The 288,358-nt window shown below is 46.0% G+C and overlaps 1 protein-coding gene across 2 annotated transcripts; it reads left to right on the forward strand.

Moving 5' to 3' along the window:
• The first annotated feature begins 8,464 nt into the window (after positions 1-8,464).
• Ror2 (receptor tyrosine kinase like orphan receptor 2) lies at positions 8,465-218,517 on the forward strand. Of its 2 annotated transcripts, none has more exons than XR_006853761.2 (9): positions 8,465-8,800; positions 166,339-166,416; positions 183,678-183,965; positions 184,853-184,883; positions 207,856-207,983; positions 209,469-209,783; positions 211,568-211,779; positions 214,630-214,832; positions 216,000-216,137. XR_006853761.2 is itself a non-coding variant. In XM_046453916.1 (9 exons), exons 1-9 carry the CDS (start codon positions 8,704-8,706, stop codon positions 217,443-217,445), a joined length of 2,832 nt encoding a protein of 943 aa, XP_046309872.1. In that variant the 5' UTR covers positions 8,689-8,703; the 3' UTR covers positions 217,446-218,517. The 2 variants fall into 2 exon arrangements, 1 of the variants encoding a protein (XP_046309872.1); XM_046453916.1 differs by having other exon boundaries at positions 8,689-8,800; positions 211,568-211,813; positions 216,000-218,517.
• Positions 218,518-288,358: the final 69,841 nt, after the last annotated feature.

Raw genomic sequence — 288,358 nt, forward strand, 5'->3', positions numbered from 1 at the left:
ACAACTAAAAAAATATTTAATAAAGAAAAAAAATCAGCATAGAACAGAGATGCAGCCACAGTAATATTTATAGCAGCTCAATTCACAATTGCTAAGCTATGCAACCAACCTAGGTGCCCGTCAACAAATGAGTGGATAAAGAAAATGTGGTCTATGTACACTATGGCTCAGTATTGCTGAGCCATAAAGAAGAATGGCTTAATGGTGTTTGCAAGTAAATGGATGGATCCAAAAACTCTCGTGCTAAGTGAAATAAGCCAGTCCACAAAAGCCAAAGGTCCATGTTTTTACTGATATGAGGAAGCTAGACTACAATAATGGGAGAGAGGGGAAGATTATATATTCAGAAGATTAGACAAAGGGGAATGAAGTCACTATAAGTGTTTACCACACATCATGCTAAAACAAAGTAGAGCCTACGTAGATCAAATTATCACAGATTTATACGTACTTAACAACACTGCTGAGAAATACAGAAAACAGCCAGGTGCAGTGGTGCATGCCTCTAATCCCAGTGGCTTGGGAGGCTGAGGCAGGAGGATCGTGAGTTCAAAGCCAGCCTCAGAAACTTAGTGAGGGCCTGAGCAACTTGGCAAGACCTTATCAAAAATAAAATGTTCTGGGGATGTGGCTCAGTGGTTAGGCAAAACCTGACATAATTGTGGGAACAAATTTACAAAATCACAATCACGGAGTTCTTCAACAAGTTTTCTTTAGGCACTGATTAATCAAACAGGCAAAAAATAAGACAAAGAAGATTTAAATTGGTGCTTCTCAAAGTTTGGTCTGCATTTAAGTGTGCTGCAAGATGAAGAACTTGTGCTAGAGTGTGTCACCTTACACGCTATGCTCACTGTTCAGCTAATGATTTTACTAAGCAAGACTTTCTGGGTGAAGGAAACCACGCCTTGACTTGCATTCCATCTTGTCATGGACCTGATGAAGTGTTCACAGACAGCCTTACTTTGAGTAATACTGATTTAGAGCTTCTTGATCCTTCTGTAAAGATTTCTGGTGACCAGCTATTTGACATAATAGTGGTTTAAATCATACCTTTTTCTTTCCCACTGAACACCATCCCCAGTCCTTTTTATTTTTATTTTGAGACAGGGTCTTGCTAAGTTGCCCAGCCCGGTCTCAAATTTTGATCCTCTTGGCTCAGCCTTCTGAGTCTCTGGGATTACAGGCACCTGCCCCTGCATTAGGCTAAATCATATCCAAAAGATCATTTTTTTTTCCTAAGAGTATTACATTTCAAGTACTCAACTAATCTTGACAAACAAACAAAAAAAAATCAAGGTTATGTGAATAGAAGTCACATTCGAACTCAGGAAAGTTTAAAGGACATCACTGATAAGCACTCTGCCACTGTGTCCCTGCACAGTAGGTCAGCTCTGAGGTGGGTACACTAAGGCACCACGGGGGTGTATTCCACTATACATTCCCACTCACAGTGATTGGGAATACCGGTTTCCCTTAAAATGTTTGCCATTACAAAAATAGGACTTTATTTCGTTTCGCATTTCTCTGATTACGGATCAAATTAAGTATTTGCTTTTCATATACGTCCTGATCAGTCGTGTTGATTTTCCTGTTAACTGTCTGTTGTGGAAGAGACAAGCAGATTGGTTTGCTGAATTTTCCCTGCTTCTTCCTCTGTTCAATGTCTCAACCTCCCAGAAGAGTAAAACATTGGCTTTAGTAGACAATTTCCTCCAACTGACGAGACGGTTCTCATGTCCACAACAACATTTTCATTGCGCACACAGGTGGGTTTCACCTATAAATCCCTTAAAAAAGAAATCTCAAAAATAAAATGGAGGGGCTTTGGCTGTGGCTCAGTGGCAGAGTGCTTGCCTAGTGTGGGTGAGGCACTGGGTTCCATCCTTAGCACCACACACAAAAATAAGCAAATAATATAAAGGATGCTTTCCATCTACAACTACCATTTTTTTTTTTTAATGGAGAGAGCAGGGCACAGTGGAGCATGCTTGTAATCCCAGTGGCTCAGGAGGCTGAGGCGGGAGGATCGCAAATTCCAGACCAGCCTCAGCCACTTAACAAGGCCCTAAGCAAATTAACAAGACCCTATCTCCAAATTTAAAAATTAAAAGGCCTGGAGATATGGCTCATCAGTTAAGCACCCCTGGGTTCAATCCTCGGTACCGAAAAAATAAAAAAGAAATTAAAAAGAAAATGGAGAGAAGCTGCATGCACCCTCATGGGGTGATGAGAAAGGCGACATCATGCAGTCATCCCGTTACACACTGACCTTCTAAACTGTGACAGGAATCGTAACCTACATCTGTGTCTGAACGTATCCCATCTCCTCACATTCAAGGACTGCCTAAGTCTCACAGAGGACCACCACATCTTATTAATGGCACAGTAGTAGAAAGCCCTTGTTGGCATGAAGGACCCAAAACCTTATGGGAGAAACCTTATGGGACATGTCTTGACCCAGTACAGTAGGATTTGTTAAGCATGAAGGCTTCCATCCCTCTGCAGAGCTACACAAGACTGCTCTCCTTTTCCTGGGTGTTCTGGGTTTTCCTTTAATGAGGTCCCCTGTGGTGGATCCAGTTCAAGAATGGCCTAGATCAACCCCAGGGAGTAAGCACATTCATATCTACAAGAGGATCACTGGATCATCAGTCACACCCTCCTGGGAATGAGAGAACTGTGGTCTTCTTCTTCTAACACAGAGAATAGTGTGTGCATGTGTGTGTGAATGTGTGTTTAGTCTAGTTGAGATAATTTATGTTCAACAATTTCGTGTTGTTTGTTTTATGATAATTAGAATTTGAGAGGGCTGTCTCTGATCTATGCTCACTACTATTTAATATTAGTTTTCTCGGACCACCACAACCAAGAACACAAAACTGAGTGGCTTAAACAGTAGAAATTATTGTCTCACAGTTCTGGAGGCCAGAAGTCTGAGATCAAGGTGTGGGCGAGACTGGCTTCCTCTGAAGGCCCCAGGGAGGGATTTGTTCCTAGTATTAGAACTTCAACATCTTTTTGGAAAACACAGTTCAATCCCTAACATACATCAAAACCAGCAGGCTGAATGTAAGACTGCTCACTATAGGTCTCGGCTTCCAGTAGCTTTACTAGTGGAACCATAGCTTTTAATGTATTTCAGAGATTGTGTTATTCAAGAGAGCAGTTGTGTGTTTAAGCACTGTCCAGTAAAACAGGTGATTTTTTGTTGTGTTAGTCAGTTTTCCATTACTACAACAAATACCTGAGGCAATCAACTTGTGAAGAGGAAAGGTTTTCTCTTGGCTCTCAGTTTTGGAGTCCATCATCCGTTGGCCCCATTATTTTGGGCCTATGGCAAGGAGTGTGTGCAAGAAGTGTGTGTTGGAGTGAAAACACTTGTGAGCCAGGGACCAGTGAAAGAGAAAAGGTCAAGTTCCCACAATTCCTTTTGGGGGAACATACCCAGTGACCTAAGGACCTCCCACAAGACCCCACCTCTCACCACTTCCCAACAGCACCACCATGTCTAAGCTTTTAATTCAAGGGCCTCTGAGGGAAATTCCATGTTTAAACTATAGCATTGATCCATAGGGGATAAAGAGTCTACCTTAGTTTTGCTTTGTATCGTTTCTGTTTTGTGGTACTGTCCTTTGAACCCAGTACTTGGCACATGCTAGATAAGTGATTATTACCGAGCTACATCCCCAGTTCCCACCCACCCCCCTTAAAAAAATTCAGACTCTCATTAAGTTGCTGAGGTTGGCCTTGAACTTGTTATCCTCCTGCCTCAGCCTGCTGAAGAACCACCATCCCAGACTACCTCACTTTGAAGACTAAGAAATAAATTATCTTAAAAAGGGATTTTGAAAGATATCATAGACATGAAACATCACTGAACAAAATCCTAGTGACATTAGTGTTTTAACATAATAATCATGAAGTAGTAACCATGGTGATAAACATACATCTTGGTTTATTGATTTTTTTTAAAGAATGAATTATTACTATTTTTAATTCCTGCATCAGGAAAAACATTCTGACTATGTGTGTGGAGTAATGGGAAACATATATTTGGTCTTTGTCACCAGTTCTTGGCCCAGAGCTCCTAAAACTCTAGGAATTTCCTGTGATGAGCATCAGGCATCATTCATAACGAGCGGCCAGACCTTTTCTGAATTCGTGCTCATGGGATGGCTGGTGGCTGTGGCCCTGGATAGCTTCAGGTTAGGGGCTGCTCGCCAGAAAGATGAAGCCTCGACTAGAGAGTTGGGGCTTTCCGCCCCACCCCTGACAATGATGTGTAGTCAGTCATGCCCACCCAATGAAGACTCCACGCGATCCCCTAGATGACAGGGTTCAGAGAGCTTCCACGCTGGTGAACAGGTCCCGGTTCTGGGGGGATGGATGTGACTGGAGAGGGCAGGGACGCTCCGTTCCCCTCAACCCCACACCTCACCCCATGCATCTCTTCCACTGGGTGATCCCTGAGTCGTATCCTTTATCCTTATGGTAAACCAGTAACAGTAAGGGACAGTGTGTTCCGGAGTTCTGCAGGGTGTTTTAGAGGAGGGATTTGTGGGAACCTTTGCATTTGTAGCAAGTCAGACAGAAATCCCAGGTAAGCACCCAGGAATCAGTAGGTGCAGCTGGCATCAGTGCAGTCTTGAGGTCTGAGCCCTTCAACCTGTGAAGTCTGAGGCTGACTCTGGGCGGTTAGTGTCACAATGGAATTCAGATGTTGGAGGCCGACCTGATTTTCCGTCAGATATCTGGTGTTAGCTGAGACATCACATATTTGGTGACAAGGGAGGAAAATAAACCGTGAGACATTTATTTGCCCAGCTGACTAAAGAGATTCAGACTAGAGCTTTGACTGGTCAGAGTCTCCCCAAGATCACCACCTGCCAGGTGGGAGCCTTCTTCATACAAACGATGAACTACAAAGGGAAAAAACGATTTCCTGTAGCTTCCTCCTGCAGCCCCCACTTCCTGACAAAAAGATCAGGAGTTGAAGATGGTTTCTTTGTCACGATGACTACGACACTCAAGCTTGGTGAACTTCTGACTTTTGTAGTTCTCGTGAGAATCGGAATCCTTGGCTTATTGTTTCTGAATCTGAGTTTTTGGAGACAGGAAAGCTTAAATAGCTGTGCAGAGAAATAAATGGTTTGAGAGAAAATATGCTTTACAAAAACACCGTGGTTTGGGATGGATGTGTAATTTCAGGATGAGCTTATGAGCAGGTTATGTAGTCTATAAGCTGGAAATATGGAAACTGCCAGTGTTACTTTACCAAGACTTGTACAGCCACCTTGCCTCCTCCCTCCCTCTGTGAGCCCATCTCAAAGACGTTGGAGGGCATCCACAGTACTTGACATCATCAAAGCTGAGGAGGGAGGGGTCCAGGAGAGAGTGCTGCAGAAAGGCTAAAGGGGAGAATGAAAATGGTCTTTGGGTTTAGTGACCTTGGATCTCTCCTGACTATGCCAAGCTGTTTGTGTAAGTTCAGGGGGTCAGACAGGTAAGGAGCACAGAGTGGGGAAATGGAGACTTCTATCCTAGTGAGTTTGGCTGTTTATCTTCTTGAATGAAAAGACAAGTCAGCAACTGGACAAGTACATTTCTATGTCTTAGTCTGAAATAAGATTGGCATCTGGAACTCATAAAAGAACTCTTAAAAATGAGAACTCCTCAAAAAAAATTTCTCAAAGATGAGAAGATATCATCCAATTAAAAAATTAACCAAATATTTGAAGACATATTTCCACAAAAGAAGGCATACAATAGTCAATGGGTATAAAAAATGCAATGTTACTATAGTAAAATGTAAAATACTCAACATTACTATTCATGAGGAAAACACAGTTTAAGCCACACGGTCTCCAACCTGGACTCCAAGATGTTCCTCAGATATTTCTCAGGTATCTCTGGCTGGAAGCCTTGACTCTGACCCTTCACTCCACCTGGAATGTTCTTCCCTGGTGCCTAAGGCCTTGTTGTAGCCTGCAAGGAGTGCCTGGCATGGCCTTTTACTTTTTCTAGTACAGAAAAGTGTGCACCTTTTCTCTCCCTCTTGCTTGCGGCCTATCCCGAGGCCTATCCATGTGGCTGCCTCCCATAGAGGTGATGTGGGATTCCAATGATTTCTACCTCCTGGTGTACATGTTCCTGTCTAGATCTCTTCTGTGATGAAGAGGGCCCAGAAACATGACAACAGGGCATTGCAGAAATGATGCTATGCGTTTCTAAGGCTGGGTTATAGAAGACACTGCACCTACTGTGTGGCTCTCCTTTGGGGTCAGTGAGTTGCCATGCAGTGACCATAGTCAAGGTCTCCATAGAGAGGTTCAGTACTCAGCACTCATCTGCCCAGCATAAGGCACCGAGATGGCCTTGTGAGAATCCTCCAGTCCCTTAAGGCTTCCAGTGACTGCAACTCTGGTTGACATCTGCCTGCAACCTCCTGGGGGACTCTGAAACTACCACTTAGCTAAGCCTCTCCTGAATTTTTGGCCTGCTGAATTATGTGAAACGATAAACTAAGTTTACTGTTTGAAGCTGTTATATTCTGCGGCATTTTGTTATGAAGCAACTCATAACTAACAGGTGGGAAGGAGTGTGTACCTGCAGTTTGGCCTTGGATCTAAGTCATTTTGCTAGTCACTGAGAAGGCTTGTGCTTCCTGATTTTACTTATTGTGTTTATCTTTCAGTTCTGAACCAAGAGGGAGAGGGGGAAGAAGGAGTGAGAGACAGGGAACGCAGGCTGGAGTTATTGACAAGAAAACCATGGGAAATGGCCAAAGGATCTCCTTCTCCAAGGCACACAGTCCCATAGAAGTGTCAGAGTCTTCCCGAGTGACTGAGTTTTTCGGAGCAGGGCTCAGAGGACCCTTCTTTGCAGCCTCTGTCTGTTTTTCACTTCTTCCAGAATGGAGGGGTTTGGAACTAAGTGCTTCAAGACCAACTCTTAAAACTTGCTTATTCTAAAAGCATCTGTAAGGGCCCCCAAGGAAAGGTAAAATGAGGAAAAACCCAAAGATAAACACCTGGTAGACCTCAAACAACACCCTGGAGAGCAGCCCCCAGTTCAGAGGCACCAGTGTGGGCAGAAGGATGGCCTGAGGAAGGAGCTTGGGGTCCAGGAAGTTTGATAATGATTTTACCACCCAGCCAAGAGTGGGCATTTTTTTCCCATTCTTCCTCTGGATTTCCAGTGGGGCCCTGGCCAGCTGCAATCAGACCCCCTAATGTGTATTAGTAATGAGAACTGTGTGAGATGTTCCTCCAGACAAATTGGGCAGAGAGAGCTTGAGGCCTAAATAATTTGAACAGGGTGGGGCCTGGGCTGGTCCAGCCATTTTGTCAGCTGACCATAGCTAGAGAACTTTTATTTTCTGCCATGTCTGAATCTGTGGGGGGCAATTCCAGGCAGGCAAGCTCACCAGCCTCCTGTGGGTCTGGCACAGAGGCCAGGTCTCTCCCTAATTCACACCAATTAACAGAGAATAATGCTCCAGCAAAAACACTAAACAAACTGCTTGGTAATCAGTTAAAAGATAAATGTCAGAAAACAAACAACAGAATGGCAGGATAATCCAAATCTTTCCTCCAAGAGAGGGGGGGGGAGAAAATTCCTCAGTTACAAACAAGAGGATCAGGCCTTCCAAATCCAGACCTTTGCATGTGCTAAGCAAAACCAAGAATAAGCAAGAAAGTATGCTATTTGAATTGCGTTCAAAACGTCTTTTACAAGTGAAGCAAATTAATTCTGCATGTTCTGGGGTTCTGCAAAGAACAAATAGCGTTCGACCTTTAATGGGTAAAATGACACAATTTGCTTTTAACAGTAAACCAAAAGCTGCGGTGGCTTCAGATAGCATCGCTCTCCCGCGGGCTCTCTCCACGCAGCTCCACTCCCAGAAGTGCCTGAGCATTTTGGAGGGACATCTTTGTCCCTACGGGCCTTGGCCAGGAGCCCGCGGTGACGGTTTCTTTGCCTGAACATCCCCTTTGCCAAGCCCTTGCTTCTCTTCCTCCCGGGTCTTGAGTTTCTGGGACCCCTGGCTCCATGATTTGCCCCAGTACAGAGGTTGGGTGAAGTGTCGCTTGGAGTCTCTGATTTGTGACCTACGTTTCCGGGTTTTCCGACCCCCGAAGGTTGGTGGCAACTGCTCTGGACGCCTGTGCACCGTGGGCGGCTCCCGCGAGGTCCGACTGGACGCCCGAAGGCGCCACCTTTGTGTACCAGCGGTCCGAGGCGCAAACCCACAGGCGGGCGCAGAAGGCCACCGCCGGGACGCGGAGGCTGCCCCCGGCTTCCCGCGCGCCCCGCCCGCTGCCCGCGAGTCCCTCCGGCAGGGGGCGCCGGCGCCGGCCTCGCTCTACCCTTCGGGGCGGGCAAGCCAGGGACCCTGCCTCCTGCGCGCCCGCCCGCGGTCCGCCCCCCGCGCTCGTCCCGGCGGCCGGCGGGACGCCCAGCCCGCGCCCCGGAGCCTCCCCAGCCAGCGGCGCCGCAGCGGCAGCCGAGCGCCTCAGCCAGGCCAGAAGAGGAGGCGGACGACGAGGTCCTCGAAGAGGACCAGCTTGCGGAGCGCGAGGAGACCGAGGTGCAGACGCGCTGCATAAAGGGTGGTGGCGCCGGGCCCCGCGCCCCGGCCCGAAGCCTGAAGGCCGAGCGCGGCTGGCGGAGGGCCACCCGGCCCCTACGGCCAGCGGCATGGCCCGGGGCTTGGCGCTGCCGCGGCGGGCGACGCTGTGCGTCCGGGCCGTCTGGGCAGCTGCCGCGCTCCTGCTTTCCGCACCCGGGACCTCAGGTAAGACCCCGCGCGTCCGCTCGTGGCGCAGGCCGTGGGCTCGCGGCTCGCCCCTTCCTCCGTGGCTTTGGCCCCCGCCCCGCGCTGGCGCCCGTCCTCCGGAGCGAGGGGCGCCGGGCAGGGCTCTCCGCCCCGCGCCCGGCGCCAGGCTGGGCCCCGCGCCCCGGCCCGCGCCCCCGGCCGCCTGAGCTGGTTCCAATAAGCCGCGCTCTGGGGACGCTAAGTGTTTCCAGAGGCCGGGGGTGGGCGGCGTTGGGGAGCCCATCGCCGGGGCTCTCTGAAGGTGTGACCGAGCGAATGTGCGACTGAGCACGAGTGCGAGTCCGGGCCCTGGACTAGCGTGCGCAGAAGTGCCCCCTGGGACTCAGGACCCGACTCGGCCCTTCTTCCCGAAGTCACCCTTGCAGGGCACAGGAACCCCAGAACCCACGTCTGTTCCCGAGGCTCCTAACCCCAGGGCGGGCTCGTGGCCGGCGAGAGCTCGGGCTGGACCGAGCGCGGGGAAGCCGCTTTGGCGGCTCGCAACTCGGGGTCCGGACCCGGCTCGCTCCAGCCGCTTGATTGCAGCACGCGGCTTCCCTTTCGTGGGCTCTTGAGTCTTCCTCTCCCTCACCGTCTGGGGGTGGCCGAAGTGGCGTTTCTTGTGATCAGGGTTGGGGGCCCCCGCCGCATACCCGGACCCCAGGACCCCGGGAGGAGGCGAGAGGCGAGAGGCTCGAGGGGCGGGGCGGTGGCATTTCCTTTTGGGCCAACTCTGACCCTTGGGTGCTTAGTACGGGCTCGACTGCGTGGACCCAGAAGTCGGTGCTGGGGGACCTGCCCGGGGTGCCCCTAGGAGGTGGCGCTGGTCCTCGCGGTGCCGACGCCGGGGGCGCCCGTGGCCGGATTCCGGGCTCCCCGCTGATTTGGGGGATGGTGGGCGGGGCCTCTAGGCCCCGGAGGACTGGAGGCTGCGAAGGTCTGCTCCGCACACTCCCAGGGGGTTCACTATCCGCTCTCCTCCCGCACTCCTGCCGGCAGTGAGAATTAGGGGGCAGCTGCAGGCCGCGGGGCGCTCGGCTCTCCCCGCGTCCTGCCGCGAACCGCGCGCCCGAGGTATCCGGCCCTGCCGCTCTGGCTGGCCCAATGGACGCGCGGCCGCAGGCTGAGCCCCCCTTTCCTGGGGGGCGCTGGGGTTTAAGCAGATGCGGATGACGTCAACATTCTCGAGGACTTGATCTGGAAGGAGGTTTACATTTATATCGCTGTCCATTGAAGCATAAACCGTTCACAGTGCACGATGAACTAAGTAAGCCACTTTCCATGTTAGTGTCCTTCTCTAAGGATCTCTGTCGAGATTTCTGCATCCAACTTCCAGGACCTCCCCTGCAAGAATCCTCCTCCTCTCTACCACCAAGTGATCCTTTTGCTGGGGGTGGGAAGGGGTGGGGCTTTGAACAAGCTGCCTCTCGAGTGCGGTGGCGGTGGTGGTGGCGCACCCTTTGCTGACGGCCACGCGGTGGTTGATTGCCCTGCAAAACTCCGCCTTGCTAACCGTGTGGCTGGGGGGAGGTTTTGCTGTAGAGAGGGATTCGAGTGGGTGATGAGGAAGGACGATGCGTCCATTGCTTAAATCAAGATTGTAACAAGGAAAGTCGCTTGCATTTCGGGAGTAGTTTAAACACCCCCATATTCCAGTTGAAAGTGAGGACTAATGAACAAAGCCATCCAAGGGACATTTTCTTTAATTTCTGAACCCTTTTTCTAGTGATAGAATACTACTCAAGAGGGGGAAAAAGTAGGATATAATTCTTTTCTTTCTGAACTGCTAGGTTAACTGAAAGTCCCAAGAATATGATGATTTCATATTTAAAATATGAATACAAAGTTATTTGATTACAGGAAATTTTAGGTGTTCAGTATCTAATCTGAGCATGTTTTGTCCACGAAGTGATTTACTATTCAGAAACATCAAAAGATTCTAAAATGATATCTGAGTTCTTACTCTACATTTTTATAGGAAGAAAATGTCTTCCTAAGAAGACAAATACTTGATGTGGTACCATATTTTCTTCCTTTAGAGTCCTCTTTCCTTTCATGGGACAGTGTAATGTTTACTTCTGGCTCAGATCCCTGGAGTGATGGTCATAATAAATGATGATAGTGACCCATCTAGAATGAAATAAATGAAAACATATTGTATAAGAAGACTTTGAGGAAAGAGAAGTTTTTGTGTATATAGTAAGCAACATGTTTTTCTTATTATGGCGGTGTACCCAGCAAAGGTCTACACATTTGAAATTTTTCAGTTTCTAATAATGTGATCAATTTGAGTCCTGGTGTCTGTTTGAGAAGAATGTCATCCTGACACCTGAACACTATGAACTATGGTGGACACTGTAATTAAGGGGCTGCACTTTGTCGTTTGAAGGCTGACAAGAATTATTTTTAATATTTCATGTGCAAGAAAGCAACCTGGGTTTTAAGATGCTCATTTTCCATGGGTACTGTTGGGTGACAGCGTCTGCAGATTTATGAGGCAATGTGCATTGACATTTCTATTTTTATTGTCAAGCATTGTTCCTGTTGTTTATTCACAGTGCAGCTGTAATTGGTGTTTGCGTGTTCCTCTCTATTATGGTGTGACTTGCAGTGAGTCACTTGTTGCCCCCAAACGTACAGCCCGGTCTTAACCTCAGGAACTTTTGAAGCCCAGGAGAGCCTGAATTTTACTGGGCTCTTTCCTTTGGAATCTTTCTTTCTGAAGGCAGTGGAATTAGATATGCAAGAGTAAGGAGCAACTTCTCTGACAGGTAGGGAAGATTAATCCTTCTTTAGTAAGATTTCCACCAGAGAACTGTTTGCATTCCACGGAGAGGGAGAGGCCAGGATGGGAAGAGTTATCATTATCATTGAAATGAGAACTGGGTGTGAAGTGCTTGGGTGATGGCAGGACCTGGCTAGTCTGACCAAGTGCTGTAAAATTTGTGGACTCCTTGTTAGTCTTTTTTCCTTGGAGGGTTCTAATTATGTAATTCCAGGTTGTATATCAGGGACAAGAAAATGCACTGCTGTTGCCCCTGCCCCAGGTTTATAACCATCCTCTTAAGATGAGGCAGGCTTCTGGTGTGTGTTTGGCCCGTCCCCTGGAAACTTGGAGAGGGAACTCTAGTGTGTACTGTCTCTGCCTCCCTCCCTCCCTCGTGGTAGAAAGGCTAGGTTGCTCACCTTTGTATTCACCTTGCTATTTCCCACCAGGGCTGGCTCTTCCTTGTACTCGTCCATTGGTGGTAACTCTGTTCCTTGTAGAGAAAGTTGTCGTTAGGATGTGTCCTTCTTCCGGAACCCTGTGGTGACCTCCAAGCGGATGCCTGAAATACCACTCACAAGCAAGGTTTCAAAGCAGAGGAACCCTGGGGCTTGTTTTGCAGAGAAGGCATTGTCGGTGAGGTCTGCACTTTGATTGATTGTCCCTCAGTTGCATGGCCAGTAGCAGTTTTGTGAAAGGACTTTTGGGCCAAAAGGACTAGTTAGGAAAACATTGCTTTGGGCTCTTTGGTTTTCCATTGTTCCACTCCACCAGCGAAACCGGAGAGTTAGATCAGGGGTAGAAGGGGCTTCTCCGGTTTTGGAGTAGAAATCCAAGGAGCGAGAGGAGCTGCAGCCCATTAATTATGGCTGCAACCAGCGGAGGTTCTGTACCCGCCTCCTTTTTCTGGCATGTATTTATCTGGTTTTATGGAGGAGCTTGCCAAGTTGGAAACAAGGGCGGGACAGCTCTGCTTGCATGTGCAGTTATCGTAAAAACTGTCTGGGATGTAATCTGTTTAAAATCATATTAACAAGAGTGGCCAAAGAGTGATTGAACAATGTTGGGAATTTTCATTAAAGCTTTTCCAAAACAGGGAATTGTGTTGGTGTGGTTTGCACCATTTATGGGATTTCTTGGGGGGCGGGGGTTCTTTTAAGTTCTAACTCTGAAAGAACAACAACAACAAAAATCAAAAGGCAAAAGGAAGGAAATAATTACGGAAAAATTTAACTTAATTCGACTAAGTAGCTTGTCCTTTAGAAGGTCTTAGGTTCCAGTGGGAAGTGGGTGTGTGTGTCTTTAATTGGGTTGGAATGAGCTTCAGTAAGCATGCTGTCACTTCTGATATGCTATCAGGGGAGAATGTGGCTGCTGCTGGAGTCCTCCATGAGTGGGGGAGGGTCGTTCCCCCCCCCCCCCAAATCCCCAGTGCTCCCAGCCTAATGGTTTCCACACCCTCCTGGAGGGATGGTTAACACAATGTGCAGTTAAATTACAGAAACATTTTGGCCTGAAATCACTGCAGACTTTCATTGTGGAATATGGTAGCTGCTAGGCACATGTAGCTATTTGAAATTAAAAGAAATAATGCATTCAATTCCTTTACCTTACCGGCCTCATTTTCATTTTAAGTAGCCACAAAAAAAAAAAAAAAATCTCTGGGATTTCCACGGGCATTGCATTGAATTTGTGGGTCACTTTGAGGAATATTAACATCTTTATCGTGCTATGTGTTCCAGTTTGAAAGCACAGAATGTCTTTCCACTTATTTATATCTTCTTTAAGTCCTTTGCTTCCATGATTAAATCCATTCCTGAGTGTTATATTCTTTTCTGCTGCAATTGTAATTGAGGTATTTTCTTAATTTCTTTTCTTTTTTTTTTTTTTTGGATTGTTCATTTAGAGAAATGCAAAAACTGATTTCTATGTGTTGATTTTTCTGTCCTGTAAGTTGGCTCAGTTTGTTTATTAGCTCAAAATGCATTTTTGTGGATCTTATTCTATATGTAAGATCATGTTATCTGTCAACAGACAACTTGACTTCTTTTTCCCCGATCTGGATGCTTGGTATTGTTCTTTTCTCTTGCCTAGTTGCTTAGTCTAGAACTTTTAGTATTGTGTGGAATAGAAGTGTTGAAAATGGGCACCCTTTTTTTTTGTTCCTGATCTTTGATAAGTTTTCAGTCATTCACCATTGAGTGCGATGTTAGTGTTGGCCTTTTTCTATGTGGTCTTTATTATGTCCAGTTAGTTTCCTTTTATTCTTACTTATTCCCCTATCTTCTTTGTGTTTTTTATTTTTGAAACATGTTGATGTCTTATGGGTTCAAAAAGAAATTAAGTCACTACAGATGGCAGGGAAACTAAAACTGGGTGCTAGCAAATACATAAACATTACAGTTTTAGAAAGGAATAGAGGACCACGTTTGATGGGGTGAGGTGAAGGAAGGAAGAAACTGAGATCAAGTAAGCCTTAGATTTGTGGCCGGGTAGCCTCAGTTTATAGACCAGCTGCCATCTGAAAGCAAATCTTGCAATTATCTGAGTAGTTCGGATTTTTATAGTAGTGTCAAGATAGCAGTTCTGAAAGTATCATGTATGAATTACAGGATTTGGTGATGAGAATTGTGATGATAGTGTTGGGACCAGGGTTCTCATTGGAGAAGACACAAATATGGAACGAGGGATGGCAAGAAAGGATATGGAGGGATTGGCTTGGAATTGGAGGGATCAGTATAACTCATGATTTCATATATTCGCATATGTGTGCATATATGTATAGAGATATAAATGCTATAATTACAAACCCATAATATGTAAAACATTGAATTCTATACACAACAGCTGTTTCCTGCACCTCCATAACATTGAGCCTTCTAGTTGGTAGATCTGTGTTTCTGAGCATTGCTGCATGTTAAAGGAGCTAGTGTGTCGTGGAGAAATGACTGCTTATGTGACTGCCACAGGAAAAATGCAAGTTGAGCTTCGAAGAAAGCGAGTGGGTGACCACAAGTGATGGGGCATGTCAGGTGTACATGAGGCTGGCTTGAAGGAACTCCAGTGGCCCTATGTGGGACCACGAGATCATTGCAGGAAAAATAAGCATGGATTGTTTATGGAACAAAAAAGGAATCCATGATTCAAAGTTGATATTAAGTAAGTAAATATGCATATGAGTTTCTTAAGACTTTCTTAATAAAGTACCCCAAACTGGATGACTTAATAGACATTTATTCTCCTATAAGTTCTGGAGGCTGGAAGTCCAAAATCGTTGTGTTAGGAGGGTCTGGTCTCTAAGAAGACTCCAGGGGGCAGAATTCTGTTTTGCTATTTCTAGTTCCTGATGGCTCCGGTGTCTTTGGCTTGTGACCACATCTGTCTGATCTCTGCTTCTGCCTTCACATGGCCTTCTTCCCTGGGTGTAAATGACACCGGTCATTAACTTAGGGTTCACCTTGATTCCAAGGTGATTTCATCTTGAGTTCTTTAACTTATTAGTTCTACAAAGACTATTTCCAAACAAAGTCACATCTGAGGTTCTGAGTGGCTGTGCGTTCTCCAGGGACCCTTTTTAACTCACTACAAAATAGAAATAAATGGGGGAGTTGGGGAGGCTAGGGCACTTCCATAGAGCAAAATGTCCCACTAATAAAGGTAGACAAGTTGGAAAAATTGAATTTTGCAATGATAATTATATGGAGGATCATGACTAAATACGTTCTGAAGAGAGCAGACAGCCCTTTAGTTGGGTGATCCAAGTTAACATCAGGAGTTCAGGCAGATAGACACTGATCCAGCTGGGGACCAGAGCCTAGATGTGATCATGAGCAAAAGTGGCAAGGCTAAGAGGCAGGGCATTTTTGTCAATAACTGGCCTGTACTACAAATTGTCAATTTGTGTTGTGAGAGGCAAAACAGCTCAAGATGGGTCCAGCTGAAGGGCGAGGCAGCCAAATGCAGCTGTGCTGGGGAGAGGACGTGCTGCTGTGGGTGTTATTGGAACTGCTGATGAAACCGGAAGGTGGGTGAAAAATATCAAAAAGTGTCGCTCACGTTAGCTTTCCTGGATTTCTCAGTAAGTAAGGGAATGTCCTGGCTTTTAAGAATTACACACCAAAATGTAGAGGGATCCAGGGATTTGAGGTCTGCATCCTGTTCTCAATTCAGAAGCTGAAATGTGTGCCTGATATTCTGAAGCCTGATATTCTGAAGCCCTTGGGGCAAGATGCAAAAATGTATCCAACCTGAGCGAGGAGTTTCAGTGGGGATTCTTGCAACTTGTCCATCAACTTGAAATTATTTGAAAATGAATTAAAAATGGTAAATGATACAAATGTATGGCTGTTGAAAGGTGTAAAGCTTAGCACATTCTTTTAGAAGAAAGACTCAGATAGTTAAGATTTTATCAGGGACTGGGGGAGGGGCAGGATCCAGGTGCCTTTAAGGCCAGATAGCGTTTCATTGAAGGGACTGAAACATCTCAGTCTTATTGTCTGGATGGCCAGAACTTTAACTTTGCTTTTCCCCCTCACCATTTTTATCACAGAAAACTCCCATATATTTAAAATCAGAGTATTACAGTGAATTTGCCGTGATCTGAATGTTTGTGTCCCTCCAGTAATCATATGGGGAAACTGCCACCCAGTGTGATGGAGGTCCTAAGGGTTCCACCCTTTCCATGTGCTCTTAGAAACGAGGTTGAAGGGAGCCGCCTAGGCCTTTTGCCCTTCTGCCTTCCTTCAAGTGAGGACACAGAGTTTTCCCCCTCTGGGGTCCTATTTGGAAGCAGAGAAGCAGCTCTTAGCAGACACCAAATCTACCAGCACCTTGACCATGGACTTCCCATCCTCCAGAACTGTGAGAAATACATTTCTATTCTTCAGAAGTTACCTAGTCTGTGATATCTGTCACAGCAGCAGGAATAGACTAAAACAGAACACCCATATATTTTTTGCCTGGCTTCAATCAATAGTGACCACATAGTGTTGTTTGTTTTCATTTCCCCTGGCCAGCTGCGTGGGTCCCAGGCAGCATCCCCCCCACCCCCTAAATGTGTTAGAATTAAGTTTGGAAATAACTTTCTTTTCCAAATAATCCTGCACTGCGGTCACAGAGCAACGTCAGCCGCAGTCTTTCCTGTGTGATATTCAAGTCCTCCTCGGTTTTCCGGCATCTGGAAAGGGCCCTTCGCTCCGGATTCACTCACAGGGCATCCCCTTTACCTTGGTCTTCCCAGTCTTTGTTCTTCTCCCTGCCCCTACTCAAATCCTTCTTTAGCCACACCCTGGGATTCCCCTGGGCTTTGAATTCCAGAAAGCGCTTTTTTTTCTTTCTTTCTGCGTTTGTGTGGCCCCTGGGTCCTGGGCACACAGCTTGGGGCTCCTGTCATGGGTGCTTAGAGTGTCTGTGGCTCCGCCCCGCCAGGTCTTATTCTTGCACACAGGTGTAGAAAAGCTCAGCTCAGCCTTGGCTGCTCCGGGCCTCCCGTTTCCCTTCTCCCTAGAGCTGTCTTTTGGTGGGCACTCCACCTACTACCTCCTGGAGAAGCGCCCCGAAGCCGACCGTGGCCCGGGCCATTCTGCATCAGAATAAACCCAACATTAAGGTGGAGAAAGGGGAGAAGAAGGCATTTTAGCGTTCAGGGGTGTTCCTCCTCCACTTTTCCAACAACAACAAAATACTCAGTTTTCTGCCTGTGGATGTGAAGGCTTTGACATCTCCCTTGAAAATTCAGGCTGTGGGCTGAGAGAGTGTGTACAGCTAGGAGAACAGATGAAGCGGTGGACTTCCAGAACCCGCAAAGAGCTCCTGAGAAGGGCCGGGGTGTAGGTCAGTGGCGGTGCTTGCCTAGCAGGTGCCAGGCCCTGGGTTCTGTCTCTAGCACCACAAGAGGAAAAAGGAAAGGAGGGGTTAGAATAAAGGTACGGTCAGGTAGACTGCAGAAGAATTCATACAGAAGGCCACCTACTTATAGGGAAAATTTGGCCATGTCATCAAGAAATTGTCCATTTGAAAACAACAATCCAATGCTCTTTTTTTTTTTAAAAAATATTAGTTGTCAACAGACCTTTATTTTATTTTATTTACTTTTTGTGGTGCTGATAATCAAACCCAGTGCCTTGCACACGCTAGGCAAGTGCTCTACCCATGAGTTACAACCCCAGCCCCCAATGCTCTTTTGACTCCTCCAACTGGCTGATGTAGGAAGTAAGTAGGGGGTGTGTAAACCTCAGTGCGGGAGTGTGGCATTGTGGTGTGTAAATTTCCCCTTTTAGGGCCACTTGGCAAAGTTTATTAACATTTAAAATCACATATTCTGTGGTCTGCTGAACAGTACATGAGCTGCTCATGGTGCATGCCATTGGAATGGTGCAATTTTGGAAAAATCTACCTGTCTGAATGGGAGCTAAATAAACCACACACCTTCTCAGCTGTGGGTTAATGTGTAGCAGTTAACGTGAATACAGAAACCAGCGAGTGCTAATGAGGGAGATTTCAAAGAGGTTCTCTTCTGGATGGGAGAAAATCAAATTATACAGAGATAGGTGTGCACTGCATATCATTGACTTAGTAACTCCTGCTTCTCTCCTATTTCTACATTGGTTCTCACTTCAAGAATAAGACCTTAAAATAGCTGTCATCCCAGCTACCCCGGAGGCTGAGGCTGAAGATTCAAGTTCTAGGTCAGTGAGACCCTGTCATAAAAATAAAAAAAATAATAATAAAAAAGGGATGAATGAGGATGTAGCTCAGTGCGTCTGGCCCTGGGCTCAATTCCCAGTACTGGGGGAGGGGCACTTCAGTGGGGGAGGGGCTGCCTGGGGAGGGGAAGAGGTCGGTTCCTCTCTTAACTGCAGTTGTCTATTTATGTATTTATTCTAACAAGGAGGCTGCATTCATATGAGAATAAAAAAGATTCAGGGTCTTTTGTACCATTTGTACCTCCGAGGCCTAGTGATCCCCAAGTTGTACCCTTCCTTTAAACTCCCAGGGAAAACATTTATCTCTACAAGCTGGAATGCAGTGGGCCCTTCCCATCTGCAGATTCAACCAACCGCAGATGGGGGAGAGGAAAAAAAAAGACTTCCAGGAAGTTCTAAAAAACAAAAATTGAACTTGCCACACACTGAGTCCTGTGTGGAATCCATATGAATAAAACGATACGTAAACAATCCGGAGGTGATTGAACTCTGCAGGGAGATGTGTGTAGTTTATGTGCAGTTCCGCTGTGTTTTGGAAGGGACTTGAACATCTGTGGATTTGGGTATCTCAGGGGCCCTGGAACCAGTCCCTTGTGGATGCTGGGGGATGACCAATGAGTAGGGGGCCGCTGACATAGTAGGTGCCTCTCCCCCATTGTCTTCCACCTTGCTTCATAAAAAGCCCTTGTCCTGACCTGAGGGGACGGTGAGGAAGAGGTGGGATCAGTTTGCTGAGTAGACCCTGGCAGTTCCTAAACTCACTAGGGGCGCATTTGGATCTTTGGGGCAGCTGAACAGTTGGGGAAATGGAGGGTTGCAGTTGCAGGAAACTTGGCTTGGCTAGTTCCGTGGGTTTTCAGACTCCCCACTGGGGAGTCTGGGCTTTGCAAAGTGATTGGTGCACACTCCGTTTTAGACGTACTTAAAGTTTTCTGGAAACCCTCCATACAAGTTAGCTTCCAGCCAGACCAATACTGTGTCCACAGGCATCTGTGGATTTAGCTTGTTTTACTGCGGACCGAAGTAGCCATCTTTGTTTAGTTCCAGAATCCCAGAGTTTATTCCATAAACTTGAAATACTTTTACCTTGTGTAACTGGCCACAAGAATCTGAATCTTCTTGATATTCTGACATTAAAGCAAATTAAGGGAAATTTAAAAGAATGTGGATGTGGAAATAGAGGATTAGAGGTGTCTTTCGAAACACAGTTTGCAGTTTTTATGGCGATTAAGACAGAGCTACATTTTGACTTTTTCATCAAGAGAATACTATAGTGTTACTATATGTGTTATTATAATGTTACTAGAGTGTTATGTGTTGAATTGAAGCCCTCCTGAGAGGAGAAAAAAAAAAAAGATATGTTGAAGTGCCAATTCCCAGTACTTTAGATCATGATCTTAATTGCAGAAAGGGTTTTTACAGAGGTGCTAAATTAAGATGAGGTCTTTAGGGTGGACACAGATGCACTCGCATGTGGAGGGAGGTGATGTGAAAGAAGGTACTGAGGGTGACTCCAGGGAACAGGGCTGTGTAAGCCAGGAATGTGGCCTGACACTGTCTCCCTAAGCAACCTCTGAAGGAGGCAGCCCTGTCAACTCCTTGATCTGAGGCTTGCGATCTCCAGAACTGTGAGACGGCAGATTCCTGTTAAAGCCTCCTGGGTCGTGGTACTGGCTATGGTATCTGTCATAATCCCTTTTTTGATGTTATTATATCAGAAGACTGCAGCTCAGTGGGAGAGCTGGTGCCTGGCAGACAGAAGGCCCTGGGCTCCATCCCCTGTATCTGCTCCCCACCTACAAAAGAGAATGAAGGATAAAGGATTATTTGGCTCATGTTTCTGGGGGTTGGAAAGAACATGGTGCCGGCATCTGGTGAGGGCCTTCTTGCTGCATCATAACTCAGCACATGCATCATCTCTGGAACAGAACAAGTGTGCCAGCTCAGGTCTCCTTTCTTCTTAGAAGACTACCAAGGCCATCATGGGGACCACACCCTCAAGACCTCTTCTAATCCTCCCAGAAGCTCCACTTCCAAATGCCATTGGTATATAACTTTGGGGATTAAAATTTCAGTGCTTGAACTTTGGGGGATACGCTCAAAACACAGTGAACTTATGCGTGCATGCACACACACACACACACAAACACACACACATAAGCGCCTGCTCAGCCGGTACTGCTTGCTATGGGTTTTACTTTTAGAGTTTCTGTATAAGAATGTACTTGATCAGACGGTTCCCCTGAAGTGTGGCTGGGTGCTTGGGCTCTGGGGAGGAGAGCTGACTGACTCTGGCCCCCAGCACTGGTCCCCCCCACCAGGGCCAATCTGGCTGGCAGAGACGTATGTCTTGTAGAGCAGCTGGGGCTGTGGGCAGGGACTTCAGTATGCCCCAGCCCGACATGGCATCACTTGGCATTAGAGGGCACCTCCGTTTTCCTGGAGAGCATGTCATCCTGTGCTCACCGTGGCAGACAGTGGGCGCCTCTGCTTTCAAGGCCTGTTCTCCAGAGGTCATTGGTCAACTGTCCATCTGTCCCTGAACCTTCCTCTGGCTTTTTGCTGGGGAGAGAAGGGCCTTGATTAGGTTTGGGGACTTTGATTGGGGGGTGTGGTTCCACAGTGGGGATCTCCCAGATGTCATAGCCGAACAGGTGGCTCCCAAGGCCTAGCTCCCTGATGCCAGTATCTCTCCTCTCTACTTGTCTTTTGGCTTTTGCTTCCTTTACAGCGTTCTGGGCAAAAGCAAAGACAAAAGCCAACAAAAGCGGGCATCCTTACCAGGGTGGGATGGAGGGGCTGTCAGCCTGTGTGATTTGGGGGCTGTCAGCCTGAGTGATTCACGCGGGACCTGGAAGCCTCTGAAGTAGGGACAGACTGGACATCTGGGAGTGGGAGCAGAGAGGAGGCCTGGGCTCCCCCGGAGACCCTGGCAGCTCCACAGGAGGCAGGAAGCTTTGTCAGGGAGGGAGTTCTTGGAAGTGCATTTCTTTGTTCTTTGCATTCAGAGGAGGCTTCACCCAGCTCTGTCCTGTCTTTGAAAGCAAAGAGGCAGCCAGTAGAGAAAAGTGTGGGGTTGGGTGGGCATTTGGGCCTCCAGCTTCTGTGGAAACCCCCAGGGGAGGGGAGCAGGGGTGCTTGGCCAGTGCTCCTGGGAGAGGCACTGATGCAGTGCAGCCTTGGGGTGCTGGGGTGCACCACGGGGCTGTGATCAGAGGAGGAATTGGTGATATGCATATTGAGGTTGTTGGCAGGAACCAGGTGGCCTCTGGGGACTTAGGACTGGAGGTGTTTTTTTTTTTTTTTTTTAAACATATTTCAGTTTTTCCTTCGCTGTTGGCAAGATTCAGAATGTTATCTTTTTACCTGGAAAATTTTATTTTAGAAAGAAAATGACATCTTCAATTTCTTATAGAAGAAGGAAAATCCATGGTTTCGTAAGGCACAGCCCAATCCCAATTACCCCTCATTAGTGAAGGGTTGTATATGTTTTCAGAGTTCAAATAAGGTTCATTTTCTCTCTCTTTTTGCTATTATTCTAAATGTTGGCCTCATTTATTTTACTTTTTAAAGAAATTATAATTACAATTAAAACCAAAATAGTCTGTTTTTTTTTTTTTTCTGCTTAAATAACCCTACATTTCCGAGTTCTAAAAGCTGGGGTGATTTAAAAACAAGCTAAAACAAAACAAAAAAAAAAAAAAAGAAAAAGAATGTAAGCTAGTGGTAGATATAAATTGAGCTGCACAGGATTAAGTTTTTAAAAATGTTCTTCATAATTCCTTTTTTCCCTAGCTAGAGGCCTGCTTTGAACTTGGTGTGTGTCAGGGGCAAGAGGGTCCCTGTGAGGCTGAGAGAGCTTTGGCTTGAGCCAATTATTTATTTATAAGTTTTTATCTTTTTTAAAAAACATTACCGTGTGGAAACCCCTCACCATACATTACTTGCATATTTTCTGTCCTTTATGGAAGCAAAGGCCTCCAAGAAGTCCCTGCTGGCTTTGGGTTATGATCAAAAGAGATTTCATTTAACTTTCTTCTGAACTGTTTTAATTTTATATCAGGGTAATACAGTTAGATTTATTTATTAGTTGATTAAGTAAAAAACCAAGAAAAACCAAAGCAAACCAAAAAACTTCAGTAACACACACACACACACACACATAAACACTAAGAAAGCTGTAAAATGAAGAGCCCTTCTGGCCTCTCACCTCCTTCCCATACCTTCTCCCCAGGTCCACATGCTTCATTCTGAACCTTTCCTGGGCACCCCTCCTTGTCTGTGTGTCTCCTTTGTATGATTATTTTTTAAAAATATTTGTGTTAAGATTCACATACTAAAAAATGAACTGTTTTAAAATGGCTTTTAGTCCATTCACGGTATTATGCAGCCATGACTGCTGTCTAGTTCCAGAACCATTTCATCACCCCCAAAGGAAGTCCCCTATCCATCAGCAGTCACTTTCCAATTCCCCTCCTCCCCTTTCCTCAGTCTCTGGCAAACACTAATCTACTTTCTGTCTCTGTGGATTTGCATGTTCTGGAAATTTCATCTAAATGGAATCATGCACTATGTGACCTTTTGTACCTGGCTTCTTTCACTTAGCATGTGAGGTTTTCAGTGTTCATCCACATTATAGTGTCTTTTATTTGTTTTATACAGTGAGAGCATCTCAATACATACCGAATTGAAGTTTGCTGTTTTCTCATTACAATAGTTATAAATCTTTCTGTATTAGTTCATTTCAGGCTACCTCATTAAAAAAAGAAGCATTGCTAATATCTGTCATTTGTAAATGTATATAATTTATTTCACTGATCTATAGATGGGTTTTAGGTATTATGTAAAACAGTTCTGCATCAAACATCTCTAGACATTTTTTTTTCCTTGCACTTGTATGAGTATCTGTGGAATTAATTCCCAGAAATGAAATTTCTTTGTCCAAGTTACTACAAGGTATTCTTATCTGAGATGCTTGGGATCAGAACTGTTTCACATTTTGGAATATTTGCATGTACATAATGAGATAAATGAGATATCTTGGGGATGGGATCCAAGTCTCAACATGAAATGTATTTGTGCTTCATATATAACTTATAGGCATAAACTGGAGGTAGTTTTTCTTTCTTGCTTTCTAGCCCTCCCCCCCCCCCTTTTTATTTCTTTGGAGCTGTATATTGAACCTAGAACCTTGTGCATGCTCTCCAAATGTTCTACTGCTGAGCTATGTCCCCGGCCCATGAGAGTAATTTTATATAGTGTTTTTGATGTGCCAGTGTTTTGAAAATGACCTGTCACATGAGGTTGGGTGTGAAATTTTCCACTTGGGCATTAGGTCAGTGCTTAAAAAGTTTTGGATCTTGGAGCATCAGATTATGGATCTTCAGATGAGGGATGCTAAGCCTATGTAGCTGGGTTTTTGATAGAGTCTGCAGAAGGTGGTAGCAATTTATGCTCCCAGCAGCAGTTCCTGAACTTTTCAGGTTTTTCCAGATCCTGGCCAACCCTGGAAATTACAGGCAGCCTTGGGGAGTTCGAAAAATAGAAATCATATCTTCATTTTGTACAAGGGTCTCATTTTAAGTCAATTGTTCCTTTCTCTACTAATTCCCTATTAGTTCTCAATTGTCTCACCAATTTCTACAGGTATTTCTAGGAATGTTGAGTCATTTTCTAAATCATATGAAATTTTTTTTTTTTTTGTCTCAGCTTGTCCTTTGACTTTAGGAATGAGATTTGTTCCCATAAAGTTTAAACTTTTATAGCATCAAATTAAGTCAGCTTTTATTTTATGTATTTTGAGTTTTTAATCAAACATTAAAATCCCATTGCCACGCTATTTTAAAAAAAAGTTATCCTTTTGGGGGGAGTTTCTATGATTTTATTTTTTATAGTTAAGACTCTGGCTCATATAGAATTTGATTATTTATTTATGCTGCTGCAGATTGAAAGCAGAACCTTGAACATGCAAACAATGTGATCCACCACTGAGTTGCCCCAGTTCCTATGTGGAATTAAGATACAACTTAATTCATTCTCCTTAAAAAAACGTGAGTCCCTGAAATCCTGTATTGTATAACCTATTCTTATCCATAATGTGAAAAATTTATTTTCCCCTTTCTGGTATAAAAACTCCCAGGTCAGTTTGGTGTTATTTCTGGAATATTCGGTTTCTATCTCTTTTTAATTTACCATTACTTTGTAAACTTTAACATTTTTGTTGTTAATCATATATTCATTTTCCCCAGATTTTTACTGACTAATGCCACTTGTCTTTCTAGACGAATCTTAGAACAGTTTGATAATAAGTATGGCAAGTTCTCAGGGGTATAAATTTTTCCTACGAAGGTAGCTTTGACTCTGGCTTTTAGAATGTGTTACATAAGGCATAAGGTTTTCAGTATTATTATTCTCCAAATGGTCTGTGATCTCAGTTTTTCTTTCTTCCGTCATTCAAACCTTTTAAATAAGAATTTTAAATATTTCTAAGGTGTCACTTTGTAGTTCCATTGCATTTTGAGAGTGTGATCTGCTGTATTTTGGTTTGGGGAGTTAGAGTTTTTCTTTTTTGGAGGCTTGAAATATAGTTATGATTTATTATATCCCATGGGAACTTATATGTAATCTCAGGGAAGAGCAATCTTGTATGTTAGGTAGTTTAGTTTTACTGTATCTTTACTCATAGGTTTTGTCTTGATCTGCTCAAGATAAGAAGGTGAGTTAAAGGTATCCTGTGCTTCTCTGATTTTACTTTAAATTTTATATTCTGTTTTTGGATACTGACGTTAACTACGTAAGCTAACAACATTCCTGTCGGGACTTTTATCCATCGTCATTTTAAAGTCTCCCTTTTTACTTCCAGTTAAACCATGTATTACATTCCTATTATGATTCTTCCCACTTTGGTACAGTACCTGGAATTTAAAATTTTTTCTATCTTCTAGTTGTTTGAAGTCAGACATATTAAATAGAACACATAGTTTTATTTAGGTTTCGATCCTATCAGTTTGTATTATATTTATATTAGTTTTTTTTCTTAGTTACATTTATTGAAGTGACATATTTAGCCTTAATTCTGTTGTATTTTGGGATATATTTTCTGTTTTTAGTTTTTTTCTCTCTTTCCCTTTTTGCTTAATTTATTTTCTTTAACTTTTAATTTTTTTTTTTTTGGGTGGCACTGGGGATTGAGCCTACGGGCTACCTATCTTTATTGTTCTCCTCCTCCTCCTCCTCCTCCTCCTCCTCCTCCTCCTCCTTCCTCCTCCTCCTCCTCCTCCTCCTCCTCCTCTTCTTCTTCTTTTTTTTTTTTTAATATTGAGACAGGGTCTTGCTGAAGCTATCTTCAAACTTGTGATCCTTCTATCTCAGCTTCCCCAGTGGTTGGGATTACAGGCATGTGCCACCACACCTGGCTGTTTTCTTTAACTTTACATAAAACTTTGATGTAAAATACCTGTCAGATTAAATGACTAGAAAATTAAAAAAAAACAATTATTAAGGATTATTATGAATTCTCAGAATTCAGCATCTTCATCCCTTGTCCTGTTAACAGGCATTCCACATCCGTTTCTCTTGAGAAGTGTGTTGAGTTTGCAGATGAAATCTTCCTTTATTTTAGTTTCATTTTTATTTATCATACCTTTGAATGCACACTCATTCCTCAGTATCTTTGGGAGATGGGTTCCAGGACCCCCTAGGTACCAAAGGCCACAGATGCTCCCCTATGTGAAGTGTAGTATTTGTATATAACCTGTGCGCATTGTTCCAAATACTTTAAATCAGCTGTAGACTATCTGTAATACCTAGTACAATGTAAATGCTGTGCAAATACTTGTTACATTGTATTGTTTAGGGAATCCTGCTAAGAAAACATCTATATATGTTCAGTTCAGACCCAGCTTAAAACACTGTTTTTCAGCCTGCTGTTGTTGGGTGGAGTCATTGGATGCTGAACTTGTAGATGCTGAAGGCTGACCATATTTCTGTTCTGTTCTTCAGGATTATGGCTTTTAGTTTCCTGTGCCTCAGCTTTGGTACTCAACGGTTCTGCCCTTTATCCTTTTTTTGGTGGGGGTACTGGGGATTGCACTCAGGGGCACTCACCCACTGAGCCACATCCCCAGCTGTATTTTGCATTTTATTTAGAGACAGCGTCTCACTGAGTTGCTTAGCACCTTGCTTTTCTTGAGGCTGGCTTTGCATTCATGATCCTCCTGCCTCAGACTCCTGAGCCTCTGGGATGACAGGCATGCAACACTGCCATTTATTCTTTTTTTTTTTTTTTAAGTTTTATTTATTTTTTTATTTATATATGACAGCAAAATGCATTACAATTCTTATTACACATATAGTGCACAATTTTTCATATCTCTGGTTGTATACAAAGTATATTCCCACCAATTTGTGTTTTCATACATGTACTTTGGATAACAATGATCATCACATTCCACCATCATTTCTTTTTTTTTTTTTTTTTTTAACTTTTTTATTGGTTGTTCAAAACATTACAAAGCTCTTGACATATCATATTTCATACATTAGATTCAAGTTGGTTATGAACTCCCAATTTTACCCCAAATACAGATTGCAGAATCACATCGGTTACACATCCACATTTTTACATAATGCCCTATTAGTGACTGTTGTATTCTGCTACCTTTCCTATCCTCTACCATCCCCCCTCCCTCCCCTCCCATCTTCTCTCTCTACCCCATCCACTGTAATTCATATCTCTCCTTGTTTATTTTCCCATTCCCCTCACAACCTCTTATTGCCGTTTATTCTTGATGTCCTCTGACTTGGTGGTTTTCAACCTTGTCAGCACGAGGAATTCACTTTTGAAGCTTTTCATTATTCTGGGGTGGGGTGCAGGCTAGGTGTAGAGTTTTCCAGGGGATTTTAATGGTGTGCAGGATTTGGGAATCTCTGCTTTTCTGGGGAGAACTTTAAAAAAGAATGGTGGCTGGGTTCCCCTTCTCCCTGCTTATGATCCTAATTAAATCTTCCCGGGTGTGGTGGGGGCATCCAGATATTTTAAAGGGTACCGTTCAGTGTGGTGTGCCCAGGGGGCTGAGCATGCACTGCCTTTGGATGCACATCTGGGAATGTAACAAGGTGAATGTATTGACTTTCTTCATCCTTGTTGGGACAATTTCCATGGGGACTGTGTCGATCAGCTTTGTGTCACTATAGTGAAATCCTTGGCACAGGCTACTTGGGAGGTAAGGAAAGGTTAATTTTGGCTCATGGCTCTGGAGGTTCGAGTCCAAGATTGGGTGGCCCCATTCTTTGGCCTCTAGTGAAGACACAATATGGCGGGAGTGTATGTTGGAGCGAGTGTTCACATCTGGAACCAGATGTTCTGCTTGGAGGGACTGCTTCCAGTGACATAAGACCTCCCTCCAGGGCCGCCTCTTATAGGCTCCACACCTGTGGGTGGCACCACCAGGGACCAGGCCTTTAACACAAAGGCCTTTGGGGACACTCATCCAATCCATGGCAGGGACCAAAGAATTTTAGTGCCACAAAATTCTTTGGAGTCTTTAAATATCCCTTATCGCAGGCTGTTGCTTCAGTGTCTTGATCTTGTGGGAACTTGGCGTCGCAGGAAGATGTTGCCTCTCTCCTCCTCAGGATGAAGTTGTTTTAGGATTCTCTGTAATTGTAAAGCATTTGTCATCTGGGGGAATCCAGGCTGGCTGCTGGACAGGCCTCAAAGCTCCCATGGTCTCTTCAGTGTGGTACTTTTAAATTTTCTTCAGTGGCTGCGAGAGTGTTTCTCAAAGTGGGTTTTCCTGAGCACCTCTCCTTTGGGTTCTTCACTGAAGAAAGGCTCCAGGGTGGGAATGTTTGGGAACCAGTGCATGCAGTTTTAAAAAGATTTGACTCAGTGTAGTGGTACATGCCTGTAATCCCAGTGGTTTGGGAGGCTGAGGCAGGAGAATTGAGTTTGAGGCCAGCCTCAGCAATTTAGTGAGGCCCTAAGCAACTCAACGAGACCCTGTCTCAAAAAAAAAAAAAATAGAAAGGGCTGGGGATGTGGCTCAGTGGTAAAGCGCCCCTGGGTTCACTCCCTGGTACCAAAACAAACAAACAAAAAAGCGAATATGTATATCCCTACACGTTTTTATATTTTATTTAGAGGCGGGGCCTCACTAAGTTGCTGAGGCTGGCCTCGAACTCGTAATTCTCCTGCCTTAGCCTCTGTAGCTGCTGAGATTACAGGTGTGTGGCACTGTGCCCGGCTTTGCTTTTAGTTTTTAAGACTGTTTGCCACATATAATTCTATGGAGCGCGTTTATTCTTGTGTTAGGGGAAATTTGGATGTGGGGTTTTACTCTTTCTGAATCTATGGAACTACAAAAAGCATGTCACTCTCCCATGCAGGGACTCAGAGCCCAAATGTACTTGCTGGATTGCAGGAACCTAGCCGTCTGCAGAGGAGAGCATGATGTTATCCAGGGCTGGTTTCTTTCTTTGTGTGTGTGTGTGTGTGTGTGTGTGTGTGAGTCTTTCTGTTTAAAACTTACAGCCTGACATACTGATGGCTTTTGATATTCTGTCTTCAATATTTATTGAACTAGCTGTGAAGACTTAGCAAGGTTCATGATGTTCAGACCCTCCTGCTGGGGAGCTTGTGCGATCCAGAACTCAGCTGAACAGAGGCCCTCCACCTACTGTCCTCTCTGCCAACTGCCTCTTAGAGTCAGAATCAGTTCCCAGCACTTCATTGGTGTCAGGGTCTGCTCTGTACTCCTCAGACTAAATCGCCCTAGTATTCTTCTGAATAGCCTTTGAGGGGAGGGGCTATTGTTAGTTCCTTTTACAGATGAGGAAACTGAGACAGAGAAAGAGGTACAGTAGTCCTCCCTTATCTGAAGTTTTCTTTTCTGCAGTTTCAGTTGCCAAAAGTCAATCTCGTTCCAAAAGTATTAAGCGAAAAATTCTAGATATAAATCATTCCTGAGTTGTAAATTGTGTGCCATTTTGAGTAGTGTGATGAAATTTCATGTCATCCTGCTCCATAATACCAGGACATGTAGCATCCCTTTGTGTGGTATATATAGCATGACCAGTGTATCCGCTCAGTATACACGACCCACCCATTACTAACTCAGTAGCCATCTCAGTTATTAAATCTACTGATGAGGTATTGCGGTGCTTGTATTCAAATAACCTTTATTTTATTTAATCATGGCCCCAAAGCTCAAGAGCAGTGATCCTGGCAATTGTATTACAGTATTATAATTGTTCTATTGTATTATTGGTTATTGTTAATTCTTTACAGTGCCCAGTTTGTGAATTAAACTTTATCATAGGTATAATGTATAGGAAAAACTGTACGTGTAGCGCTTGTACTACCTGTGTTCAGTTTCAGGCATGAATGTATTCCTGGGTCTTAGAATGCATTCCTTGTACATAAGGGTGGGGGGCTACTATTGCATGGCTTGGCCAGAGTCTGACCCAGCCTGGGTTTGGCAGGAGCAGTTTGTCTTTCTCAGACCAGACTTTTCTTTGTTCCAGTGGCCCACGGACCTCTCCCTCCCCTTCCGTGTCCCCTGGGTGTGAGCAGGGGCCAACATTGGAGCCTGATGTACCCTCTTACCTTTATGTAGCCTCCAGGGCTCAAGCCACACTGTGGGGATGAGGGTGTCTGTCCCTTGTTGCCGGGTTCCTGGTAGCCGGCCCTGGGGTGACAAGGGCAGGGGACTGTTGGCTGGTAGGGATGCCTGGAGACAGGACTGTGGCGTGGTTGGTTGGTTTGCACGCGAAGGGAGGCCAGCCCTTTGCTGCCTCTGCGGTTTGCTAGATCAGGAAGGAGCAGTCTCTTCCCAATTAGTGGACCACAGATGCCACTGCATCAAGAATACGCAACAGTTGGCCCCGGGGTGAGCCAAAGCCAAGTGGACAATGACAGTATCTCAGCAGAGAGCAGGCGGAAGTGGGGACAGAGGTGGCCCCAGCGCTTTGCCTCTGGCCCCTTGGTCTGAGTTCCTCAGGCTTTTGGAACTCAACTGGATAGGACTCCTTGCTGCTCCAGGGTTGGCGAGGAGGTTTTCTGGGGACGGGAATTACAGGCCACTGAATCACACTGTAGTGGATTTGGAGCAGTGTTCAAAGCCACTGAGGGTTGCGACCACCAATGAATGTAGGGTCCTGGTTTCTGCGGGAGATGTTTGTCTCCAAAGGGCTCCTCCCGGGGACACTGTGACTTCTGACCTAGCTGTGGCCAGAACACAGTTCTGGTGTTCGCAAAAGGTTTATGGTCTGAAAAAGATTCCTTGGCTCTGCTGGATGGAGTCTGCACTGGGAAATGGGGTGGGAAAAAAAAGTGGCATTTCACTAAACTCAGTGATAGAATACTTAACAAAAAGTGTGCATTATTATTATTATTATTATTTTACTTTTTAAGATTGTGATAACATAAGTATTATAAGATGGACCGTCTTAACCATTTGGGGGTGGGGTGCAGTTCAGTGACATTAAGTCCATTCACAGTGATGGGAAATTGTCACCACCTGCATCTCCAGAGCTCTTTGCATTTTGCAAAACTGAAACTCTGTCCCCATGAGTTCCCCACTGCCTCTCCTTCAGCCCCTGGCAGCCTCCATTCTGCCTTCTGGTCTTGAGATTCCACTGCTCACATGCATGGAATCGTACAGTGTTGGTCCTTCGGTGCCTGGCCTGTTTTACCGAGTGCAGTGGCTTCGGGATCCCCCCAGGGCTAAGGTGCACAATCTTTTACAAAAGATGGATGGATCTCTGCATCAGGCAATGGTGATTGAACTTTGAAAACTTGCCCCATATTTATATGTTTTAAGTCTTGTTGAAAGGATAGCCTTTGGGGTGTCCTCTTAACTGTGCATGGATGTCATGTGTGGAAGAAGTCGGGCAGAGCACATGGAAGCCAGGTTCCTTTTTCCTCCCCAAGAGGAAAGGCGGTTGGCATTTCTCTCCCACAGGTCTGCCACTGTTGAATTCCAGGGCGCCGTCACACCTCTGGGTTGGCCCTCAAATTCTGTCCTGTGAACAGGGCACCATGCACACCCTTGGTAGGCATTTCTAGCCCTAGGCTTACTGTTATCCTGAATTAGAGCTCCTGTCGATGGCTGGTCTGTAGATTTTGTGCCATCCGAGAAACTCAGATATGTGTATGCATTTTGCGTTGGGGAAGGATTAGGAACAGGAAATTGGGAATTGAGGCTTGTTCAGAGACAAGTGATAAGTTTGAGAAGTGGATATTTGTGCAAGGCACCAAAAGCAAATGTGGGCATGTGCATGCACACACACCTTCACACACACACACACACACACACACACACAGAGTCTCTCTCTCACATGATTGGTGGCCAAGAGCATCACTGGGGACTTGCACCCACAAGCTCACCTGAACGGGCCTGTGGTCTCCTGGGCTCGGACTGCCTTTGTGGAGCAGGCTGAACACTGTGTCTCAGGGAAGTGCATTTTTGAGGGCCGTATAGGTCAGGGTGTGTGAGATGAGTGGGTGCTGGGTGCTCTGGGTTGTCTTCCTGCAGCAGACCAGCAGCATCCCTATCTCCTGGGAGCTGGTTAGAAATGCAAGTCCGTGAGCCAGCTCAGAAATTTTCTGCCTAAATCAGAAAATTTGAGTTGGGACTCACAGTCTATGTCTGATGCATGTAGAGTTCAAGGTCCACTCATTGTGGTTCCAGGAGTGGGCCTGGGACAGGAGGTGGCTGGCAGTGACCATTAGCCTTAAGGGTGTCTGTCATTCTGCAGCGAGGGGTTAAAACTGTCACCAGCCTCCTCTGGCTTCTCCCTGTGCACACAGGGCCCAAGGTAGAAGGCTGGCCACTCCCCAGCCTAACCACAGGGTGCCTGGTGTCAGGGTGGGGACAAAGAAGAAGGGAAAGGGCTGGTCAGCATGGAGGACCTCCTACCTAGGGGACCCAAGAATCCATCCCCCAGAGAATCCATCCACAAGCCTTTCCTCTACAGTATGCGGAGTAGACGAAAGACTTGGTGGTGCAGTCGGAGTGTGGGCTGCAATGTGTGAAAGCTGAGCATCCTTGAAAGCCACCCAGGTAGAGTGGCCCCTCCGTCACTGTGGCTTCCGCAGCTGCTGGTTCAGCCAGCCGTGGATCATGGAGACAAATATTGCATCTCTACTGAATGTGTGCAGACTTTTTTTTTCTTGTCATTATTCCCTAAACAATATATTTAAACAACTATTTGCGTAGCATCTATGTTGTATCCGGTGCTGTAAATACTTTAGAGGCGATTTCAAGTGTGTGGGGAATGTGTGCAGGTTGTGTGTCATCTCTGTGCCATTTAACATAAGGGCCTGGAGCACCCGGGATGTTCGCATCCCTGGGGGTCCTGGGGCCAACCCCCCTGTACCCTGATTCTCTCTTTGGCTCTCAGGACAGGACCCACAGGAAGGCAGCTCACCTAACCCTTTTACTACCTGGAGGACAACATCCAGTGCTCCTCCATCTCTGGAAACCACTGAGCGACTTGGGGAACTCAAAATCCCTCCGATCCAAAGATACTGAACCGTGGAACAGCCGTGGAGTTTCCACACATGCTGCTTTGCGTGACGTTATTTGCAGTGAGCCACACGTTCATAAGCACTTTAATAAAATCATGCCTGTGGGTTAAAGTGCTGCAGTCAGTGCTGCCAACCTGAAATAAATTATGAGATATCAGTTGCCAAGGAAGAATCTAATATTTTTGGTCCGTTAGTGCTTTTTAGTGTGAATTTTAGGAAGAAAGCATTTGTTCAGACTTTGGTACCTTGATCTGCATAGCTTTGCTTACCAAGTCTTCTGTTAACCAACGGCAAATTCTTTTGTCTTGGATGTTTCTGGAAAGCACTCTCAGGATGACCAGGGTGTGTCTTGTCTTATAACTGCGTTGTCCAGTAGTTTGCCATGTGGTTATTTCCATGCACAGGATGATCCCTGAATTCTTGGGTGCTAACTATTTAGTAGAGTCACTGCACCTCCTTTCTTTCTCGGATTGTGGTCAGTCGTGACTTTGTTATTGTTTCTTCTTTAGGAAAGCTGTTGGCTTGAGGGGGAAGTTTCGTGTAGAGATGGAGCTGTGTTGGGCGGGGTCTGCTCAGTGGCATTGGGGTGGACAGGGCCAGCAGAGCAGGGGCGGGGTGAGCCCGTGGGGAACGGTGCTTGGAGAGGTGCCGGGGCCCTGTGTGCACCCAGAGGAGGGCAGTTGGCTGAGCCGCTGGATCAGATCGGAGGGCAGAACCACACGGCCCGTGGAGCTTGACGTGAGAGGGCACGTTAACCCTGAGGCATTGACAGGTTTTGGAAAAGATTTCCATCTCATGGTTTGTAAAGACATTCTTTAAGGAGAACAGCATTTGCTCTGGACATCCAACGGATGGTGTGTGGCCTGGTTCTCGTTTGACTGCGAGGAAGTTGGGAACGGGCCACAGAATGTTTCACACACAGTGTCCTCAGTTCTCTTTGGGTTTACCTAAGCGGTGAGAGTGCTGATCATATGGTCATTCACCGTTAATTATTTTTGGAAAACCAGCCAAACTTTTTTTTTTTTTCTTGTTTGTCTGTGCTGGGGATTGAACCCAGGGACACTTAACCATTGAGTCAATCCCCAACCCTTTTATATTTCATTTAGAGACAAGGCCTCACTAAGTTGCTGAGGCTGCCTTTGAACTTGCGATCCTCCTGCCTCAGCCTCCCGAGCTGCTGGGATTGCAGGCCCGGGCCACCTCACCTGGCAGCCAAACTGTTTTTCACACCAACTGTACCATTTTGTAGTCTCACCCCAGTGTTTGAGGGTTCCACTTTATCTACAGCCTCAACAATGCTTTCTAAATACTGACCCTTTTTTGGGGTGTGAAGTGGCATCTTGTGGTTTTGACTTGCACTCCCTGACGGTTGGTGATGTTGGACGTCTTTCATATTTGTTGTTCATCCATATGTCTTTGTTTGAGAAAAGTCTGTTTTCTTTCTTTCCTTCTTTTATCATCATCATTTCACTCCATTTACTTGTAAGGACGGAGTGTCACAGTTCCTCTGAGGTTGTCAGAGAGACCTGCGGAGACCTGGGACTTGAGCCGAGGGTCCTGAGGAATGTCCTCGTCCTGCTGTCTGTGTGTTTTGACTTCCCGGCCTCCCAAGTCTCTGCAGGCCGTCCCCAGCTGGATTCTGCGTTCCTCCTGCCATATTCCATACAGATGAGTAAGCACAGTTGCTTTTTAGTTGGAATCCACTTTTAACTTCCCTTTTAGTAAAGAAAGACAGTTTTACGTGTTTTCAGGCCACAGTACCCACTCTTTGGATGGCAGGTGGAATTCTTGGTTCGCTTTGTCCTGAAGATCACACCGAGCGCTCTTACCCTTGGTGGGAAAGTGACAGTGCTTTCCCTACCCTTATTCCTGGGGCTGACCCCATGTCACGGTGTCCACAGTGCGAGTGTCAACTCTCAGGAGGTCTGAGGCTTGGCCAGTGTCGGCACCGCCCGGCTGACCTCAAGGTTAGCTGACTCCTCGTTGGTGTGTAAAGTCCCACACTTGGCGGTGTTTTGATCAGATCATGAGGCGCCCCAGGGCCCGTCCCTGAGTGTCAGGGGCCACGTTCGTGGGATCCTGTTACTTTAGAGCTCTCCTGGGTGGGTCCCTTAGTGGTTCCCCTGCTTTTGTCTGTGATTCTGTCCCCTTTGGACACACCGTCCACTTGAACTTTTTCGGTGGGTGCGGTTTCGCCTGCTCTCCAGCCCAGGGCGGACCTCCTTGGTGGCTATATGGCCCAGGTGTCTGGAGGCCCCTGAAACACAGCCAGTATTCAGGCGATGTCTGCTGGAAGAATGAAATGCCACTTGAACTTTGTCCCCTTTCTCCTCTGTGTGTCTAATGTGGTAAAGCGTCATGTTCGTCCTCAAGTACAAACCAGGGCCTTCTGTCAGGGAAAAAATAATCATCCCAGTTCCAGAAATGTTGAACGAGGCGGTACGTTATATGTACACGAATATTCAGGTCTTAGTATACTGTGGGGATCTCCCGTGTCATTGAATGAGGGTCTGATTCTTTTTAACGTCTTATCACTTATCCGAAAGGGGAGGGAAAATATCTCCCCCAAATTCCATTCCACCCAGTGTCCTCCTGATTTGGGGGGGGGGGTTGAATTGGATTCAGGTGCTGTCCTCTGGGGGCAGGGTCGAGATGGGGTAGACGTGAGCAGGGTCCGGCTGCTCAGAGTGGCTGTGGGCTCTTTTCTTGCCACCCGCGGGGTGCACATGGGTGACACCTTTCCTAGGGTGGACTGGATCCTAAAAACTGTGGATTTAGTGCATAATAAAGTATCAGATTGTTTTGCGAGTGTAACACATGCATGAAGGTATTAACAGGAGAAACTGAGGCAGGGGGTAGGTGTGCCGGTGTATGTGAACATTTTAGTTGGAGGTTCAGTTTTCCTGAACCTAAATCTAAAACTTCTCTAAAAATTAAAAAACCTATTCAATAAAAAAAAAAAATCTGGTTGAATAAAACCAATTCAACTTTCTTAGATCCTCTTTAAAAATAACAGCAACAGCTTTATGATTCACATCTGATGAAGTTCACTACTTTGAAGCGCCTGACTCCGTGGTTCTCTGTATATTTATAGAATTGTGCAACATCACTCTAGCCCGTAATAGGACACTGTCACTGCCCCCCAAAGAAACTCTGTATCCATTGAACAGTCGCCTGCCTTTCCCCACGTCCAGCAGCCACCAGTCGGCCTCTGGCTCTGTGGATTGACTTATTCTGGATATTTGCTATAAATAGGAGCATCATCACAACATGGGGCCGTCAGTGATCACTTCTGTCACTCGGCATGGTGTTCTCAAGGTTCACTCAGGTGGTATTGGTAGCAGCACTCCATGCCTTTATAAAATTATAAAAATCGTTTATTTTGGGACAGTCGTAGACTTGCAGAAGAAGCTCAAGGTGGTACAGGGAGCCTTGACCCCCCATTCCACGCCCCTGTGCGTTAGCATCAGGTCACACACTTCTCAAACTGCTGTTGTTTTTCTGTTCCAGGGTCCCACTCAGGCACAGCATTGGGTTTAGTTGTCACGTCTCTTCAGGCTCCTCTTGACTGTGACAGTGTTAGACTTGTTGCATGATCTTGACCTTGATGGTTTTTAAAAGTACTTTTATTTTTGTATTTTTTTATGGTGCAGGGGTTGGATCCAGGGCTCACACATGCTAGGCAAGCACTCCACCACTGAGCTCCACCCCAGGCCTGGCTTTGACGGTTCCAAAGAGTGCTGACGAGGTTTTATAGAACATCCCTCAATTGGGGTTTGCCTGATGTTTTTCTCCTGATTTACCTGTGCTGTGGGTTTTGGGAGTAGGACCACAGAGATGAAGTGGCCTTGGAAGGACCTCATTGTCAGGGATGTACACTACTTATTTATTTTTTATTTTATTTTTTTTTAGTTTTCGGGGGACACAACATCTTTATTTTACTTTTATGTGATGCTGAGGATCGAACCCAGTGCCCCAAACATGCCAGGGGAGCCACATCCTCAGCCCAGATGTACACTGTTAATGCCCTGTCACTACGTTATTGACATTAATCCCCTTTCTTTCTTTTTCAGTGCTCAGTGATATTCCACCGTGGATAGACCACATTTTATTTAACTGTTCATCAGTTGATGGTCACTTGGTTTTCTCCGCTTGACTATTGTGAATAATGTTGTTATGAACTTTCATGTACATGTTTGTATGAGAAGGTCTGTGTTCTTTTGGGCATATGCCTAGGAGTGGACTTGTGGGATCTTATGGGAACTTTATGCTTAATATTTTGGGAGAATTGCCACACTCTTCCCCCCAGGGGCTGACCATTATCAGCAGTGTGTGTGGGGGGGTTCCAGTTTCTCCACAGCCTTACCAACGTTTTGTTATTGTCTCTGTTTTTTGTAGTTACTTTGAAGTTACAGGCATTTTTTGGGGTGCTACTTGAGAGCCGTTGGTGCTTTCAGGTTGCTGCGGGGGTCTGGCCGGCCCCACCTGCCTGTCTTTACCTGGGAGCAGCAGGGAGCCAGGTCCCTGCCCACTGGGAAGGTACATGGAGAGGGTGGGCAGGTGCTGGGAGCCAGGTCCCCAGGGCAGCCTGGTCAGTGTTGCTGGCTTATTGGTCTCTTTCAGCTCAGGGCACTTAGAAGCTTCAGGGGTATGGCGGACAGTGTCTTCCCCAGTGAGGACATGGTCCTCCTCGCCCTCTACATAATGCATCAGCATCCCCAGCCTTAGGCTGTGACAGTAATTGTCCTTCACTGCAGACTCCAGCCTCTTTCTTGGCGTTGAGTCTCTGCCAATACCTTCTCCCCTCCCAAGGTGTCTGTGCTTTGGATTATTTTTCTCGGTTGATTTGCAGATGACCTTGGCCGAGGAGTTTAGAACTAAGAACTCTTCGAGGAGCGCAAGGGGGGGAAATGACAGCAGGAGAGACAGAACAGAGATCCCATTCCAAGAGCGATTTTGAAATCCATGCCAGACCCCAAATGCCTGAGCCACAGTGTTGCTCTTAAATGGTTTAAGGGAGTAGGAAGAATGCAGGGGGGTCAGGAAGAAATCAGTGACCTTTGAGGGAAGGTGGGCGAGGGAAAGCAGATAAGCAACACGTGGATAAACACTGGGAATTAATTCTGGAGCCATGCGGAGGAGGGAGGCCGAAGAATTGGAAGGAAAAGCCAAGGCCCCTGATTGGCTGGTTGCACGGAGACTTGGAAGCGGACCGTTTTCCACCCACAGATGGGAGAACCTTGAGCACTTAGGAAGCCCATTCTTTTAAAGATCTTGGAAGGATCTTGCTTCCCCCGTCGATGGCCAACTTTAGTTTTCTTCCTCCTGGGTCTGTTTCTCAGGAGAGGGCCGTAGTTCAGTCATCACTTATCAAGCAAGGCTGCGTGTGCTAAAAGTGTTGCCAATTTTCTTTTCTTAATTACTGAATGACAGTACATCTATGAAATCCCCGGTGTCAGGCAGGACATGGAAAAATGCTTCCAACACCATCATGGTCATGCTGTTGGATGCTTTTGGTTGAAGTCTGAATTACCGTAAAGGAAAAAAAAATGTCCATGACGGAAACAGATGGCCTGAATCCCTTCCACTGGAGAATTTTCTGCCATCCAGTGAAGACCTGTGGGTTTGAAGTGCAGGGGACGTTGGCAGGTAGTGCAACGGAGGGATCCTGGGGGAGGTGGCCCTGCTCAGGGTTGCTCTGCAGGGCAGTGGAGGTCCCGTGGAGGGATGTGGAGGGTCGTGGTGCAGGGATTGGATTCTTTCCCCTGGCTGGGAGGGAACCCAGGGCCCCGTGCATGCGCGGCAGGCCTAAGTACTTTACCACCCAGCAGCATCCCCAGCCCCAGTTGAAGGGTTTTGACTCCTGACAAGAACCGGGTAGAGTTCCAGGTGCGAGGAAACAAATTTCCACGGTTAGATCAAGTCAGCATTGGCTGCCAGGAACAGGATCATCCTCCTGCCGTCCGTCTGCCCGTCCGTTCTTGTTGCTCTCTTGGGAAGAATTGATGGCAGCCAAGATGTGACTTCATGGACATCCCAGAAGCCTCTGGGCGTCCGGGAATTTTTTGAGTTCGCAGAGCTGCTGCTGCAGATGCTGTAACTCCCTGAAGAAAGAGTTGCTGAGAACTGCCCAGGGTCCCATTCCGGATCCTGCCAGAACCTAAGCAAGCGGCCAGCGCTTTGCACCCCAGTTCTCCTAAAGAGAAGGAGAAGGGGACAGCTTCCATCCCAAAGGGGGCTGCTCCTGGGGGCCGTGCCTGCAGGTGTCTGTGGGGCGCTACCTGTGGTTAGTGCAAAGGAGGTGCCCTTGGTGATCCTGCACCAGGTGGAGGCCACTGGACCCAGGTTTCCTTCTCCGTCACCCCGGGACGACAGCACCCTCTGGCTGCTGAGCTTGTAGAGTGACTCCAGCAACTGGAACCACAGGAAGCAGGGCCAGGCTCAGGATGATGGTCCCTTTGTTCCTGATCCGAGAGAGACAGTCGTGATACCAGATGCTACCTTAGGAGCTGTTCTGACGGGATGATGGATGTGAATACCAAAGGCGGCAAATGTACCCTCTAGTGATGAGGTTGAGCAGACCCGTGCTGTTCTCATCCAGAATCTGGTCAAGAAATGCTTGAGCCCCGCCTTTCCTTTCCCAGGGCATCCAGGTGGGGTTGACGGAGCTCCCTCGTGGCAGTCACACTGCCTTTGGCCAGTGATTGGACGCCCATGAGTACACATCTAGGTTCCGGCCTATGAGAAGTGAGGGAGGGAGGGACTCCCTTTGTAGGCCTGAGAGTCTTTGGAGAAAGCAGGCTTTACCTCCTCGGCTGCCTGCGTGGGCAGGTAGCTGAGTGACCCTGGAGCTACCCTGTGAGACCCCTGCGAGGGGGAAACCCCCTGCTAAGCACGATGGGATGAGAAGATAGGACCCTGGGCCTTGGTGACATCATGGATTGCCATCCCGTAAACTGGTTCGGTGAAGACCCCTGTGTGGCTTGAATGTGTCCCCCAAAAGTTCATGATTGGAACTTAATCCCCAGGGCAGCATTGTTGAGGGGTGGGACCCTTAAGAGGTGATGAAACAGATTGGCAGGTACATGTCATTTTCTGGAGAGTGGGGCACTTATAAAGGAAGAGTTGGGCACTGTCCCCAGTGAACACCTTCCACCATGTGGCCATGCAGCAAGGACACCCTTGTCCTGGAATTGCTCCGTCCTGGACCGTGAGCCAAATAAACTTCTGTTTGTTAGAAATTTCCCAGTCTGTGGCCTTCTGTGACAGTAAGGTGTGGACAAAGTTGTCACCTTAGGGTTCAGAGTTTCCGTCAGACGTTGAGCCCACATCATTCTCCACTGCTGGAGGTGAATTCCTGTGTGTCTCTTAGGAGTCACTGACCCAAATGGAAGTTTATGGGAGGCCTGAACTTTCTACACATGGATTTGAGATATTGCCATGTTAATGCTTGGCTGGAAAAGAAAACTACCGTGTTACAAGGTGACCTCATGAGCAGAATTTGTACCTGCGTTCTTAGTTTGCAGATTTGAAGATGGCACAATTCTGTCCAACAGTGTTCTGTTTCTCACGGCCTGGTGACAATCAAGGTGTGCCCTGGGGATTGGTCATGGCTGAGCAAGCACGCAGGAGCCCTTGGCAGGGGGAGTAAAATAGTTTTTTCGAGTTTTTGGTATGGAAATGTTTCTGACTAGGAATTTTCCAGAGAGGGGGGGAGATTGATTTTGTAATCTTATTGTGAGAACTTAAAAAAATTTTTCTTTAATGTGGTTAACATACAGTTGACCATCTGAACAGCCTTTTTTTTTGGGGGGGGGGCAGGGGCACTTAACCACTAAGCCCTTTGTATATTTTATTTTGAGACAGGGTTTCGTTTTGTTGCTCAGGGCCTTGCTAAGTTGCTGAGGCTGGCTTTGAACTTGTGATCCTCCTGCCTCAGCCTCCTGAGCTGCTGGGATCACAGGTGTGCACCACATGCCTGGCTCCTGAACAGCTTTTAAGTGCACAGTTCATTCCAAAGAATAAAGACCTACTTGACCTATATCAAGTGTATCCTTTGACCTGTCCAGTTGTAAGGTTTATATGAGATATTGTTGTCTGATGGATTTTCCTAGTCATTTTAAATTTTAATAAACATCAGTTTTTTTTTCTTTGAAACGAGTATAACATTTAATGTATTCTGCTGGGCTGTTCCATCCATTCTCAAGGTAACATTGATCAAAATTTTCTAACACAATACGGGAAATGGGATAGCAAAGAAACATTTGAAAAATCACTTGAAGAACAGTGTTATGACTGATACTCCAAGTTTTCACTTATTGTAGGTTTGTTAGTTTCTTTTTTTTGAGAAATTAACCTTCATATTCTTTTAGATCAAGCTTTTTGCACTGAAGAAGTTAGTGTGTCTTAGAAGGATGCGCGCGCACACACACACACACACTTTAAGTAATTTTAGATGCACAAAGTTTGCAAAAATAGCACACTTCCGTGTACCGTTAGTGTTGACTTCTTGGGTCAAGTCGGTGCCTTCAGGACTGGGCACTTACAATGGTGTGGTCTAACCCAGGATCTCACCTTGATTTGGTTGTCGGCCTCCTGGGCCTCCTCGGCCTCCACCTCCAACAGGTCCTTGTTTAAAATAAACAGCCTGAGTTAAAGATGGGCAAAGGTTGTTGCTTGCAGGAGCAGTGGCTGTGGCTTCTGTCACGGGCTTCGTACTGTATTGTCCCTTCTACACTTAGGAATTGGATTCTTCTGTCCCTTCGCCTCCATTTATTTATTTGCTGAATTATTTATTGAAGTTCATTTTTAAAATGCTTTGTTCCGAGGACACATGGGTTTTTCAAGAGGAGCCTGCGTGGGGACCTGAGCAGGTGGGGGGATAGTGCAGATGTGGAGGGGGCCCAGCAGGCTGGGTCCCTTCCTTTGTCTCACGTGATTTGTTTGGAAGCATCATTTTTAGTGAATGAGTAATAGTGTTCTTCAGCTTTTCTCTATCCTACTTTAAACCGCCTCCATCATTCCTTATTATTGAAATTGTTTTATCTATTTAATAGAAAGCCGACTTTCTTTGAAAATGGGGCCTCTTGTGTTATTTCTTGAAGGCAATTTAAACAAAAATTTTAATCGTGAAACCACCTGTCTTAAGATGTTTCGTCACTATTTTAAGCGTGGAGTTTCAGTGGCGTTAACCACGTCCACAGTGTTGTGCAGTCGTCACTAACATCCATCTCTAGAACTTGTTCATCTTGCAAAACCCAAATCCTGCACCCATTAAAAAAACTCCCCATTCCTCCTCCCAGTCCCTGGCAAACACTCTCCTACTTTTTATGAGTTTGACGACTTTAGATACCACTGGGTAGATTCATGTAATATTTGTCCTTTTATAATTGACTTATGTCACTTAGCATGAAGTCTTCAGAGTTCACTTGTATTGTAGCAGATGATGGGATTTTTCTTCTTTTTTAAGGCTGTACAGTATTCCATCACACACACACACACACCACATTTTGTTTATCCATTTGTCTGTTGGTGGACACTTGTTTCCACCTTTTGTTTATTGTGAATAAGGAACAATGTGCACATAGGCTGTGAGATTCTACAGCTAACGTCTCTTCAAGATCCTGCTTTTGGTTATTTTGGATTTATGGCCAGATGTAGGATTACTGGATCCTATGGAGATTCTATTTGAGGAACCTCCATACTGCTTCCTACATAAGTTGCAACAGTACATTCCCACCACTAGTAGGAAAGGGGTTCCAGTTTCTCTTCAGGCTCAATGAAACTTGTTACTTTGTGTGTGTGTGTGTGTGTGTGTATGAGTGTGTGTCTGTGTCTGTCTGTCTGAGTTGTAGTGGCTTTCCTGATTGATGTGAGTGGGTATCTCATTGTGGTTTGTTTGCATTTCCCTGATAATTAGTGATGTTGCTGTTGAGTGTTGTTGCTGAGGCTAGCCTCAAATTTGAGATCCTCTTGTCTCAGCCTCCCAGGTCACTGAGATAAGAAGTGTTCACCACACTTGTGTATCTTTTTTTGGAGAAATGTCTATTTTCAAGTCCTTCGCTCATCTTTAAATCAGGCTATTTATTTTAGTTGTTGAGTTGTAGGAGTTCTTGATATAGCCTTTTATTAGATGTAGTTTGCAAATATTATCTCCCATTCCATGGGTCATGTTTTGGCTCTGCTGATTGATGATTATTTCCATTTCTGGGCAGAAGATTTTTGTCTGATGGGGTCCTATTTGTCTGTTTTTGTTTCTGTTACCTGGGCTTTTGGTGTCAGATCTGAACATTCCCAAACTACTCGGTGGGTGCAGATATCAGTAATAATCGGTCCACGAGTTTTGAAATCGCTTGACAAATCTGACCAGATTCCCTCCGGCCTACATCCATCAGTTTATTCTAGATTCTGAAATTTCTGACTTTACCTTTTCTCACAGACCTTTGCCAGCCCTGGGTATTGCCATTTTAAGTATCTCACTTAAGTATCTCAACAGGGCAAAAATAATGAGCACAACAGCACCTAACACAAGAGCAGGTCATGTGGAGAAAAAGTGCAGTATTTCTTTTCTTCTGAAAGAAATACGTTTCCCCAAGGGACTAAGATCCAGAGGGCTGGGGCTGGAGCTCAGCTGGCAGAGTGCTTGCCTGGCCTGCACAGGCCCTGGGTTCCATCCCCAGCACCACGCACACACACGCACACACGCACACGAGCACACGCACACGCACACGCGCACACACGCACACGCACACGCGCGCACACGCACACACACACACATGCACACGCGCACACGCGCACACACACACGCACACGCACACACGCACACATGCACACACGCACACGCGCACACGCACACGCACACGCACACAGATCCATAGTTGGACAGGCCTTTTGTGCAGGTAAGTAGGGGCACCTGGGAGAGAAGGCAGGCCGGCTCCTCAGTCCTGGTTTTCCCGTCAGTGGGGAGGATAGAGCTTTTCTTTCTAGTAATAAGAAGAATTATTTTTGTTTTTAAAAAATGGAAACTGGACAGTCAACAGCTGTGTGTGCAGCCTGCATCGCTGATTTTGCACTTGGTCCCCAGCTCCCAGGAAGTGCGCCCCGAGGGAGGAAGGAGCTGTGCAGAGTGGGTGCACCCCAGTCCCAGGATGCACACATTGGACTCCTGTTGCGCAGACGGGCGGAAGTGCACCCAGGGCTGTGAGATTCCAAGACAGATCACTGGGGGAGGAAAAGCAATGAGCAAGCAATTTTGATTTTCTCATCAGAAAGAAATTCTATAGGTTGTTTTTGGCAAAGAGAGGTGTTTTGTCAGGCCCTGTGCACTTTGGAGCTGTGGAAGTTCAGGGGGTTTTGGGTCCCTGTGGTTTTCTTCTTCAGTTCCTTTTGTTGGCCTAGTGCTGACAAGAGCCGGATTATCCAGGATGTACTCATTGGAGGTGACAGGAAGGGGAACTTTCCTCTCTGGTCTGTAGACTTTTGAACCGTCCAACCTGTAGGTTTTATGGGTTTTCATAATGAAATTATAAGGTGTTTACACTTCAAGGAATTTGAGTCGCTCTTCTTAGTTGGCACCCTCTGCCTGAAATTTCAGTGCTGTTTCTTTTGGCTCTCTGGAAGCCTTTAAAAGCTCAATGGAGGCCCTTTTGGGTAACCTCTTAAGTATGACATTAATTTTTACTTGTCATTAATATCAGTGTTGAAGTCACAGTGCTTAGACGCCGAATTTATTCTAATCATCTTTTGAGGGACTGGTTTTGTTGGTTTCTCCATGGTCATGTTGTGCGCCTTGTAAACACCTTGTGTCAACATCCACTCCCACGGGACAGTGCTGGCACCTGCTTACCACCTGGGGTGGTCTTTCTGGGCATTCAGTGAGTCAGTCATCACAAAGCTCTCAAGACCAGAGCTGGGGTTGCAGAAAGTGCTAGATTGATCGGTTTGTTAAGGTAACTTCCAGGAAGCTGCGTCTGCTCCCTAGTCAAAGGCATCAAGGAGTCAGATTCTTCCTAGTATACCTGAAAGGGCCGTCTGAGTTTGCAGGGGTAGGTGCTGTATGTTTTGCTTGCTGTGCTGGGGATGCCACCCCAGGCCCTGCACGTGCTGAGCGAGAGCTCTACCCGTTTTTGAGCCACATCCGCAGCTCTAAGCGATGTTTTGGCTGATGTTGTGTGTCCCTCAGTTCCTGCCCAAGACCTCACAGGGCCTCAGGGGCTGCTTCTTCCAAAGTTCAAATGTCCCCATTTCTTCCCCTCAGGCCTGAAGAGCGTCCCCTCTGATATGGTTTGAATCTCCCCACCAAGCTCATGTGAAATTTCATCTCCATTGTGAGGGGAAACTTGATCTGACCATGGTGTTTGGAGGTGGGACCTTAGGGAAGTGATTAAGGTTAAATGATTTCAATCCAGTGGGACTGTGACTTCATAAGAAGAGGAGCAGAGACCCAGCTAAGGTCCCTGTGATGTCCAGTGCCTCCTTATGACTTTGAAGAGTCCCCATTAATCAGAAGGACCTCACCAGATATGGCTTTCCAATCTTGAATTTCCTAGCCTTTTAAACCATGAGCTGGTATTTTTTTTTTTTTTTTTTTACTTTACAAATGACCTGGTCTCTGGTATTCAGTTATAGCAACAGAAAATAGACACTCACTAATCACCTTGTGACTCAAGACTAGGGAGTTGCCCTCCACTGATAGTGCAGCTCTGTCACTCATACCTCAATACTAGTTTTGGGTTCCACTCAGTCTAGCTGGACACCCTAAAGATCCAGAGCTGACAGGAGGCACACAGCCCATTTTATTCGAGTCTTGGGATCATTTAGAAGAGAAAGGCAATCTTGAAGTGTTTTGAGATGACTTCTGTTTAAGGAATGGATTCTGGAGGATCAATTTCAGGAATTTGGGAAGCAGCCCCTTTTTTGCGAGTGAGTGAGACACATCTGATTTCCTGGCAGAAGTGACCCTGGCCTGAACCTTTCCCAGAAAGATGACCACACTGACTCCATTTGACCCCTGCTGTTTTTGCTTCATCCTTTCTAGCTGTTTTTTTTTTCTTCCTGGTTTTTCATTGTGCAGATTCCCATTTCTCCAACCATGAAAGCAACGTAGAGGTAGCAGCCATGATGTCCTGTGGGAAATTGCCCAAATCCTTTTTGCCCAAGGGATGCAGGGGAATCTGTTCTTAATTTCCTTTTGCTGATGGATTTGGGATCAGTCCTCCATGCCCCTGTGGATTTGGGAAGGATGTCGCCAAGTGTTTTGCTTCCTGGGCACCCGCACTGCCTACCTGTTAATACAAGGACCAGTAGGGTGTGTGTGTGGGGGTGGGGGTGCTATGTGCCCTTTGACCCGGAGGAAGAAAAATGGTGTCTTGGCCCCTAAACATGCAGAGTGGAAGAGGCATTTTACTTGGAATGAAGGATTTCCTGTTTAGCATTTAGACCGTTACAGAGATTTCTCACGTTTATGCCCTGATTTAACTCCCTGCCAAGTCTTATCCCTTGATGCGAAAGGAAAAAAAAGAAAAGAAAAAGAAAAAGAAAAAGAAAAGGAATCCAATGGGGAATTGCTTCATGGCTACAGAGTTTCAGTTTTGCAAGATGAAAAGGACCTCCCCCCCCCCCCATGGTATGGAGGGTGCAGTTGGAGTCTATTTAATGCCACAGAATTAGACACTTAAAAATGAAAACGGCAACTTTTATGGTATATACTTGCCACAATTAGAAAAAAATGCCGGGAAAATCTAAAACCCCTGGGTTGGTATCTCCTCCTCCTCCTCTCCCTCCTCCTCCTCCTCCTCCCCCTCCTCCTCCCCCTCCTCCTCCTCCCCCCTCCCCCTTCTCCCCCTCCTCCGCCTCCTCCTCCCCCTCCTCTCCCTCCTCCCCCTCCTCTTCCTCCCCCCTCCTCTTCCTCCCCCTCCTCCTTCTCCCCCTCCTCCTCCTCTTCCTCCTCCTCCCCCTCCTCCCCCTCCTTCTCCTCCCCACTCCCCCTCCTCTTCCTCCCCCTCCTCCTCCTCTTCCTCCTCCTCCCCCTCCTCCCCCTCCTTCTCCTCCCCACTCCCCCTCCTCTTCCTCCCCTCCTCTTCCTCCCCCTCCTCCTTCTCCCCCTCCTCCTCCTCTTCCTCCCCCTCCTCCCCCTCCTCCTTCTCCCCCTCCTCCTCCTCTTCCTCCCCCTCCTCCTCCTCTTCCTCCCCCTCCTCCCCCTCCTTCTCCTCCCCCTCCTCCCCCTCCCCCCCCTCCTCTCTCCTCCCCCTCCTCCTCCTCCTCCTCCTCCTCTTCCTCCCCCTCCTCCTTCTCCCCCTCCCCTCCCCCCTCCTCCCCCTTCTCCTCCTCCCCCTCCTCCTTCTCCTTCTTCTTGGATTGAACCCAGGACCTCATGCTCTGCTGCTGAGCTACATCTCCCAGCTATGGATTACAGGCTCTTTAAAGCTGGACCTTGGATATTTGACAAACCTTGGTGCTTTTCAAACTGTCAGTGGTTAAAAAAAAACAAAAGTTAAAAAAAAAAAGTAGGTTTCTTCCCATCATTGCAAACCAGCACCTTTCTAAAATACAATTAAAAGGGATTCATAGAAAAATAAAGACAAAAAAGAGAGTTGAAATTTATTTCATAATGAAAGACCATTGACTGTAACTTAAAGCAACAACAAAGTGCACAAAACCAAAGAAGTTTTCATAAACTCTGAATGAAGGGGGAGGTGGGATCATGGTGGCAGAGGTCAGTGGCTCTTGAGGTGCCAGAGACCTGAGGGCATCCTCGGGCCCCAGTAGGTGATCTTTGGTGGCCATGTCCATGATACAGTGCCAGAGAGAAGGCATTTCTGGGTTAGTGCAGCTGGGGCGGCAGGGTTCTGCGTGACAGGCAGCTCCTTCTCCCGAGACGCCCAGAGTCCTCCCCACGGTTGTCGTGCAGAGTTCTGGGAGTCAGGGGAGAAGCTCCTTGTGACCTGGCAGTTTGCCATCGGGGACGTCTCACTTGGCACCGAGAAGGAGCAACAGAAGTGTCCAGCTTTGTGGGGACACACAAGCTGCCTCGGTAGCCCAGAGTGACATCCCTGCCTTGGGTTTGTCCTGGTGTCCTGCCACCTCTCCCTGCAGCCGGAGAGCTGAGGTCACTGCCTGAGCCCCAAGGGCTTCAGGGGCGATGCCTGTCTGGGTTTTGGTGTGGTTTACAGCCCTCTCTCTTGAGTTGACTTTAATATGCCTGCTCAGCAATTATTACTCTGTGTGTGTGTGTGTGTGTGTGTGTGTTTCCAGAGAATTCTCTTCAAAAAGGCAGTGTTTTGGCTTCTTCATTAGTAATAGTCTCTTAAAGCCAGCAATTCAGTCGTACGTATATCTAGTCTGTAATTTTCTACATTTTCTTAATATGCAATCTTCTGCTGGGGTCTAGAATTTCCCAGGAAAAGTTTTACTCTTTGCTCTTAAAAAATGAAGAAAAGAAAAAGAAACCAGGCTGGTTTTCTCCCTCTTTTACTCTCTGCCCAATTTCTTTTAAGTTTCCATTTTCCCTCCTCAAACCTGTGACATTTTACCCTCCTTTCCCACCACTCTTCTACCACGTGGAGGGGGGCTTCGTGGTCTTTTTAAAAGGATGATTTGGGGGTCTGTGTGGTGTATTTGAGTGCATGTGCTGTCATACTTGTGTGGCATGGTGTATTTGGTGAATGGTCTGTATGTGTGTAGTGTGTTGGTTTTTTGTGTATAGGTGATGTAGGTGTGTGGTGTGTGTGTGTGTGGTGTGTGTGTGTGCAGTATGTGGTGTGTGTGGACGTGCCAGCTGTAACAGGGAGCTTTGTAGCCAGCCCAGGCAGAGGCTGTTTTGAAGGCAGTGAGTGTGGGGTAGTTGGTTTTCCCCTTTGGAGGCTCCATCTCGTTTATTTGGACACAGAGGTCCCAAAGTCCCCGGGTACCATCAGAATCGAAGTTCCTCCCAGGGCTCAGCGGGGCGGCCTGGGGTTCGGGCTGTCTGGATTCCCGTGTGCCTGGCCTTCCTTGACCCTTGGGCCTTCCTTCCCTTGGGTGCCCTTCTGCTGATTGCAAAGGCTCCTCTGCCCTGGGATTGCAAGGTGAGGCCCAGGTGGGTGGCACAGATCCTGACCTTCATGAGCCCTTGCCCCGTAGGCCGGACCCCTCTCTGCCCCAGTCTCCAAGGGTTGGCAGGGAGCTGGCTTTTGTCCTGGGTGAGGGCACGCTGGGCTCTCAGCTCAGGGCCTGCTGCTGACCTCCAGAGGGGACCTGGAGGAGAACACTCCCTTCCTTTACTGGCTGAGCCCCTTGACCAGCACATTGTGGGCCCTGCCTCTGAGAGTGGTTCAGTGCCCTCCTGGGGGGCCTGGGGACATCCTTGGCCCAAGTCGATGACAGAATGAGGTTAGTAGAGCTCTGAGGTCCTGATCTGAGGACTCCTCTCCCCCAGCATCTCCTTATTATCCTTGGCGCCAGGTCTGGCTCTGGGTCTGAGCAGGCTTCCCCACGGCATGTCAGGGCAGCGATCCCCACCCCTCTCGGGGTGGTTCACATTTTTGGTGGTGTGCCTTTAATATCTGAAATCCCTCGCCTTGAAAAATAACTTCGTCCGTCCTCCGATGGCGTGTTTGGAAGTCAGATGGATTTGCTTTTGATAGTGCAGCAGTATCCCCTCAAGTATAGAATAAGTCTGGCATTTATGGCTGTGTGCTTCTTGCCAGCCTTGGCCTAAGGTATTTTTATGAGCTTCTAGTAAATCTGCCCTGGAAGCCGGCTGCATTGGTTTTCATCCGTCTTTGTGTGCAGAGCTGCCTGAACGCTCACCTGGAAGCCGTGGGCGGCTGTTGGCCTGGGACGCTTGAGCATGTGGGGAAAGCTATTCCTGGGCAATGAGCCCTGAGCTGGCTTTTGGGGTTGATTCAGGGGAAAATCTTTATCGTTACCTTAACAGAAAACATGTAGGTTGGGGCTGACTTTAAAATATTCCAGGGAAAAGCCAGGTGCGGTGGCACACGCCTGTAAACCCAGCGGCTTGGGAGGCTGAGGCAGGAGGATTGTGAGTTCAAAGCCAGCCTCAGCAAAAGCGAGGTGCTAAGCAATTTGGTGAGACCCTGTCTTTAAATAAGATGCAAAATAGGGCTGGGGATGTGGCTCAGTGGTTGAGGGCCCCTGAGTTCAATCCCTGGTACTAAACAAACCAACCCCCCCACAACCACACCAAGCCAAGCCAAACCAAAACAAAGAGCCAGGGAAGAATTTGGAGACCTAGGAACTAGGCTTCTTCTTCTTCTTCTTCTTCTTCTTCTTCTTCTTCCTTCTTCCTTCTTCTTCCTTCTTCTTCCTCCTTCTTCCTCCTTCTTCCTCCTTCTTCCTCCTCCTTCCTCCTCCTTCCTCCTCCTTCCTCTTCCTTCTTCTTCCTTCTTCTTCCTTCTTCCTTCTCCTCCTCCTTCTCCTCCTCCTTCTCCTCCTCCTTCTTCTTCGCTTTGTATATTTTATTTGGAGACAGGGTCTTGCTGAGTTGCCTACTGTCTCACTAAGTTGCTGAGGCTGGCTTTGAATTTGTGGTCCTCCTGCCTCAGCCTCCCAAGCTGCTGGGATGACAGGCGTGCACCACTGCACCTGGCTTAGGCTTCAGTGTTGACCTGAGAAGAGGAGCCTTGTGTTGACCTTTCAGGGCCACAGGGCACCCTGGCATCTCATGTCTGTTAATTTTGGGGGGCGTGTGCTATAGAAGCTGGTGGTTAGTGCCTGCTGAGGTGAACTGGGAACAGGCTGTGCCTCCCTGGCTCGCTCTGCCCCGGGATGCCCAGCAGCTGGCCAGACGGGGGTGCCGAACGCTCCCAGCACATCTGCCTGGCTCCCCCTCAGCAGGCTGCTCCTTTTAGGCGGGGTGCAGACGGACCATATTGTTCTCTTGAAGCGGCCTTTTAATTTTCTGTGCATTCAATGTCGAGGGAGCGTTTTTGTCATTATTGCTGAGTATCTGGGGACTTCCCCTTTATTTTGTAAGTTCAGTAAAACGCACACGATGTAAAATTTCATCTTTTTGACCATTTTTCAGTGTCCAGTTCAGGGGCATGAAGCCCACTCTCATCGCCGAGCCTCGTACCCTCCCTCCCCTCCAGAACCTTCCCTGGGCCCAGAGAGAAGCTCATCCTGCCCACCTCCAGCTCCCCGCCTCCTGGCCCTGGCGGCCCCCACTCTGCCTTTGGCTCTGTGCCCTGACTGCTCCAGGGACCTCATCGAAGTGGAGTCATGCAGTCGCTGTCCCCTGCGCCTGGCTTACGTCACTCAGCGTAATGTCCCTCAGGTGCATCCGTGTTCCAGACTCCCATTCTTGGGCAGATGGTTTTACTTTAGTTGGTCTTTTTGTTCAGACTTAGGGCCTCATGCCACCAGGCGAGCGCTCTACGCTGAGCTCCACCCGCTGCCCTGAATCTATGGTTTTAAGCGGCCATTTGTTTTGTCAGTGTGGATAGAGTGTTCATATATTGCTGGGCTCCATGGCGCCTGCCTGTGATCCCACGACTCTGGAGGCTGAGGCGGGGGATTTCAAGTTCAGAGCCAGCCTCAGCAACTTAGTGAGGCTCCAGTCAACTTAGTGAGACCCTGTCTCAAAATAAAATTATATATATATATATATAAAGGGCTGGGGATGTGGCTTGGTGGTTCAGCGTCCCTGGGTTCAATCCCCAGCACCTCTCCCCCTCCCCCGCCCCCCGGCTCCATGCCGATGAGCCAGGCTTACATTAAAATGAGTTCTGCAGTGTTCTTCTGTTGCTCCTTCCCTTGGGACCTAAGGGACATCAGTGGCTCCCAAACTGATGGTTGGCGTCCTCAAGAGGGCCCTCAGGAGTGTGATGGGAGGGGTCACCTGGGAGGCGATGGCCTGAGCCACAGCAGCTCAGGGTCCCGGTGCCCACAGTAGTAGCAGCTGTGCCCCAGCTCCCCGACCCCCCTCAAGGACTGCAATTTGGGGTCTGATTTCAGTAGAGGCTCGAGGGGTGGGGAGGCCTTGACCGTGATGGACTGGTGGAGAGTTATCCTGGGGTCTGGGGTCTGGGGTTCTTGGAGAGAAAGAAAGGGAAGGACCCTACGTGGAGAGGCGGGGCGCTTTCTTCATTTCACGGAACCTAAGGATGGAAACCTGAGCCTCCTGCTTTGGCTAAGAAATGCCATATTCTCCACGGAGGAAAGAATCAGACAAAGGAAAGACAAGGAGTGCTTGTGAGGGAGTGTTCCTCACTCCTGTCTCCACTGTGGGTGGGTACCCAGAGAGCTGAGTCAGCCCCCCTGAGGGTGCCTCCCCAGGACCTGAGGGAGGCTGCTCTGCATGTTGGAGACCATCCCAGTCTGACTTGGGGTCGGTGTGTCTGCGGCGAAGGAGGAAGCGCTGGAGGTCTGCTGGCCCCTGGCTGGGGTGGAGGCCTGGCCCGTGACTTCGCTCCCCAGCCTCAGTGCCTGCATCTGAACAGTGGGAATGTTTCCCACAGCGTGGATTCTAGGGCTGGTTCTTGCTGAGTGCAGCAGGGGACTTAGTTACCCTGAATGACTTTTTTTTTAAAGTGCCTCTGCTGTCTTGGACTATTGCACTAGAATTCGGGGATCAGGCCCCTCACCTACAAGGACCTTGTGGGCACAGGAGCTGTGGAAAGATAAATAAAGCTGCTGTCCCCTAGAAGGCAGATAATGTACTGAGCTAATATTTGAAAACCCACAAGTCTTTTTTTTTTTTTTTTTTTCCTGCTGGAGAACAAAGAGGTTGGTTCTAAATTGGGGCAGTGCTTGAAGGGTGCATAGGTTTAGTTATACTGAAGTGGATAAGCTCACGATTCCTAGTTATCAGTGTTTTATGACTTTGAGCAGGAATCTGAAACATACAAATTTTTTTTTTTTTTGAGGTGGGGGGTTACTGGGGATTGAACCCAGGGACACAGAACCACTGAGCTACCTCCTGAGCCTTTAAAAAATATTTTATTTCGAGACTGGGTCTTGCTGAGTTGCTTAGGGCCTCCCTAAAGTTGCTGAGGCTGGCTTAGAACTTGCCATCCTTCTGCCTCAGCCTCCTGAGCCGCCGGGATTACAGGTGTGCCCCACTGCGCCCAGCAACGCCAAACTTTTGACATGCAGTTTGGCGTTGATGGTGGGAATAGCTCGATTCACCATGATCTATACTAGATGGACATTCACGTATTCAACCAAGAGTGGATAGAAAATAGTCAGAAAAAAGAAATGGCTTCTGTACTGAGCAGGTATGGACTTTTTCCTTGTCGTTATTTCCTGAATGATGCAGTCTCCCTGCACTCGGGGCAGTGTGTGGGTTGATTGCAAGAGGGAAGGACAGGGGCGGTCCTGCTCTGTGGTTGCCCCAGGGCATGGCAGAGCCCTGCTCCCTCCTGCTGGGGAGAAGGACATGCAGAAAGTGCTAGAAGACTCTCCTTGCTAGTGATTCCACAAGCCCTGTGCCCAAGTCTGCAATGAATGTCCATCACGGGGCTGTAGTGTAGCGACTGTGTACGCAGACTGACAGTGTGTTAGGATTGGGGGTCATCTAGAGACCCGGTGTAGAGGATTGTGTGTAGGCTACACTACATTTTATCAGAGGGACTTGAGCATCCTCAGATTTGGGTGTCTGTGGGGAGGCCCTGGGGCCAGTCCCCTGTGGTCCCAAGGGATGACTATACTGCATAATTTGTACGTGATACATACCAGATAATTTATACTGTGCCTATTTATAGTGTCATTTGCATTCCAGAGAGTTCTGGTTGGGCAGCCCAGGAAAACAGCGTTACAAGGCAGTTCCTTCTTACCTTGGAAGACAGAGAAGAATCAGAGGGAATTAGGGGAATCCCTGGTGCCACCACATAGGGGTGTGGGCGCCCTCCCTCACTGGGACAGTCTGGTCAGCGTGCAGATGGGCCCCTGGTGCAGTCCCTGGTTGTATATATTAAAAACGCTTCAGTGTGTAAAAAGAATAATGTGCCCAGAAGAGGGTTTTACAATCTAGTAGCTGATAAAGCGGGGCCTTTTTTAATTCCACGGGCTTTGCTCCTTAATTACTCTGTAATCAATAGTGGATTCTCTTAAAAACAAAGGCCGTGGGCCTGGGGACAAGTGCCGACTTTTGAGTCTGCTGCCAGCTTGGAAGAGCCGGCTGAGAGGGGACTTTGTGGTTTCTTTGCAGCCTGTGACCCTGGACTCAGCTGACCCCTGCCACTGTCCCTTCCACCGTCCGGTGCCTTCTGATGGCTTTCTCTTCCGGGTGCGTGTCTTCTTCAAGCATTCCTTGGCTGCTGTTGAATGGTTTTCAGTGCCACTGTCACTTAAGAGCACACGGGGACCCTCGTGCCCACTGTCTGGGTCTTTTTGTTTCCTCTCATCTTGTGCCCAGATGCAAGATGGCACTCGTAAGTCCCTGCTAGGCCCCTCCCCTCCCCCCACCAGCACTCAGGGCAGCCAGGGCAGTGGGCGGATTGATCGCAGGAGGGAAGGACCTGGGTCCCAGGTGTGGTCACAACCCTCCTGCTCTGTGGTTGCCCCAGGGCAGGCCAGAGGGGAGGAGGAGGTGCACCAAGGGCTAGATGGCTGTCCCTGCTGGTGACTCCACAAGCCCACTGCACCTCTTAACTTTGATACTTTATCACCTTCTTGGGACATTTGTCTTTGGGGTCCCAGCTCCACAGGGAGGCAAGGTCAGCTCCGGGCCCTGGCCCCCAAACTGAATGTGGTGCGGGTCGGGTGCTGTGCCGAGGGCACCCTGTGCAGCTTGCTGAGCCTTATCTCGGGGCCCACCCAGCTCTGGTGGGCTCTTTTGGTCTCTAGGGACTTACAGATTAATGTTTTACCCGATTATCAAGGTTGCCTTCGCAGGTCAGCGAGAGAGATTTTTCTTCTGTAAGCTTACTTGGGTTCATCGTCTCCTGGGGTGTGTGTGTGTGTGTGTGTGTTCACACGTGCACGTGTGTGTGATGTTTGTGAGTGTGCGTGTGTGTTGGTGTGTCCTGGTTTGTGTATATTCTTGTGTGTGAGCGCATGTGGTGTGTGTGGACACGTGCCTGCACACGTGTGTGTCTGTGTCTAATGTCCTGGTATCTGCGTGCAGGCGTTTGTGTGTATTCAGGAGCGGGTGAGTACACTTGGTGTGTGGGGGTGTACATGTGTGTTTGCACATGTTTGTGTGTCTGTGCACGTGTGCTTGTGTGAGCCTTCCTGAGGGGTGTGTGTTGGGTCCAGGTGTCGGGTGGGTGAAGGCAGAGTCTGGGGGACGCTCTGCGGGGGGTGGCAGAGTCTTCCTGCACCACCTCCTGCAGTCCCCCAGCGAGCTCTTCCTGCCGCTGTGCTCACGATGGACCCGTTCCCGGGGGTATCTGCCACACTCTGTGTGCACCTGAGTGACCCACGGGGACAGCAGGGTGGCCTTCTGTGCTGGCGTGTGGAGATCGCAGACTTTCCTGTTCCCTGTGATAGAGGAGGAAGCAGGGCAAGGGGACACAGGGATGCCAAGGCCCTGCTCTTATTGCTGCCCCTCGAATATCACAAAGCCTTGCAGCCCTGGCTTCCTGTGCAGCCCTGCGTCCCCAACTCCCCTTGGAGAGGCTGCCAGCACACGTGGCCACTCGTTTGCCTGATTAATTTCTGTGCACCAAGATGCATTTCTTCCCTGCACCTCGGCGCCTCTCTGGTGGGATTGAGCCCTGGGGCTCTTTCCCGGAGGTACTCACCTCCCGGACGCTCAAGGTCAGGGGGTCGGCCTCACCTGGGAGGCGTGGGCCTGGGTGGTTTGTCCAGAGCTGCATGCCCAGGCTGGACTGCTGTCCTCATGTCCCTTTCTGCTCTGCTCGGTGAGCGCAGTGGACTGATACCAGGAAAATGTGCTGTGGCCCTGTAGCAGGGCTTCTCCCGGCTGCCTCCAGAGACCACTGACTCTCACAGGGGCCGCCCTCGGGGCTGGCAGCTGATCACGGTGGTTGCCAAAGGTTCCTCCAGGATGCACACCGGCCTCGGAGGCGCCCGGGTCCTGCCGCTCTCTCCACCGATCTCTCTCCTTCCACACCAGGGCTCGGCTTGGCTCTGTGCTGGTGTCAAGGGAACGTGATTCCAGCTTTGCAGACACCACTGTCCTTTTGAAGTTTTGCAAGAATCGACATGCGACAGGCACTTCTGGGTTGTGCGTGTTGTGCTGGTCACCTGGGCGTTTCTAACAGGCTGATCATAGATGGGCCATTTTGTCCTGTGTCCATTTATCTCTGTCAAGTTGTTGTGAAAAAAGGGGGTTCTCTGAGACCTCCTGGGCTGGGCCTCCTGCCTCTCCCACCTGTTTTGGGACATTTTGGGTCTCCATCATGGGTCTGTTACTACTTCCACCCCCCTCCCCAAGGTCACGTACAGTGCCGGTCGCCTGGTGCCACCCAACTGAAGGCTGTTGGGACTTTGGACTTGGAAACCTGCCTTGGGGATGCTCTTTCGGATCACAGCCCTGTGTTGGGACGGGCAGGGCTCCTTGCTCCCGGTGCCTCCAGGACGCTTACAGATGAGAGTGTGCCTCTGGCCCCCAGGAGCGCACGCACCTTCACATGGAAGAGCACCTTTCACGAGGCGCAGAGGCCCCCCCTCGCACTTGCTCTCTAAATGAGCTGTGCTTCCCGGAGGAGAGGGTGTTAGCAGGCGGCCGAGGGCGGTGCAGCCCAACGGTGTTGCTGAGGCCCGTCAGGAATGAGTAAAGAGCCCAGTGCTGGAAAAGAACAGGCCTGTCTGTCGGTGGTAAAATGATTAGAAAGTAATAAGAAAAATGCAGGTTTGGACAGAACATTGTTCTGTTTAATCAGTTCTAAGCCCAAAACGGGAAAAAAAAAAAAAAAAAAGAAATGCCCTTAGGAGTGTTTTTATCGGGATCACGATATGCGCATGAACGCTTCTCCTCCAGTTTAGCGACTCAGGCTTTCAGGCAAAGGGGCAGCTAAAGTTTCTCTTCCTGATGTTGGATGAGGTCATTTCTCTAATGGGAACCGGGGATAGTGACCAGCACCCAGATGTGCCCAGGCGCTGGCCAGATGGAAGAAGATATCAGGTTCTGATTGTCGCATCTTGGCCTGCACAGAATCTGGATAGGGTCAGATCTTTCTGGAAGCTGAAAGGAGATACCTGGAACTTGATCACTTTCCAAGGAGAAATGGGGATCTGGGAGAGTGAATCTTGATGTTTAGAGAGTGGTGTTTCTGAGGGCGAGATGGGGACAGCCGGGTGGAGAAGCAGAGGATCCCGGGTTGCATCTGGAAGATTCACCTGGAGACCAGGTCGGGGCTATGAATGTGCCCAGTGGAGCGGCACTGGCAGGGCCTGACCGGTGGCCAAGGACATGAACTGTTGGACACTCTCTTTCAGGGCACGGAAGACGGACTGGAAGACTTCCCCAGTAACAGATCTTAACTCCTCCTCGTAAGCTCTGTGGATTTTATCCTTTCTTGCAACATGAAACCTTGACCTTTATCAAAAACAAAGGCTGTTTGACTATTCTTAGGTGACTTCTGACAGGGGCTCAGTTTTACTGATGTGTAAGCACTTCCAGTTGCTGCACGTTCGATGGGAGTTACTGCCACGGGGAGACTGCGGGGGACGTTGGCTTCTCTGCGTGATCAGACGCCTGAATCATGAACGGAAGACAGAGGTGGGGGTTGTTGTTGTTAAATATGCTTTATTTTTAGAGCAGTTTTAGGTCCAGAGGTTTCCCACAGACCTCACGGCCTTTCCTGCTGCCTCAGACAACATCCTCCTCGGTGTAGACCATGAACCTGGTTGACCCTCATTAGGATCAAAGTGCGTGGTTTACATCAGGGCTCACTCTCGATGTCGTATGTTCTGTGGGTCCAGTGGCAGGTTCCCCGTCATAGTGTCAAACACTGCCGCTTCGACTGCCTTAGAAATACCCCCCATGCTCTACTGCCCACCCACCCCTCCCTGGCAGCCACCGATCTTCTTACTCTCTTGCTCTTTCCAGAATGTCATCGAGTTGGAACTTTCCGGGTTACCGTCTTCTCAGATGGGATTCTTTCAGTTAGTGATACGGGTTTAAGCTTCCTCCATCTCTTTCCGTGGTTTGAGAGCTCATTTCTTTTTAGCATTGAGAACGTTCCAGCCGCTGCCCGTACCTGCTGCTCGCTCGTCCACCTGCTGCACACACGGGCTGCTTCCCAGTCTCGGCACTCAGGAGGGAAGTCACTCTAAACATCCGCAGGCAGACAGACAGACGTCTTCAAGCCCTTTGGGTGGGTACCGAGAGACAGAGGGCCGGGTCATATGGGAAGAGTATGTTTAGTTTTCTGAGAAGCCGCCAAGCTGTCTTCCTGAGGGGCTTCCCCATTTCGCCTTCCCGCCAGCAGGGAACGAGGAGGGTTCCCGGGGCTCCGCATCCAGCATTTGATGTTGTCTGGAAGAATTTTCGGTGCAGAAATACAGGAGAACCTTCAAGGGACTGGAAAGGACAGAATTCTCCTTCCTCCCCGAGAATGAAATGGCGGCACTCACAGACTGAAGTCTTGGGCATATTGTGGGCATGCACGAGACTTCGGTGAAAATGAGCAGGTTTTGTGCTTCTTTATTCATTGGTGATAGAATCTAAGGTCAGTGTTAACCACTTAGTGAATGTGCATGTTATGAGGTGACTTGTTGGTGGCAGATAAGAAAGTAGAACATGGGAATGTCTGAGGGAAGAACCGTCTTGGTAGAGGGAGTGGGTCGTGCAAAGGTCCCGAGGCACACTTAGTGTATTCAAGGAATAGAGGGGACTGGAGATTGGGGATTGTGATGGGGTCTAAAGCTGAGGCACAGCTTGGCTTTGAGCAAGCGAAGGTTGTGATCTGGTCTAATACTAAAAAACACCCTTTGGCAGGTCTGAACTTTAAGTTTTGCACAAAGAAAGGAGTTCTGGAAATGGCTGGTATGGTGGTTCTCCAGCACTATAAAAGCCCCAGAACTTCTCACCAAAATGATTAAGATGATGCACTTTACATTATCTGTATTCTGCCAGTCTGAGCTGGAGGAAGCCCTCTGAAAATTGGAATGTGTCTGGGGACCAGATGGCTGGGGTGGTGGGAGTCCCTGGGGGATCGGGAATGGTTTTGAGGGTAGAGAGAGTACTGGGTGCCAAGGGAGTCTGGGATGTGAATAGCTTTGTTACACAGGTGGGGTGTTAGTCTGGGTCCTCCAAGGAGCCGTCTCCAAAAGAGGATTAGATGCCCAGGACATTTTTCATGGAAGTGACTGAGCAATAAAATGTGGGTTGGACCAAAGGACTTAAAATCAGCATAGTGTAGTGACGCAGCCACATCATTGTTTATAGCAGCTCAATTCATAATAGCTAAACTGTGGAGCCAACCTAGGTGCCCTTCAACAATGAATGGGTAAAGAAAATGAGGTACATATACACAATGGAATATTACTCAGCCTTAAAGAAGAATGGCATTATAGCCTTTGCAGGTAAATGGATGGAGCTAGAGGATAGCATGCTAAGTGAAGTTAGCCAAACCCCCCAAAGCCAAAGGCCGAATGTTTTCTCTAATAAGTGGATGCTGATCCATGATAGGGGGCAGGGAATGAAGGAACTTTGGATTGTGCAGAGGGAGTGAGGAGGGGGCAGGGGGTGCAGTGACGGGAAGAGCAGTGGAATGGAAAGTGACAGGGACATTGTCACCCTGTACACATGTGATGACACTCCGGACCGTGTTCAGCCACAGGAATGAGAAGCTGCGCTCCATTTGTGCACAATGTGTCCAAATGCATTCCGTTGTCACGCATCGCTAATTAGGACAAATTTTAAAAAATGTGGGTTGGAGCAGGAGGGAGACTGCCACAGGTCACCAGGCTGTGATAAGGACTGTCCCAGGAGGAGGAGGAGGAGGAGAGAAGGAAGAGACTTCTTCTGGCCTCCAGCCAGTGTGGAGATGCAGCCGGGGGCAGCCTTGGGCACCGACTCAGTCCCCCTCTGCTGCACGAGGTCGGACGAGTGCCTTCCCACGGCCGCCCCAGCTAGGCTTTTCACTTTGTATTTGGTATTTTTTTTTGCTGAGCCAATGTTTAAAAATAACGGTTGGTGACTTCATCAGGCTGCTGCGTAGTGTGGACATTCGCAAGGGTAACACAGAAGGGAACTCTCTGCCATTACTTAAAACAGCATTTGTCCCGTGGGACGGGTTTTCTGGGGGTCAGGTGCCACTTGGAGAGCTTCATATATTGTAACCCCTGCCGTCGCCTGACCACCTGTTGACAGAAATACTCCACTTAACAGACGAGGAAACTGAGGCACGGGCAGGAGAGGGGCCTGTCTCCAGCGGGGCCAGGAAATGGGATTTGTCTCCAGGCTGGGGTGCCTCTCAGCAGGTGCTGGGCAGAATTTGAAGTTCCCTCCAAGTGTCCTGCGCCCCGGGGCGCACACCCCGAGTCCTCCCCAGGAGTGTGACCACAGTGCATTTCCCTTTTGTTTTCTGACCCTTTATGTCAGAGACAGAGGTTAGAGAATAGAGCCATGAGAAGGGTTTGAGTCGCTGGTGCCTTTAGCTGAAGGGGTGCACAGGACAGAGATGTGGGGGGCAGAGATGTGGGCAGCCTCTATCTCGGGGAGGCCTTGTCCTAACAGCCAACTGGGAAAAAAAGTGACAGGCCGCAGTCCTGTGGTCAGAGAAAGCTGAATTCACACAGCCACCCGAAGGGGCTTGGGTCGGACCCCGTGGTGACCAGCGACCTCCCCGGCAGCTCGAGATCTGAGAAGGGAACTCCCAATGCCCCGACTGGACTTTGGCTTTCTAAGACCCTGAGTTGGGAACCCAGCCATACTGCTCTTGAACTTCTGACCTGTAGAATCTTAAACGAATAAATAGTCGGAGTTTTAAGCTGCGCAGGGTGAGGCCGTTTGTTATGATGTGGTGGTAGGAAACCAAAATACCGAACACAGATGCCTTTTAAACACTAGAAAATACGCATGCAAAAGACCCCGTCTAGAACCTAGCAAATAAGACACGGCGACATGTTAAAAAGGTCCACAATAAAAGGTTCCTCCAGGAATTCTAGCCTGGTTCAGTGTATGAAAACACGCCACACCAACAGATTGTAAGGAGAAACAAACCCAGTGAGTGCTATAAATGCTTGTGTAGAATTTTCAGAGTTCTTGGCTGCGGGAAAAAAAGGTAGCAAAATAGGCCTGATCAACTTGAGGGAAGGAATCTTCCAGAAACCTAAAGTGAGTATTATGTCCTGGGGTAAAACGTGCAAGGGACAAGATACAGGTGTTTGCTCTCAGGGTCACTGTTCTGTGCGATGCTGGAAGTCTCTGCCAACGTGATAATTAGAAAAGATGGGAAAAGATTGTCATTATTGGTGGGTAACCTAAAAGTTGTTGTTCTGGAAAATTCAAGGGAATCAACTGATCACATGCTCTTAGCCTGTGAGTTAGCACACAAACCCCAGCTTCCTGTTGCCTCTGGAGTCACCTGTTGCAAAACACTTAGGGGGGCGTCTAGTAAGAAATGTGCAGTATGTATGAGAAGAAAACTGCAAACATAACTTAAAGATCCCAAATAAATTCCCAACGAAAGGATAAACTTATTATTTAGGAAGATCGGTTTTGTTAAAATGTTAGTTCATACCAAATAATTGCTCAACTAGCACATTGTTAAGATCCCAAAAGACATTTTTCATGAAACTAGGCAAACTGACTAATAAACATATTAGTTTATTAGCATAAAGCCTAAAGAAGTCAAGGCCATTTTGCAAATGAACAGCACTAAGAGGAGAGGTTATCTTAGAGATAGCAAAGTGCCCCTGTCTTAGTGCATTTTCTGTTGCTATAACTGAATACCCCAGACTGGGGTATTTTATAAAGAATAAAGTATATGTGGCTCATGGTTTTTGAAGGCTCGAAGTTCAAGATCTGTCCGCCACATCTGGGGAGGATCTTCTGGCTGGTGGGGACTGTGCAGAGTCCAGGGAGGTGCAGGGCGTCGATTGGAGAGACAGGCAGAATGTCCTAGCTCAGGTCTTTCCACGTCTTCCTAGAAAGCTGCAGTTCCAGATGGCTGCGGTGGTGCACAGTTGCAATCTCATCGGCTCGGGAGGCTGAGGCAGGAGGATCGCAGGTTCAAAGCCAGCCTCAGCAATTTAGCGAGGGCCCTACGCAATTTGGTGAGATCCCATCTCAAAATTTAAAAAATAAATAAATAAAAATGAAATGGGCTGGGGCTGTGGCTTAGTGGTCGAGCCCCTCTGGGTCCATTCCTAGTACAACAACAAAGAGAAGCTGCAGCCCAGATGGATCAGGTAGGGCCCCACGGGTCCCACTTTTGGATACATTTCTACCCTCTGAACACCTCAAGCTGGGGATTAAGTTTCAGCCCGAGTTTTGGTGGGGACATTTAAGCCACAGCAGTATAAGGCTCCAGTCAGTAGAATCCTAGGACAACGGTGAGCGCCTGGATCACATGCCACCCCCCACATTCATCCGAAGTCCCCGGGTCCTAGAACATGGCTGTACTTGGAGATAGGACCTTTGAGGAAGTGAGGTAGAATGAGGCCCTAGAAGAGGTCAGGACTCAGACCCAGACAAAGGGCAGACCCTGAGAGGACCCAGGGAGCGGGTGGCATCTACAAGGCAGAGAGGCGGACTCCTGGATCCCGGACCCTGAGCCTCCAGAGCCACGGGGACCATAAACGTTAAAGTGCACACAAGACACTAAGTTGGAATCCTGGTGTGAGAGGGCTTCTGAGTGCTATCAAAAAAAAACAATGCAAAGACATCAGGAAGTGACGTGGGGGTGGTCCCTGCATTCTTTACTCAGAACATTCTCCGCCCACGTCAGCATCTTTAAGTGGGTGGGGTGTGTGTGTGTGTGTGTGTGTGTGTGCGTGCGTGCGTGTTTTCCCTCTCTCTTATTTTCCTGAGAATGTTTCTCACTTTGAGATGCACTCAGTGAACTGTTGACCTGGGGAAAGGAGGTCCTGCCAGCCTGGGGTGGAGAGCCGGTGAGACCCCAGGGGCTTGTGGAGGGAGGCTTTGGGAGGTTTTGCAGGGCTCTGGGGGTGGAGGGGGGGAGCGCTTTGTTCTTAAGCCAATAAAATCCCGAGTGGGTGTCCAGGCCAGCCGGGGTCAGTGCCCCTTGGTATCCTTTAATGTGATCTGTCGGGCATAGAATCGGGATGTTCACCCCAAACAGGCAAGGAAATGGCCCTCTCCATGGGAGGGATCTTTGTCCGTCTTAATGGAGTCCTTGTGGGACCCTCCGTCCCCCTGAAGCCCAATTCTGTTGTAGTTTAGAGTCTGTCCAAGAGATCTGGCCACTGGCGCCCCCTGAGATTCGGGGTGGCGGAACCATCTGTGTATTCATGAGGGGTCCCCCAGGGAGCCCTGGTCTGTGAATGGAAGAGGGGCTGGTTCTAGCCCAGCTTGTTGGAAGTCTGGGAAGGGGCGCGGTGGGCTCTGGGTGACAGAGATGGCACCATCGACCCCGTGATGGGCTGCCAGGTCTCCTGCTTGCACTGTGCGGATGGCAAGGTTGTGAGGCACTGGGGTTAGAGTTACCCTGCCAGAGGCTGGGAGCGGCTCGATGGGGTCTCTGCCCAGGTCCCCTGCTCACAGGAAGGTTCCCCACCATCCTGTTTGACGCCCACACAGGTGGCCTTTGAAATGCCCCCTGGATCCTGATTTTCTCTTCAGACCTTTCCCCAGAAATGGAGGGAAAGAGGTTTCCCTTTTCCAAGAAACCTTCTATCAAAGGAACACTTCTGCGTCTCTCTGGGCTCCTCTGACGGCCATGGTGGTGTCCTCATCTCCCCTTCCTCTGGATGTTGCCATGACAAAGCCAGGGGACCTTTCTGCCTGCCCCCATTGGCTTGTGGAGTGGCTGTAGGGGCATAACTCCCCCACCCCATATTCCACCTCGAGGGACCACACAGAATTGTCCTGGGGCCTTGTCCCGAGTGAGGGGCTTCCTCTTATTACTTATGGGTCAGCCATGAATAACAACTTCGCTTTTCACTTCCAAGACCCCATAAAAGTTGAGGTGCACAGAGGTGAATTGTAAAGCTGAGTGCTGGTTATTTTGGACCTCAAGAAATTCCTGAACCAGCCTTTCTGAAGCCAGGTCTCTTGGCCCGATTTTAGGGAGTCGTTGTGTTCTGAGCTGAGTTTTGGAGTCTGATGTTGGTGTTGGTGCTTTTCACGAGTGGCTTAGCCGGAGGGGACCGCAGATGTCCTGTGGCCCACCTGGGCACTGGTGGGTGGGGGTGGCTCTGCAGGGACAGAGATGGGGGTCCATCTGTGTCATCAGCAGGGGGACCAGCAGGTCCTGAGCCTGGTCTTGTGACAACAGAGACGCTGGGCATTTCTTCCCAGTAACCCCTGAGTCTGCCTTCAGGGTGTGGGTTTGCGACAGGGACCTTCCCACTGTGTTCACCTGAAGGTCTGATCTGCTCTGTTTCACACGAGGCATTCTGTGATCGTCTCTTTTCCCGAGGAGTTGTTCAGAACCAGTTAGAAAGCCAAGATGGAGAGATCCATAGCGTCCAAAAGTGGAAAGAGGGCTGGGGTTGTGGCTCAGTGGTAGGACACTCGCCTCACATGTGGGAGGCACTGGGTTTGATCCTCAGAAAAATAAATAAAGGTATTGTGTCCGTCTACAACTATAAAAAAAAAAAAACATAAATAAAAAAAAGCGGAAAGAGAATTGCACCAAGCCACACCGTTGACAACCTGTCACGCTCTCCTCCCCCCACAGCGGAAGCCAGAGAGTGTTTGCTTTGGTGAAGAAAGGCTTTTGCTTCCCGTGCAGACACAGCCAGCCAGCTCCGGGGCCTGTCTGGTCCTCTTCCCGGCCATGGAGTCTGGTTTACCCGTGTCTCCTGTTGCACACAGGGACACACATTTTCTTCTGTCTTTTCCTAGCCGAGGGCTTGGCTTGGGCAGGGAGGTTTATTTCTGCCAAGACGGAGCCTTAGTCGTGTCCCACCAGAGTCCCTGGAGACCTCAGATGCACAGGTGCTTTCCGAGAGCCTCTGGAGGAAGGATGGCCGGCAGCACCCAGGGGCCAAGGAGCTTATTGTCCAGTTGTTCTCCCTGCATTTTATCTAATGTGGGTCATCTCCTTCCCTCCGGTTGGTGCTGTTGGTGGTGGTCTGTTGTGTAGACCTTTAAATCCGTACCCTTAAGCCCACAATCAGCTGGACTCTGAATAAATGGGTCTTAGAACTGTAAACAAGCATTCCAGCAGGGGGAGACCTTTGGGGGTCTCATGAGCCAGGGGAATGCAAGTTAAGGTCACCAGGAGGCACCACTGTGTGTCCATCCCATTCCCCCCAGATGTGCAAGTCTGGCCATACCAACTGTGACAGAAATGTGTTGCAGAGACAAGAAATGGCTGGAGGGAGTTTAGGCACAGGCCCTGGCCACCCGGGGTCTCCGGGCAATTTGGCTGTGTCTGGAAAAATGGAATCTGCCCCTCCCGACCAGTGTGATTTAATTCCCAGGCATTTAGTCAGACTCTCTTCCCCAAGCATGAGGACAGCATATTGGGGATGTTCAGGACTGTTGGAATTTGAAAAAACTGCAAACGACCCAAATGTCTGCTGGCAGAAAAATGGAAAAAGATGGTGATTTATTTATCGACTGGAGCCACATGTTCCAACACGGATGGATCTCGGTGCAGTGTTGAGCAGGAAATGGGACTTGGAGGAGGAATCCACCAGACTGGGTCGTATTTATGTGAAGGTTAATTCCAAGAAAAGGAATTTTGTACATTGCTTTGGGAAAAATAATGCAAGAGGTCCTGTATTAACATAAATCTACAGTCCTGGGGACATTTAGGGGGTGGGTTGAGAAAGGAAGAGGGATTTCACTGGGCTGTTGTATTCATTCATTTTGGGGGAGATTCAAACATAGTGAATGAAAATATTTCTAATCCTGGGGAAAAAAAAAGGATCTCTAAACTTTGGAGTAATTGGGTGTTAGGAGTGTGAAATCCTCTAGAGAAAGAATTTTCTCCTCTCCACTCCTGTACCCATGTCCTGGATGGGAGATTGTCACTTGGAGCAAAAGTCCTGATCCTTGGGTCGGTCCCCGGGGACCTGTTGGACCTTGCTTTTGTGGGTCTGCTTTGGAGCTGGGGATGTTAAAGGCCGCCTTACTTCAGATTCTTGAAGAGTTTGAATTTCCTGAGAATCCTGGATGAAAAAGACTCCTGCAATCTCCCTGGGCCGGGGAGCAGCTCTGAGCCTGTATTTAGGGACTCCCAAGACTTCTCTCCTGCGGGCTTTTAAATGGTAAGTAATGGGTTCGTGACCCGGGAAGAGAAGACAGATGCCCCATAGGTAACGTTATCTTTCCCTTTCATCTGCTAATCTTCCTGCAGCCAGCAAAACACCCCAGCCCTGCAATTACACCCTTCCCACCTCCCACTGGCAAACCTGATTTTAAGGAGAAAAGAAAAGAAACCTCATCCCGGGAACGGAATTTGGTTTGTGTTTCCAGAGTAGCCTGTGGTCAGGCATCTCTTCTTAACCAAGGCAGGAAGAAGGCGTGGACACAGCTCCAAGGGGGGCCCGGTGGGAGAATGGGAGTGGGTGTGCAGTCCTCAGTCTGTGTAGACAGACTCTGCAACGCAGAGAGTCTCAGTGTAGACAGAGACCATGGTGAAGAAATCCTCAGTGTAGACGGAGACTGCTGTGCACAGTCCAGACTGTAGGTAAGACACCAGTCCAGCCCCGATGAGACCGGATTCACTTTGCACCCTTGAGATGAGGTGAGGGCAGGGGAGGAGTGAGAAGAAGTGAGAAGTCACCCCACAGAAGTGGCTGGAAGAGCGGAGATGCCAGTGGACCCCCTGTTGGCTCCACAAGGAAGACGGACCATCCAGGCCCCGTTGCCCCCACTCTCTAGACGCAGGGCCACTGGAGAGGACATCGTTGCATTGCTGAACTCGTGTTATCCCAAAGACGATGAGACCTACTTTGAAAAAGCGACCCTAGGGTCATTAGGACGTCTAGAAGGGTCTCTCTTAATTTAAAATGATTGTGTGCACATTTTGCCATTTTTGTTTTACTTCGTATTTACATGAGTCCTGGTTATTTAAGTCCCATGGGTGAGTTTTAAGTCGATGGGTGGATGGATTTAAACACATCCGAGGAGGGGCCACCCTGGGAAAGCTGGGGCGGGGGAGGGCTTCCTGTTGTTTCTATCTGCAGTTGCATTTTGGCCAGGACCAGGTCTTCTCAGATCTTGGCCTCACTGGGCGGGCGCTGGGCCTCCCTGAGCTATGTCCCGTGTGATCCTCACCTGATGCTGTGGCAGGCCAGCCAAGCCGCCTTCCCTTTTTCCTGTCACCTCATAGCAGTGACAGGACGTGGGCTGAGAATTCAGGCGTGATGACAATCAAAGTCCCGGAAGGGACGGTCTTTCCTCTCCAGAGCTCTAGCAACCGGGCTTTTGGGATGTGGCCCCCCATCCCCCCCACTCTCGAGCCCCCGCCCTTCACCAGAGCCTCAAACCCCCAACCTCCCCTCCCTTAACTTCCCTGGTGCCCTTTGCCCTTTGGTCACCTCTTCCCTTTGTTCTCTGACCAGCTGCCGCCCAACTGCCATTTGCCTTCCTTGGGTTTGATTGACAAATGGGAGAGAGGTGAGATGCAAAGGTCCAGGCTGCAGAGGGTGTTTTGGAGAAAGGTGGAGAATAGGGCTGCTGCCTTTATCACGTTGGGTTCTGAGAACGACCTCGTCTGCGGCTCCAGAGCTCAAAGGCTCCTCCGCTTTTTAAAGTCAGGAGCTCACTGAGCTTTGCCTGGCCACGAAGAAAATGCTGAGCGAGGCGGTAAGACCCCTCCCCTCAAATCAATCACCTTCCCGCTACAGGGAGTTGATGGCTTAATTTAGAAAATAAAACAGTTGGCCCAGAGGTTCCTTAGACTAAAATGTCAGTGCATGTTAATATCTACCCAGATCATATCCTGACATTCGTTTAAGAAAAAAGACTCAAAAGTTTTGCCAAACTGGGAATGGAGCGTGTTTATGTTTGGCGATTGGAAACGGTCTTGGCTGTGCCTGATAGCCGGAGGGAGACCAGGTTCTATTTCCAACTAAAAATCCAGGAGAAGAACCAGTTCCTCAGATATTGGCAGATCACAGGGATGATTCGGATAAAGCCCTTCAGCATTAATATTTTGATAGTATTCAAAACTGTCTCAGGGGCTGAGGATGTAGAGTGCTTGATTAGCATGCACGAAGCCCTGGGTTTGATTCCCAGCACTGGAAAAACAAACCAAAACAAAACAATCTTGGAAAACAGGCTTAGGGAATGGAGAATATAAAACACTGAATTTCTGTACCTAGAATCCCCCCGCCCCCTTTAAGGTATTCTAGGATAAGTGTAGAGTAAGTAAGTTTGTGGGTCAGTTGTGGTAAGTCATGCCTGAATCCTTCCAGGTGATTCCCGGAGGAGGCTGGGGCTCACCTGTCAGAAGGGCATCTGCGAACCCAGTGCCACAAGGCAAAATCCCAAATGCTGGTTGGAAGGGCCTCGGGCGGGTGTGTGCATTGCTTGAATGCATTTTCCTGGAAGCCTTGGGGTGTGATCACTCAAGTGCCTTGACTCCCAGACCACTTCCCTTGGGCAGTTCCTCCAGCATCCTCTGTTGAGTGACAGGCTGGCTCCAGCTGAACAGCTGGGTGGCTTGCTTTCTTTCTGGGTTTCATTCTTTCATCCTTGTGGCTATAATGTGGCCTTCCAAGACACTTGTGTGTCCCTGCAAGAACGCTTTGGCAAGGCAGGGTGTGAAATCCCCCGAGGCGGCTTCAGAACTTGTGGAGGGGCTGAGGGGGGTGGGGCACTACAGGCCAACAGGACCTTTCAAGGAGAAGGAATTTGGGTGGCAATTTAAGTTTTAGCCAGGACTTTGTTGGAAATGATTCAGTGACTTCCGGTGGTGGCCAGGACTCCTTGGCAAGACTCTAAGGAGGGGGCAGTGGGTGGCTAGAAGAGTGCGTGGGGGTTGGGAGGAGTGAGTGTCCGGTTGGAGAGAGAGGGTTCCAGTGTCAGGTGTTCATCCTGAAGCCTCTGCCAGGTCAGGTTGTACAGAGCAATACTGTGCGCTAGAATTTTCTGTTGCGGAAACGTTCTGTCTTGGTCGAGTCCAAAGTGGCCACCAGGCTCATGTGCCTTGAGTGTCGGAAACGTGAGGAGTGTGACTGAAGAGCTGAGTTTCTGACTTTATTCGATTATAACTAGTTTCCAGGGCCCCAGGCGGCTAGAGGGTACCATGTTGGAGAGTGCCAAGGTAGAACTCCCTGTCACCTTGAAAGGTTGTATGTCATCTGTTTCCAAAAGGAGATCAACGTGAGTACACAGCATGAAGAGGGCCAGCTGGGCCCCTCCCAGGGCCTTTAAAAAGTTGATCTTCATTCCACGTCCTAAGAAGCCTTCCGGGTCTTACTGTCTTCTAAGGCAATGCTTGGCCTGTTTTGTGTTTCTGATTCCCTTATCCTGTATTTTGCCAGATGGCAGTGTGTGTCCCTGTGTGAGCTCGGCTGCTGTGGCAAGCGTCATCACTGATGGGAGCTTCAACAGCAGGAACTTTTTTTTCCTTGGGTACCCGGGATTGAACCCAGAGATGCTTAACCACTGAGCCACATCCCCAGTCCTTTTTTATATTGTTATTGTGAGATGGGGTCTCGTTAAGTTGCACAGAGCCTCCCTAATTTGCCGAGGCTGGCTTTGAACTTGCGATCCTCCTGTCTCAGACTCCCAAGCCGCTGGATTACAGGTGTGAGGAGTTTACTCTCTTACAGTCTTGGAGGCTGGGAGCCTGAGATCCAGGTGCCCACAGGTTGTTGCTTCTGAGACCTGTCTCTGTGGCCTGTAGATGCCATCTTCTCCCTGTGTCATCACACTGCCGACCCTCTGGGCATATCCGTGTCCTCATCTCCTCTTATAAGGACCCCAGCCTAATGACCTTGGTCTCCCTTAATTATTCCTTTAAAAACACTGTGTCTGGGAACGGTCACACTCTGAGTTGGGGGTCAGGACTTCCTCATATGAATTTTAAAGGGACACAATTCAGGACATAACAGCCCCTAAAGGGTGCATGCCTGGCTCTGCCTGATTTTGACCTTCAAGTCAGTGGAGGCATGCTGAGCATTCTTGTCTGGCTGGCTCTATTTTCCTGGTGTTCCCATCGCCTGTGCGTGGTGCATGGGAGACCACTCTGTGGGGCACGTGGTGGCCTGGCCCTGGGGAGTCAGTTCTGGGTTCCCATTGGGGGTTGTGAGGGCCAGAGCTTACCGGATGCTGGCAGAGTTGGCTTCTTGGAGAGGCAGCTCCTGTGTGCAGCCCTGTCCACCCTTTGGTGTAGGACGCGCACTGACCAGTGTGGGCGTGGTCACTGCCCCATCTCCTGCATGGGGTTCTTCCACTTCAAAATAGGAACCTCTTCACACTTTCCTCCTGCTCCCCTCTCATCCTCCCTCTCCCCTGATGTCTCCTTGTCCTATGAACTCTCAGCCCTTCCTCTTTGTGATGGTCCTGGGGTCTCTCGCTTCTGTCCTTTGCTAACGACCTTCACTGAAGCTTGACAGCTCTTGGGGAGGTGGGGTGCTCAGCCCCCTTGATTTTTTTTTCATCTGATTATGAAATTAATCCATGTAGGTCTATAGATAGAAGAAAAACAATACAAAGAAGAAAATGATTCGTAGTCACAGGAGAGAATTCACCACTCAGAAGAGGAGTAAGTGTTGGCTCCGTACCCACGGCGGGGGCCCGCCAGCCACCGATGGAAAGTATTCAGGAAAAATAAAAAATGGCTTGAGTACTGAACTTGTGCAGACTTTTTCCTTATCCGTTATCCCCTAAACAATACAGCACCACTACGATTTACTTGGCATTTACATCATCTTAGGTATTACCAACAATCTGGAGAAGATTTAGTGGTCTTACTAACACGCTTTTATTCATTGACACTTTCTTGTTGTCTGTGTGTCCCTCTCAGGGGCTGCATTCTGTCGAGTCAAGTACCATATCCTGTGACAGATCAAACATTCTGCTGTTTTTAGGTATTTGGATTTTCTCGAATGATATTTATGAAGTTCACAACTTACTGGAAAGTTGCAAGTACAGTGCGTAGGAATTTGTTCCTTCATCTGAAAGCAATTGACTTGACAAGATGCGCCATCACATCCCCTAAGTACTTCAGTATGTTTTTCCTCTAAACATGAACATTCTTGGAAGTAATCCGAATACCGATGGCAGGATGATCAGAAAACCGTCTCTGATACATGCCCACGGTCAGGCCCCATTCAGTCCAGTTTGAACTGTAAAGTCCTTTGTGCAAAAGGACTCACTCTGGGACACCCACTCTATCTGGCACTGTGTTTCTTGATGCTCCTCCAGTTGGGAGAATTCTGCAGTTTGTCCGTGACCTCCATGGGTAGAGCCCTGCTATTTTTAGAAAGTCCCACAGTTTGGTTTTATCAGGGTTGGCATACTTGGCAGGACTTTGGTCCTGTCGTATATACATCTTCGTTGCATCCTGTTGAATGGAGCGCAGGGGGTTAGTGTGTTCCTTGACTGATGAGATTCATCGGTCGAGGTGACTCTGTTGGCCTTTCCCTTTGACATTAATCAGTATTTGGTATTTGGTAAGAGGCTACTTCGAAACCAGCCCACTGCTTATCAGACTCCCTGTATGGACTCAGGACTCCTGTGTGGTTCAGTCGAACATAATCCTACCATCACCTATTTAGCAACACTTATTGCGAATGTACCTACAGACATTTAAGATATATTTGGTATTGTATGTGTTTGTTAGAGCTGCTATAACAAAACAACAGAGACTGGGTGACTTAAAAAACAGACATTTATTCTCATAGTTCTAGAAGCTAGAAGTCAGAGAGAGATTCAGGTGTCAGCAAGGTCGGCTTCTCCTTAGGCCTCTCTCCTTGCCTTATGGATACCATCTTCTTGTGTCCTCACGTGATCGTCCCCTCCGTGTGTCCTAATCTCTTTTAATCATAAAGTCGATCTTACTGATGGGGTCCACCTAATGAGTTCGTTTTAATGAACGTCCTCCAAGGTCTTTTCTCCATTCTGAAGTACTAGAAGTCAGGACTTCTGTGTATGGATTTTGAGGAACACAATTCAGAGCACATAAGAGTCATTCCGGCATTCTGCCTCTCAGACTTCTGTGATGCAGTTTCAGTACTCACTTCTTTAACTTTTCAAAGAATGAGTGCAAATAGAGGAAGAAGGCTTTGATTTTAAGAAGAGGTGGGGGCCTGCCATGGGTGGATTCTCTCTAAATGTCATCTTGATTTCCGAGGACCGTTTCCGTACGCAGGGAGATTTTCACTGAGCTTGCTGGATCCTGGCTCTGATTGTTTCCTAGGCTTTGCTTTGTTGTGCGAGTGACGTTGCGTGACGTTGCGTGACTTGAGGTAAGAGAGGGATGGAGCGGGTACTCCCAAGGTACGGCTCGCCCCTGCCCAGACTCCCTGCATAAACTGTCTGACTCCCTGTGTGACTGTGTAGTATAGACAGTGGTCAAGAATTTGTGGATTAAAGTCATTGCCTCTGTTGGGGAGAGGGCGTGGGTGGCCAGGGTGGCCAGGGAAAAGGGTTAAAGAAGGACACTCTTCAGTGACTTTGAATTCTGTGTGTGTGTGTGTGTGTGTGTGTGTGTCCTCTTCAGAATATAAGCACAACAGCTTTGAAAAAGGAAAATGGAAAAGGGGTCAGTGTTTCTTCCCTGTTTTTACTTTTGTCCTTAAAGTTTTGAAGACGTCACTTCCTGTTATGACTTGGATCTTAAATGTCCCCCAGAAGTTCATGTGTTGAAAGCTTGTCCCCCAAGGCAGCCGTGCTCATGGCCGGGTCACGCGCTCTCTGACCTCATGAATGGATTAATCCGTTGATGGCTCCATAGCTCAACATGCTCCCCATGATGTGCTGCTCCTACAGGCCTAAAAGCAGTGGAGTTGGCTGGCGGTGGGCTGAACCCTCCAGAACTCTTGAGTTGATTGTCTCAGGTGTTTTGCCACAGGGATGGGAAGCTACCCCACGCCTCCGGGCTCGGTCCCTGTGTGGGGGAGGCCTGGCCCAGCGTGCTGGATGCCTGTCTCCTTTCTCATTGGTGATGTCACCAGCAGAGCTCCCAGTCCTGTGAGACCAGTTTCCATGGGCTTCAGGGTAGCTTTCTCCTGGATTTGTGTTTTTTTTTTAATGAGTTTTCTTGTGATGAGTTCTCGGCTGGAGCACTCTGTAAGCGTGGTTGGCTTTTAAGTTTGGTTTGTGGGGACTGAAGGCCCTTCCCAGTGCATGTGCTTCTTACCAGATGATCGCCACCATTTGGCTCAGGTGTGGAGTGGCACATTGGAGCCCAGCAGAGTGCTGAATGGGTCGTGGGGCGCTTCTGTTGACAGTGACAAACTCAGACACTGTCCTCAGGGAATTCAGGTTGTACAGAAGGAGTCCAACCAATTGCTGTCTGTTGAGTTTGGGGGACGCAATGAGGTGCGTTTATGTGAACTGGAGCCCACACGAGAAGACACCTGCTTCTGCCAGGTGAGGCTGAGGGCTTTGCAGAAGAGGGTATGACCTCAGGCGCAGACCCTGAGGGGTGGGTCATCTTCACCAGGTCAATAAGGAGAAAGGCCACAGAGCTGTGGGGGTCAGGGAACCCCGGAGCTTGGAAAGGAGAGGGCTGTCACAGTCTCTTGAGGCAAAATTCATTCATCCTCCTCCTCCTCCTTCCTCTGCCCACAGAGGTCTGTAGGACAAATGAATTTTGTGACTGTATACCATTAAAGTGCTACTCTGGTATTTCCCCCTACCAATAAAAGGACCACTCAGGCATGATAAATACCCCATTTGTTAGAGAAAACTCGAGTTGGTCGTGGGACTGTGACGTTCTAAACAGTGGTAGTCTTGTTAAACCGAGAGGTTTAAACAAATTATGGGGTCCTCATCCTTACAGCCTGTCTTTGTAATCCTTCCTTCTTTTGATGAGAAAATAATTGATTATCTTTGGGGATAATATACCTGGAGTTATGGCTGACCTCTCTCCCCAGGAGTCCTGGAACAGTTTGCCAATGCAATCTAATTATAAGCCTGCTGACCCCTCACCCCGGCCAGGGCAGTTGTTATTACCCAGTGACTTCGTCCCCTGCTGTGTTAGCATAAATCTAAACCTGGGCGACTTCTCTAAATAAATGTACTTTAGTCTGTGAGCAGATGCCACAGGACTAACTGGCATGCGGGCCTCCTTTGCAAATATTGCAGGTTTGGTTTCGGACCACGGCAATGAAATCGTGATGCTGTTGATGGTCTTTCCTCCGCGGTAGAATCTCTTTCCCTCCTTGTGCCTTATCATCTAGGTTTACTCAGTGTTCAAATCCCTGGTGGTCATTTCATCCGTGGGAACCACCTCTTCCTCCCCAGGAGGAGTTTCCATCTCAAGCCACTGTTTTCTTTGCTCAATCTTAAGAGGCAGCTCCTCGTCGGCTGAAGCGTCATCAGGAGATTGCAGCCCTTGGGGCCCTTTCTCTGGGCTGCACTTCTCATTTGAGTTATTTCTACCACTGACGTTTTGAACCCCTCCAAGTCTTCACGAAGGCTGGAATGAACCTCTTCCAAAACTCCTACGTCTGCTGGTATTCTGACCCCTTCCCATGAGTCACAGATGTTCTTAGTGGCATCGAGAGGGATTGATGAATCCTTGACAGAAGGTTTTCAGTTGACTTCGCCCAGATCCATCAGAGGAATCACTGTCTGTGGCATCGATAGCCTTATGAAAGCTATGCCTTAAATAAGATGACGCGGAAGTCAAAATTGTAGTTTTGTCTGTGGGCTTCTGAATGAATATGTGGCTAGCAGGCATGAAAACAGCGATCATTTTGTTGCACATCTCCATCCGAGCTCTGGGGTGACCCAGTGCATCGTCAGTGAGCAGTCATATTTTGACGAGAATCCCCCTTTCTGAGCAGCTCTCAACCGTGGGGTTATACCATCCAGGAAATGATGCTGAACACTGACGTGCTGTCGGCCAGGCTCTGCTGTTCCACGGACAGAGCACAGGCAGTAGGCTTAGGATAATTCGGGAGGGCCCTGGGATTTTGGAGCGGCGAGTGAGCACTGGATTCAACTTAAGTCACCAGCTGTATTGGCGCCCAACAGGAAACCCTGACCTTTGACGCTTTGAACTTAGGAAGTGACTCTTCTGTGAAAATCCTAGACGGCCTCTTCTTCCAGGAGAAGGGTGTTTCATCTGTGTTTGGAGACCTGCTGGCAGTGTAGCCACCTTCCTGAGGGTCGGAGCTGGATCTTCTGGGTAACTTGCAGCAGCTTCTCCACCAGTGCTTGGGGCTTCATGCTGTGGAGACGGCTTCTTTCCTTAAACCTTATGAACCAACCTGGGCTAGTTGCACACTTTTCTTCTGCAGCTTCCTCACCCCTCTCGGCCTTCAGTGGGTTGAAGAGCGTTAGGGCCCTGCTCTGGATAAGGATTTGCTCTAAGGGAGTGTTGTAGCTGGCTTGGTCTTCTGTCCAGGCCACTAGAACTCTCTCCGTATTGTAACGATCATTGATTTCTGTGTTCCTTGGAGTAGCCCCTTTCATTTCCTTCCAGAACTTGTCCTTTGCATTCACAGCCCAGCTGTCTGGCACAAGAGGCCTAATTTGGCTTGCCACATGCCTTCCTCGCTGAGCTTGATCATGACGAGCTTTCCGTTGCATGCTCACCTCTTCCTGTCACTTGAACACTTAGAGGCCATTGTAAGACTATTAATTGGCCTGATCTCAGTGTTGCTCTGTCTCAGGGAAGAAGGAGGCCCGAGGATAGGGAGCCAGATGAGGAAATGACTGGTCGGTGGAGCAGTCAGAACCCACAGAACATTTCTTGATGAAGTTCACCATCTTCTATGGGCGCACTTAGAAGAGTAACATCAAAGAACACTAATCGCAGGTCACCATCCCAGAAACACATGATTTAAAAAAAAGTCTGAAATATCGCGAAAATGTCCAAAGGATGACAGATACACAGGTGAGCACGTTCTTGGGAAAATGGTGCTCATAAAGATACAGGGTTGCCACAAACCTGCAGTTTGAAAACGATGCAGTTTCTGCAAAATGCAATGGGGGTGGGGCTCAATAAAGCAAGCCACGCCTCTGTAATGAGTGATTTCATAATGACATTTTGGATGGCTCTTCAGAATTATTAGAGGCTGAACAAGTGTTGACTCTTAGGACCGAGCAGAAAAAAATGCCATAGTGTCTGACCCTCTTGATCCTTTTCTGGTCATAAAACTTCTCTCTATCCTGGGGAGGTGCTCTGGGTCTCTCTGCTCTATGTCACCCCAGGTTGGACTCGTGACCTCAGAGAGGGGCAGGTGCCCCAGGCCAGGCCCTTCGGGAGCCTCAGATGTCTGGTGAGGCTGGGTTGGTCCTCAGATGAAGCAGCGGCATGCTCCCTTCGTGCATGTGTGGATGGTGGACTTTACTTCAAGTTTGTTATCAAGAGCTTGCAATTTTACTGGGGACCCTGGGTACTAGGATGTATAAGTCCACGCCTGGGAGATGCAAGTCAGAACTACCTTGAGATTCCATCTCACCCCAGTCAGAATGGCTGTTATAAACACAGCAAAGCCAAGCAAAACAAAACAACATCAATGGAAAAATAACTAATTTTTATTTGGTGATGACATAGAGTAAAGGGAACCTGTAGCATACATTGTTGGTGGGAATGTCAATTATCACAGTCACTATGGAAAACAATATGATGTTCTTCAGAAAGTTAAAAATAGAACACTGCATGATTCAGCTGCACCAATCCTGGGGGTATTTACCTGAAGGAAATGAAGTTAGCATGCAAAAGAGATCCCTGCATGCCTGTGTTTATTCTGGCACTATTCCCAATAGCCAAGACATGGACCCAACCTAGGTGTTCATCAACAGATGAAAGGTTAGAGAAAATATGGTGTATATACACAATGGAGTATTATTCAGCCATAAAGAAGAATGAAATCCTGTCATTTACAGGTAAATGGATGGGACTGGAAGATACTGTGTTAAGTGAGATAAGCCAGACACAGAAAGGCAAATGCTATGCGCCGTTTCTCATCCATGGAAGATTGAAAAACAGCTAAAGTGGGACTGTTGGTGAAGGGGAAGGATGATGGGGGTGGGGTGGGGTGGAGTGGAGTAGGGTGGGGGTGGGAGGTAATGGGAGAGGAGGGAGGGAGTGGGAGGGTGGTGGGGAGTATAGATAGGATCCAAGCATGATGTTTGCATGTATGGGGGGGGGGAAACCCAGAAACCATAATTTGTATAATTAATATGTAAATAATGACAGTGTTTAAAAACCAGGTTTGCTCCTGAGTGGCCACTTTAATTTTCCTTTACAGTAACAGTCACACTTTTCTTTTTTTCTTGCTGGGGATTAGGAGAAGGAAAAGAGGTGTCTGGTGCCAGGTCTGTTCTGAGCTTCCTTGGCGTAGGAGTTGGCTGTTTGGATTTCTGTCCGTCAGTCTGTAGAAAGAGGAAGAACCCCACGGGTTCTGGTTGGTTCCCCTCCACCCCGCTATCTCATGAGTCTGGTATTTCTCAGCTGCGCCAACCACTGGGACCCCCTCCTGGTGTTTTGTCCTAGGCTTGCACCCCGTGGATCCTCCAGGCCCCGGATTCTGCTCTTGGCCATGTGTCTGTGGACTTGCTTTATTCAATAAATCTGTGGAACTTTCTCACTTTTTATGTGGTTATGGGTTTATACCTTATTTCTTTTTCATTCCCTATCATTTTGTGGGTCTTTTAGAAATAACAAAAGAAGAAAGCATGTGGCCAACCTTGCATTTTTCACTGGTGGATATAGTCATCTGAGAAGTACTGCAATAGGCCTTTTCCTATTTTTCTGTTAGTTCTTAAAATAAGAAAATTAAACAATGGCTTCTTGGGGATACTTGGAAAGTGTTTTAAAAAGCCTGTACATTTCTTCAGCTGTGTCCCTGGATTCAGGAAAATCCTGGCATTTCTGTATATATTCATGGTTACCAAAAGTTTGTTACTTTGGATTTAGTCAAATCCTTGTCTGTTAAAAAATTTATCAACAAAAATATGAAAGCACTTGACTGTTTTTAGGCATTGCATATTGAACTTAGAGTAGAAATCTGCTCACTCTTTGCTTAATTAAGGTAATTAAAAATGTCTTTTAAAGTTGGAGACATGCGATTAAAAGATGCATTGGATATTAAACATTTTGTTCAACTTAAGTCATATAAATGCCTGTGAATTCACCAGTCTTTTGATGTAGGCTAAAAGTGTCTTAGAGGCAGTCAGCTGATGAGAGTTGTTAGCTAGCATTTCTACATAAGCAATAGCCAGGGTTTCTGGTTTGGGTTTCTTTAGAAGTGAAAGGAAAACTGGAAGAAACCCGTGAAGCAGGTTGATGTCAGATGTCCCATTACTTTCCTGGTTATTTATAGCCTTCCATACATCATGCTAGCGGTTTTTCTTTTCATTGCCCTGCATCTTTTCAAAGCTTGTGTAGTGTTCCTCGATGATACCTTTCTTCATGTTCATGTTTTCTCATAAATCTTACATCTGGCTCTCGCAGGGGGTTCCTGGAGCACCCGTACATGCTAGAATTCTCGAATGATCCAGTGTCCTTAGAAAGGTGAAGTGTTGCTCTATACCCTGTGCACATCTTCCTGTAGATTCCAACTTATCTCTAGATTGCTTATAACACCTAATACAATGAAAATGCTCTGTCGGTGTTTGTCATGCTGTATTGTTTAGGGAACAACGACAAGAAAAATGTTTAGTGCAATGCAAATTTTTTGTCCAGCTATTTTCTATCTGTGATGGGTTCAGCCAGCAGATATGGAGATCCCGTGGAGCTGGAGTGCCAGCTGCATTTACATAATATTTAATGATATAATTCAATTACTGTCATAAGCGTGGATGCCTTAAATGGTTGGGCACAGATGTGGTTGAGCCTTGGGAATTGGGGGCATTTGTTTCATGGGGCAGAACTGAGCATTGGATGCTTGGTGTATTTTCCAAGATATGAGGACCTTCTAACCAGCGGAGTTGGTTGAATAGAGAAGCTGGCTGTTGTGGTTTGGATCTGGAATGTTCCCCCAAAGAACTTGTGTTAAAGGTCTTGTTGCCAGGCTGTGGCACTACTGGGAGGTGGACCCTAAGTAGAAAGAAGTTAGGTCGTCAAGGCTGTGCCCTTGAAGGGGATATTGGGACCTGGGCCTCTTCCTGCCTCCCTCTTTGCTTTCTGACTGCCATGAGGTGATCAGCTTGCTCTCCCACGTGCTCCTGCCATTATGTATTGTGCTGCCACAGGCTCAAAGCAATGGGGCCATGCAACCGTGAATTAAAATCTCGAAATCTTTGAACCAAAATAAACCTTTTCTCTTATAAGTTGACAGGTCTCAGGCATTTTGTCACAGTGAGAGAAAGCTGACCCTGGATAAGTCTTTTCGCTGGAACATTCCTTTTCTGAGGCAGATCTGTTTCTACACCATCAACGTAATTAAAAGGGTTTTCTCTCTTCCTATGAATATGAGTCCAAGTGAAATGGTTCTTTAGGGCCTTTCTTGGGCAAGAGGCTTTCTCATCCCCCTTTCAAATGTTTATTATCATTCTCTCATGCCCTGACTTGATTTCCTACCAGCCGAGACCAAATTATAGACCGTAAGTCTTTGTCAAGGTAGAAGCCCGACTCTCCCACCTCTGACAGGGCCACCAGACAGAGAAGCCTTTCATGTACTCTTTTAGATGCTCTCAGTTTCGAATTTATCTCTGAGGAACAGTGAAAGCTAATTTGTCAAAGGTAATTTACTGCGTGAATTTTCAGTGGAGGAAAAAAGCTCCTCCAAAGGTATCTCTTTGTGGAAGAATCTGGATGTAGAACGAGTCTTTGGACCCTGGGATTCAGCTGCTCGCTGCTGGATAAATCACCGAGCTGTCAGCACAGCCGTCTGGGCCCAGTGCCTGACCGTGGAGGTGGGTGTGCGTCTGCGTCAGATGGGCTTCATGCGTCTCTGCGATTGCAACAGAGGGCCCTGTTGCACCCTGGTGCTCCTGCTGGTGGCTTTTGAATCCTCTTGCCAGAGAGAGCTTCCTGTGGTTGGCGAAGGGAGCCGTGGGCCAGATACAGGGAGTTGGTGTGCAGTTCTGTCTATACACAAAATGATGGAGGAGGGGAAACCCAGCCGTTATGCCCTCCTGCAAACAGACACGTGGGGCCAGAAGGTATTGGTGAGGACCAGCCCACAGGGGTTGGACATGGAGAATGCGTGATGACGACAAGATGATGGTCTGACACAGTCCAGTCTCTGTGAATCCTTAAGAATGTCAGGGACACTGTGCGAAGTCAAAAGTGTGTCACGCCATGGTCAAGGGAACAACTGGCCTAGTAGTACTTCTTTTAGTCTCATGCAAAGCCAACCTAGGTACCTTGATTTTTTTTTCTCAGTGTGCAAAGCAGCAGTGTCCGGGTCCCTGTCTTCCCTCAGCAGGCGTCTACGGTGACCCTCACCCTCCTTATTTACGTAGCAGACCTGCTACAGGGAGGTCTTGTTTTTCATATTTCTCTGCTTCTCGCCCAGCTGCTGAGGTTACGTAATAAAATGAACGGCCTGTGTTTTGACAGTGGACAGTGTTGCCTTATCAGCTCCTTGGAATACAAGGAAGGTTTAATATGTTGACCTTTAAACATTCTGGCCCCAAAGTAGCAGCTGGGAAAGAGTGAGGGGACGGAAGAGTTGGCTTCCTAGTGACGTCAGAGCCACGTGTGCTGATGAACACAGAACTGATTCTGACCGAGGCCAGGCGTTGCAGAAATCCAGCCCCTTCAAAGCTCACGTCTGCACAGGGAGACATAGTTGCTGGACATAGTGGGAATCTCGGCCTCACTGGCACCTGTCAGAAAGAGTTGCAGCGTACCTAGGTGATAGTTATTCATCATCTTCATCATTCGAGGGGGGTTCCACGTGGGACAGTGCCAAGCCAGCGGGACTCCACATGCAGTTATGTGAGATTCCATAGAATCAATTGAGGTGAGGCATCTCTTTTCTGCTCTTTTTCATAAAGTCAAAGAAGGGAAAAACAATATGGAGAAAATGAAATCCCTCTACAGATCTGCTTTTACCACCTCTTGCGTTGCAAGAAAACAACGGCTCTATAACCTAGAGGGCGTTTGAAAAATGATAGAATTTTATGCCGCCCAGTTCTGGGCCGACGGGGTTCTTGCTTGGGCTCTGTGTGACGGAGCCCAGGTGCCAGCTGGGGCCAAAGGCACCGGAAACCCAGCTGGGCTGGATGTCCAGGGTGGCTCGCTGACATGCTTGGCTGATGCCCGTGGTCGGCTGGGGTGGTGATGGTGGGGTCCTTCCACCCGAGGGCCTGTGGGTGACCTCTGGCAGCATGGTGGCTGGAACTCTCTGAGAAGCAAGTATTTTAAGGCAGACAGTGGTACTGGACAGTCACAGGTTTCATTCAGAACAGGTACGGGGCCACTCTCTTTGTCTTCTGTGGGTGACAGCAATCATAGGGCCACTCTGATTCAACAAGTGAGAAACTGGACCTCAGCCCCTGATGGGGAAATACCAGGGACGCCGTATAGAAGGGCCCGTGAGATGCAAGTGTTACAGCCGCCTTTGGGAAACAGCCTGTCATGAGATTGAAAAATAAGATTCAGTGTAGATTCCCTTTGGAGTAGGCGCACACACACATATGTATATTATCGTAGTGCATGAACGTGGGCTTCTGATCTTAGTCTGATTCATGCATTCATTCACCCTTCGTGATGCCTAATGGCCAATAAATGGCAAGACAGGGAAGATAATTAGGAGAACAAGACACACAGAGTGACATATAGACCAGACAGCTGCTCTGCACATGGGGGGAGACCGTGTGTAGACAGTGAAGGGGAGACTGGCCAGTGGGGAGAGACAAGGGAAGAGCTCTCTGGTGGAGCTCCCTGGGGGGAGGGAGGCTGCAGAACAGCCCACCTCAAGCCAACCTTCCTCAGCCCAGGAAAGACGGTGAACCATCAGCTTGGAGCCTTGTAAAGTAATCCAGAGCTTCTCTGGCAGGAGAGTCCTCACACCTGGATGTTTGTGCCTCTTTCCAGAAGGTTCTGCCCAAGAATCGTTTTCAGGGTTGGTGCGAATGGCTCTTTGCACTTGCGTTTGGACCTATGGGAGCTCTGGTGATAGCGTTCCAGGAGGTAAAGGATGCTTCTGTCGGGAGGTTTCTTGACCCCACGAGTGTCACTAGAATACACATTTCCCCCAGGTGTTTAAAAAGATTCTACACCCAGATCAGGGTTTCCCTTTCCAGGCAGTGCTACTGCTGTGGCTTGCGGCTGCTTGCAGACTGTGAAACAATGCAGTCCAGATTTGTGCAAGTGGGAGGGCTCTTTTTTTCCCCCATTTACACTTCCAACATTTTATATTTCATTTAATATTAAAGATTGCTTTTGCTCTTGAATTGCTTTCAACATCATAAAAAGATGTTAGTGTTTCATAAAAGTGATGTGGCATGTAGGTGCTCAGGAATTGAGAGCCTAACAGTGAGATAGAGCCATGAAAATAAGGGAAAAGTGAACGGTACATCCATTTTCCTTTGTTAAATTGGTTGTGTGTTGAAGCCCAGGCTTTTGGGGGGCCCCAGGGAAAGTTGCTATGGAGACCAGGTCTGGTCATTCTAGTCCTTAGACAGCTGGTACCCTGACCTCTGGCAGCCTGCCTACCTGACCCCTTCTGGCTGTGGGCTGAACAAATTTCCTTGGTTTTAAAACAGGGGCTTGAGGCAGATTATAGTGTTCTACTGTTTGGGCAGTTGGGATCAATCAAGGAAAAACACAGTGTTTCCATATTTAATGACTAAATTATTCAAGTAATGACTTAGATCAGGGGTTGGCAGACCTATTCCATAGAGGACTGGAGTGTAGATAGTTTGGGCATGGGGGACACAATGCTGGCTCTGTGACCAGCATTCCGCTCTGCTTGGCGGTATAAAAGGAGCCAGGGATAATACGACAACCATATGTCCTATTAGAATGTCGTGAATATGTTTAATTTTCCTATGCCAAGGGAGCTGACTACTAACTGGATACTAGATGTAGGTAACTTTTTAAAATGCATGTTTTATCATCATAGTCTGTGTTCTCCTCCTCCTCCTCCTCCTCCTCCTCCTCCTCCTCCTCTTCTCCTTCCTCCCCACCCCCTACAAGGGTGCGTTAACCACTGAATCACATCCCCAACTCATTTTTATTTTTTATTTTGAGACAGGGTCTCTCTAAGTTGCTCAGGGCCTCATTAAATTTCTAAGGCTGGCTTTGAACTTGCGATCCTCCTGCCTCAGCCTCCCAAGTCTCTGAGATTACAGATGTTCTTTTTCTTCTTAAAAAAATTCCTAGGAAAGACTTATACATTTTTAGTTTTGAAATTAATACGTAGTAAAATGCCTTTTCAATATACGCTTCTGTGATTTTTTTAAACACAAATGTAGATGGATTTATGTAACTACCGCCAAAATTAGGATACAGAATGGTTACATTGTCCCACAAAATTGCCTTCTGATATCCCCCCGTAAGCACCTTTACCCCCAGCCAGGAGCATTAGCAACCAGTGGTCTGTCTTCTGTCCTTGTGATGTAGGACAGATGAGACTGAACACCCAAGGAATTTTTTGGAATCAAGTTTATTTAAACTGCAGTAGTCCAGAGGGTCTAATGCCTAAAAATCTCTGGACCCCAAGTCTGGAAATTCTTTTAGATTTATACTCAGCGGGGTGGTTACATGACAGTGGGTAGGTACATAACAGTTACTCTTTGTCCCATATTTTTAGACGAGAGAGGAGTCTTACAGATTTTTACCAAGAAAACAAAGAGAATATCTTTTGTACAGCAACAAGCTTGAGTTGATCACACCTTTTGTACACAAAGCTGGCGTTTATAAGAAAGAGGAAGCTTTAAACCACACTGAGCTCTCTGCAGAAATCCTGCTGACATTCTTTGTAAAGATCCTGTTGACTAGGAGAGAAGCTTAATTATGGCAAGGGTCTTTTGGGGCTACTTCACTTGTAGAGTTTGTCTATTTGGCAGTGTTAGATAGAGGAATCATGCAGTATTTCCTTTTCCGGGTTAGAGGTCTTTTTGTTAGTTTTCCCCCATGCAGTATAATTATTTTGTCATGTACCTGGGTTGTTACAGGTATCAGTAGTTCATTTCTTTTTATTGCTGCTCAGTATTTCATTGTAAGGTTGTGCCAGTTTGTCCACACACCTGTTGAAGAGTATTTGGGTTATCCCTAGACTTTAGCAGTTATAAATAGAGCACTTTCATATACATGTATCAGTTTCTGAGAGAACATGATGAGTGTTCATTTCTCTGAATTACCTAGGGATGGGATTGCTGGGTGATATGTGTTTAACTTAGAGAAACTGCCACACTTTTCCAGAATGCATTCCCACAGCCATGGATATGGCTTCATGGTCTGTTTCTTTGAAATATTCCGTTCCACATCCTTCTGGCCTCCATTGTTTGGGGTGAGAAATCTGTAGTCATTCGCATAGTTTTTTCTCTACCAATCATTTGTTGTTTTTCTCTGATTACTAAAGGGTTTTCTGATGTCTTTAGTTTTCAGTTTGATTTATTTAGTGTTTGGGTGTAGATTTCTTTGAGTCGATCTTTTTTGGAGTTCCCCGAGTGTATTTTGTGGCTCTGTATATGATGTCCCAATTTGGAAGTTCTTGGCCACCTGGTTTCACTTTCTTTCTTTCTCTCCTTTTGGGACTTTGGATAATACAAATGTCAGACCATTTCGGTTAGTCCCACAGATCTCTGGTGGTCTCTTCACTTTTTAAATCAATACTTTTTCTCCCCCCTGCCCCAGCTTTTTTTATTTCTGTGGACACTTCTGTCATCTTCATACTGTTCTTGGTATGAAGCCACCCATGGAGGCTTTTCTTCCAGTTATTAGATTTTTTTCATTCTCAAATTTCTGTTTTTTTTTTTAATAGCTTCTATGTCTTTGCCAAGACATTCCATCTTTCTGTTTCCAAAGTGCCCCTTCTTACTTGTGAACCATAAAATAGTTCTATTGAAGTCTTTGTTGAATAATTTCAACATCTGTAACATCTTGCTGTTGATGTCTATGGATTGTTTGAGATTTTCATAGATCTTTGTAGGTTGAGTTTGTTTGAATGGTGTCCTGGAGATTTTAAATATTATATTTTGGTTATGAGACTCTGGGTGTTGTTTAACATGGATATTGTTCGAAGAGGTGATTGAGGGTTTGGGTTCAGGCTGCAAGTCCCAAAGAACTGTCTGTGTTTGTGATTCCAATGTCACTTCTGCTTTCAAAGCCTTTGTAGTGCTCTTTGGGTCTGTCCCCCATCTGTCCCATTCTGTGCCAGTCTGGGACCTGGGTGGTGCTCTGTTTTGCAGATCTAGTCTCGACATCTGTTTAAAGGCTGTGGGGCACATGCATAGCTTACGGGGTGGTCTTGGGAGTTTGTAAACAATGTCAGGGATCACTGTTTGGAGTCTCTCCCTTATCATCTCCCTGGTACTTTAAGGTTCTTGGGGCTCTTTTTTCAGTCCTCCAGCCAAAAAATCTTGAGTTTTAGTCACTCTGTTCACCTTGACTTTGCCCATGCCTGGGACCAGCAGTTGGAGGAGAGAGACAGGGAGATGGAGAGAAAGGGAGGAAGCAGTGGATCTGGGCACCTCTTGGCCTCCACTCCAGCGATTGCAGAGGTGGGTTCTTCCCCTCAGAATAGTAAGCTCCTGCAGCCGCCAGCTGCCTCCATCTCCACGGCAGAAGTCAGTCACAAGGATGCTCCCTAGGCTTCTTTAGCGAGAAAAGGTACACTTACCTTTCCACCCCACAGGCAGAGCTGGAAGGCTTCTCGGAAGCTCGATCTTCTGTGCTAACGCCCTTCTGTGAGAGTTGGGTTAGTTCAGCCTGGGGGTACTGAGGAGTCTCTGATGCTGTGTCTTCATTTTCTTTTCAGATTTTCTAGCTTCATTCAGTGGAGAGACGGGTAGAGCGTGCCTACTGCATCTTATCCAGAGCCAGAGCCGTCCGAGTATTTTGATCAGAATAGATTATTCGCAAAGTTTATTTCCTCTTTGGCTTTAAAAATGCAACATCAGCAACAGCATTTTGAGGAGGATTTGCAGGTTTCAAGGTGTTTTAAGATCCTATCCATTTTTTTTTTTTTTTACCTCAAGCAAAATTATCTGTAGGCAGTGGTTTATGATTCCTTTATCAGTTCTATCCCATAGAACTTTTCGGGATGATGGGAATGGTTGGTATCTGAGTATGATGGGTGTTAGATTCGTGAGGCTGTTGAGCACTTGAAAATTGACTAGTGGGACTGTAGTTTGAATGTGTCCACCAAATTTCATGTATTAGAACCTTATTCCTCAATGTGACAGTGTTAAGAGGTGGGACTTTTTAAGATGTGACCAGGTCATGAGGGCTTTGCACTCATGACTAGGTTCCTAATGGAAAGATGAGTTCAGTCCCCTTTCCTCCCTTCCTTCTCTTCCTCCTGCTCTCTTGCCCTTTCACCTTCCACCATGGGATGATGTAGCAAGAAGGCCCTTGTCCGACATAGGCCCTGGGACCTTTGACTTCCCGGCTTCTAAAATGGTAGGAAATAAATTTCTGTTTTTTATAAATCCCACAATCTTAGGTATTTTGTTATAGCAGCACAAAAATGGACCAAGACTCATCTTTTAAGGAAGGTTAAACGAAATATTCTTTAATGTTAACTTCAGTGTTAGTAGCCCCAGGTATCTAGTGGCTCCCTTCTGTATAGTGTAGGATGATTATTCTGTTGTGGAAAGCTACTCTTTAAATAGGCAGCTGGCAAATATGGATTTGGGTAGAGGGAAGAACACCTCTGCCTCTTCTTGTGCCAGTTCAACAACACTAGCTGGAGTGTCTTGACTTAGGCAATCCAGAACGAGGCCCGCCCTCCCTCCACCCCTCCACCCCTCCACCCCTCCCTCCACCCCTCCGCCCCTCCTCCCCTCCATCCCTCCACCCCTCCACCCCTCCACCCCTCCCTCCACCCCTCCACCCCTCCATCCCTCCCTCCACCCCTCCCTCCCTCCACCCCTCCACCCCTCCACCCCTCCCTCCACCCCTCCACCCCTCCCTCCACCCCTCCACCCCTCCACCCCTCCCTCCACCCCTCCACCCCTCCCTCCACCCCTCCACCCCTCCCTCCATCCCTCCACCCCTGCACCCCTCCATCCCTCCACCCCTCCACCCCTCCACCCCTCCACCCCTCCATCCCTCCACCCCTCCATCCCTCCCTCCCCTCCACCCCTCCCTCCCTCCCTCCACCCCTCCCTCCCTCCCTCCCTCCCTCCGCCCCTCCGCCCCTCCCTCCGCCCCTCCGCCCCTCCCTCCCTCCACCCCTCCCTCCCTCCCTCCACCCCTCCGCCCCTCCCTCCCTCCACCCCTCCGCCCCTCTGCCCCTCCCCTCCCTCCACCCCTCCACCCCTCCCTCCCTCCCTCCACCCCTCCCCCTCCGCCCCTCCCCCCCTCCCTCCCTCCCTCCCACCCCTCCCTCCCCCCCTCCCTCCACCCCTCCACCCCTCCCTCCACCCCTCCCTCCACCCCTCCACCCCTCCCTCCACCCCTCCATCCCTCCGCCCCTCCGCCCCTCCCTCCCTCCACCCCTCCCTCCCTCCACCCCTCCGCCCCTCCGCCCCTCCCTCCCTCCACCCCTCCACCCCTCCCTCCATCCCTCCACCCCTCCCTCCACCCCTCCACCCCTCCCTCCCCCCCTCCATCCCTCCACCCCTCCACCCCTCCACCCCTCCACCCCTCCACCCCTCCACCCCTCCCCCCCCCATCCCTCCTTTTGTGCTGGTGATGGAACCCAGGACCTTGTACACACTAGACAGACACTCTTCTACCGAGCTGTACCCCAGCCCCAGAAGTGGCCTTTTGTTCCTTAAGTATTGCGGGATTTGGGGCATGCTGTGTGCAGCAGTTGAAAGAAAACATCTTCCATGTTACGTTTTTTTGAGGTAGGGCCCTTTTGAATATCATTGGAAAATTTAATCAGGCTGTTCCTCTTTCTTCAGAAATCACCTCAGGCATGTTGGCGTGGCCTCTGTGTGAGTTAACTCTTTGATGCTGTGACTAAAATATCTGACAAGGACAACATAGAGGAGGGAAGATTTATTTTGAGGGTTGAGTTCAGCGGATTCAGTTCATGGTAGGCCACTTCCATTGCTTTGGACCTGAGCTTAGGCAGAACATCATGGCACAGGGTAGTGGTGGGAGGAAGATAGAGTCCCCAGGGCCACCCCCACCCCATGACCTTCTTCTTCTAGTCATGCGACACCTGCCCTTTCAGGACCTCCCAGTAGTTCATTCAGACTGATCCATCCACTGGATGAACTCACTGATGAGATCAGAGTCCTCGCGATCCAGTCTTTTCCCCTCTGAATACATGAGCTCTTGGGAGACAGTCCAGACCCAGCCCATAAGAACTCCTCAGGAAGCTGATAAGTGTTTTCACAATACCACCACCTTCATTCTTACAGCCGAATATCAAAGCATAACTTGGGCCACAGTCTTGTAGCAATTGCTCCTTTAAAGTTAACATGTTTATGGGCCCTTATTTTTAAAATGAGATGCTATATGCCCTTGTTCATTTTTTTTTAAAGAATTGACAAAGGATTACTCTGCAAAAAGGGATTTTTTTTTCATGCTTCGATTAAGATATTCACCTAGTAGCATTTGATTATGTGATATACTCTTAAAAATGAAGTGACTTTTAGGATATTTGTATTAACATCGATGATACATATTAATGGGGTTCAGTGGACTATTTCTGTACATGCACTTAGTGTGTGTTGATCAAATACGACCTCCCTTTCCCCACCTCCCCCAGCCCTTAGTAATCATCATTATTATTATTTTTTATCTTCCACATAGGGGAGAGAACATGCTAGGGCTGGTCTTTCTGTCTCTGGCTTATTTGACTTAACATCCTGTCTTCCAGTTCCGCCCATTTTGCTGCTAATGGCAGGGCTTTGTTCCTGGGGCTGAACAGTACTCCACTGCATATACCCCACTGTTTCTTTATTCATTCATCTGTTGGTGGGCACCTGGGCTGATTCCCTCTCTTAGCTGCTGTGACTAGTGTCTCAGTGCACGGGTGTTCAGGTAGCTCTTTGGTGTGCTGATTTCATTTCCTTTGGATGGATACGCAGACGTGGGGTAGCTGGATCATGCCGTAGTCCCATTTTTAGTGTTTCTGAAGAACTTCCATACTGTTTGCCATAATTGACATATTAATTCACATTCATATCAAGAGTGTATAAGGCTTCCTGTTTCTCCACACCCTCACCACCATTTACTATCAAAATAAGGTGATTCTTCTCTCGTTCTTAGTTTGTCTCCTCCAAAGTAAGTCGCCTCCGTTGGTTCACTTGTTAGGAAAAGTTTATTTGAGCTCACAGTTTGAGAGATCTCCGTCCATGGCTGTTGGGCCTGGTGGCTTCTTGGGCCTGTGGTGGGGCAGCACGTGATGACAGGAGCCTGTGGGGGTGGGTGGGGGAGGAAACTGCTCCCCTTACAGCAGCCAGGACCGGGGACCAATCTTTTAACATACAGGCCTCTGGGGGACACTTATCCAAACCATCACACAGTTTTTCAGCTAAACCCCAAACACATTTTCACAGTCGAGCCTTTTGATTCCTTGAGTTCAGTGCCCATTGATGAACTCAGGGTCAGCGAGGACCTTCATGTGGTGTGTTCCTTGTTGTCCTGTGAAAGAACTCAGGGGGTCTTTCAAGCTCTTGATCGCGGTGTAGCATGGTGACTGTATTTGGAAACTGTATTGGAAAACCTCTTAGCTCAGTTAGTGTGTTGGAGATGTTGTAGATCAGGGAGAACTCGGTCGACGCCCTCGCTGCTGAGCAGAACCAGAACTTTTTTTGCAGAGTGCCTGAATGCTGCAGCAGTCCTGTGGCCTTGACTTCCCACTGGAAGAAGCCCATGGGTTAAAGTGTTAAAATAGTTTTATCTTCCCCATTCTCCCCCTTTCCCTTCGGGGCAGACAGAAGGAAGACATACCAGGTCCTAGAACAGCAGCATAAATAAAACACATGGTGCACTTGGATTTTCCCAGAGATGATTTACCTCTTCCTTTCTTTCTGTGCTCAGTTGTGGTGAGAATCATCTATCTTTTAAGTTAAGTTGTCGAAATTGAGCACGTCCTGAAAACGTCCCACTTGCGTCGAGTCCTTTGGCACGACCTCGGGGAACGTAGGAAGCAGTAGATTCTTGGGACTTCTGCTTGGAAGGAGAAACCGAGCAAGGGAGCCTGCTCTGGCAAGGTGTCTGGCTCACTGTGGACGTCTGCGGCAGCTTCCCTGCAAAGTTTGGCAGGAGAATGATAATGTGTCTGAGTCATAATTAAAGTCGGAGTTCTTAATTACAAGGCTGGACCTTCCCCGTGTGCATCCACAGGGTTCCTCTTCTTCCTTGGTCTCTGCCTGGTGTTCAGGGCCCACGTTCCCAGCCTTCCTGGGGGATGGGTGGCTGTGGGGTCACAGTGGGCTGGGGGCCAGGGAGTTGAGCTTAAGAGTTTTCTCCATGACAAGATCCAGGCCTGTTCTGGCTAAAATCCAGGTATAAATACAAGAATCCTTTCCCCAGGGCGGTGTCTCGTAACTTAGATAATCTAACAGAAGACGTTGGGTCTTTCAGGTAAAATGAAATCCAGAGAACTCAGATGTGTGCTCTAGGAAAGGAAGTGACTTTGCTCACGAGGACAAGGATGGGTGCCTTACACCTTTAAGGGGACCTTGAACTTATCCCCTACACCTGCTGCTATCGTTTGGATCTGGAGTGCCCCAAAAGGCCCGTGTGTTAAAGACTTGGTCGCAGGTGGTGATACTGCTTGAGGTGGGGCCTAGTTGGAAGTTAGGTGATTGGGGGTTTGCTCATGAAGGGGATGTTGGAACCCTTTCTCTCCTTTTTGCTCCCTGGCCACCATAACATAAATAGATTCCCTCCACCCTGTACTCCTGCCATGCTATTCACAGGGGCAAATGACGACCCACAGGAACCTCTAAAACCATGAGCCGAAACCAGCCTTTCCTCCTTTTAGGCTGATTTTCTCAGGTATTCTGTTACAGTCATGGAAAGCTGACTCACACACCTGCTGGCCGATGCCTGTTCCTGTCCTCAGCTTGTTTTTCGCCTTGTGTCTGCTTCTGCTTCTTTGCTTTCGTTTCTAGTTTGTATAGTGCCCGAACCAGTTTCCCTTCCTTCCTTTCCCATTTTCAGCATCTCCATATTAGTCATTCTTATTTTTACACTTTGAGACATAATTGACATACCATGCAATTCACTGTTTAAAGTAGACAACCCTGTGGTTTTTAGGATATTCAGAGCTGTGCAATCATCACCACAATTTTTAGAACATTTTCATCACCCCAGAAACAAACTCTGTACCCATTACTCATCACCCCTTCTCCCCACTCTCCTGGCCCTAATCTGCCGCTAGTGTCCTTTCCGTCTCTTTGGATTTGCCTATTCTGCACATTTCCTATGCGTGGAATCATGCCACATGGGATCTTTTGTGACTGGCTTCTTTAAGTAGCATAATGTTTTAGGGCTCCTCTGGGTTACAACCTGTGTCACTGCTTCATTCCTCTTTGTGACTGGACCATATTCCATAGTAGCTATTGATGTATCAGTGTGTAAGCATTTAAGCTGTTCCTACTTCGCGGGTAGCAGAATCACCAGGCTATAAGCATTTCTGTCCATAGTTTTATATGTACATATATTTTCTGTTTAAATTTCTTTATGTGTGTATTTTAAAATATTTTTTGTCGTAGATGGAAACAATGCCTTTCGTTTATTTATTTATTTTTCATGGGTGCTGAGGATCTCACCCAGGGCCTCACACGTGCCAGGCGAGCTCTCTACCACTGAGCCACAGCCCTGGTCCTTCCTTTTTCTTGAGTATTTTCTTTCTTTTTTTTTTTTGAGAGAGAGAGAGAGAGAGAATTATTTTTAATATTTATTTTTTAGTTCTCGGCGGACACAACATCTTTGTTTGTATGTGGTGCTGAGGATCGAACCCGGGCCGCACGCATGCCAGGCGAGCGCGCTACCGCTTGAGCCACATCCCCAGCCCTCTTGAGTATTTTCTTGAAGTCACTGGGTCACATGCTAACTCTGTTGAACAGTCTGAAGGGTTGCTTGACAGTTTTCTATGATGCCTTTTGTGTTCCCAACAGCAAGCAGTGCATGGGGGTCTTTTCCTCTCCACTGCTTGTTACACGTGTCGGATGAAAACCGACCTAGAAAGTGTGAAGTGGTACCCCTAGTTTTGATTTGCATTTCACGGATGGCTAATGATGGTGAACAGCTCTCCAGGTGCCAGTTTTCCATTTGTATATCTTCACGGGAGAAATGACTGTTTATTATCACAGTTCTGATGGTTGAAAGTTCAAGATCAAGGTGCCAGCAAGCTCAGGGCGGTCTTCCTGGTATTTCTACATGCCGGAGAGCGAGCACGCCCGGGTCCCTCTTCCTCTTCTTGTGAGGATGCTTCCTCTGCACCTCCTCATCGCCCCAGGGTCCACCTTCAGATACCATCGCATGGGTGGCGAGAGCTTCACCCACACAGGTCACCTGGAAGTCCCTCATCAAGAGTGTGTTTTGAAAGTGTCTCCTCCCACTTTGTCTTTTCTCTGTCTTGACAATGTCCGTGGAGTAGTCTCCCGTGTTAGTTTTTATGGACTTTGGGAGGAAGGGTCTTTGGCAGGTGACTGTCGGGGCCTCCTGCGACTGTTGTTGGGAAGGCTGCTCTTTCCTCTGATGACGTGTCCTGACGATATTCAGGTGAATCTAACAGGAGGGTTTGTTTCTGGACCCTCGATTCCATTTCTTGTCCTAGATTGTTCGTTGCCATACTCTTCCAGCTTTTCAGAGTTCTGTGTCTTCCAGCCCTTTTCAAGATTGACTTACCTATTATGTGTCCCTTGCATCTCCACGTGAATTTTGGGAGAAGGCTTGTCAGTCTGCAAACAAAGAATAAAAACCCACTCGGATTCATTATGATGAATCTGTTGAGAGATCCGAGGAGCATTGCCATCTTTACAAATCAAATCTTCCAGTCCACGAGCAGAGAATCTTGTTTTTGTTTTGTTTTTTTCCATTTATTTAGTTCTTTTCTCCTTACTTTCTTTCAATAGCATTTTCTAGTTTTCAGAGTGTAAGTTTTTTGGGAGGATTCACTTTATTGCTAAGGGACTCCGCTGTCTGTACCCATGGGTTTTACCTCCGTGGATTCATCCAACTTTGCATTGAAAATATTTGAAAAAAGAAGTTATATCTGTACTAGACACATACAGAGTTTTTTTTCTTATCATCATTCCCTAAACAACAGAGTGAAACAACTATTTATAGAGCTTTTACATTGTGTCAAACATTGTAAGTAATCCAGAGGTGATTTAAAGTACACAGGGGAGGGTGTGCATGAATTACATGTAACACTGCTCCACTTTATGTCAGGGACTGGAGCACCTACCCAGTTTGGTACCATTGGGGATCCTAGGATCACTTCACTGTGGGTACTTGAGGAATGGCATATACTAATTTTTTTTATTGTATTTATGTATTCATTTATTTGTCTATTTATTTATTTGGCACCAGGGATTAAACCCAAGGGTGCTTAACCATTGAGCCACATCTCCAGCTCTTTTCTTTTTTTAAATTTTGAGACAGGGTCTTGCTAAATTGCCTAGGACCTTGCTAAGTGGCTGAGGCTGGCTTCAAACCTGCCATCCTTCTGCCTCAGGCTCCTGAGCCAGGTGTGAGCCACCACGCCCGGCTGTAGTTCATTCTTTGTGATGCCGGTGATGTCGTTTTCTGAACTTCACGCGGGTACAGAAGCACAGCTGATGGGTTTGTGTTGGTTCTGTGTGTGGTAGTCCACTCGTGCACAGGTGGAGCGCCCTTCCCTCCCTGGCTAGTTCTTCTCCTTTATTTCTGAGAGGGTCCTTCCGTTCATCCAGAGAGCAGGAGCTGACCCCTGGTGGCTTTGGCTTCTGTCACTATCAGGCAGTGTCTGAGCGCTGCAGAAGGCCCCTGTGAGAAGGATGTCCCATCCCTGGCCTGCCACAGCCTTCACTCGAGGTCACCTTGACTCCTCACCCCTCTCTCCTCAGCTGGTGACATTCTTCTTCAGCTGTCACTTTTCCGCTGGTCCTCGGTGGGGAGGGCCTGGAACCTGAGCTCTTCTTCATCTGTTCCATCCCTTCCTGCATCTTCTTCAAACTATCCCAACTGCAGGCTCCACTCACCTCCATTAGGGCCCCCTGCCCCACACGAGTTTCCAGAATGAGCTTCCGTGTCCCCTGGATCCTGGTCCTGGCCTTCTGGATCATGTGTGCCCACTGCCCTCAGAGTGGGCGGGGACTCTGGGTCTTTTGGGTGTGATTTTCGTGGTGATGGTTTTGCCGGGTGGAGGTGTGCGCCCTGATGTGGTCAGACACTGGGCTCTCTCCAAGGGAGAGGTGATCTGAGGAACTCAGTCTAGATGACTCCAGAGGATACCCTGGCCTTCCTTAGACTCTGTGCAGGAGGAAGACGTTTCTAGGCAGGACGGAGTCCAGCCCTGCCTGGAGCCTTCACGTTATACTCTCCACAAGGCCACCAGCCTTCCCAGGCACTGACCAGCCACGGCTCACACTCGGTGGGACCCAGGCCTGCGGACTCCTGAGCCCCTAGCACCTTGGGCTTTTCCAGTGTCTGTCCTTTGTCCTTCTTTGTTGGTGACCTCTGCCTGCAGTCCTGTGATGGCTGGCATCTCCATAGGAGAGATGCCATGGAGCCACGTGCCCAGCCTGATTCCTGGGCCTGTCCCCCACTAGCTGTGGGATCTGAGGTGAATTACTTAACCTTTCTGTGCTCCAGTTTTCTCATTAAACAGGGCCATTGTATGGAGATGAGATGAGATGGAGATGCGATGAGCCGGTTGCACCAGTATTCTCTACGTCGGAAACCTTCTCATTTTTGTTACTTCCTATGAGCTCTAGTGAGCGCACAAAAGGTCTCTTTAAATGAAATGACACAATCGAGGTCTTACTTTTTAAGTAAACAGTTTTGCCTCTGTGTGTAGAAGACATAGACCGTGGGAAGCAGCAGCTCCTAAACTTCAGCCTGGCTGGTGGAAAGACAGGTTCCCAGTCCACCCTGACCCCCAGAGTATTTGATGTCGGCCTGAGACACTGCGCCGCTGCTTTGGCTTCTAGGCATTGGCTCCCAGAGCCCCACTGCTCCGTGGGGTGCGTGTATGCATGTGCAGGCGTGTGCACATGTATGTCCGAACATGTGCATGACTGCATGTGTGCAGACATGTGTCCACACATGTGCGCGTGTCCCCAGCCCTTTTCATCGCCCAGGTGAGTTGCCAAGGGTCGCCACCCATCCCCTGGCCAGCCCTCCGTGTGGGGCCGGGGAGCCCAGGTCGAACGGCTTGATGAACTGAGGTCTTTGTTCCAGGTGCCTCAGTGGATCAGGTCCAGCCTGACCTTTGTTTCTTCTTCCCTCTTCGGGACTAGGACCGGATTCTGGGTGGGAACCAGCCTTCACTTTTATTTGCTGGGCTTGGCGGCCGCACGCAGGCTCCCTCCTAAATCCGGGGGACCCGTGGGCGAAGTTTCCACCCTCCCCCCTTCTCCACGTTAACCCCTTTATTTTCTCCTGCTCAGTTCTGCAGGATTTATGCTTGATTAAGTTACTCTCTTTTATCATAATTAAAGAAAAATGTGGTGGGAAAGCACTGAAAACTCCGTTCAATGAAAACCAGATTGTGGAACCTGCAGGGAAACAAGGGCCGCCTGTTGCTCGCCGCCCCTCCCCGGGAGACTGATCTGCTGGGAGCTGTGGCCAGCAGGGAGCTTAAGCTCCCAGGGAGGAAGTCGCCCACCCCTGGCTCCTGCCCAGAGGATGGCAGGAGGCGGTGGCACCGCCTGGGCTTGTCCCCCTTCAGCCTGGGTCCGCAGTCTGCTCCTGAGGGCATTCAGGGAGTGACCCTGCAGGCCTGGCTTTGCAAAGGCCCTTCCCCTGGTGCCTGCCTGTCTCCTGCCTCAGCGCGCGAGCCAGCTTCAGCTGCCTTGGCTGCTCAGCGTGGGTCCCCACCCTCCCGTCCTGCAGCAGGCCAGGCTGTGTAAGAGTCCTGCCTCCGCCCCAGCGCAGGAGGCCCCCAGTCAAGTTGGCCTTGGGGAGGTCTCTGCAGAAAGAAAGAAGAAGCTGGACCAGGTGGCGTGGGCCTGTCGTCCCAGGTACCCTGGAGGCTGAGTGAGATCCTGTCCCAAGATAAGAAATAAAAAAGGGCTGGGGCTGGGGCTCCGCGGTTAGGCACCCCTGGGTTCAATCCCTCGTATCAGAAAGAATTACAAAAGGGGGGAGACAGCCATGCTGTCGTGCATGAAATTGTCTCTCTGTGTGTGGAACTGAAACAAAAATGCTTTGATTTTCAGAGTTAGGTGGGGAGGGGAGCACGAGAAGCCGGAAGGAAGGGAGGGTGTCCCGTGGAACCAGGCTCCTGTGGAGTCACGCAGTGCATCCAGGAGTGTGGTCTCGCTCTCCTTCTGCCACAGTGCACCGGAGTGTGCCGGGTCCCCTGGCGGCATGGACAGTTCAGGGGTGGGAGTGAGCACGGGTCCTGGAGGCCCAAGGTCGGGGTCCCTCCCGTTCACCAGTAGCACAGTGTTGGGCGTGCCGATGTAGCTGAGATTGGTGGAATTTGCTCCTGTGTTGCAAATGCTAAAGGTGACATTGCGGGACTCCCATGGTGACCGTAGGAGCTTGCACATACAGCACGTGGAATGTGGGAGCATCGGCTCACCGTTAGGAATATTCACTGTTTCAGGAAATGACACCTCATAACGGGGTATTGGCTTAGTGTTCTAGGGCTGCCACAGCCAAGTGTCCCTGACGGGGTGCTTTAAATGACAGAAATTCCCTCACGGTTGTGGAGCCTGGAAGTTCGAGGTTCAGGTGTCGACAGGGTTGACTTTCTCTTGGGGGACCTCTGTCACTTATTGATGCTCTTTTCCCCGCGTCCCCTCTTCTTATCAGGATACTGGCTAACTCAGATTGAGGCTCATCCGTGTGATCTCATTCTGTCATATTTTCTCTTTAAAGACTGTCCATATGTAGTCCCATTCTGAGGATACTGACGGTTGGGACGTCAACAGATGAATTTGGGGAAACACATTTTAGCCCATGGCAGACATGTAGCTTAATTTGCAAGGTTTTTATTACTGTCATTGATATATTTATAGATTAAAGATGTGTTAGTCACTTTTCATTACTGTGACAAAACACCCAAGATAATCAGTTTATAAGGAAGAAAAGTTTAATTGGGCTCAAGGTTCAGTCCATGGTCAGTTGGCAGTACCTAGTGGTGGGAGAATGTGGTGGACATGTTCAGTTCTTAATGGCAAAGACCAGGGGGCTGAGGTCCCACACATCTGATAACCTAACTTTGTCCCTGTAGGCTCAGCTTCCACAAGTTCCACCACCTCCCAGTAGCACCATAGTCTGGTGACCAATCCTTTAGCCTGGGGGCCTTTGGGTGCCATTCCAGATCCAAACTATGACAGAAGATCAATTCCTTTTCTTTCAGATTTTATTTCTTTGCGTTTTCTTGGGCAGTACTCTCCCTAGCATTGCTCCATTATGTGGGTGACCCTTGCAGCCTGTACACTTGTGCCTTTCCAAAGCCCTGAGCCCCAGATGGAGAGGTCCCTGGTGCCCTGTCCAGCAGGAAGGTTTATCAGACTTGATTGCAGCACTGGGTGCTGCCACCCCGAACCCAGGCTCTGTCCCAGGCACAACCTCCCCTCCTCCCAGCTCATGGGACATGCAGGGCCCTCAACCTGCCCGCCCTCCTCGGCCATTGGCCAGCCCCAGCCCTGGAGGACCCCTGCTGGCTGTGGTCTCTGGCTTGGCCTGGGCACCTCACGGCAGGGTAGTCCGACCCCGGAGGCCCTGGGTCAGTGCCCTAGCTGGGTCTCCATGGTAATTATCTTTGCCCTTGCACTCAACTGGCATTTCTCAAGTTCCCCGATGGAGTTGACATGCAAGAGGAATTGGAAGGGCAGCGAGCACGTGGCCAGGGTCAGGGGGTGTCTGCTGAGCTGCAGGTAGGATGGAGGCGACACGGGTGGCCAGGCCTGCGTCAGTGGGGAGGGCAGAAATCTCCCCCTTTGCTCTCTTCAGAGAAGAGAGAACCCTCCAGAAGGGAGACTCAGTTCCTCGGCCCCTCCCTTTCCTTGTCCTCTCCCTTTCTGGACGGACAGGGAAGATTTCGTTTTCAAAGGATGGTTTCTCCATTTATTTCATGGACCCCATTTTTTTTCCCCAATATCTTAGGGACTTAAATCTTCTTGCATGTATTTTTTTTTTTAATTTGGAACCCTGCCCTCTCCCCAGTATTTTTCTACATTTAGATGGGTTCATATTTCCCACTTTTGGGGAAAACGTAAAATTGGGCACTCCATGCCTCTTCCAGGGAGCCCTCCCGGAAGATCTGTCTCTACGGTTCTGGGGTCGAACCCAGGGCTTCACACAGGCTAGGCAGGTGCCCCACCATGAGCTGCAGCTCCAGCTTCCTGCACTGTATTTTGGATGTACCCTCCTCTGTACCATGTGGGACAGACTTGCTACTTTACAGCAGTCATAGCTGCTGTTAGGAGATATAAAACTAGTCTCAGGAAAACCAGAGGGCTGTGAAGGGCCTGGTGAGCTTACTTGATAGGTCAGAATGTCTACATGAAACAGATCCTTTTTTATTTTTTGATTTAACTTCACCACTGTCACTACTACTGTTATTGTTGTTGTTGCTGTTGGAAGGGTTTCAACCCAGGGTCTCACACACAAGCTGAGTGCATATGCTCTATCACTGAGCTGCCCCCCCAGTCCCAAGCATGCATTTTTAAAATGATAAAACTGTTATTAGTTGTGGTGCATTCCGCTGTCTGCGTACAAAATGTTAGGAACTCAGCTGAAAATCAGCTAAGAGCCGATTTGGGGAGATCACAAGTTGACTGGATTCAGGACCCACTTAGAAATAGGAGTGGCAGAAATAGGTTGTATATGTATTAAAAAGCATTTAGTAAATTTAGGTAAATCCATGTAAAGTTTTAAAGGAAAAAAAAATAAGAATGGCATTTTTATAGACCTGCAGTAAACCATGAGAACAAGTAATGGGGGTACGGGGGAGCCCTGTTCACAAGAGCAGCAAGACCATTTGGATCAGACACTGAGGAATGATCCAGCAGACTTCATCAGATTCTTTGAAAGCAGATCAGAACCTGGAGAGGAAGAGGATACTGTTGGATGGCAAGTCATGTCAGAGAGAGACCGGGTCTCCTGAAATTAGCTATGGATTTAATGCCGCCATTAGTACCCCAGTATAAGTTCCTTTATAGAACTGGGCTTGCTATTTCTAAAGTCCATAGAACGGATCGTGAGCAAGAAAAACCAAATTAATTTTGGTGAAACAGATCAAACAACCATAATGAGAACCTCAAAATGTGTTGCAGTAATTAGACAAATAGAAGGAATAGGTCACCCACAAAAAAGCCCATGGGACGTGGGGATTTATTAAATAACAAATGTGACTTTTCAATCAACGATGGGTAAATAATGCAGTTTCTAATCAATGGTGTTGGAATTCTTGTGCATGCTTTGGGGGAAAAGATCATGTTAGACACGTGCTTCATACCAGTGACCCCAGAAACACAGAGAGAGGAGAATTTGTTTCTGGTGTTGAGGTAAGAAAATCATTCTTACATAGATCAGCAAGAACTGTAATAGAAAGTGTAGCATATTCCAGGCCCTCTTCTCCGATTCACAGCATTTTTTCTTTTTCTTTTTAGTTCTTGCCTCCTCCTTACAGAGACCCTTGTGGTTGTGCTGGGCCACCCTGATAGTACAGTGTCATCTGCTCAGTTCAAAATCCTTGATCTGGTCACCTCTGCAAAGTGCCTTTAACCTTGTTAAAGGAAAGATGCTCGTAGGTTCTGGGCATTTTTGGAGACTGATACTATATATCACTCATACTATATCAGGAAACATAAAGGCAGTTATGATTCTCAGCAGAGTTTAAGGTGGGGGTATGAGGAAATAGGCATTTTCATAAACCATGGAGTATAGGTTGGTACATGCACTTTAGAGGGCACAAACTTCTTGAAGTCATGGACATGTGTACCCATAGACTCCTTCCATGCATATTGATTTTAGGCCCACAGAAGCATGTTCAGAGATATTCATGAAGAAACATTAGCCAAGTGTTTATTGTTTTTGAAATGGCAATAAAAGAAACAAGCAAGCTCCCAAATGTGTTATATTTGTATTAGGGAATATTATATGGCAATGAGTAAAAATGAAGACACCTCTTCAGGATCTTCAAGTTTATGGCTCAGAAAAAAATCACTTGCAGTGATACTATCTAGGGAAAAAGGTTCACTCCAAACAACCTATTCCTATAGGCAAAGTGGAAAGCATACATGGCAAAGTCCTAACTGGTTATGTTTAGGGAGGTTGGTGTAATGTCCAAAGAGTGTCAGCTTTATCTACATATGTGATCCAAGAAGGGAATGTGTTCACAGAGTATAGAACAAAGTTCGAAAAAGAAAGGTAGCTTATTTGAAGCAGAAGGTCAAGGTTTCTATAGAGCTCTCCTGGAAGTGTGGGTCCTTCAGCAACCCTGGCTTTAGGGCCTCACGTTTTATATGCACACAGCCCTGCAGCCTGGGGTGGGGGCTCAGGTCTGGAGCAAATGACTCTTTCTATTTGCCACCCTTTACTTTCTGCCTCCTGGGCCCCCTTGGTCTCCTGTTCTCCTTTTCCAACCCTGGATTCATGTCCCTGTTAAAATCAAGGAGGGCATGGGAATCCTGTGTGACTAGGCTTGGGATAGGTATGAATCAGCTCTATGTTATTAGAATGAAATACCTGGGATAATTGAATTAGAAAGAGAAAATGGTCAATTTGGCTTAAAGTCCTGGAGATTCCACTCGTGTTGCTTTGAGCCTGTGGCGAGGGAAGCCATCATGGTGGGAGCGCCAGGTGGAGCAAACTGAGGGGCAGGAAGCACAGAGCCAGTCTGAGAGGCTGAGCCCCACAGTCTCTTGCAAGGGCACAACCCAGGAACGTAAAGAACTCCCCCCAGGCCCACCCCCTAAAGGTTCCGCCGCCCCGCCTTAGGGGCATCCGTGGACCTTGGGTGGCGTTGGGCATGCAGACATAGCAAGCTGTGGAGAGGAGTGTATGGGGACATTTCTTGTGATGCTGCTGACGTCTCAGCCCACCAGAGCTAGGGTTAGGGTTAGACAATTAAGATTAACATGGGGAAATATGAATATTCATAAGAATGCATTTTTGAAAATATGCGTGAAAATATATATAATTATACAGGATCTGACACAGGGAAAAGTGAAGTGTGAGTCCTATGTGTATATATTTTGTAAATATATAAAATCTATTGTAATATGTATGCAAATCAACATTAAAAATAGAAAATAAATGTCAAGATACACCTCAGAATCCATATTCGTGTACATGGATGTAAGTCACACGAGTTTTAGATACGGAGGTACGGAAGGTACAAATTTTGTACTGAGCTAGGGTCAGGGTTAGAGAATTGAGATTAATATGGGGAAATATCAATATTCATCAGAATGTGCTTGTGAAAATATGCATGAAAACATGTATAAACACCAGGATCTGACACCAGGAAGAGTCAAGTGTGAGTCCTGAAGGCCCCCCCGTGGGATGGCCGGCCAAGGTGACTGGCAGCTGACCCAGGTCCCATCATCACCTTCAAAGGAGCACGGGTTCCAGTGTGCAGGAACTGAAGTGCCAGTCGTCTGATCTGAGAGCATGTGGAGGGTGGCCGCCAGGGCCCTGCAGACTCACGGATCTAGGGTAAAGAATTCTGATTTTCTTAGAAAAAGAAAGACTCGTAGTTGCTTCGAACACAAAATACTGTAGAGCGTTTCTTTCCTTCATGCACTTTTCTGGACATCATGATAAAAATGTCCCCAGCTCCAGGTCAGTCTGAGTCCAGCACAGTATTATCAACCGAAGGCTTATGTCCAGTTGTCATTAAAAAAATAAAACTTCAGCCAGATGGTTAAAAAGTGAATGGCACCCAGGAGAAGCCTGTTGCCTATATATCCAGGTCCACGGCCCTGATCCCTTATTTCTGGAAAATTAGCAGAGTTTAGTTGTAATCTCCCGCCTCCAGGTACATTCCCATGAATGCTTCCCTCTCCATCTGGACCTGCAGGGGGTTCTCAGGAAAAAAGTTCTTTGCTGGCTCATTGAGCAGCATTTTCGCTTGATTGGTCGGAACCGGCGTGCAGACATCATTAGAAACAGAAATCAAGAGATCGCATCCAGCCAACGCGTTCGCTTGTCTGCCTTTTCCAGAAAACACATCCGTCCCTTCAGTGAGAGAAGACTCAAAGTATCGTCAGTCTTTTGCCCCAGGTGATAGACCTCTTCAAGTCTCTGCTTGCTCTGAAAGATTCCACAATATAAGTGACTTTTTCTTCCACGGGCTCATCTGGTTTCCATTTCGGGGCCGGGTTGGGCGGCGCAGGGCGGGGGAGGCTGGCGGGCTGGGAGCTCAGCTCCAGGGGGCTCCTGCGCCCTTCGTCCTGCAGAGGACTGAGTTCATGGGTGTTTCTTCCAGGATCAAACACAGACTCCCGTCCGCCCAGCAGAGCAGAGCTCCAGCTCCGGGGAGTGTCAGATTCGGTGGCAGCGGACGGGGATGGGAAGGGTGTCTCTGCTTGCCATCTGCCCCAGCTGGCCCGGGCTGGGTGGCGTTCGCAGCCCAGGCCTCCCACCCTGAGCCCTGGCACGTTCAGTCCGGAAATGAGAAAACAGCCCCGGAGGGGGAGAGCTGCCCTCATCCCGTCGTCGAGGCTTGTGTGTCCAGAGCGACCTTGAGAGGCTGAAATTGTTTGGTGGAAGCTGACGGTGTCCTCGGGTCCCCCGACGTGGGAAGTGGGGGATCCCATTTGGGATCCCTTTCTAGGACAGTATTTGTGCTTCTGTGTGGCCTTAAAATGAAACTTCCTTCCTTTTAATCAATCAATCAATTTTTGGTGTATTGCACATGAGGCTATTTGGGGACTTGGCCATATCTTGTGTTCAAAGGACCAACTCTGGAGGTCGGGGGATGGTAGCTGGGCCTACGGCCTTAATCCAGGTGTGAAACTGGAGTGACCACTGGCCCTAATGAGAGGTCCAGGAAGACGGGAAGGTGGCCTCAGTCGGGTCAGGTGTTCTGAGTGGAGCCTGAGCCTTGGTGGTGACCTCTTTTCCAGCTCGCAGCCATTGGTAGAGCTGGCGCACGCTGATACCTGGTGCCTCTCATGTCCTTCCTCTGCTGAATTATGCTTTGGGGGAAGGACGGGGTCACGCCCACCTCAAGCCCAGACCCTTTCCTGGACTCGTGCCCCGCCCTGCCCACTCCCCTGCTCTACCCCATGCTGTTGGTGTCTTTGGGCCTCACCTGAGCTGTGTCCTCCTTGTTGGTGTCCTCAGCTCTGCTCTGGGGTGTCTTCACACCACGCCCTGTGGTCACTCCTGGTGCCGGAAGGGCACTTTATGAACGACAGTTAATTCTGGGGATGCAATTCTGTTCCTGAGGTGATGGAGATTCCAATTCCATCCCCCTTAGAAGGTATCAGAACAGTAAATTAAAATAATAGTCTTCAGTCTGTGGCTTTCCAGGGGTCTTTTCCAGACCTCTGGAGTTCAGAGGGAGGACCAAGGGGCCAGGCAAGATGGGAAACCCAAAGTTCCTCGCCCACTTGAATGGACGGTCCCATTGCACTTTGGATAGTGAGGTTTTACCCGAGATTTCCTTTAGAATGTTTTGGTTCTCTGCAGAGAGAATGTCTGTCTTGGTCGGCTTGGGTTGCCGTAATAAAGTGCCACAGACGGGGTGGCTTAAAGAACAGATGTTTATGGCTCACAGTTCTGGATGCTGCAAGTCCAAGGTCAAGGTGTGGGCAGTTTCAGCATCTGGTGGGGGCTTTCTTCCTGGATGGCAGCCTTTTTCTGTATTCTCCCGGGGCAGAAGGAGAGGGCACTCTGCTACTCTTCTCTGTTTAGGAAGGGGACCAGCCCTACAGGATCTGAGTCCTCCTTAGGGCCACGTTTAACCTTTATCACCTCCTTATCACCCTGTCTTCAAATATAGTCACATTGGAGTTTGGGTGTTAACATAGTTGATAGATGGGAGAGACTGGAGTCATCCAGTCATCTACACCAAAGTCTAAAACCCACTGTACAACATTATGGGTTGTTTTATTTTATTTTTTCCCCCTGGGTGGCTAAGGATTGAACCCAGGGCCTCACAAATGCTAGGCAAGAGCTCTACCACAGAGTGACATCTCCAGCCCAACACTCTTAGTTTTGAGACGAAAAGACGGAGACTTGACTTCTCTAAGTCATCCAGATGGAGAACAGCAGTTGTGCACCGGGACTGTCCCTCCCCATAACAGTAGTGGGTTGTCATTGTAAGAGCCCAGCCAGGCTGGATCCCGGGGAGTGGTGTCCCTGTGGATCCTGTTTGTCCCGGCAGCCACCCGAGACCGTGACCATGTTGTCTTCTGTGACTGCTTCTTCTGCTCACTGCTCGTTGGGGGATTGGGATAGTGGTTGCTTTGGTGTATACATTTGTCAAAACTCATCACAAGGAACACCTAAGATGGGAGCATCCGGTAGAAAATTAGCGAATTAACTCCCCCAGTGGAGTTGAGTATAAGCTGGGCCTTGGTGTGAGCAGTGTAGCGTGGGTGTCTGTGAGGGGGTGAGAGCATTCCAGGGGCACCAGTTGGGGACCCCCTGGAGATGCCCCGCTTGGTTCCTACGTGTTAGTTGAGTGGGTGAGTTTTGAGTGAGGATGGCATGGTGATGGCTTGCTGGGTTACAGGTTTCCATGCACATTTTCTGGCCTTGGGGGTCACCCCGTGAATTTGTCTGGGCCTGGGATTTGGGGGAAGGCATGACCTTGTAGCCCTGGCTGGTGGCACCAGCTCCAGAGAAGACAGCCCTGGAATGTCAGAGCCTGGCTTTCCCAGGACAGGCTCCGATGTGGGCTGCTTGAACCTGACTCAGGGTAGGGTGGGTGTCCAGAGGTCCCCCTTGGTTCTTGTGTCACTGCACAGAGGGTCCTTCTTGAGGAAACCTCCTCTTCCTGCCTTGAGCACCTGGGGGTAAGGGGGCAGTTCCTGGCCTGCCGAGAAGATAGAGTCTTAAGGAGCCGCCCCTGCTCCAGCAGATGGCTGCTAACGTCCCCTAGATTCGATCGGCTTCATGGTTTTGAACCGTGTCAGGGATGCATTTTGCTTTATTTAGCAACATTTTGCAAAGCATGAAATGGTTACTTTAAATGAGGACACGTGTGTGGAAAATTCAGGAATGATCCCTCCCCCTTCCCCTCTCCAGCCCTGTCCCACCGGAACGTGGGAGGACCCCAGGGCAAGTCTTCTTACTCTGCATGCAGCTGAGGTTATGGAGAATCTTTGCTAGATGCAGCGCATTCACCAGGGTTCTGCATTTTGTTTCAGCTTTCCCAGTCGCTTAGGTTCTATTGGCAAAAACCTAGGACGATGGTGATATCCCACCAGGGGTGGCGATGGACCCTGCTGGTGGCCCACTGTTCTCTCTCGGAAGGACTGAGACTTAGCCTTAGTCTCCTCATCTTAAAAACTAAGACTGCGGTACAGGGAATGTTAGGTCAGAGTTGTGCCCCTTCAAACTTGTGTGTTCTCTCTGGGCACGAAGACATCTTGTTATTTTGCAAACAGCCCAGAGATCTCAAGTAAAACAGCTTGCAAGACAGCAGTTGGCAAGAAGCGAGAGGTGTCTGTGGGCCTGGCCGCTCCTCAGACAGGAACAAGCGCTCGTCTATGGAGGCTCACCTCACCCGCGTCCTGCAAGAGGCCCCCAGGAACCAGCAAACAGTGTTTCTTTGTGCTCTGGGCTCCCAGGACAAATGGACTGGAGCTGGTAGCTAGCAGTCTCGCCACCAGGCAGTGGTTTAAATCAAAATAATCACTTTAAGAAACGGTAGGGAACCTAGCTGGAGAACTATTTCCTCTGCCCTGAAACACTAAGACCCTCTGATTTATGCCGTTGGCTCCGGGCAGCTGGCTGAAACGTGCACAGCTCCAAGTTATGACGGCCCCCTCCCCTTCATCCGCCCCGCTGCAGGGATGAAAGAACGCTTAAGAAGGAGAGTTTTTAGTGCCGGAGAGTGGCTGTTGAAAGGCCCTGCTCTGCAGGGAAGTGGCGATCGCAGGTGGGGTGTGCAGACAGCCTGGCCCTGCAGCCCGGGCTGGAAGCAGCCGCGTTGGTTGGGGTTCAAGTGAAGGCTCTTAGAAGAGCTGCTGTGCACCTCCCAGGAAGCAAAGTCAACTTGAATGCACTTCGGAAACTGGCCTCCCTCAAAGAGAAGCCAAAGCAGAGTCGAGCACGCAGGCTGATGTGTCCAGAGCTTCAGAACTTGGGCTTTGACAGGGGCCTGCTGTCGCAGCTCACCCCACAGGTTCCTGAGTGGCCTTCCACGGAGCAGGGGTGGGTTTGGGACTGGCTGCTGACTTTCTGGGAAAACAAGTCCAGGACAGAAGGGACTGTCTTGATGTGGCCCTTTGGGGCCTTTGACAGGCTTGTGTACCTGGCCTGTTCCAGAGACAGGGTAGGGGCGCTGGCCCAGACTCCGTTGACCTTGGTGCCCCTGGATGGGACCTGTTTGTATTTGGACCTCTCTCCAGGAACCACGTGAGGCTCCCGGGAACCCTGTAGCTCCTGTGCCCACCGTGAGGTCTTCCCCTGGCCGGCCCAGCCCTTCACAGCCCCAGCCCCCTCTCCTCTTTTGGACAAGCAGTCATCTGAGTGACCATGGCTGCTCCCTGCAGCTCTGACCCCTGCTCCCCCTGCCCACGCGAACCCTCTCTTCATAGACGGTTCCTTCCCCTGTTTTAGTCACCGTCTTCATCGCATGTGGAGCTCGGAGAGAGGCTTTGAAGGGAGAGTAGCCACGTTGGCATGTTTGCTTCTCATCGTTTTCACTGCGTGTGTGGCAAACCTTGACCATAGAGAAGGCCAGGGAATGTGGTTGACCACCTCTGGGACCCATCCAGCCCCCTGGGGACCTGGCCTCCTAGGTGGCCCCAGGTCTCAAGGAGGGGAGTTGGCTGCTATCAAAGCTAGAAGGAAGCCGTCAGCTGTTTCTTCGGCGTCAGAATGAAGCCTTTTAATGAACAGGGACCTGGAGACCGTTTGGTGAGGTCATCGACTCTGGAGTGTGCAGCCAGCGTTTGTTCTTGTCATGGGTCTGCCACTCCAAAGCCCTGGGCTTTCAGGGGGCCGGAGGACTCTGGCTTTCCTCATTCATAAAAGGAGGTTAGAAGAAGGAGGAGGAATGTAATAATGCTACCCTCGGTCGCTGTGGCGTTTTAATGAGGTCACGCGTGCATAGCCCTGGGCCGCTGGGGGTGTTTGCTCACATCCTCTCTGATTGCCGTAGACCTCTCATGCAAGCACCATTATTTTATTACCATCTCCCTCCCCGCTACCTGCCACGTCGCCTCCTCAAGGACCATGTAAAGCATCTACACATCTTGGTGGACCTGGCCTTATCAGGGTGACATTGTTCCTGAGAAGAGCTGCTGGGGGCGGGGAGAGGTCAGCACCATCGCATGATGCCAAGGGGCCTTGGGGCAGCACCCGTGTGGATGTGGCCAGATCATCAAAGGCTTTTTGTGAGCAATTGAAAGAAATGTGCTTGTGAACAGGGAGGAGGTTTCCCCCCCATTCAGTGTTGACACCTGGAATGAAAGGTAGCTGAGAATGGGAAACTGGACTAACCAGGTCTTCATCTCCAAGTAGCCTGGAGGCCTCACCTGGGAACCTGACAGCTGGCTCCTGACCCTCAGCATGCCCTGACCCTGCAAGACAGACACACACATACCGCCCACTCACACACACCATGCACATCAGCAGATACCACACCCTCCCACACCACAGTCACACTCACACACTCGAGTTATACATATACATACACGTGCCATACACGTGTATTGCACACAATACAGACACACATACCTGCACCCCACTCACAGTACATTACACACTCAGCATGCAGTACGTGCTCATCACACTCATACACAAACACAGACACACATTCACATACACTTACATATGTGAAGACTACACACAACAGACACATAGATTGCACCTCAGACAACACACACACACACGCACACGCACACCACACTGGTCGAGCAACACCACGAGTCAGCTGCAGGGACCGGAGGAGGGTTTGGATGAAGAACGTGAGCCCAGGGCTGCTCATGCCCTCTCCACCATGCCCGCCACCCTGTCTCCCCGGGACGACTGGACCCACTCAGGGGCATGAAGAAGAGTGCAGTCCCTCCTTACAGCCTGCTGTCACACGCTGTTCCTCTGCTCTGCCGGGAGCCCTGCGTCCTGTAACGAGTGAGCACCCTTTACTCCACATCTGTATTGCCGGCCACGTCTGCACCTTGTGTACTGCGGGCCTTGCGCATCTGTATTTTAAGGTCCTTTTTGCTTCTTGGCCCAGGGTTCAGTTACCAGGTTTTCTCCTCTCTACCCAACTGGAGTGTATCCAGTTTTCCTCGAGGGTCCACAGAGAAACCTCTTCACTTTCGGCTGAAGTAGACCCCTGTGCTGCGTGGACCAACGATTTTCGTGTTCTCTGTGCTCTGTCATTTAAAGCTCGTTCCGGGAGCCCCGGCTTTGATGAATGCTGGGTTTCACAACACTCCTGACATCTGTCGTGGTTAAATCTGAGACACACAATGGCCGTTCTGCTCTTTTAAAAGGCCCTAATGGGAGAGATCACATTTTGTGACTGTAGCGGGGTCACCCCCACTAGCGGCCCTCCTGTGCAGGCTCTGACCTCAGTCTAGGTCCCTGCTGGGAAAATCAGTCTGCTAGGCCCCTGGGGGAGCCCACCATGGGGTCCCAAGGCAGGAAGCCTCTGGTTTTGATGTCAGTGTTTCTGGCGGGGTCTTGTATTTCTCTTGTGCTTGCCTGAAGGCACAAAGGTGCTTTCCCAGCTGGGAGGAGGTACTTCCGTGCTCAGTTCCCCACCTCCTGAGCCTCTGGGTGGGCATGCAGGGCTGCAGCCTGAGGGTGGCAGTCCAGAACTCGGCCCTGAGCCTGCCTCTCTGTGTCCTCAGATTTACTCAGCCTCAAACCTACCTGGTGCTGTGGGTGGCTTGCCCTGTCCCAGATGGTCTCCTATTGCCTGGATTTTTCCTTCTTCTCTGAGTTGCATGGCTAGATCCTTCAGGATCCAAAGGGAGAATTGTACACGTAAGGTATGCCCAGATGATTCTAACTGCCTAATAAACTTTAAATCCCCAAAATAAACTCCTGGACAAGGCAGTAAAAGCTGGACGTCAACATACAAAAGAAATGAAACCATTTTTTGTGAGACTAGAGGGAGTGTGGGTATTTCTGGGTTTTTTTTTCCCCAAATATGTATTTAAAGTGGCAATTTGACAGTGAAAAGTATAATTTGGGAATTTTTTGCTTTTATGTGTTCCATTTAGAATGTGTGAGCACGTGGCCCTTTAATCAACATCTCTTATTCTTATACTTCTACCTTGTAGTTAAAATGAAAGGTGTGGGGAAAAGAAATTGAGCCTACAGCAGTGATTCAAAAAAATACATATTTTTTCTACATGCCAAATGTGTGTGCATTGATCTAAGAACCCCAGAACTTAAGACATTCGTGTGTGTGTGTGAGAGAGATTTTCTGTCTCCTTTTAAAACACTTTAAACGTCTTGAAAATGAGACAACTGGGAAATGAAAAATTTATGAGACAGTTTTGAGTATAACAGCTGACCCTTTAATTGATGGGCCCCTTCCCCAGGCCCCTTAAGATTGCTTAGCTTTGGATACTGTTCATAAAATGCAGAGGTGGAGGGGTAATATAGGGAGGTTTTCCCCCTTACCCTCTTGAACAGTTAGGGTTCAGCTTATTATGTTTGGTGATTTCATTCATCGTTATGATTTTTGGTTTAGTTATAGTGGGTGTGACGTGATTTCATTACATGGCTTTTTGCTTTTAAGACCAGGGAACAGATCAGAACAGAAATTCTTAAGGAAAGATTTAATAACAGGCGTGTGTGTGTGTGTGTGTGTGTGTAAACGTTTTAAAAATCTGAGATGGACTGTTTAAACATTTTCCTTTAAAAAGTGATCTCATTAATTCTACTCTGATGATTCTCAAATCTAATAATCTTAAATTATCGCAATTTCTCTCTTCCACAGACAAACATGCCCTATACTGATGACCAAAGTGGCAAACTAAAGTGACCAACTTTTCGAACCCTGCAGTCAGGACAGTGCAGTATTGAAGACAGTGGGTGGGTGGCTGATGCCTTTGAAGGTGTCCTCACCTGGTACCTGGCTGAGACTGGAGCGGGTTGGTCCTCAGGACCCCACCTGTCGGGGTATTTGGCTGCCTTACCTGGGTGATCAGGCCACAGGAGACAGGAAGTGCAGGCCCCCGGGCCCAGGACACCTGGGCTCATGGCATTTCTTTTTCTTATTTTGACCAGAGCAGCGGTCCTGATTGACAGGCAGGTGGGAGAGAACCAAAGACTCTTGTGTTCCCCTTTCAGGCCCCCACGTGGCCCAGCCTGGTGCCTGCAGTTCTCCTTCAGGCAGCTTTACAAAGTCTCGGGGGGCCAGGACCGCGTTCCCTCCCGCTCTGATTTCGTTGGTCTAGGGGACGGCCTGGGAATGTGCATTTTTAAGGTGCCTTCAGACAGTTTCAAAGTATGGCCAAGGTTAAGAATCATGGTTATGATTGAACAGAAGTAGGTGTTTGTGAGATGTGTGAGCACACAAAGCAGGGCCACAGTAAATATGCAGCAGAGTGGCTTCCTCAGGTAGCTGTGTGGGCCGGCCAGGGGTGGTTGTGGACATGGGTGACAGATCCAGAGGTCTGCATATAACCAGGGGCTACAGAGCGGCTGCATTGGTTAGCTATCCGTCACTGCGATGAAGGAGCTCACAATCAAATTTAAGGGAGCAAAGGCTGATTTTGGCTCCTGGCTTCAGAGGACTCCACCCGTGGTGGCTTGGTGTCGTTGACTTGGGCCTGTGGTGGCACAGGACGTCATGGCAGGAGCCAAGGTGGTGGAGGCCTGCTCACCTCATGTTGGCCAGGAAGTGAGCAAGAGGAGGGGCTGGCTGCCAATATTCCCTTCAAGGACCTGCCCCTAATGACCTAGCTTCCTTCTAGTACACTCCATTTCCAAAGGGTTCCACCTTTTTTAGAGGTAAAAACATATGGAAAACAGGGAGCCTGGACCACCATTGTCCCAGCGTTGTTAAGTTAAGGAGTGGATGCTTTGGGCCAGGTGCGGTGGCCAGGCCTGTAATCCCAGTGGGTCGGGAGGCTGAGGCAGGAGGATCACGTGTTCAAAGCCAGCCTCAGCAAAAGCGAGGCGCTCAGCAACTCAGTGAGACCCTGTCTCTAAATAAAATACAAAATAGGGCTGGGGATGTGGCTCCGTGGTTGAGTGTCCCTGAGTTCACCCCCCTCAAAAAAACAGAAGTGGATGCTTTGGGAGCGGGGTGGGGGAGGGGGCGTGCAGAGGAGGTGTTCCATGAGTGTGTTTGTCACGTCCTCTTGAGAATGAGGTTTTCCAGGCCGGGGGGCTCTTTGCCTCCCAGCAGCCAAGGTAACTCACCTGCATTTCCTCTCTCCTGCTCTGCTGGCCTTCCGGGAGAGATTTTGTTCACTGTTGTTTTGCAGATCTTATCAGAAGACGCCCCTTGCTGATGCTGCGGGCTCCCGAGCGCACTGTAGGGACTCAGGGGTCTCACCGAGAACACCCTCTCTGTAGGACCTGATGCGGTGGAAAAACCCCCGTCTGGTGTGCGCGTAGCTGGAAAGGTGCCCCCGCTGTGGTGGGGTGTGCAGCTTCTGCTCATGCTGGATTTCCAGCGTATGGAGTGGGGGTTCGGGCAGTGTGTGGAGCAGAGGGCCGTGGAACCCTTCCGTGGCTGCTTTTGGCCGGTGCAATTGCACGTGGCTTTTAAAAGAAGCTACCAAAATTGGAGTGCTTTAAGACAGAAGAGGGGAGGCCGCTCTGAGGGTTCAGTGAGGGAGGCACAGCTTTCCTTGCATTAGCAAACGTCTCTGCTCCGGATGGGCTAGATTGGCGAAAAGCGCTTGGAGGTGACGCGGATATTGCTTGGCCCGTTGTTCCTGGAGCAAGGCTCCCTTCTTGCCACTTTCAACAAGGGGCCAGCACGTGGAGACCCCTGTGATGCACAGGGCTCTTTGAGTATCCTCCGTTCCCTCAGTTTGTTGTGTTGTCAGACTCCCCTGGCCCTGGGCCCCCCTCTTCTCCAGCCCACCCACTCGCAGTGACGTTTGTGCCCAGAGACAGAAGGCAGGACACATTCCCCGGCCAGACTGGAATAGCAATCATTTCCTGGCAGAGAGCTCGGTCAAGTTATGAAGTGCTCTCCCTTGAACAGAGCCTGCGCTATCGAGTTTTATTGGGGCTGTGTTTATCTTGAGCCCTGTGGGAGTCCACAGTCTAGCGCCAATGGAACTTTCCAGTGAACCTGTGTGTGCACAGGCGGGCCACGCCTTCCTTGGTTTCAGGACCTCTGAAAAGTTTGGCCCAGCTTGAAAATCCCAAGCGCTTTCCCTGGGAACCCAGAGCCTTTGAGAAGGCCTTCAAGATTCTGGTTGGGCTCTTCAGTGTGGTGATCGAGGAGTCTGCTACTCAGAGTAGGAGAACATGCGTCCTGCCCACATGGCTTCTGATCCTGGGGTCTTTTGTCCCGGCTCTTCCACATGTGAGGCTCAGACAGTGTGCCTTCTGCCTCAGATGGAGTCAGAGGTGAGGGGGAATTCAGATGGACTCAGGCCAGGCAGAGTTCAGGATTGACACGTGCTGTGGCTGAACTGAAAAAATAAGCCACAAATCATAGTTGTCCCTCAAGCTGGACCGCCTTTGAGAGCCAGCAGATGTCAAATGACTTGTAGGTTCTTAGTGGTGGGAAGCTGATGTTGGGGTGTCTGTGGAGTTGGGAAGTGAGGTCATGAAGTATAAAAAAAACAGGGCTCCCCAAACAGATTCACTGGGGGATTTGCCTTAGAGATGGCCCCCCAAAAGACATGTACTACCTGGGCTCCTGCAGCCAGTGGCTCCTCGTCTTGACCCTGGACAGGTGTGCCATTCTCTCTGGCAAACAAGATTTACTGGCTTCTGCCATGAGATCAATGTGCTTTGGAGCCTGAGACCTATTCTTGACTTCCACGCATCAGTTGGAATAGAAGCTTGGGTGCACCTTGCAGCCCTGGACACGCCGGCTGTGCCTTCTCTGGAACCACCCCCAACCTCGCCCTGAGGTGCCTGAGGCTGGGGAGAAGATCGTGGATGAGAAGAATTCACATCTCTTGCCTTGAATTTTCCCCAAAGTTGGGCTGGGCAAAAGCAGTTGGGCTGCACTGATCCCCTTGAGGGCTGAGTGGAGCTGGTCAGGGAAGGTGGGCAGGGGTCAGCTTGTGCAGGGCTGCAGGCTGGCCTGGGGCTCGGCTACTGCTTCTAGCAAGCGTGCTTGCCGGGACTTGTGCGCCTGTGCACAGCTGGTTGCCTATAAAGAAGTTCCGGGAATTGACTTCAGCCTGGAGTGAGTGACCTCCAGGGATTTGGCCTGAGCTCCTAGAAAGGTACATCTGCCATTGGCTGGACACAGTGCTCTCAACATGCGCCATGTAGCTGTCCAGTGGGACGTGGCAGGATGAGGATTTGTCATGGGCATGCACCTGGAGAGAGGAGGAGCTTGCAGACCAAGTTCCACCCAGCTGGAACCAGTGGGGAACTGGGGAGAGTGACAAGGCTAAGTGGCAAAAGGGGTCCATGCCCACCATCACCCCACCAGGCTGTTAAATCTGAGGGTTCTGTGGCAGCTCTTCAGCCACTCTGCACAGATAGCACCCAGTGTTTTGCTGAGGGGTGCCGAGACTGTGCCCCTGCTCTTGCTGTTCCAGGCTGGAGTTATTTGTGGGCTCCCACTGGGGAGAGCTGTGGGGCCGTTCTGCAGTGTCATTTCTCGACCTTGGTCCTTTCCCACTCCTGGAGCCTTTTCTTCTGCACCGAGGCCCAGGGGTAGAGGAGGCTCCTGGTGGCCCCCAGGATGGAAGTCACATTTCTGTTTTCCCCATGATATTGCGGTGGTTTGGGGAGGGCATCAGTCGGGGTTCAACCAGAGACACAAAACCAGTAGGAGACAAATATGAAGAGATTTATCCCAAGGAGTTGACTCCCGTGCTGTTAAGTCCTGACAGTGTGACTTGGTCCATTTCTGTTGATATATCAGACTACGTTAAACTTGGTGATTTTTAAAGAAGAGTTTTATTTGGCTCCTGGTTTTGGAAGCTGAAAAGTCCAAGTGATCGTGTGTGGTGAGGGCCTTGTGCTGCCTCAGCTCCTGGTGCAGAGCAGCAGGGCGAGTGGACACACGTAGAAGCAGCTGTCTTGCTTTGCAATAGTCTGTCCTCTTGGTGACTGATCCAGGTCCACGAGAACCCACTGACCGGAGAATGGCATTCCTGAGACTCCGCCTTTGTGACCCAAACACCTCCCCACACTGCCCACTGGGGACCAAGCCTCAACATGAGTGTTGGGGAGGACATACCACATTCAGACCACCGCACTGGGCAAGCCCATTGGGCAGGAGGTGAGAGTCCCGAGCTGGAACTCTGTGCATGGGTTGAGGCTGCTGGGCGTGGTGGGATTTCTTCTTCCTCAGGGAAGTGTCTGTTGTGCCCTTGAAGCCTTTCACCTGATGGAACCAGGTCCACTCAGGTCATCTCAGAAGACAGACTTTCTTCAAGTCAGCAGATGATGAACTGCAGTCACAAAGTGGCATATCCTGAGAGTGGCACCTGGATCCATTTTGATTCCATTTTTGATTTGTGACTGGCCTGTGGACATCCGCATGGACCCTGACCATTACAGGGAGGGAGCACAGCTGACCTTTTTCTGCCTTGGTGATTCTGGAAGTTAACAAAGGCTCATTCAATTTTCTTACTTTACATCTCAATTGACGTTAAAAAAAACCAGTTTATTCTATTACTAATGTCTATGTTAAATTTTTTTATTTTTATATTTTTGTGGTGCTAAGGATCGAACCTAGGGCTTCATGTGTGCAGGAGGCAAGCGTTGCACCCATGAGCTACACCTTCAGCCCCATAAATTTTAAACTAATGTAAAGTATACCATTGTCAACCCAAAGAAGGTAATTTCTCCCTTGCTCCTGGACGCTGGATGTGGCTGGTATTGCTGGACTGACAAATGACCTGGACTCTCTGAGAGATTTACTTAGGTCATCTCCATTCCTCACCCTGTCGCTACCTTGTCCTGTGGTGACTCAATACAGCCAAGGTCACCAAAGGTCAGCACGCAAGTCCTAACAGGATGAGACACCTGTGGCCCATCCTGATGTGAGGCGCCTTTGATCTGGAGATTTCTGGCTTGGATTTCCCTTTTCTTGGGTCAGGGACATTAATTATGGTTTGCATTTGGCCTGACAGAATATCTTTTTACAGGGTGGGAGGTGGTAGTCTCCTCTGGAAGTGCCAACTGATGTCTTTGGTCTTAAACGGGGAACAGATATTATGCACACAGCTGCCTCTTGTTGTTAAAACAGTTGATTGACAAGGTCTGAGTCCTAATGGAAATTGGTCCGGGTTTTGTATGTAGGAAAAAACAACAGCATAGTATCTTGGCTTCATTCCTACCAAACTCTGTTGATCCCTTCTTTCCCCAAAATGTGACTTCCTGCTTGCATGCTTTTACTTAAATATGACTACGTGCTTAAGTCACAGAAGTAATAATATAAAAATTTAAAACAATTCACATCATAGAGTGTCAATTCCTTCCTTATTCTCTGGGACCAAATATCTTAACACAAAGTTCTGTCAATGAATGGATTTATTATTATTATTGCTATTATTATTATTATTATTATTATTACGTCATCATCATCATCAGTGCCAGGGATGGAACCCATGACCTTCAAAATGCTAGGAAGCAGTTTACCACTGAGCTACATTCCTAAGCTGTTTTTGTTTTTCAGAGGGGGTTCAAAATAAACAAAAACTCCATTCCCTCTGTAAATACACTGACAGTTGCCCACCACCCCCAGCTGCAGGAGGCTGGTGGGCTCTTGCCCAGTGTGTGTCCACATCCCGGCTTCTGCAGTTGGGCTGTGTGCTGTTAGTACTGTGGGTTCCTAAACCTGCATATGGAAATTGTGTGCACTTTGTGCAGACATAGCTAAAATACACAATCTTATAAGTCCAGTGGGTGAAAACAAAGGAAATACACATTGAGGAATACTTTAAAAATACAGAATGAGGAAAACTTGTGGGAACAATTTCTCTTGAATTAGGTTTGAGTCCTAATAGAAACTGATCAGGGTTTTGTGTCCAGAATCATAGGTGTCTGGACTTAGTTGTGTCATACTGGGGGATTGAACCCAGTGGTGCTCTACCACTGAGCTACATCCACAGCCTTTTTTAGTTTTTACTTGAGACAGGCTCTTGCTGAGTTACCCAGGATGGCCTTGAACTTTTGATCCTTCTGTCTCAGCATCCCAAATGGCTGATGTTGCAGGTATGCACCACTGTGCCCAGCTCACAGGTATATTTAAACACTTCACGTTAAGATAACCATGAGATATATGATGTAATATAGGTGATTTATGGAGAAATTAATGTGAATAGTAATTGGTAAATTTTTTTTACTCAAAAGGAAGGGCATGAGCCCTCCACTGGTAGGCTAATGGTGGTTCATTTATGCATTTCAGGTGAAGGGAAATGTTTTTGAAGGTGCATATCATTTTTTAAGGTTTCCTACTTTATGTAATTTGCTTATGTTCATGATCTGTCACTTGTGGATCCTGGTCGCATGATGAGAGGGTGTCACCTAGCCTACTACTACCCTGTCATGGCCTCATGCCCTGCTCTAATTGTTTAAAGCTTTCTTTCCCATGCGTGATTTCAGAGAATCTGGAAAGGAACTCTGCACCAGTTACATCCAGCCTGCTGCCTCCGGATGGGTGTCTGTGTTTAATTATAGTCAAATGCGCTTTTAGATTTCTGTTTTAGTCACTCTTTTTCCCCTTGCAACCAGAAGACCTGACGTGAACAATTTTAAAGAGGAAAAGTTTATTTGGGGCTCATAGTTTCAGATGTCTCAGTCCACAGACAGCTGTGACTCCATTGCTCTGTGCCCAAGGTGTGGCAGAACATCATGGTGGTGGAAGAGTGAAGTGGAGGAAAGCGGCTCAGGACAGGATATCATGAAGCAGAGAGAGAGCTCCCCTCACCAGGAAGAAAATATATACCCCTAAAGGCAGACCTCCAATGACCCACCTCCCCCAGCCACACCCTACCCATCTACCTGTCACACCCAGTTAACCCCATAGTGGATTAATACACTGATTAGGTTAAGGCTCTCCTAACCCAATCATTTCACCTTTAAATCTTCTTGCATTGTCTCACATGAGCTTTTGGGACACCTCATATTTACACCGTCACAATTTTCTGAGAAGGATATAGAGCTAATCTGAGTGTCTACCATGACTGCACTCCGTGGAAGGGGCTGCTTGTGGGGTTTGATGTGTTCAGAGGTGGGGCAGTGCCATGCTAATACATGTTAATAATGTACATGTAAAGTAGACCTTGAAGTCATCCAAAAATGGAGTCCTCCTTCATTCCTGGCTCATGTTTACTTCTGGTGTCTGTAATCACTTTGACATTTAAAACAGGGAGATGATGGGGCGCCTATGAAGCTTTTAAAAAATTTTATCACCTGTTTTTGATTTAAGAGAAAAATCATAGGAAACCAGAGACAAAAGGATGACTTTTTTATGATGTTAATTAATATCTATGCCAAACTCAAAATAAACATTAGTAGTGTACCCTAAATAGTCCCGTTAATATCAAAGCCAATTATAAAAGCCTATGTGAGGTTGCTGTGCAAGTCTTGGCAATGTATTGGGACATAAAACAGAAACAAGGCAGAGAGCTCATTTACAAGGTACAGTTGTTATTTTTATGAGACTGTGTACCTTAAAACCCAAGTCAATAGGCTAAAAACTTTTAGAGTTCATTTGTGAATTTGTCAATAAATTTACGTGAAATATATTGGAAAAGCTTTTCTATATATATATATATATATCACCACTGATCAAAAGATGTAAAGGGGAAAAATTCTATTGAAAAGATCAAAAACAAATATATCACCATCAAAACATAGGTAGTCACTGTCAAAGTCACTCAGACACTTTACCAATCAATACAGAAGTATGTTAGACTAACGAAAAGATTTTTTAAAAATGCAGCCATCTAGTCACGTGCTCTGGAAGACTAAACATTTCAAAAATGTCAGTTCTTCCCAAGGTAGTAAACACTTAAAATAACCTTGATCCATATGTTGATGAAACTTTTGGGAGATGCTGGGCAAAATGACCCTACAGTCCACCTGGAAAAATAAAGAAATGGTAAAACATTTTGAGTATGACTCATGATGAAAGGAGACTTTACTGTTTTAAAATATATTAAAAAGATACAAAAGTTAAAACAATATGGTAATGCTCAAAATAATTAACATTAAGAGGCCAAGGAGACAACTAAATTTCCAAAAGAAAAATATTTATGAGTGGTATAGGAATTTATAGTCTCAGAATCATTCATGTTCTAGAAGTAGAAATTAAACTTAAGGACAAACTACTTATTGGCTTATCACAGTGAAAGAAAATGATAATTTTATATCCTGCTGGTAGATGTGTAAAATGGACCCGTCGGTTTAGAGAACATTGTGGGCAATTTATACAAAATCCACCTCTCCACTTCTTTGAAACAGGAATTTCCCTCTGTCCTGAGAAAAGAGAGAAAGAAAGATTTACACACAGTGATCTTGACTGTAGGTTTAGTTGGTAAGTTGACAATTAGAAATGATTTGCGTGTCCAGTAGCAGGGGACATTTGGTAAGCTACACACAGACATATTTTATAGACACCAAAAAAAAAAAATCAAATTTGCACAAAATAATTAATGATGTAGCAAAACCTTCCTAATATAATACCCATCTATAATGATACGGGAACATTTTTACAATCTAATGTCCCATCTATTCAACTATTACTGAGTGCTTATTATGATCCAGGCAGTGGGCCAAACTCAAGGGATACATTGGACTACACAGAAAAGTTGCCTTAAGAACACGTAGTTGTTGGGGGATATAACATGTGATTAATGTAAGACCACTACAGTATCATCATTAATAATAATGAAAAACTTAACTTGCAAAATGACTCTAATCTTGTAACAAAAAGTGTTGGTGTCATCAATGTGTAGAGTGTATATATAACTTAAGAAGTCAGGGGGCTGGGGATGTAGCTCAGTTGGTAGTTGCACAAGGCCCTGGGTTCAAAATCCTCAGCACCACAAACAACAACAAAGTAGTCACAAAATTTTATTGGTAGCTTTTGTCTGGGTAAAAGTAGGACAGTGATTTGTGTTTCATCATTAGAGTTTCTAATGCTTTCCAAATTTTCTATAAAAGCTTACGTGTACTAACCAGAACAAAGTTAAAAAGGAAGTCCCCATGGTCTTCTGTCTTTTTTAAAACGTTACCCAGACACAAACTCACAGTTGTCGATTAATCATATTTCCAAAAGATCATTTGCTTAACCCCAGAATCAAGCTGCAACTTCTGCACAGCAAGTTACCCAGGTAACAATTGCAGAATTACGTAATTTAATCATGATGCATTATATTTTTCTTTTTAAAGGAACATTTTGGCTTTAATGCAAATAAAGATGTGAAGTATGACAAGAATAAATATACCATGAAATAAATAATAGGGGCCTGGAGCATGCGTGGAGACATACAAGTATAAAAACAAAATAATAATAGGAACATGGAGACACGAGGAGTGTGGTGCATGCCTATGATCCCAGAGACTCAGGAGGCCGAGGCAGGAGGATCACAAATTCAAGGCCAGTCTGGGCAACTTAGCTGAGACCCTATCTCAAAATAAAAACTAATAAGGGCAGGGGCTGTCACTCCGTGGTAAAGTGCCTAATAATAAATAACATACAAATAAATAAAAGTAGAGATAATGATAATATGAGTACTGGTTGAAGGCTCACTCTATTTTGCAGTCTCTCTGTCTAATCCTATAAGATGGGAAGGTATCATCACCCCATTTTACCAAAGTGATAACCCAGGCCTCAAGCCTTGTGCTTCTTAGGAGGGTCCCTGCTACGCATGGCTGAGCTGGGATATGAACCCAAGGAGCCTGGGCTAGAAATCACAAAGTCGTACCCCGAACACAGCAGTTGCACCAGCAGCCATGGTTAGAGCCCCCTGTTCCCTCCCAAGTCTCAACCCAGTTAATTTCAAAGAACCACAAGGGAGTGGATCTGGAACCCTGCTGGGTCAAGCCTGATTTAAATCAGCAGTCAAGCTTTCCTTAATTTATTTGCTCTTTCCTGTTCTTGCTTAAAAAATCAGAGTGCCCAAGTCAGCAATCTGTGGCAATGGATAATGGCTGAGGATTCTCTCTGTGGCTTTGCTAAATTGAAGCTTCTCTTTCAAGATCTGTCTTTCCCTCTTTCCCAGTAAAATGAGCGGCCGTACACTCGCCTTCTTCATTTAAGAGTCATCCTTTCTTTGTGGTGAAGCTAATTCACAGCTGATTCAAAGGTCCTGTGATTTGTAAAATGTGACATTCGCTTGATGCCCCCATTCCTTGGTGGGTTCCCTGTTACTTCAGGATGTCCCCAAATATGGGCATTAGCATCTCAGGCGCCTTTTCCTGCCTGTCCAGGTCGCAGGCTGGATGTTCCTGTAAAAGTCCTTGGGTGGGGATCACGAGGGGAGTGTCAGGCCTCCAGATCCTCCAAGTGCAAGATCTTAAGATGGTTTCTCCAATCCATGGCTGTTTTATTAGAGGTGAGTCATGTTCAAGTTGGGCAACCACAGAACCTTTGTGTTCCAGGTATCCAGGTGGGAGAATGGCCTCACCCATGCCACAAGCTTCCAGGAATGGCCTCTCCTTACAGGACGTGGCCTGGCACCTCTGAGCATCTTCTGAGTGGCAAAAGTGGTTCAGGGCACAAGTTTGGCTTTATCACTGGTCACTAGACTTCCCCAGAACCAAAGGCTCGCTTGTGCATCTGGGGAGGGGAGCCTCGGTTTAAGTGCTTCTGTGGGTGAGAGTCCTAGCCAGTGGTGGAAACAGATGTGTGTGTTTTTCTTATTGACGCCTATGTCTGAAAGACACATGTTACGTGTCACTAGCTTCCTTCAGGCCCAGCTGTGTGGCCCTTGGGGACAAGGACTGATGTTTAAGAGCTCCACTTCTCTCCCATTTCCTTGAGGCCAGGTGGCCAGGGTGCCCTGTGGGCAGTGCTGGCCCCTGGGTGAAGGGGACCTTGTTTGGGGCAGAGAAGAAATTACGGTTGGCAAGAGGCCTTGCTGAGCCCTCCCCGGCTGCCAGGGCCTTCTGCCTCCTAATTGCAAACACATGGGCTAGTTCCAGTGGAGCGTGGGGACAGACTCCACGTCCCTCCCTACGAGAGCTGTGTGCAACCCACTCCTATGCCCTGTTTCTCATCAAGGAAACCAGGGTGTCGTACACCAGGGCCAGAGGACAGATGCCCCGGGCGGGTGAGGCCTGGCGCTCCCAAATGTGCCCGCTGTGAACATTTTTAATGTAGGTTGGAACATGGGGATTTGGTTACATTTCATCTTCGTCTGCTTCCGTCTGCGCTTTTGATAAATGAGTTGGAAATAGTTCTCCCTGTCCGTTCTCCTCCTGTGACTTCGCTTGCCAACATGAGGTAGACTCGAATTGTGTCCTGGGGAGGGGACGTCCTGCACACAGTGAGTCTGGATCTAGAATTTCCACCCAAGGCTCATGTGTTGATGGCTTGGTCTCAGTGCATCCGCGTTCAGAGGTGGGGCTTTGGAGAAGTGATTGGGTCATCGGGGCTCTGAGCTCATGGATGGATTCATAACTTGCTGCTGCATCAGGCAGAGGTGGTGGGAACTGTAGGAGGTGGGACCTAGTTGAGGGGAGTGGGTCCTTGGGGGTGTGCCCTCAGGAACTGTATCTTGTCCCTGGCCCCTTTCTTTCTCTGTTTTCCACCTGCCATCAGGTGGACAGCTTTCTTCTGCCACCTTCTGTCATGACTCTGCCTTGCTATAGGACTAAAAGCAATGGAGCCAGCTGACCATGGACTGAAACTGCAAGAAAAAACAAACCTTTCCCCTTTAATTTTTTTTTTTCCTCAAGGATTTGGTCATAGCAACGGAACTGACTTTTTATGCACGTTCCTAACTCTTTAGTGAAGTTCAGATTTCCTAATGAATTGGCAATTATCCTGCCTCTCTGGGCCTTCAACCCCCACCCCAAGGGATGTAGATTCTGCAGTCCAAAAAGGCCACACTCAGAGTGGGGGCAGCCCCTGGAGCACACAGCACTGGGATTGTGTGCATAGGGGACTTCACAGCTCTGCAGCCGGAAGGACCTGGATTGAATGCCCAGCCCCAACTCTGTTGCTTCCTTGTGGCTCTAAGCATTTGTTCATCTGCCCAAGTTCAGCATTTTATCTATAAATGCCAGAAACAAGATCTCTCCGGCAGTGGGGAGGGCTGGGGTCATGATCACTTGGGAACGTGCGAAGGAGAAAAGTCTGTTATGTCTTCACTGGACATTATTCTTGTTTTTTCCTCCCACAGACTTTGATGAGACCCTGCTTTGAACTAGCGGCTCATTGCGAAAGGCATGCATAACGGTTTGAATGTGCTCCCCAGAGCTCATGCATTAGAAACTTCACTGTCAGGGAACAGTGTTGGGAGGTGGGCCTGGTGGGGGTGTTTAGGTCAGGAGGGCTGCACCTCATGAGTGGACGCATGCTGGTTATAAGGCCTGGAGGCTTCCAGCGTGATCCCGGTTCTCTCTTGCCCTTCCACCTTCTGCCAAGGGAGGATTTAGCACAGAGGTCTCACCAGATGCTAACTCCATGCTTATTGGTCTCCCTGGCTTCCAGAACCATGAATCAGATACACTTCTCTTTGATGTAAATGGCCCCGCCTCAGGTATTCTGTTGGACTGAAGAAAATGGACAAGCTATTTCTTTTTCTTTTTTGGTACTAGGGATGCTTTACCACTGAGCTACAGCCACAGCCCTTTTTATTTTGAGGACGGGGTCTGGTTAATTTGCCTGGGATCTCTCCAAGTTGCTGAGGTGGGCCTTGAACTTGCAATCCTCCTGCCTCAGCCTCCTGAGTCTCTGGGACTTGGGGTGTGCCACCGCTTCTAGCTGTGTGGAGTGAATTTTAAAAATGGGAATAAACATGGATATGTAATGGAAAACGCAAAACTTTGGTAAATCTTTAATTAAAAGTAAAAACAATTGTAAAAGTAGCCCTCACGATCGTATCTGCTGTGCCTCACTGGTCACTGTCCCTGACCGGGTCTGATGCCACAGTGTATGGGCCAGCTTTGGGCGCTTGCCCGAAATCAGACCCCCCCAGGCTCCTGGCTGGGAAGGTGGGAGATATCAGGGTGGCCTCAGGTCTGTGTGTTCTTCATGGGGCGCAGGAGTCATTCTTTTTCTTTGTGCTGGGAATTGAACCCTGCTAGGCAAATGCTCTGCCTCTGAGCTACACCCCAGTTCAGGGTGGCCGTGCTTCAGGAACCAGAACAAATGCAAATGGTGTGACCTCAGCGAAGAGCAGAGGTGACAGGAGGGCAGAATTCTGAGGTCCAGGAATGTCCTGGCTCAGTGGAGCTGTGCATAGGTGGGGACTGGCCAACGTCCTGTGATGCGAAGGTGAAAGGTCACTGGAGTGGGAGAGTTGAGTTGTATCCTTTGCAACAGGAGAGGCCCCAGGTGATGTCCCCAGGGGCCAAGTGCTCTGGGTGGGTTGATCTTCACTCAGTTACCCCCAAGCCCTTTGGGGCGGTGCCTAAGCCCCCCCCCCCCATCCCCTCAAACACACTTGGTTCTTTGAGTTTTTAATGGCCACCTCTTGCAATGGGGGTGATTCCTTCTACAGAACAAATGCTCCATCTCCCCTACCCCAGGAGGCTCTGTTAGGGAGGCTGCAGTCGCCATCATCACGGGGCCTGAAGGGTTTCAGCCTGCACCTGGGGCGCTGGCGGCAGGAGGCACTCTGGGAGAGTTGGCCAGGGCACGTGGGAGTTCAGGTTGTGGCTGGAGGTAGGGAGATGACTGGTGGGGGAGGGTGGCGTTTTGTTTAAAGATACGATGAGAGATACTGTACACCCGTGTGGCAAGAAAAGTGTTTCTGTCCTACTTGAATGAAAGAAAGAAATCGAGCCGTGCACATCAAAGAATAGAAATCTGTCATCTTAGAAGTCGCTAATTTGCAGTTCTGTGACACAGATTTGAGTAATGAGAAGATCTGATCGCCAGGCATGTGAGACCTATACAAATGTTAGTCGAGGTTCCTGGAAAGAAGTCAAAGACCCAGACTATTTGAGCGAGTCGTGATTCTTTAAAGTTGCCACAAGCCGAATTGATTTAGTTTGGCAGAAACTACAAAAACAAACACGGAGTTTAGAAAAGCAAAAGCTCATGTGATCGCAGCTCTGGCCTGAGAGTAAAGGAAATGCTTCATCAGTTGCATCGTGGAGGACCAGAGCGTGTTGAGGCTCCCTCTCCCCCACCTGATAATTTTAAGATCGTCTGGAACAGCTATAAACAAAAGCTGGAGACACTCAAACAGCCGCCCGGCCCCTTTCCCCTCCCCTTTCCCCTCCCCCTCCCTGACAACTAGCTGGGCTTTTCTTTTCTTTTTTCTTTTACTCCTTAAGTAAATCTTAATCATGATCGTTAAACCCAAACTTGACTCTTCTTTTTGCTGCGGTGGATCCCAGATGGGGCCTCATCTTGGCCACAGGATAGCAGACCCAGGAGGACCCCTGTTGAAGGTTGACAGATGGCAAGTGCCATTCTGGAGCCGGTGACCACTGGAGGGGGTCCTGGACTAGGGCAGTCCACATGAGGCCCTCTTCCCGGGAGCAGACAGGCACAGGTCCCGAAATGGAGCCCACCGGGATCAAGGGACACAGATGGGAGATGTCTGCCATCGGGCCTTGGCTCCTGTGGCAAGCAGAACCCTTTTTCTGGCTGCTATGGTAGACACAGGCTCCTTTCAGACAAGTTTACACATTGTCCTGACTTCTGCGGGGCTCATCAGTGGTGACCTATGGTGCTGATGTGTCCCTGTTGGGCTGGGATGACAGCATCACAGAACATCTCCTACCCCGATGGGTGGAGGCATGTCACTGTTCTGGAATGAGCTTGATGTGGGGCCAAGTGAGTTCTGTCCTTCACAGATGGTACCCCCATGACTCTGTTTGATAAATGGGGTCAGACACCTTACTGGCAGAGCCCCGTCAAGTGCTCTTCCTTTCAGGGATTCTGTGTCCCCTTTTCAGAAGTGCCATCCAAGAGCACAGCACCAGTATCTGTTTGGCTTCTCATGATGGCCTTGTGCCTTCATCTCATGGTGGAAAGCGGAAAGGCAAGCAGGTGTGCGTGGGAGATGTAAGACAGGAGGGGGTGGACCCGCTTTATGAGAACCTGCTCTCAGAATAACCGATCCAGTCCCCCAGGAAAGGTATGAAAGGTCCTCTACCTCTCAGCGCTGCTGCATTAGGTACCAAGCCCCAGAATAAGTTTTAGAGGGGACAGAGCACGTCACTTTCCTGAAAATACGCAGAGCCGGCCAATGTAGAGGGGATGGGTTAAAAAGTCACAAATCAGTGAGGAGATGTGGGTGCCAATCACGTAGTAACTGGAGGAGTTGTGGTGGAGTATAGTGGGGTGCAAGGTCCTTTAGGAGGGTAGAATTTCTGAGGATGTGGTTCTTCAGGGAAACTGACCGTGGGGATAGAGCTGGCTACCATCGCAAGGACACAAAACTTGTGTTCACAACTTAAGGCAAGAGAGAGCTGGGGGCCAAGACCAGCAGGAGGGTCAGGCTGGCTACCTGCAAGAAATAAGGCTACCTGAGAGTGGGAGTCAGGGGCAGGCCCTCTGCAGGTGATGGAGAGGATTTGGAGCTTGAGGTGGAGTGGGAGGGGAGGCGATTTGAAGGGTTTTAATAAGCAAAGAAACAGCATAATCTGACCCATCTTTTGAAGGGACCTCCCCTGGCTGCTTGCAAGCGAATGGCTTTAGTGGCCTTGTATGGAGGTGGGGACCTGGGTGGGGGTCAGAGGGGAGCCAGATCAAGGGTACTGATGGTTTTTGAGGGTGACATGATGGAGTAGGGCAGAAAAGAGACTGGTTTGGGCCTCTGTCTGGGGATGGAACTGATTGATGACTGACCCACTCCCTGGGAGGAATTTGGGGAAGGAGGACCAAGATGATTCTGGGTGTTTGTCCTGAGTGACTAGGTGGACCGTGGTTCCCTTTTCCATTTGTGGAGAGTTTTCTAAGGTAGGGGACACACAGGCTTTGGGAGTGACCCTAAGCATACCTAGCAGGGCCCAAAGGGCAACCCCTTCCCTGTGAGGGACGGTGGTTTTTGTTTTGTTGGGTTTTTGAAACCTCCCCATCTCCAGATATCTGGGTGTTGCCAAGAGATCGATGTGGTCTCCCGCTCAAGAGAGAAGGGCCCCAGGACCTACTCTACCCTCGGAATGCTCTTTTTTGATTTCCCTGGCATCCCATCCACTAGTTTTCACTTGCTGGGAATTTACCTGGAAGACTATCTGTTTCTCAAAGGCTGACAGTAGAGGTACTGTCACATTCGTCACCAAGAATACCCCTGGATAGCCAGGAGGCGATTTCTGAGATAACAGTATTTACCCTGTTTATTTGAGGATTACTGAAAATCCTGTAATTCAGTATGAGCCTGTCAAAAGCAAAAGAAACTTGAGTTAATGCTTCCATCTCGTTATTCCCATTTTATCTGCAAATATTTAATGTTCTCTTTTGGACACCTTTTGTTTATTTGTTTGTTTGTTTTGTCCCATGTATTCTAATTGCCTTTAGTGCTTTTTTTTTTTTTCAAACCATGGGAGAACTTTTATTACGAATGAAAATGCCTGTGGTTTCTTTGCTACTGCAAGGAAGCTGTATGGCTCAGTTACTACTGCTCATCAGAGGAAAATCATTTTATACATGCCATGAATCTGTAATATGGCATGGTGGAAGCCATAGATCATTTAAAAATATAATGCAGATCATTTACAATGGAAAAGGGTAGCTGACATTATTGGGTTTCCTTCTTGAAACGTAATCCACATAACCATGGACTTTTTCTTAAAACCATTGTGGAAGTAGACCTTCACAATTCACTAGAAGAGTTAAATTGCTTGTATTCCCTGGGGCTGCCTTAGAAGGGTTATCTTTTTTTTTTTTTTCTGGGCTGTTTTTGGAGCAGGTGGTGAGAGGGTACATTTCTGAAGCATGGCTGATGACAAATATTTGGCTATGTGCTTTGTGGGATTGTCACCCAAAGTGGCAGCCATGGTGCTGATGAGGGAAGGGTAACCCAGAGTTTAGTTACACCAAGCAGAACCTGGGATCTGACTCAGTTTTCTTTATTTTGTGTTTTAAATTATATAAGCCTGGGTTCTTACTTTATAGCCATGAAGTGGGTGTGTACAGTTGTCCTTCAGGGTCCAAAGGGGTTTGGCTCCAGAACTTTCCTACTGTGTATACCAAAATCCCCAGGTGCTCAAGTCCTTTATTTAAAATGGTGTGATATTTGTGCACAAGCTACACGCATCCTCCTGTATAATTTAAATATCTCTAGATGACTTAACATTAAGACAAAGTTACAACAAATCTACCTTTGTGGGTTTGGGGGGTGCAGGCGCTGAGTTTGAGCCAGAGTTTGAGCATGCTAGGCATGTGAGTCACATCCACAGCCCCCCCACCCCCCCCATCCCTGTGGCAGAGATTATTGGGTTTTGTTTCCATTCTAGAAATGGGCTGCAGTCCAAGCCAAAAATGATTCAGAATGCCCCACCCACCTCTTGTGCAGGATGTATTTATAACCAGAGAAAAGGAAGTGATGCACAGAAAAACTGGAAGTGAGGCAGAGACAACCTGGTTGGTTGCAGTTCAGGTCTGTCTTGTTGGAACCGGGAGTAGCCGGCTCCTTGTGATTGGCTGAGACTCTGCTACTTTGTACTGCACGAGGTTAGTGTGTTGACTCATCAAGTTAGGTTGCAGCTGGCTGTGCAGGGAGAAACCTTTAGGCCAAACTTAAAATATGCCAGGAAGCAGCTTTTGACTCAACAATGCGGTTTAATGCTTATTTATTATTATTAATACTTATAATATCGAATGCAATGTAAATGCTATGTAATAGTTACACTGTGCTTTTTAGGGAATATACTCACAAGAAAAACGTCTGTATTCAGGGTCATATGCCAGATACAGATGGCAACAATGTCGCTTTCCCTCCTATAGTTTGGATCTGCAGTGGTGGAACCCCAAGTCCCACTCTATTCAGCTGCACCTTCTTTTCTTGAGTATTCCCTTGTCTTCACACCATGGCTCTGATCCCTGAAGGGCAGGACCCCTATCTCAGGAGCACGTGTTGGTAATGAAAGTCTCAGGATTTGATTGTCGAGGGAATTCATAAACCTCGAGGGATTTGAAGTTAAAAGTTTTTCTTTTGAATTTGTGGGTTGCTTCCAGAGTGTGTACTTAGCAACTGGCCTGCTTTTGTGGTATTTCATACAGTGTGATATTTTATGTTCAGGAGTCACGGCTTGTTGACAGCAGTCACTGAGGTCACTAGATGCGAGGACACCATTGTCATGCCGTGGCCCTTCTGGAACCTGTCTTATTACAGAGCAGGGTGACTGCTCTTCTTACCCGTGTGTGCTCAGGGTTAAGAACAGACCAGAGTCCCCCCTGGGGAGGTGACAGAGCCAAGCTGTTGTCCTATAGAAGCCCTCCTTCCAAAGGAGGCAATGAGCAAGGCAGGATAAGGGGGCGAAGCAGGTTTAAAGTCGGCTTGTTTGAGATTTCTTTCACGATGAGAAATGCATCAAGTTTTCTTTTGGTTTACTTCCCCCTCCAACATATTCCTTCCTGATCGAGTATTTTATTTAGCAATTTGTTCTCCTTTTGGAGAGAAAATACCATAGAATTCAGGATGACCCATCGGCATGGTAGTAGTTGTCTGCCACATTTCAAGACTTCCCAGTGGGGCTTGCTCCTTCCTGGTGTCTGAGGGCCTTTCTGTGCTCTGGCTGGGGAAGCTCCACTCTCCGGGGCCATAAACACTTTCCTGAGAACTGTGTGGTTATTATGGGTCATCTGGATGAAGGGGGAGTCAGAGAGACCTCTCAGAGGGCTTTCTAGAGCGGACCTTGATTTGATGCCGAGTGTCTCAGGGCAGCCCAGGGGTCGGGGCACGGTGGAATCTTCTAGAAGGCTGCTGGAACTGGAACGATGGGGTGTTCTTTGACATCTTGTTGCTGTGTGGCTCCCCGAGGACCCAGCAGGCAAGTCCCACAGTGTGGGCCTGTTTACAGTTCACAAAGACCCCTCTCACGTCACAGCCTGCCCCTGTGAGTTCACTTGGCTTCTTTCGGCCTGCGGTGTTCTGCAGATGGCAAACGCGTCCTGATCCAGACGCGACAGCCCCAAACAATCTGGTTACTGTTTAAACAACCGGTGTACATAACGAGCCCTCCGTGACCGAGAGTGTAAATACATTTAGACAAGCAGGAGTTCTGTGGAGTGAAAGTTTAGGTTACCCGAAAACATCAACAGCTGTAATTTGTAGGTCCTTGTAGTGCGAAGGGTGTGAGTGATGTAAACTGTAGAAAGCCAGCGTCCCGTTGATGTATATTTTGTCATCGTGCCAGGAGGCCATGTCTGTTCTGTTTCCTTTGCTGTGAATCAATCTTGAGGGGGACCCCCCTGCCAGAAAATATTTCTATTTTTTTATTTTTGCCAAACATAAACATTGGAGGTGGCTGGGGTTCCTGGGAGCCTTGGCAACACTGATGTGGGCCACGGTGAATCACCTTGTATGGAGGACTCCAGTTCGTCAGCGGCTCTTTTCCTACCATTGGCAAAATAATGAAGGGTAAACCACAAAGGCTTGAATTCAGCAGCCAGCCACTGGCCCTTGGATGTGTGAAAAGGAACCCCCAACACTGGCTACGGTGTGGAGCTGAACCCTTCACTGCTTTCAAAACTCAGGAAGTTGAGCTGCTGAGCCCTTCATGGGGTGTCTCTTTGGTGAAAGGGTAGCGTGAAGGTTTCCTCTTTTTGGCCAAGGTGGGAACCATCTGAAGCCCCATAAAATCAAGTATTTTTCTTTACAAGGAGCAGGGCAGAGAATCACGTGGGTATGAAGGCTTACTGGGTTTCTGTTGACCAACTGCGCAGTTCATACATACCCCACTCCAGTCCAAGGCCTGTTTGAGAGGCCCCAGGGAGCAGGATGGGCCACACGTGTGTGTGTGTGTGGGGGGGGGACAGGCCACACACACGTGCATGCCTGACCCCCAGAGGTGCTGATCCTGCCTTATGTTTGGAAACAATATTTAATGTTAGTTTTCACAGCCAGTTTGAATCCATGGATTAGTTTCTGAGGCCTCCCCTGACGCCCTGTGCTGCCCACATGCCCAGCCTAGCCCAATGCTAGCGCGTTTGGAGGTATTTACTTTAAGATTACTTACATGGGAACATGTAAGGATCGTGGGATGTCAGCTAGCTGTTTGCTTAATCTACCCGTTTACTTCCACGAGATGCCACCTGGGAATTTCACAGGAACACGAAAGGAGCTGAAGGGATTGCGTAGATTTTAGTAGAAATGAAGTATCAAGCAAATCAGGTGCAAAGACAGGCCAAACCGGCGTAAGAAGAGGCAGGTGCTAAGAGAATCCCTCTGGGATCAAAGGTGCCCATTTAAAAAAAGTGTCCAGGATCTGTTTAAGTCTGGGATGGTGAGATCTGTAGACACAGACGGAAGTGTCTTTGAGGAGGGAGGAGGGCTTCATACTCACAGACCCTAGAAAGAGGGCCACTCGGGAGGACAAGGGTCAAGCAAAGGCAGGTAGAGCCAGGGACGCTGGGCAAGTGTCTTCGTTGTGGCTTCCAAAGGAGGCAGAGAGCAAGGCAGGATAAGGGGGCTAAGCAGGCTTAAAGTTGGCTTGTTTGAGTAATCCCAGGGGCCAAGGGGCAGGAGCTGCTCCTAATGTGCCCCGGGGGTGATTATGGCAAGGGCCTGATGGCCTCATTTCACTGGAGAGTTTGATTCAAGAGGGAGTTCGTGAGCGGGGGGGCTTTGGATTGGTGGGTTTGCATAGGAAGACATCCACAGGGACTCCTTTGCCATCTCTAGGAATTGACCTGCCCTCGGAGGGGCTGCTCCGCCATGTGCCACATGACAAAGCATCAGAAAATACAGACCACCTAAAAAGCATGATTAATACGGCCTTGGCAGGGAGATTCTGCTGGAGGAAGGACCCAGGGGAGGCAGTCCCCTTTTCCTCCGTTGGCCGAATGAAGACCCCAGCCTCGCCCAGGAGAATCATACCCTCTCAAGGACCCTGGGTGCCTCCTCCCTTGGTCCCTACTGAGAGTGCCCAGGTGCCCCTGGAGCGATATCTGAGGGACAGCATTTGCCGCCTTCCCCAGGTCACTGCTGTGGGGGAGCCCAGTAAGCAGGTGGGCTGGTGTGCAGCAGCTGACCGCTTGTCACCAACCACTGCTGCCATCCTGGCCTGGGCAGATATGAGAAGGGACGCAGCTGCACAGCATTTGCTTCCTGTTCCAATCCCATAGCATAGTGTCCCAGTCCTCATAGCCATTCCTCCTTGGTCCCTCGGGCCAAAGGAGCGGAAATGCCTCTGTGTGTCACTGTTCTCTGTCAACGTGAAACAGAACCACGGTGGCTTGCGACTAGCATCAGTGCCACTTGTCCTGCCTGTACCCAGGAAGCTCTACATGAGCACCATGTATATTTGTTCTAGAAATACCCTCTATGAGAAGAAAACTCGTCCCACATGTCAAATCCTAACCACATGGGCAAGGCCAGTTGATAGAGCCTTGTTTGCAGCAGCAAAAGAAAAAAATAAAAATAAAAAAGAGGAAGCAGTAAATGTGTGGAGAGGGGCCAATCTGAACCAGCTGTGGTGTGTTCTTAGCTGGACTGTCACGCTGCTGTCAGAGACAGTGGGGTGGCGCTCTGTCAAAGTCTAGAATACTCTTGGGGAAAAGTGTGCAAGGATGTATCCTGGCTACTGGACTGCTTAAGACTGAAGCTGTGTCCCCGGAGAAGGAGAGGTGTACATGTGCCATACACATCAACAGCAACACCCCTATACAGTCGTCCCTCGGAAGTGACTTGGGGATCAGTTCCAAGACCCTCAGGATACGGAAATCTGCAGATACTCAAGTCCCTCATATAAAATGGCAGAGAATTTGCATATAAATTTCACACATCCTCCCATATACTGTGAATCACCTCTAGATTACTTTCAATATCTAAGACCACATCAGAGCTATATAAATAATTTTTTTTTTTTACTGTATCATTTAGGGAATAATGACAAGGAAAAAATTTGTGCGTGTTTAGTACACGTACAATTGTTTTTCCTCCAGATATTTTCCATCTACAATTCATTGAATCTGTGAATGTGGAATATGCTGACGTGGAGGGCTAATTATACGTTTATACATGTGTGTATGTAATCATGCATTGATTTTATTCATATTTTTAGGATTTATTTATTTTAGGAGTGTATTATCATACTGGGCATCAAAGTGCATTTAATTTCACCCCTCATTGATAGACAGGCATAGTTTCAAAAATGGCAATTATTGGTATCTCCAGGTGATTTCAGGAGATTTTAGTTTTCTTCTATTTTTTCCTAATTTATTTGTCGTGATTTACAGGTATGTGATGTGTATATAAAGAACAAGGCAATGAAGTTAAGTCACTGTGAGGGGAAAAAGTGAGAAGGATTCTAAACTACAGACTCCCAATACATTTATGCTCAATTCTAGCTACCTTTCCTGCACTTGCAGATACCAAAATCTGCCGACACCAGAGTCCGGTACCTACAGTGGCACAGCATTTGAACGGACCCTAGTGCATGCTCCCGTGTACCTCATGTCACATTTAGATTACTTTGTACTAGTGAATGCAGTGCCGATGCGATGTAAGTAGTCGTACTGAATTTCTGGAGACTAGAGAGGAGAAACAAACGTGTGAACGTGATTAGTAGAGATGTGGGGTTTTCCCTGAAGGTTTTCAATCCCAGGCTTACCACATCCGCAGATGTGCGCCCCAAGTGTACCAAGGGCCGATGGGCACTCTTTCATGGTGTGGGCTCAGCTGGATCCAAACAAGGGTGGGAAGAGACTTTGAGGTGAAATTATAAGATCCCGGCGGTTGGGCCATGGGCGCTTGTACAGTCGTGTTGTCTTTTATATTAAGGTAGTTCTGAGGAGGTGAGCCATCTGGACAGGCCCCTCTGTTTCTTGTCTCCTTCTTAAACTTTAGCTGGCCTTTCCTCACTTTTTTATTTGGGAAGGACGTGGGAGGCAGGACCAAGAGTTTTGCCTGGAGGAGCTGCTCGTGCCTGGCCTTCTGTTTCCAAGGCTGGTGAGGACCAAGCGGGAGACTTGCTTGCTGTACTTTGTCATCGTACCCCGCGGTGCCCGGGCTTTCATCGCTGTTATTACGGTCCTTGATCTCCTCTTTCTGGAATCCTTCCTTTCAAGGACGCAGCAGAATTGAAATTGGACTGTGGGTGTTAATTACCACACGGGGCTCAGAGTTTGCTCTCTCCTCGCCTGCGGTGGTGCATTCCCCCAAAGGTTCGTGTGTTAGGAGCTTGGTCCTCTGTGTGGTTTGAGACATGGCGGGACCTTTAAGAGGTGGGGCCTAATGTGAGGTCATTATTGGTCCCTCCCCACTCTTTGGTGTGCTGTCTTACCACCAAACTCTCCCCGTCCAACGTGCTTTTGCCAGTATGACACCATCTGCCATGAAGCCTACCCTAGAGCTGAGCTGATGCTTGTATTATGCCCTAATTTAACTTCTGGAATTCTGAGCTAAATAAACATTTTTTTAAAAAAATAACAGAGTGTCTATCCTCAGGCATTTCATTATAGTAACAAATTGCACTGATACTCCTCCTACCACAGGAGCTGATGTGCTGGTGGATATGGAATGTCCATATCCATATAAAAGTCAGGTCTGTCAGTTCTGCCTCCAGCAGGATGGTGAGCTCTGGCCCTTAACCTTCTAAAGAAATGGTTATGGAGTGAGCAGCCTGCAGGGGGAGGTTTGTCTTTGTCTTTGGTTTGAATTGCCCCCTCCCCCCTTCCTTCCTCCCCATCTAGTCCAGGCTTCTCTGTACCCCAGGATCCACCCGCAGACTGGATCCCTCACTCACCCCTGCGTATCCTGGCCCCTCCCGGATCAGCATGTGGGCCTTTCCTCAGCCCCACACCTGAGCCTGGCCACCCTCAACTTTGTCCCTTTGCAGAGTGTGTACCATCTGCCTCTTTGGAGACATCCATCTTCATGGTTTTCAATTTTTTGCCTTCCCTGCCAGGTGTGCGGCAGGGACCTCGGTAAGTGGACACTGGGCGGGGCATCTGTTGGACTGGGGCCATCCTAGACTCCTAATGTTTGCTGAATGAATGAAGGAAGGGATGCAGATTCCTGTCCTGGAGGATGTTGGAGCCTGTTTTTAGAACGAGTTTTGAGATGTATTTCTCATGTTGGTGACTGTGCCTGGTGCCCTGTGCAAGAGAAACCGGAAGTAGGATCCCCAGATCCTACTGGCATGTTCCTCCGCATTATTGACTCCCCTTTACCCCGAGAGAGTATCTAAGAACAGATCATAAATCATCACGGGGGAACTGCGTGGGGAGGATGATCCCGCCGTGGTGGTGAGCAGGGTCTCACAAGGCACAGAGGCTACAGAGGACCCTGGGACCTGCCCAGTGGGCCTCACTTGGTCTTTGTCCCTCTGTGGATGGTGGCCACCCAGATACCAGTGGTGGCCTTCTGTCTGCATCATCCCTTGTTAGAGCTTAGCGACTAAGTGGCTTTTCATTTCATTGATAGTGGATCATTGCTGGGGATGGAACCACTGAACTACATCCCCAGCCCTTCACTTTGAGACAGGGTCTTGCTAAGTTGCACAGGATGGCCTCGAACTTGCCATCCTCTTGCCTCAGCCTGCAGAAGCCCTGGTGTCATAGGCATGCACTACCATGCCTGGAAACTTGCCTGCTTTTTAAATAAGACAATGACTCAGTCAGCTTGGGCTGCTGTGGCAAAGTACCCCAGGTTTGGGGCCTTAAATAACAGAGATGTGGTCTCTCACACCCCGTAGGCTGGAAGTCCCAGGTAAGCAGGTATTTGCAGAGTTCGTTCCTTCCAAGTCCTCTTTTTTTTGGGGGGGGTTGGGGTGGGGGTTTATTGGGGATTGAACTCAGGGGCACGGTCTCACTGAGTTGCTGAGCGCTCTCTCCCTGTGATGGTGGGGTGAGGGGACTTGATCTGCCACCAGGCTCCTGCCGGGCACTTTGAACAGGCCCTGTCTTCCTCTCCACTTCCCTTTCCCTCACAGTGAAGTGTCCCTTCCTCACCAAGGCCACATTCCTTCTGGGTATGTGACCCTCATGGCAAACCGCAGCAGTTAGGGGGCTCCTTTGCAGCATGAGCTTTATGGGGGTTGCTGGGCCTCCCTGATGTCCCAGAGATGGCAGCCAAGGTCACTGTGGTTCACCCTACCCCTGCCTCCAGGCCACATTTGGTGACACAGACCAGGCTCCCGATGTCACATCCAGCAATCTGTGTGGCAGCCTTTGTTTCTGAGCACACAGCTTCTGTTGGGAGCCTCTGGGCAGGAGCCTGTGTGGCTCTGCTGTTGGAGGTTGTATTTAGGTATCACCTGCATGGCTGCACACCCAGCCCTGGGCTGAGCTCAGCAGGCTGACAGTGAAAAGCACAAGGGATCGGACCCGCCAAGCTCCTGCTTGCAGCCCGTCAGAAGTGCCGAGTCAGAGGGTGCCGGGTCGGTTGGCATGTTCGGGCCCCTGCATGTAGAACTAAGCGATCGTGTATTACAAGGAGGTAATGCCTGGGAAAACATCTGCTTGAGCAGAAGGCAAAACCGCATCTGTCAATCCCGCAGGCGCTTCGGGCTTGAAACTCACTTCTAAGAAGGCGTTTGCTGACGGCTTCTCATGTTTGCGTTGTAAATCCTCTCGCAGGATCGCTGGAGGCCCTGCCCGGTTTTCACTGTGAAATAGATAGCATAGCTCTGAGAACCCAGTGAAGCCAGAAGTGGTGCCAACACCCTCACGAGCCTCAGGAAACGGGACCCCTTTCTGGATTCTGTCACCGCGGCAGCCTGGAGTTGGGTGCTGGCTGGGCCTGAGGATCCCGTGCCCCTCCTACCCCAGGCCATTGTGGAGGGTGGGACCCAGCTGGGTTCCTGGGGACTGTTACTGGCAGGGAACAACAGAGCCCTGCTGGCCTCTGTCACTGAGCAACGTGTTCCTCTTGTACATGTCACAAAGTCAGTTTTACCAGATTGCCACAAAGGACGTGTCTGCAGGGTGCTGGGTCTCAGCTGTCCTCAGTGCTTTCTCAGTGCCGTTTTGGGCAGGAACGTGTTCCGGGCCGTTGAAAGTCATGTCATTTCCATTCCCGTTCAACACAGGAGGCTCCTGCCCGGGTCTGGGCCTGGGGGCACACGCACTTTGCACAAGCACTGTGAAGACGCCCACGACCTTTCGTCCACTCTTGTTGCCCACTAGTGCCTAGAAAACCACGGGAGATGTTGCCACATGTCAGCAAATTGCTAAAAAATGAACCACGCTGGTGAGTGCCCACTGCCCGCTGCCCGCTGACCAGTGCTAGGTTTTGGCCCAGTAGCTACCAAGGTTGTAAAAGCCACACACAGATGTCAGGCAGGCCTGGCTGCTTCCTTTTGTAGGTACTTCTGCCCCTCTTCTTTCTCTTTAGAGGGAGTGTGGAGAGGGTCAATGGCTTATCAAGGGAGATGCAGAGCTTGGCGCAGTGGGACACGGCTGTAATCCCGGCGGCTCGGAAGGCTGAGGCAGGAGCATCGTGAGTTCAAAGCCAGCCGCAAGAAAAGCGAGGCCCTAAGCAACTCAATGAGACCCTGTCTCTAAATAAAATACAAAAAATAGGGCTGGGGATGTGGCTCAGTGGTCAAGTGCCCCTGAGCTCAATCCTGTAAAGCAGAATTGTTGCTTTGGTTAGACAAGCGCCAAGAAAATGAATGTGGTCCTCGTTGTCCCTTGACATCCACCAGGGACTCTTCCAGAACACCCCAAGGACACCAAAATTCATGGATGCTCAACTCCTCCTATGAAATGGCTTAGTATTTGCATATAAACCACCTACCAGAGCCTCCCATATACTTTAAATCATCTCTAGTTTATTTAAATGCCTAACCATGTAAATGCTATGTAAATAGTCGTTATACTGTATTGTTAGGGAATATAATGACATGAAAAAAGGTCTGCTTGTTTAGTACAGATAAAATGATTGTAGGTCTAGCTCTGTGGGACACATCCTCAACAATGTAACTTTTCTCAAATATTTTCCGTCCCTGTTTGGTTGAACTCCAGGATGTGGGGCCTGCAGATAGGGAGGGCTGGCTGTGTCTTGTGAAGGAGAAATAACAGAAAGCAGAGAAAAATGTTGTGCACTGGTGCTTCTCGCTCCAGTGAGGTCCCTCCTCCATGGGCTGTAATGACCGAGGGTTGGGGAACAGCGAAGAGGACCTAAGTTGTACACTGGCTCAGGAGCAAAATGACAGACTTCATCTGCCCTTCCCACTGAGCGGTGTATCTCTGCCTCCACCCGCAGAATATTAAGAGGAGCCTTCTAGGTGAGAGAGAAGGAGGGAGGGAGGACCCTGTAGGGATCCTGAAGGAGGCAGACTCCAGGGACCCCCATCCTGGAGGCCAGGGGGATTTGAGGCTCTCAGGAGTGAAGGAACCTTCCCTTTAGGGCATGTGCATCTTGTAAATGGGAGAGCCCTCAAGTCCAGTGTTATGACTTCTCTTAAAGTCACTGTGATTTCTCCAGATGCTCCTGAAGGAGCGTTTGAGACTCAGATCCTGGGTGATTAAGGGCAGAATGTCCTGGAGCAGTTCTCCTGAGCACCCCCTGCGCTTCCTAGAGTGCTCCAGCCTCAGTGGGCACCGCAGGTGGGGGGCAGGGTGTCTTGCTTCAAAAGGCTTCATTGAGTCTGATGCTCTGGGCAGAAGAGCTTGCCCTGTCCACAACCAGGACAGTTTGTAGGGCCTCGTGACCCTTGAAAGGCCTGGGGACCTACCGTGGTGCCTGTACCCTGGCTGCCTTTTGGACTTCCAGGGACTTGGCAGGTGTTGACAACTCGCTACTCAGGAGGGCTTGACTTAATGAACAGTTGAGCACAGGATTTAGGAGAATCCCCTGTGGTTCCGTGGTGCAGCGACAGGTGAGAACCGCCTTTCTCAGTCCATGGCTGCCCTTTAGTGAAGACCAGGGAACTTCTTGTGGGAGACTGAGGACCTTGGAATCATCAGTCCATGCTCTTGCAGGTGGGCTTCCTGCTTTCTCCTTTTAGCACAATGAAGGGGAGACGTATGTGAGCTCAAATGACGACCCGCCAGGTAGGTAGGTATTTAGATATCCTGAAAAAGTTCACATACAGAACCACTTTGTGTGTCATTACGGGATGGGGATGTCTGCCATCTCTTTTGTTAATACAGCAGGCTTCCATATTGGCAGGTTCCATATCTGCAGAGTCAACCAAGCATAGATCGTAAATATTTGAAAAATAAGTTGCATCTGTACTGAACATGGGCAGGTTTAATTTTTCTTCTTTATCATAATTCCGTAAACACTGCAGTCCACAGCTTGCACATGATATTGGATATTCTAAGTCATCTAGAGATGTTTAAAAGTGTGGGATAGGATGTGGGGGGGTCTCTGTGAATGCTACACCCTTTTATATATGGGACTTGAGCACCCTTGGATTGGGGGGATCTGTGGAAGGTCCTGGATTCCATTTTCCTGCAAATGCTGAAGGATAACTGTATAGATCTTGTACAGCTTTGCAGGGTGTCTTCCCCACCGTACCTCCGTGTCGCAGCCTACCTGTGTGTTTTGGTGGATTGACGGGTGAGGTGCTGCCCGAGTCAGGAGGCCAGCGTCCCTCTTGCCCTGTGGCCGGTAGGCACTCCCATCTGTGAGGGACTCAGTGTCAGGTTGCTGTAGTAGGATTCTAGAATTCTTCCTCTGCCTCCCCATGAGCCCAGCCACTTGGCACAGCCTCTCTGGCAAAACCTCTCTCCTCCTTCACGGAGCAGGATTTGCTTACTTGGACGCTGCCCCCCGAATATTCTGGGCATATTATTGCACAGTTCTCAGCCAGACCCTATTGTCATGTCTTTCCTTTTCATTAGTCACCAGGTCATCTTTTTTTGTTTGTTTGTTTTTGTTTTTAAAGCCGTTCCTGTAACTGAGCAGTCAAAGATTTAACAAGTGATTTGGAAAAAATGGAGACTGCAGGTTTACTTCTAAAATCTGGCTGTAGCTGACTGTGTGCCCCCTTAGGCTTTCTCTACTTGTGGTTTCATACCATCTGAGTGATTTCAGCTGGAAACTGGTGACACAGTGAGCTCTGAGGATCTGAGGCCTGACCTCTCAGCTGCTGGTGAGGGAGGCCCAGTGAGACCTCTGCCACGCCTAAGGGGCTGTGTTGGAACTGGGTCAAATTGCTCACTTCCTTGGCACCTCAGTTTACTTGTCTGAAAGATGGGTATAATAACAATGATGCCTTGAACTCCTTGGAAGACATAAAGAAGTTAATAGAGTAAACTTCTTAGCGTAATTCCTACAAATACAAGTGTTCGACAAAGGAATGCTCTGGTAGCTGCTGATGGCAGTGGAGAAGCCCTTGTGCATTGTATGGCAGGAGCCATTGACTGGAAAAGGAGGTGGCCCCAGGAGATCATTAACAAGTTCAATACTTTTCCCATTTTAACTTACCGTGTACAACAATTTATGAACACTTCCATCGAGGAGATGTTTACTGACTGGAGCTCCACATCATCTTCGTCACTTTTGGGTGTGAACCATGCCCAAAGTGCACATTCACATTCGGTGATTTCTAGGTTTAGATTAAAATGTGACAGAGATTCACAGGCACTAGCAAAATGCAGGATCCTAGTAGATGTTTCACGGCGTTCACCCCAGTGTGTCTGGAAGAATCCAGCTTAGTTTTTCTATGAGATGTTTTTCTTCTTGTGAGCCCTCCTGCGATATCACATTCTGCAGAAGTTACCTACATAAAATATTCATAGTGACAAATACAACCGTCATATTCAGGTCCGGGACCACGGCTGGCCTTTGGTAAGCCTAGATCTTGGTTGGTTTGAGAGGCTTCCGTGCCCCTTACAGAAGAGTGTATGGTGTCGACAGTTTGGCCAATCAGCTTGCAGTCAGTCACCAGGTGCTATAGCTTAGATCTTGAATGTCCCCCAAAGCCCATGTGTTGAGGACCCATGGTGCTATTGGAAGGTGCTGGAATTTTTAGGAGGTGAGGAAGAAGTTAGGTCAGCAGAGATGTGTCCTTGAAGGGGGTATTGGGACCATAGGTTCTTCCTTTCTGCCTCTCTCAGCTTGCTGGTGGCACCGGAAGTGAGTGGACCTCTTCCATGGCACACTCCATCCCACTATGATGGCTGTACTGCCCCAGGCCCCAAGCAACAGAGGGGCACTCAGGTCTCTCCAACTGGGAGCCAAACGTCTCCACTTTTTTTCTCAGTGTTTGTTCACAGCAACAGAATAGTGACTGACATACCCTACTAACATGATGGTTGACTCATCGACTGTCCCAGCAGGTCCACAATGGAATGTGCCATTTTTCTTTCTCCAAACTCCAGTTGTCCCCGACTGTGGATGGAATGTTTGCCTCCTCCAGGTCTGTGTGTGGAAATCCCAACCCCTGATGTGATGGTATCAGGAGGGGTCCTTTGGGAAGTGGTGAGGTCAAGAAGATGGAGCCTCATGAATGGCATTGGTGTCCTTATTAAGAGAGACCCCGGGGAGCGGCCCCTCACCCTTTCCACCATGTGGGGACACAGCGAGAACCTGGAGGTCTGTGAGCCAGCTAGGGAATCCGCAGGGGACCCCGCATCTGCTGGTGCTTTGATCTCAGCCCTCCACCTCCAGAACCCTGTGCCATACATTCCTGGTCTTGCAGCTGCCCCAGTCTGTGATATTTTGTTAGAGTGGCCCGGAGGGACTAAGATCCTCCCTTCCCCTGTTTCTGTAGGTAAACCTCCACTGGTCCTTTCTCTAGCCCACAGCACCATCACACTGAGCAGCTGGTTCTACTTTGGACAGGCACGTGGCATGCACCTGTATGTCTTCATGTCAGATTAAAACAGAGTTATGCAAGATCCTCTGCTGTGGTTAGAGGTCATACTTTTTCATTAGTTATGTCCCTCGAAGGAAATCAGCTGAGAGTAGCCTGCACCTCTACCCGTCTGAGGAGGACAGTGATGGTTGAATGGACTTCCATCACCTTGTGCGTCCTCTTTCTCTATTCAACTCTTGGTGTCATGTGGGGGCTTTTCCTGCCAAGCACTTTAGTGGCAATGTATATGATTGTGCATAGTTGTGTTGTATGCTGTGTGCACACATGCGGACATTGGCATGTTACATGCTCACCTTTGTGTGTGTGTGAGTGTGTGCATGTGTGTGCATGCTCTCCTGAACTCTCGTGTGCAGGTACCTGTGCCCCTGACCTCTGAAGACACTACCCAGAGCACGTGAGTGTCTGCCTCTGCCTCTGCTTTTGCCTGTCTGCAGATCAGACGTTCTGCTTTCTTCCTGAGATTGGGCATCTCTTTAGCCAGAAGGACCAGCCTCTCTTGGCCGCTTGCTTGGGGTGAAGGGTGGAAAGTGATAGTTCCTGGGCAGGAGCAAGGAGAGATGGAGGAGAAGGCAAATGGGAAAATGCGGGACCCCCGGAGCAGCCCTGCCTCTGCCATGTGCAGCCACGGGCCGTGTCTTTGTAGTGTCACCTGTGTGCCTGGGCTGCAGATTGTGGGAGTAGTGCTGGGTGAGGGTCTTCGAGGTTGTCCTCCCCCACCCCAACTCAGCATTTTGGAGGCTGGATAGAACCAAGGATCCACAGCATGAGTGTCTAGAGCCCTGGGTGGGTGCTGTGGGTAGCAGGTCTTTGTGACAGTGGTCATTGAGCACAGAGAGGTGTTCTAAGGTCCTTACACTCCGGGGACTCCAGGACCTCTCTGTGGCTTTGGGAGTGCAGGAGTCCTTTAATTCAGGCTAAATACTCAGGATTTGAATATTGTCATGAGATCCTTTGAATAAATCCTCTTTTTGTGAGTGGGGTAGAGGGGGATTAAGGGATCACATCTTATTCTTATGGAGCATCTTGGTTTTAGCTTTTAAATCAGGAGGGAAAGAAGAAGGAGTTTTCCTGGGGTGGGGGAGTAGTAAGAAAAGGCAGAACGAAGCCTCCCTGTGATGCAGTTAATTCAGAAATCAGCTTGTGCAGGAACAGAACAGCCACTTTTCATTCATACTGTTCTCCAAAGCGCAGGTCTGGGACTCTACTCTCAATTCATTGTTGTAGTTTCATCCTTAAAGATGTGCCTGGTTGGTGAAGCCCAGGACTGGGTGGCCTGAGGATTTTGGGTAAGTGGAGCTTGTGGACGTGCGGGGAGCCATCCCCAGCAAGCTTGAAAAGTGGACAGTGTTGCTGTTGTTCCATTATCAGCCCAGCAGACTGAGCCACGAGCTCTCCTGGTGCCAGAAGTTCGGAAGCAAGTGTGTTTCTGGTAATTGTTAAATAAATATCTTGTTTTCACCCAGAGAAGAGACCATGCCAGAAAACATGTGAGGTCGTCTCCTTTAATACAGTGTGTTACGTCAGATGTCACCGAGTCACACAAAGCCCAGAGATTCTAGAGTCTAGCACGAAGCAAAATATGCACAAAATAATTGACAGAAGCTCTCTGGAAACTACAGATCTGCAGGAGGTTTGGGGGCTGTGTTATCTGATCTGTGCACATCCATAAATGCCGATGGCCCCCAAGGGCATGTTCTATGTGGGTTTCCTGACTTTAGCCTTCCACAGAGTTCACCTAGTTTCTACGTTTGTTTGAATTTATAAAAAAGAACCGTAAAATGTAACATCTTACCCAGGTCTCCGTGTGCACATGGAATAGCCTTAAGGACATTCACATCGTTGGTGCAGCAAATCTGCAGAGCTCTTTCCATGTTGCAAAGCTAACACATTCTACCCATTATCTTATAACTCCCACTTTCCTCATTCTACCACTTTGTTTTCTGTTTCTGTGGCATTTACTCTTGTGGGTATTTTATATAAATGGATTCACGTAGTTTGTCATCGTGAGACGACGACTGGCTTATTTCGCCTAGCACAATGTCCTCAAGAATTACCTGTGCTTGAGCATATGTCAGAATTTCTTCCCTTTTGAAGGCTGTGTCTTGGTCTGTTTTGCGTTGCTATAACAGAATACCAAAGGCTGGGTAATCTATCATGAACAGAAAAAAATTTCTGTGGAGTCGTCATACTCTTTTCCACAACAGCTGCACCATTTCACACACAAGGGATCCAGTATCTCTGCATCCTTGCCAACCCTTGTTTTTAGAGCCATGTAGTGGGTGTGAGGTTGTATCCGATCGTGTGGCTTTGATTCACATTTTCTAATTGACTCATGATAGTGAGCATCTTTTCTTATCTTGTTGGCCATTTGCACGTTTGTCTTTAGAGAAGTGTCTATTGCTTATTTTGGGCTCCGTTCCTGCAATTCTTCATGAGGCAGTGAGTGTCCCTGCCTGGATCTCAGATGCCTTTATCTTCTCCGAGTCATGAGTAATTTTTCCTTTACCTCCCGGGGATCGCAAGACCAGGAAAGCCTCTCATACTCTTTCCAGTTTATTTTTCTGTTTCAGGCTGGATTTGGTCCATTTCCTCTGGGCAGAAGGGCAAGCATCGCAGATGCTGTTGACATGGATATTTTGTACACCCCGTCCTCTCCTTTCCCTCCTCTTTGCTGAGCTAAGTTGAAGTCGTCTGTGTTTAGTGGCCTTTCTCCTCGGCTATGCAGATAAACAGCTACCCTCCAATCCTTGGGCTGAGAACTGTGGTGCCTCTGAAAACGATTCTTTTGCTTAAACTTGAGACTTGGGAGGGACCTCAAACCCAAATGTCCATGAGGGCTTGTTGGATAATATAAATGGACAAATTAGGCCAAGTATACCAAATATACTTCATCTCAAAACTTCCAATTTAAGATTAGGATGCCTTTGTCGACCACAGGGTCTCACCAGGAGACCCCACTCACCCAAACCTGGTAGGACACACTGGAGCGTACCCCACCTGCCCATAATCTGAGACGCCCAGGCTCCCAGTGGTTTGCAGACCAGCAGCATGAGTGTCACATGGGAGCTGGGAGGAATGAAGAATCCCAGGCCCCGCCTCACAGAGGGTATTGGTGCTTGCTAAAGTGGAAGAGAGCTGGTCTGAAGGTGTCACTGTGGAGTGTGTTCTGGGACCCAGAGAGGAGAAGCTCACACAGACACCTGCACACAAATGTTCTCGGCAGCTTTATTTGTAATAGTTTCTAGCTGGAAACAGCCCGGATGTCCATCAATGGAGAACGGAGAGACTGTGGTCCAACCACACCTAAGATCATGTTCTGCACAGAAGAGGAGTCAGTTACTCAGCAGACACCAAGTTAAAATTTCAAAGGCCTTATGAGAGCTGGGCACGGTGGTGCATGCCTATAATTCTAGTGGCCCGAGAGGCTGAGGCAGGAGGGTTGCAAGTTCAAAGCCAGCCTCAGCAATGGTGAGGGACTAAGCAACTCAGCGAGAATCTTTCTCTATATAAAATACAAAAAGGGCTGGGAATGTGGCTCAGTGGTCTAGTGCCCCTGAGTTCAATCTCCAGTATCCCACAAAAAGGCCTTATGAGGAAGCTAGTTTCAAAAGGTCACCTAAAATTGTTAACTCAGAAAGGCAAAACTATACTGAGGGAGAAAAAAGTTAGAGAGAGAGAGAGAGAGAGAGAGAGAGAGAGAGAGAGAGAGAGAGACTGAGACTGCAGAGGAAGACCAGGAGGAGTTTTTATAGCTGAAGACACTGTTCTATGTGTCGATTGTGGTTGCATTAACCCAAACCTGTGCGCGTGTTAAAATCTATAGATCTGAACACTGGAAGACAAAGTCCATGAAGATACAGAACAACTTCCCCCAAACTCAGGGCTTCAGTACATAACGGTGTACCTGCATCATTTCATGTGTGTTCACTTTGAATAACCTTGTACCCAAATAATTTCACAAGAGTTTGTGCCTCATGAGTTCATTTTGAAAGATCACTTTCCCAGAAGTAGAATTGCTGGGACCTGGGCCGTGTGCATGTGAGTCTGAGAGATCCTGGCCACTGGCTTCTATGGAGTTATTGACAGTCTCATCACCGGGTCTGGGTAAACCTGTCCTCCGCATCTTTAGCAGCCCGAGTCCAGTGGCCTCTGCTCATCTGATGGCAGAAAGAGTCACAGCTTTTAAAGACAGTTAACTTTTGATTGGCAGGTGGGCTCACAGGCCAGAGACGCACAGTGCACAGTTCCAGTGATTTCCATAGCAAAGGTTCCTCAGCTTCACCTTCAGCCTCACAGGGAGAACCAGGCTCCTGTGGCAATCTGTCAGTGGCAGTTTTGTTCCTTAAGTGCACTGGTCACGGGGGATACGTCTGCAAAACAGCCTCCCGGCTTCCTCCCCGTGGCCTGTCCGCAGGAAAGGTTGTCCAGGGAGTGTGGACAGATGGAGGTTGCCTTGTATGACTTTGCTACTGCCTTGAGGCCTCACGGAGGCTCCCGGGGCATGCCTGGGGGTCCCCCAGTTCTCTAAGGCTCATTCCACTTTCCTGAGGGGGATGCCACCTTCTCAGGTTGAGAGGCGTTGGACGCGGCTTGCTCAGAGGACCAGATTCTGTCTCCAGGAGGAGATCATCCATTCCAGGGTGGGTGGATGTCTTGTCATTTTTTCTGTCTGGAGAAGCAGCCCTGGGGGCACTCTAGGTTCTTTCCATTTTCACTCCTCCCTTTGAGCACAAGGCCTTGGGGTCAGCTAGAGTCTCAAGAAACTGGAAGAAGGATAAATAGAGACTTTTTAGACTATGGTCTATCAACCTGCCCTGCAAACCTGACCTGGTGGATTGGTGTTCAAAGCAGCTTCTAGGAGCTGGTTCCAGAGATGCCGAGCTGCATGGAGAACTGCTTGGTCTCCTCTTAGAGGACATGTGTTCAGTAGACTTGTCCTAGTGTGGGGGGCGGGAGGGATGGGGGTGACTGTTGCTCCTCAGCCTCCTGGGCTTCCTTCCCAGGCCTAAGAATTAAACAGACATAAGACAGATGCACAGGAACTTTTCCCAGAAAAATGGAAACTTTAGAAAAGCAGTTAGGCCTGAACGCGCGTGTACCAGGTTGGACAGAGTGGAGTGGGTTGTGAAAATGTGCAAGACCAAGGGATCGATCATGGAGAAGTGATTTTAAGTTCTTCCGGATGGACTGGGATATAGCTCAGAGGGCTTGCCTAGCACCCCTAAGGCCCTGGGTTCCATTCCCAGCTCTGTAAATAAACAGCACATAACAAACGAAGCTCTTCCAGGCTTAAAATTCTTTACATTAAAAAAATAATAATAACAATGGTGGGAGGAAAAGGGAGGGCTGGGGACGGTGAGATTCACCTTCTGGTGTTGGAGTCCACACGCCCATAGAAGGCAGGGGGTTCCCCCAGGCCCTGGTGGGCTGCCGCCTTGGCCCCGTGTCCTCCTTTCTGTGAGACTCTACCCTCCAGGATGAAAGTTTTCCAGACCTCCTCTCCCCATCGACTTTTACATGGTGCTAGACTTGGCATCTCTTTCGGTAAATATTTTAAATGGGGCTGTGGCCCATTAAGGGCTCCTTGCTGTCCTCGATCCAGTGCATATGGAGGAATGGCGTGTTTGCATAAATAGTGAGTCTCTTTGGAAACAGGGCTGTGAACTTTACTGTCGTGCAGTAACTATATTAAACCAGCTGGGCAAGGACTTGAAGATGGAGAGGCTGTGCATTGATCAGGGTGTTCCTGGGGGGGACGCCTGCTCCCCCGGCTCTGCCTGTGTTTCTTTCCTGACCCAGGCTGTGCCTCTCTCTGGAGGGCCGTTTGTTTTGTGTTTCAGTTTTTATTACTGTTGAGCTCAGCTACTCTCAAAGGGGAGGCCACAGGAATCGGTCCCCTCCCGGCAGCAGGCCCTGTGATCCTTGACATAGTCCAAATTTCTGGGCACTTGGAGTCTCTTTCCAGCCAGTGACCCACCAGCTACAGGTGCTTTGCCAATTCAGATGCTCTTTAACCTACAGAGAGGTTACAGCTTGATAAGCCCCTCATAAACAAAATATCATTAAGTGGAAATGCATCAAATACAACCAACCTACAGCACCTTACAGCTTAGCGACATCGCACCTTGTACAGTCCCCACCCCCACCCCCTTGGCAATAAATTCTTTTTCCCCCCCTTGGCAATCAAACTAACTGGGAGTTGCAGGTCACGGCTACGGACAAAGAGCCCAATCCAAAATTCTAAATATGGTTTCTACCAATTCTAATTCCTCGGGCACCACCATAAAGTTGAAAAATAAGAAGTCAGACTATTGTCAAGTCGGGGACGCTGATGCCTGTAATTCTCTAAGAAGCCAGCACTTAGGAAGAAACGTACAGGGCTGGGACAGGCAGAGTGCTTGCTTAGCATGCATGGGGCACCAGGTTGGATTCCCCCTCAAAAAACAAATAAATGAACAAGAAGGAGGGCTGAGGATATGAGGAAAGCCAGGCTTAATCACTAGTCCTGCTCCACTTATCCCTTCCCTTCTCAGGCACAGTTGTCCTGTGTTTAGTGGTCGCAGGTCACACATCCCTGGGGTTGGGTGCCTGGTGCTGACAGCCCTGGATGCCCCATAAGGAAAGAGCTGTGGCCACTGTCAGAAAAAGTTCACAGGGGCCCTGGGGCATTGCTGGTGTCATTCAAATAAACTGTTGCAGGAGGAAAAATACCAGGAAAGGGGTTCAGACGGAAAAAAGGAGTAATAAGCATGTATCAACTCTAAGGAATGTGAAGACAATCAAGAAGCTTTTCATTGCAGACCCCCCAGGGAGTGAGGGTTCTTTATCCTCATTTTGCATTTAAGGAGACCAAGTTGCTGAGAATCCCCCCACCCCCACCCCTTTGCCTTGGTTCAAAGCTAACGTGGCAGAGGCAGGATTTGCACAGAGTCTCTCTCTTGGGGTGAAGGTTGGACTTTCCCAACACACTATATCCTCTGGGGTCTCAGCTTCCATCTGTGAATGAGAAGAATAGAGCCAGGAGGTGAGAACTGGACTAAATTACATCTAAATTTTATTTCGACTCTAAGGAGTGTGGCCTGCAAACTATGCAGAAGATACCCGCGGTGCCGTGGACTGGACCACAGCAGAGCTACGCACCCCCAACCCTGTGGACGCTGTCTGGGGTGGGAGGGCTTTTGTCAGCATCCCTGGCCCCACCCGGGAGATGCCAAGGGCTCCCTTCCCATGGGATAATCCGAAAGGCCTCCAGGCATTGCCACATGTCCCCTGGGGGCAAAGCCCCCTCCTGAACCACTGGAGTAGAGGAAATGACCTGTGGAAGGTGGGAAGGGAACTGGAACAGAGAAGGATTCTATTACAGCTTCCTCCACCCCCACACGGGGCCCTGAGTAAGGAAAGGAAACAAAATTAGAGCAAGGAACGGAGGAAGGGGTTTGCAGAGCGGGAGAGCAAGACAGAGGAGAGAGAGAGAGAGAGAGAGAGAGAGAGAGAGAGAGAGAGAGCTCTCTCCTTAACTCGGTGTCTCTTTGGAAAGTCCTCATGAGCAGGCCCCCGTGATGGTGTTCTCTCTGGGCGAATCACCTACAGGTGATTTTCTGTGCCTGGTGTCCTCTGTCCCTCCTGTTTTCCTGACCCTAAGGTCCACCAGCATCATAGACACAGTGTCATATTATAGCAGAAATGAGACCTCCCCCAGGTTGTGTCTGGCTGGGGTTTCCTGGAGGTAGAACAGTGTCAGGAAGGACAGGAAGCGTCTCATAGTGCCAGTTTCTTAGACAAGGAAACGTGAGCCCCGGGCGGGCATCAGCCCCCCACACCCGTGCACAGGCAGCCTGTTGTCACCCAGACCCATGAATCTCAGCAGGACACCTCATCACAGGCATCTACGATAGGAGGTCCAGAGTGGGGGTGGGGGGATGGGGGAGATACAAAAGGTAGAAAGGGTGTACATGGGTTCTAAGGATTAGAACAGAAAGGGCTGGAGACATCAAGCACATTCTAGAAAAGCACAGATGGCCTGTGGGGAACGTGTGCCCCCACAAATGAGCCTGCTGAAGCTCATTCGCCTCTGAATCGCCTGCCGAGCCTGCTGCCAGTCAGTGGGGTGAGTGGACTGCCTTCCTGGGCTGCCCCTCTGTAGACATTCATAAATGTTTTTGCAATAATAACTGAGCTTCCCAGGTGCCATGTGGTTGTCAAGGCAAAGTGCCTTCACACATACCCAGCTGAGAGCCCATCTCGAGAGACAGACAGGCACATCTACCCTGCGGTAATTGCCCGTGACGCGATGCCATGATTGATTGATTTAGGGCTTCTGACCGTGAAAAAAAAAAAAAGGCCTCAAAGAAAAGCTTGGAAACCACCATGATTTATGAGTTTATGAGTCTCAATTAGGTGAAACAATGCATTGAAAAATGTCCTTTTTCAGAGGGGTATGGGAAATTAGTGGTGTCTGGCGATATGATTGCCAGCTTCATTCTTTCCGTAAATTCTTTTCCTTTAAAAGGAGACATTTAGAAGTGACAGACATTGGTCCAGAGAAAAAAAGTTCATAGTTAGCAACGACCAGCATTTTTATGATAACCACTAACTAGCAGTGGTTTAAATTGGTTCCGTATATTCAACTTTGATATTACAATAGGTTCCACCCCCCCCCCAAATACAAAAGCTTACATTGTCATTGAAAAATCTTTGCGTTTCATACTGCAGAAATCAGACATCCTCTTAATGGTACCCGATATCTAAACATGGTGAATGGAAGATGTTCAGGAAATGGAACATGCGGGCTGTTTTCTTAAATTGTCAGAAGTGCATGGGGGCGGGGCAGGGAAATCTGAATACAAAACATTTCATTTAGTGCAGGAGGTGTTTTAAGTTATATAATTCATTCATATTTGAACACTCAGAACAGTAGAGAAACTCAGTCGCAGAGAAGTTAAATGAGGTGTCATTCCCCCCCCCCACATCCTCCCGCCACCCAATTATAAAGGGGATGCCTAAATGCGCTAAAATCTTTCTAACTGAAGCTTGTCACCTTGCCTCCCTAAAGCCTCTGTACAGATCCGTTTCTTGTGGGACTTGCAGGGACTGTAAACAGTCAAGGCGTGCATGGCCAAGGGTGCTGTGGAGACACATGCCACAGACAGTGGGTCCTCACCTTGCTTAATTTACTCTGTGTGATCACCCTGCTGCAAATCCAGGGAAGTACAGCGGTTTCTGCAGTGGTGACCGGAATTGACAATCAAAACTCACATCTTCACTTAGAGGGTTAAACAAATGAGATGTGGTTTAGCCAGTGCCCAGCGTGGGTTAAGTGCTCAAAACTTGTGATTATTCCTGTCATTATTGGGCATTTATTATATGTCATTATCTGATACATTTAACTATTGTATGTCTGTAATATAATCTCTTACTCGATTCGGGCTTGATTAGTATTTGGGTGTTTTCCTGATTTTTGCTTTGACAATCATGACTGGAACAAGTACCCTTAAGATGATACTTCCGAAGTAGCTGCAAGATCATTTCCTGCCTCTGGAATTGCTCAGAGGTAACTTGTTGCTTTTGGTAGATGGCCCCAGGGTGCCAAGGGGATTTTAGGAATTCTCACGCCCTGGGTCAGGTGAGAAATTCAGCTTCTCACCTTTTCCAAGGTGACAAACGAACTGGGGTCTCTCATTTTAATTTAGCTTTTTGGGTTTTTTTTTGTTGTTGTTGTTGTTTGTTTGCTTGTTTGTTTTTGAGCTCTGCGGTTTTGAGTCTTTTAGTGTTTCTTAGCCATTGGAATTTATTTTTATTCAGACTCTTTGTGTCCTTCTGCTCTCTGAATTGCATTGTTGATCTTTTTCTCATTATATGAACAGACAGCTTTGTGCTTAAATCTTTGATCACTTAGAATTCACTTTTTCCATGAAGTGTAAGACAGGATTTTAGCTTAAATTTTTCCCCAAACAACTATTCTGTCCCAATCGTTTTTTTTTGGGGGGAGTGAGGGATTGAACTCAGGGGCCCTTGACCAGTGAGCCACATCCCCAGTCCTTTCTTGTTTTCTCTTAGAGATGAGATCTCACTGAGTTGCTTAGCGCCTTGCTTTTGCCTTTTTTATAATTTATGTTTCTGTACATACTGGGGTTGTTTCTGGATTTCAAATTACATCCTCTCGACCTGTCTATCCATGTGCTGGCAGGAATACACAGATATTCTGCCTCGGGTATTGTTGAGAACTTTTACTTCTCTATTCATAAAAACATTGGTGTATGGTTTTGTTTTCTTGCAATGCCTTTGTCTCGTTTTGGTATCAGGATAGTACTAATCTCATCCTATGAGTTGCAGGAAATCTCTCTTCTACTTTTTTGGAGAGTCTGGGAAGGACTGATGTTGATTCTTTTCTAAATGTTGGGTAGATTCACCAGGGAAGCCTTTTAAAAGTCCTGCGTTTTTCTTTTCTGGGGATTTATTTATTTAATTTATTACAAATTTACTTCCTTTACTTATTTTTTGATATCTAAGTTGTTTTTTTCCACATATTTTTTATCAGTGCATTATAATTGTAATTTTTTGTTTTCCACATTTTTTTAAACTGGTGCATTATAGTTGTACATACTGATGGGATTTGTGGTTACCTATTTGTACATGCACAAAGTAGAACAGTATCATTTGTCTTATATTTTCTTTTCTTATTATGGAATTATTTAGATTCTCTATTTCTTCTTGAGTCAGTTGCAGTATTTTTTGTTTCTGTAGAAATTTGTCCCTAGACTCTATGCTGTCTAATTCATTGGGACACAGTTATTTAAAGTATTATGCTATAGTCCTTTTTATTTCTGTAATGTCATAGATATGTCCTCTTTTTTATTCCTAAAATTAATACTTCGAGTCTCCTCTTTTTTTCTTGGTTCATCTACTAAAGGTTTGTCACCTTTGTTGATCTTTCCAAAGAACCAACCTTTGCTTTTTTTTGACTTTCTCTTTTTTTATTCTTTATTAGACTTATATCCCTCTAATCTTCATTATTGCCTTCCATCTGCCACCTTTAGGTCTGCTCTAATTTTTCCCCCCTAATTTTTACCTTTTGGGTTGTTCTTTTTCTAATTTCTTAAGGTCTAAAGTTAGATGATTTATTTTTAATGTAGAGTGAATTTAAAGCAATAAATGGTCCTCTAAGCACTGCCTTAACTGTTCCCATTAGTTCTGTTATGCTGGGTTTTATTTTCACTCATTGTGAAATATTTTCTAATCTCTCATGATCTCTTCTGTGATTCACTGGTTACTTGAGAATTTCTCAAATTTTGTTGTTGATTTCTACTTTTATTCTCTGGTGCTGAGAAAGCATGCTCTGTGATTTTTAATCCTTCCAAATGTATCCATGCTTGTTTTACGGTTCAGCATCCTGAAGAATGTTCCAGGTGGGCTTTAGAGTGCACAATCTTGCTGTGGGGGTCCACTCTTCTGTTGGTGTTAAGTCTAAGTGATTTAGTTCTCGTTCAAGTTCTCTTGTTAACCTACTGCCTACTTCTTTTGATATTGGGAGTAGGATATTGAAGTTTCCAATTGATAGATCATCTATTTCACTTAATTTCTGTAATTTTTTTTTTTTTTTTTTGCTTCACCTGTTGTGGGATTCTGCTGTTAAGTTCATAGACATTTATAATGGATGGATGGGTTGACCATCTTCTCATTATAAAATATTCATCTTTTTTCCTAGTAACTATTTTTGCCTTAAAGTTTTTGTCTGAGATTAGTGTAACCGCTCCAGCTTTCTCGTGGTGGCTCTTTTCATGACATACCTTGTCAATCTCTTGGTGTTTTTGAACCTGAGGTCTACCGCATATGAGCAGCATACGGGTGGATAATGTAAATCCAGTCTGCTAATCTTTGGGTTTTGATTTTTTTTTTATCTTTAACATTTAATTTGATGACCAATATGGTAGATTTTCCTTCTACTGTGTTTTTCACTTTTTTGTTTGTGATATGTCTTTTTTATCCTCTATTTCTGCCTTGTTTTGTGTTACACAGTTCCTGGTCTTACTTTCTTTTAAAATTCTCTGTGTGTGTTTTGTTATTTTCCTAGTGGTTGTGTCTTACTTTTAAGTTTGATTTAAAACAAATAAATGAAGAAAAGAGTCACGGAGGACATGTTTATGCTGTCTTCCACAGTATCTTCACAGTCACTTTTACTAATGCTTCTTTTTTTCCTCCATGGGAGTTACGATCCTTGAAGACTGTGCTTTTGTTTTTTTCTTTACTATTTCTTATAGGGCAGTCTGTGAATGACAGAGTTTTCTTTTCTTTCTTTCTTCTTCCTCCTCCTCCTCCTCCTCCTTCTTCTTCTTCTTCTTCTTTTTTATCAGTAAATGTCCTAACTTCTTCTCTGAAGAAGAATTTAGTTGGATACAGAATTCTTGGTTGATAATCTATTCTTTTCGTTACTGTTACCTCACTAGTTCCTGGTGAAGAGCCAGCTTTTAATCATACTGGGGAACTTTTGTACCAGATGAGTCACTTCTCTGGCTATTTTCAAGATTCTCTCTTGGTCTTCTAACAGTCTTCTTTGCTTATGATCTATGTAGTTATAGATATCTTAGGGTTTAGCCTACTTGGAGTTCCCTGAGTTTCTTGAATGTGTAAATTAAAACCTATCTCAAATTTGGCAGGTTTTTGGCTATTGGTTTTTCAAATCTTTTTTCTGTCCTCTCTCCTGTCTGACTGGAGTCCCTTTACATATGTGTTGGTACTTCTTTTTTTTTAATTAAAAAAAAATGACAGCGGAATGCATTACAATTCTTATTACATGTATACAGCACAATTTTTCATATCTCTGGTTGAATATAAAGTATGTTGGCACCAATTCGTGACTTCATAAATGCACTTTGGATGATGATGTCTATGACATTCCACCATCCTTGGTAATCAGCAATAAAAGAGAATAAAATCATGGCATTTGCAGGTAAATGGATGGCATTGGAGAAGATGCTAAGTGAAGTTAGCCAATCCCCCCAAAATAAATGCCGAATGTTTTCTCTGATATCAGGAGGCTGACTCATAGTGGGGTAGGCAGGGGAACATGGGAGGAATAGATGAACTCTAGAAAGGGCAGAGGGGTGGGAGGGAAAGGGAGGGGGCAGGGGATTAGGGGGGATGTGTTGGCACTTCTTGACGGTGTCCATAGATCTCCTAAGCTCTGTTGATTTTTCTTCCTTCTCTTCACTGGATATCTCAATTTCTCTGCCTTCTAGTTCACTGATTCTTTCTTCAGCCTGCTCAAGTCTGTTGCTGAGCCCATCTAAAGAATTTCAGATATCGTACTTTGAGTTCTTAGAATTTCTATTTGCCTCTTCTACTCCTTTTATTGATATTCTCTATTTGGGAAGATAAAAATCATTGTAATTTCCTATAATTCTTTTGATATCCTTTTCTCTAGTTTTTTGAACATATTTATTTATTTATTTATTTTTTAATATTTATTTTTTAGTTTTCGGCGGAGACAACATCTTTGTTTGTATGTGGTGCTGAGGATCGAACCCGGGCCGCACGCATGCCAGGCGAGCGCGCTACCTCTTGAGCCACATCCCCAGCCCTTTTGAACATATTTATAATAGCTTATTTAAAATCTTTGTCTGTTAGGGTCACACTTTGGGCCCCCTTGGGGGCTTTTTTTTTTTTTTTTGTCCATGAGTTTTTGTTTTTTGTTTAAATTTCTTCCCTTCCTGTGGATACGTCCTGCTTTCTTGTTTGCTTGTATGTCTCGGGGACACTTTAGATGATAATAGAGTAACAATTTGGATAATGAATTGCTGTGCTTGCTTTTCCTTTTTTTTCCCCTTCTCATTTTGGTTGTTGGTGTTTTTCGTGTTACCGTTCATTTGATTGCCACTTCCCTTGGCTGGTCCTGTGGTTTCTGTATTTACTGTAACGTGTGACCACTGAGCTGCTTGCTATATATTTTTTTAAAGTCCCTTTTATTTTTAAGCCTGGATTCCTTGGGGCCACATCTGGGTCCCTGTAATTGTCTGGTTAGCCAGTCATTGATCAGATTTCCTTACATGCCTTGCCTGACTCCTGGAGCCTTTGGCCAAGACATCTGCATGAGACTCAGGCAGTTTACAAAACAGCCTTTGTTTTCACTTCCTGATGGCACAGGGCCTTATGGTCACCAGGGATGAGCAATGGCTGCTCCTCCTCTCCCATGTCATTCCAGGGCGTGTGCAGGGTCCTCTCCATGTGTGCAGCCTCTCCCATCCCCATGAACCTCTCAGGGCATTTGAGATTCCTTATGTCCTCTAATTCTTTAAGACTTCCTTTTAAATTCTGGGCCTGGCTCATGTTTACTGCAGTTGTTGTCCCAGAAGCAGGCAGCCAAGGTGTTGCCAGCAGTGGTTATTGTTTTGATAATGCCTCAGGGGTATCTGCCACCTGCCACTTGCCACCTTTCTCTTTCCCAAGCCCCAGCTGAGCTGAGTCAAATATAGGGATTTCCCAGGATGCAAAGTACCATGCTGTGGGGATGGTACTTTGCACAGAGCATCAGAATCCTCAGATCTTCTGTCCATCTTGCCAAGCGCGTGACCTTTGGCTACCTGACTGCTGAGCTGGGAGGGAGGGGTGATAGAAGTTGCCCAGGTTAGACCATCATGGATGTGCCATCTGATCAAGGTTCGCTGATTTCTCTTGGATGGATGGCTTTTCACGTTCTTCTGTAGTTCCAATGAATTCTTAGACTTATCAAATTGTTGATTTTACTTGTCTTCCTATACTTTTGTCTTTGAAAACGGGGAGAGAGTGAGTTCATCCTGCCTTCACTCTGCCATTCTGGAAGTGCATTCTCCAGTATGTTGCTGTTGGAATCTGGTGTCAATCACTGAGCAGAATATATTGGAGATGCTTCCATTCTCTGTGTGTGTGTGTGTGTGTGTGAGAGAGAGAGAGAGAGAGAGGGAGAGAGAGGGAGGGAGAGAGAGGAAGGAAGGAGCTCTGGATTATGATAGCCGTGTGCCTCTGGAAAGAGGAGGTGACAGCACAGATGAAGTGACTTTGGTGCAGTAGGTACCCTTCACCACCAGCGTTAGCTTATCTGTCAGATGTTTCTCAAGTGTCTGGTGCATGCTGGGTACAGTTCCAGGTGCAGGACACACCAGTAACCCAGACTCTGCCATCATGGTGTTTACCTTCTTCTGATGCAAGGTAGAGAGTATACAGGCGCATGCACACACACACATATGGTGCAGTAAATGGGCCAAGGTTCCTTAATGAAGGTGGCCAGGGGAAACCTTTGTCTAGGAGCTAAAGGTGGAGTAGAGGTCCAGAGAAAGGAGGGGTACCCGCCGGATGTCTGCGGAAGAATTTCTTTGGCAGAGGGAAGAAGAAATGCCAGCTTCCAGGGTGGGAGGGGCCAGGAATTAGAGACATGAGGAGCAGCGGCCAGGCCATGAAGGTCCATGAAGGGTTTCAACTCTGAGTAGGTGAGAAGGTGCCAGAAGGTGGTGGGCATCTGGACATTCATTCATTCAGTCACTCATGCAGGGAGCAACTGTGGAGCCATGCCCTGAGTACTGGGGATGGAGCAGTGAGCAAAGAGACAGGACCTCCTGGTGCCGTGAAGGGCGGACAGGAGAATAAAAAGGTAAGCAAACGGTCTCTTAGAAAGTGTTACAAAGTAAAACAGGGAAGCAGGTCAGAATGGTTCGGCTAGGATGGTGTGCATGTTTATGGAGGGTAGTGTTGGCATTCGGAATAGGGAAGGGCCTTGCTCAAGGGAGTAGCATCATATGATGGAGCTTTTTAAAAAATCTGTGCACCTTGTGCATGAGTGTGATTTAATTGACAAGTGTGCATCCATTGTGAGTGTGTGATTTGAGGAAGTTTAACATGGGGTGCACCCACCTTGCCCGCAGCCACTCCAGCACCCAGTCAGGAAGGTTTCCCCTTTCCCTTCCCCAGCCGTGACCCTGAAGGTGATGTAGTCTGACCCCCTCCCTTAGCCAACTTTTGCCTGTGCTGGAGCTTGATCTCAGTGACTCTTCCCCTAAGTGCTGTGGTGTCTGGCGTCTTCCCCTCAACCTTATGCTCACCTGTGGGAGGTGACAGCGTCCCACACCTTGGCTGCTTTGTGGAAAACAGCTGGGGAGGGTTGGGGAGCAGGTCCCCAGGGAGGACTTCTGGCGGTGGCTGCAGAAATCCTGCTGAGTTAGAAGCAGCAGGGCCCCGTGTGAGAATGGGGGTGAGGGTGAGAAGGAGTGGATTCTGGAAGCATCTGGCAGATAGAGCAAGCAACGTTCTTGAGAGTCGCATCTGTGAAGTCGGGTGGATGCTGGGGAACGGGTTTGCGGAGGAGGTTGGCTTCGTGTGTGGACAGTCAAGTGTGATTCGTCTCTCAGACGTGAGTGGAGGAGGGAACGGGCGGCTGGGCTGTAAGTCAGGGGAGCTGGAAAGAAAGTATGGGAATTGTGAGGATTTTGAGTCATTTAGAGCAGGTCACCCAGGGGTCGAGGCTGAGAAGAGAGGGGGAAAGAGTTCCAGAGTAGAGGAGAGGCCACGTGGAGAAACTTTCAGGGGAAACTGAGGCAGGAAAAGACCCGGGTGTGGGCAGGCAGGTGAAGAAGGCCGTGAGATTCATGTGCATATAATTTGGGAGCACGGGGTAAGCATCCAACAGGATCATTACCAAAAATGGTCAGTCAGGCCGGGCAGTCCAGGCTCCACATCCACCTCCTGGGTGTCTGCAGGCCTGAGGTGCTACTTGTCGGAGGCATGGAGTGGCACTGGTGTAAACATTATGAGAAAAGGAATGTGGACGGGGGGAGAGAGAAACCCCTGCTTCTGGGAACCTCGGGGGCAGGGAGGGGGCTTGAAGGACAGGCGCACCTCAGCTGATGTCTGCCGAGGGCCTGAGGCGTCAGGTGGGGGCATCTTCCTGCCTGTCAGAGGTTGGCGTCAGAAAAAGGGAGTTTGAGGGTGCTGGGGTCACGAGCAGGTTGTTGGCAGTTCCCCTGGCACCAGGAAAATCCAGTCCCTTTGACTTTTCTTACTCATCCACAGAACCCGTTATTCTTTCTCATGGAAACATTCTCCGTCACTCGAGCCTATGAAGACATTTTAAAGACAAATAGCTGTGTTTGCCACAGTATGAATTGTGTGCTGTCCCTCTGCTCCCCCCTGGCCCCCCAAAAGATATTTTGGAGTCCTAACCTCTGTGTCTCAAAATGTGACCTTATTTGGAGATAGGGTCTACACAAGCCGAAGCAAGGTCATTAGGGTGGGCCCTGACCCCCTGTGACCAGAAGCCTTTAAGAAGACATGTGGACACAGGGACAAACAGGAATAGAGAGAGGAAAGATGACATAGAGAAAGAACAGGAGAAGACAGCCACCTGCAAGCCACAAAGGCCTGGAGCAGATTCACCCTCAGCCTCGGAAGGAACCAGCCCCACCTGACACCTTGATCCTGGACTTGGACCTCCAGAACTGGGAGAGAACCAGTTGCTGTGTCATAAGTCACCTGGTCTGTGGCGCTTTGCTATGGCTCTCCGGGAAACTCCTACAGAAGCCATTTGATGTTTAAAAAATCACTGCAGCCACCTTCCACAACATCAGACGCTTATCCCTCGTTGTTTGCTGCCAAACAGTTTCGAATCTACCAACTGGTGGGGCCCTTTGGGGAGGACACAGCCGTGACTACCAGGGCCGGTGACATCGATCCCTGGTGTAGGAGGCTGCTACAAACTCCCTCTGGCTTTCATTCATCCTATGCTAAGACTCTGCTGGTGCCATCCCAGTGCCCTCAACTGGCCCATATTCAGAGGGACAGTGTGTGCAGCTGGGGCCTCAAACACCCCCCACCCCGAAACGGAGGAACCTTTCTTTATTGCCATAGGAGAGTGCAGTTTCATTCTTTTCTTTTCTTTTTTTAAACATCTTTCTTTCTGACCATCTTTAATTAATTGAAAACCTTCCAGAGTTTCAAGGTGAAAAATGGACTCTCTGTAGTGGAGACATCTGATATTCAAAAGAATCTTCCATGAAACCAAATGAAAAGATGCCATGAACTTGGAGTACTCACCTCGTGTTTGTGTTCACTCTCTGCTGGTTTTGGTGCAGAAATAAGCAAGCCATATTGGAGAAGGCAGGCCTCAGGGTCCTCTGTCACAGCCCGGAGGGACTCACCTTTCCTACTGCAGCTGGTGGGGGTGGGGGGTGTGGCCAGGCCCACTGCAGTTAGCTGCCAGGGGCTGTAGAGGCTGGGAAGGAGAACACCCATGAAAGACTCCAATTCAGCTGCCTTAGGGGCCTCTCTCCCCCTCCAGCCAAATATTCACTTGGCCCCTGACAGTAGGCTTTTGTTGGGGGTCTGGGGCTGTCAGAGGCAGAAGGTGGAAAAGCGTTGTGAGGGCAATAGTGGAGGAGTTGGCTGGTGCCTAGATTCATTGAAGCTTTAATATGTTGCTGTAGCAGCGGGATCAAAGCCAAGGTTAAACCGGTGGGAGGCACTGGTTACTCCATGTTTAGTTGTTGAATTTCATTTTATATTTCCAAAGCAGAGTCAAGATGGCCCTTTAAGGAATATAGACCCAGAGGCTAATATTTACTCAACTCAAAGTTAGACATCATGAAAATAAAAAATTACAAACTGTTAAGACCACTACCAATTAGATACTGGCAACTCACCTTGAATGCTGCGTGGGTTTCTAGCTGGCAATTAAAACACACATGGAATAATGTTTTAATAGGAGTGTTTCCCAAAACATTATCAGGTTTCTTTAGTATTGACACACTTTGCCTGGCCCAGTTCCCAGACTCATGGACTCACCTTTTCAGGACTTGATCTACTGCTGTGTAACAATTATCATTTTTTTCCCTGAACTCTTGCATTTCCAGCATCAGGGCTGGTTTTGATTTGACACGATGCTGAGGCAAGTAGTTGTTCTGGAACACCTGACTGGTACTTCGATTGCAGGCAGACAGGTGGACGTGCTGCTTCCAGACAGCCCTGCCCATTATCAGGGACCTGTCCTTGCTCCCCAAGAGGCTCCTGGTTTGCCAGAGGGTCAGCCTCCTGACCTGTGCTCTTTCTTGCACATCCTGGAAATTTTGGGACAAACCAAATCTGAGAATGCCAAGCTTTGGCGAATAGAATCCCCTCACTAATTAAAGGGAGACTGCTTTGAAGGTTTCCAATGTTCCGTCTGCAAACTGCATCTAATTACATCACAGTGAGCACGATGGTTCAGATCCACAGGTGAAGAGATTGATAGATGGAAAGTCTGAATAGCAAAACGTGTTTAAAAGGAACATCAGTCAAAAACAGAATAACAACATGGATTCAAGTCCAAGGGCATAGGTTGAACTTCCTTGGTAAATTCTCGATGGATTGTTTGTCTGTGGTGAATAAGAGTGAGATTATCATATTATTAAAGAGTGAGCCTGGGAATCAGGATACACTCTCTTGCTACTTTGCAGATATTAATTTCTCCTATTGATTCCATCAGTCAAGATGCCACATGAAAGGTTCACATTGAAAGAGGGTTTCCTTGAGGTTTTTGCTCGCGTGGTATACACTGTCTATTTATTAAAAATCCGTACACTGGAGTGGGGCCTGTACCTCCAGTTGTTGTACGCCTGGGTGTAAAAACGCTGACCAGCATCATTAGTACCAGCAATGAATGCTTTCCGCGCTGCCATTCCACAGACACCAATTAGTTCAGCCCTGACTGTAGTGGGCATATGTATAAAGTGCTTTCTGGAATAGTCCATAAGTTTCTGCTGAAGAACTGATATCACAGGGGTTGGGGATATAACTCAATTGGTAGAGTGCTTGTCTCACAAGTACAAGGCCCTGGGTTCAATCCCCAGCACCAAAAAAAAAAAAAAAAAAAAAAAAAAAAGGACTGATCTCACCACCTGCACCTACCAGAAGAAAATGTAGGCCCCACACTCCAACATGTCAGCTTAGGAACTGACTTCCTCAACAAGACTCCCAAAGTGCAAGAAGTAAAATTTAAAAAATCAATCAGTGGGATAGTATCAAACTGAAAAGCTTCTTCACAGCAAAGGAAGCAATCAAGAATATGAAGAGAGCCTACAGAATGGGAGAAAATCTTTGCTACCTGCATCTCAGATAAGGTGTTCATTTCCAAAGTATTCAAAGAACTCAAAAAGCTTAACATCAAAAAGACAAATAACCCAATCAATAAATGGGCAAAGGAACTAAACAGATACTTCTCAAAAGAAGAAATATGAACGGTCAACAAATACATGAAAAAATATTCACTCTCTCTAGCAATTAGAGAAATGCAAATTAAAACTACACTGAGATTCCATCTCACTCTAGTCATAATGGCAATTATCAAGAATACAAGGAACAATGAATGTTGGTGAGGGCGTGGGGCAAAAGGTACACTCATGCGTTGCTGGGGGGCCTGCAAATTGGTGCAACCACTCTGGAAAACAGTATGGAGATTCCTCAGAAAACTAGGAATGGAACCACCCTTTAACCCAGTTATCCCACTCCTCTGTATATACTCAAAGGATGTAAAATCAGCACACTACAGTCATGCAGCCACATCAATGTTTGTAGCAGCTCAGTTCACAATAGCTAAGCTATGGAACCAACCTAGATGCCCTTCGTCAGATGAATGGATCAACAAAATGTACATACACCCAACAGAATGTTTCTCAGCCATAAAGAAGAATGACCTTACGGCATTTGCCAGTAAATGGATGGCTCTGGAGACTATCACGCTAAGTGAAATAAGCCAGTCACAAAAGCCACAGGTCAAAAGGTCTCTCTGATATGTGGACGCTAACTCACAATAAGGGGTGGGGGAATGACATTAGAAGTTCAGTGGATTAGACAAAGGGGAATGAGGGAGGGGACTGGGGATAGGAATAGGAAAGATGGAATGGGACATAACTTTCCTATGCACATGTATGAATACACCACAGTGAATCTCCACATCTTGTACGTCCACAAGACAGAGATCCTAATTAAAATAAGATATACTCCATGTTTTTTACAAATATGTCAAAACAGTCTCTACTGTCATGTATAACTAAAAAGAACAAATAAAAGAAAAACGGATATCGCCTTGCCAATGACGATTAGTATAGGACTCGGCTCTAGAAACACCCACATTCTCCAGAGTGTCTTATTTCTGAGCCTTTCTGGAAGGCTGTGTGAATCATTGAATGCCTGTATCCATCCCAATTAATCTGGGTCCTTTCTGTTTATTTGGTTGGCATTCATGCTTGGCTTTGGGGACATTTCTAATGACTGTGTCATTAGGAGGTAAGGTTTTTGGAGACAGGCTGTTTCTTACCTGTGAGCTCTGTTATGGGTTGGAACAAGAAGATGGAACGTGCAGTTTTCCCACTTGTGAACATGTTACATTAGCCTGGTACCTTGGTCACACAATGTTAATCAATTATTCTTGACCAAAATCCATACTACTCATATTTCCTTTTTTAAAACCTAATATCCCTTTTCTGTCCCATCTTGGATACCACATTACACTCAGTCTTTCCTTCAAGGCTGTAATGGATGCTTTCAACATGGACAAAAGTACACATTCCGCATACTCGCTTCATAATAACTGGGCGCACATATATTTTTGTTTCGTATTAAATGTTTCCCTCTCTTTAGACATCAGAAAGCCAGCAGGAGCTAATGCATCTCCAGTTACCGTGTCACTCTTCGTGTGATTTTTCAGCATATCCAGTAGAGGGGGAAGTCGGAAAGGCTGTGTACATACACCTGCCAGTCTTGGTTGACATATGTGGTCACTAATCAGCATGTCATTGAAATGAAGGGCATGTCATTCACCTGGAGCAGTGTCCTCCTTTTCAGAAGATGGATAAAGAAGTCCTGAGGAGTTAAGACAGACGAGTCTGCTCTCAGATTCTGTTCTCTGGCACCACGGGAGAATCCATGTCTTTCTGTAGCTCTTCAGGGTATATCCAGCCAGTTATGATGGGTGCAGGCTTTGCTTCATGAACTTGCCATCAGTCAGCCAGGTGACGACTGTTCCTGTAGCAGGTGAAGGCCCAGTGGCCTGTGAGGTAAAGAACCACCATCCTCTCCACCCCCATGTGAGGAAGACCCTCTCCAAGACCCCCAGTGGTTTCCTTTAGGAATGGCAGATAGTTCAGTTTTTCCTGTTTGTACAAACCTATGATAAAGTCTTAGTTTATAAATTAGGCACAATAAGAAAATAACAGTTACTAATAAAGTAGGAAGTTACAACAATGTGTTATCATAAAAGTTATGTGTCTCTCTTTTCTTTCTGGAAATATCTTCTTGTACTGTGCTCACCCTTCTGATATTAAAGATGTGAGATGGTGTCTTCATTTTTCAGGGAGCAAATAACAACAGAACCCAGTTTTGCTAGAACCTAGGGTGTCTGTTCTCAGGATCTTGGTGATTTCATACACTGAACACGTTAAACATGTTGACTTGCAGAGGGGATCACACTGGGTCTGTACATCCTTTTGTATCTAAGTCCCAAAGCTGGTGGGGCTCCGGTATCAACTTGGAACGTAACCTGTCACTCCAAATATGATGCACTCCTTTACTCAAATTACCAAAATAATTTGCCTTAGGGTGGGCCCAGGAGGCTGCAAGAAACAAAATCAGACCCCAAAGCTTTGTGCTAAGCAGCAGAACGTATTCCGAGTGACTCCCAGGATTGATAGCAGTGGCATTGCGTGGGTGTGCAGGGACTGCACCTGCTAAGAATAAGAGCAGCATTTGAATCTCCTCCATCCCATCCACAAGGAGTGTCCACAGGGAATATGCCTCTGCTCCCAGATTAGAAGCTGACCGAGAAGCGCCTGGAATCTGTTCCACAGTGGACTTGGGATACTGGAGCTTATTTTTCTTCGAGGCCTATATTTATTTGACTGCCTCACACCATTTGTCAATTTCTAAGCAGTTAGTGCTTTTTATGCCTCTTTTCGACCTGTGTGTATATAGTGCAAGTATGTTTGAGTTTATGTGGTCTTTCTACATTTAAACAGTGCTGAGTGCCAGTAGGTGTAATATGCCAATTTGAAACTTCAAATCTAAACTCAAGTCCTATTTCTTGAGCAGAAATTTGTTGGCTGCCTCGAATAGCTTATACTTCTGTCTTGATCTTAATGACCAGGGCCACTAGCCCTTCCCCCTGAATGCAGCACCTGTTTCCTCAAACTGTCGTAGGATTTAAGTGTATGCAACTTTTAATTGGGGGGAAGAGGTGTGATTGCCCTAGAAGAAGTATATGGTATGGAGGAAGATTTATAGGGTCAGGGATGTTTTATTAAAGATGGCCCCAGAGGAATGTTTGTGCCAGGAGTGAAAAGTCCCGAATCCCGCCCTGCCCGTCAGGTGAGGAGGGTGCCGAGATCTGGACGTGGACTTTCTTGAGCCCCATGGGGCAGGGACCAGATGCACAGAGAGGACTCAGGGACTAGTCTAGAGGTCCTTATTTAGCCAGACGGTCTGAAGTTGTGCCTTCCTGGCTCTCTCTGCCCTCATGGTCGTACCCGATCTCTTCCTACAAACCCTCCTCTTACAGAGGCATCTCGAAATGCCCAGATAGTTGTTAGTTATTGGCTCTCATTTATTAGCCAAATGGAATCACCTGTTATAGAATTAAAAAAATTCTCTTTGATATACTTTTAGAAATTGTGATAAGTACACATGCCAAAAAATTTGCCGCGTGAACCATGTTTAAGGTACAACTTAAGGACATTAAGTACATTCGTGTTGCTGTGCCACCACCGCCACCACCTGTCTTCAGGAATGACTCCTCTTCCCCAAATGAAACTCTGTCCCCATGAAACAGATCCCCATTCCTGTTGGCCAGCCCCTGGTAGCCACCGTTCTTTGCTCTCCGTCTTTGTGGATTTGACTGCTCTGGAGACCTCATGGCCATGGAATGGCACACTACCTGTCCTTCAGTGCCCAGTGTTGTTCTAAAGGGTCATCCCTGCTGTAGCATGGGCGAGGGTCCTCTTCACTTTCAAGACAATAATCATTACGTGTGACTGCTGTTCTCGGATGGGCTTTTCAGAGCATAAACCCAGGCCCATCCTGGGTGTGGCCAAGTTACCCCTGACTTTAACCTTTCTACCCACCCCCAACCAGTGGGACCCTGTCAAGGCCAAGGTACTGGGTAAAGCCTGAAAGTACATGTGAGTGGCGCGGGGCAGGTGGGATGGGGAGAAGAGAGCATGTGGCAGCTTCCTGGGGCATCAGCCACACCTGCCCACCCTTCTCCCAGGACTCTGGGATTGTGGGCACCTCACTGTGTGTGTTTGAAGCTAAGTGTTCAATCTGGAGCAAACTGAATCTGTGCTTGTCCCTGGGTTTGGGTGCATCTGGGGTGGTGCATCGTGGAGTGGGCAGTTGGGGTTAGATTGTCATTGACAGTTGTGGAATCCGTCCTTGCTGGGCTACTTCTGGTGGGTCTGGGGTAGGGGAGGGGAATGAGTCTCTTCAGAAAGTCTCCAATTCTGAATTTATCCCCTGATTACCAGGAAACGCCATCTGGAGGGCTGCTGAATCTGGCTACACAAGTGTTTTGTTTGCCAGCCAGTACTTTAATTTCTTCGGTTCTTTCTCCCTCTCCCCTCTCTCTGGGCCACACCGAGGGCTTCATACTGCTTGTGCTGTTCTTGGGATTAGCTTAGAAATCCCTTTTACTACTGTGTCAAATCTGGTTCTGTGAAAGCCCCATAGAATTTAGCATAACGTCTGATCCCTCCACATTTTCTACAAACCATGGGTGGGCGGTTTTGCTTGAATACCTTTCTTTGTCTTTGCCTGAGAAACGCCTTAAGGCCTCCTGAAGGGGACGTGTGTTTAAGGAACCTCTCTGTTGGCTTTCCCAGGAGAAGTGGAGGTTCCAGATCCGAATGACCCTTTGGGACAACTTGACGGACCAGACAGCCCTATTCCTACTCTGAAAGGTAAGCTTGGGAGGGGGAGGTGCTCTTTCAGGTTTCCCAGAATATCATATGGAGGGCAGTCCATCTGCCCGTTCTACTCAAGCTCTGCTGGTGTGTGTCCTGGCCCAGTGCTGCCCCCTGTTGGCTGGCACGTGGAATGCCCGCCCTGATTCCGGGGTTATGTACAGTATTGGGCTCTGACGCCCAAAGGTGGGAGGGAACACAGGAAGGAAGGAAAGTGTGGGCAGACGGTGGTCAGCTGTGGAGTCAGAGGCCCTGGGGACCTTGAGGGACTGGAGTAGAGCCTTGGGAGCTGGTCTCTTGTCTTGGCCACCAACCAGCCTATTGAAATGCAGTTGCCCTCTGCATTGATTTTTCTCAGTGAAACCGTCCAGAGGTGGGTGGCCCTCTCCGACACTGTTGTCCTGGTGGGTCATGCGTCCCTTGTTGCTCACACTCTCTCAGAGGTTTGCTGGTGACACCATGCTCCCCTGACACGCCTCGAAGTCCTTGTCGGTGTGTAGAGCTGAGAGGACAAAACAGGCCAAGTTGGACAGAGGCGGGCCAGTCATCTGAGGAAGTGATGCCTCTTTTAACTCCTACCCTGGGGCCGCGTATTCTCAGGTCATCTCAGTCATCTGGGCCTTCCGTGGTGGCAGAACCCCACACTGATTTCCCCACTCTTCTAAAGCCTAGAAGTCTTACCATCGGGTATTCTCCTGGTTGGTTCTGGGTGAGGGCCCCCTTCCTGTCTTGCGGAGGGAGCCTTCTCACTGTGTGTCCTCACATGGCGGACAGAGAGAAAGTTTCCTCTGATTTCTCTTCTTATAAGGACACTAACGCCATCATGGGGACCCACCCTCATGACCTTACCTGAACCTGACCACCTCCCCAAGACCCACCTGCAAGTACCACTGCGGTGGAGCCTAGGGCAGCACCTTTGGAGACTGAAGGGACATAAGAATTCTGTGTGACAACGTCAGAAGAGCTGCATTGTTTCTGTGTTATCTATGGGGCAGTGCCGAGATCCACAGTGGTTTCTCAGCCCCCTGCACCTTAAGAAGCTCCCGTTTTGCTTCAGGGACCTGTTCGTCCCTGAGAGGCCTGAGAGACCACCAAGGCTGTGGTCTTCTGGGAGTTAGAGCAATAACGACTATACCTACCTCCCAAAGGGTGCGCCTCCAAATACCACCCCCATATGAATTTGGGAATTACCTTGTCAATTCATGAAATTTGGAGGGGGGACACACCCCCAAAACATAGCACCTCACCGTTGCTCTCCAATTGCTCCCCAGGGCATATTGTCTGCATAAGATCAGTTGTGTATGTGTGTGTTTTGTTTCATTATTATTATTATTATTTCAAAACATTACAAAGCTCTTGACATATCATATTTCATACATTTGATTCAAGTGGATTATGAACTCCCATTTTTACCCCGTATACAGATTGCAGAATCACATCTCATACTTTTTTGCTCAGAGAGCCTCGGGGAATGTCACTGCTTGCCCCATATGGCTTAAATCAGCTATTTAAAGTAAGAATAGCTGAACATACAAGATTAGCCATTTCTTTCGTTATCCTTTATGATGCATATGTAAACCACAGGCAGGTGAAAATGATCTGCAGACCAGTTTCTGCTGGTGACACGACAGCTTTATGTTGGCCCCAGCAAGTATGGCCTGAGAGTTAGCTGTAAAAAGTGATCACGTGCAGATGCATCCTGCCAGTATTCAGCATGTAGCATACGCAGTCAGCCCCTGCTATCTGCAGGCTCTGCATTTGTAGATTCAACCAACTACGGACCAAAGATATTTTTTAAAAGTTGCATCTGGCCAGGTGCAGTGGCACATGCTGTAATCGCATGGCTCAGGAGGCTGAGGCAGGAGGATTGCAAGTTCAAAGCCAGCCTCTGCAACAGCAAGGCGCTAAGGCACTCAATGAGACCCTGTCTGTAAATAAAATACAAAATAAATATTGCTGGGGATGTGGCTCAGTGCTCAAGTGCCCCTGAGTTCAATCCCCAGTACCTGACCCCCTCAAAAACAAAAAGTTGCATCCATACTGAACTGGACAGACTTTTCCCCCCTTGTCATACTGTAAACAATACAGGATGACAGTTATTAACATAGCACTTACATTGTATTAGAAATGACCTAGAGGTGATTTAAAGTACGTGGAAGGCTGTCCATAGTTTTGATGCAAATACTAGGCCATTTGGTACGAGAGACTTGAGCAACATGGATTCCGGTATCTAAGGGGGCATCCTGGAACCAGTCCCCTGGAGGTGCCAGGGGATGATGGTAGCTGGTAGGTAGTTCCGGCTGAAGAAGGCAAGAGAGGGACTGAGGTGATGGGTGGGGGAAGATCCTGGAGCAAAAAAAAAAAAACATTGTATAGAAGAGAAAATGACCAGTAAGGATGCTGTGATTACAGGTGAAAAGTTCCCTGTAGGTCTCCGTACGCCAAAGTCTTGTCGTTGTCAGGACTAAAGCCAGCTTCAGGTCTCCAGTCCTGGGCTGACGTGTGCGTGAGTGTTGGATAGGAATCTTGTAAGACATGCAGTATGCCTACTTACATAGGCACAATTTATGATTATTATACTACCTACAAAAAACTACCTTTAGCCTAGAAACTATTTGCCCTTGTGTTCCAAGGCTGTATTTTAAATTCATGTGTAATGCAGCCCGTGTTCTGTAAAACCAGGACTTTGGAATGTCTGTGGGAAGTGGATAATTCCAGAACACCATAGGGTGGTGTGGAGCTGGTCTTGCCCATCGCGTGGCCTCCTGTGTTCTGGCTCAGCCAAAGTACACACAGTGCATTGTGTCGCCTGTCTTCGGAGAGCCAGTCATGTCCATGCTGAGACTAAGGGGAGTTCCTGACATTCCCCGCGTGAGCACAGGTTGCAATTATAGGTGATCCCAAGTGGATTCTAAATAACAGGGTAGGGAAACCCGTGCTTCACTTGTGCTTACCAGGCTGCCCCTGCTGGTGGTTACAGGTGGTGGTGACATGCTGCTGAACAAGGATTCCTTGGCAAGAGCCAGAAAAGCAGTCAGCCGAGGTGTACAGGGTTGCCATGGAGATAAAGCTTGTTGCTCTCTGTTTACTAAGCGTCAGTTTCCCGATTCATGTAGGACGTGAGGACTGATGAGCAAATACGCTGGGTGTTTCAGGTCTATTCTGGAACTCTTGGAGCGTGTGCGCTTGTGTGTGTGTGTGTGTCTTTGCACATGCATGTATTGTGGTGGTTTCTTAGATTTAGCATAGAGTGAAGTCTTCCTAAGGCAAACCAGGTAGAAAATGAAAATAGGATCCTAATTGCAAACAGATTCACATGACGTCTGTTGACTGTGATTGGGAACTTGGATGCGGCATCTAGCTAGGAGTCTGGGCTGCTGGGCCCAGCTGAGCCCAGCTGAGCCCCACCCTGGCCAATCATTGAAACTTTCCAAGCTCTAGTTTTTAATCTACAAAACGGGCAGGAGTAATGTTAGTCCCCAGTGCTGTCCGTGGGCTGGTTGTCCCCTAGAAAGGAGAGGGGCTGCCTGGAACAGGGCATGTCAGAGCACCCAGACCAGAGCCTAAGAGGTGCCCATTCATCTCATGTGAGTCTGAGGCAGCCCTTGGCATGACCCCCAGCAGGCAACCCAGAAGAAAGGATACTGAGGAGTGTTCCTCTCCTGCTGGATGGACGTAGGTACATCCACCCCAGATGGAGGTACCTGATCCCCCCGATTTTTTTTTTCATTTTGACACCATTAAATACAGGTAAGGCTGAAATTTACCAGAGACCCCAAAGGGGGACTTGAGTGCTAATAAGGATGAACAGGGGACCATGGTGCAGTCAGGGCCATGGCACGGCCGTCCTCTGCCGCACTGCCCTGGTATTTCTTAATAATCTCCCTGCAAAGGGAGCAAATTAAGCAGAGTCAGAACACACAGAGCTACAGTGTCGGGAAGAACAAGTGCTGTAGAAATGAATAGGGACTCGGGGATCGTCTGTGTATTATGGGGGTGGGGGTACCCAGGTGGACATGGGGGACTTCCAGGAGGGTGTGCCTCCCGAAACGAGTCTTTATCTATTCATCAAGTGTTGACTGAAAGCCACCAAGTGCCCGGCCCTGGGAATCCCTGGAGTAGAGGAGAAAATGGCTTCATTGACGAATGAAGCCAGGTCTGGAAGTTCATCCCACAGAAAGACCAATGTCTTCTCCACTCCAGGAGGTTGGGGGGTTTAAGGTATAGGCCAGGAATAAGGAGGAAGAGGGATAGGCTAATCAAGGGGAAGAGATTCAGTTCTTTTCTGGGAATAGCCGGATATCTTCCAGGATCTGTGGTTTCACCTCTTTTTACCCCTTTCATGGCTTGGTGTTTCTGGTTATGTGTCTTTATCCTTATTTATTTTTTGGTACCAGGGATTGACCCAGGGGCGCTTAACCACTGAGCCACATCCCTAACCCTTTTTTGGATTTTATTTAGAGACAGGGTCTGGCTGAGTTGCTTACAGCTTCTCTAAGTTGCTGAGGCTGGCTTTGAACTCACAATCCTCCTGCCTCAGCCTCCCAGGTTGCTAGGATTACAGGCGTGCCCCACCGCACCCAGTCGTGTCTTTATCCTTGAAGGACAGAGAGAGACTAGGCAAGTCTAGGTCAGATTAACTGTATGTTATAGTTTTGGACAAAACATTTTTCAAATGATCAGCATGTCTACAACAAGAGCTGAGTAGAAAATCTGACCCAACGGTTAAAATGGAACAAAGGAGAGAGGTATAACATGAAGATGGATGCCAAGCGCTCTCATCTTGTCCCTTCTCCCATAGTTTGTGTGTCAGGCCTGGGTGAGGAGTCAGTGTTTTCAGAATAGGCTGCCTTCTGGTCCCTGGAACATAATCTGGGGGCCGTTGTCACAGTCGCTCACACGTCAGAGCTGGTATCTACACAAAATGCTAGTGGGAGACTAATAACAGTCGTCCGGCTGTGTGATCTCCAGGATTAGTGAGTTTTAAGTCAACTAAGCGCAAGCAAAGCTAGCAGGTTTACTTAGGTGTATCCTCAGTAACACCTCCACCCTCTTAGGTTCTTTGGGACACACTAAACTGCATAAGTCATACAACAGAAAAGAGTATTACATCCACAGGGACATCACAGAAAAGCAAAGTGGATGCTCTAAATCCCAGTGAGATCTAGGAGCTTATGTGCCCTCTTCACAGGGGAGAGAGGAGAAAGGCACAGGCAGTTCTGGGGAGAGTAAATGAACTTGGGGAAAGAACAGGCGAGTGTCTGTCTGGGCGTCCATCTGTGGGTCCACCTCCAGCCTTCTCTCCTGTGCTGTGTTGGTCTTCCCTGGTTAAAGTCCCAGGGGAAGAGACTCCTCTGGAGGACCACCCTCACAGATCAGAGAGAGCCTTTGCCTGTGACTGATGTCCTGATGCCTTCAGGTCAACATGATTGGCCACCAAAGCACCACACGTTCTGTGGTCCCTTTCCTCCTCTGATAATGGGTTGTCTTTGGTACAGATGTGTTTTGTCCAAGAATCACACCACAGCATTAGGCACTCAGTCCTGTCATTGTGCAAACACCATCGAGTCCTTACACAAGCTAAGACGGCTGCAGTGTCACCAGTGTAACCTCATGGAACCATCTGGTCTGTCGTTGACAGGATGTCTATGCAGTAGAGGGCTGTACTTGATTAGTGTACATTTCCTTTATAGATCTACATTTCTTTCTTTTTTTAAAAGACAGCTTTTCAGGGTTACTCCTAGATCTGCAGTATCTTTGAATAACCAGCTCAAAATATGCCAAAGAAACAAAAATGTTTTGGGATGGCCTATTCTGGTTCCCAACATATTTTAGGATGGTACGTCCTGAGCCCCAACAGTGTAAACATCTCAGTATTAGGCGGTGCAGTCTCTGCACCCTCGGGCTCACTTTGTGTCACCCCTAAGTAGGCAGGGACAATGAGTAGATGGTGAGGAGGCACAAGATGGTGAGGAGACAGGGGACAGGAGACCAAGGCAAACACGTGAACCCCAGGAGGACCTCAGCTCGCGGAGGTGCTACAGGAAGGTGGGTCAGGCTGGGTCCGGTGGTGACTAGCCTAGATGACATGCTCGGGACGGCAGAGGACATAGGGGCAGAGTCCAGAAAGGACCCCGTGGAGTCCCAGGCTAGCCCACGTTCGGGGTGCTCCAGGCAGGAGGTGGCGGACACAGGCAGAGTCAGTGGGGGAGGTGGCCCAGGGCTTCTGTCTAGGTGGGTCCTGCTCCAAGGACCTGTGCTCACGACAGGTGGGGGCCACAGGTGACCATGAAGCCCTGCTCCCTGAGGAGGCCCCGCAGGAGACTGGCTTCAGTCCTCGTGTAGCACAGGTGTTCCCTGTGCCCTGTGTGCCTGGGCAGCTCTGGAGGAGGTGCAGACATACTGACGGGTCCTGGGGAGGGAGATGTTCAGGTGGGCCCAGAGGAGATGGCTCCGTGTTCACGTTAGGGTGGTCCAGCCCCAGGGGCTCCTCTATCTTGACCAGGGAAGAGGTCTCTGAAAGAGAAGCCTCCAGAACAGTATGACGGTGTGCCTTGCTCCTGAGGTTCAAGGAAACAACCCTGACAGTTTTTGTTTGTTTGTTTGTTTGTTTGTTTGTTTGTTTTTAATCCTCCCTCCGCCCCCTGCCAAATCGGGAAAGCCAGCAGCTTTAAATAACAATCTTAGAGCTTCCTTGAATCAAACAGTGGGCTGGCAGACCCAGGGGAGCCTCTCAGGACTCCTCATCTGAGGTTCCACTGTCTCAGGTCCTGCAGGAAGTCTCGAGCAGGGCCTGCTGCCACCAGCTGCCCAGGCTGTGGACCCCAAAGTCACTTCCCCAGGGCATCTGTGGGCTTGCACTGAGCAGAACCCATGCCCGCATCACCCTCCTTTGGGGATGGCGGGGGACATTCTATGTCTGTGGACAAAGAGCTGAAACCCCTGGCTGACCCGGGGAGGGAATGACCTTCCAGCCCATGGCATAAGTGGAAGTGAGGCCTCCCCAGCCAGATCTCAAGTCCTTGCTGGGTCCAGGATTGTGTGCCCTTAGGACACCCACGGCCACACAACCCAAGCAAACCTTTTCCTGAAAGGTTTTCTAACTCCCTTGGGACCAAGGTTTCCAGGTTCTGAGCCTGCAGCCCTTGGGAGGATGAGGGCCATGTAGGGAGACCCCGTGGTGCACCCTGGAGACAATTATTCCTCATTTAGCTATGAATTTGCAAGGACCTTTGGGCTGTCTGGGATCTGGACAAAACTAAATGGTGTTGAAGAAAATTTCAACTGGCAAATAGGAGATGCTAGAGCACGCACTGGGGTGGTTTGGGGCAGACTGTGGGCGGGGCACACGCACCTGCGGGTACCCTGAGGTATGCAGAGGCCCACGGTGGCTTCTCACCATCTCTGCAGGGGGTTCTTTGTATTTCTTCTCATTTCCTCTGTCAGCCTGTCATCCTTCCAGGAGAAGTGTTCTGTCAACTTGCCCTCAGCTGGGGGCATCAGGACAGCTGGCCGCTGTCTCCCTCTTGCAATGCCCTCTCCCCAAGGTACGAATGTCAAGCGCTTTACTTCATGTCTTGGGCCCCTGTGCTCTCTGTCCGCCCTCCCCTTTTCCTCCGTTTCTCTGATGCTCGAGTTCTGCAGCTGGGTCTGTGCAGGCCTGGACAGCTCAGCGGGAGGCCTGAGCTGAGGAGACCAGTGGCTCCCCGCCTCGGATTGATTTATTGACCTATGAGTCTTTCCCCTGGGAGAAGCAGCTTTATACCCTTCCTTCCGCTCTCAGGCTCCCCTTTTCAGTTGCCCGTCCAGGAAATCTGTCTGTTTTGTCTCCCCACCACTCAAAGCCCTATGACCTCACGACCCCTCGCACATAGGTTTTTTTATTTATTTTTTTAAATCCCCTTCCCAGACCAGTCACTGTAGCCTGGTGAATAAGCGAATCCTCAAACGCCTGGGTAATTTGACCACTTTGTGAACATTTGCATGGCAGGTTGTGGCTCTAGTTGGCTTTTTCGCTGCTGTGGCTAAAAGACCCCACAAGAACAATTTTAGGTGAAGAAAAGTTTATTTGGGAGCTCACGGTTTCAGAGATCTCAGTCCAGAGAAGGCCGACTCCATTCCTCAGGGCTCAAGGTGAGGCTGAACAAGGGGGCAGAGCAGTGTGGCAGAGGGAGAGGCTCTACTTGCCAGATAACAAACACATATACAGGCCAAAGTCACCCCCAGACCCAGCTTCTCCAGCCACAGCCTACCCACCTTCAGTTACCGCTCAGTGAATTCCTATTAGGGGGATTAATTCACTGATTGGGTTAAGGCTCACAACCCACTCATTTCTCCTCTAAACCTTCCTGCATTGTCTCACACATGAGCTTTTGGGGGACAGTCGTGATACACAAATCACTAGTCATTGATCTGTGATTGTGTGGGAGAGTGGGTGCTCCTTGTCTGTGGCTGGCAGAATTCTGTCACCTTTGCCCCTGGAATGTCTCAGTGCTTGGGCTCAGCCCCACTGTCCACAGCTGGACAGGGCACTGGGGAGACGGACCCTTACATCAGTGTCAAAGTTGCATCGCTGTTTGGAAGGAGAACTTTTTAGATCAATTGAAAGGAAAGAATCTGTCCCTAGCGCTGGGTTCACGTTACTGAAATGCTCAGTCAGCCATGCCTGGCTCCTTTTTAGCCTGTTAAATTGTCTGCAGAGGTTTGGGGCAGCTTTAAAGGAATTTTTTTGTGAGCTAGTGGAGAGCTGAGAAATTGGTTAGTAGAAACCCCACATTTTGCACATAAGGGAAATGAAGCCAAGAGAGGTTAAATGACTGGCTGTAAATTAAACACAAGAGAGAAAGGAATATTGTGCTGGATCTCCAGAGAACGCACTTTCTAGCTTTCATTTTTGGCCTCGAGAGGATTGATGATGGCGAAAACCAAACTAATTTGGCAGCCCTCCCACTTCAATTACTTACACGTGCTCAATAAAATATTAGTAGAAGACGTAAATGCTTATATGAACTTGCCAGAGAGGTGGAGAAATGCCCAGGAGCCAGGAAGAGAAAGGAAACAGAATTATAAGTAACAGCCTTGGGCTGCCACGGCAGAGACCACTTAAAGTAGCTCTCTACATTTTCAGCCTTAGAGAAGCCTGATTTTCCTGGGTCCTCAGCCTGATTTTCCTGGGTCCTCAGGAAAAATTTATATGAGACAGGGAGTTGGATCCTGCAGGTGGCATGCGGTTAGGACCAAGAATAAGAAATGATGTGGCCAGGTGGCCCTGGAACTGATGTGGACACATCACTGGGCTCCAGGGTGGAGCAGCTACCGATAAAGCATAGACATCAGTGCAAAAGGGTAGCTGCAGAAAGATCAAACGCTCTAATGCCTTGGAGTTGGAATAACTTCCAGAACATAAGTGCTGTTCTTAAGAGGCGATGCAGGCATATTAAAATCTGATTGAGACTCTTAAATAAGATAAATATCTGAAAGTTACTGCTTTCACTTGGAGTTGGGTTTGTTAGGCTTCTTTCAAGGAGAAATAATGGGTTAAACATCAAGTTTGAGTTATAGAAAATAAAGGAACTGACATCATTTTGCACCTTCTGTAAGTCCTGTGAAGTATCATCCCTGCTACAGAAACTGTTTTGCTAGACCCAGCTTCATCAAGAGCCCTAGGTTTTGACACCAATCCAGAAGGGAATCCTTAGGGTCCTGAGACCTTGTAGACAAGCCTTCCATGCAAATACGGGCCATTGAGAGCTACTCTCCTCAGGAAGAGCTTTGAGAACATTTTCAGTTATCAGCCCAGGGAGAAAGAGAGCTTGTCTCGACCCTGGTTTGGGATGGGAGATGCGGGGCGAGTCTTCCCTATGAGGAATCAAACTTGGGCCCACACCTCTGGAAACTAGATTGACATTGCCAGAAAGTTGTGGGAAATCCCAAGCCAGAAAGTCAAAATAAAGCTTGGCACTGCCTACTGAAGGCACCCAGTCTTCAAGGGATTCCCGCAGAAAAACCAGCCTACAGTGAGAGATCACAAAGCACGCTCAAGAAGGCCCAGGATGAGTGGTGAACCAGTCAACGATGAAGTCGGAAGGAGTAAAGAGAAAGGAGAGAATGGAAAGCGCACAGAGGAAAAGGCAGTGGGGGATTTGAGAAGGAACCAAACCTTCTGGAAGCAAAAGATACAGTTCATGAACTGGAAATCTGACAGACAGGTGACAGAGCAGGCGATAGGTAAAAATAAAGGATAGGGAACATAAAAGGTAGGCAAGTAATGTAGAGGAACCATACAGGGGAGATCAGCATATACCTAGAGGAAGATTTCAAAGAGGAGATAAAGGGGGAGGGAGAGAGGCGATTTTTATGAGATATTGATAGATAGTGTTACTGAATTGTGGAAGAGCGTGAGTTTTCACATTTAGGGCCCTAAGATCTGAGGAGGCTGAAATAAAAATAAACTTACAGCTGGTAGTAGATATTTCAGAATGACAAAGACAAAGGAAAAGAATATTTAAAGTGGCCTAAGGGGAGAAGTTTTGATTACCTACAAAACAACAGTAACTGGCAAGACCCTCAGTAGTGCCCCCCAGAAGCCAGAAGACAATAGTGTTAACTGCGAGTCTAGAATTCTGTATTCTAATCTATTCTTTTTTCTTTTTTAGAGAGAGAGAGAGAGAGAGAGAGAGAGAGAAGACAGAGAATTTTAATATTTATTTTTCAGTTTTTGGCGGACACAACATCATTGTTTGTATGTGGTGCTGAGGATCGAACCTGGGCCGCACGCGTGCGAGGCGAGCGCGCTACCGCTTGAGCCACATCCCCAGCCCATCTAATCTATTCTTCAAATGAGAAAGCAACAGATATTTTTAGGGGAAGACTAAAAATGTTTACAAACTCATCCTTTATCCAAGGAACAGATGTGATTTAGGATGAGTTCAAGAGAACTTAGGAGAAAAGAGGAAGATGTAAGAAGTATTAGGAAAGAATTCAAAACAAGATGGCAGATCTCAATAAGCTCTAGCAAAAATCAACAATAATAATTACCACTGAGGACTTGAAACTCAGTGTAATTAAGAACTGAGAAGTAGGAGCTCAAAAGCTAGTGAGCGTGTATGTGTGTGTGGGGGGGGCTTGGGGGAGAGGGGGAGAGAAGCAAGCAATTATAGTGCATAAAGGTTATGGTATTGGGAAGCTTTTTCCAATTAGATACGCCTATAAAAAGATAGATTGGTCACTGAAGTGTACATGTCAAACAAGTAAAACAGAAATGGAGAATTTACAAAATCCAGGAGAAAGTAGAAAAGGAGAATTAAAAAGCAAAATGAAAACATTAAAAAATAAAATTAATTGGTTAAAAACCTCATAGATTAGCTCACAAATTCATATATTGACATGTAAAACTGTATGCCATTCATAAAATTCTATAATCATAAAATGTAAGATATTAAATAGATAAAAGTAGAACTATGTTAACCCAAAGTACCCTGAAGTGGTTATTTAATATCAAACACATCTGATTTTAGACAAAAACTTTGCAAAACTTATCTAAGGACCAAATGATGTAATAAAGCTGAAGTTGGATGCACCGAGCTACATAGTTTGCAACGTATAAGCACAACTCAACAGAATTACTGATAACTATTTGACAAATGGAGAATCAGTGAACACATACCTCAGTGTAACTAGCATGTGAACATATTAAATTTTTTGTAGAAATATGGACAAGGTAGATCTAAGGGCATATATCAACCCCTGCAGTGAGCAGTTAGAGAAAACACATTCTTACCTTGAAAATGTGGACCATTTATTGAGTTGACATCCATCGGGCTGTTGAGTCAATCTGAGTCTCATCAAAGAATTGTTTGTGTTGGCCATGTTTTTAAAAACACTGTACTTAAAGTACACATGAATAATTTGTAGCTAAGAGAAAAGAATCACAAGGTAATTGATGAGATATTGGGTATAACCAAACATATGAAGATTTAATTATTTATTGGGCTGGGCCTGGTGATGCATGCCTATAATCCCAGCAACGTGGGAGGCTGAGGCCGGATCACAAGTTAGAGATCAGCCTCAGCAATTTAGCAAGGCCCTAAAGCAACTTACCATGACACTGTCTAAAGACAAAAAAATAAAAAGGGCTAGGGATATAGCTCAGTGGTAAAGTATCCCTGAATTCAAGCACCACATAATAATAATAATAATAATAATAATAATATGATAAATAATTTATTGGACAGCTAAAACGTCAAAGGAAAATTTTATGTTTCAGTGGGCATGGTGGTGCACAACTGTAATCCCAGCAACTTGGGGGCCTGAGGCAGGAGGAGCACAAGCTTGGGGCCACCCTCTGCAATTCAGTGAGACCCTGTCTCAGAAGAAAAAGGTAGAATAAAACGAAGGGCTGGGGATGCAGTTCAGTGATAGAGTGCCCCTGGGTTAAATCCCCAGATCTTCAAAAAAAAAAAAAATCAATTTTAATGCATCCCCTAGAAAAGGAAAAAGACAAGAAACTATCTAGAAGTCAGAAAAAGGGCAACAGAGTGGAGACATCAGCAGATGGTTACAGAAGGAAAGTCTCAATGATCAGCAAACTTTCCAAAATATGCTGAAGCTCACGAGGATTTCTTAAGGTGCTCGCTGAAACAGCCGTGTGTTACTATTTCACACTCTCAGATGGGCAGACATTTTAAAGCTCCCAACACCAAGTATTAGCAAAGTTATGGGAAAACCCTGTGATATTACATGTTGTTAGTGGAGTGAAAATTGTTTTAAACACTTTTGAGACTCAGATAAATCAAAACTTTCAAGACCCCGTAGCTTACCACTTCCACATCACCTTTGAGGTTCCCTTGCACATGTGCATACAGATGGTGCATCAACACTGTTCTAGAAAAAATATGGGATGACTTATTATCCCTGGATTGGGAAATGGGTAATGAAATTGTGGTTTATATGGTGGACTGTCGTACCTTAACTGAAACATGGGAGCTAGTTCAATATGGAGGAGGATTTTGAAGGACAAAAGGCAAGTAGGAAAGGTGGATCTTTCCGGGAAAATTTCTCAAACTACAAAATAACTCAACTATCTGTTGGGATAATGCCTCATAGTTCTCTGGAGAGAGGGAGAGATAAGGCCTTGGTTGCAAATATGGTAAAACATAGCCAAGAAATTTTGATATTGTTTGCGTTGTGTATCTCTCATGAATTTCTTTACAGTTGCAGCTTTCAGCATGTAAAACTTTCAAATGGCAAAGAACATTGAATAAAACAGGCCAAAGGAGATACGGGAGGGTAAGAATTTTGACAGCCAAAAGGCTATGTTGTTATTGGAAACAGGTGATCCCTTTGTAGAACAATCTAAGACAGTCAGCCTGGAAACTATTATAACTAGTAAGATAGCCTGGGAAAAAGAAAATAAAATGTACGTGGCAGGCAGCCTAATGGCCACCTGCAAGGCTGTCCATTTCCGTATTCCTGGAGCCCATGAATACGTTACTTAGCACGGGGACTTGGTAGGTGTGATTCAGGATGGTGAGATGACAAGACTGTGTGGGACTACCCAGGTGGGCCCAGTGCAAACTAAGGATTCTTATAAAAGGGAGGCAGGAGGACCAGGGTCCATGGTGGGAGAAGTGGTGATGGAAGCAAAGATATAAGGGAGGGAACTGGAGCCAAGGGACAAGGACAGCCTCCGGCACATGGGAGAGGCAAGGCCAGATGCCCACCGAGAGCCTGCAGAAAAGACCAGCCCTGCTGACACCTGGATTTTAGGCTATTTGACCTCCATAATTATAAGACCATAAATTTTTCCTGTTTTATTCTGTTACATTTGTGGTCATTTGTTACAGCAGGAGATTCAGTACAGTATTTGCTGTCTCACGGTTTGCCTATAAGCCTTAAACCATTCGGACAGAAATAATAGAAATAAAACCAATTCCTAATAGTAAGGCAAAATATAAAATAGCTAAAAATGTACCTGGAAATGAATGTGAAGATCTGTATGAAGAAACTTAAGGTGAAGTTTTTCTGAATAGATAAGAAGGTATGGAATAGAGACATAGATGGTACGTACGGTCCCAATATTGTCCAGAAGATCATTTTATACAAATCATCTGTGGTTGCAGGTCTTGCTCCACAAAAGTCCTGTTTATAAAATGGAACTTACTAAAGTGGTTCTAAATTAAATTTAGAAGAGAAAAATAGCTGTGCAATGGAGAAAATTGCCTCCCACCCGTAATGCTTGTTGTTCTTGGTGTCAAAACACATTTAATTCATCATCACCTAGCAGATGGGATTCAGCTGCAGCAGCAGGCTAATAGGATGGTGGAGGGAAATGAACAGAGCTGGCTTTAGATGGGACAGCCTGGGAACTCTGTCTGTGGAGGTGACATTTTGGGAGAGACCCGATCCTTGAGAAATGGCAAAGACCACCAGGGAAAAATCATTCCTGGCCAACTGAGCAGCAAGTAACCATCTTGGTGTGGTTTAGGGAGAGCAAGAACTCTTCCTTCAGGGGTGTGGGTTGGACAGAAAAAAAATTCAGGAGCCATGGTACCATGGGGGTAAATTATTCTCCATTATTTACCTTCCTAATTTCTTCCTGGAGGCTCAGTTTTACTCGCTTACCTAGGGAGAGTGTTACCTAATTCCTGACCCACGGTTTTGCTTCTGTTGACTTTCCAGTGGAACTTGCAGGTAGCCGATTCCAGGTCTAGGTTGGCACTCAGGTGCCATCCATTCTGCCTTGTCCATTCCTCGATGGGCAGACCTTCTATATGCACTGCATTGGTACCTCCACCCCCACGTATAACTGCTGGCCATTTAGGAATATTCTTTTCAAGTCCTACTCTGACCCTTTTCTGTCCAGAAAGCAGTGAAACAATGTGTTGAGATGGGCAGCCCAGATTCTATCATAGTATCTGCTCATGTGTTCAAATCAGGTTAGATCTTGTGTTTGACAAAGGTACAAAGACCGGGTGTCCAGTAAACAGGAGATTTGGGAATGCAGGGCTCCCTGTGCTGCCGTTGTGTGGTTGAGTTACTGAAGATGATACATCTAGAATTGTATCCTGAAAATTAAGGCTACCATTTCTTGGCATTGTCCAGCATTATAATTAACTTCCAGCTCTGTGCCATTTATAAAAATTATCTTCTACGACCTAATGAAGTGTATTAAGAAAGGCTGGCTAGGAGAGTCAAGGTGGAACCTAATGATGTTGTTACGAATAATTGCAAATAGTAATTTGTGCTAATTAGTGACTCCTCTGCAGACAGGCACTGTCCCTGTGACTAAAGACCACCCTCATCTCGAAATCTACAGCTGGGTTCTCTCCTCAGCCACCTCCTTCCAGCCAACACCTGGGGCCAGCAGCCATTCAGCAATGCTTCTCACACATGGGGGCCTGTCAAATTTCCAGTTAAATCAGTAACAACAGAAAATGCCATCTTTCAGCTTCATTAAAACAGAAAGGATTTGGGCCATCCAGAAAACAAACCAAAAGATTCAGAACATGGACACACAGCTGGCCCTCTGTGACCCTAGATTCCACGTCTGTTTATTCAACCAACCACAGATCAAAATATTTTTTTAAAAAATTGTGTCTGTTTTGCACATACAGACTTTTTCTTGTTGTTGTTGTTGTTCCCTAAGCAATACAATATAATAACAATTTCCATAGCAATTACTTTGTATTAGGTATTATAAGTCATCTAGAGATGATCGAAAGTATATGGGAGGGTTATGCATAATATGGGAGGATTGTGCATAGGTTAGATGCAAAAACTACCCCATTTTATAGAAGGGATTTTACCATCCATGGACTTTGGTAGCCCAGCCGGTCTTGGAACCAATCCTGGAACAGATACCAGGGAATGACTGCATTTATTTTAAAGGTATTTTCAGATTGCTGTATTGCATTAATTTTGTTTGACCTAAGGTTCATTTCCTTGTGATCAGTTGTCTAACATTAGATTTCCTTACATGTTAGGCAATTTTAGTTTGCATGTTTGTCTTGAGTACCTCATTGTCACTGACCACACCATACAGGTGTGTACACACACATACATGCACACACGCATGAAGACACATATGCATACATGTGTACATACATACACACATGAGCACCTCTCCCTCCTCTTCTGTCCCTTATATCTCTCCTATCCCCTCTGGCCTGTATTGCCAGCCCAGAGCTCCTACCCTGGTTTTACTGGGGCCTCCACCTTGAAGGGCAGTGTTTCCAGTTCCCTTCTTGGGAATGCACCTCCTGCTCCCTAGCCAGGGCACTTTAAGGCCCTGTCTTCCCTTAAGTATGAGAGCCAGGCCTTGCTCCTGCCTGCACCAGACCTGGGTACCATGGGCAAAGCCTTCAGTCCCCTCAACCTTGTCATTTCTGTGCTATTTACAGGGCAGCCATGATCTGGTTTGGGGGGTTCTGTCTTTTGACACATATTTTCTTTATGTATTATTGTGCTTTTTTTTTTCATCGGGTGTGGAATTTACATGATATTCAGCAGCCCTGGTGAGATTCAGGGTTTGGGAAGGGAGGCACAGTTGAGCCTCATCACATGCAGATTATATATTTGCAAGTTCACCTCATGGCTAAAATGTATTTGTAACCCCCATATCAGTATTCCTGTTCTTGGAGTCTCTCACATAGATACCCAGGGCACCTTCCCAGCTTCTTGGTGAAGCTCTCTTTCTTTTCTCAGCCTGTTTACTATCATTTTGTTCGTGAGTTTGTGTGTGTGGTTTTGCACTTTTTGTTGGTGATTTTGCTGCTTAAAGGGCCCCCAGGCATAGTGCTGAAGTGCTATGTACTGTGCAAAAGCACAGTCAAGCTTCCATGTGCCTCCCAGAGGAAATACATATGTTAGAGAAGCCTCATTTGCACACAAGTTGCAGGATGTTGTCCTTGAGTTCAGTATGAGTGAATCGGCACTCTGTATTAGATAAGGAATCTTTAAACAGAAACACGTGTAAAATGAGTTTTGGATCAGTTGATTGACAAAAATGTGGCCAGAGAATCCCAGGAACCTGACTCTGTGTTTCCCCAGCAGCAACAGCTCCTATTCCCTGACTCGGTATTCAGTGCGACGTTGTGGAATGTAATGTAATTACTGCCAAGAACTGGAATCCACTGTATGTGTGTATGTGAGCAAAAAATGGAAACCTTCCCTCACAAGTAGTTCGTGTAGGAGCCCCAGGGGCGCTTCCTTCCACCTCCCACTGATGTTTGCTTGTTCGTAACCCCTCTGCTTGGCAGGTTACTTTCTGAATTTTCTAGAGCCAGTCAACAATATCACCATTGTCCAGGGCCAGACAGCAATTCTGCACTGCAAGGTGGCAGGAAACCCACCTCCCAGCGTGCGGTGGCTGAAGAACGATGCCCCCGTCGTGCAAGAGCCGAGGCGGATCATCATCCGGAAGACAGAATATGGCTCCCGCCTGCGAATCCAAGACCTGGACACGACAGACACTGGCTACTACCAGTGCGTGGCCACCAATGGGGTGAAGACCATTACCGCCACTGGAGTCCTCTACGTTCGGCTCGGTGAGTCGGGACAGCAGGGGCACGTTGGTTCGCAGATAGGAGTGCCCACAGCCACCAAGCGAGAGATGGGTTTGCTCTCTGAAACTGAAATACACAAATCAACATGAGAGGAAGTCAATAAAGCCACTCCCCAAAGCCTTCCCCGTTGAGCACAAACCTGACTTACCCTGTTAACCCATTTACTAGTGATAACAGAAAATAGACACAGATGGAGTGGTCCGTAAACATGGAGCCCAGAGAAGAATCCCAGACACACAAGGCGAACTGGGTCATTCAGTGGAAAGGCCACATCTCAGCAGGTCAGGTGTCCATGGGGAGGCTGGCCACACTGCAGGTGGCCAGGGGAGTGTTGGACAGGTCTCAGCTCACTTGTCAGAGTCTGTGCCAAGATTTTGTAAAACTGTTTGCACCTCCCTGCCCATGCACACCTGGCCCAGCTGGGGCAGGAGGACTGGGAGGCGACAGGTCTGAACTTCTGTGCTTGTCACATGGAGTGAAGGAATTAAAGGCAAGAAGGAATGTATTCCTTTAGTCCTGGTTGTGGGGAGACCCCAGGCTATGCATGCCCTTCTAGGGTCACACCATTGCCAGAACAGGCTTTGTGGGTGAAGTTTAGATGAGGAGCGAGAAGGGACGGCAGCAACTCCGGAAAGAGCCCCCAAAGTAGCCACAGAAACAGAAAGCACCCCTTTGTTTTGTTTTGTTTTTAATGATTTCTGGCATCACAAGGGTGTCCTCATGAGCTGAGCAGAGCCCAAGGCCTGAGGACTACCGGCCACAAATGAGCCCAGGGGCGCCCACCGTGTTTACGATCGGCGTGACTTGAAAGCAGTTGTGTTCTGGAGGGTGAAGTATTAATAACCTGGCTTTTTGCTTTTTCCTTTTAGGTCCAACACACAGCCCAAATCATAACTTTCAGTAAGTATCTGTTTTCCTCAAACCATTTTCCGATCCTCTGAGGTTATGTAAGAATCTAGGTTTTTAAATCCAACAGACTCCTGTCTTTGCTGAAATTCCAAAAGTTGTCCGGGCAGGACACAAGGATGGCAATGTGCTTGTTTAGGTTTGGGAAACCTTTACATTTTCCATGTTTTCGTGTAGAGGAAAAATGTCATCAAAATAAAGATTGTTAATTGCTTTCAGGGATCTTGACCTTTCAGGTCAAGTGAATCGGGTATAAACACACACACCAGATTACCAGGACCTCCTGGTGCACAAGGATGTTTGCAAGCAGGGGGCAGTTCTTACTGTGAAATCCCAGCCCCACCCGTCTGCAGTTTACTTCTTTTTTTTTAATTTTTTGGCAGTGGTGGGGATCCGTCCCAGGGCCTTGCACATAGCAGGCATCTCTATTACCGAGCTACATGCCCAGCCCCTGCAGATGGAGTTTATAAAGAGCAGGGCACTCTCTACTGCCAGGGTCTCAAGCCCACCTTATAAATGAGGAGGCTGAGGCACGCAGCCAGGCTCCCATCCCCTTAGCCAGCGGCTGACTGAATCTGGCTTTGGACTTGGGCCTCTTTCTTCCAGCACAATGACTGACCCACTGCCACTGGATTAGGAGTTCTCCTCTGAACTGCAAATGCTGTCGTGATGTACAGGGAGAATTACTCATTTCATTTTCTGTGTTTGAGGCAAGGAAAGACTAAATCCCCTTCGTTTCCCATGCAGCCACATTGGACAGCTATGGCTTCACATTCAGATGTTCTGAGCAGTAGCATGAACACGGCGCTGTCGATGAACTGCTCAGTCTGTGCTGGTTTCTGTTTCCCTGGGGCCTGTGGGGCCATGTTGGGAGTGTGGGCAGCCTACTTGAGAAGGTCTCTGCTGAAATATAGTGCTGGAGCGAATCCTTAGTGATCATTCCTACACAGGATGATTAGGCAGAAGAAGTTGCATCAAGCATATACTGATGGGCTTTGGGGAAAGTATAGGTCATTTAGAAGTTATTACTTTTTCTCTAATTTATGTCTTTACACTTGTATATTTTACAATGAATGTATTTTATTTATTATAATATTATGAATATATAGTAGGGACTAGGGATGTGGCTCAGTGGTAGAGCACCTGCCTAGCACATGCAAGGCTGTGGGTTCAATCCCTAGCATTGCAAAAATAAATAAAAATAACAAATACTATTAAAAATATATACTGTTATGATTTATATACATTATAACAATATATAACAAAAATATGTAAATATTTCACTTAGAATTATAAAGCTGATTTATTATATAAATGTGAAATATTTTCATTTATATATTATACATTTATATAACTAAATATTTGTATGAAATATTTCACTTTATTTTTATGTTAACTTCCTTCTTATTTTAAATTTTGGGGTTAAATCAGCACATTCATGTAAATAATTTGGGCATTTGTGGTATGGTAAAAGCTTCTTCCCTTCTCAGAGTGGACCAGACCAGGGTGTTTTTTTTGGGGTGGTGGGGGGTGGGAGATAGCATATGTAAATGTACCTGGAGAAATACATCTGCTCATTTCTTTTTACTTTAGTACATAAATGATATATTTATTTAGCAGTAGGTATTCTTAGATATCTTTCCATTTCAATGTAGTTTAAATTTCCCTGGTAATTTCTTTCCTTCTTTCTGAACTTGTACATACAGCATGTGATCATTCCTGTAGTGATGGGCATTTCCAGTGTGCCCACTGACAGTGCCGCACTGATTTCCCTGGCCATGTGCCTTGGGAACTGAGGATGAGTTTCTCTAGGACAGATTCTGAAGAGTCAAACATACTAAGGCACACTGTTCACCTTTTTACATGGTAGTCCTTATCCACAACTTTGCTTTCTAAGGTTTCACTGCCTTCAGTCAGCTAAAGTCTGAAAATATGAAATGGAAGATTACATAAGTAAATAATTCATAAGTTTTAAGCTATGTGTCATTCTGAGTAGCATGATGAAATCTCATGCCATCCTGCTCCATCACCTGGAGTATGAATCATCCCTCTGTTCAGCACCCACCCTGTATATGCTACCCACCCTTTAGTCACTTTAGTTAGCCATTTTGATTATCAGATTGACTGTCATGGTGTCACAGTGCATATGTTCAAGTAACCCTAATTTTACTTATAAGAGCCCCATGGCACAAGAGAAGTATTACTGGCAATTCGGATGTGCCAAAGAGAAGTGTCTCTTTTTTAAGTGTATTGTTGAAATACAGAGAGAGCAAGAAACCACATTCACATAAATTTTATTAGAGTATGAAATGGAAGATTGTTATGTTTGTCCTTTTTTATTATTAGTTATTATTGTTATTCTTTTACTGTGCCCATTTATGAATAAACTTTATCACAGGTATGTATATGAAAGAAAAAAACAGAATATATAGTTAATGGTGCTATCTGTAGTTTATTATACCAACTGAGGATGTGTACATAGTATATGTATGTGAATAATTTTAAAATAAACTCCTTAACCTTTTCCTAAAGCCCTTGCATCACTCAGCTATAACATCAGAGAGTTCTGATCACTGTACTTATTTGCCAACATTTGGAGTGGTCAGTCTTTATAAGTTTAGCTATTCTCTGGATGTATTTCTCACAGATAAGGGGAGACTACTAAAATCAATACAGACAACAACTGTTCACAGGTTACTTTCCTGCATGACATAAGAAAACATGGTTCTCTTTATCTTCCATAAGATGATTTCCAAGTTTGTTAATTTTTGCTACTTTGAAGGATGAAATAATGTTGTCTTGCCTATTTTATTCTCCATCCCCCCATTCCTGAGGCTGAGCCTGTGAATGTGAAGTTCTTGGCACTGGTATCTCCCATTTCTCACTTACCTCATTGTATTTTCCCTTTATGTTGTCTCTTAATGATTTTAAATAATTATTCCTATCTTATTTCTTAGTCATATAGAAATGAAAATTCTTTTGTTACTTATAAATAATCTATGAGTTTTTCTTATTATACCTTATTAAAAGAATGCCCCAATTTCCTTGAAGTATTCTGATGGTGTTTTGGTTGAAATTATAATGAATACTATGTAAATTAGGTGAAAACTGAAATCTAAATTGAATTTTCCTATCAAGAACCACTTCATGTTTTTAAAGCATTCTGACACATAGACAATGTATCATGAAATATTTCAGATATATGAAAACAAGGAATTTTTATAGGGAACATCCGTGTACCTGCCAGACACACCCTAACATTTACATTTTACTCTGCTAGCTTTCTTGCTTCTCCTTGTCACCTACTCCTCCATCCATCCCGTCAGTCCGTTTTACTTCTCATTTATTTCACAATGTGTTGCAATTATTTTACACTTACTCTGACATACTTCAGGATAGATATCATTAAGGAGTTTTATATTTGTTCCCTATTCCCATTTCTACTTTGTAGTTCAAGTTTACATACAATATAACATACAGATTTTCAATATCACCAATAAGAGCTAACAGGCACACAAGCCTCTGCAGTCAACCCCTGTCCCAGTACAGGGCATCGGCATGCTAGAAAGTTCAGCCATGCGACTTCCAAGTCACTCCCCTCTCCATGCACCCACCATACTGTTTACTTTTTTTCTTCATGGATGAGACTTACCTATTCTAGAACTTCACAGAAATGAATCTTGCAGCCTGTAGCTGTGTAAGCCTGCCTCCTTCATTTAGCGTGATGTTTCTGAGATGCACCTACACTGTAGCTGTCACAGCGGGTTATTGCTGTTCATTGCCAAGTAGTTTCCACCTTATGAACATACCAGTGGGCTTATCCAACCTCCCTTGGATGGACACCTACGTACATTACAGTCTTTGGCTATGTGTATACAGCTGCTATGGATATTCTCATACAAGATTTTTATGGACATGTATTTTCATTTCTGCTAATGTTATCTAGGCATAGAATTGTTGGGTTTTGTGCGTGATTTTTAAAGAAATTCCCAGACCTTTTCCTAAAGTCCTCATACCACACTTTGTACTTCTACCAATAGCATTGAAAGCTCTGGTCACTGCATGTATTTGCTGACATTTGGGGGCAGTCAGTCTTCTTAAGTTTAGCTACTCTCTTTTATAGTGGTCCAAGTGATCTTTTATATCATTCTAACGTCTTGTAAAACTAATATTTATTAGTAATTTTTTAATGTTCAGATTCAGGTTGAACATTCCCAATGTGAAAATCCAAAATCTGAAATACTTTAAGATCCCAAACTTTTCGAGCCTCATGTCAGTGCTCAAAAGTTTCAGAATTTGGAGCATTTTCGGTTTTCAGATTAGATAGGCTCAACCTATAAAGTCTAGGCACATATTCCAAAATCCAAAAAAATCTCCAGAGTCTGAAACATTTCAGTGGCCAGCATTTTTTGGATAAGGGTTCTCAACATGTAAATGTATTTAAGACTATAAAGTTTCTTCTGAACATCATTCTGGCTGCATTTCCCTGCCTCCAAACAGTTATTTGGGCTTTTGAAATTTTTTATTGCTTTCTGATTTTTTTTGTATTATTTTTTCATTTATTTTTATTTTTTAAATTTGTTCAATTAGTTATGCATGACAGTAGAATACATTTTGACATATTATACACAAGTGGAGCACAACTTCTCATTCCCCTGGCGTGTACCTGGTTCAGCTCCTTTAAATACTTTTTGCCTTGGATTCAGTTTTGAAGAAATAGCTATTCCTACTTTCTTTTTATTTGCATTTTCCAGGAATTTATTTTACTAACCTGAACTACTTTAAAAAAAAAAAAAGCTCAAACAAAATCAGATTTTACATCCTGTTCTATGTAGGTCTCTGTTTAGTGTATGCAACTAGATTTTGGGGAAATGTTGGAGAGGACGATTTTCCAATGTAAAATTCCACATAAGACATGGCTCATTTTATCTAATACTCAGTGTTCAAATCTCTACGCCAGTGCTGCTTTTAATTACACATTCACTGCCTGCAGACACAGGTTAGCTCTTGTCATTAATACATAACCATCTCACCGTGAGCCTCTGTCCCACGTCTTCTTGTCCCTGAGGGTAAGTATCCTCCCAGGACAGAGTTCTGAGTTAGAATCGCAGGTGGCCACCTCCCTTCTCCCCAGGAATAGCCAGATTGCCCTCCACAGAGGCTGAGGGACTCAGAGTCCTGGCAGCAATGAATGAGTTATCATTTCCCTTGACTCTTTCTAGAACATAGTATTATCAGAACTTAATATTTTCGCCAGTGTCTTGGGCCATAGGATAATTTTATGTTAGATTTCACGAGTTAGTGATGAGGTTGAACATCATCTTTTTGGTTTAATAGCCACTGAATTGTTTGTTCACATAAAACCTGCCCTCATGATTTGCAGATTCCCTGTTTGCAAAGTTCCTTACTCACTATAGTTTATTTGGAAACTCAAAATCAGCATCCGGGGTGTTTTCCTGGTCATTCATGGATTTGTGCAGAGTGGTAAAAAATCTGAGTCACAACACACTCTTTGCCAGCTGAGGTCACCCAGCAACACTACTTGTTTTAGTTCTCAGATTATAAACAGATATCCTTTTTGTGGTCTATTTAGTGTCACGTTTTTCATGTTTTCATGCTTTTTCTTGGTGATTTCCCTGGCTAAAGTGGCTCCCGGGCATGGTGCCAAAATGCTGTCTAGCCATCCAAAGCCTGAGAAGGCTGGGATGTGCCTCAGAAGAAATATGTGTGTTCGACAAGCTTTGTTCAGGCATGAGTTATAATGCTGTTGGCTGTGACTTCGATGCTAACCAGTCAATGATATATATATTAAATACAGTATCTTTAAACAGAAACACATTAAACAAGGCAGTGTATTATTGATAGGTGGAAGAAAATGTTGTGACTAGAGACTTGTAGAAAATTAACTGTATACCCACTATGAATGGGTGGTTCCATTTCTGCTAATTCAGTGTTTGTAATGACTTTATAGAAACAAACTACCAGAAATAATCAAAATAGGCTGTGTTTGGTCCATTTTTTTTTCCATTAGGATAGTTTCCTTCTTATTATTTCTTTGTAAGAGTTTTAGAATGTTATCCAGACATAATCCTTTGCATAGTTTTTGCTCCATCTAGAATCGAGTTTTTTATGCTGATAGAAGCTATTGTTATACTTCACTATATACATGACCTAATACCTTGGCACCATCTAATGATGATCTCATCCGTATTATTAAATTTAACACCACTTTTGTTATAGATAGAATTTCTATACGTATGGGTCTACCTATAGGTCCTCTGTTTTGTTTTAACTATAGCTTTTGATCCTGGACCGATGGTCAACATTCTGATATTTAGTATATGTTGCCGCAGGTAACGGAAGGTACCTCACCTACTGCTAAGGGCTACATTGTGCCCCCCACCAAATTCATTAGGTTGAAGTCTTATCCCAATGTGTCTCCCTATTGGAGACACGGTTGGAGCCCTGATGGGATAGAATCGGTGTCCTTACAGAAGAGGAAGGGACATCAGATCTAACCCTCTCACACCTATCATGTGAAGAGCTCAGCAGGAAGGGAGCCCCTACCAGGAACCAGAATGGCCAGCCCTTGGACTTTCAGCATCCAGAAGTATGAGAAACAGATTTGCATTGTTTCAGCCCTCCCAACTGTGGTATTTGTTATGGTACTGAGCTGATAAATAATACACCTGTCTTATTACTTGACCATTTTTCTAAATTTTCTGGACTGTTATTTGCCTTCCACTTTTCCATGAGAGTTTTATGGTTTTACTTTTTTAAAAAAATTTTTAATTATTTTTTAGGTGCAGATGGACACAACACAATGTCTCTTTATTTTTATGTGGTGCTGAGGACCGAACCCGGGTCCTGCCCGTGCCAGGCGAGCGCTCTACGGCTGAGCCACAATCCCAGCCCCTATGTTTGTACTTTTATAGGAATTGCAAATAAGTCTGTTGTCTCAGAGAGAACTGATGTTCTCTGTAGTTTGTGGTTTTGTGATTATTTTTCTCTGTTTCTTTCAAAAAAAATTGTATGATTTTCTCCATCATCTCTACATGGCATATCTTTTCTTATATATCTTATAGGTGGCTCATTGTTTCTGCTAATGATAACCTTATCTTTCCTTCCCACATTTTATTTTCAAGTTTTGTGTTGATGGTGGCTCAAAAACACACTGAATTTTACATACGGATCTTGTATTCTCCAACTCTGTTGAATTTTTTCATTTCGTTAACTTTCTGTAACATCTTTTACATTTTTTTCTCCGTGGGGGAAGTCAAGTCTTCTACAAGTAATAGATATATGATTTGGTTTTTCTAAGCCTTAGCTTTTATTTCTTCTTGTCTTATTGCATAGCCTAGGACTTCCAGCATCTTGTCAAAGCGTATCTTTTTCTGTTCTTCTGTTTTTAGTTTGTTTACATATTTATTTTCGCTAATAATGAGAACCCTTCATTTTTATGCTCACTTTTCCAGAATCAAAGATGACAGTGTAGATCTTCCACTTTTATGATGTTAATATTCTGTTACATAATAGAGTTCCTATTTTTGAATAACTAGACTAAAACCCACTCAGACTGAATTATTCTGATGTCCTGCTGGATTCATTTACTGACTTTGTGCTGGTCGATGATTTTCTTAAGAGTAGTTAATTTATTTTTTATTTGGCAGATAAAAACCATAAACACACACACACATATAATATATATATATATATATGTAATAGTGGAGTTGTAACTCAGTAGTAGAGCATGCACTTAAGTTTTCACAAGGCCTTGAGTCAATCTCCAACACCCTCCCCTGCCAATGCATATGTCTCATATACTTATCATTGTATACTGATACAATGATAAGTATATGAGACATATGCATTGTCTTATATACTTATCATTTTTGCATGCGTATATGGTGAAAACACTTAAAATCTACTCTTTCAGCCATTTTCAAGTATATGATATATAGTTATTAACTATAGTTACCATGTTATGCAGCAGATCTTTTGAACTTACTCCATGTGAATTTTCAAACTAAAATTCTGTGTCCACTGACCCACATCTTCCCAGTCCACCCTATCCCTTGGGACCACCCATTCTGCTCTCTGGCAAGGACCATCTTTGGTCAGACACCCTGTAGTCTGAGACATCGGCTCATTGGATGTCATCTTTCGGCAACCATGATTTTCTTTTATGATCACGTTGCAGATTGATCCCTCCCTTATCATGGTGTGCTTATGACATGGCTGGAAGTTAACCAAAGTGAAGACAGAGGGAAAATAATGAAATTAAGGCACTGAATAATCCACAAATTCTCTATTTCATCCACTCTATGCAGTGACTCCTCTCTGGGGCCATTTCCTTAGCAAATGTCCAACGGTTCTCCTTCTTTCATCCTTGGTCAAGTGGTGTGTCCTGTCCATGGAACTGAGAGTTGGGTCCATGACTAATAACAGAGTCGGGTTTACCCCTGTGCACAGAATGGCAGCATAGGACGCACTGCTGTTGGTTCTCAGAGAGGAACATGAGTGGGTGACACACTGCCCTGTCCCTGCCTGCTACCGCCCTCACAGGCCCACACATGTGGGTGCTGGCAGTGAGTCTAGCTTCAGCATATGTGCATGGGGAGAGGTGAGACTGGGTGTCCTGGGAGGTAAGGAATTTACTACCATCAAAGCAGCCATTTCCTCTCCATCTGTGTTCATCTGGGGGTGTGGAGGGTGTGTATACGGAGAATAAAAGCTTTAAGAAAGGGTGGTTTCCCCACTGATGCAGGCTCAAAGAACAGGGTTATTATGACTTACTCAGGTGTAGTTTGGGCAATGTCCAGGGAATTAACACTAGGCTACATATCTGGCATTTCATATGTTTATTCTGTTTGGTTTCTGCTCTTTTAAATTAAAAGTGGCTCATTGTCACTGGGATGGGCCCATCCACCTGTACTGCATGCTGGGGGGGGGCAGGGTTGGGGGTGCTCTCCGAAACCTCAACATCAGAGCCCCTACCTTCCCTGTGTTGTCCTCGACCAACCTCGTGACCCACAAGTGTGTGCATGCATATCCTGCTGCTTCTAGAATGCCTGTTGTCCTTTTGAACAATTAAAAGTCACCCTAATTCTTGGCCTCTGGGAAATCACCTTCTTTGGGGCCATGTCCTGATCCCTCTTATTCTTTAACTTAATAAGCATCAAGCAATTCCCAGTCTTCCACCCTTCTCTACTTAATTCCTCATGACCCGGGAATCTCTGTTTCCAACTCCAACTTATCTCCCCATCTCCAGGCTCGTGTATTGAACCACATAACGAGCATCTCCATGGGCATGATTCAAAGGCCTTGCTCGTACCCAGAGCTTTAAACAGAACTTCCAGCTCCTTCTACTTCCAGCTCCTTCCATTGCTATTTTGGGGGGGAACTGTCATAAGCATGATTCAAAAAACTTCATCCTTAATTACAGAAAAGTAGCACTATCAAAAACAGTTGAAACTTCCAACTGTAGTGCCAGTAATTAAAAGTGACTTCAGGAGAAACCAAAGTGCCTTATAGCTGGTAAGTGAACCCAGGCAAAAGACCGACATTCCACATTTGATGTTAAAATCATTAGACCATCAGCTTTATCAAGTTGGAACAGAGGTTGAAGCAAGAGAGAAGCCAGCCTTATTTTCTTTCTCAGTGCCACCTTGTCATGATAGGTTCTGTTTTTTGGAAAATGTGACTCTCCTTGAATCCCATAGTGAATAAAAGATGCCCCTTAATACTTGATTGTGTGTTCCCTTATATCTCAACAGTTCAAGTTCAGAATATATTCAATTCATATTCTACTTTCTCCAATTATTACCCTAATATTCTTCAGATTTCCTCCCTAGAATAGGACACTAACCATGCTGGTTTAGTGTCCTGTAACCCGGAATCATTCCTTGGCCTTTGTGGCTTTTTATCCTTCCAGGATATAACATCTGGGGGTGCATGGTGTCAGTGTGCTCTTTACCAGCGAAGTTATTTTACTCATTTGGGGACAACTCCTTTCTCATTATATAGTTTTACTTCCCTGTGAAATTAAAAACAATTTATGAAAAAATCTTACTAGCACTGGGTTCGATTCTCAGCACCACAAAAAAATTTAAAAAATTTTTTTTTTAAATCTTACTAGCATTTTATTGGGGTGGTATGGCACTTTGGGGAGAATTGTCATCTTAAAACTCTCGAGTGTTCCAGTCTCTGAATGTGGTACATATTTCCATTTATTCAAGTTTTCTTTTCTTTATTGTGATGGTCTGAAGTTTCAAGTGTGGAAGTCTTGGTTATCTTTCGTTAAATCCATTCCTAAGTACTTGTACCATTTTCCAATGTAGTGTGCAGTGCCATTAGGTATGATCGGTTCATTCTGCTGTCACATCCATCCAACTCCAGTACTTTATCGTCCTCCCAAGCTGAAACTCTGTCCCCATTAAGCACTACTCCCTATTCTTCCATCGTCCCAGCCCATGGTAAACGCCATTCTATTTCCCTCTCTGTGGATTTGACCACTATTTCAGGTAGCTTTTAATGTTATTGCAAGTTCTTTGTGTATATTATATACATAATGCGTGTGTGTGTATACACACATGACTTGCGGTAACATTAAAATATCAGTTTGCAAATGAAATTTATATATATAAATATATAGGTACAAAGGTATATAAATTTTATTTGCAAATTCTTGCTCTCATAAATATGTTATCGATTCTTGTAGATTGAACTTATCCTGTGGCCTTGCAAAATCCATATTAGGTGTACTCATTTTTAAATATATTCCTTGGAAAAGTCTGAGTAAATTATGATATTGTCTATGACTAAAGACAGATTTATATCATCCTTTATAAACTATATGCTATTTATCTATCACCTAAGTCTATCTAAATACCTATCATCAACCTACCTACTTACCGACCTGTCACATTTTTCCTATTGTGGTGCTCAGTACCAACATAGAAATGTTGGACAGATGGGGCTGTGGCTGTGGCTCAGTGGTAGAGTGCTCGCCTAGCATGTGTGAGGCACTGTGTTCGATTTTCAGCACTGCATATAAATAAATAAAATAAAGGTCCATTGACAACTAAAAAATATTTTTTTTAAAAAAATGTTGGATAGAAATAGTAAGAGCAGGCATCTTTGTCTTGTTTCCTTTTTTAAGGGGAAAATATTTCTTATTTCACCTTAAGTAGTATATTCATTGCATGCTTCTTATAGATTCACTTTATATTAGATAATATTAGAGAAAGTTCTTTAATTCATTTCTTTGGAGTTTTCACAATGAATTGATGTTGAACTGATCTTTTTATACCAACTAAATTAATTCTGTGGTTTCTCTGTCTGTTTTCATTGAGTGTTTTTTTTTTTTCTTCTTTTCTTTTCGGTATAGGGGATAGAACCCGGGGCACTTAACCACAGAAACACATCCCCTGCCTTTTTAAATTTTATTTTACTTTTTAAAATTTTGAGACAGGGTCTTGCTAAGTTGCTTAGAGCCTCACTAAGTTGCTGAGGCTGGCTTTGAACTTGCCATCCTCCTGCCTGACTCTTCTGAGCCTCTGGGATTATAGGTGTGAGCCACCATGCCCAGCTCATTGATTGACTTTTTATTAAATTATTTATTTATTCTAGTTTGTTATATGTGATGGCAGAATGCAATTTATTTCATATTACACATATAGAACACAATTTTTCAAGTCACTGGTTGTACATAAAGTATTTTCACATCATTTGTACTTAGGGTAATGATGTCTAACTCATTCCACCATCTTTCCTACCCCCTTCCCCCCTCCATTCCCCTCGCTCCCCTTTGCCCTATCTAAAGTTCCTCCATTCCTCCCATGCTCTTCCCCATCACCATTATGAGTCAACATCCTCATATCAAAGAAAACATCCAGCCTTTGGTTTTTTTGGAATTGGCTTACTGCACTTAGCATTATCGTCTCCAGCTTCATCTATCTACCTGCAAATGCCATAATTTTATTCTCTTTTATTGCTGAGTAATATTCCATTGTGTATATGTGCCACAGTTTCCCTATCCATTCATCTACTGAAGGGCATCTGGGTTGGTTCCACAGTTTAGCTATTGTGAATTGTGCTGCTATAAACATTGATGTGGCTGTGTCCCTGTAGTAGGCTGTTTTTTAGTTCTTTGGGTATAAACCGAGAAGGGGGACAGCTGGGTCAAATGGTGGTTCCATTTCCATATTTCCAAAGAATCTCCATACTGCTTTCCATATTGGCTGCACCAATTTACAGTCCCACCAGCAATGTATGAGTGTGCCTTTTCCCCCACATCCTCGCCAACATTTATTGTTGTTTGTATTCTTGATAGCTGCCATTCTGACTGGAGTGAGATGAAATCTTAGAGTAGTTTTGATTTGCATTTCTCTTATTGCTAGAGAATTGAACATTTTTTCATATATTTGTTGATTGATTGTATATCCTCTTCTGAAAAGTGTCTGTTCTGTTCCTTGACCCATTTATTGATTGGGTTATTTGTTTTTTTGGTGTTAAGGTTTTTGAGGTCTTTATATACCATAGAGATTAGTGCTCTATCTGATGTGTGAGGGGAAAGATTTGTTCCCAGGATGTAGGCTCTCAATTCACCTCACAGATTGTTTCTTTTGCTGAAAAGAAGCTTTCTAGTTTGAATCCATCCCATTTATTGATTCTTGGTTTTAATTCTTGCGATATAGGAGTCTTATTAAGGAAGTTGGGGCCTAATCCGACATGATGGAGATTTGAGCCTACCTTTTCTTCAATTGGGCACAAGGTCTCGGTTTAATTCCTAGGTCTTTGATCCACTTTGACTTGAGTTTTGTGCATGGTGAGAGATAGAGGTTTAATTTCATTTTGTTAAATGTGGATTTCCAGTTTTCCCAACACCATTTGTTGAAGAGGCTATCTTTTCTCCAATATATATTTTTGGCGCCTTTATCTAATATGAGATAACTGTAATAATGTGTGTTTGTCTCTGTGTCCTCTGTTCTGTACCATTGGTCTATAGATCTATTTGGGTGCCAGTACCATGGTGTTTTTGTTACTATTGCTCTATAGTATAGTTTAAGGTCTGGAAAAGTAATGCCATCCGCTTCACTCTTCTTTTTTTATATATATATATATTTATTTTTTAGTATTCGGCGGATACAACATCTTTGTTTGTATGTGGTGCTGAGGATCGAACCCGGGCCACACGCATGCCAGGCGAGCACGCTACCGCTTGAGCCACATCCCCAGCCCCGCTTCACTCTTCTTGCTAAGGATTGCTTTGGCTCTTCTTATTTTTCTAGATGAATTTCATGATTACTTTTTCTGTTTCTATGAGGAATGTCATTGGGATTTTGATTGTGACTGCATTGGATCGATGTATAGTGCTTTTTGTAGTATGGTCATTTTGATAATATTAATTCTGCCTATCCAAGAACAAGGTAGATCTTTCCATCTTCTAAGGTCTTCTCTAATTTCTTTCCTTAGTATTCTATAGTTTTCATTGTAGAGGTCTTTCACCTCTTTTGTTAAGTTGATTCCCAAGTATTTTTTTCTTTTTGAGGCCATTGTAAATGAGGTGGTTTTCCTAGTTTCTTTTTTCCTGAGGATTTGTCACTGATGTACAGAAATGCCTTTGATTTATGGGTGTTGATTTTATATCCTGCTATTTTGCTGAATTCATTTGTTAGTTCTAGAAGATTTCTGGTGGAATTTTTTAGGTCTTCTAGGTATAGAATCATATCGTCAGCAAATAGTGATGATTTGAGTTCTTCTTTCCCGATCCATATCCCTTTAATTTCTTTTGTTTGTCTAATTCTCCGGCTAGAGTTTCAAGAACTATGTTAAATAGAAGTTTTGAAAGAGGGCATCCCTGTCCTGTTCCAGTTTTAAAGGGAATGCTTTCAATTTTTCTCCTTTTAGAATGATGTTGGCCTGGGGCTTAGCATGGATAGCTTTTACAATGTTGAGATGTGTTCCTGATATATCTGTAGTTTTTCTAGTATTTTGAACATTAAGGGGTGCCGTATTTTGTAAAATACTTTCTCTGCATCTATTGAGATGATCATAGGATTTTTATCTTTGAGTCTATTGACGTGATGAATCACATCTATTGATTTCCATATGTTGAACCTTGCATTTCTGGGATGGTGACCATCTTTTAGACATGTTTTTGTATTCAATTTGCCAGAATTTTATTGAAAAATTTTGCATCTATATTCATTATAGATATTGGTCTGAAGTTTTCTTTTTTTTGATGTGTCTTTGGTTTTGGAATCAGGGTGATATTGGCCTCATAGAATGTGTTTGGAAGTGCTCCCTCTTTTTCTATTTCATGAGATAGTTTGAGGAGTATTGGTATTAGTTTTTCTTTAAAGGTCTTGTAGAACTTAGCTGTGTGTCCATCTAGTCCTGGGCTTTTCTTGGTTGGTAGGCTTCTCTGATGGTATCCTCTATTTCCTTGCTTGAAACTGATCTGTTTAAATTGTGTATGTTATTCTGATTTAGTTTGGGCATATCATACACCTCTAGAAATTCGTTGATGCCTTTGGTATTTTCCATTTTACTGGAGTACAAATTTTCAAATTTATTTCTAATTATCTTATGTATTTCTGTAGTGTCCATCATGATATTTCCTTTTTCATCATGGATGTTTGTAATTTGAGTTTTCTCTCTCCTTCTCTTCATTGACGTGGCTAATGGTTCATCAATTTTATTTTTTCAAAGAACCAACTTTTTATTTTGTCAATTTTTTCAAATTTTCTTTTGTTTCAATTTCATTGATTTCAGCTTTGATTTTAATTGTTTCCTGTCTTATACTGCTTTTGAGGTTGATTTGTTCTTCTTTTTCTAGTGCTTTGAGATGTAATGTTAAATCATTTATTTATTGACTTTTTCTTCTTTGAAAGAATGAACTCCATGCAATGAACTTTCCTCTTAGAACTGTCTTCACAGTGTCCTAGAGTGTGGGGAGCCACTCTGAATGATTCACGTTCTCGAGATTTCAATATGTTGTATCAGTGTTCTCATTTACCTCTAAGAATATTTTAATCTCTTCCTTGATACCTTTTGTAACTTATTGTTTATTTAATAGCATATTATTTAGTCTCCAGGTGTTGGAGTTGCTTTTGTTTTTTATTTTATCATTGATTTCTAATTTCATTCCATTGTGGTCTGGTAGAACACAGGGTAGTATCTCTACTTTTTTATATTCACTAAGAGTTGCTTTGTGGCATAGTATATGGTCTATTTTAGAAGAGGATCCATGTGCTGCTGAGAAGAAAATTTATTCACTCATTGAAGGATGAAATAATCTATATATGTCAGTGAAGTCTAAGTTATTGGTTGTATTATTGGGTTTTATAGTTTTTTTTTTTTTTTTTTTTTTACGCTTTTGTTTGGAAGATCTATCCAGTGGTGAAAGAGATGTGTTAAAGTTACCCAGAATTATTGTGTTGTGGTCTATATGACTCTTGAACTTGAGAAGAGTTTGGTTGATGAATATAGATGCTCCATTGTTTGGGGCATATATATTTTAACTGTTATGTCTTGTTGGTGTATGGTTCCCTTGAGCAGTATGTAGTGTCCCTCTTTATCCCATTTGATTAACTTTGGCTTGAAGTCTACTTTATTTGATATGGGGATGGAAACCCCTGCTTGTTTATGCAGAATATGTGAATGGGATATTTTATTCCAACCTTTCACTTTCAGTCTGTGGGTGTCTTTTCCTATGAGATGAGTCTCTTGGAGGCAGCATATTGTTGGGTCTTTTTTTTTTTAATCCAATCTGCAAGTCTATGTCTTTTGATTGGTGAGTTTAGGCCATTAACAGTCAGTGTTATTATTGAAACATGATTTATACTTCCGGTTGGTCACTTTTGTTTATTTTATTTTTTATTTTTTTAAAGAGAGAGAGAGAGAGAGAGAGAATTTTAAAATTTATTTTTTAGTTTTTGGCGGACACAACATCTTTGTTTGTATGTGGTGCTGAGGATCGAACCCGGGCCGCACACATGCCAGGCGAGCGCACTACGGCTTGAGCCACATCCCCAGCCCACTTTTGTTTATTTTTGGCATTTAACTTGACTTGGTTTCTCCTTTGGTTGGCTCTTCCTTTATTGTAGTTCTTCCCTGCCGCAGTCTGGCTGGGCACAAATCATGAGCCACTGAAGCAGGAACAAACTTTATTTCTGAACTCCACCAGCACACTCCACACATGCTCCCTGGGAACTCTCCCCAGCGCCACGCGGTTCCTCCAGGAACCAGCAACCGGAAATATCCCTCCTCCGGCACTTCCCCCAACCAATGGGAACTCTCCGGGAATCCCCGCGAGAGTTCAACTGGAACTCATCGGGAACTCCGCGAGAACTCGATGGCGTCACCTCTCAACCACTACTTCTGGCAAAAATGCCATGCGTCATCCGGACTCGGCTGTGGCCCTCAGCACTTCCCCTTGCAGATTTTCATTTCCTCCTTGTGGAATATTTCGCCAAGAATGTTCTGTAGTGCAGGCTTTCTTGCTGTAAATCCTTTTAGTTTTCACTTTAGGATTTTGTTTTATCATCAAATCTGAAGCTTAATTTTGCTGCATGTAAGATTCTTGGTTGGCATCCATTATCCTTTAGAGCTTGGTATATGTTGTTCCAGGATCTCCTGGCTTTGAGGATCTGGGCTGAAAAATCTGCTGAGATCTCAGTTGGTCTTCCTTTATAAGTAATCTGAATTTTCTCTCTTTCGGCCTTTAAAATTCTATCCTGACTCTGTATGCTAGGCATTTTCATTATAATGAGTCTTGGTGTAGATCTGTTGTAATTTTGTACAATTTTGGTGTCCTATAGGCCTCTTGTATTTGATTTTCCAATTCATTCTTTATGCTTGGGATTTTTTTTTATATTATTTCATTGAAGAGATTGTGCATTCCTTTGGTTTGAATCTCTGAACCTTCCTCTATCCCAATAAATCTTAAATTTGGTCTTTTGATGGTATCCTATAATTCTTGGATATTCTGTTCATGATTTCTTACCATCTTCACTGTGAGGCCAACTTTATTTTCAAGATTGTGTGTTTTGTCTTCATTGTCTGAGGTCCTGTCTTCCAGGTGAGCTAGTCTGTTGGTGATGCTTTCTATTGAGTTTTGTATTTGACTTATTGTTTCTTTCATCTCAAGGATTTCTGTTTGGTTTTTTTTTTTTTTTTTTTTCAGAATCTCTCTTTTTTGAAGTAATCTCTTGCTACATGTATTTGCTCTCTTATCTCTTGGTTGATATGATCAGTTTTTGCCTCTATCTGCTCACTTAGATCATTCTTTAATTCCCAGATCGTTTTGGTTATGGATGTTCTGAACTCCTTCTCTGTCATTTCACCTGCTGCGCTGTCTATGGAGTCTGTTGTCCTAGTGTCTTGGTTTGTTTGGGGCACTTTCCTCCCTTGTTTTGTCATGATGTCTGTGTGTCTTCCTCTCTTGCAGTGTAGATCCGACATATTACAGTGTCTGCCCTGTTGTCTTATGGTGTCCCTGCAGGTTACCAACACCTCACCTTTAAGGGGGAGGTCAATGTTACAGCACTCAGTGTATCCAGTGTGCAGCCATAGATGAGTTAGCTGCTGTTTTTACATTTACAGTTTTGTTGCTGTAATCAGAAATGATGAGTTTGGTTATCTTCTACTAAACAGACAATAGGTTTGCATAATGGTTTATAGTTTCTAATGGTAGAAGGGGGCTTGGGGGGTTGTCTGATTTGTGAGAATATAGAGGTATTAGATTATATGACTAGTGAAAGGGTAATCATAAGAAGTTGGCTGTTAGTAGGAGAAACAAGATTTTCTGTGACCTCAGCAACAGGATAACTGGTAGCATCCTTAGTAGAGATACCTCTGGTGCAGCCAGGCCCACAGGGACCTTGGTGACGTCTTACCAGGTCCTTATTGATAGACACGGCGATATCCCAGTTTCGTGGCCGTGGCAGCCTCAAGCCTATGTGTATGCTGATGTTGGGCTGTGGAGCCATGCTTTGGTGAATAAGGAACCCCTGCACGGGTGCCGGGTGCCTTGTGGCTCAGCACTGGGGCGGGCCTCTCTCCTTCATTGACTGACTTTTCAATGTTGAAGTAACTTTATTCCTGGAGTTAATCCCAGTCGGTCCATTATGCATTTTTAAAAATATTGTCCATGTTTATTTTGCTAGATTTAGTTAGCATCATGGTTAACATGAGGAGGAGGGTATTGCCCTTCTGATCATGAGGTATATTGATCTGCATGTTCTTTTGATGTCCTTGTTAGATGTTTGTAGCACAGTTGTGCTAGCCTCATAAAATGAATTAGAAAGTGTCCTTTACTCCAGTATTTTCTCTTAAGAGTTTGTGTACACTGCTGACATTTCTTCTTTAAATGTTTGGCAACTCCCAGTTTCTCTGTTTTAATTGTGGGAAGGGTTTTTTGTTTGTTTGTTTGTTTGTTTTTGTTTTTAACAACTTCAAGGAATTAATTACAGCTTCAAATTCCTCAAGAAATTGAGGGTTATTCTGAGTTTTTCTTTTTGTTTGGTGTTTTTTGTTCCTCAAGGAATTTGTCTTCTTTTCTAACTCAATCTGTTTACTTCTTTGTTCATGATGTTTCTTACTGTTAAACATCTGTAGGGTCTTTGGTGATGTTCCCCTATGCATTCTTGATATTGGTGATGTGAGTTTTTCTCTTTCTTAATCAGTTTTTCTAGATGTTAGCAACTATGACAACTATGTTACTTGGTTTTTGGGGGGTTTTTTTGGTACTGAATACAAGCGTCCTTTACAACTGAGCTACATCCCCCCATCCTTTTTATTTTTTATTTTGAGATAAGAATTCACTAAATTGCTGAGGCTCAAACTTGTGATCCTCCTGCCTTGGCCTCCTCAGTCACTGGGATTACAAGTGTGCACCACCACATGCAGCTACATTAATTGTTTTGAAGCACTAATTAATGTTAGGCTTTACTGATTTTTATATTGTTTGTTTTCTGGTGTATAAATTTCTGCTTTTGACTGTAGTGGTTTAATCATTTCAGATTTAACTTGCCCTCATTCTTAAAAATTCTTAGGTTATAAACTTTACCTAATTTAAACACATAAATCTCTAAATTCCTAATTATACCTTTTAGTTGCCCCACAAACCTTTGATATCCTATACTTTGATTTTTCATATTGTTTAGTTCTGCATTTTCTTCTTTGGCCTTTTGGTTCTTCGGAAGTTTGCTATTTAATTTCCAAAAATTTGGAGAGTTTCTAAATATCTTCTTGTTATGGATTTCTAATTTAGTTCCCTGTGGTTACAGAATTTTGGTTTTGCTCCTTTTAAATGTATTGAGGGTTGTTTTATGGCTGCACATGTGATCTGTTGGGGTGCCCATTCCCTGTGGACTGAACAGATGTAGGGACTGCTCTGGTTGGGCATATTGCTCTATAGGTGTTCGTCAGATCAGGATGGTGCTTAGAGTTTGGGCACTTGTGAGTTTCTTCACTAAGTTTTGACTAGTTCCATGGATTGCTTCCCTGAATTCCACTGATTGCATTTAATGATATTAAATTTCCAGCTATCATTGTGACTTTCTCTATTTCACTGTGGCTTGCACTCTGGATTTTGTTAACTTTCTGTGAAGAGGGCTGAGTTTTGTAATTGCTTACAGAGCTTTTGCTGTCTTTGTTAACGTGGCTGGTTTGCTCTCTGTCCTCTTGCCTGTGCCTCCCGCTAAATTGGAGATTCAGTTTTAGCACCCTCAGCTGCACTCCGGCAGGCAGCCCATTTATTATGAACCCTCTCATAATAAGGAACAATTATGAAAATAATTTCACTACTTTTTAACAAAAAAATCTTTTATGGGAAAAAATGTTTCACTCCCTATAAAATATTGACTACATTTGAATTTTGATGTGTTTTTTTTTATCTTAAAAGATCCTTTGTTTCCCTTAAAACTCATTCATTATTTCTGTCCCTGAATTGATCTTCTTTTTTTGTGGGAGGGGGTGGGTGGGTGCCAGGGATTGAACTCAGAGACACTCAAACACCGAGCCGCATCCCCAGCCCTATTTTGTATTTTATTTAAAGACAGGGTCTCACTGAGTTGCTTAGCGCCTTGCTGTTGCTGAGGTTGGATTTGAACTTGCCATTCTCCTGCCTCTGCCTCCTGAGCCACTGGGATTACAGGCCTGCGCCACCACGCCAGGCCCCTGTATGGACCTTCTTCACATATTTTTTTAATTTTCAGCAGGTGCCATCCAGGGAAGGTGGTGGGTCTGCCCACCCTCCTCTCAGCCCCCGTGGAAGAGCACTTTCTATCCCAGCTGGTTCCTTCCTCTGCGTTTCCCTTCCGCCTGCTACTCCCTCTCCGTTGCATCTTCTTACCCACTGTTGTGGTTATTTCTCTCTCCCCTCCTTGACAGTGACTTCTTGGTGTCGAAGTTTCTTCTGTATCCACGTATCATCAGGCTTTGGATCAGTGCCCACATTAGGAGGGCAGAAGGGTTTCAGATTCATAGCACAGATGTTCTACCATGGGGTGAGCATGTCCCTTTCCCTTGCATGGTCTAAGGAATTTCACAGATCCCAGATTCTGTCTCAGACTTTCTCCAGCTCTGGTACTCTTCAGTGCTCCTGAACCAGGCCAGGTAAACAGGAAACATAATTTTGTTTGAAAGTAGAAAGTAACTCCCACTTGTATTCTTCAAAATTCAAGGAGGTCATTTTCCAACCCCTTCTGTTTGGCTTTTGGGATGTTTTCGAAGATTCAGATGGAAGCCACAGAGTGCTGAGGAGGGGAGCGTGAGCCCCTTACTGTCCACCCTGTACCTCAGTTTCTCACTCCACCCTGTCAGCACCTGGCCTATGGCCAGGGAGAAGCCTGCAGCAAGTGCCCAGTGTCCTCTCCCTTAAATCTGACAGGGAAGAAAAGAAAGTGCTCACCCTTGCAGGATTGTCCCCGGGGCTGGGGGGAATCTCTCTCAGGCTTAGCTGATGTTAATGCAAGCACCCTCCACCCAACCACAAGCACCAGGGCAGAGGCAACTCTCATTATGTCGGTGTTTTTAACCAGCAATAAACTTCAGCTCAGGGTTAGGGTGAAGGAGCATGGGCTGGGCTCACAGAGTCAGTATGCTTGTCTATTTAAACTCCCTAGAAGGAACCCAAAGATATAACATGCAAGCTCAAGAGAAGGGCATCCTACTCTTGCTGAAACCCAGACCTCCTCATTTGGATTATTTATGGCTTCAGGTTCTTTTCTTTGAAAAAGAACTTTTCCTTAGGGGCTTGAGAAGGCACTGCAGTGGGGGAGAACCCAGAAGAGAGATGGTCGTGCTGGGGCCCCTCATCTGCTGCAAGCATTCAGCCTCAGCCTCTGTAGCAGCTCACTCGGGGAGTTTTTAAGTCCATGGGGTTAAACTGAGCACAACTCAGGTTTCATTTGGGGATGGTCTGCCCCATGCAGGGTGGAGAGGTAAGTGTGCTCACTCATGGGATCAGTCCCCAGTTTGCTAGAAAACAAGCTACTGAGTTGCACCTTTGAGGGGATCAGCAGAGACATGTTCTGGAAGCCCAGGCCCACTGTGTGGTGCACCTGGGTCTTTACAACGATGGGTTTCAGTGCCTATAGCTGGACTAATTGGTTCTGCAGAAAATAATTTAGCACACCTCCCACCGCGACCTCGAGGGAGGACTGTGTCCCCTTCACTTCAGGGCTGGGAAGGCTGGACTGCAGGATGGAAGGACAGCAGTCTGCTGTCATGTGTCCCCCTCTCAGGCCTGCTGCACATTTGCGTATGGTCCTGCTGCCCAGGAAGCAGCAGCCAACTCTCATCTTGGGGTGTTGAAGCGTGCATCTCCCCTTGCAAATTCTTTGAGGGTGAGGCTTCCTTTTCTCTGCATCTGTTGCCTTTGGATATACTAGAAGATGCCTCTGTGCAGCTTTCCTCCTCCTCAAGATTTCTCTCCTATGATTTAATGACAGAATGCAGCTTTTGCATTATCATTGTTTTCATAAAATCCTTGTTTGCAAACAAGGGAAGTGTGTGTGCGGGGAGTGTCGGTCAGCTCTGGTGTGCACCAGGGGTGGGAAGCATCACACCTCATGTCTGACATGGGTGCATTTGTGCGTTTACACAGAACCACCTGCCCAGCCACGTCTCACCCTTAAGGAGCCCTCCTGCGTCCCACACTCCTTTAACGATGCCAGGGTGTTTGGGTTTTGTTCTTGATTAAGAGATTAATTTGAGAGCTCTTTCAGGTTGACAGAAATGCTGAACAGCAAGGCAGAGAGTTTCCTGTTCTCTCCCCTCACCTTCCTCACAGTCTCCCCTATTAATTAGTTGATGAGCCCATGATGATACATCATGTGAACTGGACTCTGTGCTCTACATTCAGGGTCACTCTTTGTGTTTTACCTTCTATGGATTTTGACCAATGTGTAGTGACCCCCATGATGACCATGATAGTATCATTAGCAATAGTTTCTCTGCCCTAAAAGTCTTCTGCATGCCTTTGCCCATCCCCCCCCCCAACTGTACCTCTGGCAACCACTGGTCTTTTTACTGTCTCCATACTTCTGCATTTCCACAGTATCATGTAGCTGGGATATCACACAGTGTGTAGCCTTTCCAGATTGGTTCCTTTCACCAGTAAAGTGCATTTCAATTTCCTCCCTTCCTGTGGCTCAGTAGCTCATTTCATGTTAGCACTGAATACTATTCCACTGTCTGGGTGCATCCATTTCTGTTTGTCCAGTTACCTACCTCCTGAAGTGCATCTTAGTTTTCTCCACGTTTTAGCAATTTTGAACAAAGCTGCTGTAAATATTCATGCGAGTTTTTGTGTGGACTTCTAAATTTTCAGCTTATCTGGGTAAATACCAAAGGGCAAAATTCTTGGATTGTAAGATGCCGGATTTAAAAATCAAATCATTGGGAATGTTTGACATCTCCTGCTGCGCTTACAGACCTTGTGTGCTTTCACCAGGGATGACTACCAGGAGGACGGATTCTGCCAGCCTTACCGGGGAATCGCCTGTGCACGTTTTATTGGGAACCGGACCATTTATGTGGACTCCCTCCAGATGCAGGGGGAGATTGAAAACCGAATCACAGGTAGGAGCTACAGACGTTTCTCATGAGACATCAAGCACTTGAAGGTCCTCTTTGTGCAGGCAGCTGCCACTTGTACATTTTATTGTTCATGGCACAGAGAGTGAATCTCTCTTTTTTCTCGCTTGCTGGGTACTATAAAGAAAAGAGGTCTGTGTAGCTCACAGATTCAGAGGCTGAAAGTCTAAACTGCATGATACCAGCTCTGATGAGTGTCCTCTTGGCTTCATCACATGATGAATGGCAGGCACCGTGCGTGATGAGAGCACATGCAAGGAGGACCGATAACATATATAACAGGAAGCCAGAACAGCCCAGGAGGGCCCAGGCTTGTTCTTTTATGGTAAGAGAGATCTAAGCAGGATCCCAAGAGAACTACCTTGGACCCTTCTGAGGGCCAGTGGGTTTGTTGCCAGCAAACCTAATGATCTCCCACTAAGCCCCACCTCTTAGAGGTCCCACCCACCTCTTATCTGTCAGCCTGAGCATCCCTAATCCAAAAATCCAAAATACTCCAACACCTGAAACTTTTTGAGCACCAACATGACACAAGTGGAAAATTCCAAACCTAACTTTTGATGATTCAGGGCACACAAACTGTTTTGTGCACAAAATTATTGAAAATATTTTGCAGAATTGCTTTCAGGCTATGTGTATGTGGGTGAATTTTATGTTTAAAATTAGGTTTCCTCTGGATATCTCTTTGTGTGTATGCAAATACTCCAGAATCTGAAAACATCCCCAAACCAAAATACTTCTGGTCCCCAAGCTGTGCAGATAAGGGGCACTAGACCTGTGGACACTGAGTTATGTCACAGAACTCAAATGGGTTATAGGGAATAATGTCCTCTGCCAGCCTACTCCTGGACCCATCTCTTCCAGGCCCATTTTATAAGCTCTGTGAGCATTTTCACTCCACCAAGTGGGGCCTCAGCAAATCACTTTACTGAACGGGCTCAGAAAGGACTGAGAGGCCTCAATCACAGGTTGACAAAGGTCCTGAACAGGCTTCCTCACAACCTGCTGGTGCCCAGGGGGGTCTTCCAAGAATAAGTGGGTGGCAGCATCGCCACCTGCTGGCTACAGATGGCACTCCAAGTAAAAGTCAGTGGAGCTGGGGCGCCCCAGAGACTAAATTCCATCTTCCAAGTTTTCTCCTGTGTTGGGGGGCACAGTCTCCGCAGGATGTGAAGGCAAAGGGCGCCGTCTTCAGCTGTCCAGGACCATTAATATAAACCAGTCTTTCATAGGTGAAGGCGGAGTGGTGAGCGCAAGCCCAGCCACCCAGGCCCCATTTGTTCCCCTCCTTCTCTCCCCTGGGGTTGGAGGGACTGGTGCCAGGGGAACAGGTACAGATGGCAGGGACCACATGGGGACGAAGTTAGGGAGCTGGGTGCAGGCAGGGTGTCAAGGTGCAAAACACGGGCTCAGAGGGGGTTGGGGATGCAGCCCCAAACCAGCACTCACAGGGGTCGCGTGTCTCCGCAGCGGCCTTCACCATGATCGGGACCTCCACGCACCTGTCGGACCAGTGCTCGCAGTTCGCCATTCCGTCCTTCTGCCACTTCGTGTTCCCGCTGTGTGACGCCCGCTCCAGGGCACCCAAGCCGCGGGAGCTGTGCCGCGACGAGTGCGAGGTCCTGGAGAGCGACCTGTGCCGCCAGGAGTACACGATCGCGCGCTCCAACCCGCTCATCCTCATGCGTCTGCAGCTGCCCAAGTGCGAGGCGCTGCCCATGCCCGAGAGCCCGGATGCAGCCAACTGCATGCGCATCGGCATCCCAGCGGAGAGGCTGGGCCGCTGTGAGTGCCCCCAACCCTGGAGCAGAAAGGGGCAGTGTGTGCGCTTGAAATGGGGGCTCTGAGTTGGCCTGTTGCCCAGGGGACCCCCATCTGCCTTGCTTAAGCAGGGCATAGCGGCCAGAGCCTCTCTGTCCAGTCCCCCATCCCAAGGGCAGCCACCTGGTGGTAAAGAGCTAGGGATTGCAAGTTATTCAGACCCAGATTCACACCCTGCTTGAATGCTGTCCATCTTTGGGACTGGAGTTCAGTCCCTCGACTCCCTTGAGCTTGGGATTTCCTGTCTCCAGATGGGGAGTGATCCAGGTTTCTGCCAAAGAAACCTGCAGGGAGTGTTCAGGAGAGGACCAGCATCCCAGCTTCTGTGATGGTCCACAGCATCTTGGGCCCTGGGGAAACGTGGGCTCCCAGCCCTCTCTCCAGACCTCTGAAGCACAATCCCCTCTTAGACTTACACAAGTTGGAGACGTGGAGATGATGCACAGTGGGAGCTCAGAAGGATCCAGAAGCCCTGTGTCACTACAAAAGGGAATGTGGATGGTCTCCCCACCTTCCCAGGCACCTTTCCCTGCAATACAGGACCTCAGCTGTGGAGTGGGGCACTTGATTCTTCTGAACCTGAGGCTGGGTGTGTGTGGCCCCTTGGGGGTCTGTAGAGGACAAAAGCCATGCTCCCCACCTCCCCTTCCGGGCAGCAGAGCAGCCTGTGTTCTCTAGGTATTTAGTAGGCCCTGGCAGGGTGGCAAGGCCAGTCAGGGAAGAAGGCATGGGACAGGGAGTTCTGCCGACATTCCGAGAATGTCAGGATTGTTGTCCCCATGAGAGGTGAGACCCCTTTTCCTCTCAGGCTCCAGGGATGTTTTAGCTTCTGACGAGTCTGGGGTTTCCAGAAGTACACAGGGTGCCTTGCCAAGGCAGGTAGGGCCTGGCCTCAGGGTCCAGCATGTCCCTCATAACTCCTGGCTACGGGGCTTCCAGTGTGACCTGAGGGAGTTGCTGAAACTCCTGTTTCCTCATATTCCATGAGGGCAATAGCACTAACCTTGTGCAGCTGGAATGAAGATTAGGTGAGTTAATGATTAAATCTTAGAAGAGGGCATGAGATAAACACTGGGTAAATGTTCAACAAATGCACATCCTTAGCTCTGGCTCCTCCATAGACACCGTTCTCACAGTGGCCGAGCCTGGCTTCTCCCTGGGTGGTGGAGGTGGTCTCCAGGTTGCAGGGCCAGGCCTGGAATTGTCCTCGCTGCTTGTATAGTTCTTTTTTTTTTTTTTTTTGTACCAGGGATTGAACCTGGGAGCACTCAAGCACTATTTTGTATTTTATTTAGAGACAGGGTCTCATTAAGTTGCTTAGCACCTCACCATTGCTGAGGCTGGCTTTGAACTTGCGATCCTCCTGCCTCAGCCTCCCGAGCCGCTGGGATTTGTACAGTTCAATTCTGCTTTTAGTAATGAGTGAGAATGAGGTCCGAATTGACATTTCCAAAGGTGGTTCCAGGGCCATGGAATAACTTCTGACAGCTTTCCTTCACATATGTCCCTAAGGTGCCCTCAATTTTATTTGTGGGCTTAGACTTTATTGAGTCCTTATTTTTAATGCTGCTTTTCTTGGACGATATGTAAAATCCTTTGGTCTTTTGGAAATTCCCATTTGGGCTCATGCAGGCCAAGTGGGTTTGTTCCTTCCTAAAATAAATAGTTGAAGGAGGGTGAACTCTGTACCCCCAGGGTGGGCCAGGTCCCCGGGTGTTCGCACCTCCTAATGCGTCTGCCTCTCTCAGATCATCAGTGCTACAACGGCTCGGGCTCAGACTACAGAGGAACTGCCAGCACTACCAAGTCGGGGCACCAGTGCCAGCCATGGGCCCTGCAGCACCCCCACAGCCACCACCTGTCCAGCGCAGACTTCCCCGAGCTCGGAGGGGGGCATGCCTACTGCCGGAACCCCGGAGGCCAGATGGAAGGCCCCTGGTGCTTTACGCAGAATAAAAACGTACGCATGGAACTGTGTGACGTACCCTCGTGTAGTATGTATTCTCTCTCTCTCTTTTTTTAAAATGTTGACTGTTGAGTTCACCTGTGATGAGAATGTTCTGTCTTGCCTCGGGACAGAGGGGACCACAGAGCCCCATCTTAACCATGTGATTGTTTTAAACAAAATGTTGCTGGTCGTGACATAAAATCAGATCCTTATGGGGTGTCTTAAAATGGGGGAAGTCTGGAGAATGTTGTGCAAGTAGCCCATAAGTTCAGCTCACGGTGGCAGCCACTGTTTGCATTCTGGATCTTTCCTCCATCCCTTTACCTGGGTCCGGTCCTGGAATTCAGCTGCCATCTTTGTCCCTCCGTGGACATTATCACACAATATAAAGAAAGGCGCTCCCCCCACCCCCGGTCCCCCACTCCCATCTTTTGGGCTTTTCCTGCTTCTGGGCTTTCACACACAGAACTGGCAGAATAAGGAGAAAATAGAATCCATGTCTCTTAACATTCCCTCTGAGCGTCTGCTACATAAAAAAATTGGAAAAGATTGTGTAGTCAATGATTAAACTTCAGCGTTATTGCCTCTGAGTTTCAATTGTGTACGTTGTGGTAGTTGAGTAACTGAACTCAGCTGGGATCCGGAGGTGGTGGGTTGGTGGGAGACTGTGGGACCATGCAGAAGGACAGGTCAATCTGTGGGGCAGCTAAGGCTCCCCTGTGCCTGGACACCCCCTCCTGTGAAGCCCAGGTACCCCCGGCCGACTGAGGAGTGAGTACCTGTGAGTATTTATCTATCACGGTTTTGAAGCTGTGATTCAGTGGCTCCAGATTTATCATTGCTTTTGCTGAGCAGCTCAGACACCTCTTCAGGAATGTATGTTCATAGTGGGAATAAACTGTAAGAATGAAAATACCAGGAGCTCAACCCTGATACAGTCCTTTAGATCTATTTCCTGCAAGGAAGGACGTTATTAGTGCCCATGAAGAAAAATAGGCGCATTGTTTGATCTGGCAATCACTGGAATCTTATGTTGCAGAGGTAGCTGCATTTACAGGGCAGACATGCAAGGATATTTCTTGCAGAAACACTCCCAAGAACTAAATGCAAAATAGACTAATTTAACAGTAGGAGGTTGCATGGGATAGTGGAAGTGTATCCATATTGGGGAGTAGTACACAGCTATAAAAGAACCCACGGACCTGTCCAAAATATTTGATTCTGTTCCAAAACCAGGAGCAGGAAAATACAGGTGACACAATTCAATTTAAAATGAAATCTGGTCTCTGGTAAAACACCATATGAAACTACTATTCTTGGATATCAGAATAGTTAAATGTCAGTGGTTTCACGTGGTTGAAACTAAGATATACATAATAAATGGAGTATTGACCTATTAACAATATGATAGCTTTTAATAGCATCAACATGAACAAGGCTACGAGGAATATTTACTTTTTAATGCTCACAATTCTGCAGTCCATTTTTTCCCAATAAGCATGAGTTGTATTGGTAATTTTTAAAAGATCATAACAAGGCAGATGATCATGTAATTGCAATGACAGAGTTCTCGCTCCTGATTTTGGCATGAGGGACAGCTTGCACTCCTCATCCTAATAATGAAAAACAAACTGGAATCTAATGTCCATGGGCCCTGAGGCTTCAGGAACATCTGCCTCCTGGACACTTTGGGGATGGGGGAAATTGCTGGGTGGGGACAGAAGAGAGTTTTGGCTTTCACTTTATTTGATTTTTATCTTATTTGGAGGGCACAGGTGAGACTAGGTTTGGGACATTGTGACTTTTCCTAAGAGAGCACTAGACTACTCATTTTGAGACCAAATCAATTTTTTCATAGATCATGTTGACCAGAAATTTTTTGTTTTCTTCCAGATGGGGAGTTCATTGCCCCCTGGTCATAGAGCCATCCAAGTCTGGGGTAGTTATTTACAAAGCCAAGGGGTAAACATAAGACCACGTAGTTCCTTAAGGGATACAGGGAAGTGCCTCTGGAGAGCCCACCTTTCATCACATACAGGGAAGGGGTCAGCCTTCTTCAGTCAGGCCACTGGCTCTTAAATACAGTAGCTTTGAAGGGCCAGAGGAGGTGCTGGGCTGGAGGGTTGGGCCAGCAGCCCCAGGACAGCCAGCCCCCTGCCTTGCCCAGCCCCCAGGACCCATCCCTGCTTACCGAGGTCTTGCAGCCTGGCTCCTGTGTGCCCCGCTGCCACTTTCCATTGCCCTGTAGGGGGAGACAAAGCGCTGCTTTTCACGGGGAAAGAAAAGCAGAAGGTAGTTGAAGGCTTCCTACTGTTTACCTCCTGTTTTTCAAGAATTCCTTTACCCTTTTTGCATATTGTATTGGGCAAATTCATGGATTTCCCTTGCTCTTTTAAATTAAATGCATTTCAAGTAGTATTCTAAAAGGCAATGTTAATATGATACAAAAATGTTTAAAAAATCAAAATACTGAATGAGGAAAAGGTCGTTTCTGATCCCAGGTGTGAGCCGAGTTTGACCCACCACGGTCAAGGACATCAGATGTGTTTCCTAAATCTCACCAAAATCAGGAGGGGAGGAGACCTTGGTGAAAAATGTAATACTGCTCAACACCTGTTCCCACGGTGTCCAAAGCATCAGGAAAGAAAAGTGTTTGTTTCCCTGTTGGGGGGTGGTTTGTGGTGGTTTCCACAGTAGGATGAGTAATATTTATTTTTTTTAAGGTCTGGTGTACAGTTTTGCTCCTTTGTGTAATTTATTGGATTGTCCACTTGCGCTGACATGTTTTGCCTGGGCAGAGAACTCAGAGTTGAAAGGGGGGTGTTTTCTGAAGAGTCACCAAAGCCTCTTTCTCATTCGCAGGTCCCCGACACAGCAGCAAGATGGGCATTCTGTACATCTTGGTTCCCAGCATTGCCATTCCCTTGGTCATCGCCTGCCTCTTCTTCCTGGTCTGCATGTGCCGCAATAAGCAGAAAGCATCCGCGTCCACCCCTCAGCGCCGGCAGCTGATGGCCTCGCCCAGCCAGGACGTGGAGATGCCACTCATCAACCAGCACAAGCAGGTCTTTTGCTTTTGTCTTCTAACAAGGCAGCTTTTTGAGGCTGTGTCCTCCAGGGTTGGTCACCTGGGAGACCTGTTTTCTTCATTTCGTCCATACACAGCACATGATTTTATCTGGCTATTTTTTTTCTCTAAAATACATCGGTGTATGTGTGTGTGTGTGTGTGTGTGTGTAGAAAATGAATGGCAGGCATATTTGGAATTCACTAAATATGAAGTCCACAGCTTCTCCCCCACAACTAGACCAGGGCACCTTGTGTGGCCCAGCAAACAGCCCTCGCTGCTCAGGTGCCTCAACTGTGTCCACGGGGTGACCTGAGACAAAGGAAAAAAAAAAAAAACAGTCCCACAATTTGAGGCTGCCGGTGGCATTTTTAAGGATCTGGGACCTATTTTCCACTCAGTTTTCATTCAGATTTGGTTTTGCTGCATTTGATTCTGGGGGAAGCAGAGAAAACCAGTCTTTTCATGCGAGTAGGAGGGACCAGCCACCTCTGAGAGACGGTCCCCACTCTGAATGTTCTTAAATGAAAGGGGGGCAGGTAGGAAATTCTGAAATACAGCAGGTGAAAAAGCAGGTGCCAGCCTTGCCCGCCTTCCTGAGGGTGCTTACCTTCATCTCCAGCTCTGGGGAGCGCCGTTCCCCCCGACTTGGAAGGGCCCTTTGAGGTGGTCAGGGAGAGTTGGCTCATCCATCTCTTCAGCCAGGGAGGTGCTGAGGACTGGCCGTGGGCAGGAGCCGAGGAGGATCTTGCTGTGGTGTAGCCACGCACAGGAGGGATGTGGAGGCAGCCCACTGGGAGAGTCCAGGGTGGCTGTGGGAGAGCTGGTGCTCAGGTGCGGTCGCCGGACATGTGTCTGAGTGTGAGTACGTGCAAACACACAGGTGTGCACACACACGTGGGGGTGGGAGGGAGGTCTGCAGAAGCACCTTGGTCACACTTTAGAGGAACCTGATATGCAGACTGATTGGGACCGTGGGAGGACTCAGACAGACTGCATCAGGGCACATTGTGGGTGGCCATGTGCAGGACAGTTAGGACCAGGGGGTCTTCTGCAAGGTGATGGTGGCACAAGGGCTACTTCTGACCCCTCCCAGTCTCCCTGCTCCTCCTCTGCCATTGGCAGTGGCAGAAAAGTTTAATTTGGGGCTTTTCTTTTTTGACAGGCCAAACTCAAGGAGATCAGCTTGTCCTCAGTGAGGTTCATGGAGGAGCTGGGGGAGGACCGGTTTGGCAAGGTCTATAAAGGCCATCTGTTTGGGCCCACCCAGGGGGAGCAGACCCAGGTGGTGGCCATCAAGACGCTGAAGGACAAAGCAGAGGGCCCGCTCCGGGAGGAGTTCAGACACGAGGCCATGCTGCGGGCTCGGCTGCAGCACCCCAACATCGTCTGCCTGCTGGGCATGGTGACCAAGGACCAGCCCCTCAGCATGATCTTCAGCTACTGCTCGCACGGCGACCTCCACGAGTTCCTGGTCATGCGCTCGCCCCACTCAGACGTGGGCAGCACCGATGATGACCGCACAGTGAAGTCCGCCCTGGAGCCCCCCGACTTCGTGCACGTCGTGGCGCAGATCGCAGCAGGGATGGAGTATCTGTCCGGCCACCACGTGGTCCACAAGGACCTGGCCACCCGCAACGTGCTGGTGTATGACAAGCTGAACGTGAAGATCTCAGACTTGGGCCTCTTCCGCGAGGTGTATTCTGCCGATTACTACAAGCTGATGGGGAACTCGCTGCTGCCCATCCGTTGGATGTCCCCCGAGGCAATCATGTACGGCAAGTTTTCCATCGACTCGGACATCTGGTCCTACGGCGTGGTCCTGTGGGAGGTCTTCAGCTACGGCCTGCAGCCCTACTGTGGGTACTCCAACCAGGACGTGGTGGAGATGATCCGCAACCGGCAGGTGCTGCCCTGCCCGGATGACTGCCCTGCCTGGGTCTATGCCCTCATGATCGAGTGCTGGAACGAGTTCCCCAGCAGGCGACCACGCTTCAAGGACATCCACAGCCGGCTGCGAGCCTGGGGCAACCTGTCCAACTACAACAGCTCAGCGCAGACCTCGGGAGCCAGCAACACCACGCAGACCAGCTCCCTGAGCACCAGCCCCGTGAGCAATGTGAGCAACGCCCGCTACATGGGCCCCAAGCAGAAGGCCCAGCCCTTCCCACAGCCCCAGTTCATCCCCATGAAGGGCCAGATCAGACCCATGGTGCCCCCGCCCCAGCTCTACATCCCCGTCAACGGCTACCAGCCAGTGCCTGCCTATGGGGCGTACCTGCCCAACTTCTACCCAGTCCAGATCCCTATGCAAATGGCTCCACAGCAGGTGCCCCCTCAGATGGTCCCCAAACCCAGCTCACACCACAGTGGCAGCGGCTCCACCAGCACAGGCTACGTCACTACGGCACCCTCCAACACATCCGTGGCAGACAGGGCAGCTCTGCTCTCGGAGGGCACTGAGGATGCTCAGAACATCCCGGAAGATGTGGTCCAGAGCCCTGTACAGGAAGCAGAGGAGGAAGAAGATGGCTCTGTCCCAGAGACCGAGCTCCTAGGGGACAATGACACTCTGCAGATGGACGAAGCACAAGTCCAGCTGGAAGCCTGAGGGGCACCCGGGGCCCAGGCACCAGGAGATGAGACCCCACTGTGACCCCAGAGGGACTTCAACCCCCTTTGAGAGATCACAAGCCACAGTAATCACAAGAGCCCAGGCACTGGAGGGCTGGTTTGCAGACTCACTGACCGAAAATCCTGCACCTGTCTTGTTCATTCTCTGCACTCAGAGCTGCCTCTGGGTCCTCCTGTTTGTCTGGAGGCCACACCTGTGCCTAAGCTGGGCAGGGGCCCCAGTAGTGTGACCTCTTCAGAAGCAGGACACATAGTGAGCCCTATTCTGCCTGCATTCATCCTGGTGCTCAATCACTAGTGAGCTGCGTATTCTCTGCAGAAACATAGGCAACATCTTCACTCCACATGGTATATGGATCAAGTATTAGAAATGTGGGGAGAACAGGTCTGTGAAGGGGTAGGTAGCAGGTGGTACCTCGGGATCTGAGATTCTCATCAGCCAGCCTGCTGGTTTAAGGATGGAGGGAGCGCCATTTCTCCCTGCTGCCTCCCTGCCAGTCGTGTTTCCCAGCCAAAGATCAGCAGGACAGCACACAGCCACCTACCAGGGTCCAAAGAAACAGGGGCTTCTGAAATGGGAGCTCCCTATATTCAAGCAAAATGTGCCTTTATAGAAACCCACACAATCCTGTATTTTTGTGAAATGGTTTTAATTATATTGCATGTGTATTTTGCCCACTTTGCTGGAATTCAAGGGAAAATATTTCTTGGGTTTAGAATGTTCAAAAGGAAGCAATATTGTACAGAACGCAGTATTGTTTATTTTTTTTTAAAGAATCATGTACAGACCTTAAATGTAATTTATATGTTTGTTTGTTTTTTTGTATGCCGTTTTCATGGAAGTATTTTGAGCTTGAATAATGACTTAGTAATTTAACTGTTTACATTATCCACTTTGGGATGCTTGTTGTACCGTGTGGAAGCGAGGTCCATTCATTTCAGAACCCCGAGACCCAAAGGCCAGCAGGCTCGCTGTCTCTCTCTGGCACTCGTTGTTGCTGTGTGTAAATCCCACACCTGGTGTATCCAATAAAGTGAAACAGAACCTTCGGCTGCGCTCTTCCAGGCTGGAAGGAGAGGGCTGTGTAAGGTGCCTGCAGAATGAAGGAGACGCGGGGTGATTCTCTGGGCCCTTTCTGTGGATCTGGGAGGTTCACCTAGGACCAGCAACTCCATGCTAAAGCCCGTGTAGTCATAGCATAGAGAACCGATGGAAATCAATTCCATTTTTTTTAATTAATTTTCAATTGTGTTCATTGTACACGTTGATGAGGTTCAGTGTGATATTTGAACACATGCCTATAGCACATGCTCACCCACCCCTCTTCCCAGCCCCCAGTAACTCTCGTTTACAGTCAAGTTGATTTTTCCCCCTGCTGCTTCTGTTGAGAGCTCAAGTGTGAATCAGTAGCAGATGATGTGAAGATGATGATGGTCTTTGGTTTTGAACTGGCCCCTGACATTTTTAGACCTGGAATCGGTCATTTTCTGGGGCCTCCACACAGGGCTGGGATCTGGGAAGGACAGTGGGGAAGGGGGTGAGCCTAGGGCTCTCAGCCCCCTGTTCCATCTGTAGTGCAGCTGGGTGCAATGAGCTGGGCCAGAAGACATCTCTGCAGGCCAGTGGCTCCAGGGCTCCCTGTCAGGCAGGGGTTATGGAACCAGGGCCATAACCTGGAGGTGATTCTGGCAGCCAGCACGCAACCTAGGCTGGGCCCTTTATCTTAACATTTTCGTAGAGCTACTCCCCGTCTATTGGAGTGGTAGAGGGGAAACAGGGCTGTGGGCATGCTCAGGGTAGGCTTAATCTGCAGCTGATGCTCTGCAGATCTTGTGACAGAAGGCTCACTGCCTTCCCTGTGCCCATTCTGACCCGGCAGGACTCGGTTACCCCAAAATGTGCATTTCTAATGAGGGGCCTAGGATGCAATCTCACACTGAGAACTACTGAGGCAGAGAATCCTTGCACCTCAGGACACATTCAGGGGACAAGGAGCGCATCTCAGATGATGAATTTCACCCTCATTCTCCTTCACAGCCTACATTCAAATTGACTCACAGTCTGGCAAGGTTCATGGATCCCAGGGATTGAACACCAGTGTGGGTGAGGACGAGAACTCACTAGGGGGAATAAAAAACACTTTTTAACAACAAACTCCTTCTCTTAGAGTAGATCCCTCGTGCCAGGGTGTCCAGCATCTTGAATCATTTTGACCTTAAGGTTTCTCCTATTGTAATAAGATCTTCCTCCCCCAGAGCAAGGCTTATGCCTGAGGCCTCTACAAGAAAACCCAGATCAGCCAGAGAAAAGCATACCCATTTATTTGGTATGAGTTTTATGTGACCCAGAAGCCTTTAGAAAAGAAGACCCAAAACATTAGGGAGAGATGGTGTTTTTATGTTAAAATTAACGGAGTGGACATCGACAGGGATGTCCTGCTGGGTCAGAATCGTCAATGGGCATGGCCCAACGGTGATGAACTAGGGGGACGTCGCGAGGCCTATTTGTTAGATTCTTCTCTGTGCCTTCAGAGATGAGGACATTCCTTCTGCCCAGGTATGCGGGGTGGGGCATCTCTGCTCTGGATGAGGATCCTAGGACCTGCTTCAGAGGAAGCCCATGGAATTCTATGACTTGCTTCAGGGGAGAAGGGCAGGATGAGGTCAGAAGGCCCTCCACTTCTGCAGTTTCCGCGAATGTCGCAGAGCTGTGTTGGGGGTACCTTGTCCTCATCTTGCTCTACTGGTCCAGCACGATACAGGTCACAGATTCACCCACACACAAATAGATAAATTCTGTGTCTTGTTGTTCATCCTAAGATCAGGATGGAAGGAAATAAATCCGACTGGGTTAAGAATCAGAACCCCCCCACACACCCTCAGAGGCCCTCTCGGCCCTGCATAGGGAAGGGACGTGGGGTTAAATGGAGTGACTTCTCATTTCCTCTGATCTGAAGTAGGAACTAGGTTCTATCTCCGACTTGACTCACCTGGAGGGTTGACTGTTCAGTGCAGACCTGAGGTTGAAAAATGAGAATTAGCCCTTCCGTTGCTTTTCCACAAGCAAAGCCAGAAAACAAGGCTCTGTGCCACTTTGGCCAGCCTTGACTGTCCCCAAACATTAACCGTGTGCTCCAGGCTTCTGACAGCTCGGTAGAGCTACAGCAGTGGGAACTGGGAAGGTTTTTTTTCCTATGGAGTTGGGGGTGCCAATAGAACATCTCCGCCTGCTCACTCCAAATGTAACTGCGCTACATCTTTAGATGTGACTGAACAACGGTGGCTTAGTGGGGACACGCCAGAGCCATCGACTATAGAGCTGAACTACATGATTCAAGTAAATGTAACAGCTTTGTCCCCACAAAAGAGGGAAGTTTTCACAGCTGTTGAGTTACTTGCATGCAATTGAGGATTTTTTTGGCGGGGGTATCAGGGCTTGAACTCAGGGGCACTCAACCACTGAGAATATCCCCAACTCTATTTTATATTTTATTTAGAGACAAGGTCTTACTGGATTGCTTCATGCCTCACCATTGCTGAGACTGGCTTAAACTCTCAAGCCTCCTGCCTCAGCCTCCTGAGATCGCAGGCTTGCAGCTAATGTCCTGCTTGTAATTGAGTTTTAAATCAAGGCATCAGACACCACGTATACCTTGTGCACCCATTAGATTTTTTGATAAACAGCAATTATTGAGACAGCCTGTCGTCACACTGCACAGAATTTAATGTACTGACTTAGGATGTGTGACTACCCCTGTAGTCACAAGAGCTTCCCACCGACTCAGGAAAATCCTATGGTGTGATCTCATGGTGAGATCCACTCACTTCACTTTTTTAATTTTATTTTTACTCTTTTATACATCACACAATGATCATACATATTAACGGAGTATCATGTGACGTTTCATACATGTATATGTTGGGTAGTGTTTAAATCAGGTTAAACATTTAACTCCTCAAACATTTATCATTTCTCTTTATGGTAATAACTTCCAAAATCCTTCTGGCTTTTTAAAATATGCAATACACTATTTTTATCCACAGTTGCCATACTCTAAAGAAATTTTCTTTCTTTTTGGGGGGAGGTGGGTATTAGGGACGGAACCCGGAGCCTCACACCTGCTAGGCAAGCGCTCACCACTGAGATACACCCCCAGCAAGTGAATCTACTCATGTTCCTGTTGGTAGCCACTTTGATTATGTTTTGTGATTATGTCTGAAACAAACCCAGGCATTAGTTCCATGTGCATGTTTGTTCCAGAGACATTTAAAATCCTTTGAGGTGAACTTTTAAAAGGGAGGCTGTGTCAAGGATATCACTTCCAAGTGGTATCTCTCAACTTCTAGCTACAGCCCCCTCGTCATTCCCCAAAGTCGTAGAGACCTTAAATATTCAAAATTACTGAGTGCTCGGTAGTCAGCCTTGGAAATCAAAGAGTAATGCTTTATCCCCTTGAATTTTGACTGACCTGGTGACAGCCAGGACACAAGCCTCATTGCTATATATTCAAAATTAGGGCAGTAGTGTTTTTACAGTATTCTATTTCTTTTTCAGTTTAATTTCATTCACTTAATTAGTGGATAGCAGATACATTTCTGTCATTCAGGAATTTCTATCGCTCATTCCCTCAGCCTTCCCTCCACCTTCCACCTTGAAGTAATTGCTGTTGCTGATTTCTTAGGGATCTTCCCAGAGTTTCTCTAGGCATAAATAAGCCAGTACATCCATATGTTATTGTACGTACCCCTTTTACTTTTTTACACAAATGGCCGCCCTCTCCACAGGTAGCTTCTGTCAGTGGAAGGCACTCTGGCCCCGAGTGTTCCGTGGCAGGCGTGGGCCTTACTTGCTTTAACCCATCGCTGGCAGCCAGGCATTTGGGTGACTTCCCCCTGCTGCTGTCTTAAACCGCCCCAGTGACAAGCCTGTTCCTGTTTCTGTTTGAGATGTTCCTGGTGAGCAAAGGTGTGAGCTGTCATGCACATCCCTCCAGGGGGTCAGCCAGCACACACTGCTACCCTGATGGAGTGTGCCAGGTCCCTCAGCCTTGGAGCAAGCCTCACCTGCAGGCCAGGGTGTCCCCACACCTGACCACCTGCTGGCAAAGGGTCCTAGGGCCACAAGGCTCACCTTGAATGGATACTTTTATGAAGTCAGGCCACATTAGAATTTTTTTTGGCTTTTTTTTTAATATTTATTTTTCAGTTTTTGGCGGACACAACATCTTTGTTGGTATGTGGTGCTGAGGATCGAACCCGGGCCACACGCATGCCAGGCGAGCGCGCTACCGCTTGAGCCACATCCCCAGCCCAGAATTTTTAACTCACTGTTTTATTCACTCTCTTTTGTAGTCTGAGGTTTTAGAGAAAACTGTTACCCTGAGGCAGAGAGACAGATGCAAAACCATCCCTTGGGCATTGGAAGGCCCTAGATGAATCTTTGAGAACCCAGGGGAGAGACCCAACAGAAATGAACATTTCTTTGAAACTCCAGAAGGCAAATTTAACCCTCCCCAAAGATTGGAACAGCAGTCACCCCCAGAGCGGCAACAGCAACACCCCACTCCAGGATGGCCCGGGGCCTGTCCATCTGCAGCTGCGGTCCAGGTCTGCCTCCAGATGATGACAGCTCATGGGTCTCAGTGAAAACTGGTCATCCGCAAGGGAAAGGATGCCCACTCTGGTGGAAGGAAGAAGTCAGCCTGCCTCTCTGGCTCCTGCTGCCCAGACGTGCTAGCCCTGTGCTAGAAGTACGTACCAACGTCACCCACACTCTCCATCCTGTGGCCTCAGCTGTATGGCCATTTCCTTGTATTCCGCTGTCTATCATGTGGCTTTGCTTTCCAAGAGTTTTAAAAATCAACTTTTTGGTCGTTTCTTTCAACTGCATTTTGATTATCTCTTCATCATGTTGGAGTCTTTTTTTATCATTTCTTTTTATTTTCACTTGTTCTTATTAATTATACATGATAGTAGAATGCATTTGGATGTGTTATACGTAGGTGGAGTATAACTTCTCATTCTTGTGGTTGTTCATACTGTACAATGACATGGTCATGGTATCATATAAGCATATAAGGATGGTAATGTCTGATCATTCTACTGTCTTTCCTATTCCCATTCCCCCTCCCTTCCCTTCATTCTCCTTTGTCTAATCCAAAATACTTTTATTCCTCCCTAACCTCCCCCCCCACACACACACACCCATTGTGAATGAGCATCCACATATCGGAGAAAACTTTCAGCCTTTGGTTCGTTGGGATTGGTTCATTTCACTTAGCATGATAGTCCCCAGGTCCATCCATTTACTGACAAAGGCCATAATTTTGTTCCTTATGGCTGAGTAATAGTCCATTGTGTATATATACTACATTTTCTTTATCTTTTCTTCTGTTGAAGGGCATCTAGGTTGGTTCCATAGTTCAGCTATTGTAAGTTGAGCTGCTATAAATATTGATGTGGCTGCGTCACTGTAGTGTGCTGATTTTAAGTCTTTCGGGTATGTTTTAGTCAGGTTTTTTGCTGCTTTAACTAAAAGACCCAACCAGAATAACTGTAGAGGAAGAAAAATTTATTTGAGGGCTCTCGGTTTCAGAGGTCTCAATCCACAGACAGCAGGCTCCATTCTCTGGGTTCAGGGGAGGCAGGACATCATGGAGGAAGAGTGTGGCAGACAAAACCAGCTCACATGATGATCTAGAAGCAGACAGAAAGACTCCACTCTCCAGACACAAAATATACACTCCATAGCCCAATAAATCCAGCCACACCCCACCTGCCTCCAGTTACCACTCTGTTAATCTCGTTAGGGATTAATTCCCTGTTTAGGTTAAGGCTACCATAACCCAATCATTTCTCCTCTAAACCTTCTTACATTGTCTTACACAGGAGCTTTCGGGAGACACCTCCCATCCAAACCATAACAGGATTTAAACCGAGGAGTGGGATAACTGGGTCAAATGGTGGTTCCATTCCAAGTTTTCTGAGGAATCTCCATACTGCTTTCCAGAGTCGGTGCACCAATTTGCAGTCCCACCAGCAACGTAGGAGTGTGCCTTTTCCCCACACCCTAACCACCATGTTGTGACCTTTACTGGAAAACCCGCACTAAAGCTACTTCTTCGGGGGAAATCCTATCTGAACTAACCGGCACGCGGAATCGCAGAATATGGGTAAGAAAAGCCACCATGAGTTTTGGATATGCAAAATAATTCAAATCAGGCTATAGGTGCCAACACACTAACATGCAAATTGCCTGGAATGTTTATTGGATTTCCCATCCTTTGCTCCCTGATACCCATTCTCAATTTGTTAGACAGAGTTTCTCCTATAAAAAATACAAAGACTGACTTCAGCCAAGGCACTAAATTAACTAGCACCTGAGTGACTTACAGGTGGGAGTAGCCAGGTGTTCAGCCCTGCAGAGAGAGGGCCATGGATCCCTACGGGTGTGCATGATTTCAGTTGGGCTTCTCTTATGGGCAACACCTCACACTTCCTACGCCTGGACACCCACAGGGTGTTTAAACAGGATTAAGATCTGGGCCCTGTGGAGGCCCTTCCTGTTCCTTCAGGGGAAACCATGGGATCATGAATTTTTACTGCTTGTGTTAAAGACTAAGCCATGACTAATTTTTTAACAGCTTTACTCTGCTACAATTTACTTCTGTAAAATTCACTCATTCTAAATGCGCAATTCATTGACTTTAAGTAAACCTGCCTGTTGTGCAGCTTCCTTCCCAATCTAATTTTAGAACGTTCTCAACTTCTCACGTAGATTCTTCATGTGTCGGGCACAGTGGTGCATGCTTATCATCCCAGTGGCTCAGAAGCCTGAGGCAGGAGGATCTTGAGTTCAAAGCAAGTCTCAGCAATTTACCAAGTCCTTGAGCAACAGCGTAATACTGTCTCTAAATAAAATACAAAATACAAAATAAAATACAAAAAGGTCTCAGTAGTTAGGCACCCCCCGGTTCAATCCTTGGTACCAAAAATTATTCTTCATGTCAGCTCAGGGCATTCTACTCTGCTTTCTCTCTCTTTGCGTTTGCCTTTTCCAATGTTTCACATCAATAGAATTACAGAAGGTTTTCCATCTGGCTTCTTTAACTTAGCAAAATATTTTCAAGGTTCATCCATGTTGTGCATGTGTTAGAGACTCATGACTGAATAGTATTCCATTGTATGGATATACCACAATCTGTACCATTTCACCCATTGGTGGACTTGTGGATTTTTCCAATTTAGGGCTGTTATGAATAAAGCTGCTAAGAAAACTTGCATATGTCCATATGTGGAAGCCAGATTTCATTTGTCAAAAGGTAAAATATATCAAACAATATAAATGTCTAATTTACTTCTATTTGTGATTCTAGAATTGAACAACAACTCATTCTAAGTAGATGAGTGTTCCAATGAGCTGAACTGAGCGTTTGGCTTCGTAGGCAGAAGAGGGCTGAAGAAGTCAGAAAAGGGAACAAAAAGGGATTGGTCCTTTCTAAGTTTGCTTCTTGGCAAAGAGTCAAACAGAAGAACTTACCATTCCAGCTAAAACTGGCTGGTCTGAGGATTTGTCTATCACCCCTCGCTCTTCTGTTTCCTTGCAAGGTGAGGTGACACCGTGGTGGTGTGGCGCTTTAGCCCAAGTCACTCCAGTTTTGGTCAGCTAGGGCCCGGTGCAGCGGCTCAGTGCAGACTGATGGACTCCTGTGTAGTTTAAGTCATTTCTTTTGGGTAGATTCCTAGAAGAAAATGGCTGACCCAGGGCAAATCATGGACTTTCTTTTATGGGGTCCTAGGGATTGGACCCAGGGCTTCTGCATGCCAAGCAAGTGCTCTACCACTGAGCCCCAGCCCCAGCCCTTTTTACTTTCTGAGACAGTCTCACTAAGTTGCCAATGGACTTGTGATCCTCCTGCCTCTCAGCCTCCCAAGTAGCTGGGATTACAGGCATGTGTCACCTTGACTGGCTTCAGTCTTAGCGGTGGACAGTGGGGTGCCGGGTGTTAGTAAGAATCCACCACCAACCCACATTTCTACACAGCACTGTGTAAAGCGGGGACAATCCCCTGTCTGAACGGGAAACCGAGCTGTGCTAAGCTTCTTTGAAATAACTACCAATATTTTTGGTTCTTCTACCTTCACCTCCCGGTGCTCTCCTGTCCACGTGCTCATGTCTGTTCCCTGCTGGAGCACACGTGCCTGGAGGGGTCACAGGCTCAGGCTGTGCAGGCACCAGGTGTAAGACCTGTGGTCTCAGGAGGCAAGGAACACTTTTGTCCTTTGCGCTCTCTCTCTCTCTCTCTCTCTCTCTCTCTCTCTCTCTCTCTCTCTGTTTTCAGGTAAATATTCTTTACATTTTAATTATTATTCAATAAGAGGAAACTTCTAGTGACTTAAGATGGTTTTCCGTATGGATTCCATTAGCATAACATGAACGTGACATTTCTTTCCTACCCAATCCCATGGACCATGTTTATTTTATGAGGGAAAGTGAGCTGGTAAGTGCTCCGTTTATCATGTAGTTCCTATAAATATGCATATTCATTACACGCGAGGTATTCTCTTAATAAATTTCATTAACTTGATTATCCCTTGGGGGAAGTTTTTTGTTAAAATAACCTCACATATACAAAGACCCAATCTTTCCCTGATACGTCCGAGAAAACCAGAGTGCTTGTTAGGAAAGCTCTGTTTTTAATGCGCTGGGGCTAATGCGGTTACTGAGAACAGCACTTACGGGTTTAGTTGTGGGTGAAACGCTCAATTCCCAATGCAAACATCCCGACAGGACCCTCTCCAGGCTGCTCCAATGTGACATGATTGGATTACTTTGGGTGACAAATGCCAATCTTTGCCTACTGGGAGCCTGGGGTTGCTCTGCGCAGGGGACTTGGCAGAGAACAGACAGACACACGGGGAGGTGTGTCCCACAGTGCCGTGATGCTCATTTCTCCAGTGAAAATACAGCCCACCACAGTGACAGGAATTCCTTGGCCCAAGTGGGTAGGTAAAAAATTCCCATAAGAGGAAGCCAGTCCTTTCAGTCAACCAAGATCCCTCAAAAAATCACGGAGATTAAGAACCATCTGGAGAGGTGTCCTCAAAGTTGCCTGCCTTCCTTAGCCTACACGGGGGCTCCTCACCCCCTTTACCTGGTAACAAAGATGTGCAGGTTACAGTAACAGGCTTACGTGTGCAAGAGAATAACACAACAGAAGGCACAGGCTTTCACTATTACATATAACACAACCTTGAAAATGGAAGTTCTAGTTGGTGAGGTTAGAAATGTAGCATCTTAGAAAATGGGAGAAAGAAATAGGCGGTGAGTGGTTTGGCTGAGCTTGGGGGACCGGGAGTCAGTCTTGCCCCATGATCAACTGTGCTGGGACCTTAGCATCCTCTAGATAGAGCTGAGAGCCCTCCCCAAGTGCAGCTGAACTGGAGACCAGTTGTCACACTCCCTCTGGCCACGGGTCTCTGGGTAGAAGTGAGGAACTGAGAAATGCCCCCAGGAAAATGAATTCAAATTAGTCTGTCCACTGAGATCCTGGCCTCTCTCCTTCCCCTAAAAGTAGTTGGAGTTCACAGCCAGAAAAATCTTAAGAGAAAAGCTGGGTCACCAACTTGAAGGGGAGGGATACCTTATGATTTGGATCTGGAATTTCTCCAAAATGTTCCTATATTGAAGACTTGGTCCCCAATGCAGCAATGTCCAGAGGTAGGGCTTTGGGGAGTGACTGGATCATGGGGACTCTAATTTTATCTGTGAATGTATTAATTTCATGAATTAATAATTTCAATGAACTACTGGAAGGGTGGACTACTGAGAAGGTACAGTCCTCTGGGGAGGGGCTCCTCCCTCTTGTATTCACTGAAGGTCCTTGGCAGAGAGTAGACACTCCCTAAAGAACTGAGGAACAGAGAATGGGCTGGTGACTTCTAGGCTGTGGCTCTGTGGGATGGGGTGTTTCAATGTGGGGCTAGAGGGACAGGCTGGTGAGGATAGAGTGAGGATGTCACCCGTGATCCCCACCTGGGGGTCCTGCTGGTGTCTAAAAACCCATCAGTCAGGGTCAGGCAGAAGGTAGCAAGGATGCCGACATTGATCCCCGCCTACCCTTTCCTAAGAGGTCCCTTAAGGATGTGTCCCAGCAAAATGGAGGAAGAAATCAAGAGACAGAACAGAGAGTCTGGGGAAGGACAGGGTAAGAAAGCCCCCTAAAATTCATGCATGCTTCCTTCTCCCTCCTCCATATCTGCATGCGGCCTGCAGGATGGCCAGAGGTTGACACACACTCCACACAATCACACACATGCGACGGAATAGTACTAGTCAGCCTTTAAAAGGGGGGAAGTCCTGCCATTTCTGACAACATGGATGAAGCTGGAAAACACACTAAGTGAAATAAGCCAGGCACAGAAGACAAACACTTCCTGGTTTCAGGTAAATGTAGCAGATAAAGATGTTGAACTCAGCAGCAGAGGGCAGAAGGTACCAGGTTGGCAGGGTTAGGGCAGTGGACGGAAAGGTGGTCAAAACCACAAACTTTTAGTTATATGATGAATAAGTGCTGGAGACCCGGTGTGCCTCGTGGTGAGGGTGCTCACTCCTGCTGTGCCCTTGGAACTGGCTGAGAGCGTAGGTCTTGAGTGTTCCCACCACACACTACGCGAGATGGCAGATGTGTACGTTAGTTTAATTGCAGTGACCACGTCAGTGTGTGTGTGTTTATCAAATACCACATCGTACCCTGCTGTCCTTTGACTATGGTTTGTCCTTCCCCTGCCCACAGAAACTCAGGCCAGAGTTTGATTCTCATGGTGAAGGACCGTGGTGTTTAGAGATGGAGCCTTGTGGTTAGGGTTAGATAAGGTTGACAGGGTGGGGATGCCATGACTGAACCCTGGTGGCTTTGTAAGAGGGTGAGGCACCAAAGGGGACACACATACACACAAACACAGGTGTGTGCACACGTGTACACAAATACACAATCCCTGTGCTTAGATACCCTGCGCCACAGGGAGTCAGCCAGCAAGGTCATCACCAGATGTGGGCCCTTGAACCGCCAGAACCGTGAGCTAAGTGAACCTCTTTTCTTTAAAACTTCCTTTGTCTCTGGTATTCTGTTAGCAGCCACAGAAATCAGTCTTAAGACATGCTCCTTTAAGTATATATAAATTTTATTTGTCAATTATACCTCAATAAAATTGGGGGAAAAAAAACAAGAAAAAGGAGCAACTTCCTTCATTTCCTAACTAACCAATGAGAAAATCAGACGTATAGAGACCTAGGACCCCTGTGTTTTCATACTGTGACCAAATACCAGACAAGAGTGACTTCAGCGAGGAAAGTTTATTTTGGGCTCCTGGTCTCAGAGGTTAGCCTGTGCTGGTTGATTTCATGGCTCTGAGCTTGAGGTGAGGCAGACCGTCATGGCGGAAGGTCATGGTGGAAGGTCATGGTGGAGGAAAGCTACTCAGCTCATGGCATCCAAGAGGAAGAGAGAGAGAGGGTGAGGAGCCAGGGAGAAGATAAAATTCAAGGGCATGCACCCCAGTGACCTAGTTCCTCCAGGCATAAGCTGCCTACAGTTACCACCCAGTAGATCAAATGACTCATCCATGAGAACTAATCTACTGATACGGTTACAGCTCCCCTCAGGGCCTAAGAGCCCCACCTCTGAAGTTAAATAAATAAACGCTTTTAGGAGAACATTTCTAGATCCAAACCATAGCCACTCCCACTGTCCCTGGGCAATTACCCAACAGTTAACGCTGGGTGTGAACCACCCTGACCCGGCTTGGTGGCCTCTTTCCCCAGAACCACCTTCAACATTGACTGGCACTTGACACCAAAGAACAAGGACAAATTGAATGACTGTGCCCTTGCAAGTCTGTTATTTTTTCTTTCTTTGGGCAGAGGAAGATTTGGAGTTGTTGATCCCTGACTTACTTTTCTGTGTAGTGTTTCTAAGTTTCTATTACAAAGTAAGAGGGGTGTGTGGTTCTTGGTCTCCTCCTCTTTCTTCTTTTCCTTTTGGACCCAAACTGTGACCCTAGAGAAAATGCTTAGCTCCTCTGAGTTTCTTATCACTGAAACAATCAGGTCAATTTTGAGGAGGGGACGTGACTTTAAACCACTGGTAGCCACCGTCGCCCTCCCTCCCCCAAGCTCAGAAGTCTAAGGATCAAGCACACATGGGAAGAATCAGTGAGGACAAACCCAGGCCGTTCCAGCCACTCTGCTAGGATTATAGGAATCAGACCTCAGCCTCTCAAAATCCTAACAGGGAGGTGCACTCTTCCCATTTTGCAGCTGGAGAAACTGAGGCTCAGGACAATCAAACAACCCAGAGCGCCCTTCAGTAAGAAGCAGGAATTTAGACCAGTGTTGTGACCCTGTCTGAGGGCTAGGGCAGCAGAGGGCAGGCGGCCATGCCCTGATTCAACCCTGGGGGTGACTTGACCACCAGGAGGCACGGGCCAGGTCTGCGGCTCTGCTGGGTCACGCGCGGTGACGCCTCCTGCGGAGGGCGCAGAGGAACGAGGTGGCGTGGGGACTCTGGTTTGGAGGGCGAGGGGCAGTGGGAGTACTGGGACTCATTTCTGAGGGTGAAGTGCAAGGGATCCGTCTGGGTGACAGAGACTTGCCCTGCTCAGGGCGCGGGGTGCAGGGTCGGGGGGGGGGGGGGGGGGGGCACTTTCCAACCTGGTCATGGGGCATCTGAGGGGCGAAGGGACCCTCTCCAGGGTCCAGGGATGGAGACCCCTGCAGCGCCCTCCGCCTCCGACTGGTCCCAGCATCATGGATCGTGCGTCACCGCATCCTGGGCAAACCATCCTGGGACTCTGCCCGCGCTGTCCCCGACCCAGGGCGGTCTGCGCAGCGCAGGTCCCCAGGAAGGCCAGGGCGGAGGAGCCAGCGGGATTGCTTCGCGTTCCTGGAGATTCGGGTTCACTTCTTTTCTGTCGATTTAACGGGAAACCCACCCACTAACGGAAAATGGATTTTATGATCATATTACTCTGAAAGTGGAGTGAGCTTGCTTACTGCTTTTTAAAATGCTGTACAACCGGGTTTTAAAGGCCAAAACGGGAAATTTATGTTACTAAGAAGCACAGATCACACACCATTAGTCTTAGAATGACACTTATTACAGTTCTTTACAATGTTGTATTATAAGCCCCAGGTAACACAGAAGCATTAGGCCCAGCGTTTTGTAATGAAGGAGTCTTTAGAAGAGCTAATTGGTACACCAGATCTGGTATGGGGAGGAAAGGAAAGCGTTAAATTGTCCTCTGGAAGCTTGCTGAAAATCTTAGGTGAAATTCTCCCAGATAGCATGCACATTAGGTAATCAGAACAAACCCCTCTCTCCCCACTGTCGTTAAGTTTATTAAATTTTACTTTTAGAAGTTAAATCCAGTTTTCTTTTTAATTTAACTTTTAGAAATTAAATGGTTTTGAAAGTTTAACTTCTCCAGTCTTTAAAAGTTATCAGGGTAGTGGGTATTTTTTAAATGTTAGTATTACCTGAGCAAGAAAAGCAGAGAAGGCTATAAAGTAAAAATTATAAAAGAAGAAATCCACGGGTATTTCCCACGCTGAAAATCAGTTATGATTTGTAAATCGTATTTCCCAAAAAGGAGTTGACACAATCAAATCAGTCAGTAGCTCCTTGCGATGCGTGGGATTCTGGGAATGTTTATTGAGGGTCCTGGTCCTGATTCTAGAAATGGGGCTGGATTGGGAAACACCGGGACATAAAAAAAATGGCCCTGTCCTGGTTAGACTCAGAGGAAAAAGCAAGACTCCTATCAGCCCTTAGAGGACAGAGTAAGGGCAGAGCTGTATGCAGTCAGCTTCCCAAGGAGGTGAGAAGCAGGACTTTCACATCCTGCCTGTGTACACCCTATCATGTGACCCAGAAGTCCCACTACTAGGTTTTTTAACCAAGAGAAGTTAAAACACTAACCGCAGAGTTGTACATGAATGGTCAGAGCAGCTTTGTTCCCAGTGGTGGAACGTGAGAACCAATCACATGTGTCTACCAGTAGGTGAAGAGAAAACAAACCGCGGAACATCCACGCAAGGGAACACTACTCGGCAATAAAAAGGAGCAACACACACACACACACGTATACACGCACACAGACACACACACCAGTCTTAAAAACATGTTGAGTGAAGCAAGCCAAATAGAACACAGTGGAAATGGTATGATTCCATGATGTTCTAGAGCAGGAAGCTCAGGTCTAGAGGGTAGTGTTTATACCACATACCAGACAGAGCTGAGGGTGGGCATGCAGATGGAGACTTGGGGATAATGGAGGGTATATAGCTTGAACGTGGGTGACGGTCCACATAGACGTATGCATTTGTCCAAATTCACCAAATCAGACTAAACCCTTTAATCTTACCACAATAGGGTAATATTTTATTTTAAAATACAAAGAACTCTTCTGATGTTCTTAAAGGCAGATTTGTACTTGCCGATTACAAAATTTTGGAAGGTCATTGCATTTACGTTCAAGTGGAAACAATCATTTTTTAAAAAATCGATGCAGTTATGTGGATGGGGAGACCATTTCTCCTTCCAGCTTGGAGGTGTATGGGAGAGTGAAGGGTGAGGTCATGGGGTCAGTCCAGTCCTTGGATATTGGCAGTGATCTCAGCCTCCATGGCCAGGTGACTTCAACGGAGCAGGAGACCCTGAACCCAGAGTACCCCAGACTCATGGGTAAACAAGTGAGTGTGTGCGTTTCCGACCACTGTTCTGAGTGGATTTTCGGACAGCATAACTGAAATAACCGGCTGAGCTGATGGAATGTATCAAGGATGGTTGCGGTGGACTGAGATGGGGAGGGATGAGAGTGGGGAGTGAGTTATCACGTTAAACCCTGAGCCACTTGTTCTTACCTAGCCATGGTCCAGCAGACCCTCTGTGTGGGTCTTTCCAGTTGCAGAAGCTACCTCCTCCAAGCCCACCTGAGAGTCTGTCCCTTCATGCCCACTCCAGGGCCTGGGGTCCTGCTTTGGAGCTTCTCTGTCACCGTAAAGATGAAGGCGCACAGACACAGCCCATATGTGCAGGGGCGTTAACACCTGGTGGGGTGAAACTGTGACCCATGGGAGACCGGCTGTCTCCCCTGTAAGTAGACTTGCCCAGGATCCTGCAGTTCCCACACTAGTGCTAACCAATTGTGCCTGGACCCGCGTGGCTCCAGCTCAGTGACACAAGTCTCTCAACTTGTTCTCCCTCTGCTAGGATTTGAACGCAATCTGAAAATTCCTATGTTAATGATATTTGGAGGCGGAGCCTTTAGGAGGTAATTAGGGTTAGATGAGGTCGTGTGGGTAGGACTACCCTGATGGCCTTAGTGGCTTTGCAAAAAGAGGAAGACCAACATGAATTATGTGATGCCCTCCAGTATGCTATGATGCAGCAAGAAAGCCCTCACCAGATGCTGAGCAGATGTTAGCACCATGCTCTTGGACTTCTAGAAACACGAGCTAAACAAACCTCTATTCTTTATAAATTACCTAACCTCAGGAATTTTGTTATAGCCACAGAAAACAGAATAGGACCTACTCTGTTCCTGTTTCACTCTCATTTTCCAAATTAGTGCACCTCAGTTGTCTTCCCCTCTGTTTCTAAGGAATTCAGGCCAGAGAGAGGTATCTGTTGGATATTTAACTGGAGATGACAATGAAGGTTTGAAATTCAGCATAAAGTTTGGGCTAGAAGGGTACATTTGGGAGTGTTCAGCACATAGGCAATGTTTCAAGGTGGATGAGATGTCACCAGGGGAGCAAAGGGAATGAGTGTGTCTTTATAGAAGAGGCCTGGGCACTGAGCCATGGGGTGCAGCCTTGTCTAGGAAGCCTGGAGCTAGGAGGCTTCTCTGGGAGGGACCCATCTATCAAAGGGCTCCCTACAGCTGACGGGAAGATCCATCACTCTCTCACTCTTTAGTTTTTCTTTAAAAAATCAATTTTTCCTATTAACTAGCATCTGAAAATTTTCTCTTTGCACCATTAATTCAGGAATTTCATCATGCTGTGGCAGAGTGTTGGTTTCCCAGGGTCACTCCAGGGAAATGCCACAGACTGGGGGTCAACAACAGAAGTTGGTTTTCACACCGTTCTGGAGGCTGGAGTTCTGAGATCCAGGTGTTGGCGGGTTGGTTCTGGCTGGGCTCTGAGGAATTCTGCCTGGCTTGGGGATCTTTCCCGATCCTCACAGTGTCTCCCCTCCACGCGTGTCTGCATTTCCCCTTTTTATAAAGGCATCATGTTAAATCAGGGCCCACCCTACTCCCTAGTGAATTTATCTTAACAAATTATATCGTCATCAAACCTCTTTTCAAATACGATCTCTTTCTGAGGTCCGGGAGGTCAGGACTTTATGAATTTGGTGGGGAATTTAAACCTATAAATCTATATTTGATGGGGAACTTCAACTATAAACTGTAAACATGTGACTTTTAAAGATGTGGTTTTAGGGCTGGGGATGTAGCTCAGTGGTAAAGTGTGTCCTTAGCATGTGCAAGGCCCTTGGTTTGCTCCCCAACACCACGGTAAAATTTAAAATAGATAGATAGATAGATAGATATAGATAAATAGATATATAGATAGATATGTAGATAGATGTACACACACACACACACACACATTAATCAGTGTTGGCTTAATATAAAGCCAGTCCTTCCAGTTTGCAAATTTTTCTTACTTACTTAATGACCTCTGCTCTGCATTTCCCTTTTGCTTCTTGTCCAATTGCCTTTTGGTCATTATGCTCCATATTCTTGGACCGGTCCTTCAGGTCTCTTCTCTTTGTATTCTGGCTTTGTGTCTGAAGCTGTCCCGCGTCTTGACCTTCCGCAGAGTCTGGTCAGAAGCCCTCCTCGAGTCCCCGGTGTGCGTGGAACCTGAGGCGCAGGGAGCTCGCGGGAGCCCACTGTGTGCGGTGGGGAAGTCCTCAGGAGCTCTCCTAGGTTGCAGGTAAAGGTCCCTGTGACTCCCCAACGCCATCTGCCGACGTGGGAGCCCGGCTTCTCGGGTTGCTTCCTGTGCTGGCACAGCGCCCGTCGTCTCCCTTCTCGTCCCGTCACTGCGCACAGCCAGCCCCAGGGAAGGCTGCGAGGCCCTGGGAAGGCAACCCCCGCGCACACGGGAAAGGCCGGGAGGGTCTGGGCGTGCTGCTGGCAGCCAAGAACCTGTGCTCTCCCCGGTGAGTGTCGCAGGCCTCTCCCAGGGACAGTGCCCGGGCTTTGCAGCTCCCGGGAACCCCCTCCCCGCGTGGGCCCGAGCAGCCCCCGGCAGCCCTCACAGGCCAGGCCCCTCTGCTGCGGCTTCCCGAGCAGCCATCCCAACGGCGCTTCCTCCCTCCTGCAGACCTGCCCTGGGCCGTGCCTCCCCGTCCACCCGTGGAGACTTGGTCCCCTCAGTGCAGAGGTGCTGAGGGAGGGGACACTGAGAGGTGCCGGGACAAGGAGGGCAGGGCTCTCACGACGGGGTCAGTGCTCTTCAAAGGAGCCATGGAAGACCTTGCTTGCCCCTCTGCCCTTGTGCCATGTGAGGGCACAGAAAGAGGGCAACATCTCCATCTTGGCCTCCGCGCTCCCCGGGCACCGTGACCTCAGACTTCCCAGACCGTGAGGGGAACTTCTGCTGCTTAGAAATTACTCCAGGATGAGATTTTTTTTGTTTTGTTTTTCACAGAAACTCAGATGGACTAAGACCACCCTAATATAGCCTCAGATGGCATAGGACCCCCCCGCCGTGTCTCATGCTAGGGGAGTTGAGAGACAGCAGCCGGAGGTAGAAGCTTGCTCTCACCACGTGGCTCCGGGATGGACATGTGACCTGGGCTGAGCCAGCCAGTCCGTTCCAGCCCCTGGTCACAGGGAAATCGGTCCGGGGTGGGCACATGCCCAAGTTGGTCCAAACCCTGAAGAGATGACCAGAAATGCTGAGACAAACGCTCTTCCTCTGCCCTTACCCCTGGAAGTGATCACTGAAATGTGGAGCTCCAGAAGCTTCTGATAAAACAGAGAGGTCATGCTAGGACTCACCTGAGGTTGAATCAGCAAGAGAGAGGGCAGGGCCCAAAGACAGAAGGAGTAAGTTCTCCCTGACACTGGTGATCCCAAATGCATTTTTAATGTCCACACTCATACACCAAGTACCCTCTGACCTTGGCCACCTGGAAGTCCCACTATTCCCTCAACTTACAAATGTTTCATGGAAAGGTATCGTCTTTTGAGTTTGACCAAAACTCCTTCTCCTCTTGTTTCCCGTTTCAGTGAGTCTCGCCATTATCTACTCTAGCCGTGTTGCTCCGGGTACCATCTTTGATCTTGGCATCTTCGTCCTTGTATCGTTAACTCATGTTCATTCTGCTACAAATCTGTCCACTTCCACAACCCTGCTACCGTCCCCCACCACAGGCCTTCATCATCTCCTCCCATAAAGACATTAGTGGCTCCCTGGCTCATCCCCTGCCCCTCTTGGAGGGATCTCTTCTAGACTATCCTCTTCACAGTGGTCACACTGAAGTTATTTTTAAAAATAACTCCATTAACATGCATCAGTTGTCCATAGAATGGGGTTCAGTGTGGTACTGGTCATATCCAACCACTCTTTTCCCATACTCCCCACTCTTCCCAATAGTCTCACCATTCTACCTTCAGGTCCACTGATTTGTTAGTTTCTACATGATAGAGAACTTGCAGCTCTTGTCTGTCTGTGTCATGCTTATCTCACTTAACATATCATCCTCCAGATCCATTCATGTTGCTGCAGATGACAGACTTCATTCTTCTTCATGGCTCAGTGATACTCCAGTGTGTATAGGTACCATATCTTCTTCATCCATTCATCTGTTGATGGGCACCTGGGCTGGTCTGATATCTCAGTGGACAGGGAACATCTTAGTGAATTTCTTGTGAATAGTGCCAACAAAGCTCCCCCACTTCTCTGCCTGCCTTGGGTATCTGCAAATGCAAGGTGTCTGAGTCCTCACCAGAGCAGGCTCTGGATAAATTGCCTCTGTCTTCCCCCATCTGGCTGGCCTCTGTTTCCATCCACACTACACAGGGGCCGGGGGCTTTCCTTGTTCCCCCCCCCCCACTGATATAACTCCCAGAACTTTGCCTGGCACCTAAACGGAGCTCAATGATGATGAATGGATTATTAGCAAAGAATCCAAGCCCTTCAATGTATAATTTAGGAGACTGGATGGATAATTTGTGATTTATTCATATTATGGAAGCTGCTATATACCACAGCCATGGAAACAAATGAACTGGATTTCAAATTGTTGAAATATTAAAATAAATTAGTCTCAAAACAGTAATGTTGACCAAAGACAGCAATTTACAGAAGATACATGCAATATGATACCATTTATATAAGTGCTAAAGACTCAGCCTGTCACGGGAACTTACATATATAGTAAAAGAATAAAAGCATGTTCTGGAACAATAACCTCCCAGGTGGCTGCCCTGGAGGGGGAGGGAGGGAAATGGTGTGTGTGTGGGGGGGGGGGGGGCTGGGAAAGGAATTTCATATATTCCTGCATATTTTTCTTTATGAGAAATAAGATCAAAAATTATTATAAACTATGAAAATTTGTTAATCTGAGGATGACTCTAAAGGTGCCTGGGACTGTCCTTTTTTTTTAACTCTTCAATATGTTTGAAATTTAAAATTAATGATATCAAATAATGGTGGAGTAATGATTCAAAGTGTGGACTAAAAGGTGAATGTCGTGTGAGGATGACAGGGAGATGGTTTTGTCCTCCGTGGCTGAGAAAAGTGGCTTTGTGTCTGCCTCCTCATCTCCCAGCCCTGGCCCCAGGGACTCATATTTCTCCCTACAATCAATCAACAAATATATGAAAAAATGTTCATCATCTCTAGCAATTAGAGAAATGCAAATCAGAACTACTCTAAGATTTCATCTCACTTCAGTTGAATGGCAGCTATCAAGAATACAAACAACAATAAGTGTTGGAGAGGATGTGGGAAAAAGGCACACTCATACCTCACTGGTGGGACTGCAAGTTGGTGCAGATAAAATGGAAAGCAGTAAGGATTTTCCTTGGAAAGCTGGGAATGGAACCACCATTTGACCCAGCTATCCCTCTTCTTGGACTATACCCAAAGGACTTAAAAACAGCATACTACAGGGACACAGCCACATCAATGTTTATAGCAGCACGATTCACAATAGCTAAACTGTGGAGCCAACCTAGATGCCCTTCAGTGGATGAATGGATAAAGAAAATATGGCATATATACACAATGGAATTTTATGTAGCAATAAAAGAGAATAAAATCATGGCATTTGCAGGTAAATGGACAGAGCTGGAGAAGATAATGCTAAGTGAAGTTAGCCAATCCTGAAAAACCACACGCTGAATGATTTCTCTGATTTGAGGATGCTGATCCAAAATATGGTGGTGTGGGGAGGATTAAATGAACTCTCGATAGGGCAAAGGGGAAAAGGGGAGGGAGCGGCAGGGAGAGGATAGGGGCAGGAAAGACGGTGGAATGCGATGGTCATCACTACCCTGGGTGCGTGTATGAAGACACGAAGGATGTGGCTCTACTGTGTGTACCACCAGAGACATGAAAAACTGTGCCCTATATGTGTAATATGAATTACAGTGCATTGTGCTGTCGAGTATAGCAAATTGAAATTTTTAAAAAGTGGAATAGTTTCATTGGCAGAGTTCCCAAGCACTCCTGTGCCTTCCCACTGCAGCCTCCTCCCTAACCTGAGACCCTGGGCCTTTCCAGGGGTGGTGGGCAGCATGGCTGCCCGGAGGACTGCTGAGAGGTTTCTTCCCTCTTCAGAGACCTGGCTCTTCCTTAGGTCTGACCTCAACCCTGTGGACATCGACGAGCACAGGCTTGTTGACTCCAAAGGACCAAATCAGTGGGTAGGACTGAAGTGTGGGGCGGAACATGCACACATGTACCCAGACATGCGTGTACATGTGTGTGTGATGCCACAGTACACACATGTGCACACACATGCATTCCCCCATGAGGGACCTCACACAGTGAACGTGCACATACACATAAAACAGTGCACACGTGTGTGCTCATGAACATATGCGCATGCTCTTGTGTGTGTACACACACATACAATGCACGCACTGTGTAGCTCTGCTTGTGTGACATTCTAGAGGAGGCAAAACTGTGAGGTCCCAGGGCGGAGGAGAAGTTGTCAGGGGTTGGGGTGGGGAGGGAGCTTTCTGAGGGGAGGGGAATGTTCTAGATCTCCACCACAGGGATGATTCCGGACTCTTCTGACTATTTGCACACAAGGAGTGAACCTTATCATGTGCAAATTATCCTTCAATAGTGCAAGCAAACCAGCTTTTCTAATTGTGAAAAAGGGTATTCTGTGCTCTGACCTCCCCCTCCCCTTAAGCCAACATTAACTTCTTGTGTATGTCCCGGGTTCTTGTGGGGTCGAGTGTTTTTTCCTTCTTTATAAATTGAAGCATCTCTCATCTCTGTGGAGGTGGGAGGGGAGGAGGACAGGAAGGAGAGAGACGCAGAGGGGTAAGGCCGCCCCCCCAGGCCCACCACGCTCTATTCTATCCATTCTTTCTTTCTAGGCCAATCCCCAGCGTCTGCCCTGATCCCTTGGGGTAACTGGCCTTTCCCAGGACGTGGGTCCCTGGTGGGACTCAGGACAAGATGCTGAGGAACACCAGCCTGGGCACTGACCTGTTCTGAGGGCTACAGGCATAGGGTGGTGACCGGAAGTCATGCTTTACAAGAACCAATGGAGCTACTTCAGCCTTGAGTGAAATGAATTCCACTGCACATCTCCTCACGGTTCTCTAGCCCTGCAAGACTTGACCTCGGCCAGTCTGATGTGTGTGAAAGGGCACCTCAAAGAAATTTTAAAATGTGTTTTCAATTTGGTTTTAATTTGCACTTTCTTGATTACTGAAGAGGTGAATCCCTTGAAAAGGCACTTCAGGCCATCTGGGTGTTTTTTTTTTTTCCATGAATTGAGTCTCCATATCTTTGGCCCATTCCTGCTGAGTGGTTAATTACTTTTTAATTGTTCTACAGGAAATCTTTACATATTCTGGATCCGAATCTTAGTTGACCAGATGAATTAAAAATATATTAATATCTTTTGTAATAAAAACGTTGCTTGATTTTTAACTTTGCTTATAATATCTGTCTTATATAATCTTTTTTAAAGTAGGATTAATCATGTGTTCCATGATGCTTTGTGTCTTATTCAACAATTCTTTCCCTATTTGATGTTCTGTAAGTACCCAACAATATTTTCATATATTATTTATATGAAATATAAATTTTGCTACCAGGGATTGAACGCAGGGGCCCTTAACCACTGAGCCACACCTCCTTTTGTATTTTATTTAGAGACAGGGTGTCACTGAGTTACTTGGTGCCTCTCTGTTGCTGAGGCTGTCTGTGAACTCATGATCCTCCTGCCTCAGCCTTCTGAGCCGCTGGGATTACAGGTGTGCGCCACCATGCTGGCTCTTATAAAATTCTTAAGGTTTGCTTTTCCCATTTAGGTCTTTGATCCATTTAGAATACTTTCTTGTGTGCATGGTGTGGGGTAGGGAAATAACTGTATTGTACCTAATTTTCTATAAGACAGCCAATTTGTCCAGCACCATTTAATAACAGTTGTTTTCTCAATTCATACAGTGCCACTTCTGTGACACACGATCATTGGTATGTATAACATATGAAGAAATCTGTTTCCAGGCTATTTCATCTATTGGTTGATTTATCTAAACACATTTTAGAACCAATATATTCTATTTGTAATATTTTAGTTTTCCATTTTAAGTTGTCCATGTGTGCAAATACATTATGTCAGGTTGAGAACCTAGTTTTTTTCTCTTTCTTTTTGGAGTAGTGGGTATTGAAGCCAGGGGTACTTTACCACTGAACCACATCCCAGCCATATATATGTGTATATATGTGTGTGTGTGTGTGTGTGTGTAAACACTAGTTGTAGATGGACACCTTTATTTAATTTATTTATTTATATTTGGTGCTGAGGATTGAACCCAGTGCCTCACACATGCGAAGCAAGTGCTCTATCACTGAGTTACAGCCCCAGCCACAGTTCTTTTTATTTTGAAATGGGGTCTCACTAAGTTACTTAGGGCTTTGCTAAGTTGCTGAGGCTGGCCTCAAACTTGTGATCCTCCTGTCTCAGCCTCCTGAGTTGGTGGGATTACAGGCATGCACCACCATGCCCAGTGAGAAGTTTCATTCTTGAATTGTGGGTTAATTTCCATTTATCAGCCTCCTTCATGTGCGGCAAGGCAAAGGAATGTCAACTTTCTTGTTCCTCGGAATTTCTTGTTAGGCTGCATGACCATGATATTTTCTCTCACTCCTGTTATCTCAGGAGGAATTTGGGGTTTTTTTGGTGGGGAGAGGACAATAATATTAGGGGTTACCCACCTAAATGACCAATCAGGAAATATTTGATTGATATGTTGTTTATGCATATCTACACCATGAGATTTTTCTTGATAGGTAAGACATAGTACTACAAGTCTTAGGAGGTTTTGCCATCTATCCTGCTTTTTTTTTAAAATATTTATTTTTAGTTTTAGGTGGACACAATATCTTTATTTTATTTCCATGTGGTGCCGAGAATCAAACCCAGTGCCTCACGCATGCTAGGCGAGCACGCTACCACTTGAGCCACATCCCCAGCCCCTATCCTGCTTTTTATTTATTTCTTTTTTAGAACTCCCTAGCATTTCTTAACTGGCCATCCTGTCATGATATTTAGCCTGGCAGACTTCTTTTTTGGGGGAGGGGGGTTACTGGGGATTGAACTCAGGGGCACTTGACCACTGAGCCACATCCCCAGCCCTATGTTGTGTTTTATTTAGAGACAGGGTCTCATGGAGTTGCTAAGTGCCTCACTAAATTGCTGAGGCTGGCTTTGAACTCGAGATCTTCCTGTCTCAGCCTCCCAAGCCACTGGGATTGCAGGCTTGTGCCACTCTGCCCACCCAGCATGTCAGACTTCTGAATTGTGGAGGAATGTAGCCAGGCTGCAGAACTTATGTGGGAGATTCACTGTGGTAAACTACATGACACAACTTGGATTAGTTTTATTGTCTGAAATAAGATGTACTTGAGAAATGATTCACGGTGTCTTTCCTCTTTCTACTTTGTGTTTGAGGAATGAGATTTGAGAGCGTTTGGGACCTCCTGCACCATCCCCACCTCCTGGATTCACACCTTTGAATGACTTTCTTCCTTGAGTGTAAACAGGGCAGGTGGCTTGCTATCTAGGACAGGGCCAAGGTGACGGGATGTCTCTCCTGTGGTTAGGGAACTTTTTATTAGACTCTGGTGCCAACAGTCTCACCAAAGTCTCTGCCACAAGTCCTACAAAATGACACCAAATCTGCCAGTGACCTCAGAGAGCTCCAAGTCCAACCCTGAAGAGACCCTGGCCCTTTCAGGGTGACATGGTGACCTCAGCCTGTGAGATGCCAAACAGCAGGCCCTGCTGAGCAGTGCTTGGGTTTCTGGCCCAGAAAAGGTGTGGACGGTAAGTGTGTATTGTTTGTGGCACTTGTTAAATAGCAATGGAGAAGTGATACATGAACTTACAGATTCTTTCTGAAAGTCACTTTTCTGGCTAATGCATATGTTGGTTGGAATGTTCCAACCAATTCCATGGAGTTTGTACTTATCCAGATCAGAGATGTGAGAATGTTTATGTTAACTCTTTCCCAGGGCCTATTGCATTAACTCGAGCAGAAGGTTCACAAGTGGCTCCACAGCATGCACTAGTTTCTGCCTTTCCCTGCCACATTCTATTTGCTCTGGGGGTCAGATCCCTTGAGCCTGTAGCTCCGACAGTGAAGGGCAGCCTTTCTAGTTCACTGCTGTATTCCCAGCATCCAGCAAGGGCTGGATGCACAGCAGATCAATAAACACTTAAGAAAATAGGTGAATGCACAAAACACGGTCAATGTTCCTTTTTATTGTTGCTATGCAGTGGAAGAACTTGGGTCTGAAACGTTCCCCAAGGCTTTTCCCCTGCTTGGGCACGACTGGCCTTTAGGAGGTGGTTCTAATGGAGGATAGGTCACTGGGGGCACTAGGAGGTACTGCAGGAGATCCTGGGACTCTGGACTCTTCCTGACTCTCTCTTTGCTTGCCGATGCCATGAGCTGAGTAGTTTCTCCCACATGCGTTCCCACCATGATATACTGCCTCACCAGAGGTCCCCAAAACAGCAGAGCCGACTGACCATGGAGTGAAACTCCTGAAACTGTGAGCCAAAACAAACACTTCTTCTACATAAGCTGACTGTCTCAGGTATTTTTGTCACAGTGTTAGCAAACTGACTAATGCACCCAGGCTCTGTGAAAGGGTTCTGTTAGGTGCAGGACAGGCTGAGTCAGCTGTCTGCAGGGCATGCCAAACACACTTAGCTGCAGGGTGACCTGGCTTCTCTAACCCTCCATCTGATTCTTTATCAGCTGTTTGCTTCAAGCCCAAACGCCCAAGCCCCCCACTCAAGGCTGAACACTTAACCCCCCCTTGTGCCAACAAGGCAGCTTGTAGACCAGAGACCCCATTAGATTTGGGCTATAAAAACTCCCTCCTGCCGGGCCCCCCTCTCTCTTCTCTGTCTCTTGCTTTCTCTGTCTCTCTCTTGCGCGCGCTTCCTCCCTCCCTTCCTCCCTCCCTCCCTCCCTCTCTCTCTCTCTCTCTCTCTCTCTCTCTCTCTCTCTCTTTCTCTCTTTTCTCCTGTTGCACTGCTGCAATAAAGCTCTCTTGGTCGCTCCGAGTGTTGTGGTCACTTTTCTTTCAGGTTCTATGAACATTATCTCTCACAGTCACGAGAACAAGGTCTTGTTAGGTAAGTGGTATCAGTTTTTTTGACAAGCGAGGAAAGCAAGGTTCCAAGACTTCAGTGATTGTCCAACATAAAACAGAGAGTAGGTGGCAGGGCTAGAAGTCAGGCCCTTCTATAAAACATATTTTAAACACACACACACACACACACACATATAAATGCATATATTTTTACTAAATAAGTTGTTTAAAATTATATATACGTACATTATGTGTGTGTGTGTGTGTTTGCTTTTATTTATTTATTTATTTATTGGTGATGCTGGGGATCAAACTCGGGGTCTTGAACATGCTAAGCAAGTGCTCTACCACTAAGCTACATCCTCACCCCCTATGTACGTGCACTTAGTAAAAAGACTGGGATTCTCTTGTGGCTACTCTGATCTCTTTCCTCTGAAGGGATTGCAGATTTGGCAGTAGAGTGGGACCTGAGGTTGGTTCCCGGGCCTCTCATCCCCCAAGAGCACCCTCTGTGGCCTGTAGGTGGCGTTTGAGTCCTTGCCACCGCTTGGTTTTTTCCTTGGCTTCTGAGAAATGTCTGCATTTATTCCCTGCGTCCTTGGCTCTTTGGAAAGTGTATTTTTCTCACGATTAATACAGATGGGTGGTCCCATTATGGCCGATTCCTCATCTGTGAATTATTTAGTGTGAAGAGAAGTGCTTGCACATGCTTGATTTCTAATAGTGATTTAGAGACCTCTGTGCTAACCACTGGGAGGGAAAGGGGAAAAGCTGAAAGACTCTTTACAAATCTGCTCCTTTGCCTGGTGAAGGCAAGTAAGCCGGGAAGGGGCTCCACATTTATGGAGGGCTTACCCTGCGACTTTAAATGGCTGACTTTACCTCATTAATCCCACAACCTCCGTCCCCGGGAGGTCCTACTGTGTTGCCTTTTACAAAGAAGAGGAAACAGGCCCAGAGAGTCAAACTCTTTTAAAGAATGATAAGATTGAGGGCAGCTCTTGGTTTCAATTCAGCATGGAGGCTGCTTCCTCCAGGGTCCCAGGCCAGCCCCAGCCCCTCCATGGAGCCCTTCAAAGACAGAGAGAGCAAAGATCTCCTTCAAACCCTTGTTATTGTTTATTTCCTTTTTTTAAAAAAAATCATCCATAAAAATGAGCAATAAAGTATGGAGATGGGCTTCCACCTCCTGTTGGATGGGGTGATGTGAGGAACCACAGGGCCCACATAGATGTCCACAACTGTGGTTGGGTCCCCTCCTGTCATAGGGAAGTGGGGTGGCAGAAGGTAACACCACAGCCATCCAAGGCCTGGGAGAATATGCAGGTGACTTTAGGGGTGGGGGTGCAGGCGGGGGGCGGGCGTCAAGGGGTACTTTGCGTAGGCCTTACAGGCCAGGTGATGTCACAGAGGTCCCTGCTGTTGCCAGTGATGTCTAGGACATCTTAAAGAAGCAGACCTAGAAAACATTAGATGTAATGGGATTCAGTTAAACCTATGAAGCTGACAAGATTCAAAGTAGCACGAAGAGATTTTAACTGATTTCTATAGGGCTGGATGGCAAGGCTAGCTATAAGGGCCCAAGAGAGACTCTTCTTCCAGAGCCAAGGGGCCAGCAGCTGCATTTTCTAATCATCCAATTGAGCTGCACACACTGCCAGGAAGGCTCATGGTGACTCCCTGTTTTGGCATCACATAAATTAGTCCGTTCTAACAGACTTAGAAATTCACCAGGAGATGGAGTCTCCTTTTCATGAAACCCATATGCTTGCCAAAGGGCCATACTAAAAGATTGAATGAGACAAACGCATTACACTCAATTTAGGGGTAACAAAACCACAAGTTGTCCTTGGCACGATGAGGAGCTACACATTGAGGCAGAACTTTACGACTGACGTTCGGGATGAAGCTGAAGCCCTCTGACCGTGAAACCTTTGTCAAGTGTCTGCAGCTGATGTGCTGCCTTAAAGTTTGTAATCGCTGTCACCTGAGATCCTGGTTATTCATAACTGAGTGGCCGAACCATTTGAATGATATCGTTGCTATCCAGTTGAACCCTGTTCAGCTGAATGACTTACACAGGGCCCTAAAACCTTGTAGATTTGCAGGTTCCTACCACTGACTCTGAACCCCATCTTTTCTAGAATCTACGCCTTAGCACGTCTTTCTCTCAGAGCCTCTCCAGATATTTTCTCCTCAATAACCCGAGAGAGGGGGACAAACGCCCACCCCCTTTGGTGGGATGAAGGCAAAGATTGTTACCAGTTCATATTTAGAAACTGCTCAGTTGATGTTGATGGATTAGAATTTCAGATGAGTTTAATGAAGTAGCCCAAGGGATAAATAAACCTCATTTCCTTCTATTTCTGTCTCTAGAGATCTTTCCCATAAGCTTATTAGGGCAAGGGAAGAAATTAACTATTTATTAAAATTAAGAGCAGAATAGTCCAAATATAGAAAATGTTTAAGACCTTTTTATTCCTTTGTGTTTCTAGAAGCATATGAGTCATACAGGCTATTGCTCGATGACTCATCCAAAGTCTCGTAGATGTAAATTTAATACTGAGTCAAGCAACTGTGCCAGATGCTGAGAATGCAGCCACCAAATTCCAAGACTTCATTTTCCGAAGCTTAGAGTCATGCAGGGGGACCGTCAATCAAGTAATCCTAGAGTTCAAGGAAGTTGGTGACAAAGAGTGCCTTAGGGTCTAGAAAGAAACAACAAGAGGTAGACCAGTAGTCCAGAGTTAGAACCGGGGGTGGGAGGCTGAGGTCAGTATGGGCAGGGTGATTTCTTCTGAGGCCTTTCTTCCTAGCTAACAGGTGCCCATCTTCTCCCCGTTCTTCATATTGTCTTTTCTCTGAGCATGTCTGTGTCCCAGTTTCTTCTTATAAGGACAAGAGTCATATGCGGTTAGGGCTAACCCTAATGACCTCATTTTTTTTTTTTTTGTAGATGGGCAAAATATTTTATTTTATTTATTTATTTTTATGTGGTGCTCTACCACTGAGCCACAACCCCCAGCCCCATGACCTCATCTTCATTTAGTTACCTCTGTAAAACCCATGTACTGAGGTATTGAAGTAGGTTTTCAAAACCCAAATTTGGGGACCATGGTGTGGGTGAGGCCAACCAATTCAGCACGTAACACCCTACCTAGGTAAAATGCTTTCCCCAAAATGTTGCTGCAAAGGAATTTTGAAGCAAAGGAATGAACCAATTTTCTCTGGAAGCTCCACCAAGTCAAATTTAATTAAATTAATTTACCAGTAATCAAGTGCCTCTGTGCACAATTCTCCATTAGAGAAAAGCCTGTTGTCACTGAGGCTGTGTAACTCATTCCCAAAAGATGCCTGCCTTCCCCACCCCCACCCCCACCCCCATCCCCCCACACTGTCAACTCCTTGTATATTTCCAGTAAGGAAAAGAGAGGACTCTTCTGGGCCTCTTTACATTTCACCTTTAAACAAAAAACAATGGAACCAGACAACGTAAAAAGCAGGCCTCGCTAGGTGTCAATGTGAAACTGAATATCACTGACCAAGTGGGACTTTGCACCTGTACGCAGGTTCCCAGCATCTCCACAGACCCAAAATAGAATATGGGGGTGAGACAGGAAGAGGGGTGACTCAGTCAACACCCTGCCATATTGGTGCGGAGAAGGTTGCTGTTATTTAAGACGCCTTTAGTGCTTTTTATTGAATTTAGCAGTCACGTTGGCCTTAAATACTTCTCCATTTTCCAATTTCGCTGTGACTTATGTCATGTTCCCTTACATAAAAATGACTCCCAGGACCAGAAATTCTCCATGCTGACATCTGTCCAAAATGTTCTTTCTGCAACTCGCAGACGTAACCACTTGTTTTAGCAGCACCACCTCCTCCTTCCCGCTGTCACATTCTTACAGAAAAGGCAAGTGAAAAGAAAATACTTCTCCTGGGAGCCCGAGAGATACAGAGCGATTCTCTGTCGAGTGATTTGCTATATTTATGTAACTGGTAGAAAACAAACAGAGGCATGTACTACAAAGCAGGAAACTCGGTCTTGCTCTATTTTTAAAAACATGGGTCTGCTTTCTTAAGGAGGAAAGGCTGTGAAGGGTTTATAGGTTCTTTGTCAACCAGGATGTCCCAGGCAGTGACTGGCTTCCAAACTTCCCACTGGGAAGCAGTTAAATGACAAAGACAAATACCCAGTTAGCATGGTCCTGAGAGTGTGACAGCAAAAAATCACAGATCAAGAGTGGTGTGTTGAGACAGAACCTTATGATCAACCTCTGGATACAGAGCAAAAGGCCTCCGATCTTGAAATCTCCACTCAATATCCAGGGCAGATATGATTCCTTGAGATTTTTTCCATCTCTCTTAGAACAGCGATTATTTGCAAGCTACTTAGTGAACACTCTAAATCACTGGGTTACAGTCACCTTATCCCCAATGGGAAGTTTGAGAGAGATGAACAATTTTATCTCAAATGTTTTCTGAAAGAGAAGGGGGGAAAGATAGTCAAAATAATTTTGAAAAGTTAATGGAGATTTCTTTTCTTTACCGGAAAGGAAAAATACTGTGGAGACTTCTACTTCTGGGGAATGCAGTCGATGCCTATTTCCCGATTCCTCTCCATAAGTACAACTAGAAACCCTAGAAATGACGTACATAAAAGCATAAGAAGAATGAAATCATGGCATTTTCTGGTAAATGAGTGGAGATGGAAAATATCATGCTAAGTGAAATAAGCCAATCCCTAAACTCCAAAGGCCAAATATTCTCTCTGATATGTGGATGCTAACTCACAATCAGGGGGTTGGCTAGGGAAGAATAAAGTTTCTTTGGATTAGGTCAAGGGGCGTGAAGGGAGGGGAGGGGTATGGGGATAGGAAAGACAGTAGAAGAAATTAGATATTATCACCCTATGTGCATGTATGACTATATGACGGGTGTAACTCGACATCATGTACAACCAGAAGAATGAGAAGTCATACTCCATTTATGTATGATGTGTCGAAGTGCATTCTACTGTCACATATAACTAATTAGAACAAATACAAAGAAAGTAAATAAAGATGTCCATGTGTTATTAGAAAAAAATTAGAAAACTCAGACAGGCACAGAGAAAAGGGCTGACTGCTTAAGGATATTAGGACCAGGAAGTGACTTGAGGCGGGTTCTCTTTTGCTTAGACTGGATCCAGCAATGTGTATATCCATGTGCACAGAAATGTCTACTCTCTCCACCAAGAACCACAAAAGGAGAAGCCTAATAAGAAAGAAGAAAACTTTCAGACATTAACAGCTGTATTCAAACCAAAGGTCACAAAGCTATGGCCTTGTTCCACACTCAGCTGCCACCTCACCCCTGACACAGTAATAAGGTGCAGTTCTCTGTTGGGGGCCTGTCAGAAGGATCCGGACTTTTGTTACCATTGGATGGTAACTTGTCATATCCGTGCCTGGGAGTGGAGATCACACCTGACCTCTGGAAGCTCGGTCCTTGTCCCCAATGCCAATTAATGCCAATTTAATAATGAGGACACGGTTTTGAGAAAAAGGAAAAAGAAAGTTTATTGCTTTGCTAGCAAAGGGGAAACACAGGGGACTCCTGTCCCAAAGGCTGTGCCTCTCCCCATCAGGAGGGACAGGAGAGGGGTTAAAGGAATTCTTCAAGGGTGACACTCCAGGTGTGTTCTGGTAGGTGGTCTTAGGGCGCCCGGATGGCCAGTTAGGATTCACTTGTTAATTTGGGCCTCAGCAGGCATCTCCTTCCAGTTGTGGATGTGTTCAAGGGCAATTAACAACTAAGTAGGGGAAGAAGATAACGCGGTCTCCCTCATCTTGTTAGGGAAGGGGGAGGGGAGAAGAGAGAAAAAAACATTCTTAAAAAACACATACGCTGTAGAGCACTGAGGGCCACACTCAGAAGGTGAAGGGACACCTGTTAAGGCATCAGAGGGGTTCACAGAAAACCAGAGCTTCCAAAACCATAGAAAAAAAAGCCATGTCCCCAATGGTGTCATTGGAGGGCCCCTCCCAACCAGGGCAGTACACCAGAGGCTGAGGAGGAGCTGAGTCCCTGTCCCTGTCCAGGAATCCAGCACTAACAAGGTACCCTAGCACTCCCAGGGTCAGTGGAGGTCAAGTGAACATCTGGGCTTCCACTCAACCTGGGGTAACAAGGATTCTCACATCTGTGCCAGTTTAGTGGTATGGCCCATTGCCTTTTACCATTCAAGCTAAGGTGACTGTGCCAAGTGGATTTTAACTGGGACCTCCATCTTGTGGGTGTTATAAGGGATCTCATCTAATTCCACGTTTTAGCAGGTGCTTCTGATGGAGAGAGTTTTAGGTAGGCATGTCTACCTAAAAAGAATTGCTAATGGAAGTTCTCTAAGCAGAAAAGAAATGGTGAAATGAGGAATCTGGAACATGAGGAAGGAGGAGAAAGCATGGTACATGTGTAGAGAAAGACAACAGGCTGTCTTTTTCCTTTTGAGTTTCTGTGTGTGTGTGTGTGTGTGTGTGAGAGAGAGAGAGAGAGAGAGAGAGAGAGACTCACTAAGTTGCTGAGGCTGGCTTTGAACTTGCCATCCTCCTGCCTTGGCCTCCTGAGCTACTAGGATTACAAGCATGGGCTGACTTCCTCTTGAGTTTTCTAAATTATATTCAATGACTGAAACAAAAGTATAACACTCTTCAATGTGGTTCTTGATATGTGTAGAAGAAAATAAAAATGATTAGATGTATGATACTAATTATTTAGGGTAAAGGGGCATAAAGGAAAGTAAGTCTTCTTCACCTCACCTTAATTGGAAGAATGCCAATTGAAGCAATGCTTAGAGAGACCTCTGAAAGTGCCACCCAAAGGCTACTGTCAAAGTCACTACCAATAAATGAAAGTCAACTTCTAAAAAAGGCCAAGTGTCCAAAATAGGAAAAAAAGAAAAAAAACTGAGAAATGAAAAAAGAAAATGGCAGGCTGAAACCTTAACATATCAACAATGATTTAAATGTAAATATTTTAAAAGTACGATTTAAAAGACAGGACTGAATTATATGCCATCTCCAAAGATGCCACATCAAATATGATGGCATAAATAGGTTAAAAGTAAAAGAATGGAAAAGACACATCATGAAAATACAAATCAAAGACCGGTTCTATCAATAGCAGATAAAGTGGACTTTAGAGCAAATAAGATTATCAGAGCTACAAAGAAGTATTGTGCATGATAGAAGAGTCACTTTATGAAGAAATGCAGCAACTCCAAATACGAAGAAACCACACAACAGGACTGTAAAATACATGAAGAAAAAATGTTTAGAATTGAAAGGAGAAAAAGACAATTTCCACATTTATGGTTGATGACCTTAGCACTCCTCTCTTAACAAATGGAACAAGAAAGAAAATAAACAAACTAGGTAGAAAAACAGCAAAAATAGAGGAGAATAGCACTATCAACCATCAGGATCTAATGGACATTTATAGGGCGCTCTCCCCCAAAACAGGATACACATTCTTTTGAAAAGCCACAGAATATATATATACCAAGAGAAACCACATCATAGGCTGTAAAGTAAACCTCTACAAAATTAAAATAGTTGAAATCATTAAAATATGTTCTTTGACCATAAGATTAAGCTAGAAACAAACAATGAAGGACAACAAGAAAATTATCTTTTAGGGGGATACTTTAATCCAAGTGTTTGGAGAAATGTTTGGAAACTAAACAATACACTTTGAGATAATCCACAGGTCAAAGAGGGAGTCTCAAGAGAGATTCAGAGAAGCGCTAAACTAAATGAAAATGAAAATATACTTATTGAAATTTGTGGGGCACAGCTAAAACAATGCCTATAGGGAAATTTATAATACTAAATATGTATATATTTAGACGAGTAAAATTTATTTAGACAAGTGAAATTCTTGCATGACCAAAGGTCTTACCCCAAGAAACTACAAAAAAAAAAAGAGCAAAATAAACCCACAGCAAGCAGAAAGGAGGAAATAATAAAGATAAGATCATAAATCAATGAAATCATTACTAGAAAAACAATGGAGAAAACCAATAAAACAAACAAACAAACAAACAAAAAAACCCTGACTCTTTGTAAAGAGCAATAAAATTGAAAAATCTCTAGAAAGACTGACAAAGAGAGAAGACTCAAATTATTGATATCAGAAATGACACAGGATTTCCTGACACACCCCACAAGCATCCGAAGAATAAGAGGGAATGCTGTGAAGAACTCTATGCACATAAAGCTCACAATTTGGGTGAAATGATCAATTCCTCAAAATGCAAAGTGTCAGAGTTCTCATACTATGAAACAGATACCTTGAATGTCCATTTAACAATTAAGTCAATTGAATTAGTGATTGAAAACTGAGAAAAAAAATGTCCAAGTTTTACTGGAGAATATTTAAAGAATTATTGTCAATTTTACAGTATATCTTCCAGGAAATAGAAAAGGAGCAAACACATCCATCTCATCCTGTGAAACTTGTGTCACCCGAGTGCCCAAAATCAAAGACTAGGGGAAAAAAGACAGAGAAATGATCCTCATGAAGATGAAAAAATTCCTAACAAAATATTAACAAATAGAATTCACCAATATATGAGAAGAATTGTACAGCATGTCCAAGGGGTGCAAGTCTGACCCAATATTTAAAAATCAATGTAATCCACTATTTTTATAGATTAAAGAAGAAAATTGCATGGTTATTTCAATTGATGAAGGAAGAGAATTTTAAAAATTTGAAACTTGCTTATAGTAAAAGCTCTTAGAAAACTAACAGTACAGGGGAGCTTCCTCAACCTGATAAAGAACATGTACAAAAAACTTATAGTTAAGTCACACCCAATGGTAACAGTCTGGATGTTTTCCTTCCATGATCAGGAACAAGGCCAGGATGTCCCATCTCTGCTGTATTTAACTTGGTACTGGAAGTCCCAGGCATTGTAAGGAGTAAGGAAAGGAAAGACACATGGTTTATGTAGAAAGTTCCAAAGAAAATACAAAAACAAACAGACAACTCCCCCGCCCCCCCACCCCCCCGCAAACTCTTAGACTTAATAAACAAGTTCAGCAAGGCTGCAGGATATAAGACAAATATACAAAAGCCAGTTTCCATTTCTATGTACTAGCCATGAGCATGTGGAAATCAAAATTCAAATACCATGCCATTTACAACCACTCCAAGAATGATGAGTGTAAATCTAAGAAAGCATGCACTTGTATAATTAAGAACTATGAAGTACGGATTAAAGATCTGAATTAATTCATGGGGATATTATCTAGGTTCATGGAGAGGAAGACTCAATATAGTAAGGATGTCAATTCTTCCTAAATTCATATATAGGTTTCACACAATTCCTACCAACTGCTATAAAGATTTATTATAAATAGACAATGTTATTCTAAAGTCTATATGAAAAGGCAAAACAACTAGAATAGCTAAAACAATTCTGAAAAAGAATTAAGAAGGAACAATCACTGTATGGAATTCCAAAGCTTCCCATGTGGCTATAGTAATCAACATTGTGTGGTTTGGACAGAGGAAAAAACACAAAATCAGTCCAACAAATAGTGGACCTATGAATAGTTCTATAAGTAAAGCCAACTGGTTTTTCAAATTTTTATTTGTGTGTTATACATAGTAGTGGGATTCTTTGTGTCATATTCATACACATAATTTGGTCAATTTCGTTCCACAGTACCTCCCCTTCCCTCCACTCCTTTCTGTTTTCATGAGATCCTTTATTTCCCTCTATTTTCTCTCTATCTTCCACATATGACCCTTGACTTTCTGAGCCTATAGCCAACTGATTTTTGACAGAATTGCAAAAGTCGTTCCATGGAAAAAGGACAGACTTTTCATCAGATAATGCTAAAGCACCTGGACATTCACAGGCACAATTAAAAGAATCAAAGAATCTCACTCACAATAGATCATCGATGATAATATGAAACATAACTCTTGTGGCAATAAAATAAATAAATTAAAAATAAATTAAAAAACAGGAGAGAGCCACCAAACCAAAAGCATGTTCCATAAAAGGAAAAAGCCAATAAATCAGAGTTTGTCAAAAGTTAAAACATCGGTTTTGCATAAGACCCTGCTGGAAGCATGGAAACTATAGACTGGGGTAAAATACTTAGCAAACTTCAAATCTGACAAAGGACTCATAATAAAGAACTTTCCGAGATCAACATTCAAAGAAAATAAACCAATCAGAAAATGTGCAAAAAAGAAAAACAACAGGATGTGCCTATGGCAAAGAAGCCCTTGAAAAGATTCTCAGTGTCATTAACTTAATTTGCATTAATCATGTTGAATGTCACTACACATCCATTAGACAGACTAAAATTTTTAAAAAAAAATAATAATAGTGATAACCCTAAATGCTGGTGAAGATTCAGAGAAACTGGATCTCTCATACATTGTGGGTGAGAATCTAAAATGATAAAGCCACTCTGGAAAGTAGCTTGCCAGTTTGTCAAAAACCTAAACATACACTCACTACACAGTCCAACGACTGCTCTTTGGAGTATTTATCTCACTCTTGTTAATGAAAGTGATATCCATGCAAAAACCTGCACATAATTGTTTATAGTGGCTTTATCTGTACTAGCTCCAAAGTGGGAGAAAACAACAACAACAACAACAACACAGGGTTCCTCAATGAATGAATGGTAGAGCAACTATGATACATCACACATGAAATGCTACCCAGGAATATAAAGCATGAATTATTGACACATGCAATACCTAGATGGATCTCAAGGGCCTTAGGCTGACCCAAGTAGTCAACGTCAGAAGGACACATATTGTGTGATTTTGTAGATGTTCCATTCTTGAAATAAAGAATTATAGAGATAGAAAAACAGAGTCATAGTTGTCAGGGGTGAGGGATGATGGGGTGGAAATCGGGGCAGATAGGATAGCACACGGAAGACTGATGATCATAGAATGTTTTTGAATCCTGATTGTAGTGGTGCTTAACAGAAAATGTGCACAAATGCTAGCGTGAAAGAATGGTACTCACACTGTACGATGTCAAGTTCTTTGTCTTGAAGTTGTGCTGAGGTATAAGGAACAACTGAAAGAAATTGGGAAGGGTATAGGGATCTCTGTATATAACTTTTAATGTCCTAATTATATTTAAAAAGCTTAAAAAATAACAATATAAACATAATAATTACAACAGGGTGGTAATTAAAGGAATCAATGGATCAAGGGAACTGAACAGAGTTCCAATTTCAATGATTAAATATAGAAATTTCAACGATTAAATATAGATAGTAGTGGCCCTTCAAGTCAGAGTGGAGAAACGTGAATTATTGATTGTGAAAATCTGCTATGCAAAAACAAAACCACTTAGATCTTTCTGTCAAGTCACACATGTATAAATCCCAGAAGGATTCAAGAAGTAAAACCCTAATTATTAGTGGCAGAAAACATAAATCATGTTTATAACATCCAAGCAGAAGGAGTCTTTCTAAGCATGACTTGGAATTCAGAAGCCCAGAGGAAAATGATCACAAAGCTGATACTTAGAAATGATACATATTTATTCTATCAGCTATCTTGTAAATAAAATACGACATGAATTTGGAGGTTATATTTGGAACACAGTAATGAATAGCACATAAAATGCTCCTACTAATAAGAAAAGGAACAGCTAATAAAAAATAGACCAAGGAAATTAGAATACAGGAGAAAAAAAATCAAGATGCCAAAAATTTATGGAAAGAAGTCAGCTATCAATCAATGATACGCAAATGAAGAAATATTGAGTTAAAATAGAAGATTTACCAGTGGCCATGATTTAAGGTAATTCACTATGGCTTGTTTTCTGAGGGGGTGAAACCCTGAGAACTCACCGGGCAGTGTCACTATTTGAATGACAATTTGGCAATAGCTATAAAAATTTAAGTATGATGACCATTGGGTTTCTTAGTTTAAAGCCAAACTTACCCTCTTGAATTATTATGTAGTCATAGAAAATTTACAAAAAGATACACAGGAAAAGATAGCACCTTCTAGAGAGAATTTGGGGATGGGGAATTTAGGATAGATCATTTCTTTAATGTGCTTTTCATTGTTACTAAAGTGCTGCAGGTAGATATATGGCTTGAAATATCAAGCAGCACTCTACGGTTTACAATGGAAACCAGCTTTCAGGGTGGGTTCAAACTCTGCAATTAAACATAGTAAGAAGAACCCAGAATCACCAGTGAAGAAACAAAATAGGTAACAACTGAAATAAAGAGAAGAAAATGTGAATTAGGCCAGATCACAGATTTGCACATACGTGCAGACATACCTATATCTTTCCATTTTATGCTTCTTATGATGTCGAGCTGAAGAAATTTTACTGGTATCTCCAAAGTAATTGACCATCTTTATATGGCTCAAGAGACCCCAGGTCCAGAAGTAGGGGTGCACTATGTGGCTGTGTGGCCTGATCACTCTTTGACATATGAGGGGACTTTGTGGGGCAGACAGTCACAATCAGTAGGAGAGCTGTCTTCTCAGCTGTTCTAGTAAATGGTAGTGACTCATTATCCTTTCTGTGGATGGGGAGAGGCCAAGAAAAGGAGATGGTCAGAGTATAATAATGGAGTCACCAAGAATGTCCTCAAGACGCCAATGCCTAGCGAGAACCCCTCTACTTTGTTTCCATGAAACAAAATCCCAAATTTTGAATTTCACACACACAGACAAAAAACAACAACAAACAAACAAAACAAAAAAACCCAACAGAATCAAAATTTCACAAATTCAAATTTTCGTGACCACAAAATGGCCTTGCAAAATGTGGGTTCTTAGAATGTCTGATCCTTAAAGCAACCCAGGGGGCTCAGCGAAGATCTCCACGGCTCTGTGCCCTCTCAGCCCTCAGCTTCCAACTTTGCGCGGCCAACTGCGGAAGGAACGTGAGATGTGCTCATTCTTGACAGACCCTCGTTCCTAAATTCCAGAGGCCCTGCGTCATCCAAATTCTTCATCTTCTCTTCCAATGGTTCTGGGAACTGCCAAGCCTGCGATTTCTCCTAGTATTTTATGTCTTTCTTTTACATTAACAAGCAGCAGTGTTTCTCTTTGTGGAATTAAACTTCACAAAAATATCTTTGCAAGCAGATTTGTGTCTTGATAACAATCTGTTGATTAATTTAGCTGCAGAGTGCTGATGGAGGACGTGAATCTCTGGGAACGCTTCCAGCAGATACACATCAGTGTAATTAAATCCTTCCAGCATTTTACAACTGTCAGGATGATGTTTTACCATTCTGACTCCCAGCCTGGCTTCAGTTTGAAGGGTGTGTGTGTGTGTGTGTGTGTGTGTGCCTTTTGCAGCAGTTCATGCACTACAATCACACTGTCCCCACCCCGGTTTCTTAGGTGAGTCCCGCCTGAAGTTACAGCATCTGAGTCTCCCCCATAAGCCCATGCGGTAAAGCCTTGGTCACTAGCTGTGGTGCTTTGGGGACCTCATAAGAGGTGGGAACTAGTGGAAGGAAGTTAGGTGGAGTGTCTTTGAAAGAGACACATGGGACCCTGGCCCCTTTCCCTGCCTCCTGGCCTCCATGAGGTAAACAGGGCTCCTTTGCCACGTGCTCCTGCCATGTCGCACTGTGCCACCACAGGTCCAAAGCAACAGGGCCAAGCAACCGTGGACTGAATTCCTGAAAACCATGAACCAAAATAAACCTTTTTAGTTGTTTTGTCTCGGGTACTTGTTACAGTCACAAAACGCTGACTAACACACCAGAGTGGCAGGCTTAGTCTGACCTCCCTTGCTAGGGATCCTTCTTTGCTGTGTCTAAAGGAATGATAATCATCAGTGATGATAATAACGAGGAAGGCAGCCACAGAAGTTTGGTTTTGAACTAAGCAGAGCCACATTTAAACCCTGGTGCTGCTCTCTTTAAGTTCTGTGACAGAGTCCCATTAGCTCAGTGAGCAGCGATTGTGATTGAATTTACTGTCTGTGGAGCCCCACACCCAGTCTTCACGTGGTCAGTTCCCTGTGCTGTATCTCAGGTCCAAGTTCAGGAGTGCACACTTGCCCCAGTGCCCTTTCCTGTGGTGTCCTGTAGTTTAAGGCATTCTGGGACTTTCCTCAAAGCTGCCAATCATTCGGTAAGCTTCGTTTAATTGTAAAAAGGCTCCTAGGTTCCTTTCTTCTTATGTCTCACTTTTGCATTCTTTCCCCATCTCCCCTTCCTTGAATATATAACAATGAACATATTGATGGTGACATTCCACTTCAGTGGGGCGTGTAAGAGTCAAGGCCGAACTAAGGGTAACATCACCGGGGAATTCAGCGATTAGGTGAGGGTTATGGAGTCTCACAGGAGAACTTGCAAAGTCTCCCCAACTCCCAAGTTACAGTCTGTGTGGAAAATCTCAGAAAGACAAGCAAGCCCTGGGGACTATACCATGTGAAAACACAGGTCAGAATCAAGGAAGACTGTTCTAAGTCAATCCCCCCGAAATATGATAGAAAATGCACAGGAGTAAATAATTCCCCCTTATTGTTAAGGATGCTACACGAGGGATTTAGCAATGCATTTACCTTTGTGTTGCTGAGAAACTCCATAAAGGCAGCAACGTAAGCAAAACTTCTACTTGAAGTGTGCTTGGGATTTGGGGCTGAGACAGCAGCAGCCCCTCTCACAAGGGTAAGAGGTCTGCCCTAGGAGCAGTACGTGGTCCAACTGAGGACCCAAGATAAATGACTGCTGGTTCTTCATGTGAGAGTTAAACGGGTTTAACAAGCATTTCAACATTCATTTTCAATATGTTTAAGTTCCATGTTAATGTTGGAGCATTTATCGGATGCATTTTAACACTGTATCTTCATGTCAAATGCCTCTTGGAAATCCCTGTTACACATGGAGTGAATCTTTGATCTATTATTAGGACATTCAGCTCACATATATGAAACATTTCTAATATTTAGAACATGGTCATATTTTATAATATATCGCATATAATGAAGCATGATATCTAGCAAGAAGTATCAGGGATTTGACAAATGATGACCCCAGTGTCCCACCACCTGCCTTTATAAATAAGCCACATTCATTCATTTGCATATTATCTGTGGTCCCTCTTGCTATAACAGCAGAGTTGAATAACTGCAACACAAGCCATATGTCCACAAGACTACAATATTCACTGTCTCTTACCTTTAAGGTAAAATTTGCCCAATTCTGTAATATATAATATAATCTGTAACACATGACAGAGTAACATGTAATGTATTACACATACTACATATTTATAAACCATAATAATGTAGTATATTGGGCATAATATAAAGTATATGATTACACATACCATAGGATCATGATTCGCATATAATCCTTATACTTGTCTAAAATTTGGGGATGAGGTATCTGTGGTTTGTGCCATTGAAGCAGTAGAGCATGTGTCTAATCCAGAGAGTTTGTCAGGTTGGAACATCTGAAAATTGTCCTGAGGCTTTGGTTAGAATATATAGAAACTGTTTGACAAAAATAATGATGGATACAGCAATTAACAAACGCAATTCTAGTTGAAATTTTTTTCTGTCTTCTAAATAAATAGTTACCAGATGGAGTAGCTTTTAAGGCTGGTCCACATCAAGGACTATGGTTCAAATTGGGGTTGAGTGATTGATTCTCTGAGCCATTCAGAGAACACAACATTGGCATGAAATCAGTAAATTCGAATTTTGTGGCTCAGACAGAGAAACAGCTTTGGGGTCTAGAGCATTCAAAAGCTAATTTGAGCGGGGGAGGTGGGATAAAAATCCAAATGTGCTGAACAGATGTATGGAGATTTTTCACTGTGTGCGTTTCTCTCATCCATTTAGTTGACTATGCTTTGCTCTTCAGCCAAGTCTTCCTTACAAAGTACCAGGGTAGGGCCATTCTGTGTTATTGTGCAGGGTTTATTCCACAAGATGGCATAAGAAATCAGGCCATTTATTTCGTGTAGAGCCTTCTCTGTGTGCACCCGAGTCTTTCTTTTCTGTCTTCTGATTGCAATGGACAGGTCCTCTCTGGGTGTTTACACAGCATAGCAAAGCTGTTTTGCTCCAACTTATCCAGCTAAGTAGGGCTTTGGCTAAAGGCATTAATGAAGAAGACATAAATTTTTTGGCAGCTTTGCACACCTCTCTCTGTTTGTTGACAAAGAGACATGGCAGAGTCTTACTGGAGCCAAACAATTCTCATCTAGTGCATATGAATATTCATTGAATGAAATTGTAAAGGCATCTGCTACACCGTGAGGGACTTACTGCTATGTGGGCACTTCCTTTTTTTTCTTTTTGTTGGAATGTCAACAGAGAACATTTCATCTGAATAATGCAATGACTTCTTAGTGTACCTCTGAGAAACACAGACGGACGGACGGTCCCTCTGCTAAGAATTACTGGTGTGGAAGCAGGCAGGGCTGTGGTCTCTATGCTCCCTCAGGGCTCATATGGGCAACACGGGGCTGGAAGCGAATGGGGTTCCCTGTGGTCCTTGTCTCTCATTTACTCACTCAGTGACTCTCACCCTTGTTCTCTCTCCTTCTCCTTAGATCCCTGTTCCCTTGAGGGCTTCAATTCACAGAAGGCTAGGGACAGGCACCAATGGGTGGGTGGCTTGGGAGATTTGCCTATTAACAGAGCAGCAAAGTATTAGCTTCAACTGGGGGAAGGTTTCTCTGAGCACCTCTGCTGTTCTTGACAGAGCACCACCTGCAGGGGAGAACCACATCCACTTTGTCTTGGGAGGACTTAGTTCTTTGCAAAATGCCTCTCTCAGAAACTTTGCAGTTGAGCCGAAATATCCACGGGCTACGACTAGATGGGTTATGATGCACTCTACCCTTCATTCTGGACAGGACCGCTGGAATCCATAGGTGTGAAGAGCTAGTTACACATAGTGGTCCTGGTATCTGCAGGGGATTGGTTCCAGGACCCTCACCCAACCTCCACAGATACCAAAATCTGCTGATGGTCAAGTTCCTTATATAAAATGGTGTAGTATTTGCATAGAACACACACAATCCTCCTGTAAATCATCTCTAGATTATTTATAAAACCCAATACAAGGTACGTGCTGTGCAAATAATTGTTATACTTTATTGTTTCAGGAATAATGATAAGAAAAAAATGTGTACCGATTCAGTACAGATGCAACAGTTTTCCAAATATTTTCAACCCACTGCTGGTTGAATTCATGAATACGGAACCCACGGGTGTGGAGGGCCAGCTACATTTTTGAAACTTCTCACCAACGGCCACCGGATTATGGTTTGGAATTTGCTGCCAATGGATACCCTCTGGGAGATGAGCATCTGGTCCTCATGAGTCCAGCTGGGGATTGTAAGAACACTGAGTGGTCATATGGCCTGACTGTGGGTAAGGCTGTCTCATTAGTGGGAAGCTATGACAAACGGAGGAGGAGAAGGAGTCTCTAATTACCTGTGGGCTCTTCTCTCTATCGCTAATTAATTCTCCTCTGGATGCAGCAGCACGGCTCTTCTTAGGGCGAGATAAGGATCTGCACTCTCTAAGCCATGCGCTCTCACTTGGCTGGCGCTTGCATCAGAACGCTGGCATAAACCTAGGCATCAGCCACGCAGATGGATTCTGGCACAGCCTCTGTATCTTGTGAGGCTTATAAAGCCACTGATGTTTCGAAATCCTCTTGAGCTTCGTTGCTCTGCTGTCATCCCATCCTGCCTCAGGGACCATGTGTCATCTGCTAATTATGCCCCAACGCTCGTTAGCTCCTGCTGTGGTGTACGGAGGAAGAGGGGCCTCTCCCCACATGAGGTGCCCCAGGACAGCAGCTGGCCACGTCATCTCACCTGGTTCTCTCATCCAGTGTGCTGTTTGTTTATTGACCGGGAGGATTTGGAAACGACTTCTCTTTCCACAGGTTGTGGGAGCCCCAGCTGCATCCACATATGCCCCTTCTGTGCAGAAAACTTAGTTCTCAACTCCTGAAGCTGAACCATGTCTGAGTTTTGGCCAAGATGAGAGCCATGGGATTGTCAGCACCCAGACTGTCAGGAATGTTCCCAACAGTGGGAACCTGGTTGATGCCCGCTGTCCTGGACGGGACACTAATTAACAGTTCTCCCTTCTACTCTCAAGGGGGTTCTGGGTTGAGTTGAACATCACAGCCAGTGGTCATGAGTTTGAGGAGGTGAGGCAGGAAGGAAAAACAAGACTTCCCTGTCTCCATGCTTGTGATGGCTTTTGATGTTCCAGCGTTCAATTCAGTGCTAAGATGGGGAAGCCTCAGATTTTGAAGCCTCTCTGTTCAAAGGGGTGAGAGAAGGAGATCAATTAGTGAACTGGCTGTCTGTGCTGTACATTAATTCATTCAATCCTCAAAGGAATACTGGGGAGTGTGTCTTTCCCAATTTCACATGGATAAAAGGTGTTAAGAGGCTCTCTGTCAAAAACGGTGAGATGAAGATGTGAACCATTGTTGGCTACGCTACACTTACTGTAAAGACGGGGACCCATGCAAGCCCCAACGTGAGCTAGACCTCAGCTGATCATCATGAGTCAGGTAGAACTTCTCCCAATATTTAGATATTGTTGGAAGGAAAGGAGGTTGAAGACAGGAGAGCCCGGGGTTAAGAGGCAAGTGATTCAGGACCTCCTCAGGACCTAATTCTCTCCACTAACCAGATGGTAAAGGGTAGGGTGGTGGGGAGCCATTCCTAGCACAAGGAGCCCAGGAAATCTCATGCTGCTGGCAGGATGTAGATGTCCCTTTGGTGCCTGGCTGGGGACCTTGTATGGAGGCTCAGTGTAACAGGGGTAAAGTGACCTTAAATACAGTGACCTTGGCTCCAGGACCATGTGGTTTGGGTTGAGGACAAGACCATGCTCCTGCAGAGGATGGATACAGGAAGAAGAGTACTCCTACACAGAGTCAAGTATCAGGAAGGGGGGAAGGGAGGGAGGGAGGGAGGGAGGGAGGAGGAATGGAAGGAGGGAGGGAGAGGGGGAGGGAAGGAGGCGCAAAGAGGAAAGTAAAGAAAAAATTGATGTTGGAAAGTGGATATCAACACTGGGAAAGGGAAACTGATGCTGGGATCTTGATAATGGGTTTAGAAGAAGTTCTCTTTAAATCTTCTATGTTGACCATCTTGTCACATATAAAATGGAATAATTTGCTCTCTTTCTAATCTGTATATCATCAATTTCCTTTTCTTGCCTTGTTGGCTAGGACCTCTACTACTAAGATGAATAGAAGTGGTAAGAATGTGCCCTTGCTTGTTTCTAATCTTAGAAGGACTGTATTCTGTCTATCCTCATTAAGTGTGCTATCAACTCTAGGAGTGCGTGTGTGCTTGTGTGTATGTGTGTGTGTGTGCACGCGCTCTTTATTATATTGAGGAACTCTCTTCTGTTCCTCTTTTCTGAGAGCTTTTATCATGAATCAATATGAATTCTATTAAATGCTTTTTCCAAGTAAATTGTTATTACCATATGGTTCTGTAGTCTGTTGATATGGAAGATCATATTTATTGATTTCTGAATATGTAAACAATTTTGCATTCCTGGGATAAATCCCTTTTGGTTGCTGCGCATTAATGTTTTTATATATTGCTTATATACATTGTCAATTTTTTGTTGAGGATTTTTGTGTCTCCATTTTTTGTGTGTATGTGGGTTTAAAATTTTCTTTTTTTTTTTTGTATTTCTTTGGGGGTTTTTGTATCAGTATAGTGCTGATTTTATTAAATGAATTGAGAAGAATTCTTTTCTGCTTGGTTTTCTGGAAGAAATGATATGGAATCCATGCCATTCTTTAAGAGATTGGAAGAAATTCACCAAACTCTTTGGGCCCCTCTCTCTCTCTCTCTCTCTCTCTCTCTCTCTCTCTCTCTCTCTCTCTCTCTCTCTCTCCCTCTACCTTCCCACCTGCCTTCCTACCTTCCTTCCTTCTTTTCTTTTATGGTATGCTTTAAAATATGAATCTGATTTCTTTAACAGTTATGGTACTATTTATTCTGGATGAATGCTGGTCTTTGTGGGTTTTGAGGAATTGATCTATTTCATCTAAGTTATCTAATTTATGTCTGTAGAGTTGTTCATAACATTCCCTTATTATCCTTGTGAAATCTGTAATAATACATTTTTGTTTTGGTTAGCGGGGATTGAACTCAGGGGGCACTCAACCACTGAGCCACATCCCCATCCCTATTTTGTATTGTATTTAGACACAGGGTCTCACTGAGTTGCTTAGCACCTTGCTTTTGCTGAGGCTGGCTTTCAACTCATGATCCTCCTGCCTCAGCCTCCCAAGCCACTGGTATTACAGATATGTGCCACTGTGCCTGGCCTGTAAGAACACACTTTATTCCTGGTATTATAATTGTGTCTCTCTTTTTCTCTGTCATTTTGGTGTATCAATTTTATTGATCCTTTCCAAGAACCAGCTTTTGGATTTATTATTTTTGTTATCAATTTTACTTATGTATGCTCTAATTTTTATTATTTCCTTCCTTCTACTTGCTTAGAGTTTACTTTGTTTTTCCTTTTCTGGTTTCTTGAAGTGAAAACTTAATTGGTTAACTTGAAAACATTCTTCCTTTATAATATAAGCTTTTAGAGCTATAAATCTCCTACTATGTTTGATTTAGCCACATCTCATAGATTATTCCATGTTATAATTATACTTTCATTTAGTGTAGGGTGTGTTTCAATTTCCCTTGAGACTTATTTTCTAAAACACGGATTATTTAGAAGTATGTAATTTCATCTAAAGTGTTTGAAGGGTTTTTTTTTTTTTATCTTTCTGTTACTCATTGCCAGCTCAATTCCATTATGGTCAGAGAATATACTTTGTGTGATTTTATCTTTTATATGTGTGAAATTTTGTATTGTGGACTTAAATACAGTCAATTTAAATAATTGTTACACTTAAGTGATTATTCCATTGTTACTTGAAAAGAATGTATATTTTGCTGATATTTAATAAAATGCTCATGAATGTTAATTAGACCCCATTGGTTGATGGTTTTTCATTTCTTCTAAGGCTTTCAGGATTTTCTGTCTTGGTATTGTATTTGTTTATGAGAGAGAGAGAGAGAGAGAGAGAGAGAGAGAGAGAGAGAGAGAGAGGTGTAATGAAGTCGTCTCCAATTACAACTGTGGATTTGTTTATTTCTCTTTTCGGGTCTATCAATTTTTGTTTCATGTCTTGTGAAACTCTGTTATTTGGAGCATACACATTTAGGAGTGTTATGTTTTCTTGGTTAAGTAATTCCTTTATCATTATGTAATTCCCTTCTTTATTCTTGATAATGTTTGTTGCTCTGAAGGCTATTTTGTCTGACATTAATACAGAAACTCCTGATATCTTTCTATTAGTATTTGCAAGGGATATGTTTCTGCCCTTTTATTTTAGTGTACCATATAATTATATTTGAGATGAGTTTCTTATACACTGCATATAGTTAGCTAAGATTTTTGTTGTAAGTTCAGTTTGATAATCTCTGCCCTCTAATTAGAATGTTTAGACCATTTACATTTAATATAATTATTAGTTATGATTGAGCTTGCCATGCTATTATTTACATTCACTGGTTTCTGTTTGTTTTTCATTATTCTGTTTCTCTTTTTTGATATCTTATAGGATATTTGAGCATTTTTAGTTTTAGAGTGTTTATATTTGCATGGTATGTATGTCCACTCTATTAAGTTAAATGAATAGATAATTAAAATATTTACACTTAATATAGCATAATTCCCTGGTATCAACATTTTACCACTTTCAGTAAAAGAGAGAATCTTACTACAGTTTAAGCTTCTTTATCCACTTCCCTTTTTATGATATAATTTTCTTAAATATTACACTTATATACATAAAAACATATATCAGGCAACTATACATATTTGTATACCATTAAATATAATTTTGAAATATTAAAATAAAAATAGCCTGTTATTTCAAATAAAATCTTTATCTATCCACTAGACTTTAAACCTGATTCTTCACATTTTCTTTCTTACAATTTCTTTTTTCTCTTTAGCAACTTTTTAGAGCAAGTCTGTTGGATACAAATTACTTAGCTTTCTTTTACCTGGTAGTATCTTTATTTTATTGTCATTCTTAAAAGATATTTATTTTTTGAATATAGAACTCTAGGTTGACTATTGTTTTCTTTAAGCATTTGAAATGCATTGTGTCATTTTTTTTATTCATAAATTCTTGTGATCAGTCCAGACTCATCTAGGTTTTTAAAAATTAGTTTTCTCTATTTAGTTGCTCTGAAAGAATACAATTAGTTCTTTTTTATTTGTCTAATATTTTTACTGATATATATTTGGCAATTAAAGATCATGTATCTCTAAGGTGTACACCTTATGATTTGATACACGTATCCATTATGAAATCATCACCCCAAACTAATTAACATATCAACCATTTTAGAAGTTATTCTTTATTTTTATGTGTGGCTAAAACACATAAGTTCTATGATCTTAATAAGTTTCAAGTATACAATAAAGTATTATTAATTATGATCACACTGTTGTATATTGCATCTCCAGAACTTAGCCATCTTAAAAAACTCTGTACCATTTGATTAATATTACCTCATTCTCTTTTCCTCCAAACCTCTGGTAACCCCCAATTTATTCTCTGTCTCTATGAGTTCTACTATTTTAGATTTCAAATATAAACATTATATACTATTGGGTATTATAAGTGAAATGTAATGTTTGTTATTCTGCATTTGCTTTGTTACACTTAGCATAATGTCCCCTGGGTTTATCAACATTTTTGCAAATGGCAGGATTTTCTTCTTTTTAAAGCAGTATAATATTCCAGTGTGTCTAATCATATCACTTCTTTATTCACCTTTTTAAAAATATCTTTGTTTTATTTACTTATTTTATGTGGTGCTGAGGATGGAGCCCAGTGTCTCATGCATGTGAGGCAAGCACTCAACCACTAAGCTACAACCCCAGCCCCCTTCTTTATTCATCTTTTGAGGGACACTTAGGGTGTTTTCCTGTCTCAACTATTGTGAATAACACTAAAGTGAACAATGTAGTGCAGATAACGTTTTGGAGATCCCAATTTCATTTTCTTTGAATTTATAACCAAAGGCAAGCTTGCTGGATCTTACCATTGTTCTATTTTTAATTTTCTTTTGACCTCCATACTGTCTTCCCGGTAAGGGTATTTGGAGGTCTTTTGCAAGTTTTAAGTTTTTAATTTTTGATTTCTGTCAAGAATTGTACTGGGGTTTTGATAGGGATTACATTGAGTCTGTATGTCACTTTGAGTGCATGGATATTTATTTTACTTTATTTTTTAAAATATTTTTTAAGTTGTTGATGGACCTTTATTTTATGTATTTGTATGCGGTGCTAAGAATTGAATCCAGTGCCTCACACATGCTAGGCAAGCGCGCTACCACTGAGCCACAACCCCAGCCCAAGTGCATGGATATTTAAAAAATACTAATTCGGGGCTGGGGATGTGGCTCAAGCGGTAGCGCGCTCGACCGGCATGCGTGCGGCCCGGGTTCGATCCTCAGCACCACATACCAACAAAGATGTTGTGTCCGCCTAGAATTGAAAAATAAATATTAAAAAAATTCTCTCTCTCTCTCTCTCTTTAAAAAAAAATACTAATCCTTTTAATCCAAGAATAAGGGGTATATTTCCATTTATGTATGTTGTCTTTAATTTCATTCATTAGCATTTGGACATTCCATTGTCCAAACTTCACCTAATGGGTTAAGTTTATTCCTAAGTATTCTATTCCTTTTGTGGTTATTGTGAATGAAATTGTTTTCCTGATTTAGTTCCTTGTTTCTAAATAGAAACAGGATTGATTGTGTATGTTGATTTTGTATCCTGTAACTTTCTTGAATTTATTTATTAGCTGTAACAGGTGCAGGTTGAGTCTTTAGAGTTGTGTGCATCTATGCTCATGTCACCTGCAGACAGAGTAATGCAACTTCTTCCATCACAAGGCCTTTATTTCTTTTTCTTGCTTGATTGCTCTGGTGAAAACTTCCAATATCATCTTGAAAAGAAACAGAGAGAGGCCACACCCTTGCACTGTAACAGATCTCAGAAGATTTCAGTTTCCCCCACTGATCATGATGGTGGCTGTGGGATTTTAATATGAGACCCTTATTTCATTGACATAAGAATCTTTTATATTATTTTTGTGAGTTTTAATCATGAATTGGTATTGAATATTTGTCAAATTCTTTTTCTACATTTATTGAAATGATGGTGATTTTTCTCTTATTCTTGTTAATGTGTTGTATTATATTGATTGTTTTTGTATATTGAACCATCTTTGTATTCCTGGGATAAATCCCACTTGGCCATGATGTACAATCCTCCTAATGTGCTGTTTAATTTGGTTTTCTGGTATTTTATTAAGGATTTTGCATCCAAGTTCATCAAGGAAACGAACTTATGTTTTTCTTTTCTCATAGTGTCTTTGCCTGGCTTTTATATCAGGTTGGTCTGGGTTTCATAAAATGAGTTTAGAAGAATTTGTTTTCGCTATTATTGTTTTTAAAGTCTAGAGTCATTTGAATCATTGTTCTAAAATTAATGTTTCCTTCCTTATGTGGTTGCTTTCAATAATTTCTTTGTCTTTTGTTTTTCAAGAATTTGACTATGATGTATCTTTGGATTTCTCCTAATTGAGTCCTCTCACTTCCTTGAATTTGTAGACTGATTTTCACTAAGTTCGGGAATTTTCAGATATTACTTCCTCAGATATTTTTTCGTCTTCCTTTTCTTCTGAAACTCTTCTCACATGAACGTGAGTTCTTCTTATTGTTGCGTAATTCTCAGAGGCATGGTTCAGTTTGTCAGTCTACTTTTGTTCTGAGAGGTTAATTTTATAAATCTATATTCTGCTTTACTGATTCTTTCCGCTGTCATCTTTACTCTGCTAATAAGTGCATCCAGAAACATGGAAACTTTGCTGATTGTATTTCCAGTTTTAAAACTTCCATTTGGTTGGTCCCTCCTCCTATCTTGTATTGGCTGAGATTATCTGTGTTCGTTTGTTTGAAGAGTACAATTGCTTGCTGACACATTTTCATGATTACTGCTTTCACACACTTGCCTGATAATGTCAGCATTTGTGTCACCCTATCATTTAGTCTGTTGATTGTCTTTTATTATTCAAGTTGAGGATTTTGGTATAATCGGTAATATTTGAACATTTTGAATATTATGTGTGAGACTGTGGTTCCTGCTTAAGTTTTCTATTTTTGTAAGGCCTTCAACCCATTGAGACTTAGAGTGCATATCCTCGTTCAGGTCCGTGGACTGTGATCCAAATGTTGATAAAGTTTTCAGTGGTCACAGCCGTGGTCTGGACTACCCCACTCCACACCACGGTTCAGTCTCAAAGTCACTTCACACTTGGGCTACCTGAAGGTACGTTCAGAACGTGATGCTCAGATTAAAAGATAGGACCTTTCCCGAGCCCCTCTTCTCCATAACTTCCCGTGGCAATGGTTCACAGAACTCTCCTCCGCCATCTTAGTAGTGAGGGGAGAAATACTGCCATTTCTCACGTGTACGAGGAGGCATGGTTGCCAATTCACGGTCTCCACAGGCCTGATGCTAATGTATGTGGCTTTTTTTGTGGGGCTTGCTTTGAGGACAGCAGGTATTTCATCCTGCAGGGATTTCCAACCTTTTGCGAGACATAGTAAGCTTTCCTGGGGGCATGTTTCCCCTTATCTGGGCCCATTGGTGAGTCTGGATTGTAGGCTGGTATGGAACCCAAGCAGAATACACAGGAAGCCGAAATCCCCCACAGAAGTCACCATCAGGTTCTCTTTGGAGTCCTCAGGTTCGTGTTTTCTCTGCCATTCAGTGCTCTGACAGTTGCTTCCTGTGTTTCATCCAGATCTTTCAGTTCTAATCAGCAGGAGGAATCAGTTGGAATGTGCTCACTCCATCTTGCCTGGGACCAGAAACTCCCCATTTTTACTTTGGTTGATAAAATCTGAATTCACTACTTTGAGCCCAACCGTAGACCTGTTTTCATTCTCGTTCCTCTCCCTGTAGCTCTTAAAGCCCTTGGCTGTGTGACATGCGATTCAGCACGTCATCAGACACCAACTCCGAGTTCTTGCTGATTCACTCGTGGTCATTAGTCCTGTCGTCCAATTCAGTCGTAAGCTCTTTGGGAATACGTATCATGTCTTCTCTGTCCCCATGATGCTTGTCATAGTTCAGGGTTCAATGCTGGGGTGTACTTCTTTTTTTTGCTGAATTCATTAGCTCTCTAGAACGAATGTGTTTCTGAAACTGGACAAACCTACATTCAAGCCCTTTCTCTACATAGTACCAGTTACAGCATCCTAAATAAGTGACTCAACCTCTGATAGCTCTGGATTCCTCATTTGTAAAATGGTTTTGGTAATTCTTTTATTAAAAAAGGTAATGTGAGAATTAAAATCAAAACAGGCAATCAGTATATACAAAAGGGATTACCAATACTCATTCCTTTTCCTTCCTTCCTTCTTTGTTGAGTGGTAACCCATTCCTCACTTATAAGAAAGAAAACAATAGGAATTGAAATACAAAAAGGGAATTAGGGGAGATTCCAAAAAACTTTTCTGTCTCCACTTTTGTTGCTTGACTTGGGTGGGTAAAAAAGCACGTGCTTGCTTGTATGGCGGCGTGAGCTCTTTTTCCCTTGCTCTCCGTTGAGCCTCTGTCCCTAGGGAAGTGCCAACGCAGGAGCCTTCAGAAGATTGCTCCATGTGGCAGCTGGCTACAACGCTCCAGGTCAGTGTATCCACCCTTTTTTCCGAAACTTCCCTCAAGGGCTCCATGGCCCAAATCACCTTATGAACCCAAGGGTCTCTTAAGAAAGGCAGCCAGAGTCTGAAGAGGAGGTGAGGAGTGAGAAAAGGCCAGAACTGTGAGCATTGCAAGCTCCGCTTCTGACCTTTGTCACCTGGGCGTCTGGGGAGGTCCTGTGCGTTTCTCCTGGGAATTAGCACTTGGTCAATGTGGCTCCATTCCCATCCAGGCAGCCTACGTCTGAAGGACCTGGTGTTTACAATAGTAGAACTTGTGAGGAAAGAGACGTTGGTGGTGGCAGGGCCCAAGAGGGACACTGTGACTTCAGGTCACTAATACAATATTTAGGGAAGAAGGACATGATACAGGAAAAAACCTTCCATAAGAGGAACATTAATGCAACCGCTTGATAACTGTGTTAAGTTTATTTTGGTCCAGATTTTTGTATGTTCCTGTCCATGTCTGATTGGCTCCATTGCTTTGTGCCTGTGGCAAGGCAGCACACCACCGTGGGACCGTGTGGTGGAGCAAAACTGTTTACATCACAAGCCAGAAAACAAAGAGAGAGAGGAAGGGGGCAGTGTCACATAACACCCTCTGTGTCCAAAGGACCTCTCCAGGGTCCTGCTCTCAAACGTACCACCACCTCCCAAAGTACTGCTCTGGGGACCAGGTGCTTAGCCCATTGGCCTTTGGAGGGCATTTGAGATCTAAACCCCAACAGTGAATTTTGTTGAGAATTTCAAGAAAGGGGTCCTTGGAAAGTGACACAAATCTGGAAAGATTTGGAGGAAACTGTCAGGACTTGGGAGTGGATAGGATGGGGACTTCTTTTAAAGGAGGGTAGCTTTAAATTGTTAAAGAGAAAAGCCAAAGGAGTGCATTTGAGGAACAACGAGAGACAGAAGGAGGGTGGTCAATCATTGGTTAAGCATGCTGCCATAATAGGAAAGTACAACCGGCTTGGCAAAGTCCAGGCTGTGGCTGCTGCCTCTCGGAATGTGAGTCGATGCCCTCAGACATGGACAATGACAGCAGGTATGCTGTCTTCCTCCATCAGGAAGGAAACTGCATGTTTCCATTTACCATCAGCTCAGTTATGGAAGGTGAGGCAAGAACAGATATGGCACCCCTCCATCTGAGCCTATTTTCTGTCACTTTGACTGAAGACCAGACTGGGTAGTTTACACAGAACAGACATATATTTAGCTAGCGGTTCTGAAAGTTCAAGAGCATGGCACCCTGACCAGCATCAGAGGAGAGCCTTCCCTCTGGGCCATGGCATGGTGGAGGGCATCACAAGCATGCTAGCTCCAGTCTATCTTCTTCTCCTCATAAAGCCACTAATGTCCCATCCTCATGACCTCGTCTGACCCTAATCATCTCTCCAAGTTCTCACCCCCAATTTCCATAGTCAGATTAAATTTCCACCCTCAAAATACCCAACACTGGGGATTAAGTTGCAGCATGAGTTTTGGTGGGGACATTCAATACATAGTGCCTTCCAACTGGAAGTCTTCAATTAACTGTCTAACATGGATGTGGAGGAGAGGTAAAGTCCTACCAGGGCAGGAGAGCAGTCCTGGGTGGAAGTTCTGCCTCACATATCTCTGGTCACCTGAGTTGTTCAATTCTGGCCCCAAATTTACATAACCAGCTCAGGAAAAACACATTTCTGGATCATTATTCTTTAAGTTGTGTTTTGTGGGGTGCCCTGTGATGCCCCCTTAGGTGGCTTCCTGATGTTTTCCTCCTGACCATGCCCCTGAAGAAGTTCTGGTTGATCCTTCTTCTTCCTCTCATGAGTCTCCCCGAGATGTTTCAGCAACTTGAGATCGGGATCCTGTCCACATGCTTTGCCAGCCCATCCCTCCATCTGGCTCTTCCAGAATGATGATTTGAAGTCCATCAGCGGGCTCAGTGAAGAGAAGGCATTGGAGTTGGTCAACTTTCCAGGCCCATGCCTATGAACTGACCATGGTGGGATTCCCGTCTCCTCTTCCTCATCTTCACACAACACTCCACCCTGGGAGGGCCATGAATGTGATCCCACTCTCAGAACTCACTGAGCTTCCAAAGTTGAGCACATGGTGCAGGAGCACACGAGAAGCTTGTGGAGATGTGGCTGGAGAAACACTTGCCAACCCTTGGTACCATCAGATGCCCTACAGGAAGCATGGCACACAATTCCAGTGGCTTGAGAATGGAGGAAGGGGAAGCAGGTCTGCTCTGAAGTAGAACCAGTGTGTATTTGGTATCTGAAGCTCAAGAGTCCTCTTCATGACTCACCTGCATGTCAACTGTGGCTACACTAACCGCTGTGCTATGATCTGGATGTGGTTTGTCCCCCAAAGATTCATGTGCCTCAAGTATGACAACCTGAAAAGGTGGTGGGACCTTAAAGTGGTCAGGTCTAGTGGAGGGCAATTAGGTCACAGGGGGTATCATCCTCACAGGATCATGCAGTTCCCATGGGACCCCAGTTAGCTGTTATATAAGAGCAAGACTGGTCTCTCCCTACTCTCTAACTTCCTGTCTCAATATGCACTCTCTTCCTTCTGCACTTCCCTTCCCATTATCATGATGCTAGCCACCATAAAACCCTCACCAGGAGGCAAACATTATAGGGATACTCAGTCTTGGATTTTCAACCTCCAAACTGTGAGCAGAATAAAGTTCTTTTTAAAGTACCCAGTGTCAGGTATCTTGTTATAGCAACAGAAGATGAACTGATTATACTCTCCAAAATTGCCTTTTCCCCTTATAAAATTAGAATATTAACATTATAAGTAATATTAAGATGTGGGTGGCTTAAAAATATACAAATTTTGGTATGGAGATGTAATGATTTTTAGGCACGTGAAATATTCCGGGAATGAAAGGGCACACATGCCCCAAAGTTATTTCTAAGGCTCAAGGCCATAGATAAGTGAAGGTGGCTAAAGTCTGAAGGGTTAGAGTCTGTCTGTGCAGCAGGAGAATCATGGATGACCAGAGTGGACAAGAGGGAAGGAAGTGGACAAATGGACACAGGGATCTCTAGGATGTAGCATTTCTGTTCAGAGGCATGAGCTGGTCCTTAAAGCTGGTGTTTAGATTTCCCAAATGGTTCACTACAATTTTTTTTTTCCATTCAATAATCCTCCCTCCACCCCAGCTAGAAAGGTAGTTCTTTTCCTGGAAAACCCTGATGTGTATGTGCACACACACATTCGCACACTCGCACATGCTCATGCCCACAAACACATGCCCGGGCCACAGAAAGCGCAAAGCACGGGGGTTCCTGTAGCTCTTCCAACTTCCCATTTTATAATCAGCTCACATGTGTGTCATAGCTGATGAGGAGCCAAAGCTCCGTGTGTTCACATCCCTCTGCAAGTGTGCAGTGTGTGTGGCTTATTTATCACCACGGGGGGAATTCCCGATTTGTTATTTGCAGGCGTGTATGATTCTAGCAGCAACGCGGAAGAGATGCAGTTTTCTCTGCTTAATTTCCCCAGCGTGCTTGTAATCATTGATTTACCAAATGAAAGAATTCTCACTTCTGCAGGCAGCCATTACTTCAGCTAATCCTGTCTTGGCTCCTTACCTAAGTGGAGGAAACCCAGGAGCACTGTGCTGTTGCCTGGGCCTTCCAAGGCCTGTCAACCTTCTTGGGGCTCCATTCTTCCCTTCCAGGAACTGCCCCCAAGGAGAGGCCTATTTGGTTATGGCCCTGTGGGCCTACAATTGAACATAGAGCACATGATCTACCTGTCTGTGTGTTTTCTGCAGTATTTTAATTAATCTCCAATTTCTACTTAAAGTTGTACATCCCAGTGCTTAAAATAAGATGGTGGGATCCCTAGACACAGAACGCACCCCCTCACCACCAAAATGCAATGTAACTGGCATTCTGTTCCAGTTCTCAGTGTGTGGTCCTCAGTCCCCGCAGCCTCAGCACCAACTGGCAACTTTCTGACATGCAAATTGTGAGGTCCCATCCAGACCGACTGGGTTGGAAATTTAGTGATCCATATTTGAAAAACTGGCCAGTCCCTCTTACCGCTTTGGTCCTGAGCCTCGGGAACTCTGTGGCTTCCTATGTCCCTGCAAAGGTCTGCAAAGCCTTCCACAGCCTGCTTCTCTCCTGGGCAGAGTTCTGGCGCTCCCTCCAGTCTGAGAAGACCTGGGCCACTAGCTGGTGTTACTTCCTCTTTAGTTACTTCCACCTTCTAGAAGGAGTCCCTGGGCTTCCTCTCAGTACAGCACCTACCCTCCATGCCCCTCTGGGCTGCCCAGACCACTTGACAAGAATTTCAGTTTGAATTCTGCTCTCCTCTGCACCACCACGATTTCTTTCCTGGGGTATTGCCCATCCATGGAGAACTTGGGCAGGTCCTGTGACTTTTCAGCGATTCTTGCCTGGGCTTGGAAATTAGAAGGTCCCTTGTGTGATGAAGAGAAAGTCCTGAACCTGGATATTTGTCAGCCCACTCAGGCTCACAGAGAGGAGTGGGTGGCAGCCACGATGAGGCCACAGTCCTCCATCACACACAGCCCCCACCTGCAGCCAGCACCAGGTGGGAGGTCTGGAATGGAGGGGCTGGACCAAGATACCTACAAATCCTTGGCCATCCAGGGAGCTCTCAGGGTGGTCCTTTGGTGTCTCAAGTTTGACCCCTGTCCTGTTTGGTCAGACTGTGGACTCCCAGCAAGGGTGTGACCATGGACGATGCAACTCTGCAGTCCAGGCAGACCCTAAAGGACCAGGCAGCTCAATAGTAGGTCCTTCTTTGGGGAGAATTTGGATGGTGCATCTCCAGGTCTACGATATGTTTTTTTTAGCAAATTGTTTTCATTAATGATTTTTGCAGCATCTTGATAGAGATTTTAAAATATAATACTTCTTTTCAACTGGCAAACTTCAACCCAAAGAACTCCATTCCCAGTGATGGTGAAGAGTTAACCCTCTTGTAGGTTGTAACCACAAATCTTGTAAACAGTATCAAAAGCAAGTAGTTGAAGGCAAGAAATAAACTACAGTGGAGTCAACCTCGAACACCATCCCTTACTAACTACAATGCCAAGGCATGGTTTCTCTTTTTATCTCTTATTCACAAACTTTAAAAAATAGTATTTTGAGGTTCTTTGTGTGATATTGAAAAATATGTTTTCAATAGATTATCACCTAAGGGGAGTACCAGGAGACAGAGTCTTGTAAGACAACTTCAACATCTCCTCACGCATTCTCCCCTTGATCTTGGAGCAGTGGTGAAGTTGAAGGTTAGATATTTATTGCTGGGGAATTCCTCTTTTTCCTCCCACTGGCCCTCTCAAAGGACTCTCCCTCAAGTTCATAGCTTGATGTTCTAGTGTTTTACTGATGATTTAAATTGTATTATTGGGTCCAATTTGCCTGAGAGTAAATATCTATAAATTAACTTGATAACTTCAATGTCTGAGAGACATTCAAAGCTCACATTCAAACCATGATACTTATTCCCTCTGGACAAATAGGAACTTGCATTCCTGTTTACTTCCCCAGGGCCTTGGACACTCTGAATTCCAAGGCACCTTCCTCTGCCCTTTTTTGTCTGTCTCCTGGTAGTTTGTCTCCTACTGTCTTGTCTTGAACACTTTCTCTGCTGCATCACAAATGGATTCATTTTTCAGAAGTAAATGTACATATAAGACCTAATGCAAAATTTGCAACACTTTATTTTAGTTTTAAGGTACTTAGATATAATACATATGGTAGCTACTATAGCATTAAGAATGGGAGCTGGGTATGGTGGTGCATGCCTATACTCCCAGTGGCTCAGGAGGCTGAGACAGAAGGATCTCAAGTTCAAAGCCAGCCTCAGCAATGTAGTGAGGCCCTAAGAAACTCAGTGAAGCCCTGTGTCTAAATAATATACAAAAAAAATGGCTGGTGATGCTGTTCAGTGGTTAAGTGCCTTTGGGTTCAATCCCTGGTACCAAAAAAAATGGGGAAGGGTCCAACAAATACTTGCAATTTTTTTTATATTTATGTAAAGCAATACAATAGTAACCATAAGTAGACTGTGGAAATTAGGAGTGTACATTATTTAAAAATACAAATAGATATATCTAACATGAATGGCTAAGTCAAAATGGAATTTTAAATAATTTTTATTTACTTCATAATAAATCTCAAAAGGGATAACATTGAAAATATAAAGGACAAACAGAAATAAGTAGTAAAATGATAGAATTAAGTCTAAAAAAATTAATTATCATATAAGTGTTAACGGACTAAACATACTAATTAAAAGACAGTGGTTGCCAGACTGGATAAAAATAAAAGGCATAGGCACAAACTTTAGTGTCATACACATGTAATGACAATAGTAATAGTAATACTTTAAAAAGTCTGTGTTGAGTCCATCATTATATGCCAGGCAGTCCACTAGCAGTTTTGTATGCAATATCTTATTGAATCCTCAAACGGATGCTTTAGAGTAGGAATCAATATTATCTCCTGTGGAAGAGGCATCTGGGTGGTAGTCAGCTTTTGGTTGTTGTAACCTAAACAGCTACAAGAAAAACTTAGAGGAGGGAAGGTGTGTTTGGTCCTGAGATTCAGTCCATGGTCAGCTGGTTACCTGGCTTTGGGCCTGAGGGAGGGAGCCCAAGAACCTCCCAGTGGAAGAGAGCGGCGGAGGAAGGCTACTCAGCTCATGGCATTAGACCAGATATGTACTTTAAAGTCATTATTTCTGGTGTTCTTTATTCCTCCCCGAAGATCTGAGTTTCTATTTGAACTTCTTTCCATTTAGCTTAAGAATATCTTTAGAATTTTTTTGTCGCAAAGCCTTGCTGGTGATGAACTATCTTAGTTTATTATTTTAAATCTAAAAATGCTGTCAGAAAAAGAATGACTTCATTTTTGCTGGATGAAAAAAAAATTCTGAGTTGACAGTTTATTTTTTAGCACTTGAAGGTATTGTTCCATTTTCTTCCAGTCTCTATAATTTCTTATGAAAAGTCAGCAATTTTAAGAATTGTTTAACATTCTCTTTATATTAAGCTTTCAGCAATTAGCCTACTATGTCACTAGATGTGGTTTCTCTGTGTTTTTACTGCTAATGCTTTACTGAGCTTTGTGAATCTACGAATGTATGTCTTTTAACAAATTTGGAAAATATTCAGCCATTATTTCTTTACATGTACTTACTTCCCATTGTCTGGTCCACTAAGACACCGTTGCTCATAAGAAGGCTCTTTTAACGTCTTCTCACAGGCAACTGAAGGACCATTTTTTCAATCGTTTATCTGTTTTCATGTTGGATAATTTCTATTGATCAATCTTTCTTTAGTCATCTCCAATCTATCATTAAGCTATTGTTTGTATTATGATAACTGTTATAATGTATTTTAAGTTTTAGAATTTCCATTTGGTTCTTTTTAATATTTGTATTCACTGCTGATAAATATTTTCATTTATTGCCTACTTCCATATTCTTGAGTGTGTTTATAATAATTGATTTGTATGTTGGTGACTTCTGACATCTGGACTAACATACTTTCATTGTCTGTCTTTTTTTGTGAATGAGCGTTGTCATAGATTTCTGTTTCTTCTATGTTCAGTAATTTTGGATTTTTAGGGATGTTTGTGTACTTTATGAATGATATGTTTTTGAGGCTCTGGATTCTCTATTCCTCCAAAGAGTATTAATTTCAAAACATTTTTTTAGTAGGCATTTAATTTGGTCAGCCAATTCAGATTTCACAGGCTGAAATTCAGTTGCCTAGTCTCAGCTGTGTTTCTTGAAAGTCTGCCTCATCTACAAGTTATTCAGAAGGAAGCCTGGTATTTTGGTGTAGCTGATAACAGAATTTGGGTACTCTCCATGTGAATTTTTTCTTTCTTTGATTCCCCCCCCCCCCGCTTATATTTAGCTGCTGTGTCTTTTTGGTTTGCAAGCTTCTAAAACTGAAGGTTTTTTGGTCAAAATTTTATCTACTTCATGGTGCACTGTATTCAAGCTAAGTGTTATAACAAATAGAAATATACCCAATTCTTGTCTTTTTTACAAGTATCCGCCTTCTTCAAATACTTGCCCCAAATCATTCTTTTTCCCCTTCAGATAACTATTTTTATATTTCATACAAATTTATCTGTTTAGATTGTTATTTTCAGAGTTGACCTGATAAGAACAATTTGTGTCTTAGCAGGAGATGAACCACTCTGGTTTTTTTTTAAATGGTTTTGAATTACTGTCCACCTGAATCGTAACTCTATTCTGTCATCCCCTAAAATAAAGGGTGAATAGAGGTTGCATGACTTCTTCTATCTCCTATGAATTCTTCTTTACCATTGGTTTTCTACCCTGGAGAAATGTCTTTGTTATTATGAGGCTGGTTCTTCAGATTTTAGCAGAGGAAACTCAGAGTTTTAAGGCAAGTAAAATCTTAAGGAAATGTCAGATAGGCTGGAGGAGCAAACTTTGGTTTGGGCTTTTAGAAATTCCCATAGTTTCAAGAATTGATCTGCTAGTAGGAAATGTAATAATAATAATAATAATAATAATAATAATAATAATGGATACCAGATGACAGGATCGGCCCCACTGTACATGCTAACTTGAAGAAAGCTTTTCTAGAACCATGATTTATAGATCAAGTTGCTGGAATCAGGAAGACTTTGCTGCAACTGCTGCCACAACTATCTCTTAACATCATGTGTCTGGTAAATAGATGCTGAGAACTGAGAACTCAAGGATCTAGAGATTGGCTACCAATGCTCAGCCACAGAGATCTCTGATTCCTAGTAACTTGCTTGAAGATGAATATCACAAGAATACAAGAAGGTAACATCAGTTTCTTCCCACCTTCCACTTTTTGTGGAGTGCATGTAGTTGGAAGAGTCTCATTTGCTTCCATAATTCTAGCAATGAGACAGAGAAACTTAATATTTAGATTTTTCAGTCTTTGCATTACAGAAATTGCATCAGAGGTGAAAATAGGTGTTAATTCACCACAGAGGCTATGTCACCCAGCTATCTCTCTCTGCACTCTTACTTGTAGCTGTCACTGACTTGTGAGCTATGGCCCTACATTTATTGGGAACTTTGTTGAATCCCTCAAAAATCTAATTCCTACCATCTTTGATCTAGATGAGCCAACTCCCATCATAGTAGGATATCTGTGGTGGGTGAAGGATGACTACACATTCTTTGACATCCTTCTCATCAAAAAGCGGAGGTCTGTTTTGCTTCTCCATGAATCTGGACTATCTGACCAACCACGTATGAAGAAAATGATGCTGTACCAACTTCTTCATGAGCATTGGCAACGTCTATCTTGGTCTTTGAGCTGCCATGTCTGACTGACTTGCTAGAGAGAATACATGGAGAGTCTGAGACAATACAGAGGAGAAAGGAAGCTAGTGAGCCCCACCGTCCTGAACAAGGTTCCAGACACGTGAGAGAAAATGCCTGAGTGCCACAGATTACACCAGCCACAGCTTGGTGTGACTCCTTAATTCTCCTTGACTTACTGACCCACAAAATAGTGAAGTATGATAAAATGGTGGTTAAATTTTGGATAGTTTGTTACACAGTTATAAGTAAAACAACCTCCTTGTCTTCAATGATCTCCATCTCAACTCTAGTTTCACACTTTCATCCTTTCACTTCCTAGAAGGCTCCCACCTTGACCTTTCCTGTTCATGGGCTACAAGTATTCTCTGTCCTGCTTTCCTCTTATTTGCTCCCAATACACCAGAATTTTGTATCCAATGAACCACTCGATAGTAAACTCCTGAAGTTTTTTTTTTTTTCCAGTTTATCAGCTGACTTTGACTTGCTTCTTTTCTGTACTGTTTAGACTACTTAATCCATCCTATCAATACTCCTTATCATATTGAATTTCTGTGATTAATCCCTGGAAATCCAAAGCTCTATGAATTAGTTAGGGATGAATCTAGTTATTGAATGTAGATTGGTCTAAATATTTCCCTTCCACATCTAGGAAGCTAAAGTTACTTGGGTCTTTGTTCTTTGGTTTTCTGAAATGGCATTTGAAAGACAATACAGACTTCTCTTGTTAAGATAGAATGAAGTTGCTGTCAGGTAATTGGAAAGATATAAAAAGAACTCCAAGTATCGTGAATGAGGCAATTACAGGAGGCAGCCACCACCCAGAGAACTGGGGAAACAAAGAGAGAAGTTGGAATTACTAAGACTTAAAACCTCAGGGGGTGGACCACAAGGGTGTGAGATCTAGACTGGTAAAAATGGGCCAGTGTCCAGCTGGTGTTTCTGAATGTGTGTTGGGCGTGTATGTGGAGGTGGGTGGGATGGAGGGCTGGTTTGCGGAATGTTGGGAAAACTTCTATCAGGAGCCAGTTCCTTGTAGTGGAACAAATTACACCACCAGGATGAAGAGGCAGAACATTTTTATTCCTTCCACAGTCTTCAGATACTCTTTTAGTGTCTTCTATTGGTAAGAATTGAATGTGGTTTCCAGAGGCCTTGTCCCAGTATCCTATTCTTTAATGTCAGAGTGAGTTTGATGCGGAGAGAGAACAGCCATAGAGTACAATCAGGAAGGGAAGAACTTGTAACCCAATCTGATTTTTCAACAATACAGAGTGTCCAAATTGTTTTATCATGTTAAATGAATTTAACCCCTATGCAGTTATTAGGTTAACTCCTAAAATGGTTTGTTTTATGGTCAATCCTATTTTGTGTTTCCTGCCTATTTTGCTTTATTTTAAAATTTCTTTCCTTTTCCTTCATATGCCAAGTAGGTAGCACTCCCTTTGAAAAATCAATTTCCTTACCAGGCATGGTGACACACACCTGTAATCCCAGTGGCTCAGGAGGCTGAGGCAGGAGGATCACAAGTTCAAAGCTAACCTCAGCAACTACATGAGGCCCTGTGTCAAAATAAAAAAAAAATAAAATAAAAATGGGCTGTGGCTCAGTAGTTAAGCATCCCTGGGTTCAATCCCTGGTAGCAAAAAAAAAAAAAAAAAAAAGATTGTTTTTCTCAGTGACTTGCAAACTAGTTTACTTACTAGTTTACTTCTCTTACACTGTCACCCATAAAATAAAATAGCAAAGGCAACTATTCATGTGAAGTTATATTTCATTTTCAATGGCAAGAGTAAAATTGAAAAAAGTGACAATTCTCAGCAAAAAGCAGAGGGCTCTCTGTATTAAAGAAATTTTGCCAGAGTACCTTGGGAACAATTTCTTCTAGTCTTGAAGTCTATGTACTGTGCCTTTCTCATTGTTGTACACAGAAAGCCCCTGTGTAGATACCAGGTCCTTTCCTGCTAATCCAAAGTAAGATCTGTGGTCGATTTGCTCTGCCATTCCCCACCCTGTCCAGAGTATCCGGTAAGGACTCCCACGCAGTGGTGAGAACCCTGGGACAGGCTCATGTGCACAAGAGCAGAGGACACCATGCTGGTCATCATGGTCTTTTGACTTAACCAGGAATCAGCAGCTAACTGAAGGCTACTGGCCTATGAGAAACCACACACACACACACACACACACACACACACACACACAATCCCCAAATCCAAACCCAAACCCAACGGATATAAAAGTGATAAAACTAAGACAAGCAAGGGCCAGAGGTATATCTCAGTGGTAAAGCACTGGCCTAGCATGTGTGAGGGCCTGGGTTCAGTCCTTACAACTGGAGACAAACATGAATAAATATAATAAGCAACCGAAAATTTGACAATAAAAGAAAAATAGAATTGGAAGGCAATGTTAAAACCTCCTTAATTAACAAATTTAAAAGAGACTTAGAAAATACTATATCTAGAAAATAAGTACAATACTTACAAAAAAACCAAAGACTTTTGACAAAGTAAAACTCTGACTTCTAAAAAATTTCAATAGAAACCTTTTGCAAAATCAAATGATCTCTTGAGATTTAAGAGCAAAAAGAAGGAAAATCTTAGAACTGAAAGAGAGATGGAAAAAATCAACTCAATAGGAATTTTAGAAAGAATGAACAAAGAAAACTAGAATTAAATCATATTTTTTTAAAAAAAAATTGGAGGGAATTTAAGGGTGAGGGAGTTGAGTGTTCAATTAAAAGGGTGTGTTGCTTCCTGAGTGCAGTGAATGAGAAATGACCTCTCCTGGGACACATCCTCAATCAATGTCTGAACATTAGGAGGAAAAGAAGTTTCTAGAAACTCCCAGACAGAAGTTAAAGGAAAAAGGTCCTCTCTAGAGGGGTGAGATTTAGCTTGGCATCAGTCTTTGTAAAATGAATCAATGTCTTCAGTATTTCAAAGATAAAACCATTTTGAATCTAGAATTCTATTTTCAGTCAAAATTCAATCAAATATGAGGGAAGAATTCAGATGGCAAGGATTCAGAAATTCTCTCTCTTCTTCCCTCTTGGAAAACCACTTTAGCAAAGTGAGACTGTTATCTGAGAAATGGGAATATTTGACACCCGGGCAGGTCGATTCAGGGGAGAAGATCAGTGTAGACAAACCCAGGCCAAGGTCCCTCTCCAGGGCTTACGCCAGAGCCTTTCTGGGTTCATGTTCCTGTTGATGAACTAAGGAGGGAGGTCCCCCCTGGTGAGGCCATGACTCTGTGTTTGATTCTCTAGGTTGTATAAAGAATCACCACAAGGTTAGAACAAGGCATATCTGTCTTTAGAGTCTGGGGTCAGGAATTCTGCTCAGCTGGCCCTCTCTGAGGATCTTCTGAGGGGTCAGTCAGGGCTGGGTCTCATCGGAGCCTGGCCTGGGGAAGTGGCCACCTGGAAGTCAGTCCACGCCATTGTCCTCTTCTAATTCTCAGAACACCAGGTACAGTTTCTAGACTCTGTCAGACCTGCAGGGTGGTTACCAGAAAGATGGAGCTCACTGTGAGGCTGACAAGGGTATGATCTGTTGAAGAGGAGCCCTTTAGATTTCTCAAATGCTAGGGCAGCCATTAAAAGCATCACTAAACCAGAAAAATAAAATATCAATGACAAGGCGTGGGGAAACTGGGTCCTTGACTTTCTTTCCTCTGAGCCCTGGGGTAAGACGGGCACTCTCTGTTTCCATGAGATTTCTTAATGAGAACACCTTCTCACCCCGTCCAGTCCACTTAGCTGGTCGCCGATGGCCTAGAACCCTCAGTGTCCCTGTGATAAATGTCAGTCACTGAGCTACTCTGAGTTAATGCAAATAAAAGAGGGATAAATAATTTCATGTATGGATTGTTCTTAGATGTTATAAACAAAGATTTACAGAAGGCCTTAGGGAAATCGACCTTTTCTCATACAGTTTTTGTTGTTGTTGTTGTTGTTGAAAGAAAAGAAATTATTTAGGAAATAGTGTGAAAATGTCCCATGATGATTGTGATTGTTATAGCTATTGCTATTGTTATTTGGAGCATGTCTTGTAGGCAACATCTCATTTGGACAATGCATTATGAGTTTGAAAGGTTGGAGCAGGTGTAGTCATAGCCATTTCTTCTTACAGCTTTAATAAAACAATTTATGAAGTAAAAAATGGCCTATCTTTATGACTATTTCTCTTCATACTTATTGTTTCTTTTTCTTTCTTTTCCCTTCCCTTCCTTCCTCCCCTCCTCCCTCCATTTCCTTCCTTCTTTTCTTTTTCTCTTTTTTTTCTCTCAATCATTTTCCTGGACCCTCTACCCACATGTCTCTATAAAGCACTTTCATTGCTCAAACCCAGGCTTTGATCTCACTGAACAGACCAGCAGTTGAGCATTCTGCCAGATGCCCCCTAGAATTTAGTGATCAAAACATGAAGTCATTTTAATTCATGCTTTATTTTTCAGTTGTCCAAAGCTTTCTTTTGGATAACTGCAAAGAAGTAAACCTTCCAGATGTGCTGGCACACGCCTGTCATCCCAGCGGCTCAGGAGGCTGAGGCAGGAGGATCACGAGTTCAAAGCCAGCCTCAGCAAAAGTGAGGCACTCGGCAACTCAGTGAGTCCCTGTCTCTAAATAAAAATACAAAATAGGGCTGGGGAATGTGGCTCAGTGGTCGAGTGCCCCTGAGTTCAGTCCCTGCTACTTAAAAAAAAAAATTAAACCTGCCTGGCTTTAGAGATTCTTATTCATCTCTTTCCAGTTGGATAGCCTATGGTAAATTTTGCCTTTATATTTATGGAGTGAAGTAAGTATACATGAATATTCTAAGAATTACAAAATGTAAATGGAATAAAGTCTTAGGGGACTTATAGATATCAGGAAATAAGGAGGAGGAGTACCTGAACTTACTGAGCTCAATGACATCTTTGTGAAAAGCTCAGTGTAGTTTGGAAGCATGTGGCTGCGTGCTAAATGAGCATTAGCAAGTGCCAGATTTTGTATTATTCTATGCCTCACTAGCATTTAAAATGCAATTATGAAAGGTAAACCTTTAAAGCAACATTAGATCATATTCTTCAGGAGATTTCACAGTAAATGCATATGGTAGGGTCTGGGATATAGTTCAATGGTAGAACACTTGCTTAGAGAGCATGAGGCCTGGGTTTGATCCCCAGCATATTTTGTCTGTCTGTGTGTCTTACACACACACACACACACACACACACACACACACACTTCACATGGTAAAACCATTCTTATAACTCCCATTGGTATGTGAGAGAGACTGGGAAAAACCTTGAGGGATCCTCACTGTGTCTGAGATAACCCAGTCCCTGGATGTCATCGTGGTTGAGTGTGAACACAGAGTTGTTTTCCCAAAAGGATCGAGTGGGCCCACAATGAGCAGCAATGGTGAGACTGGAAAACACAGAGCAGCATTCACTAGCACGGAAAAGGGCATCAGGGAAGAACTGGAGAGAGACCTCCCTCAACTCTACCTTTATTTTCATTCTAAACTCTCTGTGGGGGGGTGTGTGAACTTGCAGGCGTGATTTAATTGTTAGCACCCGGAAGCTCATGGGTATTCAGTGATGTGGTCTAACCCTCCTGGCAGTGTAAATGAATGAGTCAAGCTTAATGAAAATCTCCATTGCAGTCTCTGCTTGCTACAGGTACCCTGTTCTGCAAACAGATAACAATTAGCGCATGTCAGGCTCCAGCAGGAAGCTCAGCCCAGGGCAGGGCGGTGTGCAGGGGTGAGGGTGCATGCAGGCCCAGCCAGGCCTAGAGAGGTCCACTGAGAAGGCAGAGACTGTCAAGCTACGTCTCATCAGGCTTTAGAGACTCCTTGACAAGAAGTCTTTCACAGACCCTCAGATAGGCATCTTGGCTTTTCATCACCCGGCACAGGGAAAGGGAAGGGAAGGGAAGGGAGTCCTTGGAAACTAGGCCTTGGGATATAGCAGACCTTCCCTTTCTTTCCTTTCTCCCCTCTTTCTTTGTTTTACTTTTCCTCCATCCTTCCCTCCCTCCCTCCATCTTTCTCTTCTTCAACCACATTAGTGTAGAATTGACCTTCAGTGCAATGCACAGAACTTAATGTTATAATTTGATGACTTAACAAATGTCTAGACTTGTGTAACCAACACCTCAGTCAAGACACAGAGCATCACCATCATCCCTGGGAAATTCTCCTGACTCCTCTTTCAGTCCCAGGAAATAAAAAGATTTAAAAGTTAGTTTTCTTTTCCTCCAGTGGTTCACCATCTAAATGCAATGGGGCATGTATACTTTTTCTACCTCCCATTGGATGGTCCCAAGATACCACTGGACAGTGTTTTTTGAAATAGGGTTAGTGGAGAGTGTATTTCCCCTGCTGTTCCAAATCTGACGCTTGTAGCTGAAGGCCGTGTCTTGGAAACACAATGGACCTACAGTGAAGTACGTCTGGTTAAATGAACAAAATGGATAAAGACCTCAAGACCTCCCTGGCTGTGTGAGAAAGAGGCTAAGGCAATCTGGTGCCTCCCCCCCACCTCCTTACCCCACAAAGCCCTGTTGAGTACTGGAGCCATTTCTGGGTGAAGAAGAATTTTGACCTGACTCCTTTCATTCCTTTCCTGGTTCATATTTTTTACCTTCTCTCAAAAAGTAAGATCAGGCTAAACAAGTTCAAAAGGTGGAGGGGAGAGAAGTCTCCTTTCATTTCTTCTAGGTTGTCATCACCAACTCTTCAACTTCTGCATTTTCTAGTAGCTTCCGATCCCCATCTCTGTATTTCAATTTCATTTTTAAAAAATTCCCTCCTCTTCTTTCCTTCCCAAATAAGGAACTGCCAAGGTGCCCTTGAAAGAGCTGGGGGGCTGGACTATTAGACAAGCTTCATGCTGAAGGCAGGACTGGATTTTAGAGAACCTTAAAGGAAGAGAAGAAAAGAAGATCTACAGCCTGGGGAAATGACAGGGTCAGATAATGATGATGATGATATGATGATATAATAATAATAATAATAATAATAATAATAATAATAATAATAATAAATGGCAAAGACAAAAGTCTCAATCACTGGATAGTACAAGTTTGGGGAGTTAGACAGAAACTTAGAATGTGTTGAGAGACTTGGAGCAAGATATTTAATCTCTCTGACCATCAGTGTTCACATGTACAAAATGGGGATTAATTAATGCCTCCAAGGGTGGATGTGAGAGTTATTGCTGACGTACACAAAGCGCGTATGATGTTCATGAAATGATACCTATTACCCTAATGGGGCACAGGCAGTCAGGATGAAGGAAGTGCAGACGTAGAAGATGAAGAATTTAGTAGAAGAAAATCATGGAAAAATTATTATTAACTGATACAAAATTAAAAAAACAGTCCCTACTACATAAATCTCCTTAAAAATGGAAACATACAGAAGATTTAAAGAACCTCTCACTTGCACTTTTGGATGGTCAGATGAAAAAGATGTTAAGGAACTGAGTGTGATTGCCATCGCTGCGTCTGGGTCGTGGGTCAGCACTCTTCACTGTGACTCAGGCAGTGTGAGGTGCTGAATGAGTCTTGATCCTAACACGACAGGACTTCCTGTTGTCATAAAAAGGTGTTTATTATGATGATGGAGAATGACAACATTACTGAGAAACTGACCGTAGGAGAGTAATGGGTATGAAAGTAGCTTTCCAGGGGTGATGTACTCAACAAATATTTATTCAGTAAACATACTGGAGTATCTGGTGAACGTGAAGCTCTCTGTCAGGCATGATGCCCTTATTCTACATCCTCTGCAACCAAGATTTCTGTCTCGACGACAGATGGAAAGTTCCAGAGTTCATGACTGAATTCATTTCTACTC

The sequence above is a fragment of the Marmota monax genome, unplaced genomic scaffold (assembly GCF_021218885.2).
Source record: "Marmota monax isolate L192 unplaced genomic scaffold, Marmota_monax_Labrador192_F-V1.1 WCK01_AAM20220418_F8-fsc00217, whole genome shotgun sequence".
Lineage (NCBI taxonomy): Eukaryota > Metazoa > Chordata > Mammalia > Rodentia > Sciuridae > Marmota > Marmota monax.

Excerpts from the sequence above, each read along its gene's own strand:
- Ror2 (XM_046453916.1), top strand. The coding sequence starts at position 8,704 with ATGGCCCGGGGCTTGGCGCTGCCGCGGCGGGCGACGCTGTGCGTCCGG. Across the intron at positions 184,884-207,855 it reads AGCCCAAATCATAACTTTCA|GGATGACTACCAGGAGGACG; the intron begins GTAAGTATCTGT and ends TGCTTTCACCAG. Across the intron at positions 211,814-214,629 it reads GTGTGACGTACCCTCGTGTA|GTCCCCGACACAGCAGCAAG; the intron begins GTATGTATTCTC and ends TCTCATTCGCAG.